This window comes from Sphaeramia orbicularis, chromosome 7, assembly GCF_902148855.1.
Source record: "Sphaeramia orbicularis chromosome 7, fSphaOr1.1, whole genome shotgun sequence".
In the NCBI taxonomy this organism is placed as follows: Eukaryota; Metazoa; Chordata; class Actinopteri; order Kurtiformes; family Apogonidae; genus Sphaeramia; species Sphaeramia orbicularis.
The window spans coordinates 19,940,081-20,154,713 of NC_043963.1; the positions used below are offsets into that span (position 1 = coordinate 19,940,081).

General features: G+C 35.9%; 3 protein-coding genes across 4 annotated transcripts; all 3 read right to left on the reverse strand.

Moving 5' to 3' along the window:
• Positions 1 to 7,113: 7,113 nt before the first annotated feature.
• Positions 7,114 to 146,708, reverse strand: acot7 (acyl-CoA thioesterase 7). Of its 2 annotated transcripts, XM_030139370.1 has the most exons (10): positions 146,490 to 146,708; positions 143,794 to 143,911; positions 140,045 to 140,201; positions 117,872 to 117,963; positions 115,745 to 115,859; positions 112,269 to 112,283; positions 111,990 to 112,076; positions 69,918 to 70,034; positions 46,515 to 46,699; positions 7,114 to 7,578 (listed from the first exon to the last, which is right to left on the reverse strand). In XM_030139370.1, exons 1-10 carry the CDS (start codon positions 146,636 to 146,638, stop codon positions 7,480 to 7,482), a joined length of 1,134 nt encoding a protein of 377 aa, XP_029995230.1. In that variant the 5' UTR covers positions 146,639 to 146,708; the 3' UTR covers positions 7,114 to 7,479. The 2 variants fall into 2 exon arrangements, with proteins under 2 accessions (XP_029995230.1, XP_029995231.1); XM_030139371.1 differs by lacking the exon at positions 112,269 to 112,283 and having other exon boundaries at positions 146,490 to 146,707.
• Positions 146,709 to 176,162: 29,454 nt separating this feature from the next.
• LOC115423234 (transcription factor HES-2-like) lies at positions 176,163 to 177,935 on the reverse strand. Its single transcript, XM_030140013.1, has 4 exons — positions 177,487 to 177,935; positions 177,283 to 177,378; positions 177,080 to 177,167; positions 176,163 to 176,975 (listed from the first exon to the last, which is right to left on the reverse strand). Exons 1-4 carry the CDS (start codon positions 177,571 to 177,573, stop codon positions 176,647 to 176,649), a joined length of 600 nt encoding a protein of 199 aa, XP_029995873.1. The 5' UTR covers positions 177,574 to 177,935; the 3' UTR covers positions 176,163 to 176,646.
• A 13,315-nt stretch (positions 177,936 to 191,250) lies between these two features.
• Positions 191,251 to 192,566, reverse strand: LOC115423233 (transcription factor HES-2-like). The gene is made up of 3 exons (XM_030140012.1): positions 192,417 to 192,566; positions 192,127 to 192,310; positions 191,251 to 192,016 (listed from the first exon to the last, which is right to left on the reverse strand). The coding sequence occupies exons 1-3, from the start codon at positions 192,504 to 192,506 to the stop codon at positions 191,688 to 191,690; spliced, it is 603 nt and encodes a 200-aa protein (XP_029995872.1). The 5' UTR covers positions 192,507 to 192,566; the 3' UTR covers positions 191,251 to 191,687.
• Positions 192,567 to 214,633: the final 22,067 nt, after the last annotated feature.

Below are 214,633 nucleotides of genomic sequence, written 5' to 3' on the forward strand. Positions count from 1 at the left end.
GTAATTGGATTACTTTTCATTCTCCTTTTTTCTCCTCTTCTAAACTGTGCAGTTCAGGCCTTGGAAGGCCTTTTCATGGTGATAAACTCTCCAGTTTTTTACCTGGATGCTAGTTCAAATCCCTGTCTGACATTGTCTGTCGTTCAGCTCCACTCTGTCTCTGTAACTCACGCGCACACACAGTGAGCAAAAAAAAAAAAAAAAAAAAAAACCCCGACCCCACTCATTACTAAAGTAAATCCCAGACAGGACTGTGCTGCTTTGTCCCAGCTTTAGTCTGTGTGTTCCAGGTAGAGTGGGGACCAGAAGACCACTGGAAACCAGTGACCAGACATGACAGACTGTGAAGTGCAGTATGCTGCTGCCAGCTAAAATTGCTGGAAATGCCCCCCCCCCCCCCCCCCCCCCAAAAAAAAAAAAAAATCAATAAAAAATTCACTTCAAGAGAAAAAAAAAAAAAACCTACTCAGTCAAAGAAAAAAATGTTCAAATACAATTTTTTCGGATCTTAAATATGTTTTGCATTTGTCTTATTTTGTTACTTTTAATGATATTTCTGATTATTTTATTGAATATTTTACCAGTTAAATCACCCCAAATTGCTTTATTTGACTTTGTTTTCTAGTAGTGGAATGAACCACAGTACATTTACTAAGCTACAAGTACAAACCAAAAACAAATATTTTCAATCAAAAAAAAAAAAAAATTCACTTCACTCAAAAAAAAAACCCCAAAACATTTTCAAAGAAAAAAAGTGTTCAAATGCAAATTTTTGGATCTTAATTTTTTTTTTTTTTTTGCATTCAAACACTTTTTTCTTTGATGGAAAAGGAATTTTTTTATTGCAATGTTTTTTTTAAATTGAAAATATTTTTTTTTATGGTTAGAGATAAAGAAAAAAATCTACCCTCATAAAAAATAGGTTCAATAAAAAAATTCAATCACATTGTTTTTTCATGCCTAAAGAGGAATAAAAACACTCAGGAAAAAAAACTCAACAAAGGTTCTCATAATTCATGCATGAAAGGGTTAAATATGTCAGACCAGTGGATGGTTTCGGTTGCCAGTTGCTGTAAGTCTGATTTTTAACAACAGGAGTATTCTTCCATACCTGTGTTAGTACTTTTACTCATGCAAAGGATGTGAATTCCTCTCCCACCACTGCCCATCTCCTGTCTCTCCTGTGTTATGCTAGGTGACCTGGAAGTAAAATCTAACAGAAGGCATTCCCGCCCACTGGCTCTGCTGCCCCCACTCCCACCGTCAGCTTCACCATCACACATCACATCACACACACATAAACCCAACACAGCAGCACACACTGTCTTCTTGTGCATGTCCTCTCGGGGTTGTCACCTTTTCTGCGACAGAGGACCATGCGGCCTAATTTAGCAGTGGCCTACTCTGAGTTAGGTCTCCTGTGGCAGAAGAAAAGGGAGGTTCCAGGCTAGACTAAAGCTCGGCCCATCACCTACTCCTCTGTGAGGAAAGCCCTGCTGGCTTCAAGCCCAGATAACAGAGGAGTCCTGAATGTGTCTCTGCTCTCTGAAGGTGTTCCAGGAAGCACAAATAAAACCACTGTTACAAAAAACAAACAATGGGACTGTGAGTTGATTCTCTGTTTTATCTGTGTGTGTGTGTGTGTGGTTGAAGCCTTTAAGCATCTACAACTTCTGCCAAGAAACTCAACAGCAGTGTAGCCTCATACAAATATTGACATACTTATTTCCACCAGTGACCTTGATGTATAATGTGTACGTAGATCAGGTTTCTGTGTCTTGTCTCTTGTGTGGAAATAAAGCCGACGCTGTCAGAAAATGACTGACGATGAAAAGCGCTCCAGTGCCACAGACACCAGGAGTTCTAAATTCAAAACGGGTCACTTGGTGATAAAGGCTGAGAGTTTTCTCTTTAGCGTTTATGCTCCCTTCACGGTCTTTAATGGTTTTCCTCCTGGATCAGGGGATCATTCATCTTCTAAGTAGCTCCGTCAGTGTCTCTGTGCGGGGACAAAGACGAGTCCTAGTCCCTTCATTTAGATGCGAAGACACGAGAGCAAATATGAAATTATCTTTTGACCTTTGTTGTTTCATTATTATTTCATTGTTTTTTGAAGAAGGAGGGGATTAGGTCTGACATGCAGCTCCATCCTCAGTGCCATTGTGTTTACTGTCATTTATATTAATCATGTTCTGTTGCTTTTATACTGTATGTGATTTACATGTAATAAATGTTTTATGTGATAGTGCTTGAGCTGGTGTCTGGAGCAGCACCAGTGGAAGGACTTTCCAAGCTAAATAAGAAATAAATACAAATGAAATATGAATAATATAATGGAATATAAAGACATTAAATGTTTTTCAGGCACAAACAGTGTTTACATGTAGAACTGATAGATTAAATGATGCCCTGTAGATCAGAATCACAGATTTCAGTTCTGCTTCTACCTGCAAGAGAAACCTCTATTTCTGATAATGTCATCTCTTCCATTTCCAGTCTGTTCTTCCACATAAGTAACCATGGTTACCATATTGTGTCTCTATGTATAAAAGCCAGCTGCTACCAGCTGAAATGGCTGAAGACAGTAATGAACATTGTTGTGAATGATTAGAAATGATTTTTTAATGTTTTTCGGAAACAAAGGCAGTCGAGCATGCCTGCGCTGATGTTGTACATTATGCAGACGTTTTTCAATAAGCTCATATTTCCCAGAAGGCTTGTCTTGCCATCTGAGATGGATCCTGTCTCCCTGTATTGTGTTCTGCCTCCCCGTGCTCTCCTTGGCTCTCGACTTCACTGGCGTTAAAAATAGATATATCCCCCCGGTGCTGCTTGAGACTAACTTTATTTTCATGGGGGAAATGAAAAGCACACATACTGTGCTAAAGGGACAGAGGCAAAAACAATAACCTTCAAGATCCAATGACAAATCAGTTTCTGTCTGTGTACAGAAAGCACTACGAGGAGGAACAAAGGTCCAAACAAAAAGGCGGTTGACTGATACTTCACAGCGCTCACTCACCGCGCATTAATAGTTTAATGTCATTTTGGGTTTGATCTCAAGTTAGTTCCTTCCATATGTTGAATGGAGCAGAGCCTCTCTATTCCACCTGAACACTCTGATGGGATTCCAAGAGTACTCCAGGGGTGCATGAGTGAAAACAAATCCTGCCAAGTGTCTGAACATTGGAGGTTCACAATCACCTACCATCATATGGATACGGTCTTTATTTGCCAACAGACCTGCAACAGATTTAGCTGTTTTATGTTTCTACAAACCACAGATTTGCATAAGTCACTGTTTTTGATTTGAAATTTTATGCAATTCAATTTCATTTAATTACCTAAAACTTAAATTCTTCTGGTTTAAAGTCTCAGTGCAGTATTCGTAGTGGAAACTAGCCTCATCTCTCACTGGACTCAAAAGATGAGAAAAGCTGGTTTGCTTTTTACTGAACCCATAAAGACCCAGTGGTACTTATGTAGCAGTTCCCAAATGAGTCAACCTTCCTTAAGTGATTTATCACCATTTCTTATAATATTATCCTCTGTATTTTGCATTTTTCACTGTACATCCTATGTTTTCCTATACTTAATTTACTAGATTTAATTTAGATGTTCATGAAAACTTGAGTAAATTTAAAGGTTATTATTATATCAAAACAGAGAAACCTGAAGAAAAAGTTACTTTTTCAGCAAAATACTGTATATCAATAACTGAATGTAAAAACAAGCATCCCTGTCCACTGTCACTGATCCAACTCCATGGGTTTTATCGGCGAATCAATGTTGTAGAAGATGACGGTGTTTCCATGGTAACTACGGAGCTTCTGAATGTCCAAATGAGTCATATCTGATGACCACGAAAAGCTGACAAACTGTATTTTACACCAATTATTTGCATGTACTGATAGGATTAGTGGATCAACAGGTATTAAACAGTTTAGGTCAGTAGATGGTTTTGGTAGATGGTGAATGTTTGGGTCTTTATGTGATTTAACAAGACACATAACCTGAAATGTTTACATTTATTATACATTTGACATTACACTCTTATTTATTGATTCTTATGTCAAAATGCTGTTTTTGTCTGCTTTATTTATTTATCCCTCTTATCTTATCTTATCTTATTTTAGTGTTTGTGCAATGACCAGTAGTTAGATCTGTAGATAGTTTTGGTCGCTGCATGGGTTAAGGTGAAATTTACCTGCCTCACTCTGTAACACTAGACACCATACAACATAAAATGGAAAAAATTCATTCTGAGCTACTGTAGAAACACGGCAGACCTCATTGAGGACGATCTGTGGCCTATGTCACTAAGCAAGTTCAACAAACCAGGCACCGGTTTAAGTTTAACAAAACCAAACCATCATAATCATGCTAATCCACACCTGTGATTATGAGTGTGTTCATATAAAAAACCTGCTGTAGATGTCTGCCTAACCCTTGTCCTTCAGACACCCTTACTATCTGCAGCATCAACCATTTTCTCCCCTTTTATCCTTTTACGATGCTGTGCAGAAGTCTTAGGCCACCCTCAATGATGTTGTTTTTACACGTTTGTTATGAGCATAATATCAATTTCTCAGGCTCTCTAATAAAACACAACAACAAAAAAAAAGAGGGAAATATTTTGCACCGCATTAAAAACTCACTAAAAACATAAATTACATGGCATTTAGGATTTAGTGTGATCTCTGTCCCCCACAAATAACAAACATTGGATGTGTTGAATGAAACTTGGTAAATACTAGAAAAATTGTTCAGTAAGTCTCATAATATCTGCACAGAAGAGTTCAAGACATTTTAAGTATGAAGGAAGGTTACACTAAACACCAGATAATACATTTTTTGTTTTTGTTTTCAAATTCTGTTCTAGAAATGTAAATGCTGTTCCATCTTATGACAGAGACTGAGAAATGCACATGTACATTCTACTATATAATTATACTCTTGCAAAAACAACAATCCTACCTATAGCCTAAAAAAATGGTCAGTACTCATGATTTTTTTATACATTTTGAAGGACGATCTTAGATATAAATTGCTGCGGAACAGGTTAGGTTTAAAGGAGGGCAGATGGAAGAAAAAACCACATCTGGGACTCTGAAAACCTCGGGTTGAACCAGAGGTTACTTCACTTAAACCCTTTAGTCTGCTTCGTCATACAGACCCATTAGCTCCTCTATTGATGTAAAAGCCTCATTTTGAGATAAAGAAAAAAAAAGCACTGCAATTCTTATCCTCTTTCAGTTAATTATAAACTGATAAAAACATAGCTATAAATATTGTATTACATCTCTTAACCCTAACAAACAGTACCATGCAAAAGCCTTGGGTTGTCTTCAGCAGGGTCGGAATGAGCAAACCTATTTATTTCTCATTTTCTTTTCTTCAGATGCAACAAGAAAATACAGAAAATATGTGCACAGCCTTAAACGACGCACAAAAAATGCAACTAAATGGGCTCGAAAGGTTAAAGTCGCTATTTAGTGCAACCCCCTGACCCTATGACAAGAAGCAGCACAAACTGTTAGAAACATCTGACATGTGTTGAATGAAACCAGGTATAAAACATCAGAAAATGAATGCAATAAATCTCATATTTGTCTGAACAAAAGGGAGCTCACAAAAAATATGACCTCTTTGGTTTATAGAAGCTGTTATTTTGGCTGAAACATTTGTTTTTGCTGCTGTACATACTTCACATATATCAGATTGGATCTTAATACAAAGACTGAAAAATGCAAATATATGGTCATGGACTTTACTGAACCAACAAACCTAATGTTGGATTTTTGCACTGTATTGTACACTGTTAAAAATGACCATAGAATTAACACCAAAAAGTTGAAAACTTGCAACATAAAAAAACTGTCACTGAAAATACAATGCAAAGTCGCTTATTTGAAAAGATTTTTGTGTTAACGAGGAAATCAAATATAGCTGTAGTTTTTACAGGAAGTATACGTTAACAAAACTGGATTTGTATGTAGGAATTATGTATTTCTATTGTTTTGGGAAAATAAAACTGTAAATTGAAAAACATTGTGGTGCCGTTTAAATTGCAAGACCATAATGTTGAAATAACAGCCCATTAATGAAAAAGTAAATTTAACATTTTAAACATGTAAATATCACTGAAATCCAATGTTAAATATTCATGTTTAAAATGTTAAATATATGTTACTCCATAAATGTTTATGGTTTGATGTTTTTTTTTTTTTGTTTTTTTTTTACAGTATTGTGCTGGTAACCACAGCTGCCATTTTATTTCCGCAAAAACAATGGGATTTTTTTTTTTTTCCGGTATATTTAATAATATTTAAACCCAGCCACATCATTTTTCTGACTCTAAACAAAGTGTCTTATTTGCCATTTTCATGTAAACTCTTGCCTAAAATGGCAAAATATTTTATTTTTATCACATATTCTGACCACTTTATGTTCATTGAGGAAAACCAAAAAGTAATCAGTTCTTCAGTGATGGAATTAATTAAGTTTATGCATATCCATTGTTTGCAGGAGAGTATAATTAAAACTTTTTTTCCCCCAATGATTAGTTTGTACTTACTGCTCCTGACTATGAACAACTACCTGTGTTTTTTTAGTGTCGCATTCAGAGATAAACCCGTCTTATTATTATTAGTTCTTTCTTCTATTAAGCTGCAAGGAGTCAAAAAAAGGGCAGAGAAAGCCCAAAGGGAACGAAAAGAGCAAGAAACATGGTACCACAGAAGTGAATGGAGACAGATGAGGAAACAATGTAAAAAACAAAACAAAACAAACAAACAAACAACGCAGCAGGAGTGGTAAAGGGGAGCAGAGTGACAGCAAACAGTGGAGTCGTAGTGTGACCGACAGACGGACAGAGCAGAGGAGGAGGAGCACGGCGAGCTGAGGGGGGGATGGGGGTGCAGGCGTGGGAGCGATGTGAGCTGAGTCAAAGCCCCCGAGCCCCCCTGAAATCTCTGTGAAAGACACAGTGCTGAAAAGACGGATAGCGTGTGCCCTCTCTGCCAAGGCATGTCCAAGACTGTGACATCATCATCATCATCATCATCATCATCATCATCAAACAAGCAAGGACATGAGGCGAGAGCCACAGACTCACGCTTGAATCTTTTATTCATTATTATTCACTCACTTATTCATTGCTTTTCCTTGCGTTCAGACTATCACTTGGCACTGACACTCATGGCGAAGTCTTCATAAGTAGTACTTCTAAATACAGTCCAACTCACCTTGCGCTGACAGCGTTCATAAATAGTCTTCATACATCAATAAAAATATCCGGAAAATAAAATATGTACTCTGTTTTACACACAGCTATAGGCAGATACTTTGGTGCGTAGCACACAAGAGAAATAATCACAGGTTTAGGTTTAACTGGAGGCTACAATTATGGAACAAGAAACAGAGGGCTTTTATTTCCATCATGTGTTGTTTGGGGTAGATGTTGTGTCGTCATGGGTGTCACTGCTGGCCCTGGTTGTTAGACAGTCTCTTTGCCTTATTCTGGAGGTAGCGCGCTTTGCCTTCATCGAAGCGTCTCTGCTCATCCTCGCTTTCAATCTGTGGAAAATAAGAAAAAAACATGCAAGATTTTTTGATGACATATTCATCATATATAGTATCTCACAAAAATAAGTACATCTTCCACATTTCAGCAACTATTTTAATATATCTCATAAAGACACAATACTACTACTACTACTACTAATAATAATAATAATAAAACTAATAATAATAATAATAAAAATAATAATAATAAATAAAAAAAATAATTATAGTAATACATGATAAGCAGTCAGACTACAGCTTATATAGTGATATCGTTTTATTTGCCAAATAGTTTATTATTTGGTAATGACACAACTACTACTACTACTACTACTACTACTACTACTACTACTACCACCACTACTACTACTAATAATAACACCAATAATAATAATAATAATAATAATAATAATAAATAAATAAATAATAAAAATACATGATAAGCAGTCAGAGTACAGCTTATATAGTGATAAAGATAGTTTTATTTGCCAAATAGTTTATTTGTTAATAATAACACTACTACTACCACTACTACTACTACTACTACTACTACTACTACTACTACTACTACTACTACTAATAATAATAATAATAATAATAATAATAATAATAAATAAAACATGATAAGCAGTCAGAGTACAGCTTATATAGTGATAAAGATAGTTTTATTTGCCATTTGTACACATTCAGGTACACAGGAATTATCATGCAGAGGTCTCTCAGGGTGCAAGTATAAAAGATTAAAATATCCAATCAAAACAGAAGTCAGATATATAAGCAGTATAAAAGTATAATCAAAGTATAAAATCAATTAAAAGATAGTAGCGCAGTGACTTGTAATAAATATTATCCACAAATTGCACTTAAGGATATTGCACATGAGAACACTAAACATTCATTCCCATTGGTGGTCTATATTTACTATCCACTGAAAAGGACTCAACACAGCCATTATTGTACCTGTACATGTTCAAACATGCAAAGCTACCTGTCCTATTCATGCTTTTGCCTACTTTACAGGTCCACATAAATTCATTTATCATGGATTAAAGCTGTTAAATTTGGTGCCTTGGGTACAGTTCACTCATACTGGCCACTGGATGTTCAACATGGCACCTCATGGCAAAGAGAGGATTTGACAAATGGATGCTTCTATGAAACTGGGCTCATTTTGGTATCTGGCACTTTTCCAGCTTTTTAGACCCAATAATAAAAGAGGAATTCAGACATATTTCTGCCCAGGATGTACCTAATGATGACCTCAGACAACTGCAAAAAAAATTATACTTTTGCTCTGAGCCATCCCAAAATTAATGAATTTTTAATAAAATAATGGGGCCAAAAATAGGACCAGAATTGGGACAGGAAAAGCTACCTAGGTGTCAGCGCATTTGATCTGATAACATGGCTTGAAATGGTCTTACAAACCACTATAAATAAAGAGACTCTGTTAAATTTGACGATCCTAGGGGTTTTTCTAATCCAGACATGTCTCATTCCAGGTTTCATAACCCATCGTGTCTACTGATGTTACATACAGAACCTGCCCATTTAAACACAAATAAATCGTGAGTGATTTTGCAACAGCAGTCATTTTTGTGAAACACTCTACCTTGCCTAATTAGTTAAATTCCCAAAACGTACCTGTGAGAGAATAAAAAGATATTTAAAAAAAACATAGTAGCGCATAATTTCTGTGTCTTTTTTACTGTGTTACACGCGGATTTTTGTAGAAAAATCATATAAAAATGCATATTATCTGAAAAACAGTTTCTCTTATATCTCAGCAAATATTAATTTTTAAAATAGATCCAAAGTGCTTTCAAACTTGCTTCATAACATTAGTCTACATCTAGTTTGAATTTTTAGCCCTTATGTCCTGTTTTCAGGGACCAGTTTCATAGAAGCACCCAAATAGAATTGTTGCTCTCCTAAAGATGGCCAAGGCCACAGGAAACACCCTGAAAAACTCATGCTCTGCTTCATATCCAGAAGTGGGCTTCAAAAAAACAGATGCACAAATGCTGGATAACAATGGTGCTGACAAAAAACCTTGACACTTTGAGCACAATTTGTACATGTCTGCTTGTGTTGCGAGCTATTTAGACAATAATGGCTGTTTGTTGAGTCATTTTCAGTGGATAGTAAATCTATGTTGTCATACAAGCGGTAAACTGACTGTTTTAAGTTATATCCAAGTTTCATTTCTGTAGTATTGTGTCTTGAGAAGTTATAATTAAATAGTTCCTGAAATATGACAGGATGTACTACATTTTTCTGAGATAATGTACCTCATGTTTGCCTATTTTATCTGTTTTTATCATAACTTTTTGGCGTTCTATTTTTGACTAAAGCTGAGTATTTGTGCATATGATGATCTGACAGATGTTGCATGATGTGTTTGTTTAAAGTGTGTGACAACAGGAAGTAAGAGCAGACCCTGAAAAAGCTATCGATTGACTCCAGACTGAACAGAACTCTCTCTTTTAACCAGAACCAAAAGTCATGATCCCATCATTCCAGTTTTAGCCTCTTCACTCTGGCTCCTACTGGTTTTGGGAAAAGATTAGAAGGTTTTATTGATTACTCTCAAGGCTCGTTGTGGCCTCTTTTCTTGCATCTTTGACTTCTCCGTACTGTATGCAGTTTTTTGTTTTTTTTCCTTTTCTCAGTTCCATAAGTCCAACTGAAAACTAAAAAGCACTGAGATTTTTCAGTCAGGGGTCAGATCTGGAAGACGTGCCTTAAAACATAATTTCATCCAAAAACTTTTCCTGAATTTATTTATTTGAGTTTTAATTCCTTCCATTGTAAATAATGTTTCCACAGTGTTTAAATGTTACTTTTTTCATCTGTTTTCTTCTAGAAATTGGCTCTGTAAATGAAATAATGAATGTATTGGGAGAAGGATGATGAAGGTGGAGCAACCAGGCAGGAGGCGAAAGAGGAAGACCGAAGAGAAGATTTATGGATGTGGTGAAGGAGGACATGCAGGAGCTGGAGTGAAAAAAGGAGATTCAGGAGAGAGACAGGGTTAGATGGAAGTGGATGATATGCTGGGGTGACCCATAAAGGCAGCAGCTGAAAATAGCAGGAGGAGTAGGAGGAGTAATAATGATGATACTAGTAGTAGTAGTAGTAATAATTAAAGTAGTAGTAGTAGTAGTAGTAGTAGTAGTAGTAGTAGTAGTAGTAGTAGTAGTAGTAGTAACAGTAGTAGTAGTAGTAATAATAATAAAAGTAGTATTAGTATTAGTATTAGTAGTAATAAAAGTAGTAGTAGTATTAGTAATAATAATAATAGTAGTGGTAGTAGTAGTAATAGTAGTAATAATATAGTAGTAGCAGTAATAATAATAGCACTAGTAATAGTAGTAGTAGTAATAGTAATAGTAGTAGTAGTAGTAGTAGTAGTAGTAGTAGTAATAATAATAATAATAGTAATGGTAGTAGTAATAGTAATAGTAGTAATAATATAGTAGTAGCAGTAATAATAATAGTACTAGTAATAGTAGTAATAGTAGTCGTAGTAGTAATAATAGTAGTATTAGCATTAGTAATAATAATAATAGTACTAGTAATAGTAGTAGTAATAATAACAGTAGTAGCAGTAATAATAATAGTACTAGTAATAGTAGTAGTAATAATAACAGTAGTAGTAGTAGTAACAGTAGTAATAATATAGTAGTAGTAGTAGTAGTAGTAATAGTACTAGAGATAGTAATAGTAGTAATAACAAGAAAAGCATATGCATGGAGGGAAGGGAGCTCCTGCCGTTTCCGCATCATGTCTGTAGCAGCTGCCACTATCAGGTGGCTGCGCGAACCTCCATTTCCCACAATGCACGTTGCGACAAAATTCCGAAGATGCCTGATTTACCTCCTGGCTGTGATTGTAAACACATGGTTTGTTTAAGGTGGATGGCACTAAGAAATTGTTCACCATGAGGGAAGAGATTCAGGTGAGTAATCACAGAAAGACTTACAGATACTGAGGATATGACTGGGGTTTTACTGATTTGATGAAAAATTGGTCGCGAAAGTCTCCCGCAGCTTGAAGATAGTCTACGAGTCAGGATTACTTTAGCCCAGTAGCTAGTTAGACGCTATCGTTGTAATTATAACATTTTCATCCATCTCCGTTTATCAGGCCACCGGACTAACATTACTTATCATTGACTGGAACTAATACATACAATACTAGTTTGATAGCCTATAAATGGAGCTGGTTGAAGACTATAACTTGCTAGTCTTTACCCATAACAAGTCTAGTGCTCACTAACTATACCAAAGCCATTGCATGAATGTAATCATTATTGACTTGTCTGCAGCCTATATTGCTTTGAGAATTGAATCTTTTGTGTTTATCTGATGAATCAATTAGTTAAGATAATCTACAGATTAATTGATTGTTAAAATTATCGTTCATTCTCTTGTGAGGGTCTTCGCCATCTTCTTCTTCCTTGTCCCCCCCCCCCCATTCCTCCATGTCAGGTCTGGTATTGAAATGTGGTTTAACAAAACTCACAATAAAGACAGTAGAATATAAAAGGGAGCCTCATATACTTTATGAAGTTTCCCTTGGCAAAGCAAATGTGCTCAGCACCAAAAGGCAGTCAGATTACCATTCTGCTTTTATGATGCTGGACAAGACAAGTTAGAAAAAAAAGAAAAAAATTATCGTTAGTTGAAGCACTAATACACATTCCACAAACATCCAGTTTCAATATCTGAGCCCTTCAAACCCAAACAAAACCCCCTTGGACAGTGAATGACCCACCCACTCAGCATGATCCTGATTTTCCAGAAGAGTCTGTCATACATTTACAGTATTTACATCCTGTTTTTACTGTGGAGGTGAGACGGGGAAGCCTGCAAGATATACAGATGCTCTGAATCACTTGTACACTTTTGTTTTCATTCGGCGCAGCACTTTCAAGCCTGTGAAGAACAAATCCTCTCTTTCAGCTTCACTTAGCTCAGTCTGGCTGTCGCTGATTTGTGGGAGGAAACACTCGCTAGTGTGCACAGTTTAATTAGACTTCCTGACAACCTCGTGACTTACACAACAATACCAGCGCCACTGACAGTGTCAACATGTACTTTTATGATACGGCTGCTTTCCCACTCCTTCATCTCACAAAAACAAAAGCATGTGTCGTATGTGAACGCGCGCACGTATGCTTGTTTGTTGCATGTAAAAACCTTGTGTGTGTGACTGAAGACTTGTTTTAATGGCATGTTCAGATACAGGCACTTGGTTCTGTACACACCAGGTGGTTGGCAGACTCAAGTGCACCTGCTTCTCAGCCGTACTCCACGAGCGCAAAAGCTGACAGATGGCACCTTAACTTTAGGGTGGTAACGGATATGACAAAACATCGTGCCAGAGATGGGCCCAGGGGTCACGAATCAAATGTGATGAGGATACTAAAATGGTGACGCTGAGCTGGAAAACGCAGCAGCGATGGGAATATGTCGACTTAGAAGCAGGTTTAGGAAAAAAACAAAACAAAACCTCCAGCTGTAGTATTGGTCTGTTTGTTGTATGCTGGTTATATAACCGTCAACATACTGCTCAGTCAATTTTGCTTTTGCCATTCAGCTGAAAGTAATGGATAATTCCAGTTCATTGACTTTAAAAAAAAAAAAAAGACTTTCTACATACAGTAGTTGCGGTATTTTAAAACATTTACAAAACAGGCATGCTAGTACATGGATGGATGGATGGATGGATGGATGGATGGATGGATGGATGGATGGATGGATGGATGGATGGATGGATGGATGGATGGATGGATGGATGGATGGATGGATAGATAGATAGATAGATAGATAGATAGATAGATAGATAGATAGATAGATAGATAGATAGATAGATAGATAGATAGATACTTTATTCATCTCATAGGGAAATTTACAGGTTCCAGCAGTATCCACAAACTTAAAAAAAAAAAACAGTAGTAAAAATACAATCGTAAAACTGAGAATCTAAAACAGACAAAGGTGTATTTCTTTGCTTTAAATCAGGGGTCTCAACTCATTTTCTTTCAGGGTTGCTATTCAGCCCGAGTTGATCTCCAGTAAAATAATAGCGTAATAACCTATAAATAATGACAACTTCAAATTTTTGTCTTTGTTTTAGTGCAAAAAACCCAGTTAAATTATGAAAATACTTACTTTTATAAACTATGCAAAAAAAAGTGAATAACCTGAGAAAAACTGAAATTTAAATTGAAAAAAATTTGAAAATTAAGTGCAATTTAACAATATTATGCCTCAATTTATCATTTCTACATGTGCATTATGGCTCGGATCGACAAAGACACTAAACACTTAATAACAGGCAGAAAATTGTTCAAATTGTGCTTCATTTTCTTTAGACATTTCAGGTTGTTCATATTTGTTCAGGTTATTCACATTTTATTGTTACAGGATAGTTTGTAAATGTAAATATTTCCATGATTTAATGTTATTTTTTGCACTAAAACAAAGAAAAAAATTGAAGTTTGTATTATTTATAGGCATAATGTCATATTTTTCTCACATCAAAGCAAGAAGAAAATACGGAGTCATTATTTTTTGGAGGTTATTATGCTATTATTTTACTGGAGATCATATTGGTCTGTATGTGGAACCTGAACTAAAATGGGTTCAACAGCCTTGACTGTGGAATTTTTGCACTTTGCAAATTCATCCCATGGGCCAGACTGGAACCTTTGGCGGGCCGCATTTGGCCCCCGGGCCGCATGTTTGAGACCCCTGCTTTAAATCATTTTCTTTTCTACATGCTTACCAACTAACACTCGGCATGTTTTTCTGAATATGGTGCGAATTGATTGTTCTTATATTAATGTGGAAACTAACTGTGGACTGCTGATTTTGTCGATGTTATCCACATTATCACTCTTGCGGCTGCAGTGCGCCAGTCATTACAGTATTAGTAAAGTAACCCTGACACTAAACAGCTGCTTATAAATTATCCTCATTTAACCGAGGTAACTACTCCCACAAAGAACATTTATCATTTAACACACAAGACTGACTTAAAGGCATTTCATTACGAACAAAGGCAACTCCAGAGGGCTGCAGCCAAAGGTACGTAAAACACATTAGTGCATTGGATGGTGAGAGTTTCTGACCAAAGAACCCATGAAAAATAATAAAAATCACCAATGAATCTCGTGTTGAATTTGTCAATGTCTTTACAATAATTAATCATTCTAAATTATTCTACGTAAGTCATTCTAAACTAGAAAAGCACTCGGAGAGCGCAGACCTCCGCCAAGGCAGAACAGTGCCCCCGCCCCCGCCCCCAGCCCCGATCACCACCAAAATTTAATCATTTGTTCCTTGTGCCAGTATCAACATTTCCTGAAATTTTCATCCAAATCCGTCCATAACTTTTTGAGTTATCTTGCACACGGACAGACAGACAAATAAACCAACGCCAGCAAAAACATAACCTCCTTGGTGGACGTAATAAAAAAGAAAAGAATAAATCTGAATGTTTTTCTAATTGATTTATTCAGGTTCTGCTTTGAGATGTTTTTTAAGGAACATTGTTGTTACACCTTTAGTACTTTTTAAATTAATGATGGCATTTTATATGTATATTCTTTCTTTAGTGTTATATGGTTTTAGAACTGACTTTTATTGTGTTTTATGTATATTTTTAGTGTGGATGTATGGCTGTGATTTCTATTTTGTTTAACTTCTGCTGCTGTTTTGGCCAGGCCACTCTTGAAAAAGAGATTTTTAATCTCAATGAGCTTTTTTTTCCTGGTTAATTACAGGTTATAATAATAACAAGTGGTTCCAGGCACAACAAACCCCGCCCCTTGCACGTACTGTAGCTTATTTTGGCATCGATCCAGCTAATGTCATTACATCTATACATGTGCTGATGTCAGCATATGAATTGCCTCTATATATGTGCCAAGTTTGAAGTAAATTGAAACAAAATTGATGTTTTTATAGACATGTAAAATTTTGCCCATTGTAAGTAAATGGGAGAAAAAAAAAGATTTAAAAAATTCATTAAAAATATGAACTTTGACCTACTTTTCCCAAAATGTAACAATATCTTTTCTGGGTCACTGGCAATCTATAAACCCAATTTGGTATGAATTCAACCACTGGTTTTGCTGCTACAGACATGTGAAATTTTGCCCCTTAATAAGTAAATGGGGAAAAAAAAAGATTTAAAAAATTCAGGAAAAAATTGAAACTTTGACCTACTTTTCTCAAAATGGAATGACTATTCTGGGTCACCGGCAATCTATAAACCCAATTTTGTATGAATTCAACCAATAGTTTTGCCAGTAGAGTGTTACCAAACAAACAAACAAACCAAACCAAAAATAATACCCCTTGCCTCCCCTTTGGGGGCAGGGTAAAAATAGACTAGACTAGACTAGACTACTCGGTCTGTTATCTCAGTGCAAAATAAAAGAACACAAATTGTTGTAAAATCAGACGCGTAATGAATCAATCCCTGAGAAAACATGATAAATATTACAATAAACAAGTGTTCAGAGAGTGCAAACCTCCACCAAGCACCCCAAACGGTGTGCAGTTGTGGATCGACTACTTCTTTTTAAATTAAACAGTTTCAACGTTGTTCCATACAGCAGAAAAACTTGAAGCTTGGTACCAGTCATGTGTATGTCAAATTATATTAAATTCCAATCAGTATTTGTTGAGTTATAATGAAAAATCTGTTGTAAATGGGATTTTCAATGCTAAATTGAAATGTCCACAGAGTCCACATTCCACAGTGGATGTGGACAATTTTGTGCCAGATACAAGATATTTTTTTTAAGTTACAGGTGTATCAAATTGGAGGCTAATCAGAGTCGTTTTGAATTTTTTATGAATTTTCAAAAATTGCTCAATGATGAGAGATAGGAAAATGTGAGATTTTGTGACCTTGCTGTGACCTTGAACTTTGGCCTACTTGGCCCAAAATTTAATGGGTTTGTCCCAGGGCCTAGGCCTATCTGTGGGTACAATTTGGAAAAGATGGTTGTAATAGTTTTCCTGTAAAGTTGCTAACAAACAAACAAACAAACAAAGCAAAGTGATCGTAATACCTCCTAGTGGAGGTAATTAATGCTAAAACACAGGTGATAAAACTGGTAAGTAAACAAAGATAAAAAATAATGACTATACATGTAAAAAGTTGAAATAATTCCACTTAAACTGCCATTAAATGAGTCTCAAGAACTATTATACAAATCTGGTATCTTATTTAACAGTGCTATGGAAGTTAGGATGAAACAGCACTTGTAGTGTTTAGTTTTGTAATGTTTCCCTGAGGACGATAACTCATATTCAGAATAAAGGAAACTGAATGCATCTTTTACATGTCTATGAGTCTGACAGACAATAGTTCTCTCATATATGACTTGAAATGTCTGTTATTCCTTGTTTTGTATTATTTTCACAGTAATTTGAAGCAGCTTCTCAGTCTTAGTCTTGGACTGGACAGTGAGAAAACCAAACCAGGCTGCCATCCCATATCTGTAAGCCTCTAAGCATAGCATTATAAAAAGTACACATGGTCTTAAGGCTCGTGTAAAAAGAATTCGATTATATAGATTTGATTTTAACATACCAAATTATGCCAAAAAAAGTATTATAAACTTACAAAATTAGAATATTTGACATGTTCTAGATCAGAGTTTGTTTATTCAGTGATACTGTGACTAAATGTAACCATGTCACATCCTCAGGGTCTTTGAAGGTAAACCAGAGGCTGATCCGTTTCAATGCAGTGCTATGGGAGAAGAGGCTCAGTCCCCTGAATAAACACCTATTATGTGCAAACTGCTGGTTCAATCAGACGGTCTCTGTGATGACCTTTAACATCCTATCCATGGACTCGGCCACACTGAGCTACAATGGCACCAGATAAGACCTGACATTAGAAAATGGATCGTTTTGTGAGACAGTTCGAGGTGCTACGACATTTACAGCAGCTCTACAGTCTGTCCCCAAGAGGAAACACGATCTAAACCACACACACGTGCATTTTTATATCTTTTTTTTTCTTATTATCATCAAAAGAAAAAACTATCCAAACTCACCAACATGTCACTAACCTGTAAGAAAATATCGGTTGTGCAATATATCACGATATTTCATTTCACGATACTGTATCGATATTAAAAAGTACTCTATCGATATTTTTAGGTATTTATTCAAATGCAGATATTGTGGAGGTTCAATTTTGTTTTGTTGTTTTTCTTTTTTGTTTATATTTTATTCATTATTATTTAACACTTTTTTTTTTATTAAATAATGTTTGTTCCTTTGTTGGGATTGCACAAAAATGTTATGATGATAGTTATGAACTAATGGAATATGAACATTTGAGCAGAATCTTAAACTATAATGTCTATATAACATAATTTAAGTTTTAACAGGGAAATTTAGTGATATAGCATTAGATCCTGTTCTGTTGAAATAAAAATGTGTTTAGTATTTGTGCATATTTCTGGTGTAATTCAATTCTTCAAGGAAATAATCATTTAAAAAAAAGAAACAAACAAAAAATTGGGATTTTAACAGTATCATGATATATTGTGATATATCATATCGTGATCCTAGTATTGTGATTTGTATCTCATTGCCAGATTCCTGCCAATACACACCCCTTCTAACCTCCCATTGGGTGAATAAATGCAGTATCAGTGGAAGTGGAGTTTTATTATGATTATAACTTCCCATTATATTTCCTTTTGCTGTTATTTTATTTATTGCATATATTTAGTATTTTTAAGTGCACCTCTCAGATTTCTCTGACAGTTTCGTTGTGCAATCATGTGAAATCATGAGTAAAATTACAATAAAAACTATTCTTTATTCTACTAGAAATCCACTCTGCTGTACCATAGCACTGTGACAGGGAAATGAATGCCATTAGATTTTCATCAACAGTGAAATAGACCAGATTGGAATCTGTCAGCTTTAGTCTAAATACAGTCTTGGCCAAAAGTTTTGGCGATGACACAAATCCTCTTTGCATAAATATGATTTATTCGCCAACGAAAGTCTTTGAAACTTATAAAATGCTTGTAACTGCACCTCAGAAAAACATGGGAATAATTTAAAAACAAAGATTTTGGCCACAGCTAAATGTCTAAAGGGGTTTTAGAATGAGTAGAATAGAATAGAATAGAATAGAATAGAATAGAATAGAATAGAATAGAATAGAATTGAAGTGAATAGATAGGTATTGTTCTTACCATTGCTGGTGTGTGCTGTTCTTTACCATTAATGGTACTGCAGGGTTTTTTTTTTTTCCCTACCATTGTTGGTATGTAATTATTATAATGTAAGTTGACGGTTAACTGTTACCCGTGGTAATACCACCAGGAATGTACTTTGTTTCTATTTTTCACACACATATTGGTTCTATAATGTTAATACTGTCGAATGAGTTCATTCTAATTTGGTATAGACCTATTTTATTCATTGCTCTGGTTTGAAGTCAAAGGACAGGAGTGAGTATTTAAAACGTTATCATGTTAAGTTATTTAATGATGAGAATGGGGGTGAGATTAAATAAGTTTTTCTTCTTCCCACTCCTTTTTGAGTGTAGATGAATGATTGTGGAATTTTGAATTTGCATGTATTCTGTAAATGCTTGAAATACAATAAATAAATAAAAAAAATAAAATAAAATGATAGAATAGAATAGATACAATGAAATACAAGGACATTAGGAGACATGATCATGAGATCAAATCAATTTGTGAGATGTGTTGATTGAGAAAAAGAACAAATGCAGTTCAGCTCTTAAACATTAGGAGTAAACATCCAAAATCCACCTACAGACACATATTTGTATACATATTATACAAAAAGCACACATTATCAGGGTTGCCACTCTTTCCCTGAAACTCTTTTCCAGGACATTTTCAGCTGCTACAGAGACACGTTATCACATCATACACTAATCCATTCCCCTCATTCTTTGGAAGTGTTCTTTTCTCCAGTTGTAACTTGCATTTACCCGAATTGTTTCTATGTTTATTACTCAGACATTTGATGTGCAGTCTATGGCTATAATTTATCTATGAAAAAAAATTATGACAAATGTATCATAGAATAATGCAAAGACACCCACAGATTACAGCGTAGCACTTCATCAGCCTGACAAACTGGAGTTACAATGTTCAATTAGACAATTCCCAACTCAACTTTCTTTTTTCTCTTACTTCCTCCAAAAATATTTGTGTTTTCAATAAATCACTGAAAAACAATTCCCTTGGTTTAATCTCAGTTTAGGCACACAAGGTCAGAAGGCACGGGGAGGATAAATTATTTTCCAGTATAACTTAACTGTTTCCAGGACATCTGACCTTTTTTCTCATTTTCCATATGTTTTCCAGGACTGGAGAATTGGTCAATCATTTTCCAGGTTTTCCAGGATGCATGGGAACCCTGATTATCTTCCTCCAGTTGGTAAAAGTGGGTTTTTATCTCTTATTTTTCCCTCCTCAACTCTACTGAGATCCTTTAATCACTTACTATTATTTAACTTCACCTTAATAAGCACGATGAGTTACAGTTTCGAGGTGTTTTAATGAACATGTCAATTAAACCGGACTAATTCTAATGAATAACGACAGCTAATAACGATATGAGACATGGTGCGTCCTTTTTTAAGACAGAAGAACCAGAGCATTTTGGCAGCAGAAAGTGTGAGTGGTTTATCTGAGCACCGACTGTGAACACTCACTGGCGTTAATTTGGCCGCTTTCATTTAAACTTTACTGAAGTGCGCTTTCTCCCGCTGTCCTGGGTTTTTGAGTCATTTCTTGTTATCGGCTCAACATACTCTCTCACTTCTAATGAGACGGTCTGTGAGGTGGAGGAGTTATTTTCAGTGTTGTGCGCTGCCATCTGGTTTCATATTATATCAGTCCTATCTCAGCGGAGAAAATTAAACACTACTAAATATCTAAATGCATCAATGCTTAATTGAGTTGAACTAAAAACACTTTTTGTTGTCTCAAATCTGACTTGTATCCACAGGCGTAAAGAACACAGATTCATTTTACTGACATTAAAATAATATTACTGTCTTAAAATTGCACCAAGCAACTAAAAACACTTATACGCAAATTTTATGGAAATTAACACATCTTCACTGTAATTATTTACATATTTTTTTCATTACCAGTGTACCAAATACGGTAACTTTATCAAGTTTTACCCTCCATTTTGCATTCTCATTTTTATGTATTGCATTTTTTCTTTTATTATTTGTTTACTTATTTCTATTTTATCCTCTGCTGTACAGTGTCCTTGGGTGTCCTGAAAGGCGCTTATAAATAGAATTTATTATTATTATTATTATTATTATTATTATTATTATTAACAACCCTGATTTTCTGCATAGCAATAAAACATTTAGGAACATTTCACACAAGTAATAACATCTTGTTATGTCCTCCAATAACACACTGAGGTTGAAATTTTGAATTTCAGAGTATTTCTATGAGTGACCTATAAAGGGTTAAGGCAGTGTTTTTCAGCCTTGGGGTTAGGACCACATGTCGGGTTGCCTGGATTTCATATGGGGTCGCCTGAAATTTCTAGTAATTGATAAAGATAATTTTAAAAAATTACTAATAAAAATATATATGTTGAGAGAGACAATCCCAGTCCATATAAGACATGACAAACTGTGAAGCTGAAACTGAAGCACTGTGGTACTGTTTATCTGTCAAATGTTCATTGTAGTCAGTTTCAGATGCTGCAGCATAATTCATAGTTTGAGTTATTGTTTGTTCAGTATTAATTGTCAGCCTTGTAAATCCAAGCTGGACTGACTGTACATATCCTGACCAAGGAAAATAAAATTCTCACTTTGTGCAGTAATCTACACCTGGCTTTTCTGCCTCCGTCCATAATAATATACATTATATAGACTAAATGTGTCTAAAATTAACGTTTACTTGTAACATAGTATAGCAAACTATTAAGACAATCCAAAAAAGGTTGGGAATCACTGGGTTAAGGCCATTGGATGGGGAGAGGAAACCTGAAAACCCACACAAATACAATGAAAACAGTGAAAACACACAAAATCCACACAGAAAGACTCCCACTGGCATTAAAGCCCAGGACCTTCTTGTTTTGATGAATTGGCTAAATTTAGTTAAACCTATCTAATCTAATCTAATCTAATCTAATCTAATCTAATCTAATCATTTCTAACTCCCTAAAAGTACTGTAAAATCCTTATTTCAGTGGTTCCCAAACTTTTTTGGTTCGTGACCACATTTTAACATCACAAATTTCTGGTGATCCCAGACGTTCAAAACGGAGACATTTTTGTTGCTCATATTAATTTATTTTTGATCATGTAATAGTTTGCTATACTATGTAGTAAATATACATTAATTTTAGACACAGTTAGTCTATATAATGTATATTATTATGGACGGAGGCAGAAAGGCCAGGTGTAGATTACTGCACAAAGTGAGAATTTGATTTCCCTTGGTCAGGATATGTACAGTCAGTCCAGCTTGGATTTACAAGGCTGACAATTAATACTGAACAAACAAGAACTCAAACTATGAATTATGAAAGAGCTGCAGCATCTGAAACCGACCAAAATGAACATTTGAAAGATAAACAGTACCACAGTGCTTCAGTTTCAGCTTCACAGTTTGTCATGTCTTGTGATTGTCTCTCTCAACTCACCATATACGTTTTATTAGTAAGTTTTTATTTTATTAATTTTTTTTTTTTATCAATTACTAGAAATTTCAGTTGACCCCATTTGAATTCCAGGCGACCCAACGTGGGGTCCCGACCCCAAGGTTGAAAAACACTGCCTTATTGTAAGATGGATTTCTCTTGCTCAGGTTGGATGGAAATGTTCTTGTAAACAGTTTTCTCCAGAGCTTCCACAGCCAGCGTAAAGATGCTTTGTTTGCTCTGACACTTGAAGTAAAGTGGGTCCATTACATGAGAGGATTTTCTTTATTTTGATAAGGATTTAGATTCAATTATGTCCTCACTTAGATTTCTGTATTGATTTTCTTTTAAATTTACTCCATCTAAATTCCGTGGCATTTCATCTCGACTGCCAGGGGATCCTGTCATTTCCTGGTGCGTATCTATCCAACACTGGCTTATGGGACTATTTTAATGTATATATGTATGTATGCAAATACTTGTTTGCAGCTTATACTTTGTGTGCATTCCTGGTGGACGTGCATGCATGCATACATATGTTAATGTGGATTACATTTACATAACTTAATGAGACAATTCAGTGCTGGGCTCAGAGTGTCCTTTTGGCGTCCCCATGTAATTTGTATTCCCACAGAGGCTACAGTCTAATAACAATGATTATGCAGGATCATCAACCTCGGCTGGTGACTCTCTGATGCAGACCCAACCTTGTGAAAACCACATGGTTATTTGTTTTTAAACTGATGGTCTCCAGTCATGCTCATTCTCATGCAGAAAATCTGTAATTCTTGAACCAAACGTGTAAAATTACATTGTTTGAAAATAAGCTGTGCTTTATTTTAGCTGATAAACCAATTTTAGGATCAATTTGGCTTGGATATGAAAGCAAGACAAGTTGTTTTCCATTTTGTAAAGGCTGAGTAATTACAGTTCTGAACTTTTTTCTCTTTACTTTTAGTCTTCTCACAGTTTGGTTTTAGTTTTACTGCATAAATAATGAGTGTCTTATTTAAGGAATTTACTAATTTAGTTGAGGTTTTCTTTAGTGTTTCAGGTATTATGATGAAAGATTCAGGTAGAAATAAGGACTAAACAAAAATACACTGCTCTTTTCAATTAGTTTCTGTGATTTTTAATTTCTTGCTACAAGTTTTAGTCATTGTTTTCTTTATATAAAAGGTCCAACGATCGTTATGCACTTTACCAGACTTGATGTCTTCTTAGCAGTTGTTTTTCTTTAAAAAACTCAGATAAGATTTTACTTTTTATATGCAATACTGTGGAAAAGTCTTAAATCACCTTTAGCTTCACAGTTTTTGCAGGTTTTGAAATTAACATACATATTTATTTCTTATCCTCTTTTTTCAGATACAGCAAGAAAATACAGGAAATATGTGCACAGCACTAAAAGACACACAAAAACTGAACTAAATGGGTTGTAAAGGTTAAAGTCACTATTTAGTGTGACCCTTGACCCCATGACAAGAAACAGCACAAAGAGTTAGAAACATTAGACAAGTGTTGAATGAAACCTGGTACAAAACAACAGAAAATTAATGCAATAAATCTCATATCGTCTGAACAAAAATGATAAGTGCAAAGGGAGGTCACACTAAATACTACCACTAAAAACTGTTTTTTTCCCCCTGAAACTGTTTGTTTACTCATTGTTTTTACAGAAACTGAGAAACCAACAAACCTAATGTTGAATCAGGACTATCATATAGTATCATGGTGCTGTATATTTTTTACCCCGTCCACCAAATGGGAGGCAAGGGGTATTGACCCAGAATATATGTTATTACATTTTGGGAAAAATAGGTCAAATTTAGAATTTTTTTAATACATTTTTTAAAATCTTCTTTTCCTCCATTCACTTATAATCAGCGAAATTTCTCATGTCTGTAGCAGCAAAACTATAGGTTGAATTCATACCAAATTGGGTTTATAGATTGCCAGTGACCCAGAATAGATGTCATTACATTTTGGGAAAAGTAGGTCAAAGTTCAAATTTTTATGAATTTTTAAAATCTTTTTCCTTCTCCCATTTGCGAATAAATATATATAAAATGTCATGTCTATAACACTCTACTGGCAAAACTATTGGTTGAATTTATACCAAATTGGGTTGATAGATTGCCAGTGACCCAGAATAGATGTCATTCCATTTTGGGAAAAGTAGGTCAAAGTGTCAAGTTTTTATGAATTTTTTAATGTAGTTTTTTTTTTTTTCCCCATTTACTTATAATGGGCAAAAGTTCACATATCTGTAGCAGCAAAACTATTGGTTGAATTCATACCAAATTGGGTTAGATCGCCAGTGACCCACAATAGATATGGTTACATTTTGGGGAAAGTAGGTCAAAATTCATATTTTTGATGAATTTTTAAGTTTTTTTTTTCCTCCCATTTACTTATAATGGGCAAAATTTCACATGTCTATAAAAACATCAATTTTGTTTCAATTTACTTCAAACTTGGCACATATATAGAGGTAATTGATATACTGACATCAGCACACACATAGACATGATGACATGAGCTGGACTGATGCCAAAATAACCTACAATATGTGTGGGGGGCGGGCTTTGTCGTTCTTCCCACCACTTGTTTTAAATATTTTATATTGTTAGATATTAAATATCTAAACGTGGCATCAAGGCTTAATATTTATTTATTCATCTATTATTATTATTATTATTATTATTATTATTATATTTTCTCTTCTGTGATATCAAGAAGTTGTTGAGATGATGCAAATCACATTTCAAAGAAAAAAGATGGAACAAAATTGAGGTCGGAACAAACTGTACTACACAGACATGAATATTTCATTTCATTGTTGTCTTCCAAGACAAAGTGAGCACTCTTGGTGTCGGGTCAAACTGCCAAAAAAACAGCTGTTTCACCTGATGAGCGGCGTGTTCGTTAGATAAACAGATGAATGAAATGTGACAAATGAGCTACACTTGGAAAAGGGACAAGGCCCTCAAAAGGGACTGGCTCAGATAATGCCAGCAAAATGCCTGAGGGGTTCCTTTGTATTGGCACAAGCTGTTATTAGAGTGGGCACGGGGCATTGGTGGCACTGCCAAATGCCACAGTCTCAATAGAAGCAGGAGGCTTTCAGCAACCTGCTCAAGAAAAAGAACGGCTTTGTGGCCCGGAAACAGTGTGAGCACTCAACTATATGTGTGACAGAGAAAGAAGGAATAGATATAATACAAAGGATGGCATTTTGGACAATACTAAAGCTATGAAAAAGTGACTAAACAAGTGCAATGTTTAAGAAAAGTATATAGTTTATGTAAGTGTTGCAGTTTCTTTTGCTGAAATGACACATAAAATCGACTTATGTGGACATGTTTTAAATCAGCATCAATTCTAAACACTTCTACCCTAATTATATGACTTTTAGACCATATTTAATGACATGTAAGTGAACTATCTCTGTGGAATTGCTACAACTTCCAGGATCATTGGAACTGAACTTTTCTCCATGAACACAATATATACACAGTGGTGTCAAAAAAGAGCAGAGACAATCATCAGAGACACACGACCTCCAGCTCATTCTCTGCTCAAACACAAACATTGCACATACAACCTCAGACACAGACCAGCGGACAGCATCATCACACACACAACACACTTCTACAACAGCTTCTTCCCTGCCACAGTGAGGCTCCTGGCCAATGCAAAATAAACTGGGCATAGTACAATATAATGTATGTGTACATGTACGAGGGCTGTTCAATAAGTTCATGGCCTCACCCAGAAATACTGGTTGTTATAATACAGGATGTTACATTCTTTTGTGATGGGATAGTGATGCTTGAACATTGATGGACCAAGTGCATTGCTGTAAATGGAGATTATGTTGAAAAATAAAATATAAATTATCAGTCTGTGTTGTTCTGTTCTGGGTGAGGCCATGAACTTATTGAACGGCCCTCGTACATGTGTATATGTATGTATATGCATGTGTGTAGGTGTGTATGTATATATATGAGCTCGTTGTAGACTGACTACCTCCTTGGGATTTATTTATTTATTTCATTTTATTGTCTCCTGGGTGGGTTTTTATGCAATATATATATATATACATACATACATACATACATATATATATATATATATATATATATATATATATATATATATATATATATATATATATATATATATATGAATTCAACCTATAGTTTTGCTGTTACAGACATGAGAAATTTCACCCATTATACTATGTAAATGGGGGGGAAAGAAGATTTTAAAAAATGTATAAAAAAATTCTAACTTTGAACTATTTTTCCCAAAATGTAATGATATATATATTCTGGGTCCCTGGCAATCTATGAATTCAAACAATAGTATTGCTGCCCAAAAAAAAAAAAATCAATACCCCTATATCTATCTATCTATCTATCTATCTATCTAGATATAGATATTTAATCCTTTATCTGACTCCCCGAACGACCGCACAAAAGTTCCTATGTGTATATGTATGCACAAATGGCAAATACATTTTTTGAATCTTTTAACTTATTATGGAGAATGAGTAAGGTAAAGTAAGGTAGCAAAATCCAACAGTGGGTATTAAAGTATCATTTATTTACCATTCAAATGAGTATTTCTAAATCTACAGGGTGGGTGAAAAGTAACTAGGCATTAGAAATTTCTTAGAATTTTTAGTATCAAAACATTTTTTTTTAGTATCATCCTTCTTGTAGCCAAAATAATTCCAGATAACTGACATTGCTGTTCTTTTCAGCACCAAGTCTTTGTTTATGCTGGTTTTCTCTTGTTCGTTGCTCATTTTTTGATGTTGTTACCAGCGACTCACTCCAAACTGATTAAGAATGATTGTGATTGGTGGATCACTGTGCACATTGTGTGTTACATTCCCTTGAAATTAGATGAGAACACGTTGAGTTCATTTGCCTCCTACATTGCAGGTCCTGCGATGTGACTATTGCACACACATACATCGCGATGACGATGCTCAAACGATATATTGTGCAGCTCTAGTACCAATCTGTTATTTTATTCAGTGTGAACTATTTAATCATAATAACATGAGGTAATATGAATATACACATTACCTGTTCTGTAAACATGACTCAGTTCATATATATTTTCATCAGCAGTTACGGTGAAAATTACACCTTCCATGATCCTACGCTCTTTTACATGATCCACTGCTCCATCTTTTATTATTGTTTTGATTGAGAGGCACCCAGCAGCTGAAATTACACACTGCGTATTCAACTACAGCTGTTTTCAGGTAAAATGGTCCCAGTGCCAAATAAAAGACACATGTTCTAAATCACCATCAGTCCTTTTGTGCTCGTTATATGACTCTAAGCCCATATTTAATGAAGTGTGCGTGAACTACCTCCCTGACGACGTTGAGAGCCATTAAGGGGAATGAAACCAAACGCCAGCTAACGATATCCAACAGTGTAGGAGTATAAAAAGATGAATTATTTACAATGCAGATTCATATTATGAAGACTATCGCAACTGGCCGCTAACATCGAGTGTGTGTTATTCAGATCAACTAAGCTCAGGCTCTTAAGAGTGAAAGATTTTTTATGCAGATTTCTAAATCCGGCTCTTTCGTTAACCTTCCTGGACAGACTCATGAACCGAAGCGCTTTAGTCTGCTTCGTGCCGTGCTTCAGAGTCAGAAATATCTGCAACTCTGGCACAAGTGTACCCGTTAACCCGTTGCTGATTGTCTTGAATGGGAGGCATCTAAAAATAAACGTGCATCACTTCATGTGGACTACAGGAGGTTGCCATGACAACCGGGCTTGTTTTCGTGTCAAGGGAGGCCAGCTGAGTCTCTGCCAGTGAGGAGGAAAGAGAGGGGGGGTGGGGGGGGTGGGGTGGAGATGGCGATGGAGAAGGAGAAGGAGAAGGAGAAGGAGAAGGAGAAGGAGAAGGAGAAGGAGAAGGAGAAGGAGGAGGAGGAGGAGGGAGGGAAGAAAAAAAAAAGAGGGAGGAGGAAGGTTTGACGGATGAAAAAGATGGAGATGGTAGCGAGTAGAAGATTAAATGAAGACGGGAAGAAAGGTGAGATGTATCATGAATCAAATTAGCAGAAATTAATTAACCTTAACTGTACACTCACTTACTTCAGCCGCTACTAATCTGCGGAGGGCTTAGTGAGCAGGCGCACAGCGTTGAGCAGCAGCCAGATTTTCATTCATGCCATTACACACATCCATACTCAGAGTGGTCACAAAGAAAAAAAAAAAAAAAAGAAAAAACAGCATCAGAAGCTTTACCCAGGCTGCAGCTCAAAAAACCCTGCTTTTCTAGCCTCGAGGTATTACAACACCTGAACTGATACAAAAGAAAAACACTCCTTTAATACGTTTCCAGGAGCTTTTTGATTATCTCCATGGCAGCCCCGGTGAGAACATATATTTTTTCAGTGCTTTTCAGAGACAGGTGAGGCATCCCCTTGTTGTCCCTTCTCTACATGCTGTCCTCTTTCCCCACTTCAGTGCTAACATTAGCGATAGCACATCTACAATACAGACACTCACACATACACACAGTCCCGAACCCCCTCTGAATCCCCCACCCCCACCCCCACTCTGCTGAACTAAAAAGGGAAAATATAAAAATAGTAATCGCAATGGGCTCACTTGAGAGAAAGGGAGGATGAGAGAATGAGGGGAAAAGCACCTGCATGTCAAAAATAGCACAACATATCCTTTCGATCGGACTATTTCTAGAACGCAACTGGAGCGAAATCAGTCACAATGTCATGAAAATTTCATTAGTGGAGGTCTGATATTTATTTTAAGATATCAGGGGTGTTTTTATAGCAGAATGTACTGCACGACTCAAATCATGTTTTTGTCCTTTTACATATTTCACAATTTACGTCTGCTTTTGTGTAAAACACAGGGGATTTTCTCATTGCGAAAGGATTATATCGCAAACACATTACTAGATAGACCAGAGGAGGAATGTCATGTCCACAAAATATAATCTGCGTATTTGATCCTTTCATAAAATTTGCAGACTGCAGGCAATGAAGGCATGAATGAACCTCTTTCTGTTTTTTTTTTTTTGTTTTTTTTTTTAAGAAGGCAGGGCCAAGTAGGTGCTGCAGATAAAAAGGATGAATAAGAAAGAAAACACTTGTATCATGTCAGCAAAGACGGAATAAGATGCATGCCGTGAAAAGGTCGAGTTGCTGATACAATATATTTTACACATGCAGATATGTAGTTCCTGTAAATCCCCAAAGTATGTCTTAATTGGGTATTTTATGACACTACATGAGAGAATTACATGTCATCAATTTAACGATTCATAGGCACTGGAGTTACGCAGGGTAGAATAATGACTAGCACAAAAACCTGCAGGAGAAATTAGAATGAGCATGTAAAGATGGTATGAGACAAAGATGGGATTTAGAGTAAAGTAAAACCACAAAAAAAAAATCTCTACATTTTTGTTCACCTTCGTTCAGACAAGCCATTGACTCGACTAATAGACTTTAAAGCATGGACTTGATAAGATAATACTAGAGCAGTGGTTCCCAACCTTTTTTGGCCTGTGCCCCATTTTAACATCACAAATTTCTGGTGACCCCAGACATTCAAACCAGAGACATTTTTTTTGCTAAAATTAATTTGTTTTTGATCATGTAATAGTTTGCTATACTACGATGCAAATAAATGTTAATTTTAGATGACATTTAGTCTATCCATCCATCCATCCATCATCCACCGCTTATCCGGGGCCGGGTCACGGGGGCAACAGTCTAAGCAGGGATGCCCAGACTTCCCTCTCCCCAGACACCTCCTCCAGCTCTTCCGGGGGGCGTTCCCACATTTAGTCTATATAATGTATATTATTAAGGATGGAGGCAGAAAAGCCAGGTGTAGATTACTGCACAAAGTGAGAATTGGATTTTCCTTGGTCAGGATATGTACAGTCAGTCCAGCTTGGATTTACAAGGCTGACAATTAATACTGAACAAACAATAACTCAAACTATGAATTATGAAAGAGCTGCAGCATCTGAAACTGACCACAATGAACATTTGACAGATAAACAGAACCACAGTGCTTCAGTTTCAGACTCACAGTTTGTCATGTCTTTTATGTGTTGTGACTGTCTCTCTCAACTCACCATATATTGTTTATTAGTAAGTTTATTTTTATTTTTATCAATTACTGGAAATTTCAGGCGACCCCATTTGAATTCCAGGTGACCCTACATGGGGTCCCGACCCCAAGGTTGAGAAACACTGTACTAGAGTGTAAGCAGGGTGCGATTTGTCAAAAAAACAGAGAGGGAGATGGTTTTTTGTCAGACCGGGGGGGAGGGCGCAGCAGCAATATCCGTAGGGGTGCGGTCCATAAGTAAGGTAACTAACGCTGATGTGAAACAAAAGTGAAACTTAACATATTTTCAATGTCAAACATGGGGACGTTCTTGAATTCTGACACTGCCAACAGTTCGGTTCAAGTGAACGTTAGTGCCGGTAATGTAGGATATATGTGTAAGAAAACTGTCACAACCTGCCTGTTATTTACATTGGCTGGTTGTCCCCCCCCCCAAGGATGAAATTCATTCCCCCCATCCCCCCTAACAAATCACACCCTGAGTGTAAGTGTATCCTGTATATAATGTAGATTTCAGCACAACACTGATACATGTGAGGGTGATGACATCGACCTATATTGATTCTGTAATGTGTCGACACAGGTCTAAGATATTTAAATAAACATATCTACACCACTGCTTTTAATTGGTTTATGTCTTATGGACAGAATGCACAAAAACAAATACTCATATGGTTTGAACCTGTCAGTTTTTTTAAATCGAACGTCGTTTTTAGCCGATTTCGACAGCATTAGCAACATAGTCTGTAATAGTGCACAGATACCAGTAGAGTCCATAGTATCACACACATTCTGATTGATGTTTATGTTTATGTTTATGCATTTGGCAGACGCTTTTTTCCAAAGGAACTTACAGGGGAAAGATTGATTGATGATGATGATGATGAAGAAATTAGGTAAAATGCGAAGGTTACGTGCCCCCATGAACAGTGTGTCCACAGAGATATAGTCTACTGATGTTGAACTATGCTGAATGGTGTAAGTGATGCATATTATGGGATTTCAAACAGACCCCATGTGCTTTTTATGTTGTTGTTGTTGTTGTTCCAGTAAATCCAAGAGGGTATTCAAAGATGTTTTTCTCAACTTTATAAAACACTTTATTGATCAGTTTATGGCAAACATTTAAAATCCACACATTTAGAGATCAGTGGTTTTCAATGGATAGAAGTGGGTTGAAAAGTCGATAGTATAAAAAATAACTAAAAGCTCTTAAGCCAATGGGTGCTAAATGTTTTTGTCTAAATACCAAGAAGAGAAATATGAAGCTTCACTGGGACCCAAACTTGCAAAAAAATATGCAATGAACTGAATTTTATGTCTCAGATAGTCTCTTTCATTAGCTTTTTCCATCGATAATAGCCTTTTAATTTAGTACAATCCATTAAAATGTCCATTAAACGCTACTTGTATGGTTTGAACATGTCAATTTTTTTTCTATCTAATGAAAAATCAAATGTCATTTTTAGCCAGTTTCAGTTCTGTGCCTTCCAGCAAATCCAAGAGGGTATTTAAAGATGTTTTTCCTCAACTTTATAAAAAAAAACTTCATTCATCAGTTTATGGCAAACACATTTAGAGATCAGTGGTTTTCAATGGATAGAAAGGGGTTGAAAAGTTGTACAATAAAAACTAACTAAAGCTCTTAGGCCAACAGGTGCTAAAATTTTTCATCTAAATACCAAAAAGAGAAATGTGTGTTTCACTGGGATCAAAACTTGCAAAAAAATATGCAATGAATTGAATTTTTACTGACTCTTCTAATGTCTCTTTTACTTTTTCTATCTATAATACCCTTTTAATTTAGTACTATCCATTAAAACATTTTAGTCTTGTTACATTTGAGCCTTCTAGTCAGTATTCTACATTTATAAATTAAAAAACAGTAACTCACATATCATGCTGTTGCTATATATATTCCCCTGACATATGGTGACCCAATAAAAACAGCCCTGGAGCCCATGTTGGGTTCTAACCCTAAGCTTGGGAAACACAGTCTAAGAGAGAAAAAGTGGAATAAAAAGTACAATATTTATCCCCCTGAGATCTAGTGGAGTACAGGTATAAGGATGCAGAAGTAAAAGGACTTAATTATTCCATCATTCTGTATCAGTTGTCATGCCAACACAGCGGAGACAAGTCTTTGTTTAACTGAAAGATTAACTTTAGTAACAGGATTTTTGTTCTGACAGACTCAAGAGCATTTAATGTAATATAAATCAGTCAAAATGACATTATTGTCCTTAAAAGATTCAGTGCAAGATTTTTTTCTTTCTTGTTGTGTTACGTAGGAGGCACAAAAATTAATGCTAAAACCCAGCCAGTCGCCTCAGGTGAAATTTAATTTGAGAGGCCTGGATGAAAACGCTCAAGTCGCTGTTATCTGGCTTACAATGCTAATTAATGTCACAGTTGTGTTTCTCACTGTTTCGGAACATTCAGGTGTTAATTGGACCGACATGTTCGTTGTGTGTGACGCATCTCCACACACCCAGCAACTGCGGTGACATGAATAGATCTACCTCTGTCTGTAATTTGAACGGGCGCTCTCTCATTTTACGTCAATATCATCCTGCGTTTTAAGCCCTCGGTTAATAGTTAAATCCACAAATAGCCCAGATTGAGCCTCGCCCTCGTTCTCGTATAAATAAACATGCGTGCGTTCGTGCTCGGTGATGTGTTGGAGCACGTGCGCATCTACACGCTGAAATTACAAGCACGAACCGACATGCATGCAGGAGCTTTATTTGTCTTTTTTCTTCCACACAAATCCAAAGAATCTACTTCTGTCAGTACTGTATTTACTCTGCAACACACACTCCACTCTTGTCTTTGTTTATCTGATATGCTACATCAGAGCCCTGACAGTAAGGGCTCCCATTTAGATTTCCATTTATAGTGTTAAGGATGAATTATTAAAATCACCAGGAGGATTTTTATGTGTGTGAGAGTGTGTGTGTGTGTGTGTGTCTCCTTTTCATAAAATTGAGGTGAGCAGAGAAATTACAATGACTCTAATCATCACAGCTATCCCCTGCCATTAAAACAAAAGCTATGAGGAGCTCATGTGAGATGGAAAACCAGGTAATGAATGCAGGGAGAGAGGAAGACAATGGGCACAACGCAGGTTTATGTGAAATGGAAATGAGGCTGACGGGTGATGCTGAAAAGGCCAACCAGTGGTGATGCACGTTTATGTTTGGCAGAAGAAGAAGAAGCAAAGTCAGCTTACATCAAATAGACATATTATGGTTTTTAAGGGTGATGCTGCATAACGATGTGTGTGGAAATATTATTGTTTAGAGGTGCCAGTATTTGGTGATATTGTAATAAACCAACAGCAACACTGTAAACTGGGATAAGTAGAATCTGCTTTAAAAAAAATCAAGGTAACTCCTGGCCTTAAAATTTTTAAGTAATGGAGCATTAGTTGAATAAGAGAAGTGGACTTTGTTCAATGTACAGGGTGTCCCATAAGTCTCCATACATAGGAGACATAATACATTCCAAACATATATGGTTCTAACATGTATTTCTTTATATTTCAGATAACCCAAAGAATGCATTTGAATAAAGAGCAACGAATTGAAATCATCCTGATGGCCGGTTCAGCAAGCAGTCGTATGGTTGCAAGCGCATTTAACAGAAAACATGGGACGAGTATCACACACGACACTGTGGCAAAACTTATTGTCAAGTTCAAAAAAACAGGAAGTGTTTTGGATCAATTTGTTCCAGACAAAATGGCAGTCATATAGAGCATATTATATAAATAAAAATGGTTTATGTCAAGAAACGTTTATTTTTCCTATGTATGGAGACTTATGGGACACCCTGTACTTGAGCCCGCAATGGAAGGGAATAGAACATTTAAGTTGAATGTACTAATAACTGAGTTACAGTAAATGAAGATAGTTTATACCAGGAGTTCCCAAAGTGAGGGTCGGGAGCTTATTTTCAGAAACCTCTTGATGTAATCCCTGACATAGCTAACTAAAACTGATTCAGGGCAGTGTTGTTACACCTGTATACCACAAGAACGATATTGACATTTTCAAGATGCATAAGTAGTACTTTTACTTTGAAAGAGCAAAGGTGTCATTAATGCAGCATAAACAACAGACTGACAGCAGCAAACAGGTAAAGGACTGCTGGACCTACAGGTCTGACTCATGGTGTCATATTAATAAAAATAAAAATAAACATAAAAAGGCCAGAGAGTGTGAGAGTGATTGTTTGTCTCTATATTTCAGCCCTGCGATGAACGGGCGACTTGTCCAGGGTGTACCCCACCTTCACCCCTATGTAGCTGAGATAGGCTCCAAGCGACCCCAGTGACCCTAGTGAGGATAAAGTGGGTTCAGAAAATGAATGAATGGATGAATAAAAAGGCCAATAAACACTGTAAAACAGATATAAATTAGAAAAACATTCGGAGAGCACAGACCCCCCCCTCATTACCAACAAAATTTATTCATTTGTTCCTTGTGCCAGTATCAACATTTCCTGAAAATTTCATGAAAATCCATCCATAACTTTTTGAGTTATCTTGCTAAGACAGACGGACAAACAGACAGACAAACCCCGATGAAAACATAACCTCCGCTGTTACACTTGGCAGAAGTAATAAAACAGTAACATAACCCCCCCCCCCCCCCCCCCCCCCCCCCCCCCCCGAACCCCTGCACATAAAACAGAACACGATGAGTTCTTGGCGGAGGTCTGCGCTCTCCAAGTGCTTTTCTAGTTTTCTGTTTTCATACAAAAACCTTTGAATTTACTCTGACCTCTTATGAACATCTACACGGTCAGTAAATTAAATACAGAACTAGAAAAGCACTTGGAGAGCGCAGACCCCGCCAAGGCAGATCAGGCCCCCTCCCCATCACCACCAAAATGTAACCATTTGTTCCTTGTGCCAGTATCAACATTTCCTAAAAATGCCATCCAAATGCGTCCATAACTTTTTGAGTTACCTTGTTAAAAGACAAACAAACAAACAGATAGACAGACAGACAAAGCCCGATGAAAACATAACCTCCGCCGTTCTTTAGCAGAGGTAAAAATACCTGATTTTCACTAAAAAAATGCAGAATGCAGAGGATAATATTATAATAAATGGTCATGAATCATTTAGAAAATGTTATATGTTGAGAAAAAAATCATTTCGAAGTCTTTATCCTAGTTCTAGGTCTTCAAAAATGAAGACTAAAAAGAATAAAATGACTTTGCTCAGTATGGAACTTTGATAGGTAAATCATAGTTCATGTCATACTGGTTATACATCTAGCCTTTTCTAATAACATATGAAAAACTAAAGTACTTAAACGAATCACTTCTTCAAAAAAGTAATATATTACAAATGTCCAACCTAAAACAGCTGGTTCTCTCGTATCTCTATATATGCCTTACTTCTCCATATGCTTCTTTCTTTTTCTGATACTTTAACCCAGAAAACCACTTATGTAACTTCAGATGCTCCAGCCTGGTCTTGACTTTTAAGGCATTTTCCCAGGACATGCACTTACTCCGTACTCTGCACATACTTAAAGTTTAATGATTAGCTCAGGTGCAAACTCTGTGAATGCACTTGAGAGAATAATGACCTGCTGTTAAACTTTACTGCCCACTCAGCTCAGGACATTGTTAGGGAGTTTGCTTGACCTAAAAGCAAAAGAAATGCTTTCAAACCAGGATTCTAGTTTCCATGATGTGCAGAATGAAAAAAAAGAAAGAAATCAAAGCTTAGATGTATTCAGTCATTCAATCAAATATTAAATCGAGAACAAGACGTTCTAGTAAACAGAATAATAAAAGTCACTGAATATTAAACATTCAGGCTATAATTAATTAATTATAAATCTGCCAGTTGTTTCTACAATAACACTAGGAACTAGAGGCATTTGGACGGAGCAGAACTCAACAAGAACACTTTGCTTCTCATTGCACGTTATTAATAAACCACAAACTAACCACAAATGATCAACTATGCTTTCCACATTTTTTATCACTTCGTGCACTAGTTGATTTAACTGACTATTACTAAGGAAAAAGACTTCTGAGCCACCAGTCACACCAACATATTCAAATAATTCAGGTAAAATGCAGTTTCTCAGCTTTTCATCGTCATCAGATATGATTCATTTAGATGTTCAGAGGCTCCACAGTGAACGTGGAAACACCGTTATATCCTGCAAAACTGATTCAGCAATAAAACCCACATAATTTGACAAATGACAGCAGTTGTAAATGTTTGTTTTGAGTTCAGTAAATGATATATGTTGTTAAAAAAAATCACTTTCCCTTTGGTTTTGTCAGTTTTGATATAACAACCTCTGAATTTACTCAGGTTTTATGAGCATCTACAAGTTCAGTAAATTAAATACAGGAAAATACCTGATTTTCCCTGAAAAAGCATAAATGCAGTCGATAATATTTAGTGCTGTCAAATGATTAAAAATTTTAATCAGATTAATCACAGGGTTGTGTTGGATTAATTTTGATTAATCATGATTAAATATCAATTTTAACTGTTTTTAAGCAAAACCTGCAACAAATTTTAGTTGACTGTTGCACCTGTTGAGTATTTGTTGCTAACATGTCTCACTGCTATTGTTGTAATATACTTATTTATTAACTGTTTGTTTCTGTATATTGTTACCTCCGCCAAGTGACACAGCGGATGTTATGTTTCATCAGGGTTTGTCTGTCTGTCTGTCTGTTAGCAAGACAACTCAAAAAGTTATGGACGAATTTTCAGGAAATTTTCAGGAAATGTCGATATCAGCACAAGGAACAAATGATGAAATTTTGGTGGTGATCGGGGGGGGGGTTTGTTTGTCTGTCTGTTAGCAAGGTAACTCAAAAAGTTATGGATGGATTTGGATGAAATTTTCAGGAAATGTTGATACTGGCACAATGAACAAATAATGAAACTTTGGTGGCAATGGGGGGGGGGGGGGGGGGGGGGGGGGGGCTGATCTTCCTTGGTGGAGGTCTGTGCTCTCTGAGTGCTTTTCTAGTTTAATCTTGTTTTTACTTCTAGCCCTCCCACCCCCTATCCCTCAACGAACCACTGCTCTTTGATCAGGCTGCATTTGTAAATAAGAATCTGCTCTTAATTGCTTACCTGGGTAAATAAAGGTAAAAAAAAAAAAAAAAAAAAAAAAAAAATCTATATATATATGTGTGTGTGTGTGTGTAATCTATATTAATTGAATTTCATTTTACAAATAGACTCAAGAAAGAAGGGAATATACATGCAGTTAAGATGCTTATTAAACACCTTCAACAGTTTCAACAAAACAACATGAAACAACTGCTCCATCTTGGGTTTTTTGTCCTCATATTTCCATCCAGAGGGCCAATGCACTGTTTAGTCTCGTCCATCTTTATGGGTTGGTTCTGCTGCCTGTCACTACCGGATCAACTGCCCATTTGTTCATGTGTGATGCTAACTCTACTTGCACAAACTGACCCAAATGCGTTAGCAGAGACATTCAGAGTCATTCTACACTGCAGATGAGTTAATTGTGTTAAAATTTTTAATCAGATTAATCATGATGATATACTGATTTGCGTTACCGCATTAATTTTGATAACTCTAATAATGTTGTAATAAATTGTGATAAATCACTGACACAAAGTTAAATGTAAGGAAGTTGTCATTTGGAAGTCACCACACAAATAGCTGAGGGGATAAAGATTCCAGCAAGTATTCAATAAAATGCACCCATGAAATAAATATAGGAAAATATCTCATTTTCAGAGAAATATAAAGTATAAAAAAAAAAATGTGGGATTAGAGAAAAATTAATTTGAAAGTCACCACAAAAACAATTCTAGGTCTTTAAGGGTTAAAGTCTTTACACACAAGTTTTTTTTCCCCCATTTTTGAAATGTACATGTCAAATTTTTCCCAGCCATTGTTAATTTCCGTTCTTTTAGATAGAATTTAAATACTGTGTTGTGTAAAAAGTTATGTTTTTTCCTCAGAAGTAGGTTGATTTTTCTACATTTTCACAGGGTGACGAAGGGCATCAACCAATCATTCATTCATCTTCTGTAACTACTTAATCCTCTGGAGGATCATGGAGGAGCTGGAGCCCAAACCAGTGGAATCAGGCAAAGGCAGGGGAACACGGTGGACAGGTCACAGATCCATCACAGGACTAACCTCATGTGACAATAGTAATGATGGAACCAGACGTATTGATTTCTGTTGTGTCTGACACATATAAATGATAAAGACAGCATCAGCAGACATCTAGATGAACAGGTGAATGTCTCATGAATCAAATATTGCACCGTGTGTGTGTGTCTTTTCACCTTGACACTGGATAGAAAACCAAAGAAAAAAGAAACTGCGCAGGCTGCAAACGAGACTCAAGGTGATTCTGAGTCCATTAAATACATTCACATGAGGCCATTGTCACAACTTTCCCACGCTTGCATCACCACTAGTGTGAGTAGTTTTGACACAGAATATTTGCTGGTGAATATTTTGTACTTTTGTGTTGTTTATTCAGTATGTCCCAGTGTACAAAGGCCTTTAGCATATTCCTTCTCACTAATTTATATACATTTTTGCCTGTTTACCACATTTCAAAGCTTATAACTAAAGAAAAAAACATAGGACCACTGGCCCTGTAGCTTACCGGCCAAATGAAAAGCTTTGGGAAATGTATCCAGATGCCATTTATTATCACCCAGTTATGTGTACTTGTTATATTACAGAAATAGCCCATGTTTTGGTCATATTCCAATCAGATCTGTAAAAAATTAAAATTCCAACTTGATATCATTGATACTGATTTATTGGATCAATCCACTTCCTATCTCTTATAATGGGAAAATTTTTCAAAGTTGCACCAAATCCAGAATCAGATCCAGATTGAAATAATCTCAATACCTTGTGTTGACATCATCATACAGAAGCTGTATACCAAGTTTGAAGTCAATCAGAACTGTAGTTTGGGAGAAGAAGACGATTGAAATGTTTTCCCCAAAACAGCCCATGTTAAATTTTCCGTAAGTTCCCGGATCCAGAAGAAGATCCTGATCAGCATGTGGACATTATGTTTTGGTCATCTCCCCATCAGGGCTGGACTGTAGAAATTTACACTGGATATCATTTATATTTACTGAGTTATTGCATCGATCCACTTCCTATCTCTTATAATGGGGAAATTTTTCAAAGTCGCACCAAATCCCGAATCAGATCCGGATCCAAATAATTTCACTAACTTTTGTTGACATCATCATAAAGAAGCTGTATACCAAGTTTGAAGTCAATCAGAATTGTAGTTTCGGAGAAGAAGACAATTGAAAGTTTTGTAACGGACGACAGACGACAACGCCGGACGCCACATGACAACAATAGGTTACGGCCTAAGCTAAAAAAACAAAATATCACTCCTTTAAATGATCAGAGGAACTCAGACTGTGAAAACCGTGCTGACACACTGACCAACAAACAACAGTCATGGCCAACAGTTCTGGCAGATGCACATATCTGTGTTACAATGCAGAACAATTATAAGCCTTTTATAAGTTTCAAAGACTTTTATTGGCAAATAAATCACATTTTTCCAGAGTTGATTTGTGTCACTGCCAAATCTTTTGGCTATGACTGCAACAGATTATCACGCCTGATCAAATTTTAGAAAATATTACTTCCCTGAGCCAAAATGTGTTTAAGTGGCATTCATTTTCATTTAATTGTGCTGCATGTAGGATTTAGGGGATATATATTAACAAAAAACAACACAGCCTATGTGCCTTTAATATCTGCAGAGGAAACAGGTCCTATTATTTTAACACAGTAGGTCAGAATGAACAAACCAAATACTGGCTAAACATTTTTTTTAGTTTAGTTTATTCGAATATGCAACAAGACAAAGTAATCTTACTTAGTCCTTAGAAATAAAACAGGTAGTAAGAAGTCATGGAAGAAAACAAAATCAAAACTTATACATATACATGACTTCATCTGCGCATTCGAAAAGGAGCGGGAGGACGTAAAACTTGTTTAATCCCACCCCTTCTCAACACAACAGTCTATCCTTTAGCTTCCTATTAGCAGAATATATGACAAGTCCCTTAGATCTGAATATTATTCATTTATTATTCATTTAGACATTTTTTTTAAAGGTGAGATGATGAATACCGAAATAGTTTTAATCTGCAACATCCCCCACCGGATGCTAGTGAATGTTACGCAATCAGTTGTCAATAATCAAAATGTTATAATGTATAAAAAAGAATGGGAAATCAGTCAAAATTAGGTTCTTTTCATAATCTAATTGCAGTGCTAGAAAACTCCTCTACTCTCATAATCCTTCATGTAGTGCTAATTTCATTGGTTTCCTGTTTACTGGTGAGCAGACAACAAGACAATATGGCCAAAAAATTGGAATGTGCAGAGTTTAACAGATGGCCTATGTATACAGCATTCAGATCTTTGTGTTCCGCAGAGTGAGATCAAACAGCAGGCGTCTCTCCTGTCTCTGCAGGTAAACAAGCACACTTTACAGCCTTAAGGTAAGTGCTGAGTCAGCCAGACATCACCACCCAGGGATGCTGCAGGAATATTAACACTCAGCCTTTAGTTCCTACAGATAACACTCAGACAAACACATGTAAAGCTGCCACATCAGGGAAAGCACTGACTGAAGGAATGAAAATAAAATATATATATATATGAAAAAAATTACTGGATAATCCTAAAAAGAAAAAAGTGCCTATGAAGAGGGTGGTGGTGTGAGCTAAACCAACAGTTTGTGGTTTCAGAAGACAGTTTCATTACCATCTTTATATCTCTTTTAAAGCTTTAAATGGCCTTGCTCCAAAGTACATAAAAGATTTATTAAATCCGTATGTGCTGCTCAGCTGGTTGTTCCTCGAATCCAGCTTGTGAGCCTGGCTGGGCCTTAACTGTTAGAGCATCAGAACACACAGTCTATTGAAATCAGACAGGCATCTTCAGCACCGTATAAACCCCCTCCAACAGATATAATATCAAATATGCATGTTTTAATTCCTGTTTTTTTCTGATTTGTGAATGGATTGTAATGTACCTTAACCCTTTATAGAACACTAATAGAAATACCCTGAAATTAAAAATTTTAACCTTAGTGTGTTATTGAGGACAAAAGAATGTCTTCATTTTAGAGCTGCACAATATATATCGTTTGAGCATCAACATCGCAATGTACGTATGCGCAGTAGTCACATCGCAGGTCCTGCAATGTAGGAGGCAAATGAACTCAACATGTTTGTGTCTAATTTCAAGGGTACCTGACCCACACTGCATGCAGCAATCCACCAATCACAATTGTTCTTAATCAGTCGCTGGTAACAATATTGAAAAATGAGCAACGAACAAGAGAAAATCACCGTAAACCAGGGGTGTCAAACTCATTTTAGTTCAGGGGCCACATCCTCCCAATATGATCTGAAGTGGGCCGAACCAGTAAATTAATAACATAATAATGTATAAATAATGCCAACTCCAAACATTTCAATGTGTTTTAAAGTGAAAAAAGTGAAATTACATTATGGAAGCATTTACATCTATAAACTGCCCTTTTAAAAATGTGAATAACATGAACAACCATGAAAAAACTGAAATTTATCAAGAAAAATGAGTGCAATTTTAATAATATTATGCCTCTGCTTATCGTCTGTAAATGTGCATTACAACTTACAAATCACAATGGATCTGCAAATACACAAAATATTTTAGTAACTGGCAGAATATTAGCAAAATTGCACTTACTTCTCTTAGGACATCTCTAGTTTTTCATATTTTTTGTGAAAGGCTAAATTTGGAATTGTCATTTGTAGGTTTTTATGGTAGTATTGTACTGATCTGACCCACTTGAGACTAAAGTAGGGCTTTATATGGCCCCTAAAGTAAAACGATTGATTGTTAATATCTTGAGTGTAATTTTTGTATTTCACAAATTCATCCAAAGGATCCTTTGGCGTGCCGGATTTGGCCCCCGGGCCGCATGTTTGACACCTGTGCCGTAAACGAAAACTTGGTGCCAAAAAGAAAAGCAACGTCAGTTATCTGGAATTATTTCAGCTACAAGGAAGATATTGAAATATATGTTCTGTGTCGACAGTCTTTCCACCTTTTGCCACAACGAGAGGAAACACAACTTATTAGTTCGACCATTTACATTGGCACCACACAGCTATTATACACTGCTGAGTATTTTTTCATATCGTAATATATATTGCAGGGTTGAAAAAAAATTGCAATGTCAGTTTTTTCCAATATCGTGCAGCCCAAATTCATTTTGTGAAAATTTTCAAAATGTTTTATTTTTACATAGAAAATCAAGGTCAGTGAAGTTACCATATTTGGTTCCTTACCCATAAGTGACGTCCAAAAAAAAAAATCCATGAAGTATATAAAAAATACAAGAAAAAAACATGTAAGGTGAAAAGAACATCACTTTTAGAACATTAGACCAACATTAGTGCTGATCCAGACCCCTGTCACATCCACATTCTCCCTTTGAACCTCATTCCTTACATTAGTACCATTACTTCATGGTACCTAACAGAGCAGGTACACTCACTGTTCATGCAGCGGTGGACCTTACAGACCCTGTAGACCACATTGGACCTGAGATTGTTGACTCACTGTCCTCACTGTTACTGTCACTGTCTTGTAATGTATGTGGAAATGACCAAAAATAGTCAGTTGCCCGATAAAGGGTCAAAAATAAGTGCTTGCTTTGTTCTCTTGCATACATGATAACAGCCACTGTAAACTAATTTCTATGATAAATGTTAACTCACTTTATTATCCATGCAGGGAAATTCAGTCTCTACAGTTTACCAATCCTAATATATAGTGCAGGAGTGGCCAACCCTGGTCCTGGAGAGCCACAGTCCTGCATGTTTTAGACGTATCCCTCTTCCAGCACACCTGATTCAAACGATAAGCCAATCATCAAACTCTGCAGAAGCCTGATAATGACCATCAGGTGTGCTGGAAGAGGGAAACATCTAAAACATGCTGGATTGTGGCTCTCCAGGACCAGGGTTGGCCACCCCGATATAGCACCTAGCATTAGCATTAGCATTAGCATTAAGTGCACATTGAAGGTGCTCAGAAACCTGTCAAGGGATGATGTGAGTCTCCAGATGATGTGAGTCATGCATGTGTAGAAGCATTTATCTCTGTTGACCATCTTTTATGACTAACTACGGCAACCTCGCCAGGACAATCCTTGGCATAGAGCCGTGATTACACTCCATCGCTTATGTTCCTAGATATAGATCCAAACATTTGTCAGCTGGATAGGCTTTAAGCTGTGAAAGAAACTCAAAGTTGGCATATAAATTGACACTCAAAATCACTTCTGATCGCTAGAAAGATACTCCTTGATGGTTAAGTCAAATCTCTGTACTTTTACGTAATTTGACTCATACAACAGTGATTCGTCCTGGCAAGGTTTCCGTAGAGAGTCCTAAAAGATGGCTGACAGAGATAAATGCTTTTGCGCACGCGCGACTCGCATCATCCGAAGACTCAAATCGTCCATTGACACCCAGGTTTTCATCAAGACCTGGGCACTGACAGAGGAACTAACCTTCATATACCTGTTTTTAACAGAAGACACCGCGGACACTCAACACACGATCAAACTGACCACAGAACCTTCTAGCTGTGAGGTGGAAAGTGTGAAAAATGTGGAGGACTTGGGTGGATTTTCTGTGAAAATCATCACATTCATGAGTCTTTCAGTGCTTCAACTCTGATCCTTTACACCTGCAATAATGTCTGACATTAGATAACCTTAGAATAGAAATGAAGTCAACTAAAGACTAAGGCTAAACTGCACATGAGCACACAAACAGCTGCAAATCTTACATATTGCACCTTTGTTTTTAGAAATGTGTCTATGAATTCTCCAATACACAGTACAACACTAAGCTACTTCTACTCCCATGGAACTTTTTTATCTACAAAAAGGTCTTTCTGTTGGTTAGTCACTCACTGCTCATTTAGAGAAAAACACAGTATTTCAGGAATGGCCTAACAGAATGTCACATATTGTACAAACGTTTTCCTGCGAACAAGAATGAACTGAAATGATTTTAGGGGCAAAATGGTCAAAGGTTGACGTGGCCTCATGTTTTCCCATTCTATTATCTCTCAGGAACACCTTGAGGGATTTATTTTCTTATTATCCGGCAGAAATGTTCATTTGGACTCAACGATGAACTGATTCGATTTTTATGGCAAAGTTTTAGGACAATGCGACCTCAGAAATCATGGTTCTGGCCATGACTGACTGCACCAATATGGACGGTTATTTTATTTTTAATTTTATTCTCCATGCTTTATGCTCCATATGGAATTTATATTTGGTTTCATCTGCTGTTTTATATTTATTTTTCTGTGAAGGATGTTGCAAAGAAAATGATGATATAAATAGACTTATTTAAATTGAGTACCTATTTATAACTCCATGATTTTTTATGTGATTCGTTACCAGAGGACAAGCTTCTAATTAAATCTTTATAAGCTCCTCAAAACATTAAAAAAAACTGTCATTAGCAGTAAAGCCTTAGCAGAACGTCTGTGCACTGGCAAGAATGTGGCCATACAATAAATGTCATGATGCATGGTTTATGAGTCAATATATTACATTCTTAAATTTAATTTTAACAAGTGGTGCCAGGCACAACAAACCCCGCCCCTCACATATATTGTAGCTTATTTTAGCATCGATCCAGCTGATGTCATCATGTATATACGTGTGCTGATGTCAGCATATCAATTGCCTCTATAAATGTGCCAAGTTTGAAGTAAATTTAAACAAAATTGATGTTTTTATAGACATTTGAAATTTTGCCCATTATAAGTAAATGGGGAAAAACAGAGATTTTAAAAATTCATAAAAAAATTGGAAGTTTGACCTACTTTTCCTAAAATGTAATCACATCTATTCTGGATCACTGGCAATCTATAAACCCAATTTGGTATAAATTCAACTAATAGTTTTGCTACAATAGACATTTGAAATTTTGCCCATTATAAGTCAATGGGGAAAAAAAAGATTTTAAAAATTCATAAAAAATTGGAAGTTTTGGAAGTTTGACCTACTTTTCCTAAAGTGTAATCACATCTATTCTGGGTCACTGGCAATCTATAAACCAATTTGGCATGAATTCAACCAATAGTTTTGCTACTACAGACATCTGAAATTTCGCCCATTATAAATAAATGGGAAAAAAAATATTTTAAAAATTCATAAAAAATTTTAACTATGACTTACTTTTCCTAAAATGTAATCACATCTATTCTAGGTCACTGGCAATCTATAAACCAATTTGGCATGAATTCAACCAATAGTTTTGCTACTACAGACATCTGAAATTTCGCCCATTATAAATAAATGGAAAAAAAAATATTTTAAAAATTCATAAAAAATTTTAACTATGACTTACTTTTCCTAAAATGTAATCACATCTATTCTGGGTCACTGGCAATCTATAAACCTAATTTGGTATGAATTCAACCAACAGTTTTGCTGCTAGAGTGCTAAAAATCAAATAAACAAACCGAACCATAAACAATACCCTTCGGGGGGCGGGGTTATAAAACTGACAGAATAAATAAGTCACCACATCAGAGCTGAAACAATAAACTACTATTTATGCATCAAAACAGAGGGATCTACATTTGGATTTAGTTTAACACCTATAACACTTTACAAATTACATATATCAGTCAAAAAGATCAATTATTTGAGATTTGATGCGGTATAATAATAGAATTGCTGCAAGAATAATACTGATAATACTATGGTATTAGAGTGTATTGATTTTTTCTTACACCTACATTTAATATAATATATCTGTATGGTGTGAAATCTATTATTTAAATTAAATCCATAAACAAAACCTGTTTTATGGCGGATGTGTCAGTCAATCATCTTGTGTAAATGTGCACAGGAGGGAGGTGTAAAGATGTACAGCACAAAATAAATCCTACCCTGAGGATGTAATAAATTTCACAGAGCAGACTGTGGAGTGCACTGACCTTAAGAGAAGGGACAGGTAGAGGCTTATTGTCCTTGTCCAGTGAGATGTAGGTGAAGAAGGCTGTGACGGCGCGATATTTCCTCATCTCCGCCTCCACCATCGACGATGCATCCACCATTACCTCAATCTCCATCGACTTGTTACTGATAAATGTGAGTCGCCCTGTCACTGTCAGCACACAGCCTGAGGGAAATGACAAGAAAAATATAGTGGATGTTATGAAATACCTGTACTGTATTGTGATATCATGAGTTGTTGCTTCTTTTAAGTGTTTTTATATTTTATTGGGGGTTTTTTTCCTGATATTTTAATCCCGTAAAGGAAAAGTTGTTTTTAAATTGTGCTATATAAATAAGTTTGACATTGAAACTTTTCTTGAAATAATTGCTTAATGTGATTCAAAGATTAATTAGGTAGAAATCACAGAAAAAAACACCAGATGATATCAAAGAAATATTGAAAATAACGCCTTTCCACTGCAGCTTTCTGTCTTAAACATACACTAAATATTAAGGTGCTACTCTTTTATGACAAACTAAACCAAAATATCACAGACTTTGCAGTGATTCACCTTTTTTTATTCCTTGTCTACACTGAAAAGATATTATGGAGTTTTACCTAAAGATGTCAAAAATAATAAATGTTTCACGTGTAATATTTACAGTGTGGAGGCCTGCCTGCTCAACAGAAACATTTGATTCTATAGTAACAAATTTATTCCTGCATTTTAATTTATAATATATGAAATCAATAAAAACAAAGATTAAAATACAACAAATTTTGATGGTGAGACCAAAAGCTTAATTATCTAACCCAAATAAGAATAAATAATACAATAATAACCAAAGACAGCAACTAAAAGACAAACAAAAGAGACTGAACTGTAGGAAGTGTATGTTCATTTTTATTTTTATTTTTTTTATGTATGTATGGATGTCAAAGCGAGGTCATAGAGATAATGATGTCATTTCCTTACACGTTAAGCAGGGGGGTCAAACTCATTTTAGTTTAGGGTCCACATTCAGCCAAATATGATCTGAACTGGGTCGGACCAATAACATAATAAGAGTGGAAAAAGTAAAATTACATTATGACAGTGTTTACAGTTATAAAGTTTCCTTTGAAATGTGGATAATATGAACAACTTGAAATTTCTTAAGAAAAAAAAGTTCAATTTTGTCAATATTATGCTTCAGTTTCTCATTTACACATGCTCATTACAATTTACAGATCACAGTGGATCTAAAAATACACAAAACATTTAACAGGCAGAATATTGTTAAAATTACAAGTACTTCTCTTAAGATATTTTAGGTTCTTCATATTTGTTCGGGTTATTCACATTTTGTGTGAAAGAATAGTTTGTAAATATAAAATTTTTTTTTTAGGTAATTTTATTTTTTACACTAAAACAAAGAGAAAATTTGGAATTGTCATTATTATGATGGTAATTTACTGGTCTTATTCCCTTCAGATCAAATCGATCTAAAAAGAGTTTAAAACCACTGATTGTTAATTTCTTCAGTGTAATTTTTGCATTTCACAGATTCATGCCACGGCCAGATTGGACCCTTTGGCGGGCCAGTTTGGCCCACGGGCCATATGTGTAACACCCATGGTGTTAAGGAAGGAGTATTTAATGTAATTTGGTGAGATATACTTAATGCTGTTTTTCTTTAACATAGTGATTTTTAGATAACACTGGTCAACAACAAATTTATTGTTTAAGTTTTTTGAGCTGATTTAGGATAATTTTGATGTGCTGAATCCAAAAATCACATTAATTTTGCTCAATCAGGTCAACTTTCTGAACTATGCTACATATTGGCTTTTTAACATTTTTGCTTACATTTATGGGCATTTTCACATCATATGATACAAAATTCTTTCATATTTCTTGCAATAAACGAGTTCTGAAGATTATACTTTCACCAATTTATGATTAATGTTTTTTTTTAATATTACAGGTGAATGAAATGGCTTCGACTAGAAGATCTTGCAAAAATAAGCCTGACGTATTCTGCTACATCTGCGGTGAATACACCATTGTACCTAACAGGAATCCTGTTAGAAAATGATTTTTTTTCTCTTAAAACCTATTTTGGGTGAGAACTATATTAAAAATCAACTGATAAAGTCACAAAAATGTAATCAATTTTGTCAGAAGATCAAATTTTTCAAAATCAAATTAGCAAAAAAACCTGACCTGATTGAGAAAAACAGATGTCATTTTTGGATTTAGCGGTGCAAAATGGTCCTACTTCAGTTAAAGAAACCTAGACAACTTGCAAAAAACATTTTTTTGTAACCCAGTGTAATTGAGGCTGTTCCGATGTACATGTATGGAAGTGTTATGATGCTGCCCACACACCTGATGAAGGTCAAACTGTTTGAAACATTATAATTTCATGCATTTTTCAGCAGTAAGTAAGACTGTGCGTGGATTTTTCATTGTGTTCTAAAAATTTATAGAGGAAAGAAAAACATTTACCAACATAAAAAGACAAGACATTATGTCAGTCTACATACTTACAGTTTACATATTTGTATTAATATTGTACATTACAGTAAAACCAGTATGAACAGCTGCAGTGGGCATCAACTGGACAAAAAAATAAGATAGTGACACATTGAGCCTTAGAAAACAGGATGTGCTCTTGCAAACCTCTTCAATTTCTTGCATCATGAGTTTTTTTTAAAAATCTGGTCCCGGTGAGAGGACTGAGCAGACACGTCATCTCACAATGTTCATTTAATTAAAATACAAGACAAATACAAGATTCTTCTGCTGCAAACTCCTCAGACTGTAGTTTGTTTCATTTATTTACTCATATGAATACATGTATGTAGAAATGTGATTTTATTCACAAAAGTTAAATTGCATTTTAGCAGTAGCTGACATCTTTTTAAAGATATTAATGATGATGTCTGTTTGTCTTTATATAATCAGATAAACAATAACTCACTTCTATTGCTGCAGAGCTTTTGTAAATCTTTGATTTCACCTTGAGATCTAGTCTGAAACTGTGTTTGACTCACCAGAAACTTTGTGCTCTCTTCTTGTCACCGTGGGGAGGTGTTAAAAAAAAAAAAAGTCAACTAATAGTACTGGGGATTGCTGATGTGCATCTTTATTCTGTTTGATGTGCCTGTACTGTATTATTACTTCTGGTTGCCATAGAGACAAGGAGAGAAGGTGTTATGCAGCCTGAGACGGCTCTCAAGTACATGACTGAGATCTTATAAAACAGTCCGTCTTAAATAATAAAACACCGACATGAAAAGGAAAAGAGCTTCTTATCAAAGTATGTGCCGCTCTGACGTTATGAGCACAATATCTGGTAGGAAGTGAAACTCTCGGCAAAATCATTAAAAAAATCCGTTCACGTTTTTCTGAAAAGACACTTGCTGTAGTTGTGCAAATAATTATTGTTCCTCTTGTGTACACATGTCAAAATGCAGACACAATAAACAAGAAAGTCTCACATTTTGACACTGGAGAACATGGTTTGCATCACTAAATTAAGAGTTTGTCCTAAAGCAACGTGATTTGGTTCAAAAATCTCATTGTGATCAGCCATAACATTATGACCACTGACAGGCAAAGTGGAATTAATGTTGATTATCACATTCCAGTAGGACCTGTCAGTGGGTGGGATATATTAGGCAGAAAGTGACCATTTATCCTTTAAAGTTGATGTGTTAGAAACAGCAAAATGGATGGGAGTAGGGATCTGAGCAACTTTGACATTACAATTGAAAAATCACTGGGTCACAGCATCTCCAGATGTTGTTCATTTCTGGTGGAAAGTGGTTAGAACCTACCAAAAGTATCTAAAGAACAACAAAATCTCAACCAATCCAGCATCTCTAGGAGCAGAACATTATTACATCTGTCTAAATATGGTGTAGGTTCTTCTTTTTCCACAAAACCAGCTCTGATCCGAAGCCTAGACCCCACCAGACCTCTGAAGGTGTGCTGTGGTATCTGGACCAAGATGTTAGCAGCAGATACCTGAGGTCCTGGAAGTAGAGAGGTGGGGTCTCCATGGATCAGATTTAATTGATGTTCAATTGTCATGAGATTAGGATGTCCTTCTTTAGTCCATTTTTGGTGCATACTAACTACTGCAGACTAGGAACACCCAACAAGACCTGCAGATGTGGAGATGCTCTGACCCAGTCATCAGTTACAATATGGACCTGGTCAAAGTCAACCAGTTCCTTATGTTGATCATTTTGCTGCTTCCAACTAGGGCTGGGCGATAAAACGATAATGATATATATTGCGATATAACTTTTCCTTGATAGACATATGAGACATGCTCAATATAATTTCGATAGAATTCATTTATCTGTTTTTACAGACGTGAGAACAGCCAATCATAATTAAGTAGCACCGCACCAATCATGCTAGAGCCATGTCAAGTAAGGTTGATGCACACAGCACGGGTGTAAGAGCCAGCCACAGCACACACGCTAATGTTTGGGCTACAGCGGGAGGCAATGAGTGTTCCCTCAGGAGAAAATATGACAGAGAACTTGGGTGACTGGGTTACTGAAAAGTAGGGTGTGAACCGTTTCGATTCCGCTGTACAAAGCATGTTTTTTCACTTCCGGTTTATGGCAGTTATGGCACGGAGGTATGCATGGCTCGGGGGTGGGGGTGAATTCTGGGAAGCGGAGGTTCGTGGAGTCGCCTGGCAGTGGCAGCTGCAACAAACACGACACGGAAATGGCTGGAGCTTCAATTCCCTCCATCCGTTTCCGCGTCGTGTTTGTTGCAGCCATATATTATCAAATGGTTGTACTGCCGCTGTCAGGTGGCTGCGCAAACATTCACTTCCCACAATGCATGACGCGACAAAATTCCAAAGATGCCCGAGTTACCTCCTGGCTCTGTTTGTAAACAAATGGTTTGTTTATGGTGGATGGCGCTTTGAAATTGTTCACCGTGCAAAAAGACATTCAGGTGAGTAATCACAGAAAGACTTACGGGTTCATGATACTGAGGATATGACTGGGGTTTTACAGATCTGATGAAAAATTGGTGACGAAAGTCTTCCACAACTAGCATAAAAAATAAGGCTTTAATTTTGCACGTTTTACACAGTACTACTCTGCTTAGTGTCACCAAATCCAAAATATTACCATTTTTCCATTTCTCACCAAAAATTGGTAAAATCAAGGAAGGTGCTCATTATTAAAGTGCATAACAGTTCATTCACACATGGGAAATAAAGAGGTGATCAACTCAAGTACTTGATACAAGCAAAGTTCTTCACAGTACACAAGGAACATTTGAGGTTTCTTGTTTTCACAAATGTTTTAAGAGCTATTTTAATGTGAACCTCGATATGCACCTTGGAAGCAAACCAGGTGGACAGAAAACTCTTGGCATTTGTACTGAATAAGCAACTTTCACTGGCATTAATTGGTGCCATCTAAGAGTCAGAAATCCAGTTCCTGTAATAAATCTACTGCTCAGCTAAACATAGATTTCTCTACTTCAGCCAATAATGGATAACACATAATCAGTCAGGACACAGTCCAGAATGTCTGGACAATAGTGGAACCACTGGTGCCCATAAAGATTATTAAGGTAAAATGACTGTGACTCCTCTGAGCACTGGTAATTGCAGCTCTACATTCACTTTTTGGAGTGTCATAAAAAACTTAGTGCATTTAGGTTTGAGAAAAAGCATCAGGGTGGTTTTGGAAATTGTGCACTGTAAAGTATTGTGAAAAGGTGACCATTTTTGCAGAAATAAGTGACTACAGGTCGACTGATAGTGGATTTTTGAAGCCAATAAGGATAGTTTAAAACAGGAAAAAGGTGATGCCTGATGAATGAATCAGTGTCCCCCATTTTTTACTTTATTAGAAACTAGTTAAGGTGAAAGAACTGAAAAGAAAAATGAAAAAATGGGTGTGATTTTTTAGTTTTTGAGCAGTTTTGTTACCATCCATTGGCCACAAAACTACTAAGCCAAACTCTACTAATGCTGATAATTTATAAAACTTCCTAATAGATAGATTGATCACTCTATCTTTGTTCATTTCTGTGTTCGTATAACACCTAAATTAGGTTTTTCCACTTAGTTGTGTTGATGTCTAACCCTTTGGTTACTGTCTCTGCTCAGTAAATTCACACCAAAATGCCCTGTAAAAAAAAAATGGGTGAAGTTTTTAAAAAGACTTGCATGATTAATAATTGATTAAAGCAGAAAGCAGATCCTGGACTTGTGAAGGTCAGACACTGTGCAAAACTGGCAGCAAGTCGGAGCCTAATCTCCGAGGAGCTGTTTGATACAGCTAATCTGCGGAGAGGGGAGTCCATGCCAGGACTCCATGCAGTAATCTGCCTTTGTTACACACTGGAGCTATTTTAACCATAGTCTATTGCACAAGTTTAGGTTTTTCTATCATCCTATCTTTCTTTAGCGCATAAGAGCTGTATTCAATAGGCTGTGAAAATAAACAAAAGACTGGAATGGCGTCGTGTTTGTTGGTGTCCTTTCCTTCTCTTTTCACAGAGCTTCCTGGAAAATGCATTTGTCAAGTGACGGGTAGAAAAGAGGGATCCAGACAGTAATGAAGTGAAAAAGAAGTTCTGACAACTCATCTAGAAACAGTCAAATCAATATTTTTACTTTGTAGAGGAATAATTTGACACGTGCAATGTCGTTAAGGTCTTTTAAAATGTGTAATGTTTGTTTTTTTGCGGTTGGTATTTTATCCTGTCACTGCTGCCACTTATTATTATTATTACTTACATATTGTTGTTATGACTACTATTACTGTTATCACTATATTATAACTTTTATCCTGTGATTATTAATATATATATATACACACACACACACACAGATATATATATACATACATACATACATACATACACACACACACACACACACACACACACACACACACACATACACACACACACACACGCATATATATGTGGAAAAAATTAAGAGACCACTGCAATTTCCTCTGGCATCAGCATGTGTGCATGTATGACAGCCATTTCATTCCTGTATCTGTTGAATTCCAACACAAACACACCTTATTCTACTGAATAAACACCTGATCCATGCGTTATTTAAGAAGGAGAAGTATAAAAACCACTACTGTGGCCATCACTAACTTCTTACCATAGGAAAAAACAGTGCTCTTAGTACTGCAAAAGTAATTGGAATCCACAAATAACTAGAAAAGCGCTCGGAGAGTGCAGACCTCCACCAAGGCAGATCAGTCCCCCCCAACACCACCAAAATGTAATCATTTGTTCCTTGTTCCAATATCAACATTTCCTGAAAATTTCATCCAAATCCATCCTTAACTTTTTGAGTTATCTTGCTAACAGACAGACGAACAAACAACCCCCCACCCCCCCGATCACCATCAAAATGTAATCATTTGTTCCTTGTGCCAGTATCAACATTTCCTGAAAATTTCATGAAAATCTATCCTTAACTTTGAGTTATCTTGCTAACAGACAAACAAACAGACAGATTGACAGACAGACAAACCCCGATGAAAACATAACCTCTGCCGTTACACTTGGTCGAGGTAACTATTGAAAACTACTGGACTGCTCTGACAATGTTCCCAAACTCTGAGGACTGGTTTTTCTATCAGGACAATGCTCCTGGCCTCAGCTAGGTCCATAAAGGTGTGGATGACAGACCACCAGATGAAGACCCTGTCATGGCCAGTCCAACATGCGGACCTGAACCCACTTTGAAAACTTCTGGAGGAAGATGGATGGTCACAAGCCATGGAACATGTCTGAGCTTCTTGAATTTCTATGCCAGGAGCTGCATAAAGTCATCCAACAGAAATGGAGGAGAGCCAAGACACGTGAAAGCTGTCATTGAAAATCAGGGTTATTCCACCAAATATTGATGTCAGAACTTTTCCCAAGATACAACATTAGTATTGTGTTGTTTAGAAATGAATACGAACTGGTTTTCTTTGCATTATTTGAGGTCTGAAAACACTGCATCTTTTTGTTATTTTGTGTTGTGTTCTGTAAATACATGCTCTAAATAACAATATCTTTATTTGGAATTTGGGAGAAATGTTGTCAGTAGTTTAGAGAATAAAACAAAAATGTTCATTTTACTCAAACACATACCTATAAATGGTAAAATCAGAGAAAGAGTTAATTATGCAGTGGTCTTATATACATACATACATTTTGTGAATATTAGAATATCATTAGAATACTATGACATAAGCAATTTATTATTATTTATTATTATTATTACTACTACTACATTATTATCACTGCTTTTCTACTTGTTTCTACTAGTACTTTCCAAAGTGCAATTTAAATTTTTCACAATGTGTTTTTATAGTTATTATATTGCTATTTCCTTGTGTGTATATTCAGTGTTGTGCTGCTATTGGAACCTCAATTTCCTGAGGGCTCTGCCTAAGGGATAAATAAAGTTTTATCCAATCCAATCTAACACAAATATCTCTATTTACTCAATTAAGTACATACTTGTACTTAGATAAAGCCCTTTTGCTCATGTGATGACAGTCCAACCATCAGTCTGAAACATCCACAACCTCCTTGAAACTGAAATAACTCTAGCTGTAAAAGAAACCTCTAAAAATTTAATTATATAGAATTATATTGTATGTCTGTGTGTTTTTGTGTTCATTTTTGTCTGTTCATTTCATGCATTAACCTATTATTACACCTGGATGTGAAAACTATCCTCCAGGCTTTTAGCTTTGCCATTAATCATGTGAGTGAAAATGGTGAGAATGTATTTTATCGACTGTGATAAATACGTGGAATATTTCTCAGCAGAAAAAATGCCATGAATGTAAAAGTCTGCTTGAAAGTTCTTGTGACAATACATTATAATGCACGTCTTGTACAGTTACTTTGTGTGGATGGCTGTTCATCTAAGTGAATGTTTTGAAAATAATAATACTTATTATTCTTGTTGACTTTTTACTACGCAAAACATTATCTGACCTATCTGGATCTCACCCCTGATGAATATATAAGCTAACAAATACAGCATGATGATGGTGCCATGTTAGAATGTAAGTGTAAGAGCCAAAACAAACAAATTATAGATGCAATGCACGCGATTCAATTATTTCACTACACTTTTTAAGGATTTAAACTATTTTTCTGGTGATATTTTTCCCTCTGCATTTAACCTTTATTTAGCCCTATTTATTGTAACATTATCCTCAGAATTTTTTTGTGAAAATCTGATATTTCTCTATATTTAATTTACTGATCATCTAGATGTTCATAAAAGCTCAGTAAATTCAACTGTTACTGTATCATAGAGAGAAAATGGACTTTTTCAGCTAAATCTATCATTAAAACCACTGTTATTCGTCAAACTACATGGGTTTTACTGGTGAATCAATGTTGTAGAAAATTCCAGTGTTTACACATTCACTGTGACGACTCTGAACATTCACATAAGACACATCTGATGCTGAGGAAAAGCTGTGAAACTGCATTTTACCTGAATTATTTAACTGTATTGATAGGATGAGTGGTTGAAAAGTTCAAATATTTTAGATCAGTAGATGCTTTTATTCACTGGTGGCTGATGTATGGATCAGTTCAAAAATAAAGTTTAGAATGTTTCTCAGCATTTTACTCCTTACCCTTCCACTGCAAATACACTGAACAAAAATATAAACGCACCACTTTTGTTTTTGCTCCCATTTTTCATGAGCTGAACTCAAAGATCTAAAACTTTTTCTATGTACACAAAAGGCCTATTTCTCTCAAATATTGTTCATAAATTTGTCTAAATCTGTGTTAGTGAGCACTTCTCCTTTGTCCTTTGCTGAGATAATCCATCCACCTCACAGGTGTGGCATATCAAGATGCTGATTAGACAGCAGGATTATTGCACAGGTGTGACTTAGGCTGGCCACAATAAAAGGCCACTCTAAAATGTGCAGTTTTACTGTATTAGGTGGTCCAGGGGGGTCAGAAAACCAGTCAGTATTTGGTGTGACCACCATTTTCCTCGCACAGTCAAAACTTTTGACATCTGTGGTATTGTGCTGTGTGATAAAACTGTACATTTTGGAGTGGCCTTTTATTGTGGCCAGCCTAAGGCACACCTGTGCAAAAATCATGCTGTCTAATCAGCATCTTGATATGCCACACCTGTGAGGTGGATGGATTATCTCAGCAAAGAAGAAGTGTTCACTAACACAAATTTAGACAGATTTGTGAACAATATTTGAGAGAAATAAACCTTGTGTGTACACAGAAAAAGTTTTAGATCTTTGAGTTCAGCTCATGAAAAATGGGAGCAAAAACAAAAGTGGTGCGTTTATATTTTTGTTCAGTGTAGTAATAACTGCACCAAGAAGAAGAAGAAAAATATTTAACCTTGCTTTCTGCATTCTATATTTTTTATTTTTAATATCTAGTGAATTAAAAAAAAATGGCAGCCTTATGAAACAAATATATTGGCGTATGTTTTCACCATTAGCTTTTATTAATTCTACTTTCTGTGAAGTAATATGTTGTCTTCCACAGTTGTGATGAATTAAATCAATGTTCACCTTGGAACACTGAGAATGTTTACATGTTTACATTCCTCTGTTATTCTGGATTATAATGATGATAATGATATCCCTCATTTGACAGATGTCATGTAAACAGCACATTATGTTTAGATATTCTGAAATACTGATAACATTTTGCTTTTATAAGGATTCTTTTGTATACAGCATATTCAGAAAACAAATCTAATTTGTGTTTTACTGCAGGTTGCAGTAAAACACAGCCTCTGTTTAGAATCAGCTGGACTAAAGATAAAGATCCTCTCTAGTAGAGAATATACGTCCACTTTTCTGGTCATAAGGAGAAACAGACCTACTGTGAAACCTTATGACTGAGGATATCATCATATCACCCGCCAATTTTTAATTGTATAGTATGTTAATATCACCTCAATCTGTTTATTAAGCCGTTACACTGAAAAAAATGATTTTTAAGAAAGTGAAAAAAGCTTTATTTCTAGAACATTTTTATATTACTTTTCATCTAAATAGGGAAAAAAGCTTGACAGGAAATTTTTACATAAGAAAAATATTCTTATTTGGAAAAAAATATCTAACTTTTTCTTGATAAGATTTTCCACCTAATATCAAGGTGATTTTATTTCTTGTACTAACCACTGTTTGGTAAAATTCTAGCATTTTTGTCCGGTTTTAAGGCACATTATGGTTATTAAGTTGACAGACTTTATTTGCTTGTTTTAAGAAATCTAGCCAAGAATTTTTTTCTTATCCCATTAGCAGACTTTTTTTTTTGCTCATTATAAGCCAATTTGACCAGGTTAAGGAATATTAGGCTTTTTTCTAGCAGGGCATTTTTTGCAGTGTATCCACCTGCATAATATGTTCATAGTATTTAAATTGCAATGTTAATATCGCCTCAATCTATATAGTATGCCAGTTGTATATCCACCTGTATAATATGTCCATAATCTGTACATTATGTCTCTACCCATTCAATACTGTATTGCAATGTTTATCAATCTGTATTTGGGTGCTTCTATGAAACTGGGTTCATTTTGGGACCTGGTGCTTTGCCAGCTTTTTAAACCCAATAATAAAAGACAAATTTAGGCATATCTCCCCCTAGGATGTACCTAATGATGACCTCAGATAAATGCAAAAAAATACATACTCTTGCTCTAAGCCATCCCAAACTTAATGAATTCTTCATAAAATATTGGGGCCAAAAATAGGATCAAAATTGGGACAGGAAAAGCTACCGAGGTGTCAGTGTATTTGATCTGGAAAACATGGCTGTAAATAGTCTTATATAGTGCTATAAATAAGACACTGGGTTAAATTTGTCGATCCTAGTGGTTTTTCTAATCCAGACATGTGGGTTTTTCATGAATTGCAGTCTCATTCCAGGTTTTGCGTGTAACCCATTGTGTCCACTCACGTTACACATAGAACCTGCCCATTTAAACACATATAAATCGTGAGTGATTTTACAACAGCAGTCATTTTTGTGAAACACTCTGCTTTACATAATTAGTTTGATTCCCAAAATGTGCCTGTGAGAGAATGAAAAGATATTAAAAAAAAATAGAAGTACGTAATTTTCACATCCTTTTTACTGTTACACACAGATTTTTGTATGAAAAATAATATAAAACAATACATAAATGTGTTTTATCTGAAAAATAGTTTCTCTTTTATCTCAGTATTTATTTTTTAAAATAGAGTCAAATTGCTTCCAAACTCACTTTATAACATTAGTCTACATCCGGTTTGAATTTTTAGCCCCTTTGTTCTGTTTTTAAGACCAGTTTCATAGACGCACCCATATAACAATCAATAAAGTATATAATCCATATAGTATATTTATATTACCCCAAACTCTATCCTGTATATTATGCACATACTGTCTACTGAATGCACTTCTGCTTAGATGTTAAATTGCATTTTGTTATCTTGTATCTGTACATGTGTAATGACAATAAAGTTGAATGTAATCGAATATTAACTGGATTATGAATAATGAGGAAGTATCGATACGGCTAATGGAACAAAAGAGTGAAGCTGAGCTCAAACAGTAGAACGTTTACCACAAGTAGAAAACAATAGGAAAGCATTATTCTTAATGGCTTGGCACAGCTGCATGTAAACAGGAACATTAGAAGAGTATTCACTTCCACTGACCATGTAAAGCTTTTTCATAATGAGGGAAAAAACAGAAGTGCATTAGTTCATGTAAACGTTGTCACTGTGCGTTTTCATTGTGCAGCACTGATCCCTTTCTTGTGTCTTTATGTCCCTTTTTTCTTTCTTTTGCCACCTGTAGCACTCTGCTTCCTTGCTCTTAAATCTCTTTTCATCTGACATTCCCCTTTTGAAGTTTTACGCCTTGCTTCTCATTCTTTGTACCTCTGGGCATTTCTGCTGTAATATATGACGGAGAAGAGCAGCGGCTGAGCGCTCTGACATCAATGACCAGCATCTGTCTGACTGACGCCTGCCGTGCCAAAGAATACATGTTATTGTCTGACACTACATCACAGATCCTGTCTGTGGTTGGGAGGGAAATAAGAAACACCGCACTGTGTAGGTGTTACAGAAGAACAGACGCTAATAAATAACTGACTCACAAGTCATGTCAGCCATTTTGTGATGTATCAAAGAACTCCACTCAGAGTCAAACTTTACTAAGACTGCAGGGTTAATGTCAGTACAAAGACGGTACAAAGATGCATGTTTACAACTAGACTGCACATCCTTGAGGATTAAAGCACCTTTGAAAATAAATTAAATAAACATGCAATAAGAAAAGGAAAAGATAATAATGGGAGAAAAGTCCAATTAAAATGCCACTGTCTGTTATTGCACTAAGGTTTTTTTTTTTTTTCCTTAATGATGAATTTAACAATTATTTACCCATATTGATGTTGTGTTGGACAGACCCTTTATTATAGAGAACTTAGGATCCACTTTTGCTCTATTTCCATGTATAATCTAAAAATGTATCCCCCTTCTCTTTTACAATGTATACAATATATGTGGTTGTATGCAGAACTAAAACCAATATGCTAAATGGTAGAGTGATTTATTTTTGTTTGTTTGTTTATTTATTTATTTTTTTTTGGGGTGGGGTGGGGCTCTCTTGGAGCATGGGTGGGAAGCGGGGGGTGGGGATTGTTCTTTTTTGTATTGACTCATGTCTGTAACATATTTTCGGTATAGTCTCTGCATAAATACCAACAAAAAGACTAAGCAAAAAACAAAACAAAACAAAATATTATTTACAAATGCTGAGGGCCATCCAAGTACAGCTACACACTATTCCCTTAAAAAGCTTTGTTACTTTGGTGTATTTGTCTGTATATAATCAATCTTTTGTAGTTTACATCATTATTAAAGTGACACTAAATGCCAAAATGTGTGTTTTTGTCGCTGGAAACAGAATCATACGACCCAACTGTGATTAAATTCATCAACTCTAGTGATAATGCACCAAAAAAATTACAAATATGTTTTAAAAAATTGCATTTTATAGGTGAAATCAGCTCAACGTGCAACTTCCTGTTTGAAAATTATTCAAACCTTGATAATAATGTGGAACTGAACATTAGTGCTTATAAAGAATATAACTCTGTCATGAAATTTCAGATATTCAGTTGTTCTGCCCTGCAGTCACATTCTGCTAAACCTCATTCATTTTCTGGATGTGTCTCCAGGATGAACTAAGGACTTGTTATTGTTTCGTTAGAAACCACCGGACTCAGACGGTAAAAAACAAAACAAAACACTGCCTTTGTGGATTCATTTGTTATTGGTTTGAATTTAAAATACCCTATTAAAACCCAGTGGCACAGCAACACAGGCTGCAGTATTGTTTTTATGTCAGCAAATCCATGAGGCTTCATGGCTGCAGTTTCCTGTGGGAAAGGACGGCAAGAAAAAGCAGCAAAAATAATCTAAATATAGCACATTTTGAAAAATATTGATTTTTAGGCAGGCTTTTCTCAAGTGGTAAAACCACCAAAAGTCAACCTTTCAGAGCCTCATATGGTTCTGCATAAGTATCGTACGATGCTCTGTTATACGGATGTACCTGAACAACTCGTCTCACATTCACTTCTGCATATTCACATACTGAACTTGTTTACGTGTAAACTAAAACTCTGATCATTATCTAATTAGTGAAGTTGTCAAATTATACAAGTGACCACATAAACAGCATCAGCTAATATGTTTTACCAGCGAAACCAGATTAACACACCTGGATTTCTCCCCAATACTCTGACGTCTTCATGCGTGTATACCTGTTAATCTGTTTTTGTTTTTTTTTGTGAGTGTGTGTGTTGCTGTGTTGTGAGGTTTCTCAGTGATAAGTGCTCTATAAATAAAATTTACTTACTTACTTAAACTGATTTATTTCATTCTTTTCCATCTGCCCATGTGCAAAAAACAAATTGTAGAAAATAGAAGTGATATAGTCAAACATGAGCAGAAGACAACAGGAAGTTTGAGTCTAACGTCACTGCATACGTACTCAGAAAGAGATCTAATAATGGACTGAAATATTTACAGTAAGGTTTTTGGATAATTGCATTTCTGAAGTGCGTGTAAATGTGTCAGATCTGATTATGACAATTATCTGTATGGTCTTTTATGGTCATGTAAACAGGCTCAAAGATCATCACATTCTCAACCTCTGTTTGACATTGTGGTAAGTTTCAGAGTCCACCATGTGTACCATTATACTCAGAACAGGGTTAAAGCTACATTTTACTTTATCTTGTAGTTTACTATTTCATGGACATAAAAAAGTATGTATGTATGATGATGAAGATGTATAAAAACCCTATTAGATGTATAAAAACCTGATTTTCCAGAGATATAGTAACACTGAACATGAGTACAACAGTCATAGTTATTGATGGTATGTAATTATTTGTTCTTTTTTTAAATTAGCTGATTAACAGTCATGCAAAATATAGGTAGGACAATATAAGCACGGTTTCTTCCTACTCATTTTCAGACATTAAGTATTGTTAAAGAACCACTATAAAATACATTTGTATGGTATTTGTTTCTTTTCTGATAGATTTATCTCCATATATCGGAGTGTCCTTTTAAATATGGAATGTCTTTTACCTACTTATGTTCGAAATAAAGTCTATTTATATCTTTAAGAAAAAAACTTAGTCACACAAACCTCACATACAAGTAAACAACAGCCAGTTTCATGTCCTGGGTTTTAACTTCTCATCCATCCTTCCATTTCTCTTAGTTGGGGTACACCTTAAATGTATCTCCAGTTCATCACAGGGCCTTTAACTCCTCATTTCAGTCTATTTTATGTTTTTTATGAGGTTGTCTGCTGCTGCGTGGACCTCTGGTTTGATGAGTTTGCCTGACTTTCTGTTCTGCAGGTGTTAGTCAAATATTTAATTCATGAGAGGCTAAAAAATCAAACACAGAAAGGCTGAGCTCAGGGCACAAAAGTTGTCTTACCATTTTGCTCTGTGGAATTGCTTTTCGTTTCATTCTTAAAAACTGGCGCAATGAAGTATATCTAAAAGTCTTTTTAATCTTAAACACAAACAGTCTAGGTTTTTCACTTTAGTGACTGAAAATCCCTCAGAACCAACAGATCACCTATTTGTAATTGAACTGCATGTGAAGCCGTAGTAAAATACTCCACAGACGCTCAGCTCCGTCAGCATTACAGCGCCCATGCAATTGCTTTAAAACATCCAATTTGGTTGTGAAATTGGATTTACTGGGTGAGATATGTGAGAATGAGGGGGACAGGATTGAGCAGGAGAATAAAAATTAATAATAAAGGAGCAAATTGAAGCCACAAAATCACAGACTCTGTATTCCATATGTAACGATGGGCTGTGTATTTCATACCTTGGCCTACAGTGGGGTTCTACCTGACTTCAGCATCTGACAAAGCATCTGCTGATATAAAATATTAAATACCTGCTGATCCACTTATCTTATCAATACATGTAAATAATTGGTGTAAAATGCAGGTTGTCGTCTTTTCATGGTCATCAGATATGACCCATTTGGACGTTCAGAGGCTCTATAGTTACCATGGAAACAGCGTCATCTTCTACAACATTGATTCATCAGTAAAACCCATGGAGTTTGACCAATGACGGTAGATGGAGACACTTGGTTTATGTTCAGTTAATGACATATTTTACTGAAAAAGTCACTTTTTCTTCATCTTTCTCTGTTTTCAATATAATACCTTTGAGTTTAATCTGAGCTTTTATGAACGTCTAAGGAAAATACCTGATTTCACTGAAAAAAATGCAAAATACAGAAGAAAATATGATAATAAATGGTGATAAATCCCTTAAGGAAGGTTAAATATAGAAGAAAAATTCATTTGGGAACTACCACAAAAGTAGCACTGGGTTTTTATGGGTTAATACATCTTCACGGAACAAACATTAACCCTTTTATGCATAGTGGTCACTGCAGTGGACAGCTATTCAAAGTTGTTCTCTAGTATATTCATGGATTTTGTTGTTTTGCTTGCATATCAACCAACACAGTGGACGTTAATGCACCATCCCATACTTACTGTACATACTTACATACATTACTGTAACTTTCCTGTTCTTGATCAACCTGATCTGCAGTAAGATATTTGAGTGTAAATCAATTGCTAATTGTTATTAGACTGTAATTAACAGGGTTTTTTTTTAAACACATTTTTTTGGGGGCATATCTGAGTAAGTAATAACTAGTGTTATCCTCCTGAGACCTAGGAAAGGAAAAGTTTTGGCTTTTTTACATTTAATAATTGTCTTGATTGGAAACAGCATGATGCGACAGTTGTTTCAGATAGATTTTTTTTGCTATTATCTAAGGAATGTCCTTTGCAGTGGACAGCATTTTTTTTTTTTTTATAATAAAGCTGTAAAACTCTTGTCCCCTACAGAGGACAAAAATTGCATTGCTGGGTCTCAGGAGGTTCTAGTATGTTAAAATGTGAGAACAGATTGGCAGCATTTAAAAAAAAAAAAAAGTATTTCATAGTTTTCACACAGTATGTCAGTAAATGATCATCAGGCTGCCTTTGTAAATAAGAATCTGTTCTTAATTGCTTCCCTGGGTAAATAAAGGTTAAATAAAAATAAAAAATGCATGGTGTCCAGCTGAGTGGACATTTTTGTAACGCCATGAAAAATAGGTTCGTAAAAAAATTCAATCACATTGTTTTTTTCATGCCTAAAGAGGAAAAAAATCTTGATTAAGGTTCTCATAATTCATGCATGAAAGGGTTAAAATGTAGGATGTAAATGTAACTCAGTAATTCTGATTCTTAAGGCCAGAAGACCCTGATGATACCACCACTGCCCACATGTTATAACATAATTAATTTTGTAGTATATAGACAGAATAGATAGATTGCCTTTATTGTCACTATACATATGAACAATGAGATTTAAGAGCAGCTCCTTCAGTGCAAACAAATACATAGAATAAAAAGCATAAAAACGATAGATTTCAATAATAAATAAATGTGTGTGTCTTAAGATAAAATAAGTTATATATACAGTATATTTGTTATACTTTCCATTTAAAAGTTCAGTTTATAATTTAACGAATATATGACCACGATGCTAATGAAGTGCATGTTGAGCCGCATTATGTAATAAATTCCCATTATGTAATAAAAGTTCAAAATGTAATAAGAATGTCACGTCATGTTGTAATAAAGCCGCATTATATAATAATCTGATGCATTTTGTAATAAACTACGTCAACGCATAATATAGTAAACTTTTCCCATTATGTAGTAAGTCATTACAATTTGAGAAATTTATTACAAAATGCACTTGACACATTTTTATTTAAAAAAAAAAATGTAATAACATGGTTCATTATGTAATAACAATCCAAATCAATATAATTTCAGAGCAACTTAGAAGAAATTAGTTACAGGAGCTATAGGTAATGTAATCCAAACTTTAACCACACAGTTTAAAGATTAATTTAGCACATTACATTTTCCTGAAAATAAAAATGTGTCAAGTGCATTTTGTAATCAATTTCTCAAATTGTAATATCTTACTACATAATGCTAAAAAAATTTACTACATAATGCATTGAGGTAGTTTATTACAAAATGCGTCAGTTTATTACATAATGCGACTTTATTACAACATGACGTGACATTTTTATTACATTTTGAACTTGTATTACATAATAGGAATTTATTACATAATGCGGCTCAACATTGCATGTGTTATTTTCTGTTTGTCAAGTATACTCGTAATATGTGGACGTTTTAATTGTGACCTGACAAGTAAAATGATGTAAAGTAGGGTCAGAAAGGGGATGATTTCTGTTTCCATCCTGCAACTAGTTTTCTAAAGCGCTCTGTTACTTTCTTTTTGTCAGACCACCTTAAGCAAAATGGGGAAATCTACTGGTGACACAACACCTAAGACTCTGTGGAAGCCAGGGGAAATCATGTCAACACCACCTAAACTCAGAGGACAGATAAAGGCAGCGACCGGAGTGACCAGAAGCAGAAGCAGAGGCAGTGGACACAGATCTGAGCCAATCTGTGCTGTTCAGTTTTCTGTCACTCCCAGACAAGTCTCAAACATCTCCTTCCCTTCATGCTGTCACTCACTGTCTCTCCAGGACCTGGGACACGTATACAGTGGATTCAGTCGACTTCTAGCTGACCTGGAATGGCGGTGCTGAGCTGTGGTGTTTAAATTTGCCTTACCATTTCATTTTTCACCAGGAGAGAGAAGTGCTGTACTTGGCCCTTTGTTAACATCATGTCCTGAGCTAATCATAACATCTGAAAGTCTGGATCACATCATGTCCACAACATGAACAGATGAAACACGGAGATGATTTATAACTGCTTTTCACTCATCTCAGTTTGAAGACACCACTCCCAGTTACTCTTTGCAACATAAATACATTAAGACGAACAAAAAGCAGTTTCAGTGTTTCTCAATAAAAACATTTCTCTAACTTCTCTAATGCGATAATTTGCTGTTTTTCTTTGTCTTAATGATGAGACTATGATGTACAGGGTGGGGAAGCAAAATTTACACTGAACATTTAGTTGTTTTTTCTCAGCAGGCACTACGTCAATTGTTTTGAAACCAAACATATATTGATGTCATAATCATACCTAACACTATTATCCATACCTTTTCACAAACTTTTGCCCATATGAGTAATCAGGAAAGCAAACGTCAAAGAGTGTGTGATTTGCTGAATGCACTCGTCACACCAAAGGAGATTTCAAAAATAGTTGGAGTGTCCATAAAGACTGTTTATAATGTAAAGAAGAGAATGACTATGAGCAAAACTATTATGAGAAAGTCTGGAAGATACTATTAAAGAAGAACGGGAGAAGTTGTCACCCCAATATTTGAGGAACACTTGCGCAAGTTTCAGGAAGCGTGTGAAGGCAGTTATTGAGAAAGAAGGAGGACACATAGAATAAAAACATTTTCTATTATGTCAATTTTCTTGTGGCAAATAAATTCTCATGACTTTCAATAAACTAATAGGTCATACACTGTCTTTCAATCCCTTTCAATCAAAATATTGTAAATTTTGCTTCTCCACCCTGTACATGGAATAGTGAAGATGTTACTTTGTCGGTACCATTATTTTTAAACAATTAAGCAGTACATTAATCAGCTCATTAATCACTAGTAACAGCACTTATTAATTGCTCCATCATAGCGGTGGGGTAGGACGATGCGGAAGAGTTACACTGAAATTGCTGTATAAATTGTATAAAAAGAAATTTTCTTTTTTGGTCGATTTATTTCCATTTATTGGAATGTCCTTTTGGATCTGGAATTTCTTTTGCCTACTTATGTTTGAAGTGAAATCTATCTATATGCGTAATATGTAATATCTATATGCATTTTATTTGTTCCATTGGTAGACTTTTTTGCTTAATTCAAGATTTTTTTGCTTAATTCGAGCAAAAAAAAAAAATCTGTTGATGGATCAAGTGAAAATTATCTTGGTAAGATTTCTTGAAATAAGATTTTCAAGATCTATTGCCTAAAAATAAGTTCTTACATCTCACTGAAAAGTTACTCTTTAGGTGATTATGTCTTATTTTAAGTTTGTTGAGATATTTTGACTAGAAATGAGAAAAATACACTTGGTAAGATTTTCATTTTTTCCAGTGTAATTTTCAAGTCAGAACTAATGCAGATTAGAAGAAATCTCATTCCCACCTGACAGAGTGTTAGCATCAGTCCAGTTCCATATAAAACAGATTTTCATTTTCATCGTATTATTTCTTTTAAGCCAGAGGAAATATTCAGAAAGATACTTTTACATCTGACTTCACCAACAACAACATAAACTCTCTTGATTCCTCACACTGATCCAATGTTTCCGTGTGATTGTGTTGACAATAAAACCTAGTGTTTTACTTCAGAATGGAAAGTAAGAAAACTGGTATCAGCTATTATTAGAGAGCAAACTCTTCCCATTAACATGTCACTAAGTGGATAATCGTGCTCGGTGGTACCCTTAATGGAGTTCAGATCAGGAATTTATTCATATGATCTAGACTGACCTCACAGACGTGCTGGAGGAGCATAGCAAATAAATGATGCCAAAGTCTAACAGTGAGGAAACAGTAATCTCAGAGACAGAGCTAGGTAATGGAAAAATGGTTAAATCATAATAACAATGATGTGTTTTTCCAGATGTAGCAGCGGTCCCTGAAAACACAACTGGCCCTGATTAGCAACAATGTGACAGCTGTTAACGTTACTCGGCCCAATTTAAAGCGGCGGCGTCTGCGGCTAAATTTATAGACTGCTGGGTTTTTCCACATTATTGTGTAATTGGGTTTTTTACAAAGAAAGCACAGTTCATTAAGGAAGCAAAAGCAAGTGAGAAGCAGCTTCACAGCCCGTGGAGGCACAGCGGTGGTATCACACACACACACACGCTAACAAACACCGCTAGTGCTGCTATTTGATCAACTTCAAACCTGAGGATATTTCTAAGGATCAATGAGTGAGAGCTCTGGCCCCGATCTGTGTGTCATCCTCACTTTTCTTTTTTTTTTATAATTCAAGTTTTTATTAGAGTTTTCACTTGGATCACGACATTCATACAATGCTGCTTAATGTTAACATTGAGGGCTTCTCTACATACATGAAAAGTATAAAAAAGAAAATGCTACAAAGCGTGGAAGGTCTCAAAAATAAATAAATAAATGATAGATAGATAGATAGATAGATAGATAGATAGATAGATAGATAGATAGATAGATAGATAGATAGATAGATAGATGGATGGATGGATGGATGGATGGATGGATGGATGGATGGATGGATGGATGGATGGATGGATGGAGGGATGGAGGGAGGGAGGGAGGGACAGACAGACAGACAGACAGACAGACAGACAGACAGATAGATAGATAGATAGATAGATAGATAGATAGATAGATAGATAGATAGATAGATAGATAGATAGATAGATAGATAGATAGATAGATAGATAGATAGATAGATAGATAGATAGATAGATAGATAGATAGATAGATAAATAAATACATGAGGGAAGTAGTTCAGCTATAATCCTGCTGACTATCAGTCATAGTTATGTAAGACCAGAATGGTTCCCAAACTGGTGCTGTGGTTCCATCCCTATTGTTAACCTTATAAAGCAGGGGTGTCAAACTCATTTTAGTTCAGGGGCCACATTCAGCCCAATTTGATCTCCAGTGGGCCAGACCAGTAAAAAAATAACAGTGAAAAAAGTAAAATTATATTATGATCAGGTTTACATCTACAAAGTTTCCTTAAAAATCTAAATAACATGAACAACTTGAATTGTCATAAGACAAACAAGTGCAATTGTAACATTTTACCGATATTCTTCCTCGTTTTTATCAGTTTATCATTTACACATGTGCATTACAACCGCACAAAACATTTAGTAACAGGCAGAATATTGGTAAAATTGCATTCACTTTTCTTAAGACATTTCCATTTGTTCATATTTGTTCAAGTTATTCACATTTTTTGTAAAAGTATAGTTTGGTAATGTAAACATTTTCATGTAATTTTACTTTTTTACACGAAAAAAACAAAGAAAATTTGGGGTTGTCATTATTTATAGGTTATTCTAATCATATTTTACTGGTCTGACCCAGTTGAAATCTAATTGGATTGTATGTGTCTGTATGTGGAGCCGGAATTAAAATGATTATGACACCATTGATTGTTAAAAGTTTCAGTGTAATTTTTGCATTTCACAAATTCTTCCCGCGGGCCGGATTGGACACTTTGGCGGGCCGGATTTGGGCCCCGGGCCACATGTTTGACACCTGTGTTATAAAGCATACATTCATATGAAGCAGTCTGTATCATCCTGTTGACCCATTCTTTAAACTGTGGGGCTTTAGGTGTTTTCCAGTGTTTAAGAATAATCCTGACTGCTACTGAAACCCCAAACATGATGACAGAAAATTTTTCATTTGATACGTTAGCTATTTGTCCTTTTTCACCCAGTAAACACAGCCTTGGACAGAGAGGGATGGTTCTGTCCAACCAGTTATTCAGAGTATGAACTACAACCATCCAGACACGTTTGATGATTGGACATTCCCACAAACAGTGGATCAGAGTACCATTATCATTCTGACATTTCCAACACAGTGAGTTATTCATCAGACCTAATCTATTCAGTCTTACAGGTGTCCAATAATATCTTTGTAATATCTTATATTGTGTAAATTTGCCTTTACCTTCCCTTAAAAATTTACCACATTGCGAAATTATTTTCATCCATTCCTCATTCCCAAAAAACCCACGTGACTCCCCATCCTCACCTTTCTTGATCTTGCGGTGGAAGTTGATGGCATCCACAGACGCGGTGACAATATTGGTGTTGCAGTGTCGGGCTGCCACGATGCCGGCCACTTCATCCATCAGCTTCATGGTCGCACCTGTTCAAACACAAAATACAGCTGTTTTTAGCACAAAACACTATAAAATACCCAAATTTTAAAGGACATTTTTCACGTTTTTTTTTGTTGTTGTTGTTGCCAAAGTCTGTTACCGCATCAGACAAAACACAGTGGACGCTCTTTTCATCCAGCTGCACATTGACAACGCATCTGTGTGCTTCAGTAATGGCCTCTACATCGGTAAACCAACTGTGCTGACCCAATATAAAGGCCAATTCCAGTGTCATTTGCCCTAGTTTTTCCCTCTCCTTATCAATAAACCACCATTAAGGACCTCAGACATGATCACCAATCAATTCCTTATTGAAAGGTTTGATCATCAGGCCGTTACTGGCGTGCTGCAGGGTTATTATCATCACTCACAGTCACAGTTATGAATATACAGAGAGAGGCTGAGTGGAGTACTTGTACGGACCGGATGATTATTAGTATTGTTTTTATTTGCTGTGTTACCACTTCCACTATTTTTATAATGTCATGTAGTCTCTTTTTCTTTTATTGCATTTTTATCAGGATTGGGTGTTCATCCTGCTGATTTGTGTTTTATTTTCTTTAATTTTTTAACCCATAAAGACCCAGTGCTAGTTTTGTGGCAGTTCTCAAATGAATTTTCTTCTCTATTCAACCTTTTTTAAAGCGATTTATCACCATTTATGATAGTATCCTCTGTATTTTGCATTTTTCACTGTAAATCGTGTATTTTCCTATATTTAATTTCCTACATTTAATTTAAATGTTCATGAAAACTCAGAGTAAATTCAAAGGTTATCATATCAAAACAGAAAAAATGAAGAAAAAGTCACTTTCAGCAAAGATATCAATAACTGAATGTAAAAACAAGTGTGTCCATCCAATGTCATTGATCCAACTCCATGGGTTTTACCATGGTTTTAACATTTACTCCATGGTGAATCAATGTTGTAGAAGATGACAGTGTTTCCATGGTAACTACGGAGCCACTGAACGTCCAAATGGGTCATATCTGATGACCATGAAAAGATGACAAACTGTATTTTTCACCAATTATTTACACGTATTGATAGGATTGGGGGATCAACAGGTATTAAATATTCAAATCAGTAGATGGTTTTTTGGGTCAGTGGTTGTTTGGGTCTTTATGGGTTAAATTAGTATTTCTATTTTTGCCTGTAAAATTTTTCATTGGAAGCTTTCTTTGCGACTGTTTGGTTATCTGGTAACTGATTTATTGTTGTGATTGTCCCATTTTCTGTCAAAACACTTTGTAAACCGGTGTTTTTAAAAGTGCATATAAAGAGTGTTCTTATTTTATTTTATTTTATTTTTTTTAATTATTATTGTAAAATGAATGATTTTTTTTAATCCAGCCTGATTGCTCTGTATCAGCTACTCTGTTTTTAATCTTTATTCTTGTCTATGTATTTATAACGTAACTTTATTTTTGCAAAGCACTTTGAATGACCATCTTTATGAATTTAATGAATTGAATAAACTTGCCTTGGCGTCAATTAATCAACACATTATCTAGTTTTATAAAAGAAAAGGAATAATTCAAGTTCAAGTTCTTAAACTGCTCCAGAACAAGCTCACAAGCTTTTGCATTTAGTTAAAGTATTATTTATCTGATTATTTAATCCTGGCTCAAACTCTTCCAGGTCAACCAGCTCTGACAGTTTCAGGTCCTTCTGTAAATTTTTCCAGGAAAAAAAAAAAAAAAAAGTAGAATATAAAAGCTTTTTTATTGAAGTGTTCTGACTTCGAGGACCACCATTTGTAAGAGAGTAGAATTCATTTTATTTATTAAATGTTTTATCAAGTGTGACATGAACCGCTGAGAACATGGTAGAAATGTTTAAAAGTGACCTCAATAAATGATGAAGTGCTGAAGTGTACTCCAGCAGATTTAGTCTGAATAAAAGGCATCAGCATCCTCCAGTTTATAACGTGTTCATACAGTGTAAACAGCGCCATCCTCTTTCTTTTTTTTTTTTTTAAAGTGTAAAAAAAAAGGAAAAAATCATTACACTGGAGGCCTCAGTGGTGTTGGAGACTTTATTTCACTAATAATAAAATGATAAAATTGTTTGAAGTAGCAGCTAATGAAGGTTAATGGGTTTCCTGAAGCAATTAAAAAACTATGCACCTAATGCTGAATTATTAATAAATCTGCTTGCCAGTTCCTCAACATTAGCCTCTCATTTAGACTCATTAGTTCAGTGCTGTCAGCACATAATACCGCTACCAACAAGAAGCATTCCAAAAGACTTTCTAAAGACAAAAGGCTGGCAAAGTTCCTCTGAGTTAAAGTGGATGATGGATGGAGCTCTAAAACACTACATTATCACAACAGCCACTTGTAGAAGGTAGACTCTTCCGTTAATCTGGTTTTCTCACAATCAGCTATAAACAACTGGTCTACTTCAAACAAAACCTTAAACAATGTACAGTAAAAACTTTGTCACTGTTAGATGTGTTCTCACCAGAAAATGTATAGATATAGTCATTTGTTAAATAGTTTCAAAGACGCTCATGTTTAAATTTTCCTAGGAACTAAACCCACTAAAATAATAACTTGCAGGTAACTAGTAGTAGTTGAGATGTACCTATCATGATAAGCAGATAGATTTTTTTTGACAGTGAATATGCCAATGTGTTCTGACATAACACTAAAAAGTTAAAACACACCTCACACTCTAAGGCTACGTTCAGACTGCAGGCAAATGTGGCCCAAATCCGATTTTTTTTGCCCATATGTGACCTGTATCCGATCTGTTTTCATTTCATTTTATTTATTTATTTACTTACACAGGGACAATGCACAATATACATTAACCTTAAAAAGGAGAGATGTATTGTACCAGGTTGTAGCACTAGTGTGAATTTCCACCTGTAGTCCCTGGGCAGGCTGATGTTATACAGCCTGATCACAATCAAGGTGTACAAGTATATTTGCAGAAGTTATTAATCAGTATTGCAAAAAGATACCCCCAAAACCATTCCCAAAATGTTTCTTTGGCCATCTTATTACTAGATCTTGTAATCCTCCAAATTTGAAGAAAATTGGACAAAAACTGATAAAATGGTGACCCAATAAACGTGAAAACGTGCACAATTTTATTGTACATAATGTTTTGTAACACAATAAATAATTACTACTCAACTCCTGTGTCTTTTTTATTACAAAATACACACATCACATTGCTTTTCATTAACTGATCATTTTTGTTGAACAGCTGTTTGATTATCGATTCTTATTTTCAGTATTACGACAATCAACCATTTTGTTCTGAAAACCCTTCTTTTACAGCCCTTTAATTGTAATAATAGAATGGGAACCTGTTATTTCAGTATTATTAGGACTAAATATGCACAACTAGACAGATTTTGGTATGCTCCCTGGCTGCAGAAAATTTGGTAACAATGTGGCAAACGGATGTTTACGTCGAACCGCATGTTTTCAGTGGTGCGTTCACCAAAATTCATGTAGTGTCCGTACACCAATATACTTCCATCAATAATATCCCATATATGCCTTATAGATATATTGTTCTAACTTGTTCACAAATGTTTATTTCCTCCTGTACCAGGAAGACTTAGTTACAGATCTACCAGAGATGCGACCATGTGGTAAACCAGATTTCCATTCCAATCTTGTAGAGTCTGTACACCAACTAGTGTCCGTACACCATATTCAAAATATGTGGGTCTAATTTTATTGTTTCTGTCAATATATGGAATTTTTCAGCACGCATGCTTTGGACACGACATCTACGCAATAAACAATGCATGATTATCCTTAGTGCTGAAACATTTGTATATCTTTGTAGGCATTAAATATGGAGGCTATTAGGCTGTAGTGTCCGTACCCCCAATAATTTCTGATTTGACAGGGGTACAAGCCTGCGAAATTTTTAGTAGACACCATAATACAAAAATATTTTGGACTTTAAAAGAGAAATATCAGACAAATGGCCTGTCTGATTTTTTGATTGAGCATTATTATTTTTTATCTATATGTGCACTCTTTCTGGTACCCTTGATTGTGATCAGGCCGTATAGTTAAAAAAACAAATTAAAAAAACCAAAACAGACATTAATAAAAACTAAAACATTAAAAAACTGTAAAAATGCATTACTATAACTCCATCTATATAAAATATTCATTCACATCCAACCATTCACTCTTATTCATCCCACTGCAGTCTGTTACACACACTCTAAGCATGTTAAAGACAGTTTGAACAGCAAAAATCTGATTTTTTTTTTTTCAAATCTGACCCAGGCCGCTTTCATATGTGGTCCTAAATCCAATACATATCTGATATTTTGCAATGTGACTTGAGTCTGAACGGCCAGGTCGCATTTATCTGACCTTTACGCCATTGAAATGTGACAAACATCACAATTCTGCGTGCCTCCATATTTACTTCTGTAAACATAGTGTGTGCCTGTGTGGTCACGTATCACGTCAGGACCTCTTTTGTGCATACGGGTCACTTCAGGGTCGCATTCAGTTCATACTCAAAACTGACAGAAGTCGCATTTAATGTGTAAAATGTATGAGCACACAAAAAAATTGGATTTCACCCAAAGAATCTGAATTGGGCATTAAGACCTGCTGTCTAAACGTAGCCTAGGTTTGGGATTCTATGTTTGGATGGTACTGGCAACACATCCAGGTCTCTCGTGTGGATTAAGCATTTTAGAAAATGAATGAATGAATGAATGAATGAATGAATGAGAGGTGAAGAACTTTTATATTGTGGTTAAAGTTTAATTTCAGAGCTGATATCTAGCTATTTTCCATGGTTTTCTTGATAATAACCAAAATCACTTCAGTTCTTACATCAGTATCTATGGCATTGTACTGATAAAAACAGTGCTTTTAGGCATTCCATGTTTTCTTTTCTGTCTGTTTTAGTCCCATGATACACACAGGAGTTAGTACTCGATTGCATAACCACTGTTTTTGATTACTTGGTGGTCTAATAATTTTTTCCGCGACTTTACTATATACTGGGACCCAGTTGAGCTCAATTCCCCCGTTCCTAGTCAGCCTGTTTAGCCAAGATTTGGAGCAAATAACTTGTTTGTAAATATCTGGACCACAGTCAGCACACAAACCAAGAGCAAAGATATGGATTAAGCACTGGAATGGGTCTGAAGAAGGGAATCTGCCGACTAGGAGCTTAGTATTAGAGCTATAGGAATGGAATGAATGTGAGCCTTTTTTTTCTGGAAAGAGGATATTTAGACTTCGATGAAGAGAACATGTGTACTGGAAAGATTTTGGTTTTGGAGAAATTTCATCAAAAAAAAATGTACTGTTTACATCACAACTATAAAAATTACATATAAAAAAACATCTGCACATATGTCCTAATTCTCCACATCTGTCTTGATTTTGATGCATCTACAGACATTATTTTGTAAATATACTGAATGGAGTCAATGGCATAAAAGAATAAATTTTCAACCCAGTTAAAATTGTACTGCTAATCTTCAATATGTTTGTCAATTAAAAATGTTAAGAAAGACACAGTTTAATAGAGTAACATCTAGTTTTGTGTGTAATGATAATAATAATAATAATAATAATAATAATAATAATAATAATAATAATAATAATAATAATAATAATACATTTTATTTGTATAGCGCTTTTCATGGAACTCAAAGACACTTTACATACAGCAGATAAAAACAGAAATCCAACACATTAAAAACAGATAAAAGCAGGTGCAGAAAGCAGGTATATAAATATAAAACAGTTAAACATTAAAAGCAATCTAAAATAAGTGAGTTTTTAAAAGGGATTTGAAGGTGCTGAGGTCGGAGCAGTGTCAGATAATAGGTGGGAAAGAGTTCCAGAGGGTTGGGGCAGCAATAGAGAAAGCTCTGTCCTCTGTAATGGCTCAGTGGACTGCATCTCTCACTGCTCATATCATGCATCACCATAACATATGGTTGTTATTGGTTGAGTTGGTCCCCAAATGCTTTCAATGGCATCTCAATGCTCCCTATGTGTACTACATGCTAATGCTAATGCTAATGCTACTGCTCTGCACTGTGTGTATATTAGCATGGGTAAAATGCAAAGACTGAATTTCCCTACGGGGGTAATAAAGCAAGTTAACCTTTAACCCACACAGAACAACTGTTAAATAATCATATATCCACTTGTTCTTTAAGGGCAAGGGTTAAAAGAGGCAAAAATAACTTTAAGTGTCGTGATGTTAGGAGACAGAGATATCTTCAATAACTCTGAGCCTGTGAAAGTTACAATAACACCACTTAGGCTACTTTTGGGTGTGTGGTCATTCTATCTACATATTTTCTGATACTTCAACGGTTTCCTGCAACTTTCTTGACTTTAAAAACTACCTATTAAACGAAAAAAAAATCATAGGTGTCAATGATGGTATCATATAAAAAGGATGAAAATAACTTGTTTTTTGCCACTGACCGTCGTTCAACTGGAAGGATTTGTGTCTTCATCTTTTCTTTGCAATAAAAGTGTCAGAAAATGTCTTTTTTGACAATTCCTTTGCACCTTTGTTTTCAGGAAGAACTTAACTTTTAATATCTGGCCATTAATCATCATTATTATAAATAATGAATGGTTTAAACGGTGCATTCTAATAAAAAAGAAAAAAAAAAGGACTTGAAGTTTGTACCATTTATTATCAGAAACAGCTTTAAATGTTCTTAATGAAACTTTTTGAGATTGCAGACAAACTTTCAACAAATTTCAACATCTGCTCAAATGTGCTTTTTGGTCTTGAACATTCAGTATCCATATTATGGCTTCATATTTTTTGTTATTTCCAGGTGTGGAAGTCTCTGAAACAGTCCCTTTCTACTTGTAATAGAATCCCACATCACTGCCGTAAAGTTTTATTTAGTGTTGTTATACAGTCGCAGAAAAAATTATTAGACCATCAAATGTTATCAAAAACAATGGTTATGCAATCAAGTACTATATCATGTGACTAAAACAGACAAAAGAAAACATGGAATGCCTAAAAGCACTGTTTTTGTCAGTACAATGCCATAGATATTGATGTAAGAACTGACGTGATTTTAGTTATTATCAAGAAAACCATGGAAAATGGATAGATATCAGCTCTGAAATTAAACTCTCATGAGCTATTTTTGTTGTTATCATTATATTTGTCCAAACAAATGTACCTTTAGTTGTACCAGGCATTCAAATGAACAAGAAATTGAAGAAAACACGGGGTGGTCTAATAATTTTTTCTGCAACTGTATAGTGTAAACAAAAATAGTTTCACAACCACCAGAAGCTTCCACTTATTACTGGTGGACTTCAACAGATGAGCTATACAATGTTTTTGCAAATGCATCCTAGATAAAAAGGCATTAACTAGACAGAAATAGAAGTGAATTCATTGTGCTGCTCAAAGGCTACCCCTGCTTCTAGGGTGGAATGTTTCGTTGCCAGTGACTTCATTCAGTAAATACTTCTCAAATGTGAATAGGACAACGCTTGGTTTGATGTGTATTTGTGTCGGCTCTATTGTTCACTTCAGGTGCGACTGGATCTTCGAGCGTTTAAAAGAGCAGCTTGTATGAATTTCAGTTGGATTATACAAACTGCAGATATTCTGTTCATTCATTCACAAAAACGGCACTTACAACACATCTCTGGAGGATTTTAGAGGTTTTCATTTCAGGTCTTTAAGACACTTTAAGTTGCTTATTTATACAGAGGACAGTTTAGCAGGTGGTCTTTTAATGTGGACTTAGAAACATTTGTGTTCAAGCTGATAAAACATTTTGCCCAGACTGCGGTTATGATTCAATATGCAACCATATATAATACACTGAGCAAGGTAATTAATGCCCTGTCCACACTGACATTAACACTGTTCTAAAAAGGTATCTTCTCCCACTGTTTGTGGACAGTTTCGAACAAAATATCTGTCCACATAATGCAAAAATGAGTACAAATTCATACACATGCTAAGACAAACCATTGTTTCTATTGAACTTTAAAGCAGCATATAACTTTCACCACTATTTTTTTTTTTCAAATTTGTAAAACCCGAGTGATAGCTTCATTAGCACTAATCCATTAGTCTTTCCATGCTAATGCAACTGAATCACTTCCCTCACAGTGAACAACTTTGAAGATGACTCCATCATACAATCAAGGTTCTAATAGTTTTGGATTTTTCATTATAGTTTAGTTTTATTTAGTTTTGACTTTTTTTTCTCCAATTCAGTTAGTTTAATTTAGTTTTTAGAGCAAGTTTGATAGTTTTCATTAGTTTTCGTTCTTAACTAAATGCTTTGTTTTAGTTTAGTTTTAGTATTTTTATGTCTTTTCTCTTCTTCTCCGTTGTATTCAAATAAATCCCAGACAGGACTCTGCTGTTTTCTCCAAACTTTAGTGTCCATGTTTCCAGGTAGAGTGGGGACAAGAAGCCGACTTTAAACAAGTGACGAGAAGTGACAGACCACGAAGTACCGTATGGTGCCGCTAACTAAAACTGCTCAAGGGAAATTTCCCTTGAGCAATTTTAGTGGTGAATGGGGGGGGGGCACTGATCTGCTGATCTGCCTTGGCGAAGGTCTGCGCTCTATGAGTGCTTTTCTAGAAAAGAGAGTGCAGACCTCCGCCAAGGCAGAGCAGTGGCCCTCTGACCCCCACCACCCCCAATCACCACCAAAATTTAATCATTGGTTCCTTGTGCCAGTATCAACATTTCCTGAAATTGTCATCCAAATCTGTCCATAACTTTTTGAGTTATCTTGCACACGGCCAGACACTGATCTGCCTTGGTGGAGGTCTGTGCTCTCCGAGTGCATCTAGTTTTTTGTTTTTTTTTTTGCCATGGTATTGATTTGGTATTGAGAATCGTGTACTTTTAGTGGTATCGGTATGGATTCCTGAATTTTTGGTATCGTGACAACCCTAGTGTGGACAAGAGTAAAAATATCTGCACTACTGTGGATGGGCATACATTTTCAAAAATACACACCCTCTGAATGAAACCGAACCTTTACACGTGTCTCAGTTTATATTGTTACGTTGGAGTGAGGAGTCAAATGGCTGAGGATAAATTACAACACTATAATTTAACAGTATGTGGGGGGGGGGGGGGGTTCAAACAATGACACAAAAAGCCTTGGCATCCTGTTTCATGTGTATGTGAAGCAGTTGTTTGCGGCTGTCTTGGAGAAAGTAGAACACCTTGCAGTGGAGTGGGTGGGTTGGAGATTAGAGAGGAAGAGGGTGGCATCTGCTGAATTATGTGTTTGTGTATGTGTGTTGGTGACTGTATGCTCATTTACAGATATTCAGACCCTTCACCAGACACTCCATTTGCCCCAGTCACTCCCTTTGAGAAGCTTTTTGTATTTCTCATGCTACAGAAAATCAATACGTCTACTTGGTGCTGGCTGGTTTGGCTCCCAGAGGCTCCTACCATCTGCACTGTGTGGCTCTATTTATGACAGCCAAATGTGTGGGAGTACAAACAGAATGTGCTGCTTGCTCCCAAATGCAGCATTCAGTGTAAAAGTGGGCTTGCTGAGTTGATTAAGAATTAAACATGCTATTACTTTGACATCCTCTCATCCCGAATGGCTCCAGCTTTACTTCCATTTTATTTTGCAGATAAAACCCATACAAAGTACAAAGGATGGTGGAACTTATGGGTTTTTTCCCCCCTGGACAAGCTGAACATTTCTCAGAGGCAAGAGCAAGCCAAAAGGGGCATATCATAAATGCCCGAAATTAAAGAAAATGAAAGACTGACGTGAATTTGTGTGTACTTTTTACATGGATGCAGCACTAACTTCAATCAAAATCCTGTGCATTCTTGTAAAGCCAGTCATTTTATCCTTTTATCCCATAAAGACCCAGTGATACTTGTGTGTGCCAGTCCCCAAATGATTTTTTTTCTCTATTTTCAACTTTTCTTAAGTGATTTATCACCATGTATTCTATATTATGGTCAGTATTTTGCATTCTTAAGTGAAAATCAGGTCTTTTCCTACATTTAATTTATTGATCATGATTGATTGATGTTGAGGGCTTTTATATCAAAAACAGAGAAAAATGGAGGAAAAAATGACTTTTATAATTAACTGAACATAAAAACAAGTGTGTCCATCCACTGTCATTGATCCAACTCCATGGGTTTTACTGGTGAATCGGTGTTGTAGAAGATGATGGTGTTTCCACGGTAACTACGGAGCCTCTGAACGTCCAAATGGGTCATATCTGATGACCATGAAAAGATGAAAAACTGCATTTTATACCAATTATTTACATGTATTGATAGAATTAATGGATCAGCAGGTATTTAACTTTTTATATCAGTAAATGGTTTTGGCCGCTGGTGTATGTTTGGGTCTTTATGGGTTAATAACACAACTTTACCTACATATTCTGGCTAACACTGAGCTAGATTTAACCCCTAAGTTAAAACAAAGTTTGTCTAATATCCCAGCAGAGGAACTAGATTTTTTTTTCATCATTTCAAGAGCAAGTAAGAGTAAACCCATCGCAGGACTTCATTTTCAGCACGTCTATATATATACTTTATCTGTGTTTTTATCATTTGTAAAAACTTGTTTAAATTGGTCTTTTCCGCAGTTGTAAAGGCATTATATACAGTATTTTAAAGTCTAAATACTACCTAAAGAATCCTAAAGTTTTGCCGAAGATGCCAATGTACTGGTTTGTAGAGATATGAACTGAATTTATTCATACCAACAGATTTTTGTGACCACTAGAGGGAGTAGTGAGTCACTCTGAAAGGTTTCCCATGGTGAGGAAAACTAACACCAAGGGGCCTTTGACCAAAACACCAGAAAGTGATCAGATGGGATGAGAACTGCTAAGAAACAACTTATATGCTGTGTTTCCACTACGTGGAACCGGCTCGACTCGACTCTGGTACCAGGTACTATAGAGAAGTTTCATGTGATGTATGCGTACATTAAGTCTTACTGAGCGTGCATCTTGGAGGCATAAAAACCGCTCGGTTCCATTGGTGGCAGCGGTGGTTCTGTTTTGCCGACCGCTGTTTACAGTTATTACCGTGGTTAGCATAGCTTCTCGGTATAGTTAGCCTGCGTGCCTGTTGTGCTTAGCGGCGTGGAAAAAAAGAATTGTCATTATGTGGTATGGTGATGAAGACCCCTTTAAACCTACCAGGAGGGCTTCCCCTGACCTATCACCCTACAGAGAATGAGTGATTGTGGATCTACCTGCTCCCTTTGCCAGCGATGGCAGTCAGTTTCATCAGCTGGAAGTGGCAGTTGGAGCTACGGTGGGCGACACTGATGAGTTCAGCAGGGAGCTGGTGACAATACCCCCCACCCGTCTGTGACAGTCTGCTTTTCTACTATGGGACAGCCTTCCCGATGCCGTCAAGTCAAATTATGCAGCCGTGAAAGAGAAGATGGGATCGGCTTTTGGACAGAGACAGTTAGTGGACCGTTTTAGAGCTAACATATTGGCTGGAGAGCCTGGAGGTGATGTGAGCCGGCTGGTAGCTGGTACTCCTGTTTTGCCTCCGAGTTGCGCACGCATCTTAATGACGTCACTGTTGTTAGTAAACATTGAAACTCATCTATTCCTGGAGACCATTTCCATTACAGGATACCACCGACTTTAGAGTACCTGGATGTCATAGCGATGCTGCACGTAACTTCTGTGATAAACTTGCTTGTTGCCCGTAGCCCCGTCAAGCTCACGCTGAATTTTTTCATCAGCCACCAAGGACAGAAATGTCTGAATCTCCTTGACCGACCACGGTATAGTTTTGCGGGCTGCCATTATGTGCATTACCTCCTGGTATATTTACTGTAAACTTCCACATCTGTTTTTTTTTTTAAAAATGGCGGGTCGCACATTGATAACGCAATAATGCAGAGACAACTCTCTGACCAATCAGCGGTCTGCAGTGTTTACACATCGCATTTTAGTATCTCTTCATCCTTTTTAGAACCTCGGTGGTGCAGATACCAAAAAACTAGTACCAGGTTCCAGGTTCTTTTATGTAATGGAAATGCAAAAAGGCAGAGTCAAGTCGAGCCGTTACCATGTAGTGGAAACACACCATTAGAGTCAAAGAACACTGATAAAAGCTAGAAACATCGTTGTTGTTTTCACCACTGGACACAGCTCGGAATGAAAAAAAAATGGAGTTTGATGCTCAAATGGCAGCATTTCTTCTATATAACTGAGTTTGATGATGAGGCTTATGACGGTAAAGTTATTATGGGATGTTATTGTCTTTGCTAAGTTGCTGTCTGTTGATCCATGGTTCAGACTAAACCGTGACAGTTTTGACTTTATTTGGACGATTCCAAACAGATCTTTATTGCAGCTATTGACAACACAAACTGTACAGAAAAGAGGTGATTAGTGGTTTTACTGTGGGTGTTTTCTGTCTAAAAACAGAGCTAAGCTAACAGAGCTATAATGTAAACTATCAGCTGATGCAGAATATGAAGATTACAAGGTAGTGTTATTTTGAGTAACTGTTAAAATGCCTGGTTATGAGTTTTTATTTAAAGAACAAAACTTGATGATACCATAATACAGGTGTGTGTGAACAATGAGCTTCACACTTTCTTCAGTGTGTGATACAGTCAGTGGAAACACAGTGTTAATTTATTGGTGGTTTTCACAGTCTTAATTGTGTTCTGATTTGCACTTCCCCCTGTTGTTCATCGTTTGGAATATCAATACATCTAACCCCTTTAACAGAAAATTGTTAAAACCATTTTTATGCTTTATACATGTAAATTTCAGTATATTTAAGAATATTTTGGCATTAAATGTATTAATGCTGGTTGATGGTTGATGTGACCACAGTTCACAGGCATCAATGGTATATGTGAGGGGAAAATATCAATTCCTACCTTAAGCCTGTTGTTGAGACATTTTCCAAAACCCATCATGTTTTCTCTCTTTTTTTTTTTTTTTTGTATCTCCACTATGTTGTGAAAATTGATGGGATCTCACCTAAGATTGAAAATTTCCCCTGGGTACGAGATGCCGCAGGCTGCTGCTATTCAGGGCCTGAAGTGATCGTGCCTGAACATGTAACACTTTAATGGAGATGGATCATGACCTGGACAAGATGATGAAACTGAACACATCCACGGCGTTATTACATTAAAGTGAATCGAAAGATACCCTATCTGATTTTGGTATATTGGCACTGGCTGGAAACCTCCCCTCAGCTCACAGTTGTTACTTTAAAAGTCATGATGCTGACTTTTAAAACACAACAGTGAGATGAGAGAAAAAAGTTATGCTGGTAATAATCTGGGCTGAAAGTTGATCCCTCGAAGACCTCAAACTATTTTTGTCATTTAACCCATACAGACCCAAACCATCTACTGATATAAACTGTTTAATACCTGTTGATCCACTAGGATTAGTTGGTGGTGTAAATTGTGTGTAATTGGTGTAAAATACAGTTATTCATCTTTTCATGGTCATCAGATATGATCCATTTGGTCATTCAGAGGCTCCATAGTTACCATGGAAACACCATCATCTTCTACAACACAGGTGTCAAACATGCGGCCCGGGGGCCAAATTCGGCCTGCCAAAGGGTCCAGTCTGGCCCTTGGGATGAATTTGTGAAATACAAAAATAGATATTAAGAAAATAACAATCATTTTAGTTCAGGTTCCACATACAGACTAACTCAATCTCCAGTGGGTCAGACCAGTCAAATACTATCACAATAATCTATAAATACTCACAACTCCACATTTTTCTCTTTGTAAATGTAAATATTTTCATGTATTTACACTAAAACAAAGTATAATTTAAAAAAAAAAATGTGAATAATCTGAACAAATGTGAAGAACCTGAAATGTCTTCAGAAAAATAAGTGCAATTTTAACAATATTCTGCCTGATACTAAATGTTTTGTGTATTTGTAGATCCACTGTGATCTGCACATTACAATGAACATGTGGAAATGATAAACTGAGGCAGAATATTGTTAAAATTGCACTTACTCTTTGAGTTTGTTCAAGTTATTCACATTGTTTGAAAGGACAGTTTGTGGATGTAAACATTTTCATTGTTTAATTTGACTTTTTTCACTGTAAAATATAGAGAAAAGTTTGGAGTTGACATTATTTATACATTATTATTTATTATTTTACTGGTTCGGCCCACTGCAGATCAAATTAAGATGAATGCGGCCCCTGAACTAAAATGAGTTTGACACCCCTGTTCTACAACATTGATTCACCAGTAAAATCCATGAAGTTGGATCAATGACAGTGGATGGAGACACTGGGTTTAAGTTCAGTTAATGAAGGATTTTATGAAAAAAGTCACTTTTTCTTCAGTTTTCTCTGTTTTTGATACAAAAACTGTCTATTTTAATCTGAGCTTTAATGAACATCTACATGATCAGTGAATTAAATATAGGAAAATGCCTGATTTCCACTGAAAAACGGCAAAATACAGAGGATAATGTTGTAATAAATGATGATAAATCACATGAGAAAAGATAATATAGAGAAAAATTCATTCAGGACCTGACACAAAAGTAGCTCTGGGTCTTTATGGGTTAAACTTTCCTATGTGATTTAGGAATAAAATAAAATTATCCTCCCTGTTTTTCAGTGAAAATTAAGTATTTTTCGACACTGAATTTGCTGACCATACATATGTTCAAAACAAATCAGAGAAAATCCAAAGGTTATTATATCAGAACAGAGAAAACTGAAGAAAAAGTGACATTTTCGGCAAAATATATCATTAGCTAAACATAAAATCAAGTGTCCATAACCACTGCCATTTGCCATGTGTTTTATTGGTGCATCAGTGTTGTGGAAAATTATGTCTTTCCCTGTTCACTATGGAGTCTCTGAATGTTCAATTGTACTGTCACAGAAAAGCAGAGAACCTGAATTTTACCTAATAAAATGTATTGATAGGATTAGTGGATCTAGTAAGTATACAATTCAAAAATATATAATTTTGTTGTATGTTTTTTATTGCACAAAATATTATGTCACCTATTTGAATCTCCTCCCTGATGATTATATGACTCATATGATGATAATCCCATATCTGAAAAAAAAAGACTAACCTGATGGACTGACTCACTGAAATCTTTTATGTACTGGCAGTCTTTGTGGTTATTTTGTTGTTTTGTTTTGGTCGATATTTGGACCGTGTCTGCTGTGTCATGTCTGTACTTGTATCTTATGTTATTAACAAAAATCCTCAAAAATAAAATACTTTTTAACCCTCCGGTATCCAGGCGCGCCTTTTTAGGGCACACTTTGCACTTCGTTTTAAAAAACTTCATATTATTTTTCACAATTTAAATAAGGTTAGAATTCAAAAGTTGTTCATTTTTGCAAGATCTTTAAAATTCTGGCCACCAACTAAAATGTGCACATTGTAAACAAAAGAAAATTACAAGACTAGCATCTGTCTCCCAAGTGTGCCTAAAACGCACTATTTCTTCCATTTGATATGTATGATTAGGGCAGACCTTGATTTACAAAAATAAAATCAAATTAGAGCAGAAAAATAAATCAATATATAATATTTAATAGTCTGATTTATAGGTGTGCATTTTACGCACACTTGGTGACAGATGCTAGTATTTTTGAACATTTGACCTAGTGCCAAAAATAATAATGCAAATTAACCCATGTTGCTGTTAATCATTGACATATGCCAGGCTGCAAAAATCAAATAGTATGTAATCCACTTTTTATGTAGTATATTGAAAAAAATTACTATTTTTTTTGTTTTTTGCATCCAAAAAAATGGTTTGTTTACATTACAAACACAGCATTTAAAGGGTTAAAAAAATGTGACAATTATTGAGTATTTGGTATTTTTAGTTACGGCTCAAGTTGATGAAATAGAAAAAAGTGTAAAAGAATTAAAAACAAGCTGTATGGATTTTTTCTTTTTTTTTTTTTTTACATTACTCCACAAGTGTGCGAAAAAGGCACACTAGGTGCTTAGTAAGGGCCTTGCTGGACTGGATACCGGAGGATTAAAAAAAAGGGGAAAAAAAAGACTAAAACTATATGTAAGAACCAAAACAAACAAATTATGCAGGCACTTAAATGATTACTTAATCAACTATAAAACTTCAAGACCTAGAACAATTTTCGAGTTAACTTTTTTCCCTTCATTTAACCTTTATTTACCACCATTCATTACAATATCATCCTCTGCTTTTTGCATTTTTTAGTGCAAAGCAGATATGCAGATATGATGTAGTGAATTCAAACATGGCTATATCAAAACAGAAAAAAAAAAAAGAATAAATAAATAAATGACATTTTCAGCACAATACATCATTAAAACCACTGTCATTTGTCAAACTACATGTTTTATTGCTGAATCAATGTCACACAAAATGGTGTTTCCACCTTCACTATGGAGCCTCTGAACGTCCAAATGGGTCAAATTTGATGTCGCTGAAAAGCTGAGAAACTGCATTTTACCTGAATAATTAAAATGTATTGACAGAATTTGTGGATCAGACGTTATTAAATATTTTAAATCAGTAGATGTTGTTGGTTGTCAGCGGCTGTTTCAGTCTTTGAGGGTTAAATCACGACAACAATATAGGAGAAAAGGTTATACTTCTAACAATCTGGGCCGAAAATTTTAAGTGAAAGCATTAAATCTGCCTTAATATTTGCATAAACACCCACACAGTATGCTCTGATAGTTCGTTTAATTGAGTCTAAACTGCACAACAGGATATTCCTAAGTATTATAACACTTAGACACAGAACAGGAACAGCAAAACAGAAAATATACAGTATTAGTCAAAGGAGACTGTTTTTGTTTCCTAGACATAAGCTTCCCTTGAGCTACTTCAACAAAAATCGGAAAAAATTTGCAAAAAAAGGAACGTTTTTAGTCAAATAGCTACCAAAAAAAAAAAAAAAAATCCATCACAACACTTAGAGAAAACACTGCACAAACGTAAAAGTCTGCACCTCATTATTTTAAGCCTCATTTTAATAACAAATCCCACCGTCTTCCTCTCATGGGACTGACAATACCTTCCTGAACTCAGAAACTCCCCCAGGTTTTTCAAGTTTCCTCTGCCCTCAAACTTTTAGTAATTGTGCTCCGGGGAACGGACCACAGACTGTATATAAAGATGGATGAGGCGACAGGTACCGGAGCTGACATGTTGCCTCTATGACACATTATGGAGCCAGAGCTTGGAAGGCGGCTGGTCATTACTGCTGTTGTGGAGGAGCAGAAATCAGACATACAACATATGACTGACTGTGCTCGGTTATTTTTACTTGAATAGGTGCAAATCAGAGCCACAGTGTTAAAATCAATACTAACTTCAAGGAGTGATATTTGGGTTTTTTTAATGGAATTATGCAAAATTCACTTTTCTGATATTCATGAACTATATTTGTACACATACCATGTTCATGCAGTGGTAAGTACGGATGTAAATGATTTAAAGGAGTGATATTTTGCTTTTTTAAATCTGGTCTGTGGTCTACATAAACTGTAAATCAGTGTTTTTCAACCTGGGGGTCGGGACCCCACGTGGGGTCGCCTGGAATTCAAAAGGGGGCACCTGAAATTTCTAGTAATTGATAAAAGTAAAAACTTACTAATAAGCAAATATATGTTGAGTTGAGAGAGACAATCACAATACATAACAGACATGACAAACTGTGAAGCTGAAACTGAAGCATTGTGGTAATGTTTATTTGTCAAATGTTCATTGTGGTCGGTTTCAGATGCTGCAGTTCTTTCATAATTTATAGTTTGAGTTCTTGTTTATTCAGTATTAATTGTCAGCCTTGTAATTCCAAGCTGGACTGACTGTACATATCCTGACCAAGGAAAATCAAATTCTCACTTTGTGCAGTAATCTACACCTGGCTTTTCTGCCTCTGTCCATAATAATATACATTATAAAGACTAAATGTCATCTAAAATTAACGTTTGTTTGCAACATAATATAGCAAACTACTACATGATCAAAAACAAATTCATTTTAGCAAAAAAAAAAAAAAAAAGTCTGTTTTAAATATCTGGGGTCGCCAGAAATTTGTGATGTTAAAATGGGGTCACGAGTAAAAAAAGGTTGGGAACCACGGCTGTAAATGCTATTCTTGGGCCTGAATTCTTCATTAATTCAACTCCACAGGTCCATATTCAACCCTATTTCTGAGTAATGACACCAGAAAGGTGGTTTTGAGCGCTGGTCCTTTAAATGCCAATGAGCCACTTCACACCCCACCCCCTCCAGGTTGATGACCATGCGCTCAGTCCCGTTCAGCCACTTGTGTTTGTTAATACAACAAACAAATCAACATTTAATCTAATCGGCTCAAAGTTTGGGCATATTTTCAGTATAGACTACAACCGCTGCTGACAAACAATTATTTTTGCAACTCATGTTTTATTGGTTTGTCTTTCTTTTTTCACCCATTACACATTTTACAGTGATACAATAGGATAGAATTATAAAAAATATATATGAATAAAAATATGAAAACCAAATGTAAAAAAAAAAAAAAAAAAACCTAACCCTCAAATAACTTCTAAATACTATTTGGAAGTAAATTATTTTGTGGCTCATATATTATCTGTGCAATTTTAAAATCAACCAAGACATGAAACTTAAATGCATGTAAATTAACAAATGTTGTATTGGTTGGTGCATAATAATATGACTGATTTATAACTCAGTTTGGTCTCGTCTGTAGTAAAAATTGGATTAATGTTGGTTTTGTTTGTTTCCCAGGAGCACACATGGAACAAATGAGGTAAAAAGATAGCTCTGATTTGACATAAATGCTATTATTTTAGACTTTGTTTTTGTGTGAGTTCAACTATCACACCCAAAAATTACTTGTAATTATTGACTTTAATGTTTGCATATGCCTATAGTTTACATTTGTTGCATCAGATGGACATTCATTTTTGACTCCTCTTTGTTATCCAAAAATTTAAATATGTTGTTTTTGGAAATTTTACCAAATAAGTAAGATATTACATTTAAGGGCATGTATTCTGTAGTCTCTTAATAAACCATTTTAAATCATCATGTCCATATTATCTGTTCATGCCCTTCTTTCAGTTTCTCACAATTATGTTCAGAAATTTGTTTCGTCATGTCACAATGGCTTTGACAAATGGCCTCCAAAATAAAATCAGGTCATCTTCTCAAGTTAGAAAGAAAAAAAAAAAATTGATTAAAAAATCTGTCTGAGGTTTTGTTTTCATAAGAATGAACAGACATGAGGTCACAGTGATCTTCCGCCACAAAAATTGTTTCTTTTCATTCTTGCATCCAAGTCAATGTTCATATAAATTTTTCTGACATCCTGTAAAATTCCTGAGACATCACATGAATTTATCTAATGAAATCTACCTAAAAATAAAGAGATCACCTTCGAATTTTATTTCATTTGGGCTCACTTTCTATTGGCTAACATAGAGGGAGGTGGGATCTATACTACAGCTGGCCACTAGGGGGCGATGGGAATGATTTGGGGTCACATGGGGAACTGACATATCTTCTGTTTACAGTCAATGAATATTCAGTAATGCAATGTAAATGTAACTGTTTAAATGTGGAATTTTGTCTGAAAATATAAACACATATATTACAAGTTAAAATTACATTTAAGAGATTTTTTGTCACTAGAGTGTAGAAACTTAGAATAGAATAGAATAGAATAGAACAGAATAGAATAGAATAGAATAGAATAGAATAGAATAGAATAGAATACTTCTTTATTGTTACCAATACTGGAACAGTGAAAATCAGCTCTGTTTCTGTTTAGAAGCAGATTCCTGAATTCTTACAATAAAAAGAGAATTAAAAAAAAAAAAAAAAAAAATTTGGTTGAAATGGAAATGAACAGTAAAAAAACAACAAACAAACAAGCAGATTCTTAAAGTGCAAAAAGCAACTGTATACAAAAGTATCTCAAAAATTATACTGAAAATATATACTGAAAAATGTTGACAATACAAAACCACAATAAAATACTAAAATACACAAAATGCCAACTCTGCACTTAGAAGAAATACAGTCACAGAAAAAATTATTAGACCATCAAAAGTAATCAGAAACAATGGTTATGCAATCAAGTACTAACTCCTGTGTGTATCATGTGACTGAAACAGACAGAAAAGAAAACATGGAATGCCTAAAAGCACTGTTTTTGTCAGTACAATGCCATAGATATTGATGTAAGAACTGAAGTGATTTTGGTTATTATCAAGAAAACCATGAAAAATGGATAGATATCAGCTCTGAAATTAAACTGTTATGAGCTATTTTTGTTGTTATCATTATATTTGTCCAAACAAATGTACCTTTAGTTGTACCAGGCATTAAAATGAACAAGAAATTGAAGAAAACAAGGGTGGTTTAATAATTTTTTACCACGACTGCATGATGGAGTCATCTTTGACGTTGTTCACCATGAGGGAAGTGATTCAGGTGCGTAAGCATGGAAAGACTAATGGATGAGTGATAATTAAGCTATCACTTGGGTTTTACAAATTTGAAAAAAATAAATAAATAAAAAATAGTGGTGAAAGTCATACACTGCTTTAAAGTTCGGTTTGTCTTAGCATGTATATGAATTTGTACTCATTTTTGCATTATGTGGACAGAGATATTTTGTTCAAAACTGTTCACAAACAGTGGGAGAAGATACCTTTTTAGAACAGTGTTAATGTCAGTGTGGACAGGGCATTAATTACCTTGCTCAGTGTATTATATATGGTTGCATATTGAATCATAACTACAGTCTGGGCAAAATGTTTTATCAGCTTGAACACAAATGTTTCTAAGTCCACATTAAAAGACCACCTGCTAAACTGTCCTCTGTATAAATAAGTAACTTAAAGTGTCTTAAAGACATGAAATGAAAACCTCTAAAATCCCCCAGAGATGTGTTGTAAGTGCCGTTTTTGTGAATGAATGAACAGAATATCTGCAGTTTGTATAATCAGTTGTGATTTTGGTTATTATCAAGAAAACCATGGAAAATGTCTAGATATCAGCTCTGAAATTAAACTCTTATGAGCTTTTTTTTGTTGTTATCGTTATATTTGTCCAAACAAATGTACCTCTAGTTGTACCAGGCATTTAAATGAACAAGAAACTGAAGAAAACACGGGGTGGTCTAATAATTTTTTCACGGCTGTATATACACATCATATAAAGGATACATACAACGTGAAACTAAAAATAAAAAGGAGGTGATTAAATTAAAAATAACTTGCAGCGTAAACTCCATATTCCATTATTAAATGACTATTTTATACTGGTTGACTATAAAACTTACGAGTTATTTGCCTTCATGACCACACTGTTTGATCTACATCTAAACTTCATATATCCACTCTGTTATAGTATTTTACCACCATGTACGACAGCTTTTAAGATTTACAATTTAGGATTAATCGATAGTTCTGGGAATGACTGTCAAATAAGTTACGATCCACCCTGTTGACCATTGTAGTTCTGCTGACAGCTGTTGTAAATACAGAATGCCACCAGTGTTATCGTGGCCGAACTATAAAAACATCAGCTTTCACAGCAGCAGCAGCAGGAATGCATCAGCTCATGAGCTCCACTGACACTAATCCTTGAGACAAAATGACCTCTGGTTTATGAGATTTCAGTTCATTTGATCTTCCATTTGCAAATATTAACCGGTAAGAATTAGATTACATTTTCATTGTGTTTGTTTGTCATGCTATGAGTGCTCTTATCTGAATGAGATGATCATTTGGAGGTCATCTGGGGTAAATAAAAGAACCACAGAGCAGAGGGGCCCACACTCAGCATGCAGCAGTATGTAGTGAATGCTAATGCACTAAATGGCCAGACCGGAACAGACAACAATATCATATTATGCCTTGACATGAACTCTTTAACTTTGTAAAATGGAAGTCTACTGTGGACTGTTGTTTTCTTGTTTGGACTGTGACTTCCTGAGGGATTTCAGAGTGAGTTTAGTATTAAGAGTGGACTCCTGTGGTTTTATTCCCCTGGCTCCCCAGTGTTATTGGCTCTCCAGATGCAAGGAGACTTCTCAAGAGCTCAGTGGTGAAAACTTGTGAGGCGATGTTTGAAAATGTTGTTATTTACTGTAGCTTAAGAAATAAAGGAAGCTCTGAAGGAAGAGTAAGAAACAAATAAGGACTTGGAGCAGTTTCATTTGCTTTTATATTTTTATTGCTTCAGTTTTTCTAAACCTTTAATTTTACATTCTATTGTATTTCCCTATTTTTATTATCGGTGTTTATCTAAATACATTGTTTTGTTCTTTCTGAAACTGCCTTCTAATTATTTTTACCACTAAACAGGGACTCCACTTTCAGACTTCACTACAATCCAAGATGAAATAAAAGTTATGGCAAATATTTTTTTAAATTTCGGTTCCTTATTTTTGCTTCAACATTAATAATGTGGGAAAAAGGCTCAGAAACTCTGTAAAATAATGAGCTACCATTTCCTGCAGTGTAGTCCAAGGTTATTATAGTTTTGGATTTTTCATTATAGTTTAGTTTCATTCAGTTTTGACCTTTTTTTTCCCCCCTAATTCAGTTAGTTTTAATTAGTTTTTAGAGCAGGTTTGCTAGTTTTTATTAGTTTTCGTTTTTTTCTAAATGCTTAGTTTTAGTTTAGTTTTAGTTTTTTCATATCTTTTATCTTCTTCGCTGTCGTATTCCAATAAATCCCAGACAGGACTCTGCTGCTTTCTCCCAACTTAAGTCTCCATGTTTCCAGGTAGAGTAGGGACGAGAAGACGACTAAACGACAAGTTATGGACCGTGAATTGTCATATTGTGCCGCTAAATCGATTTTATATCAATCCGACATTGACAAAAATGAAAACGAAGGGAATTTTATCCATAATTTTTATACGTTTAAGTTAGTTTTGTAAACACACAATACCGGTACAGTTTCAGTTAGTTATTGTTTTTTTCTTTTAATTATAGTTTTTATTTAAGTCAGTTAAAAAAAAAAAAATTCTTTTCTGGTTTTCATCACTTCGTTAGTTTTCGTTAACGATAATAACCTGGGTGTAGTCCAGGGTATACGGCGGTATGCGGTGTACACCTACTTATTTTTCAGTCAGCATTGCATATACCCGCTTCTAAATCCCCCTGATGTGCACCATTCAGTCATATCTGAGCCACATTTCTCATTTTTTCCCCTCAGATGGTGAAGTCATGACCCGCTCTACTCTGCCTCTAATTGGCTAGTACTTGGTACCTTCACTGATTAGACTGATTAACTTTAGGCATGAGGACTGATGAGCCAATCAGAGGCAGAGTAGGGCGGGTCATGCCGAGGAAAACTAACTAAGTAGCTAACTACCGCTAGCCACCTCTGGAACCTGATTGGTCCCAGTGCAACCCCAGATGATTGACAGGTCACTGCATGTCTTGTTGAAAGATGACACGATTATTGGAAATGCAAATGAGAAAGGCAGAATAAACGTCTTTCAAGTGAATTGCACATATCGAGAGAACCTACTGCTCCTGATCAAATCGTGATAATTTTATAATGGTGAGCAAATACTACGGACAGAATTTTGGGTAAACTAAATAGAGTAGTCTGGCATGTCACTATTTCAAAAACAGGCCGTTTTTCTGGACTACTTAAAAAAAAAAGGCAAAAATTGTGAGTATCCCCACCTCTCCAGGGACCACTATACCACTCATTTCCTGTAATCAGAATTGCAGCAGCTGTAGATGTAAACTTACATTTCTAGTCACGTTAAAGGCAGATACTAACATGTCATTAATCTGTTGAGAAATTAAGATCAACTAATGTTAGTATAGTGTCCTACATTTTGATAAAAATTGTTCTGACTCCTGCATCAACCCACAAATGTTTCAGCTAAATGCGCATTATTCATTCTTAATCCTTAACGTTCAATTCCCATAGGTTGTGCACATTTGTTTCCATTTCCCTGAGCTCAACCGATCAATACCTTTAAATAATCAATGAATTAAATCTACATATATTGAGAAACTTGCAAACTCACAGTGAAACTCAGCAGCCTTTAGCCTCTTTTCGTGCCTAGTGTTTGAATAGAACATTTACTTTTTGGTTTGTGTTATCACTCTCCATAACCTTTTTTTTCTTTCCTTTTTTTTTTTAAACAGGTTTTTTTTCCAGCAAAAAATAATATTCATAAACAACACAGCACCAAAAACAGATTAAATCTGCCAAATGTAAAAATATCTAGTGATTAAAGAACCAGATCATTTTCTAAGGATTTTGGATAAAAACAAGCTAAAACAAGAATTAAGTGAATAGAAAAGAACATGTCCCTTTTAACAAGACATGTAAGGTGGAAACTAGGCAATTTACATGATCAATTTACAGTCAATCAATACATGACTCAATAAATGGAGTTCACTCCCAAACCAATTAAAATGTAAATTTGTGTAAAAGTACTACCCTGATGAGCTATGGGGCTTTAGAATAGGGGCCTGGACTCTATAAATAGCATTAAAATATATATATTTACTTACTCTTCATGAAGATTACAAAGAATATCCTAATTTGAACTAAACATACAATGACTTAACGGTCATTATTCTATCAGCCTGAGCTTGATTTGTGCAAAAAATATAGTGGGATTCTGTGTCCGGTGTATTAGCGGCTGGTGACTAAAACTAGTGAAAGGCTGCACTGTCCTTGAGGACTAAAGATGCTTGTCTTTATTAATCACTACCATTAGTGAAACTGTTAATGCAACTCCTGCAAAAAACCCCTCTCCTTGTACAGTCGATGTGAAAGGTTGAAGCGAGGCTCAATGTGAGACTGCAAATGAGGACAAGCGAGGCCAAGACAGCCCTGGGCCTGGCGTTACACATTCACAGGGTGACATGGCACACTATGACTCTCCCTTTGCCGTAGGGTGGGAACACGAAAGGCAAGTGGGGAGGGGGAGGGAGGGGGGGGGGGGTTTGGGTATGGAGTTGGTGTGTGAAGAGGAAAGACAGCTCACTCCAAATGGGGAAAAAGGGCAATTAGTAACCAAGTCCCCAGTGCAGCCCAGTTTGCTACGGGGCAGAATACCTCTATGATTAGATTCCTTGTGACCATTTCCCCAAATCCTCGCGCACAATGTTGTCCATCGGCAACAGGCTCGAGAACAATGGAGGGAGTCTTCCGGGCAGCGATTCTCGACCGTCAAACCCCGTCGACTCTCACTTCAAGCTCTATTAATTAGAAGCGGCTCAGACACACCGCACTGCACAGGACACCCACTGATGGAAGGTGGAGAAAGAGTGTTGGGACGAAGACATGTCGACACCAAAGCACTCATGACCTCTGCCTCTCACATACTCGCCCTCTCTTCCATTTTCCTTCCCCGTGTTTACCCTCTGCCTACCTTTATCCGCCACTGGCAATTCCCTATTCTTTCCCTGCCCTTCTAATCCCCTCCCCAACAACTGCTTTAATCATGGACAGTATCAAATAGCTCAAACTGCCTTCTAATGAGCTGTTACTATAGAAACTGCTCATGTTAACATCACTGCCGCACAGCAACACACCCACATCCTCCTGGAAAACCACGGATTTTTTCTTTTTTTTTTTTTTTTTTTGGTATGTTTTACCATTCCAGCTGTGGTGAGCTTCACTACACACAAAGCAGCACCTTCACTGAATTATGTGCATCAAACATAAGACTCTGGATGAATACATTTCTAATTTGTCATGATAACTGTTGAACACTGAGCTTCATACAAACCAAGAAGACCAAAAAACACAGAAAATCGTTAAGGTATTGAATTTGTATTAGCAGAACTTCTATTTTCTGTTCCATTTGTACTCAACATATATTCCAATATTGATGTTTTTGGATAATACTAGTGAATAATACTCCGACGTCTGATGCAAATAGACCCCTTTGCAACAGGTAACATAAAAAAATAAAATAACATTAATATTGAATATTAATGATTAAATTTGCGTACATGGCTGTCCACAGATAACTGTAACAATAAAGATGACATCATGTCAAAGATGTCAGTATCCAGACTGACGCATACTGTTCATCCAACTGTTTCTGAGCCCAAAATGAATATTGATGACCAGCTACTGCTATCATCTGCACTCATGATTACAAACTTACATTCGCTCCACAAAGAAGGATAAATTATTAAAATGATCATTGAATATATTTTCCATTAACAATGCAGTGCATGTATTCATTGTTCTTCATAGTCTTATTTATAGGATAAATAAAGCGCAAATGAAGCAAAGTGTTTATATGGTTCTGTTGGGGTGTATTCTGACTTTCACAAAAATGAACTTTTCTGATATTCATGAACTAAATTTATAAACATGCCATGTTCATACAGTGGTAAATAGAGATGTAAATGATTTAAAGCTGCACAATTAATCACAGTCACAGTTGCAAAAGCAGCTGCAATAGAGAGTCAATAGTCGCTTTTCCATTGAGCCTCAAACTGCGCGAATGTAACTTGTGCATAAAAATTTGCCAAATGGAAAAAGGACAAATTTGCCCAAAACTCTTGTTTTTCGATTAAAAGTTTTTGTGCTGGCAAGAAGTGTTTTTATTTGAGCGTAGTGCAAATGGTATATCACGCAAAACTGCAATGGAAAGACCTTTTTCTGTAACTAGAGTCGGGTAAATTAAAAAATGTATGTTGACGTACGTTACAACAAGCGAAGAAGAAGAGTTTTAAAAGAAACATGTTGCGGTATGTGTGGACACACCAGGAAACCGAATAATTTTTTAATTTAGTACAAGATAGAGGGGTAATGTATAATAATAATGAATATATCTGTAAATCAACTCCATATTTACATTCATCTCCATGTTTATGGAATGACTTCTCGTGTCATCTCACGATAATAAACAAATCACTGCAGTTTTGATTTAATGGAAAAACCGACATTATGCACTTCTGTTTTTCGACATTTAGTAAATATTGGTATAGTCTTGCACAGATGTCCAATGGAAAAGCAACTAATGTCATGTCCCTTCCAGTTGTGATCCTCGGGACTTTATTTTGGAGAAAAATTTTATTACATTGCAAGACAAGAGTGATCTTGTGATCCTAATTGAATTGTGACATAATTTTCAGCTATGATGTTTGTCAGTTTAAAAGATTAAGTTAAAAGTTTACGTGTCAAAAAAATCTGAGTTTGTGATCAAACTTCGGTATTATCACTGCATGATTACTAACTGGGAAAATATGTAAATATAGAAACTCATAGAAGTGACATCATCGTAAATGTCTCTCTCTACAGTCACTGATGACATCTGTGCAGCTTCAACATGTTCAAACCTGTAAGGATTTTCACAACTTTTAATGATTTTTCACCTCACTCTTGAAGAACAGGGTGAAGTAAGTCAGGATAACAATTATTTAGTTTTGGTGATGTCTTGTGCATGTGCAGTCCACTGAGCCGTTTTATGCAAAACTAAATGTAACTTTACTATTTTTACAAAACCTGTGTCTTTCTTAACTCTTAAAATTATCTTTTAAATTGACAAATATCATATGTGTAAATAGTGGCACGATTCAAATGAGATTAAAAATTTGTCTCTTGCCACTGATTTTACGAGACAAATATTAAGACATATTTTTCTGAAGTTAGCTTCCATGGGGTGTGACTTCACTGTTCTATGGTGACATTTTGGATTCAGTGACACTGAGCAGGGAGAGGTACTGTCAAAAAAAAAAAAAAAGAAGAACCCCCCCCCCCCCCCCCCCCCACATCACTCAGGGTGTTTACTCTTTATCCAAATAAAAATTCCAGACCTTTTCAAAACTGCAATTTTTTCCCCAAGACCTTGACTTTATGTACTTTTATACTTGTATTCCTACTTTTTTGGTTGAGATTGTACCTGTTGTGTGTAGCAGAAAAGTTCATTTTAATAAATGTATGTATAAATGAATGCATAATTCGCAGTAAATTATATTTTACTAACAGAAACATTTTAAAAACACATGAAAATCACAAAAGTGCATGAATATCACACAAACTAGTTTCACTTGAATCATTCCAGCACCGACCGGTAAGTGAGATGATATCAAGTTTTTTTATATACTTTCCTCAAATATTTCTTATCTTACAAGATTATGTGTCTTTGAACAAACTCTAAAATTCAACTATGAGAGAAACTTCTTTCTGTACTTTATTAAGACTTTCACACAAAATTCCAGACTTTTCAAGGTCTGGAAAACAGCACTTCAAAATTCCATACCTTTTAAGACTTTCAAGACCTGCACAAGCACCCTATCACAATATAAATATATATATACACTACCAGGCAAAAGTTTGGACTCACCTTCTTATTTAAATGACATGAGATGGACCACAGATGGCCAACAAGAGCTCAGCATCATTTGGAACTCCTTCCAGACTTTTGGAAAACATTTCAGGTGACTACCTCATGAAGCTCATCAAGAGAATGCCAAGAATGCACAAAGCAGTAATAAAAGTAAAATGTGGCTATTTTGAAGAATCTAAAATATAAAACATGCTTTGAGTTTTGTCACACCTTTTTAAACTACATAATTCCATATGTGTTCATTCATAGTTTTGATGCCTTCAGTGAGAATCTACAATGAAAATAGTCATAAAAATAAAGAAAAACCAGGTGAGTCCAAACTTTTGCCTGGTAGTGTGTATATATATATGGTGTGTGCCTGGTGTGTGTGTATATATATATATATATATATATATATATATATATATATATATACATATATATATATATAAATAAATGTTTTTTTTGTTTTTCATTGTTTGGAAGTTGTTGCATATTTTGTAGATTTGTTTCAGTTTGTATTTTGGAGACAGAGTGAGACTTTACAGAGTGAACAGACATCTCTGTATTTTCCTTAATAACCACATAAATAGTCTATTATCTCAATCACAAAATGAATTTTTCACCAAGTCATGCAGCCCTTATATTAGTGTTTGATCATTATATACTGTGTTTTATCACTTTGCATGTAGATTAAATAAGTTCACATCCTCCCATCTGTGAATATGTTCAAGCAACAACAATTCACTGTTCAAAACGGTGGCGCACACATTCTCCAAAATATTTCATATATATATACACACTGTATATCTCCAGAAAACCCCAGAATTCTGTTTACTTTCTCAAGTATAGTGTTGCACCGCCTACGAGTTCATTACAATGAAATCTCAGGGACGTCTATGGTGTTATTTTTCCAAGGCTTTGAGATGTCTGCTACTTGTAATTATGAAAAACATTACATAAAACATGACTCCGTTCTTTATATATCTTGAGGACCTGGATGTACTGATCCAACTGGTCATCCTGTACTTTATTTCTGATCTACTGCTGGTGTCGGTGGAGTGAAGAATGTCAAGGCAGAGGAAGCAACGCACTCAAGGACAAATACACAAACTCTTCACAAAGGGTGATCTCTCAGCTTCAGTGGACATATCTCTGCCTCCTGAATTCCCCTATCTCTAGCGGTGACATGTTTATATACCCAGAGAGCATAGATCAGAACAGGGGGACAGATAATACAGAGCCACGGTGATGCATGTGTTCCTGTGCTCAGGCAATCCTGGCTCAACTCTGTCACCCTCGCACATCCTGCTTCAAATCCATGCCCACAAACTCCTTTAAAAGCTCACAGCTGTATCCTGTCTCCATACACAAACACACAACAGACACAGAAACTAAAAGAAATCGCACATAAAAAAAGAGGTAAAATGCACAAAAGTAACCAAACATAACTGTTATTACTATCTACTGGTTTCTTTTGCGCAGACGTCTTAAAAGTACAAATACAATACAGGATGAACACCACGCCTTTAAGTTTCAATGGAGCGCAGGTAATTTATCATCCTCACCATTTTATGACACAGTACAATATGTTAACAATGTGTGCCTTTTTTTTTCTTGTTTTATTCTATTTGTTTAATCAGACTGCAGTATTCTCTACCTGTGGTAATCAACGGCTGTTTCCATGGAAACAGGTGATACGCTTCTTTACCACGAAGGAAAGAGATGAAGAGAGAGGAAAGCAGAGAGGAAGAGAGAACATGAAGTAATGAGGACAGGTGGATTCGAGGCAAAGAACACGCAACAAAGCCGTAGCAAGTGAGAGCGAAAGAAGAAAGAGATGGAAAGTTGCGTTAATGGGCATCATGGTGGGTTCCAGTCAAAGTTTCACCTCTGATCTTTTGCAACTCTTAGAATCTATTCAGGCGTTTGTTCAGCAGGTTACAGTCTTTCATTTGTGGAGCAAATGCACAAACTCGGACCAGAAGCTCCAAGGACGTGGCGAAGTAAACACCACAGATACATATCAGACAGTTTCCATGTGCACAATATTCTCTTTCCTATTAAGGCCAAGATACATTATGCCTATTTATTATTGTGCAGATAAAAATACTTTCTGAGCGTTGCCACAGACAACACTAGCTGTGTTGCCATAAAAAGCATGACACATTGCAAAAACTAGAAAAGCACACGGAGATCAGCCAAGGCAGATCAGCCCCCCCCATCACCACCAAAATTTAATCAGTTGTCCTTTGTGCCAGTATCAACATTTCCTGAAAATTTCATCCAAATCTGTCCATAACTTTTTGAGTTACCTTGCTAACAGGCAGATGAACAAACAAAAAATCGCCCCCCCCCCCATCACCACCAAAATTGAATCATTTGTTCTATGTGCCAGTCAAGGTTATAATAGTTTTGGATTTTTCATTATATTTTACTTTTATTTAGTTTTGACTTTTTTTTCCTCTAATTCAGTTAGTTTTACAGGGTGGGGAAGCAAAATTTACAATATTTTGAGGCAGGGATTGAAAGACAGTGTATGACCAATTAGTTTATTGAAAGTCATGAGAATTTATTTGCCACAAGAAAATTGACATAATAGAAAATGTTTTTATTCTATGTGTCCTCCTTCTTTCTCAATAACTGCCTTCACACGCTTCCTGAAACTTACACAAGTGTTCCTCAAATATTCGGGTGACAACTTCTCCCATTCTTCTTTAATAGTATCTTTAAGAAAGTCGACATTGCTGTGTGATGTTCTATTGGTAGCATGTTCTAAAACACCCCAAATAGCAGAATCCAGAGGGTTTAGATCTGGGCTAGAAGGCGGCCATAAACATGATTCCCAAAAATTGCTAAAGTTGGATTTGTTGCTGTTGTCAACAAGTGTTTTGGTGTTCTTGTGTAAGATTTTAACTTCAAATCATATTTTACTGCATTTCTAACGGTCTTGTTGTCTACCTCAAGTTCAATTGCCATTTTTCTCATGGATTTGGTTGGATCCTTTAGGATTTTGGATTTGAGAGCTTTAATAAAAGCTTTGGTACGTTTTTTGTTGCTTCCTCCACTTCCAGACTTTCTCGTAATAGTTTTGCTCAAGGTCATTCTCTTCTTTACATTATAAACAGTCTTTATGGACACTCAATCACACACTCTTTGACGTTTGCTTTCCTGATTACTCATATGGGCAAAAGTTTCTGAAAAGGTATGGATAATAGTGTTAGGTATGATTATGACATCAATATATGTTTGGTTTCAAAACAATTGACGTAGTGCCTGCTGAGAACAAAAAACAAAATGTTCATTGTAAATTTTGCTTCCCCACCCTGTAATTACTTTTTAGAGCAGGTTCGATGGTTTTTATTAGTTTTCATTATTTTCTAAATGCTTAGTTTTAGTTTAGTTTTAGTTTCTTTATATCTTTTCTCTTCTTCTCCTCGTGTTCACATAAATCCCGGACAGGACTCTGCTGCTTTCTCCCAACTATAGTCTCCATGTTTCCAGGTAGAGTGGGGACGAGAAGACGACTAAACGACAAGTGACAAGAAGTGACGGACCGTTAAACATCATATGGTGCCAGCAGCTAAAATTGCTTGAGTGAAATAAATCGATTTTATATCAATCCGACATTGACGAAGACGAAAACGCAGGGAACTTCATCCACAATTTTTATAAGTTTTAGTTAGTTTTGTAAACACACTATACAGTTTCAGTTAGTTATCGTTTTTTTCTTTTAATTATAGTTTTTATTTATTTCAGTTAATAAAAATGTTTTTACAATTCTAGTTTTCGTCATTTTGTTAGTTTTCGTTAACGATAATAACCTTGGTGCCAGTATCAACATTTCATAAAAATTTCATCCAAATCCATCCATAACGTTTTGAGTTATCTTGCTAACAGACAAACAGACAGACAGACAAACCCCGATGAAAACATAACCTCCGCCGTTTCACTTGGCGGAAGTAATAAAGAAAAAAAACAACATGAATTTGCGTGCATCTTTGAACTGGTGTGGAGCAAATAAATTGGGCTGTGTTGAGTAGAAGAAGTAGAGGTGGATTGTGAAACTACTGTTTTCTATCTGAAGTGTTTCTGATGAGACTCAATAATCTCCATGTATCTGCTGCTACTACCAGTGTTCTACACGACATGGGAACATCCAAGACAATGTCGGGGAAACAACTAATCTGTCACATCAATCAGATGTTCGCCACTTGAGAATTCATCCGATAAAGTGTTTCCACACAAAGACAGAAGCAGAACTTGGAGAAGGAACTTCAGTTATGGCAATCTCTTAAAAGAATTTAACACAAAGGAAAGAAATATGGAACCCAAAAGAACACTATGGCTGGTGTTGAAAGCATATAATTGGCATTTCAAAACCTAAATCAATCATTTAAGAATCATATCAAGGACTTGCAAGGAGCAGAGGAACCTCTTAAGATTATTTTAAACAGAAATAGGAAAGGAATTAAGTCTTAAAATAACCTACAAACCATTAGAAAATATGTGACACTGATTTTTTTTTTAACTTCATTTTCTAACTTGGTGTGAAGTTTGGGAAAACATTTAGAAAATTAAACAACAAATTTTGGGGCTGCAGATTTTTTTTGGACAATTTGGACATTCTGTGTTTCTCCAGCTCCACCCCTTTGTCCAAATAAGGTCACATCTGGCTCCAAAAACCAACATAATGACAGATTAGATCTGACACTTGAAAACAACAGTCTAAAAAGCTGAGTTACTACACCGACGTCCTTTATACACAATATAATTTAGATAAAGAAAAGCCTTTTAATGGGGAAAAAAGAAGAAAATGGAGAATCCTGCCAAGCTGCCAAGTAGTGCATGCAGTTTGTATGTTTTATTCATGTGCTAGTGCTGGATATTTATATGTTCAGAACGCCAGATGTTCACTTCAAATTGGAATGAATCCTGGCCTTCTGTGTTGTGGTGCATTAAGGGTTGTTTGTAGTTTTCATGCTGTTATCCAAGTTTTTTTTTTTTTTTTCAGCTCCAAGTCCAGTAAAAGTGTCTTTTAATGTGTTAAATCTGTGTGACAACTTATGTAAAGTCTATCTATGATGCATTCTCCCGAGAAAATACATATCTGAACTGTGGAAGCAGTGTAAAGAATCTCCAGTCATCTATGCAACAATGGATCAGGGACTAAATGAGCTGCCAAATATTGCTGCTGTCACAGTATATCATAATAAGAAACTAAAAAAGACATTATGAAAAATGCTAATAGACTGAGAATATCATTGCAACTGATTCCAGCCTGACAGGAAACTATTGTAGTTTAGAAATAGAATAAAGGATTGGCTCTTCTTAAATACATAGAAATAAAAAGGATACAGATGAAGAATGTATATAATACTCAAATAGTCTTTTATTTAATTTTCATTCATTACTCTTTATGTCCATTTTTTAACTATTATGAGGGTAATTTAAGACCTATTTGGCAGTGCAGAGTGGTGATTCTCAACAAAACTGTCTGTCTTTATGTTCCTCTGACCTCCTATGCAAGTAACATCTTTATCCCCAACGTCTTTAGGTGTAGTTTTGTCTTGGAGTGGGCCTCAAATTCATTATTTTCATCCAAATTCAATAAATGTGCAGTTACCCATTATTAGATGAAAATAACAAATAAATTATGTCATTATGCAAATTTTGGATGACGTTTACAATGTTACTGTATCAGTAGATTAGCATTAGCACATTCTGTTGCTACAGTCGCAGAAAAAATTATTAGACCATCAAAAGTCACCAAAAACAATCAAGTACTAACTCCTGTGTGTATCATGTGACTAAAACAGATAGAAAAGAAAACATGGAATGCCTAAAAGCACTGTTTTAAGATATTGATGTGAGAACGGAAGTGATTTTGGTTACTATCAAGAAAACATGGAAAATGGATAGATATCAGCTCTGAAATTAAACTATTATGTGGGTGATTTAAGACCTATTTGGCAGTGCAGAGTGGTGATGCCCACCAAAACTGTCTGACTTTATGTTCCTCTGACCTCCTATGCAAGGAACATCTTTGTCCCCAAGGTCTCAAGGTGTAGTTTTGTCTTGGAGTGGGCCTCAAATTCCTTATTTTCATCCAGATTCAATAAATGTGCAGTTATCTATTATTAGATGAAAATAACAACTTTAACTTCCAACACCACAATAAATAAAACTATGTCATTATGCAAATTATGGATGAAGTTTATAACTTTAGTGTATCAGTAGATTAGCATTAGCACATTCTGTTGCTACAGTCGCAGAAAAAATTATTAGACCATCAAAAGTCACCAAAAACAATCAAGTACTAACTCCTGTGTGTATCACGTGACTGAAACAGATAGAAAAGAAAACATGGAATGCCTAAAAGCACGGTTTTAAGATATTGATGTAAGAACTGAAGTGATTTTGGTTATTATCAAGAAAACATGGAAAATGGATAGATATCAGCTCTGAAATTAAACTATTATGAGGGTGATTTAAGACCTGTTTGGCAGTGCAGAGTGGTGATGCCCACCAAAACTGTCTGTCTTTATGTTCCTCTGACCTCCTATGCAAGTAACATCTTTATCCTCAACGTCTTTAGGTGTAGTTTTGTCTTGGAGTGGGCCTCAAATTCATTATTTTCATCCAGATTCAATAAATGTGCAGTTACGCATTATTAGATGAAAGTAACAACCTTAACTTCTCCGTGTGGGTATTTTGCTGATGAGATGAGATGCCACATTAGCCCACACATCACAACACATTAGCTGGTTGTGTTCCAAGATACTTTGACCAGGCTGCACTGTTTGCATAATTATTTTGTAGCTTTGTTCAAGTATTATCACAAACAGTGCTTTTCATACTTTGTGCAAAAGCTGATTTGGGGTTTAACCTATTATTCAGGTCAAAATAACAGTCTTCTTACTGAAACTGGGCAGGAGTTGTGGTATGAGAACTTAAATTATAGACCTCAGGCAAATAAAATTATATAAAATGCAAGTTGTGTGTCCAAATATGTGCAGATTTCCGCTGGTTAGATGCAGCACCAGGCAACTGAGAAAGCATGTCTTGTTGTTATTCAGGTGAACTCAGCGATCAAAGCCAAATTGGTGAAAATTGACTTGATAAATTATAAGTGTGGTGCTCACATAACCCAAAGGATATGACCTGATATGACGGTCAAATCATCTGTAATCAAAAAGATAACATTAGGTTAACACAAATGTTTTAGCCTGCATTACTGTCAATGACACGCAGTAATTGTCAGATCACGGACTAGATGGATTTGCGATTACGTTTCAAGTCTGTCGTTACCATCTGCTTTCTGTCAGCGTGGATACTTCAGTGCAATATCTGATACCCTATGATATTTTGTAGAGAATAAGCAAGAGAGAGGTTGTGTTTAAGTGAATAACATGATATGTTTCCTGAAGGTTCATGTGTTTGGCCTATGATTAACTTCTCCTTAGGCTCAGGCCAAAAAGGTTACTCTTCCACACGTACTGTAAGTGAATATCCTGTCAGTGTCACGCAAAAATCAGTTAGCTTTTCTGCCACAACAGAGAAGAGGGATGGGGGAGTAGAGAGAGTAAGACACAGCAGGGAGAAAGAGAGAGCGAGCACCCCGGCTGCCTGACCTGACTCGGTTATGTAAACAAATAAGTGTAGTGAAAGCAGCAGTGAACAAAAGGGAACATTGCCTAATGAGCGATGGCATGTACGCAGAGAGAGAACAGCAGCATGGGTGTGTGTGTGTGTGTGTTTACTAAATGACCTGCATGCTTGTTCCACATTTGAGTTTTAATTGGACAGATTTCTCAGTGAGCTCTCCGAATTAAAAAGGCAAGCATGACACGTGCGACACTTACGAGTCCCACCCTGCTCCCTCCGCCCACCTCGCCGCCCCGTCCTCTCTCCTTCGCATTCCCTCTCTTTCTCAGTCAACATATCTCTTCTGTTTCTCTTCTCACTATCTGGTGTCTCTCTGATGGCCTCTTTACATAGCTGACCTCAATAGAAATGGCAGCATGAGGCAGGAGAATCTTGTCAGAGACAATACACCTCAACTGATAATATGCATCTGGTTTGTGCTGATAAAATGTTGGATTTGTCACAGATGCAGCCAGGATATCGTTCTACTTTCCTGCGAATACTTTCTTTTTCAATGCTGGCTGGGGCATTAAATAATCTCATTTTGATTGTAGATGAGTAAACCATAACATTTGGATATGATTCATTGTTTATCCCTTTAATGTGCTTTTAATCTGAGATTGCTATCCTCATCTTTTCTTGACTACTTCGCACTCTAGCTTTTAGGAATCTGGATCATATTCAGTGAGGAAAATGGTCCTGGAGACAAACAACAAGAGCTCCTTGCTTGAGAAAAGGCAAAAATAATCACATGTTGTTGTAAATGTGAAATTGCTTTCTCTTTATAGCACAGAGTGAAATATTTATCAAGCCTTTTTTCTGTTAAGGTGACTGAATAGGACTGGCCATACACTTATGACATCATATAATTATCCCAAAGGGAAGGTAAGGGGTATTGTTTTTGGTTTGGTTTGTTTGTTAACACTTTAGCAGCAAAACTACTGGTTGAACTCATACCAAATTAGGTTTATAGATTGCCAGTGACCCAGAATAGACGTGATTACATTTTGGGAAAAGTAGGTCAAAGTTCAAATGTTTTAATGAACCCCCCCCCACACTTATAATGAGCAACATTTCAAATCACTATAAAAACGTAACTTTTACCTCAATTTACTTAAAACATTGCAGAGATATAGACATTAATATTAGCCATCACTCTGTAAAATATCTAAGTGATAGCTTGTTTTTGAAATTTTGTGTTAAATTTTTAAATCTTTTCTTTTCCCATTTACTTATAATGGGCAAAATTTCAAATGTCTATAAAAAAAAACATCAATTTGTTTCAATTTACTTCAAATTTGGCACATATATAATTTTCATATTTAACAAATATTGAATATGGATGAAAGAGTTTGGTTTGTTTGTTTGTTAACATTTTGGCAGCAAAACTCTTGGTTGAATTCATACCAAATTAGGTTTATAGATTGCCAGTGATCCAGAATAGATGTGATTACATTTTGGGAAAAGTAGGTCAAAGTTCAAATTTTTTATGAATTTTTAAAATCTTTTTTTTTTTTTACTCATTTACTTATAATGGGCAACATTTCAAATCGCTATAAAAACATCAATTTTACCTCAATTTACTTAAAACGCTGCAGAGATATAGAAATTAATATTAGACATTACTCTGTAAGTGATAGCTTGTTTTAGAAAATTTTTTGTTAAATTTTTAAATATTTTTCTCTTCCCATTTACTCATAATATGCAAAATTTCAAATGTCTATAAAAATAGCAATTTAGTTTCAATTTACTTCAAAGTTGGCACGTATATAATTTTTATATTTAACAAATATTGAATATGGATGAAAGAGTCTGATTTGTTTGTTTGTGAACACTTTAGCAGCAAAACTGCTGGTTGAATTCATACTAAATTAGGTTCATAGATTGCAAGTGACCCAGAATAGATGTGATTACATTTTGGGAAAAGTAGGTAAAAGTTCAAAATTTTTTATGAATTTTTAAAATCTTTTTTTTTCCCCCATTTACTTATAACAGGAAAAATGTCAAAACGCTCTAAAAGCATCAATTTTACCTCAGTTTACTTAAAATGTTGCCGATATGTAGACATTAATATTAGACATCACTCTGCAAAATATCTAAGTGATAGCTTGTTTTTGAAATTTTTTAATGAAATTTTTAAAGTTTTTTCTTTTCCCATTTACTTATAATGGGCGAAATTTCAAATGTCTATAAAAAGATCAATTTTGTTTCAATTTACTTCAAACTTGGCACATATATTATTTTTATATTTAACAAATATTGAATATGAATGAAAGAGTTGATAGATGCCAAAATAAGTTACAATGCATGTGAGGGGTGGGGTTTGTTGTGCCTGACACCACTTGTTACTACTGTGCCCACAGTTGTGCAGATTGTCTTGTTATATTTTAAACAGACACCATCATTTATCGGAGGTCTTGAAGAAAACGTAATGGACAGAGTTCGTCAACATTGGCACAATGTTACAAATGACAAAAATCTACAACACTGTGGTTTTTTTTCATTGAGGTACTAGTCAGAGTTTAGTCTAGAGTTGGAGGTAGCACAAGATTTGACAAACGTTTAGGTCAGAAAAACCCTAGTATAGGATTTTTTATTAGGAGAAGATACATTAAGTACTGAAAGCCATAAAATTCTGTATGGACATTTCACTTTGGAGTAAGTTCTTCTGTGCCTCCACTCTCTACACAACGTGCTGTTGCTGAAGAGCCTTGTTAGTGGATAATTCACTGTAACACTGTCACTGTAACACTGACACTGTAAACAAGTGAATGTGTCCTGTCTATAGGTGCTAAGTAAGCTTCAGCTAATGATTTGGATTACTTCTCCCACTGTCTTTTTGTCAACCTCTACAGATCTCTTCAGTAAGTCTTCAAAGTAGCTCATTTTTAGACCTGATTTAATGAGCTATATGCTGTTGTTGTTCTTTCACTCATCCTATTCCCTTCAGCACGTCCATACTATGTTGATGCCCCCCCTCCAGATGGTCCGCCTTATCATTTCCTAGAATAATAAATAGCCACATCCTGTCCCCATGTGCATTTTTTAATGTTACACGAAGAAGAAAAGAAATTTGACTGACACCAAAGACTAAAGAGAGCAAAAATTTAGGCTCTGAACTACCTTATGAGGATCTATTCACAATGGATCAGAGGTGTTTCTATGAAACTGTCAAGAGAATTGAAAGGAACTTTCCAAATGTGGCAGAAAACAAAAAAGGAAAATGTAAATTAGGCAGGTTTTCAGTGACAGTTTTGGTGAGAATAGGCTAGATTTTGTAGTTTTGTCAAAAGGCTGTGCTACTGGCAACGCTATGCTTGGCTGTAACAAAGAAAAAGTAAAAATCCTGGTACATAGGGGTATTTAATTGCTGTTTTTAAATTCATAATAGCTGTGATGCTTTTTTTTCTTTAATTAGACAGAGTATAATTTGGTTTCCATACCTAACTGCTGCTACTGCCAGCCATATTTTACCCCTTTATTACTGGAAAAAAGTGTTTAGGAGCATTTATTCTTTTTGGCAAGAAGAGGTTTTGGGAGGTAAAAGTCACCATATTTGGGCAAAAGGGGTGGGACTATGAGAGCCAGAGGGGTCAGAGGTGGGCTACTGCTAACCACTAACTTAGTGACTCAGTATAACTGTAAACTTTATTAAACATTGGGTAACACAGTAATGTATAGTCCAAAACTACAGTGGAGCTTTCTGTCAGGAAAAATGTGTTTTGTTGAATCAACTAAAACTAGGGATGTCCGATATTGGCTTCTTTGCCAAAAACCGATATGCCGATATTGTCCAACGCTTAATTTCCAATTGCGATATCTACCAATACCGCTGCTGATATATGTGGGATATTAAACTAATTTTAGGTGACATCACATATCTCCTGTCATGGAATTAACACAACATCCCTAATTTTATTGTGATGCCCCATTGGATGCATTCTCAAATGCAACAAGGCTTTCAAAATGTAAACACTGTCTGTGCAAAGAATACGTACTTCAACTTAAGTTGTGGAAAAAATGCCAGATTTATTTATTTTCTCTCCCTCCCTCCATGAGTCTATTACAGTGTGGCAACTCTACTGTACAATTTTGAAAACTGCACATTTCTTTCAGCTACAAACAATGCTCCATTTACACGTCGGTAAATGCCGGTGAAATCAAGGCATTATTTTATCGGTTTTAATGATAGGCAAAAAAACCAATAACAATATTCATCGATATTACATTTTTATGCCAATATTGGGCCGATAATATCGGTGGGCCAATATTATCGGACATTCATTCATTTTCTGAACCCGCTTTATCCTCACTAGGGTCACGGGGGTCGCTTGGAGCCTATCCCAGCTACATAGGGGCGAAGGCGGGGTACACCCTGGACAAGTCGCCAGTTCATCACAGGGCTTATTATCGGACATCCCTAACTAACTAAAACTCAAAGTTCAATCTTAATTGCCCTGAGATCTAATTATCAGCGGAAAAATTTTAAGATGGACCACCAGATCACTTATGAGAGGTTCTAAGTAAAATAAATAAAGCCCAGTCCCAGTTCACCTCTTGGCCCTGCCCCTTACCCCTACCCCTCCATTTTGCGCTTTCACGTGAAGGGTTAGGGGTGTCCCGATTCTCGGTGAGTCAGAGGGGAAGGGCTAAGGGGAAGGGCTGTTTCAGAAATCTCACATAATTCTGTTCGAATCAGCAGGAAGATGGAGGCAAACACAGCAGGAAAGTGCAGCAGTGTGACAAAAGGAACACACAAATGTATATATTTTCTTCATAAACAACTTCATCATTTGATCAATCGTTTAATGCCGTTTCAATGTGTTATAGATCACATTTCTGCGGTTCGCGGTTGATAGCTGCAAAAAGATGCCCAAAGCTCACGTAACAGAGATGGTTACAGCTGCTGACGGTATGGTGAATTCCTTCGGAAACAAAGTTGTCGCATCTGTTTACAGCACCATTGATGACTGCTGATGATGCAACAGGTCTCAAGGGGTTGTCTCATTTTATAGGGGAATGTTTCAACCCCTAACCCTTGAAATGGAATTGCAAGGGGTAGTGCCAAGTGCAAGGGCCAAGGGGTAGGGGTAAGGGGTGAATTGGGATCGGGCCTAAGACTGTCCTGGAAAAGAATTATTCTTTGTATTTTTAGAGAGAAATCCAATGGAAATCTACTGGACCGTGGACTTTTTGGAGCGAATTCCAGCTGTCATCAGTGAGATCACAAATTTAAGACACTTCCACATTGGATTCATTTTAGAGCCAAGGTCCTCAGCCCTTGGTTCAGATCCACAGTACATAAGAGCAAATGACGTGAGCATCGAGAGCCCAGTTTAATTCTCTGCCAGCTGGACCATTTGTAGCATGACATTTCCTTTACTCTCTTTCCCATATACTTCCTGTGTCTGTCTACTGTCACTGTCAAACAACGGCAGAAAATGACCTCCCAAAACCTTTAAAAACTCAAGGGAGTCGAGTTAAATATCACTGCAAAAACCACAGCAGTCCACTTTTACTTCCATCCCCGTTACCTTTATCTCCACTTGACGTTTTAACTCATATTATGTCTCCATTTTTTGCTTTTTTGTGGAGCATGGATGAATAATAGCATCTAACACAAAAACTGCAGACACACTGGTGAGATTTACAGAGAAGACAAACTGCAACCCTCTTTGTTGGCACACTGTTCATGCACTTACCATCTGGATTTTTCATCATCACACACACTTTTATCATTTGAGCTCATTTGTTTGCAGCATAAAGTTGCATATTGAAAACCATAGGACAACAAGTGAACTTTGAAGGTGCTGCATTGAACATTACTATTAAAAATACTGCTTAGTAGGTTTTAAAGACTTGGTTTTCTGCAGCAACGTGTTGACATATTTCAAATGAAACTGTGTGCACCTGCTGTTTTAACATTCTGCATTCTGGAAATTAAAAACATGCAGTTGTACTTACCTCCGTGAACATAATCATGTAGTGTGCAGTCAGAAGGACCCACCAGGTGGATCAGACTGGACTGACTGAAGCCAACTGTGTGCTGCTCTGTAATACAAATACAAAAGCACAGACAACAAAATTTATAACCAGATTGAAATGACGCCTGCAGTGAAGAAATAGCTACAGTTAATTTTGCCCATTCAAGCCAGCGCAAACAGAACGTACAAGAAGCTTCAGTTTCCTGCCTATAGCCATTCACTGAGAAGCACAAACAGCATGCCTACTGACAGAACATACCTTTGGGTTCATCTGCTGCAAACATGTGAAAGTAATGGTACAGAATTAGTTCACAGTGTCAGGATTAAGACAGGAGAACACATATTTTCACTAGGGGTGTTAGAAAATATTGGTTCTGCAATATATCATGATATTTCATTTCACAATGCTGTATTTATATTAAAAAGTACTGTATTGATATTTTTAGGTATTTGTTCGAATGCAGATATTATGGAGGTTAATTTTTGTTTTTTGGTTTTCGTTATTGTTTATATCTTATTTATTATTATTTAACACTCTTTTATTAAATAATGGTTATGTAATGCATCCTAACAGCACTTTTTACTGTTTGAGAGGCAGATGTTAGTTCCTTTGTTGGGATTGCACAAAAATAATATTACGATGCTAGTTATGAACTAATAGAATATGAACATTTGAACAGGATCTTAAACTGTAATGTCTGTAAAATATAGTTTAAGTTTTAACAGGAAAATTTTGTGATATAGCATCTCACTGGTTTTAACAGGCGGCATCACATCACCCCTATCCTGGCATCCCTCCATTGGCTCCCTGTGTGTTTTAGAATTGATTTTAAGATTTTACAGATCACTTTTAAAGCCCAAATGGGTCTGGCCCCTAGCTATATAACTGAGATGCTAGTTGACTACGAGCCAGTACGCAGCCTTAGATCCTCAGGCAGAGGGCTCCTGGCTGTTCCAAAGTCGAAGCTTAAATCTAAAGGTGACCGGGCCTTTTCCATCAGGGCCCCTCGTCTTTGGAACGGCCTGCTCGACATCTTTTAAATCACTTCTTAAAACACATTTTTATAGACTTGCTTTTATATGATGTTTGTCACTTTTTAATTTTTAATTTTAATTTTATCCTGTTTGATTATTAATTTATATTCTCATACATGATGTTGCTTTATCTCATTTCTTCATTTTTGCATTGATTTGACAGCATCATGTTATGTTATCCCTGCCCTCTCTACTCCAATTCACTTAACTTATTCGAAGTGTCATGTTTTTGCATTTGTTGTACACATCTCTCATTGTGTTACTTTTGTTTTAGTGTTTTTACTTGCATCTTGTATCCTGCTGTTGTGCCCTCTGCTTTGTCTCTCAAAGCACTTTGTAAACTTTGTTTTTAAGAGGTGCAATATAAATAAAGCTATTATTATTATTATTATTATTATTATTATTATTATTATTATTATTATTATTATTATTATTATTATTTTATTATTATTATTAGATCCTGTTCTGATTTTTAAAAAGTGTTTTATTATTTGTGCATATTTTGTGGTGTAATTCAATTCTTCCAGAAAATAATTATTTAATAAAAAGAAAAAAACAAAAAATGGCCTTTTTAATAGTATCATGATATATCATGATATATTGTATCGTGATCCTAGTATTGTGATTTGTATCGTATTGCCAGATTCTTGCCAATACACACCCCTAATTTTCAAATAGTAAATAAGCAAAGGTATTTTTTTAGCGTCCAAAGCATGTTTTCCTTTCCAGATTCTGTTCTCCGTAGACTTCTACCAGTACTTCACATCCTCATTAGGGATGCACCGATGCCAATACCAGTATCAGATATCAGGTCCGATACTCAGCGTGTGTACTTGTACTCGTAGTCATAAAAGTACTCAAATACAACCACACCGATACCACTTACAGCAGTGTGACATTTGCAGTTAAGTGCAGCAGGTACGTGGCAGAGGAGTAATGTCAGTAGCGTGGAGATTTTTCAAAATAAATGACGATGACAAAAGAAACGTTAAAAACACAGACGGATACGGACAGAGCATTCTGTCCATCCTCTGTCTGTTTTCCAGGTGCTCACAGATGCGTACCTAAATGGAGAATACCATCAGGAACCATGGAGGGAGCAGATCTTTTCCAAGAGCGACTGTGAGTTAGAGAAAAATAGGACCAATGGCCCTGTAGCTTACCGGCCAAATTAAAAGCTGTAAAAAATTCAAATTCCAACTTGATATCATTGACATTTACTGATTTATTGTATCAATCCACTTCCTATCTGTTATAATCGGGAAATTTTTCAAAGTCGCACCAAATCCAGAATCAGATCCGGATTGAAATAATTTCACTAACTTTTGTTGACATAATCATAAAGAAGCTGTATACCAAGTTTGAAGTCAATTGGCATTGTAGTTTCAGAGAAGAAGACAATTGAAATTTTTGGAATAGATGACAATGACAGACGACGACAATGACAGACGACGACAATGACAGACGACGACAACGACAGACGACGACGACAACAGCCTGTCAGCCGCTAAGCTAAAAACTACTGATATATTTATGACAACTACCCTCATCAATATCAATATCAACATTAGTATCACATTAGTGTTACCTCTGTTGTCTCCATGTTTGCTATTACTGACTTTCTTCTTCTCAAAAAACGTACTTTTCTTCGTGGTATTTGTCTAGTATGGTTAATTCAGAGCGGCGCCCTCTGGTGGATTGATTGAGAAACGCTCATTCCAACACAATAAATGTCAGTAGCAGCACTTTGTTCCAGTCAGACTAATGACAACGACAATAAAACACATTTTCAAAAGTACCTAAGAATTGTAATGATATTATTAAGTACTCATATTGGTACTCGGTATCGGCAAGTACTCAAATGTAAGTGCTTGTACTTATTGTGCTACTTATTTGGTCTGGAAAAAAGTGGTATCAGTGCATCCCTAATCCTTATGAAGCAATAATGTGTATGCATGTTTTCAGTGTGAGTTTATGAGCTTGCACTGTTCTAAAAATATCACTGGTCTACAATTTTTTAGAAATGATTTGCTTCAGAGATTAAACGTGCTAAATGTTACGTATTTTAATAAGATTAAATGGAAAATAAATGAGAAAAGTGCCGGTTTGCTGATGTTTTCAAGGTATATGATTAAGTGTTATTACACATATATATTGGTTTATGTACATTTATATAATAGTTTTATAAATTTTCCACTAAATAGAACCTGTAAAGTGAATGTATTCTAATGTGCAGACAGTGTTTTGAAGTAGATCTTGCAGCTCTGAGACAAATATTCCTTTTGAGTCAAACCCATTCTCTCGTTAATTCTTGAATTTCACATTTTGACCCAAGACTGTATCTTGGAAAGTTTACCCAACCAGCATTTTTTACTTGATTTTTCTTTATCAGTGACTCTCATGTGGTAAAATTTCATTACTTTTATTCTGGAAGCATGTTCCTTGTAGACCAGTGTATTTAGCATTTTCACTTTATCAGATGAAATAAAATATAATCCAAAAAACTTGGTTGCTTTTGACATCAAATCACACAAATCACTCCCTGTTTCCCAATGGAAAAAAAATGTAGGACATTCATTTTGACACACAAACTAAAATTAAAGCTAAACTACAAAAAATATTATACAAAAAGTCCATTAGTTGTGATTTCAGAAGGTGAGTACACTATGTTTGAATCTCAAAGGGATCTCAGTATGTCACCTGGGTTGGCTGGGGGTGCCACTGCCTCTTCAATCCTAGCTTTGGTCTCCATTCTCTCCATCTTTTGGGCTTCATAGCGCTTCCTGCCTTCTTCCTCTTGCTCAGCACTGGCGTACTAAAGACAAGACAGATACAGAATAAGTAAACACACAGCTACACGGACACAGAAAGAGGACGCATCCATCAACAGTGTAGTTTATTTATAGAAAATTCCCCAAAGAATGACTTTTGGGCAGCGTGATGGCATAGTGGTTTGCACTTCCACCTTACAGGAAAGGCCTCTGATTTCCCTTGATATCCAAAACTGGTGTATGTAGGTGAATTCTCCTGGCAGGGTCCAGCACCAGGGTAGTGATGGGGTTGGTCCATGAACACCTTCAGTGGCAGCTCACTGCAATCTGCTAAATACTAACTGCTAACAGTGCTAAGTGTATTGCCCAAATGTCACTACAGGGATAATTAAGTTTAATCTTTAACCCTTTTCTGCATTTTCTGCATTATGAAGGCATATATTTTATGTTCACAGTATATGAGTTATGTGAATAAAACTTCAATATTTCATCTGTTTACTATGATTCCAGTTTGAGTCACATCATCTAAATGTTTTTACAGCAATGGTCATCTTTTTTGTTTTTGTTTTGACTAAAAGACCCCTCGTGGCAAAACATGGTGCGTTGCGGTTAAATTTGTTTATATGGTACACATAAACTGTATTCTTCCATCAAGCAGAGACGTGTTCAGCAGAAAAAGGTTAAAGGTCAAACTTAATTATCCCCGTAGGGAAATATGGGTTCTGCATCTTACCCATCCTAATACACATAGAACCTAGCATTAGCACTTAGCAGATCAGCAGTAATGAGCTGTCACTGAAGGTGCCCGAGAACCAAATCCAGATCTTCATCAAATTCATCCAAACCTGGGTTAAGGGCAGTGACAGGAGAATGTTCTTGGAGAGTCTGTTTTTGCAAGTTGTTTTTTTCATAACATCAGTCCAGTCGTTTTTAGATCTAGTGGCTAATGAGATGAATTTGCAAATTGCAAAATTTACACTAAAGATATTAAGAGTCAAGGATGTCGAACTCGTTCATGTTCCACATACAGACCAACTGTGATGTCAAGTAAAAAAAACATCATAATAACCTGTAAATAATGACTCAAAAGTTTATTCTTGTTTAATGTGAAAAAAATTATATTACATTATGTCTATAAACAATGACAACTCCAATTTTTTCTCTTTGTTATATTGCAAAAAAATAACATTAAATTATGAAAATAATTACATTTACAAACTATCTTTTAACAATAAAATGTGAATAACCTGAAGAAATATGAACAACCTGAACTGTCTGAAGAAAATTAAGAGTAATTTTAACTAAACTCTGCCTGTTACTCAATATTTATTACAGAAGAGGATTAGAAAAAAAAGAAAAAAGGTCCAATTTTTCTTTTAAATTATTATTCTGAGAAAAAAAGTCAGAATTCTGACAAAAAAGTCAGAATTCTGACTTTAATCTCAGAATTCTGACTTTTTTCTCAGAATAATAATAAAAAAAAAATATATATATATGTATTGGACCTTTTTTTTTCAGAGGCCCTGATCCTCTTCCATAATTTATAGATCTGATCCTTAATGCACATGTATAAATGATAAGTTGAGGCATAATATTGTTAAAATTGCACTTATTTTTTCTTAAGATATTTCATTTTTTTCAGGTTATTCACATCTATTTTCTTTGAATAGTTTGTGAATATTTTCATAATTTAATGGGAGTTTTCTGCACTGAAACGAAGAGAAAAATTTGGAGTTGTCATTATTTATAGGCTATTATGTTATTATTTTACTGGTCCAGCCCAGTTCAGATAAAATTGGGCTTAAAGTGGCTCCTGAAAGAAAATGAGTTTGAAATCTCTGTCTTACATCTTACATATTACAGCTTGAAGATAAATGAGACAACTATGAATCAGTTTTTCATTCAGACCTCATGGCCTCTCCTGAATTGATCTACTCATGCCATTTCTGATACTGCATGTATGAGATAAGAGTCAGACACAGTCCAAAGGAACATACAGCAGCATAAATGCCAAACCTCTCACTAATAAGATCAGAGCATCCGAGTTTTCATTTACCTTGATGGGCGGCACTTCCATGATCTTTTCAACGTTCTTCAGGGAGCAAGGGACGTACCACAGAGCCGCCTTACTCGCCAGCTTTTTCGCACCTGCCATCACAGAGAAAAGGTTCAGTTCTTTCCCACCAAAACCCCACTTTAACAGCTCCATCCAATACGCCATCAGATTTGAGTGCAACAACCAAATTCCTTGGGGATCATTCAGCACACAAAGCACTCTGACATGTCTTTTAATACAACAATAAAGGAACAGATTTTGTAATGTTTGTTGTCAAAACAGCTGTCACTGTTATTAACAACCCAATAAAGATCTGTCCGGTTTTTAACAAACCCATCGGTGCTGCATGAAAATTATTTCTTTTGTTCCACAAACAAAGGGGAAAAAAAACAAATGAGGACTTTGTTCACAGACAGCAATTCATGTCATCTTCAAAACGCAAGCAGACATTTACAAATTTAGGTTGCGCAATGTTTACTACAATGTCTAAATACTGAAATTTCCGCATTTTCATGTAGTGGAAGAGCAGCGTCTGCTAAATCACCTTATGAATTAAAAGTCTGTACCAATTATATGTACTGTATGTTTTAACAGTCATCTCTGTGGTTTTAATCAAGCACAATATTACTAAAAATCCCAATAAAACAGCAGGAACCTAAAAAAAAAAAAAGAATATTACAGAATTACCATATTATATCTCTCTGTTATTTCTGGTGTTTTGTTCTTTATGCCACCCCTGTTTGGTGTTAATGAACAGCATGATTAGTGAAAGGACACCTACTGAGATCACTGAGGATTGCACAAAGAGAAATTCAAGTGTGCCGTGATTGCTTTTAAATAGAACGATTATTTTAAGAAGTTTTGCTAATTACCCAGCAGTAAAATATTCTGTTAATTTCGAGAGGTTGTATGCTCACCACTAAGGAGTACATAATGTGTGGGTTTACTTCTCTGCAGAAACACTGACATTAATGTGCAGCATTATCTTAGAAGAAGAAGATCAGAAGACAAAACGTATGGAAAATGCATTTTACATCAGGCAGAAAGGTTGCCTACACCTTTTCACTTAATTCGCTAACAGACAGGAAGGCTATTTTCAGTGTTGTGATGGCAAACGAAGGAAGCGTGGAGACTAAAGACAGCACAAGGCCAGCAGGTAGAAATGAAATTACTGTCTTAAAGTGTTTTTACTTGTTGCAGATGAACTTAGGATATGGATTGATGTGTCTAAACAAAGAAGTTGTATGGAGAGATCTTTTTTTTGATTGCCACTTACTGCCTTTTGCTCTCAAATCTCTTTTTTGGTTGCAAATCTATTCTTTTTAATTGCAAATCCATTCTTTTGGATTGATGAATAAAGAAACAAATGTCTCTCCATAAAGCTGGTGCCAGTATATCCTCCAAATAAATGTGTTGATTGGAAACAGCATTTAAAATAATAATACTAATAATATGGAATGTTAATATGGAGCGTTTTATATTTTGTTTTGTTGTTTTTTTTCAAGTAAAGCTGTGAAACTCTTACCCCTACAGAGGACAAAAATGCGTTGCTGGGTCTCAAGAGGATATTTATATAAATTTATGGTGTAAATGGTATAAACTCACCTTTTCAGAATAGCCTACCTACCATAAGTTTTACTCTCCATTTTACATCTTCATTTCTATATATCGTAATTATTCTTTTATCTATTTGTTTATTTCTTTGTATTTTATGCATTGTCTGTTTTATCTTGTTGTACAGCAGGGGTCTCAAACTCATTTTCTTTCAGGGGCCACATTCAGCCCGATTTGATCTCCAGTGTGCTGGACCAGTAAAATAATAGCATAATAACCTATAAATAATGACAACTCCAAATTTTTACCTCCGCTCTCCGAGTGCTTTTCTTATTGTCTTTGTTTTAGTGCAAAAATGTAAGTAAAAAAATAAGCTATCCAAAAAAAAATGTGAATAACCTGAAAAAACTGAAATTTAAATTTAAAAAACTAAGAAAATTAAGTGCAATTTTAACAATATTAGGCCTCAACTTATCATTTCTACACGTGCATCATGGATCGGATCTACAAAGACACTAAACACTTAATAACACGCAGAAAATTGTTCAAACTGTGATTAATTTTCTTCAGACATTTCAGGCTGTTCATATTTGTTCACGTTATTCACATTTTATTGTTACAGGATAGTTTACAAATGTAAATATTTCCATAATTTAATGTTATTTTTTGCACAAAAACAAAGAAAAAAAATGTAAGTTTGTATCATTTATAGGCATAATGTACTATTATTTTTCTCACATCAAAGCAAGACGAAAATATGGCGTTATTATTTTTTGTAGGTTATTATGCTATTATTTTACTGTAGATCATATTGGTCTGTATGTGGAACCTGAACTAAAATAAAATGAGTTCGACAGCCTTGACTGTGGAATTTTTGCACTTTGTAAATTCATCCCATGGGCTGGAATGGAACCTTTGGCTGCATCTGTTGTACACACTGACACCCCTGTTGTACAATGTCCTTGGGTGTCTTGAAAGGTGCTTATAAATAAATTTATCATTATTATTATTATTATTATTATTATTATTAATTATTATTATTATAAAATGTAAGACTTTCTTTGTATAAGAGAAATATGTTTTGTAATCGTACAACTCTGGGAAAAATTAAGAGACCACTCCAAATGTCCAGACCTGAACCCTATTGAAAACCTCAACAATGTGGTCTAGAGGAAGACAGATGTTCACAACCCTTCAAACAAGGCTGAGCTGCTTACATTTTTGGAGTGACACAAGTAAAGCATCCAATATAAAAGACCAGCGGAAAGCCAAACATAAGAAAACTGTGCATTTTCCTCTACATATTGTTTAACATGTAACTGTGCTCTCCAAGTGCTCCTCTAGTCTTATTTGGAATTTAGAAGACATGTCCTCAGTAGTGTCTTGAATAAACAAGTATGTTCATTTTACGGCTATAAATAGTAAAACCAGTGGTCTTTTAATTTGTCCCAGAGCTGTAGCTTTATGCATATTTTATACTAACTTATTTCAGATACACAACATTTAGAGCTACATAGATGAGCCAGCATCAACACAGACATAAGAATATAACATCATTTAAAAAAAAAAAAAATCCTAATGAAAATAACTGTGCATTGTTGTGTTCTCTGTGTGTGCAGTAAACAGCACTGAACCACCCAGAGACTTTGTGCATTACTCAGGAAGAAACACGAAATTAAGAGAAGCGAGTGGGAGCAGCTTATGTTAAGCTACTCATGGGGAATAACATTTGCATTTTACACCCGGGTTAAAACCATGCAAACGGCCAGGCTGGGCTGCGTTGCCATGCCGACTGCACTCCTTTTCCTCCTTTCACTGACTTTGCCCTATGCCAGAAATCAGGAAGTTGCCCACAGGAGAAAGGGAGGCATATTTACATATCCTTGACTCGACCAAGGCAGAGTGACTCCAGTGTATTATTAGTTCCTGTTGGACCTTTCAGCTGAACTGTAAGGGTGGTGGGGGGGGGGGGGGGGGGGGGGGGGGTCAGGCTGAAGGGAGGAGGAGGCGGAAGAGGAGGAGGAGGAGAAAAGAGGGTGATGGTGGGTGGATAACGAAGCAGTGGAATGAAATACGCGCTGAGAAGCATTCCCAGTTCGGCTGATGACCTTTTTGACCAGGATACGGTGCAGAGATCCAGGAAAATGGCTGTGAATTTCAAATCCCTCTGAATCAAATGAAGGCAATGTCAATGCTTGACCGTGTCAGTTACATGGACTGCATCCTCATGACCGTCACAGTATATCCACCAGAACAGCATATTAACACTCATCTGATAAGGATTTAAACACTGTTAAAAAATGAGGCTTCTCACTAAAACCACAGAAACGAGTCCACAGTTATTATTCAGTCTTTATCCTCCTAAGACCCAGCTACGGGTTTTCTGTCCACATTTGTGCACAAGTTTCACAACTTTATACCAAAAAAAAAGAAAACTGTCCACCACAAAGGAGATTCCATAAAAATTTTAAAAACTGCATCTGAAAAAAACTGTTGCATCATGATGTTTCCAATATAGGCACTTATTTAATAAAAACCAAAAAAAAGGCTTGTACTTTGCTGACATTTCCTGGGTCTTAGGAGGTTAAAAATGCTTATACATGTAGTAATTCTATTTTCATATCGTAACCTTAAATATTCATTAGAATTTTTATTTGAAAAAAATTAATGTTGGCTACCAGGAACACACAGAGTCATTATTCTTACAGTTAAAATTACTCAAGTTCACAGAGATTGTGGACTATCAAACAGCTCAAATAATGTACAAACCTAAAAATAATCTTTTACCAACAAATATACAGAAATTATTCAGTATTCATGAGGGGGGTTATGATTTACGGGGGGAAAATTAACTTTAAAATTCCCTTAATACGCACGACTAGGAAGGGTTTTTGTGTTTCTGTCAGCGGGGTGAGACTGTGGAACAGATTTAATATAGAGTTAAAGCATGTCCAAGCATGAAAGAATTTAAAAAGAGGTACAAAGACACAATTTTTCAGAGGTACAGGGATAAGGGAGGTGTTGGGGATGACTGGGTGTTCTAAAGATGTACAAGTATGTGGTAAGTGTGTGTATATGTATGTATAGGTGTGTATGTGTGTGTGTATATATGTAGGTGTATATGTGTGTATAGATCTGTGTATGAATATGGATTTACATATATGTGTCATTGTATTATGTGTTTATGTAAATCATATTATATTTGTTCATAATAACATAAAGCCAGAAACCTAATTATTTACTAGTAAGTGTCAGTCATATTATGGCATAGTGTATAGATCTGCTTAGACTAGGAAAGTTATTGCTGTTATTAATTATATAAGGAGAAGGGGTGGGAGTTTATAAGTTGTACTTCTCACTCCTTTTCGAATATGTATTATATGTCTTATGTTTAAGTGTTTTGTTAATTTATTTTCTTCTGTTTGACATTCATGTTTGAAATAAATACATCAATCAATCAATCAATCAATCAAAAGAGTTTTGAAACTGTGCCAAAGGAGCTAATGTATTGGATTGTACCGATATGAGCTGAAACTATTAAAACCAACAATTTGATGGATTTGCATGACCACTAGAGGGAGTAGTGAGTCACTCTTCCATGTTGAAGACACCAATAATAAGCCTTTGACCAAAGCGTCAGAAATTGACCAAATGAGATGAGAAACACTAAGAAACAACTTTTAGAGTCAAAGAAAGCGATAAAGGGATAAGAACTAGAAGTACTGTTGTTGTTTTCACCACTGAACACAGATATAAATGAAAAGAATAGTTACTGAAATTGCAGTGTTTCTTCTACATGGGTGAGTTAGATTATGAGGCTTATGAAGGTATAAAGTTAATATGTGATGTTATTATCTGTGCCAAGTTGCCGTTTGTTGATCCATAGTTCAGACTACACTGTGACAGTACTGACATTGTTTGGATGATTCCGAACAGATCTTGACAACACAAGCCAAACAGAAAACAGAGGAGATTTGTAATATTACTGTGGCTATTTTCAGTCTAAAAACAGAGCTAAGCTAACAGAACTCTGGAAAAAAATAAGAGACCACTGCAAAATGATCACTTTCTCTGATTTTACCATTTATAGGTATGCGTTTGAGTAAAATGAACATTTTTGTTTTATTCTCTAAACTACTGACAACATTCTTCCCAAATTTCAAATAAAAATATTGTTATTTAGAGCATGTATTTACAGAACATGACACATGGTCAAAATAACAAAAAGATGAAGACCTCAAATAATGCAAGAAAACAAGTTCATATTAAATTTCTAAACAATACAATACAAATGTTGGAACTTGAGAAAAGTTCAGACATCAATATTTGGTGGAATAACCCTGATTTTCGATGACAGCTTTCACATGTCTTGTCTCTCCTCCATTTCTGTTGGATGACTTTATGCAGCTCCTGGCATAGAAATTCAAGAAGCTCAGACATGTTCCATGGCTTGTGACCATCCATCTTCCTCCAGAAGTTTTCAAAGTGGGTTCAGGTCTGGAGAATGGACTGGCCATGACAGGATCTTCATCTGGTGGTCTGTCATCCACACTTTTGTGGACCTAGCTGAGGCCAGGAGCATTGTCCTGATAGATGAACCAGTCCTCAGAGTTTGGTAACATTGTCAGAGCAGAAGTGCAGTAGTTCTCAAAAGTTATTTTTTCATTCCAATGACTTTTATGGTACTAATAGCACTGTTTTTGACACCCAGCTAGTCCGACTGCAAGAAGACAGTGATGGTTTCAACCAACTCAATATGTAAAGTGTCCTGAGATAACTTCTGTTATGATTTGGTGCTATATAAATAGAATTTGATTGATTGATTGATTGATTGATTGATTGATTGATTGATTGATTGACTGACTGACTGACTGATTGATTGATTGATGGCCACAGTAGTGGTTTTTCTACTTCTCCTTCCTAAATAAGACATGGATCAGGTGTTTATTCAGTAGAATGACATGTGTTTGTGTTGGAATTCAGCAGACACAGGAATGGAATGGCTGTCATGCATGCAGACATACTGACTTCAGAGGAAATTGCAGTGGTCTCTTAATTACCTCCAAGGAACGGTGGAGGTTATGTTTTCATCGGGGTTTGTTTGTGACCTCCGCCAAGGAGGTTATGTTTTTGCTGGCATTGGTTTGTCTGTCTGTCTGTCCGTGTCCAAGATAACTCACGGATTTGGATAAAAATTTCAGGAAATGTTGACACTGGCAGGAGGAACAAATGATTAAATTTTGGTGGTGTTCGGGGGGTGGGGGGGGGGCACTGATCTGCCTTGGTGGAGGTCTTCGCTATCCGAGTGCTTTTCTAGTTTGTTTGTTTGTCTGTTAGCAAGATAAGTCAAAAAGTTATGGACGGATTTTCATGAAACTTTCAGGAAATGTTGATAGTGGCACAAGGATCAGATGATTAAATTTTGGTGGTGATCCGGGTGGGGTGGGGGGGACTGATCTGCCTTGGCGAAGGTCTGCACTTGTGCTTTCCTTGTTTTTTCTAGAGCTGTATAATGTAAACTATAGCTGATGCAGCTCAATAAAAGTTATGACAGTGTAAACTTTACTGACTGTCAAAATGAGAGTTTGAAGAAAAAAACTTGATGATACCATAGATGTGCGCAAAAATAAGCTTTGTACTTTATTCACTGAGTGATACAGTCTGTGGATACGTAACATGGATTCACGTGGTTTTGGTCGAACTAAATGTGCTCTGGTACACGAGTATTGAATATCAATACTACATACAATATTACTTAAAAGAGTCCAATAAAGACCAAGACCATTGTTGAGGACAGATTTCTGCCATAAATCTGACGCTCTTGTATGATTTTGTGCAGAACAGTGTTTGTAAGATTGATCTTTACATCACAGTGAACAATCATCATTCAAGAGCAGATATTTGTGTTTCATTGACTGCCTAAATAATTGTATTTAATCGTTTGTTTTGCACAGCAATGGTGGTCTAGAGCCCAGAAAACCCATTATATTAGGATTCAGATACACTGGCAACTGTTATAAAAGAAACAATTTGGTTTTTCTAACAGGATTATTTAACACTAACAAAAAAACACCTTATTTAACACTACAATTCATTGAATATTCAGCATAATGTGGAATTGGTGGAATGAGCTTAGTAAAACGTCTATAGTAAAATCTGTCCATTATTAACTAATTGCTTTATTGTAAACGCTGCAGTTTATGTGTCAAGTGGTTCTTCTTAGCTCAAATTAGACAAATTAATTAACTATTACTATCAAGAAGGACAGCAGGCTCTGTTATTTTGGTTTAATTAGATTGTAAGTATCCCACAAGACCCAGAAATCTGCTCGCACAAATTTCCACAGCCTTTAGCACGATGATGAGCGAAAAGTAATCGCATGGTTTTTTCGGATTCATCTGGTGGCAGGTTGAGAACGAAAAAGCTCCGTGAGTGTGAAAGGGCAACGTGGCAGCGATGATGACAGCTGAGACAAATGACACCCGGTGGTAGAAGGCGCTTTGTTTTTTTTAACAGGCAATGTACTGTTGGAAGAAAACAGTGTGGCACATGTGCAACAGTGTGCTAGGTATAAAAAGAAAACAATCTGACACACAACAGAAAATCCAACTACCATTAAAGTGTATAATGTCAGCAAATATTACCTGGAACAACTTAATTAAATAGAAGGAACTAATGTGGCTCACTGTTAAGTTATTATAAGTCTTTTCTTTTATATATAATTTAATTGACCTCCCTGGAATGTCTATACTGAGAGAATTTGAGTGTGTCTATGTATTTTGATAATTGTTTGCAGCCCTTTTATCCATCTATTATTTATTTTATTTTATTTTATCTTAGAATACAAATGTGGTTATGTGTGTGAATGTTTTTTTCTGTTTAGTTAGGTGTTAGTGTTGGTGTTTCTTCAATGTTGTTATACTGAAAAACCTTAAATAAAATATAAAAAGAAAACATATTCAAAGTAATTTTAAATGAATGGGAAAAGGATAAATCTGGATGTAGATGTTTTTCTAATTGATTGTATCAGGTTCTGCTTTAAGATGCTTTTAAAGAACATTGTTGTTATACTTTAGTACCTTTTAACCCTATAACGCCGAATGTATCATATTTGATACATGAGTTTTAAAGCCCTCTACATGATCAATGCAATATTTTTTGGCTTAAAAAAACTGATGTATACAATTAGATACATGCAATACACTGATAATCCACCAGGGGGAGGAATTCATTCACCAGAGGTCTTACCAGTGACACGATAAGACTGACATTAATGAGGAAGGAGGCAGAACTTCGTCAATTTTGAAAAGGAATTATTAATTTGTTAGACATGTTTGTGTTATACGACGTTTTTGTTTGTTCAAAAATAATACTATTTGAGCACTGAGACCCGATGTATCAAATATGATACAAAATTGAAACTCATACATGGAAACTGATATTTTTAAAAAAAATTTTGGGTTGTTCAGAAGGACCAATAAAGGCTCCAGTTTCACAGAACTGGAATTTTCTGTCAATGATTTAATGGTTCAGGCTTTATAGGGTTAAAATAATGATGGTAGTTTATATGTATGTTCTAATTTTAGTGTTTTATGTATGGATTTTGAACTGAATTTTATTGTGTTTTATGTATATTTTTAGCGTGGATGTATGGCTCTGATTTCTATTTTGTGTGACTTCTGCTGATGTCTTGGCCAAGACAATCTTGAAAAAGAGATTTTTAATCTCAATGAGCTTTTTTCCTGGTTAAATAAAGGTTATAAAATAAAATAAAAAAAATAGACAGCACTGAAATAAGTTATAATCAAACATTCCTAAACAGTCACATAGTCTGCTGAAGGACGAGCAAAATAAGAAAAATCATACTTACCAAGAGTGTATCTACTCTAACATTTCTAACCTTCAGCTGATTACAGAGCAAGAAACCAGTAAATCACAAAAAAAGACAGCAATAACAGCTGTTGTCAAGCAGACTTAGCTCAGCAAACACTTATTTTTACTGTTTTTTTTGTTGTATGATTGGCAGCTGAATTCCTAAACACTGTGCTCTGTCATATTTAATTATAAATTACAGCATTTTAGGGGCCGATGTGACTATTCACAGAGCTGCTTAAGTGGGAGAAATGTCCCCTCAGCACCGCTTCAGCATCATCCAAACCCCTTTAATCTAAGTTTAAGGCATCAATCACTTCTTCTTACCAGACATGCAAAATTTCATCGCTGTAAATTTTATGTTCAGCGAGGCTTTAAATGGTTCAGTCTCTTTTTTCCATCTCTCATCTTGTTCTTTTGTCCTTCTCCACCATCTATTTCCTTTTCCATCCACTTACTTCACCCTCATCCATTTCTCTCTCTTCAGGCAGTTTCGCTTGATTTATGACTGTCTTACACTCATTCAACCCCTCTGCTCTCCTCTTTGTCTCTTACCAACTACCCTTCATCTTCTCGAAGAAGAAAAGCCCGCTTGTTTTCTCTTCTCCTTCCTGAACATCATGTTCCAGGCTCAGAGACAGTGCAGCAAGGATCGTTCTTAGTGCTTGATCCACATGATCAAAACCACAGATTTTCCATTGTGCTGAGCCAAGACTCCATTACTTTTAACTACAGTACAGACCCACCGTGGGATGTAACAGCCTTATAGAAATAGATATAAATCAGGCCACAAGTACAGTGTTGGGACAGAAGAGTTTGGAGAGGAAGGAATATTTCTTAATTTAAACATGACTGTATATTTTATAAGACACGTTATTATATATCGTCTGTTCTGTAGCAAAAATCAGAGCTGAGACTTAATCCTGCTCCAAGGCTGATGGACTGCAGATCTGGTCTATATAAACAGTTTTTTATTATACTCAGATGACCTTTACTCTGCAGCAGTGTTATCTGTCCTGTTACAGACTCTGGGTATGGCCTTATGGGAAATTCAGTGTTCTACTAAAGTCAAGCCATCCTCACGTTAATGTTTTAAGCTCTTCCAGTTACAGTTTTTTTTTCTCTCTTTTAACCTTTTGCCTCCAAATTCAGTTGTAGTATTTGAATATTAATAAGCAATTTGCATTGTAAAACACCTACATTAAAAACTGCAGATGAAAGTGTTTCACAATGGCACAGAATGAACATAAAACCAGGGACAAAATGGTATAATTAATGTAACATCATAAAAACAGCACACGGTAGTTTTGCATTAAGTGCCGTTATGTGACTGACCAGGATATGCTTATTTTAAGCTTCACCCACAATGCATTGCTCTCACCTCTGTCTATGCACAAGTGTATGTGCATGCATGTGTTTGTGGGATAATGCATGATCTGTGTATGTTGTGTTTATGCAAATGTGCGCCTGAGTGTGCATATAATATATGCATTATGAGATCCAAGGGAATTATGGGAATGTTGCAAGTGTTTGGTTGTGCAAGCGTGTACAAATGTGTGTAGTCATATTTTTATGTTGAGTATTTTCACTTTCACATCTGCTGATTTTTTGTGCCCATGTGTGCAAAAGCCTGGCGGTGTGTGTTTGTGTGTGTACATGTGTGTCTGTGCATATGCAGTTCTCATGGTGGATCTTTGTGTATGTTGATGCGACTGCCCACCCTCATACACACACAAGCGTGTACATGATTAAATGTAAATATGTATGTGTCTGTGTGTGTGAGAGTGAGAGAGTGAGTGAGTGAGTGGGCATGTGTGTATATTAGAGTGCATGTGCAATCCACCCAGCGGGGACAATCATCACGGCTCGTGCCCACAGTAGGCAGCCTTCCCCCAGGGGGCCGTGACTGAGGCCTGCCTGACGTGATGCTGCCTGACTGATCGTGGAACCTGGATGCTTTCCTCCTCCCCCCAACATAAACACACATGCGAAATAAACATGAATGCATAAATGCAAAGACACAAGCGCATATAGTGCAACCTACACACAGTCACACTACTCAAGGAGCAGACATGTTTTCATATGTGCAGAGCTGGAAAAAAACACGCATGGCTGCACAACATGCAGCAATAAAAATACAATCCAAAACACATATGCAAGCCAACACAGTCTAACACATCCTTGAACCATTTGTCATGGAAGGAAAACGTAAGGAATGTATGAAAAGCTGCCAGTATACCTCAGAATGAGATGACTTTGAAAAAAAAAAAAAAAAAAAAAAGAGAAGGTGTTGTTGTGTTTGTGTGTTAAATCCGTGTGGGTGTGTGACTTTTCCCCTGCTTAAAGTGTCAGCATGTGTATACCAGGTTTAGTGAGTGCACACAGGTCGTCCAAAAATGACCGCACACGTGTGTCAGTGTGTATGAGGTCCGTGTGCGCGTCGTGTCGGACCATGTGTGCAGGTACACCCACTTGGCGTCCATGTCTGAGTGGGCCACAGTGTGTGAGGTCTGATGCTAAGCCAACATGACAGAAGCAAATAATGTCTGCTCCCGTTATCTTCTTTTCCCCCTCGGCCCTGCAGGAACCTTTTAAAGGGCCAAACACTGATTAAAACACACATACGTACATATGCACTCACACATATACAGTACATATGCACACGCTCGCCCACAAAAACCTTAATTAAAACAACCCCTCATATGGTTACCACCTTTTTTAATTGTTAGTTACTCCTGCGCAAATGTACACACACCAAAAAATGTGCTATTTTTTACACAGCCCCACACACCCTAAATATAAACGTACAAGTCTGACAATAATAAATTCATAATTGCAAGTTGCAGCTGGGTCAACCAGTGGCTACAAGCACACACAGATGGTAAATATTAAGAAACATATGGCCCACATCCTATAGCTGTAACCCAATAAACCAAGTTGCATCTTCTTTTAATTTGAGAGGTGCTTGTAATTGTAAAACATGACTACTGTTGTTAGTGTTTATTTTTAATAATCAGATTTAGATGTGACAAATATGTGCAGTAAAAATGAAAATATGTGTCAGACTTAGAGGAGATGCGACTCTTCTGGAACAAGCATAAGCTGGCTGTCCAATAAAACATTATTTATTGTCAGTTTTCACACTGAATTGAAGGGATTATGTATAAATAAATCTAAATATTTAACACAGGCTAATAAGAAGGGAAAGTACTCAAGCCTTTACAACCTACTTATATTCTGTTTCATTTTCCAGACTAAAAATAAACAATGGAATACTTCTGGTAAATATAGTTTTGTTAAATATAACTCGAGGTGGAAGCAGAGTTCAGATATAATTTGGGTTACAGAGTGAGCAAATCCAATCACAGATGTTACGTTTGGCTCAGGGAGCCTCCAGAGAGCTCAGCAGTAAAGTTTGGCATCCCTGAAGGATTCACCTCCAAGCTGCTCTTGGAGCTGCTCCTGGACTCTGCGTCCACACCGACCCAATACAAACCTGACCCATTCCAAACAGTCTGTTCTTTGAGTGAACGGTACAGCTGTGGACAAAAAGCTAATGATTGTAAAGATAGTAACATTGAAAGAGGAAAGTCTAGAATATCCTTTAGACCAGAGGTGTCAAATATACGACCTGCGGGTCAAAACTAGCTCTCCAAAGGGTTCAATCTGGCCCTCAGGATGAATTTGCAAAGATTACACAGAAAACTTTAGCCCAGTGTTTTTCAACCTTGGGGTTGGGACCTGATGTGGGGTCGTTTGGAATTCAAATGAGGTCGCCTGAAATTTCTAGTAATTGATAAAAATAAAAAACTTATTAATAAAAAATATATGTTGAGTTGACAGAGACAATCCCGATACATATAAGACATGACAAACTGTGAGTCTGAAACTGCAGCGCTGTGGTTCTGTTTATCTGTCAAATGTTCATTGTGGTCGGTTTCAGATGCTGCAGCTCTTTCATAATTCATAGTTTGAGTTCTTGTTTGTTCAGTATTAATTGTCAGCCTTGTAAATCCAAGCTGGACTGACTGTACATATCCTGACCAAGGAAAATAAAACTCTCACTTTGTGCAGTAATCTCCACCTGGCTTTTCTGCCTCCGTCCATAATAATATACATTATATAGACTAAATGTTGTCTAAAACAAAATTTATTTGTAACATAGTACAGCAAACTATTACATGATCAAAAACAAATTAATTTTAGCAAAAAAAAGTCTCTGTTTTGAATGTCTGGAGTCGCCAGAAATTTGTGATGTTAAAATGGGGTCATGAGTAAAAAAACAGGTTGGAAACTGCTTTAGCCCCTTTTACACAGCACTTCTGTTCCAGGAATATTTCGCCTTTATTCCGGAACGACATCTGTGTAAACAAAATGGTGGGATCATTTAGTCCCACCTCTGTCACAGCCTCTGTAATGCCTCGGGAGGCAGTAACAGAGCCATGATAAAAGTGGAATCATGATTACGAAACGCTATGCAAAAGGAACACCTTTCCTTCCGCAACCAAGGTGTGCAATGGAAAAAATCTAAATCTTACCAAGTGTATTTTCCTCATTTCTAGTCAAACTATCTCATCACACTTAAAATAAGACAATCACCTAAAGAGTAACTTTTCAGTGAGATATAAGAACTTATTTTTAGACAAAAGATATTTAAAATCGTATTTCAAGAAAACTTCAAGAGAATTTTCACTTGTTCCATTGGCAGATTTTTTTTGCTTGAATTAAGCAAAAAAAATCTTGAGTTAGGCAAAAAAAAAAATCTTGGATTAAGGAAAAATAAACCTTGAATTAAGCAAAAAATCTTGAATTAAGAAAAAAAAAAAATCTTGAATTCAGCAAAAAAAAAATCTTGAATTAAGCAAAAAAAACCAAATCTTGAATTAAGCAAAAAAAAAAAATCTGCCGATGGAACAAATTAAACTTATCTTGGTAAGATTTCTTGAAATAAGATTTTCAAGATCTATTGTCTAAAAATAAGTTCTTTATATCTCAGTGAAAAGTTAATCTTTAGGTGATTATGTCTTATTTTAAGTGTGATGAGATATTTTGACTAGAAATGAGAAAAATACACTTGGTAAGATTTTGATTTTTGCAGTGTGACGTTTTAATGACGGATTGCATGTGCGACCCCGTGCCGGGGAGATTTGAAAATGAGCGCGGGCGTGAACAGTAAACAAACATATCAACATGACCAGAAAGATGTCGAACTGTAGAGATGCCGAGATCTGAAAGCTGCTGTCACTTCGGGAATCAGACTCTATCCATGCTAACATTTGTAGAATGGTGAAAGACTCTGGAGAGGTTAGCAACACCGCTATGCTCGGGGTATTTCCGATGCACAAGTTACCAGCCTGTCTCACCTCTGTTACTCCTTTGGCTGTAGAAATCAGTCAATAGTGGAAAAAGGTGAGATCACCATCCCACCTTTTTTCCAGGATCTCTGTGTAAAAGTGGCTATTGACAATCATGTTGTATTGATCACAAAGCTAAATTCTATATTTTTCAATTTCAGACGCGTGTAACTAAATGTTTAGTGTATTTGTAGATGCAGTGGTTTGTAAGTTGTAATGTACAGGAGTAAATGATAACCTGAGGCAAAATATGCTATTATTTCTCTGAAGAAATTCCAGGTTGTTCATGGAAGTTGAGGTTATTCCCATTTTTTGTACTAAAACAAAAAGGATAATTTGGAGTTATCAAGTAATATTATTATTTTACCAATCCGGCCCACTTGAGGTTAAATTGGGTGTATGTGGCCCCTGAACTAAAATGAGTTTGGCATCACTGCTCTGGACCAAACATTACTAAAGTAAGCAAGTATAACACACTTTTTATAAATGTTCAAATGTGCTTAGTAAGTTTCAAATATTTAATATAACTTGATAGGAAAAGGTGCATGTACCCAAATATCTCATTAAACACAGCTTTCAGATAGATGTAGCCTCCTACTACTACATCATCTGAAAGTCACTGCATTCATTTATCAGTACTAACGATGTAATAATATGACAGTAGTAAGACTGGTGTTTCTGCACAGAGACATAAATACAAACTTACACTGAAGTAACAGTTTTGGGTTTTACTTTTGGAGAGCTGTCACTAAGGCCGTCAATATATGAGCTGCAATAATCAAACACTTACTGCCACTACTAGTTTTTATTAGCTTACTGACCGACAGGCCGTAAGCTATTGTCGTCATGCGGCGTCCGGCGTCATCGTCTGTCGTCCGTTACAAAACTTTCAATCGTCTTCTTCTCCAAAACTACAATTCTGATTGACTTCAAACTTGGTATACAGCTTCTTTATGATGATGTCAACAAAAGTTAGTGAAATTATTTGGATCCGGATCTGATTCTGGATTTGGTGCCACTTTGAAAAATTCCCCCATTGTAAGAGATAGGAAGTGGATGGATGCAATAAATCAATAAGTATCAATGATATCAAGTTGGAATTTGAATTTTTTTTACAGATCTGATTGGAATATGACCAAAACATGGGCTATTTCTGTAATATAATAAATACATATGACTGGGTGATAATAAATGGCATCTGGATAAAGCTTTTAATTTGGCCGGTAAGCTACAGGGCCATTGGTCCTATTTTTTTATTTATTAATCAGCGACTCTATGAACGTCTGTGAAAAATTGCATAACTTTTAGTGGGTGAATACACACATTAACAGATGTCACTTTGTCTGACAGAAAAGTGTGACATGCTTTTTTTAACCATTTATCAACAATAAATGATTATCCGAGGTAAAAGTGCTTGTTTTTTGTTTTTTTTCCATTTTGCTTTTCAGTGTCTTCAGCGTACCTCTGCTCCCCACTCAGGGGTCCTTCCTGCCTGGTCCTGCACCTTATCAGGGTGTCCTTACCGCCGCCTGTACATATGCACGCTGCTCCCCACCTGTCATCTCATATCTCTGCCTCCGCCTCCGTCAACCTGCTTCCAGCCCAGCAACCAGCCAACCAACCAGTACAAGCCTGTTGCTAGGGCAACTGCTGTCTAGGGGATACTTCTTTTGTTTCTCACACCTCCTTTCCGTCCCCCTTCTTTCTATCTTTTCCTTATTCTCACTCTTTCTTCCTCTTTTATTCCCACTGCTATCGTTTGGCCTATCAATAAGTCTGTCTGCCTCCCTCATCTCGTCTCATCTGTCTCTGTCTCACTCCTTCTCTGCTTTTCTTCCCATTTTCTGACTTCTGTCTTAAATCTAATCAAACGGACAGATGGACAGGTCGGTACAATACAATCAAATTGTAAACCTTAAAAAATTAAACCTACACAGCCTGGAGAAATGTGTATTAAAGTGCATCTATATATTGCACAATACACTGAAATCCACTCATAACCTGCACCAATAAAACAGAATAGCACTTCGGTTTTACGTCTATACATGCTTTATAGGTGTTGACATCATTTCTCTCGCTTTGATACAGATTCGTCAGTCGCAGAATGGTCAGCACATGACATTTCGTTGCTACAATGTGCATCACTGTTGCCAGTGGCATTTAAGGGTTCAGAGATAACGCTAGGTCAGCCCAATGTGATCCTCCCGCTGTCTTTACTCAAGGGACTCTGCAGTGTTTGGATGTGTGTGTAACCAAACCTTTGTATATTTGTGTGGATGCGTATATATACAACAGTGGAAAACATTACAATGATTTACAGATTTCATCTTTTGGGAAATGTTCTAAAACAGGAAACCAACATGGCTCTTTAGTGTTCATGGCCTTGTCAGGGCATGTAATGCAGCAGCTCATGTAAAAGCAGTGTTCCATCTTCAAAAGCCTCTTTGGCCTGTGTTACTTACTGTGTGCTGCCCTCTATTGGCCAAATAGGAAGCTGCCACAGTGAGGTCATTGTTTATAATGAACAGTCTCAACGCTCCTCATTACAGATTATAAATAAAACAGAAATAGGGGGTAAAACAATAACAACAAAAATCAGAAAAATACAGTCTGTATATCTGTATATCTTAAGTAGGGTTCATTTGCTTTGGATTCTGGGTAAAAAGCATTTTTCAGGCTCAAAAATATGTACGATTGTGCCAATATTTTAACGCCCTCAGCTCAGTTTAGTTAATTTGTGCACAATACATATCAGAAATAAATCTTTGAGGATTGATTTTAGCAGTTATAAGATTACTACTGTATTTTTTTTTAAACATTATCAGGAAAAGATTCAACTTAATAAGCAAGAGTTAGCAATTACATTAATTGTAGTATTGTTAAATAATTGATAATCTCCAAAACAGATCAAAGCAATTTTTTACAACAGAATTGTGTGAGTTTGTTGTGCAAACTGGAAACTTTAGAGGTGTGTACAGTTTTCATATTCAACATATGCAGTTACAAATTAAGCATAAACACTATTTATATCTATTAGATGAATTATATGTCTATGTACTGTATATAAGCATGAAAAAAAAGTACCACATTGGATTATGACCTGTGTATTCTTCTTTTTAGTGAGTTGGCGCCACTGTTAATTTAACCGCCTGTTACCGCTCAAAAATACGGATGATTGTGCCAATACTTTAACGCCCTCAGCTCAGTTCAGTTAATTCGAGCACAGCACATATCAGGAATAAATCTGTGAGGATTCAACTTAATAAGCAAGAGTTAGCAATTGCATTAGTTGTAGGACTGTTAAATAATTGATAATCTCCAAAACAGATCAAAGCAATTTTTACAACAGAATTGTGGAATTTCTGTTGTGCAAACTGGAAACTTTAGAGGTGTGTATAGTTTTCATATTTCAACATTTGCAGTTACAAATTAAGCGTAAACACTATTTATTTCTATTAGAATCAGAATCAGTTTATTTGCCATTTGCAGAAAAACTGCGTTGGAAACGAGTTGCAAGAGCTCAGCATAAAGACATGAAAGACAGTACAAGGTAAAAAAAAACAACTATGAAAAATTGAACTATATGTCTACGTAGTGTATGTAAGCATGACAAAAAGCACAGATTATGACCTGCGTATTCTTCCTTTCAGTCAGTTGGCGCCACTGTTAATTTAACCGACTATTACCGCAGTAACAATAGTCTAGTTCACCTGAGGTTATGGCAACAAAGAGCCACTATGATCACACTGAAAACACAAATTCCTGGCTTCCAGACTGCGTCCAAAAACCACCCACACATGAGACTGATGTAAGAACACCACTGACACTGGGTCGAACACTTTAGATCCGTCTGAAACACCTGTTTGAACCCGGAGCGCATCACCTTGACTCCAGAACACAACAGAGATCAGCTATAAAAGCTCTGCACATAAACACTGATCTGAGGAAGACCGGGTTCTGGTACGATGAGACTGTAAAGCTCTGTAAGCATCTAGTTGCACAACAAGAACAGCTTATGTGTATATGTGTGTTTCTCATCCAGGGTGAATGAACTGTGCATCTAATTATATAAATAATTAATAATAATAACAATAATGAATAAACAACTAAACAGGCATTCCAAAACAAATACAAGATAATATAAGACAAGACCTTTAATTCCAATTTAAACAGGGTTCCAACAGGTTTCTACAAGTTAAATTTTGACTTTTTAAACCTTTTTAAGACTACTTAGAACAGAATTCAATGCCCATTTCACAGCCATACTGACAAAAATTTGTCACTCCTAAAATTTAGCAAAATGTATTTATTTACTCCAATGCTTTGAGTCATTTCCCACCAGGGTCTGCAAAGTCAGCAATAATTGGTTTCTAATCTTAATATAAATTGCCGTTATTAGACTAACATTACTTTCTCTGCACCTTGAACATTTCCCAGACACATTTAAACACAATACACTGAACAAGTTTAGGGCAGCATAACTTAAAGGGGTCATATTTTACTAAACCCACTTTTATTAGTCTTTGGTTCATTTATTTGTGTATTTGGACCCTAATAGTTCATACAGTTTGAATTTGAACCCTCCAGGTGCTGCATTCATTCTGGCAAAAATCAAGTGGATTTCTACAACCTGTTTCAATTTCTGCTTGATTTTTTATGTTTTATAACTAGTTGCATCACGACATTTGCACATATAAGGTCAAGACTTCTGACGAACATTTCTCTGAGTATGACATAATTGTTTATCAGCAGCAGCGGTTGTAGTATAAACTGAAAATATATCCAAACTTCAAGCCGATTACCTAAAATGTTAAGTTGTTGGTTGTATTAACGAACACAAGTGGTTGAACGGGACAGAAAGCACGGTCAACAACCTGGAGGGGGTGGGGCGTGAAGTGGCTCATTTACATTTAAAGGGCCAGCGCTCAAAACGACCTTTCTGGTGTCATTACTCAGAAATAGGGTTAAAGATGGACCTGGGGAGCTGAATTAATGAAGAATTCAGACCCAAGCAGAGCATTTACAGTTTATGTAGGCCACAGGGAAATGTTTGAAAATACAAAATTCCATTTAAAAAAGCAAAATATCACTCCTTTAAGACCTACCATATAGTAAGTAAGAAAGTAAGTAAGTAAAGATTATTTATAGTGTTTTTCACAGATAAAAAAAATCACAGTGCTTTACATAAAATAGGTGCAATAAAACAACATAAGAATAATTTCATAAAATAAATAAAAAGGATAAACCGTCAACCAAAAGCTTTCCTAAATAGCAATGTCTTGGCTGTTTATATCAAACTTAGTGCCTTTTAAAGACTTTTTTAAGATATTAAATGCAGATTTGTAAATTCAAGACTTTTAAGATTTTTTAAGACCCTGTAGGAACCCTGTTTAAAGCACTTTATGTTGCTCACTGAGGGAGAGACGACACTCTGATTAACAAACTTCATATATTTCCACGCTGTATCCATCCACATATAATGACCAACAATGAACAGATGCAGATTGTGTGGGTCTGTGTGAAATCTGGTACACACTGACTTGAATTTTGAGGGAAGATAGATTTAAGGACGGATCTGCTGAGACATAAATAACAGATATTTTAATTGGTGAATAACTGTTGAACAGATGGCTCAATAAGCATCATTACATTCTGCCTTAATGTAGTGATGTTGTGTTATGACTAAATTTTGAAGAAAAATGTAAAGTGTGATTTTAACCCATAAAAACCCAGTGTGACATGTGTGGCAGTTCCCAAATGAATTTTTCTCTATATTTAACCGTCCTTAAGTGATTTATCACCATTTATTGTAATATTATCCTCTGTATTTTGTGTTTTTTTTCAGTGAAATCAGGTATTTTCCTATATTTAATTTACTAATCATGCACATGTTCATAAAAGCTCAGAGTAAAGTGAAGGATTATTATATTAAAAACAGAGAAAACTGAAGAAAAAGTGACTTTTTCAGTAAAATCTATTAACTGAGCATAAACCAAGTGTCTCCATCCACTGTCATTGATCCAACTCCATGGGTTTTACTAGTGAATCAATGTTCTAGAACAGGGGTGTCAAACTCATTTTAGTTCAGGGGCCACATACAGACTAATGTGTTATAAAGTGGGCCAGACCAGTTAAATAATATAAATAATAGGATAAGAACTGATAAATAATGTCAACACCAAAGTTTTCTCTCTGTTTTTGAGTGAAAAAAGTTAAATTCCATAATGAAAATGTTTACATCTACAAACTCTACTTGAACGTAACATGAACAAATATGAACAACCCGAAAATTCTTAAGAAAAATAAGAGCAATTTTAGCAATATTACACTTTAGTTTATCATTTATACATGTGCATCATAACTTACAGACCACAATGGAACTAAAAATACACAAAACATGTAGCAACAGGCAATATTGGTACAATTCTACATACTTCTCTTAAGACATTTCAGGTTATTGACATTTTTTGTAAAAGGTTAGTCTGTAAATGTAAACATTTTTGTGTAATTCTACCTGTTTTACACTAAAACAAAGAGAGAAATTTGTGGTTTTCTTTATTTATAGGTTATAATGATAGTGTTTTACTGGTTCTGACCCACTTTAGGTTGAACTGACCTAAAATGATTTGAACACCATTGATTGTTGATATCTTCAGTGTACTTTTTGCATTTCACAAATTCATCCCATGGGCCAGATTGCACCCTTTGGCGGGCCAGTTTTGGTCCCTGGGCCACATGTTTGACACCTGTGTTCTAGAAGATGATGGTGTTTCTACGGTAACTACAGAGCCTCTGAACGTCTGAACGTCATATCTGATGATCATGAAAAGACGACCAACTGCATTTTACACCAATCATTTACACGTGTTGATAGGATTAGTGGATGGACAGGTGTTAAACAGTTTATATCAGTAGATGCTTTTGGTCGATGGTGTGTGTTTGAATCTTTATGGGTTAACACAAAGACCAGGTCTAATTCCATTTCTTTTGTAATATTAAAGCGTTAAACACTCATCTGGGCACTAGAAGGTACGACTACGCTCAAACCCCAAAGCTTATCATGTGCATTTTTCTGTATTTTTATGATCCAGATTATTTGTATATTCACTGAACATTAATCATTTAAATGGCTAATTATAATCTGGAGTCATTGTAGGAATTTATGGTCATGCATATGTAAATTTAGTTGGCGTCGGTATGTGTTTATTTGGCTTCCTGCCTGGAAATGCTTGTAATAACCTACATGTCTGTCATTTTTTGGCTCGTGTGCAGCATTGTAGATTAGAATGAGGCTAAAGGTGAACATGCCTGAGGAGGTTCAGATGCAATCTTTTTTTTATAAACAGCTCTGACATTTACATCATGGCGACTGTTGTCAGAAAATCAGCCGTACCTGTGAGGACGTTCTCGCCAATGACTTTGACCTGAACCTCCAGTGAGTGCTTGGAGGTGAAGGTGATCTCAGCAGTGACATGTGCGACCTCGCCGATGAACATAGGCGACAGGAACTCCGTCTTCTCCACCCGAACCAGAGCTGCTAAACAGCGGTCCTGCAGGAGGGAGAAAAATAAGGCTATAAATTAAATCCTGCTGTCAAACGTCATGAAAAACACAAAGAAGACTTTAGCATTTGGCACACAATGAACTGTGGAACTAAAGAAGCCTCTGGGTTTTCTACTTAAGCGCTTAGGATTACCATGACCTGGATGACAGAGAACCTACAGACAAGCAAATAATGGGGTTCATTCAAATCAGAGCTTTGAACATTTTATGCACAAATGCAGGATTTATCAGCATTCTCTAACTTTCATGTATTGGAAGTTTGCAAGCAAATTTAGAAGTGTTTCAGATCATACCTTTGCACAAATAAAGGTACGGATGCACAAAAAGTTATTAGGCCACCCTGGTTTTCTTCAATTTCTTGTTCATTTTAATGCCTGGTACAACTAAAGGTACATTTGTTTGGACAAATATAATGATAACAACAAAAATAGCTCATAAGAGTGTAATTTCAGAGCTGATATCTAACCATTTTCCATGGCTTTCTTGATAATAACCAACATTACCTCAGTTCTTGCATCAATAGCTATGGCATTGTACTGACAAAAATAGAGCTTTTTCACTGCAAAAATCTAAATCTTACCAAGTTTATTTTTCCTATTTCTAGTCAAAATATCTCATCACACTTAAAATAAGACATAATCACCTAAAGAGTAACTTTTCAGTGAGATATAAGAACTTATTTTTTAGAAAATAGATCTTGAAAATCTTATTTCAAGAAATCTTACCACGAAAAATTTTCACTTGTTCCATTGGCAGAAATTTTGCTTAATTCAAGACTTTTTTTTGCTTAATTCAAGGAAAAAAATCAGTCAATGGAACAAGTGAAAATTATCTTGGTAAGATTTCCTTATATAAGATTTTCAAGATCTATTGTCTAAAAATAAGTTTTTATGTCTCACTGAAGAGTTACTCTTAAGGTGATTATGTCTTATTTTAAGTGTGTTTAAGATGTGCACTCTGTTAAACATTTCCTGCATTGAAAATTGAACCTAATTCTTGCTGAAACCATATGAAAATGTGGACACAGGGGAAGGCTCAAAGACACAAGTTGGACTTCGGTTCAGACATTTTACTTGGAGGAAATTTTAATAACTGGACCTCAGTGATTTTTAATTGAATACCCCTGCACTATAATCCTGATTATATCGGCGGGCTGATTAATCAGTCAGGCTCTATGATGGCCATCATGGGCCTCGTTCACTAATATCTATGCATGAAATAAGTGTACATATAAAACTACTCAGGAGCAGGATAAACTTTATTGTCCCTACTAGGAGCAATTTAGGGTTCAGTGTCTGGGGTTCAGTGTCTTGCCCAAGGACACTTCCACATGTGGACAGTTGGAGCCAGAATTCAAACCGCCGACCCACAGCCACCTAATGATAGATGGAGAATAAATCTGACTAAATTTTAATGAGATTACCTCCTATATTTCTGCCCCTTCATGCAAACTATTACAGCTTGTGTCTAAGAAACAGACGATAAAGATGATAAAGAACATCTGATGATTACATGTTTTATGTCTTAAGCACCACACCACTTCCTCTGTGATCAGACAAGTTTTAAGGAAGCGTGATGACTGTAAAAGATAAATGAGTGTACAAAAGGTAAGGAGTGCTACATTGAAAGTATGACTAACAAACAGACGACACACCCATAACAAAAACAAACCTTAGTGGCTGATTTATCGTCATGGAGGCGACGTGCATTTTGCAGGGCAGATACTAACTCCTGTTAGGCTCTAATTTACAGAAGGACCTGAAACTGTCAGAACTCATTACTTTGGGGGAATTTATGTGATTGCTTCTAAATTTGGCACTGGAATCATTCTTGGACTTGTATTATACCTAGATATTGTATTTATTTATTTGTAGTGTATGAAAGATGTTTGCGCTCTAGGTCAGGTCACTCTTGAAAGAGTGATTTATTTTTTTTTTTTTTTACCTCCATGAGGATTTAACCTGGTTAAAACAAGGACATATATTCAAATAATATATATGATCCTAGTTCACACAGGGTTTTTGTTGCAATGTAATTCAAATAAGAAGAAAAAAGAAACAGCAAAAGCATTGACATCAATAGGTCTGATGCAAATGATTAACTTTTTTTATCTTTATGATGGTGAATGGTGTCGAGAGTCATGTAACTGACATTCAGAGTTAAATTCAGCCTGTGTATTCTTCTTTTATTGCTATTAAACTTGTTATGTTTGTATTTATTGTATCTCATGTTAAATTAATAAATAAATGGAAAAGATGCACTTGCAAAAAATCTAATAATCCTAAAAAAATGTGGGTGCTTATGTATACTTTTACAGAATAGTTTCCCATCCCTATGCAGCAGGTGTGTATTGTCATATACTGTATCTATATACAGTATGTGTTTGTGTAACTGTGTTATCTAAGTAGACAGTAACGTAAGAACATCAGCAGAATATGATCAGAATGTGCAGGATGCCTGATGAGAATCAGAGGATGCAACTCAAAAGTAGGTAAAAGTTAAGCAGGTGAAAGGTAAAACTGTAACACACAAAGAGAAAATACAAATGTGTGTAAGACAACACCTGAAACAACAATAACTTTGGAAATATGACATTCTAACATTGTTATGCACATAGTGAGGTGAAGGAAGTATGCATGGTTTTCATATTTTAAAAGCCACTGCATCAAACTGAGTTAATCTATTGTTTAAAGCTGACTTTCGTGACCAATTTTTCATCAAATCTGTAAAATCCAAGTCATAGCTAAAGTATCATGAATCCGTAAGTCTTTCCATCTTTTCACTCGGGCATTTTCGGAAATTTGTTGTGATGTGCATTGTGGGAAGTGGAGCTCCACGCAGCCACATTATGGCCGCAACAGCAACAAACACGGAAAATGGTGTCATTGCCTCTTGCTACTGCAGCTGCGTGGAGCACCGCTTCAAACCACGCACATTGTGACAGATTGCCAAAAATGCCCGAGTGACCAACCAGCTCTGTTTGTAAACAAATGATGGAGTACACTTCGAAATTGTTCACCACGAGGGAAGAGATTCAGGTGCATAATCATGGAAAGACTTACAGATTCGTGATACTTAGGATATGACTGGTTTTACAGATTTGATAAAAAAATTGGTCACGAAAATCATACGCAGCTTTAAATACTGTTTTTTTTTACTGTTTATTGAACTCATAACTATTAGTACTGAAAAGCAAAGACACCCCAGTCCCATATTACAGTATATTATAGTGTTGGGAGGGTTGCTGTATTTCACTACAGAATGCGTACATTATTACTGCGTGTAATACATAGAGGTCAAAGGTGAAAAAAATATATCACTGTAGCTTTATGTGTGTGTAAACATAAAATCAGTGGGATATTTGGTCAAGAAAATAAAATGAAGATGCATTTTTTTCCTTGACCTTCAATATTCCATAGCATTAAATCAGTTTAATGGAAAATTACTCAACATGGATGAAAGTAAAACTGTGTGAACTTAAAATTCAATAGAAGAACAAGAATTTTTACGTTCTCTGTTTTAACAAGTGGAGTGGTAAACAACAATCATGTACATTCGGTTCTAGTCAGATCCTCTCACCCCATTCTGTACGTTGCAGTGTCGAGTGCCGATGATGCATCCGGCTTCCTCAATCATTTTCAGGATGATGCCTCCATGGACGTTGCCTGCAAGGTTGCTGTCGTCCGGACGCATGAGCCTGTATTGAAAAGAAAATCAGACAGGATTACAGCATATGTAATTAATATTTGACATAAAAACCATATTTAATGTTCTGAATATTGTATATAACTACAAAACTCTTATTTTCTGAAATATTGGGAGAAAAAAAAGTCCAATATGTCGTATGTAGTAGGAATATATAGTATCTGTGCTTAAATAGTACTGTGAGCTCTTACATAGTTATCTGTTTAACAAACCTGTAGTATTTAGATAGAACTACTATTCACCCAGAGAGTGACTAGATGCCCCCCATCCCCCTGTCCCCTAGCTGGTTCTGATTACCTATTTTAATATTACCTATATTATTGCAAATCCAGCAGTGGTCTTTTTTTTTGTTCTTGATTTTTGTTTTTCTGTTTCTTCTCCCTCTGTGTTTGTGTTTTGTTCTGTCTTTTGTTTCGGAGTGGGTGGGAAGGGATGATGGCTTATTGTGGTTTATTCACAGAAGCCATTTGGGTTAGATTGAAATTGCTGCTTTCAGGATACATTGTATGGAGACAACTGTCTACTACCTCTAACTACAACACATGGAAATATGGTACATGTTAGATATTGCCATTTGTGTATGAAAATTCAATAAAACATAAAAACAAAAAATAAATAAATAAATAAACCTGTAAAGCATATACTTAAAACACACACATAATAATTTCTGTGACACTGAGACACTTATAATTAACCTGGTTTATACTAATGCAGTGGAAGGTTATCTAGTACTCCAGCCTTTTCATCTTGTCAGTGATCAGTGTGTGGGTTAAACTAGTTTAACCAGTTACAAACTACTGAAGTCATATTCTTTGAACTACTACACAAACAGCTGTAAAAGCCACTCCAAACAGTTTAAACTATTAGATGATTCATGATGGCATTAACTTGGAAAAAAAAACCAGTAACAAACATCTTGGAATAATAAAAGATTCCTTTTCATAGGAAAGACTGGTATCACCCCACAAACAACATGTGATTGAAGTAAATAAGTGATGTTTATGTAGGAAAAGAAAGAGTAAAAAAGACACAAACCATAAAACATAAGTAACACAGATGTGTTTTTACAGATGTCAACAGAAAGACGAGATCTTCTTCTAAAGAGAGTACAAGTTCAGCTTCGAGGACGTTATCACCTTCTGTTGGTGGGAATTTTTTTAATTTTTTTTTTTTAAATGATTCATGATCTTGACGCAAACAGATGAAAGAGTAAAAATGACTTCCCAAACAGTCTGAGTCACTGCTATTTCTGGACATTTAGGGGATTTTGCAATTACGACACTAACCAACTGTCCACCAAGGACAAAACCTAGAGGTGGAAGAAGTTCTCAGACTCTTTTTTTTTTAATAGAAGTAGAATAAAAACAGAGTAGAATTTTAATTTATTAAAGATTATAATATAAATTGTATACCTTATCGCATGTCTAAGGGTCCCCATTTATAAGCTGAGGACTGCTTCTGGGGCGTCCTATTACAAAATGTATCTTGTAAATGAACTGTCAATTTTGACACTTTGTAATAATTTTGTAATAAATTGATTGATTGATTGATTGATTGATTGATTGATTGATCGACTGATTGACTGAAATGCTTGATTACAAGTAAAAGCCCTGAATTAAAAATATCCCTCAAATTAAAGTGTAAAGCGTTGAGTAAATGCGTCTAAAACAATGAATGAATGAATGAATGAATGAATGAAATCTTTATTTCAAACATGTAGACAGTGAAATCAAAACAAAAATCAACCAACAAAATATAAGTACTGGTACATAAATGTTTGATAAGCAAACAAACAACAATATAAACAAATAAATAATAATAGTAAATAATAATAATAATAATAATAATAATAATAACAAAACAAATGAAATGAAATTATACATGCTCGAAAAAGAATAGGAAGAAGTAAAAACTTATGTACTTCTACTGCCAATAAATGTCACCCTTATGCAGAACAGATTTATTCACATTTATACTATAATAAATGCAAAAATATTCAATTATTCTGTTTTTAATAATAAGGAACACATGTACTTTTAACATAGCTGAATTTAGATTGTTTTGTGTACCATTTAATAAGTTAGCAGTGCAGTGCCACTTCATATTAGCATAATATACATTTTTATGCAGAAACAAGTGACTGCAAGTGTTAAATAAATGGAATGGAGTAAAAAGTACAAGATTTCCTTCTGACATGTAAATTCAAAGTATAAACGTGCATAAAACAGCCAATTACAGCCAAAAACTAAGCAGAAATATCACTTAATATCTCTAGAAAATTGATACTTCTCTATGTTGCAATGCAGTAAAATAAACAGAAATATATTAAATAACCCTCATAGAATTAGTATAAGTTAAATAAAATTATTTCTGTCCCTGATTAATGCAAGTTAATGACATTAATTCTGTTTGTGATTTTTGTAGTCATTCTAGACAAAAAGCTGTATTGCAGGATTTAAACAGATTTTGTTTTGTGTGTCAAGGAACTAGATGAAGGTTGAACCAGGCATCCTGTCTCTCCAGGTTCCTGTGTGTGTGTTTGTTTGTTTTGTGTGTCAGAGATGAACTACCTGCTGAGCTGATATTTGGAGGCCTGCTGAACCTCATTGTCATCTCTGCCGACCGGCTGACTTTGACTCAGCTGCTGTCTCTCCTCTACCACCGCTGTCTTTTCAGTTTCACGCGCTGGCTTCTTGCCCCGAGGCCTAAAGCACTGCATCTTCACTGTCTAATTGACTCTCAGTCGCACTCTCTAACCAGTTTGCTTTATGAATGATCTTAACATCCTCATTTTCTGAGGTTTTGGGCCTTCATATTATGCATCACAGCTGACTCCACCTTCAGTGTTGCAACTGGTCAAACTGGATCCCAACACACCTACTGATGCACAGATATGCAGGTGTTTTCATGTTAAATGTGTCATCATCATCTTCAGGTTTCTGTTTCCCTGGAAGTATCTCAGAAAATAAAGAATGTTCCAAGAAGTCCCTAGATTCAATGAGTTTGGATTTTCTTTAGAAAAACTTGAAACTTGAAACTATAAAAGCTAGTTAACCCTTAGGGGTCTGAGTCTATTTTGGCCGTTTTGGAGTACTTTTGATTTTGCCTTTATACGGGGGGGTGCTGAAAAGTTCATAGCCTGACTAAGAGGGAGTTATTCCACAGCAATGAAACTCGGCATACATTAAATTCCTCCTTTCCTGATAGATACTAACTGCATGGTTTCCTTCCAGATAAACCCACGCCAGATAAATAATTTAGGACTTTGAAAAGTAATACTACAGACATTACATAAAAATGCTTGCTTTTCACCCCTCCCTCATTCTCCCTACCCCTCTTGAATTCATCTTCCCAGTTTATGCACAGTTGATAAAGCTGGAGCATCATCGCCTATAGCAACCATGTCAGCATCAATGTCCTTGGGGGCTAACCCCTTTTTCTGCAGACATTTGATCAGACCACAGTGCCACGGATGGTTCAACAAATGTCTCTGGTACTACTTTTCAAAGTCCTAAATTATTTATCCAGTGTGGGTTTATCTGGAAGGAAACCATGCAGTTAGTATCAGGAGAGGTTGAATTTAATGTATGCCAAGTTTCATTGCTGTGGAAAAACTCCTTCATAGTCAGGCTATGAACTTTTAGCCCCCCCTCGTATACTATATAAAGAAATGTTTACTATACCCATGTTTGGTATCTTTTTTTTCCAGCACTTCATCTATCTCATCTGCCTATTATTTTTGCACTTTAACCTACTATATCAAAACAAAAGGACAAAAAATGCACAAAAAATATAACTGTATTTGAAAAATGCACATAATTTATTGCATAAATAACACAAAGATGCTTAACGAACCTTTTCAAAGACTTTACAAGTGAATATTGGTACCAAATATGAGGTATATAAAATCAAAATATTAGTAAATTAAAACTACACTGAAATATTTGACATAAAATCCAGTTCAGATGGGGGTCAGTCTCACCCTTACCTGTAATGCTAATGCAGTCTGTGGATTAGAATCCACAGATTCGGCCTGTTTTTTTTTTTTCGTTTTGAAAAAGGACAAAAAAATGAGGAAGATATAGTCAGAGCTAGAAAAGCACTTGGAGACCACAACCCCCCCCCCCCCAATCACCACCAAAATGTAATCATTTGTTGCTTGTGCCAGTATCAACACTTCCTGAAAATTTCATCCAAATCCATCCATAACTTTTTGAGTTATCTTGCTAACAGACAGACAGACAGACAGACAGACAGACAGACAGACAAACCCTGATGAAAACATAACCTCTGCCATTCCTTGGCGGAGGTAATAATACATATAATGCTTGCTTTATATTGCTATAATAACGCTACATCACTTGTTTGCTCATGGTTCAAAATGCCATATCTCTGGTTGTATTTGCTCTATCAACATCAAATAAACAATGGGAGAGTGTTTCAACTCTGCACTTTTGAATGCAGTTGTCCCCGGTGGTCTACGTGACTGACTTCCAATGCTACAATGTGTTGAAAATGTCATGTGATTCAGTCATGGGGCCGTGACCGTGAACCCCTAAGGGTTAACTGACATACATTTCATCACCCACACACTTTCTATGTTAAGTCGTAGGTACATGTATATGTGAATGTATAAGCTAATGCCCCCGTGATCATCCTATGTCTATTTATTTTTTGTTTGTTTGTTTGTTTTGATGATACCTATGCTATCATTATGTGTATTTTAATTTTTTTTTAATTTGTAGCGAATGAGCAATGTATTAATTTTTGCAATTTTATGTTTTGTTTCTTTTACCTGCCTAGGGACTGCAGATGAAAAGTAGTTATTTTTACCAATTCTGTCATATTTTCATGGGTGTATTTTTTTATACAGCAATGTTCATAAATGTGCATGGTCCCTTTTAAATAAACCAATAAATAGATAAAAAATAAATGGACTATCATGTAAACTGTTCACTGTAATAGCTGTAATGACAACTTATCTGATGTAAGCAGATCTTTTAAGAAAGGGGAAGGTATTATAAGTTTTCTTCATTCTGCTCCTTTCCAATCATTTAGATTGGAACAAATAAAAAAATTTAATAAAATGAAAATGAGGAATCTTTACACCCAGTACACAGCACCCTTGACTGATAACAAATGATTGAAAAAACAAATGATAGGAAGTGTGAGTAACAAGTACAGGACATTAAAATGCAATTAAACAAGTGTACCTAATAAAGTGGCCAGTGAGTGTACCTCCCCTTCTCACACAAAAAAAATCCAAAAAGTATATCCTATCAAAGCTCCAGTCACTGTTGTCTGGTTGGTTGTAATCCTTCTAAACGTTTTAATCTTATTGTAAATTAAAATTAGACCTCCTTCTATGTTTTTCATCCTGTGATACTAAAACCACCCAAGCACAATTCATCAAAAACCCACATTCAACTGATCCAGTGCCTGAACGTACACATAAACTTAGCTCTGTCTCATTTTGACTGGACTCTCACCATCTGCACTGCACTCTCCACTCCAAACCATAAAAAAAAAAAACATCCAAACACACTTTTTCCTCGAACACTTTGGCAGACCACTCATCCGTTGTAAGTGTTCCCTGCTGCAGCAAATAAACCAACCTGTTGTGCATCAACTCCACAGAGGACCCATTTCTCTTCTTCACTGAAGTACAACAAAATTTCCACAACAGTCCAGACTGGTTGGAGCTGATAGAAAGGCAAGAGTAACTCAAATAACCACTGGTTACAGCTGAGGTATGCCGAGGAGCATATACACAGCAGCATATACACTCACTGGCCACTTAATTAGGCACACTTAGTATTAGCAAGGTGTACCTAATAAAGTGGCCACTAAGTGTACAAACATGTGAGTATGGATGGATGTCAAGACACTGGATGCAAAAGCTTGTTGCTCATCTGAAAAGGAATGCAGCAGCTACCTAAACATGATCATGTTGTGTAATGAGAGAACTGCAGGATGAAGGTGTGACCTTTTTAAAATCTGGTGTTTTCGTCCATGATTTCTATTTACTAAGTGATAAAAAATTTTTTTTGTCAACTTAACATAATTTATAAAATCTGATGTGAGATTTAAGAAAAATCCCATTGGCCGACTTCATATGCTCCAGTAGAGGAAAGCCTACAGTAAAATCTCCATCATGACGTAAAAATACATAGAAAAAGATATCTATCATCTCAGAGTGTCTACAGGTATAAGACCCTTAATTGTAATGTTTTTTATGACGTTTTCCAAGATAATTTCCATTTTAAGACACTTTTTGGTCAAAGCATTGTTCTTATTCAAGCTTTGCAGTAGATCTGGGCGATGCAATCATAAATATTATTATGATGAAAATTGTTATGGTAGTTATTATTGATAATTATCACAACCTCAAATCATATCTTTACCATTTAAAGGCTGATTTTTGCGAAACAAGATGAAAACATTTCAAATGTAGACAGACATATTAATAGGTACTAAGACAAAAACACTCATATAGTCTCTAATTTTGATTTTCAATGCTTATTTTGTGAATTTTATTTATTTTGGCTGAACGTCGTGAAAGCCAGAGTATGGTCGATTAAATCAAATAATGAAAATATGAAATCTGAACTCTTATTCAACCAGATTGAAGAAAAATGAACATCCCCATGAATATGAATAATTCTGACATAAAAACGTCACCATAACAATAATTACCTTTTTTCACTCATTCCTACTTTGCAAGTAAATATTGATTCCCATTTTAGACTATTTATTGCACCTCAGGGTTCAAATCTATTATTTTCAAGAAGTAACTTGACATATTTCAATGCCTAATATTCTTTTTTTTTTAATGACCTTTGTTATAGGAAGAATGTGGTCTGTTATATATAGTTAAACATACTAAAGATGTTAATTTCAATGAGTAAAAATGCTGAAAATGGTTATTTTAAATGGTTATTTTAGTTATTAATTATATATTTTAAGTTTTGTTATCACTTAAACATTACACCTGAAAAATAAAGGTAAGCATTCTTTTTACACTGACAAAGCTACTTCACAAAACAACCACTTATACTGACATTGTGACACAAAACACTATAAAAAAAAAAAAAGATCTGTCTAAATCTCATTTCTTCCTGCTGAAATAAACACAAATCCTCTCTTTTACCTGTTCCGAATACAGTAGTGGTGAATTCTGCAAATTAGCTTCAGAAAATGACTTCTCGGTGTCATTTCTGCTCCAAACACCAGACAGAGTGTGAACTGACAGGAGTGGAGGCAGTTTCACATCAATCGGACAATCTCACATCACCAAGTAAGACAGGTATTTGTCAAACACTGTATATCTACAAATACACAAACCTAAAAGCTAAAAAAAAAAAACTACATATGCATTATGTGTGCACAGGCAGATAATGTGTATTTAATAAGCAAATCTGACTTTACAAAGGACATTAATATGAGCTACAGTGAAATATCAAGTGCAGAGTCAAAAAAGAAGAAATGTCTGTTGCATTCTGACCATAAGTAAAAATTTTAAACGACTATTATCTAAATAATTTCTTCAACTCTCGCTCAACAAGAATAATCTGCTTTGAAACTAAAAAGAAATGTTGATTTATTGTGATAATTATTTACAAAAAGTTTGCCTCGAATCAATAGAATTTTGCACAGATAGCACAGAATATAGAATATAACAGAACGGATTATTTTTATTTATTTTCATTTCTATTGTACAATATGACTAAAATGAGGCTTGTAGTTCTATTAAGATACTTAATGAGTAATTTTAAACAGGGTACTTGCCCTTTATTGAAATAAATATTTCAGACTATGTATTCACATACTTCTTCAAAACTGTTTTTTTTTTCCCCAAGACCTTGACTTTATGTACTCTCATACATGTGTGCCTACTTTTTTGGTTGAGATTGTACCTGTTATGCGCAATAAAAAAAGTTAATTTTAATAAATGTATGAATTAATCTATCTTATGAAAGCCAAGTGGCTGCAAAATCCAGAAATGTAATTTTACTTGTTTCACTGTTATTATTTTACTGGCCCAGCCCATTTGAGATCATATTGGGCTGAATGTGGACCCTGGACTAAAATGACTTCAATAACCCTGATTTAGGACATTCGTTACCGACTTGTCCTGGTAAAATCCATAAAATAGAAGCCAAGTGGCCTCTGTGTGCGTACGTGTATGTGTCTCCAGGGATTCAAACAAAATCCGGAAAGAGCTGACTGCTGTAGTTTGGCATACTTATAAATTTTTGGTCAGAGAAGAGACTAGTGAAAACAGCAAGTTGATAGGACCAATATTTTGGGAGATATTAGTAATTTTGGAACACAATTGCCTTATAATCATGTTGCAATGGCCAGTACACTTTGGCAGTGACTGCTGGACAAATGCAGTACAGCAAGCATGAACACACAAAAGCATAAAAACTACCACATTTGGAATCCATGAATCCCCACAGGTCAATGCATTAGTGAATGCATAATTTGCAGTAAAATAAGTTTAACTGACAGAAACATTTTCAAAACATGAAAATCACAAAAGTGCATGGATATCACACAAACGAGTTTCACTAGAATCATTCCAGCACCAACCGGTTAGTGAAATCATATTAATTTTTCTATGCTTTCCTCATGTACACTACCAGTCAAAAGTTTGTACTATAAAGTTTTTTCTTTATTTTCATGACTATTTCCATTGTAGATTCTCACTGAAGGCATCAAAACTATGAATGAACACATATGGAATTATTTAGTTTCAAAAAGTGTGACATAATTCAAAGCATGTTTTATATTTTAGATTCTTCAAAACAGCCACATTTTGCTTTTATTCCTGCTTTGCACATTCTTGGGATTCTCTCGATGAGCTTCATGAGGTAGTCACCTGAAATGTTTTCCCTCAGTCTTGAAGGAGTTCCCAGTGATGCTGAGCACTTGTTGGTCATCTGTGGTCCATCTTACGCCATTTAAATGAAAAGGAGAGTCCAAACTTTTGACTGGTAGTGTATTTCTTATTTTACAAAATCATGTTCCTTTGAGGCCATGGATCTCGACCGGAAAAAGGTGGTTTGGACTCTCCGGGTCGGTGGGGAGTCTTTGCCCCAAGTGGAGGAGTTTAAGTATCTCGGGGTCTTGTTCACGAGTGAGGGAAGGATGGAGCGTGAGATTGACAGACGGATCGGTGCAGCGTCTGCAGTGATGCAGTCACTGTACCGGTTGGTTGTGGTGAAGAAGGAGCTGAGCCGAGAGGCGAAGCTCTCAATTTACCGGTCAATCTACGTCCTACCCTCACCTATGGTCATGAACTTTGGGTCATGACCGAAAGGACAAGATCCCGGATACAAGCGGTCGAAATGAGTTTCCTCCGCAGGGTGGCTGGGCGCACCCTTAGGGATAGGGTGAGGAGCTCAGTCACCAGGGAGGAGCTCGGAGTAGAGCCGCTGCTCCTCTGCGTCGAGAGGGGCCAGCTGAGGTGGCTCGGGCATTTGTTTCGGATGCCTCCTGGACGCCTCCCTGGGGAGGTGTTCCGGGCATGTCCCACCGGGAGGAGACCTCGGGGAAGACCCAGGACACGTTGGAGAGACTATGTCTCTCGGCTGGCCTGGGAACGCCTCGGGGTCCCCCCGGAAGAGCTGGAGGAGGTGTCGGGGGAGAGGGAAGTCTGGGCATCCCTGGTTAGACTGTTACCCCCGCGACCCGGCCCCGGATAAGCGGTGGATAACGGATGGATGGATGTTCCTTTGAGGATACTCTAAAATTCAACTATGAGAAAAACTTTTTTTCAGACTTTATAATGACTTTCACACATAATTCCAGACTTAGGAAGCGAAGACCAGCAAATAGGAAGGCGCTCCAAAGGGTCATCACCATGGCCCAGAAGACCACCGGCTGCCTCCTTCCTTCCCTGGAGGACCTCTACAGTTCCCACTGTCTCAGGAGGGCACGGAACATCATCAGAGATGCAACCCACCCTGGCTTTCCACTTTTTGAACTTTTACCTTCTGGCAGACGCTTCCGAACACTAAAAGCCAGCACAAACTGTCTAAAAAAAAAGTTTTTTATCCCAGGGCCATAATTGCACTGAATACTGCTGGACATTAATTAATTGTGTGGAATGCTGAATGTTGTCCAGAGTATATGATGAGGTTTTATGTGTCTTTTATACTTCTAGTAACACTCTTTTTTATGCTGTTTTTTAGATATTTATGCCATCAGGGTCTTCCTTTTATATTTCAGTTTTTATACTCTTTTATATACATTATTTATACTTTTTATGGCACCTAGGACGATTGCACTTTTTCATTTCGTTATGCTTGTACAATGACAATAAAGACATTCTTCTATTCTATTCTACTTTTCAAGGTGCGGAAAACAGTGTTTCAAAATTTCATACTTTTTAAAACTTTCAAGACCTGCACAAACACCCTGTATAAACTAATGTAATGAATACACATTAAAAATAGACAACTATGGAGGTATAAGAATATAACAATCAACAATTTGTACTAAAAACCACAGTAAGAAATGGAAGAATTTGGGACAACTCAGTGGAGGCAGCTTTGATAAGTTGTCAGAGCGTAACGGGTGTCATGGGGGAAAAGACGCAGTCGTCCAGGAGACGAGCACTGTCAATCTGCGAGACAAGGCACAGATTCAACTTAACAAATGTTTCACCGAGGAGATTTGAGTCAGCTTTGCAGATGACAAGAGAGAAGGATGAATGCATGCAAATTCCCTGCTGAAGTGTGACCAAAAAGTGTTACAAAAGAGGTTTGATAGTAGCTGCTGATGGTGCAGATCATATTTTTAGCCAACTGATACTGTTTTTCAAGTATCTGATCAAGCTACAGTGGAAATCATCCCTTACCCCTATCAGCTGAGGGACTTCATTCTACAGGCACTTTTCATTTTATTTTTGATAACTATGCAGTAGAACAGTCTTTAATGTTTCAGCAACCAGTTTCCAAGAAGATTAGCGCTGAAGCCACAATGCACCAACCCATACAAACCATCTATTAAAGGATTAACTGGTTTAAACACATTTACCAACACAATAAGATACTATGTACTTAATACTCAATGCATTTTGCCATTTAACAGCCACATATTTAAAATGCTTTAATGTATCAGCAACCAGGGTGCCAAAAACTACCTGTGTAATGATAAACATCCCGACTATTAACAGATTAACTGGCTTTATTTGCATAAATACCACAAGAATTCCGATTCTTACACACCCATGTCAACTACACTTTGAGGACACTGTGAGTGATGCAATAACTCAAGTGTGATATAAACACAGATAGGACTATACAAATCACACAACTTCTTGACCGCCACGAATAAAACAAGTTGTTACTTTATGATGTGAGAAGTAGTTTGTCCAGACTGAGGGATTCATCCATTCCTGTGTTTCAGAGATGAGTTCGCCCTCTGCTGGTTTTATCTTGTCATTGCATTGCATTATCACAACCTACTGCACAAGTGAAGAGCTATTTATAGATATGTGAACGTACAAAAAACGCTTTTCACATACAGGTCGGGACCACACAGATGTTGACACCTCACCCAAACCTCACCCAGTAGAAAGTGAACTTCATACCACAGTAGTTCAGTTTTTAACCCAGACTAAACCCCTTTAAACTGTCAGAATATAGTGGAAAAAGCTGATTGTAACTGGTCTGTTCCAGGATGACACTGTCCCATAGGAACATCATTATCACTGAAAGGTTTGATGACTATGAAAGTGACGTAAATAAATAATAATAACTAGAAGCACTCGGAGAGCGCAGACCTCCGTCAAGGCAGATCAGTGGGCCCTCATGACCCCCCACCACCCCTGATCACCACCAAAATTTAATCATTTGTTCCTTGTGCTAGTATCAACATTTCCTGAAATTTTCATCCAAATCCGTCCATAACTTTTTGAGTTATATTGCACACAAACAGACAGACAGACAAACAAACCGACGCCGACAAAAACATAACCTCCTTGGCGGAGGTAATAATAATAATAATAATAATAATAATAATAATAATAATAATAATAATAATAATAATAATAATATGTATGTAGCGCTTTTTTGGACACTTAAAAACGCTTCACAAACAAACAAAACAAAAGAACAAAGGGGCTCAAGAAAATGCAAGTTTGAACAGGTGGGTTTTCAGTAGTGATTTGAAGTTTTGTATGGAGTCCGAGTTCCTGATGTTTTGTGAGAGTGAGTTCCATAGGGTGGGGGTGGGGGTGGGGGTGGGGGCAGCTGCAGCGAAGTCTCAGTCCCCCAAGGTGAATCATATATGTTAATGGTTTTCTCTCATCCCAGTTTAACATTTATTGGAGGTTACTGGAGAGCGTTCACCATCATCATGAAGACACCAAATGAGGAACGACGTTTTGGTGGTCATCCCTCCACTAGAGTTTATAGTACAATTAACACCAAGATGAAATGTAATCATATAGTGAACCAACACTTAAGCCCTCACACGAGACGAATATAACCTGTGGAAAATAACCCCCAACATCTGTGTTTTATGGAGTGCATTCACACAGGATAAGCAAAGAATATTTTTTACTTAAATTTGCTGAAATTAATCCCAAATTCTGAAGAGAAGACAGAAAAATGTTCCTTACTGCCGCTGTCGTACATGTCATCCACCTCATCATCTTTTGGAATGTCACTTTACTGAAGGATTTAACTGTTGATAAAGGAGTGATATTTTGCTTTTTTAAATGGAATTATGCATTTTAAAACATTTCCCTATGGTTTACATAAACTGAAATCTGAATTTCCCCTAGGGGATTAATAAAGTAAATCTATCTATCTATCTATCTATCTATCTATGTAAATGCTCTGCTTGGGTCTGAATTCTTCATTAATTCAACTCCACAGGTCCATCTTCAACCCTACTTCTGACTAATGACACCAGAAAGGTTGTTTTGAGCGCTGGCCCTTTAAATGTAAATGAGCCACTTCATGCCCCACCCCCTCCAGGTTGTTGACTGCACTTTCTGTCCTGTTCAACCACTTGTGTTTGTTAATACAACCAACAACTGAACATTTTAGGTAATCAGCTCCAAGTTTGGACATATTTTCAGTTTTTACTACAACCACTGCTGCTGATAAACAATTATGTCGTACTCGGAAATGTTCGTCCGAAGTCTTGGCCTTATATGTGCAAATGTTGTGACATAACTAGTTATAAAACATAAAAAAAATCAAGCAGGAATTGAAACATGTTGTAGAAATCCACTTGATTTTTGCCAGAATTAATATAAAGATAGCTTTGCAGCACTTGGAGGGTTCAAATACAAACTTTATGAACTATTAGGGTCCAAATACACAAAGAAATGAGCTAAAGACGAATAAAAGTGGGTTTAGTAAAATATGACCCCTTTAAGTTATGCTGCCATAAACTTGTTCGCTGTATTGTGTTTAAATGTGTCTGGGAAATGTTCAAGGTGCAGAGAAAGTAATGTTAGTCTAATAACAGCAATTTATATTAAGATTAGAAACCAATTATTGCTGACTTTGCAGACTCTGGTGGGAAATGACTCAAGGCGTTGGAGTAAATAAATACATTTTGCTAAATTCTAGGAGTGACAAATTTTTTCCAGTATGATTATGAAATGGGCATTAAATTCTGTTCAAAGCAGTCTTAAAAGTCTTAAGTTTAACTTGTAGAAACCTGTCAGAACCCTGTTTAAATTGGAATTAAGGATCTTGTCTTACATTATCTTGTATTTGTTTTGGAATCATTAAGTATTTAGTTGTTTATTCATTATTCATTATTATTATTAATTATTTATATAATTAGATACACAGTTCATTCACCCTGCATGAGAAACACACATATACACATAAGCTGTTCTTGTTGTGCAACTAGACGCTCATAGAGCTTTACAGTCTCATCGTACCAGAACCCGGTCTTCCTCAGATCAGTGTTTATGTGCAGAGCTTTTATAGCTGATCTCTGTTGTGTTCTGGAGTCAAGGTGATGAGCTCTGGGGTCAAACGGGTGTTTCAGACAGATCTACAGTGCAAGGGAGTAGGTTTGATTCTGACATTGGTGGGGACACAAAAGTGCTCGAAGGCAGTACTCCTGAAAGTTTATGTTTTTTTGCATTTGGAATCGTAATTTCACATCATGTAGAGCTGATCAAACAAGCAAACAATCATAGTCAGAAAAAAAATTCAGTAATTGACATGTTTATAATGTATATCTGAATATCTAAAGAGATGTGTATTTCTCATGACTAACATATCCATTATTGTTTAACCTCACCTGTGAATTTACAGCCACTCCTCCTCTACCTCCTCCCTCCTCTCTACTCTCTGTCACCTGACATAAATATGTTGATGCATGACATGTGAACAGATTAGGGATACAATGATCATAGAACTTGATGGTACAGTTATTGCCTGAGCAAAAAGGGTTTTACTCTCAATTGTTACATGTATTTTATTCCCCCAAAATATGGATTAAATCACATCTAGAATCACATTTACAATCTGAGGTTTTATTGTATTTTCCCCACAAATTTTCTTTATGCATGTTTTTTAAACAGTTGCTCTTCCATAGAAATACAAGAAAATAATAAGTAAAATAACTTTTAAAAAGTGTATCTGTTTGGCATTAAATAGTGTCTTTTATTCAATGTCTGTATTGTTGAGCCTCTGCAGTTCTATACCCTTGAACTACCTTACACTTTGACTCCTAAAGAAGTGTCTTATGACCAGTTTTCTTTTCAATGACATCCTTCAAATCCTAATTACCAAGCACACATGCACGGGCACGCGCGCATACAAACAGACACATGTACAAATGTACAAGTAAATGACACCACTGATATTCAAATCTGTCTAGCTCAGGGGTCGGCAACCCTGGTCCTACAGAGCCACTGTCCTGCATGTTTTAGATGTATCCCTCTTCCAACACACCTGATTCAAACGATAAGCCTATCATCACGCTCTGCAGAAGCCCAGTAATGACCATCAGGTGTGTTGGAAGAAGGAAACATCTAAAACATGCAGGATAGTGGCTCTGTGGGACCAGGGTTGCCGACCCCTGGTCTAGCTGATGTGACCCAGGCAGAACAAATGCCAAACATACTGAAAACTTACGTTAGCGGTCCAACTAGCAGGTTCCTTTTACAGGTAGATGGAGTGACAGCTGGGACAGCCAATCACATGTACGGTAGAAAAACCAAAGAGCCAATCTGAGAGTGATATCTACATTAGAGGTGGGACTTCTAGCAGAAACCAACTGTTAACACTTTGTGTGCCATAATCATTGACTAAACACTGCTGGGCAGCAGTTGTATTGATAGGGACTATACCGTAGTGGATGGATATTGGTAGGGACGTGTCCCTAGCGTCCCTACGCAATTCCACGCCCCTGGCTACAGTGTTCGACCCGTTTCAGTGGTGTTCTTACATCAGTCTCATGTGTGGGTGGTTTTTGGACCGCAGTCTGGAAGCCAGGAATTTGTGTTTTCAACGTCATCATAGTGGCTCTTTGTTGCCATAACCTCAGGTGAACTAGACCATTGTTACTGCGGTGATAGTCGGTTAAATTAACAGTGGCACTAACTGACTAACAGGAAGAATACGCAGGTCATAATCTGTGCTTGTTTTTTCATGTTTACATACAGTACATAGACATATAATTCATCTAATGGAAATAAATTTGTGTTTATGCTCAATTTGTAACTGCACATGTTGAAATATGAAAACTGTGCACACATCTAAAGTTTCCAGTTTGCACAATAAAAATCCCACATTTCTGTTGTAAAATTGCTTTTATCTGTTTTGGAGATTATCAATTATTTAATAATACTACAGTTAATGTAATCACTAACTCTTGCTTATTAAGTTGAATCTTTTCCTCATAATGTTTTAAAAATACAGTATTAATCTTATAACTGTTAAAATGAATCCTCACAGATTTATTCCTGATATGTATTGTGCTCAAATTAACTAAACTGAGCTGAGGGTGTTAAAGTATTGGCACAATCATCCCTATTTTTGAGCGGTAACAGTTGGTTAAATTAACAGTGGCACCAACTGACTAAAAGGAAGAATACACAGGTCATAAGCCAACTCTATTTCTGAGTAATGACACCAGAAAAGTTGTTTTGAGCGCTGGCCCTTTAAATGCAAATGAGCCACTTCACATCCCACCCCCTCCAGGTTGTTGACTGTGCTTCCTGTCCTGTTCAGCCACTTGTGTTCATTAATAGAACCAACAACTGAACATTTTCGGCTCGAAGTTTGGACATATTTTCAGTATGGACTACAACTGCTGCTGCCGACAAACAATTATATCGTACTGGGAGAAATGTTCGTTGGAAGTCTTGACCTTATATGTGCAAATGTCGTGATGTAACTAGTTATAGACGTAACAAATTAAAAAGGAATTAAAACAGGTTGTAAAGATCCACTCGATTTTTGCCGAAATGAATATAAAGATAGTTTTGCAGCACCTGCAAACTTCATGAACTATTAGGGTCCAAATACACAAATAAATCTACCAAGGACTACTAAAAGTGGGTTTAGCAAAATATGACCCCTTTAAATTTGCACTTTCAATGAATATCATGACATAAACCTAATGAATTTCCTTCTAAAACACTTTTAACACCGTAATTGGTCATCACCGGTGCATCCTAAACCAGGAAACAGGCTGAATAAACATGTGGCGACAACTAAATATGTCACAAATCCCATATAATTAATGAGCTGCTGACTGACCTGAGACTAAAGTCATCCCATCTTAGTGAAATAATGAAGGTAATTTGCAGTGGAATTTTTACATTACAAATTAGAGACATGGCAGATTCACACAGGATTAAGATCACAAACAACCGCTGTCTCTGCAAGTACAAGTACTAACACGCCATTAAAGAATAATAACCAAATATTTAATTTTTTTTTTTAAATTAATTTATTAACATTGACAAAGTAACAGAGTGAGGAATAATATACAGCAGTTATTCAAGGTTTGGAAAAAATGACAAAAAATGACAAAAAGTGCTGTTCCTCAAAGAAATTGCAAATATTTAGCACAGCACACTTTTCTTAATATATGAGAGTACATTATATCCAAAAATTAAACTGATATCATTTTTATTTTAGTTTTAAAAGACATTAATTCATGGTAATTCATGGAGTGAGGTGTTTGTTCAGTGTGATGCACCAGAATAATAATCAAAGATTTTATTCAGATACTGATCAAATTATCAGTCTTTGGTGACATATGTTTCATTACTATATTTAATAAACATCTTTCTGCTGTTTTTTTTTTTTTTTTTTTAAATAAATAATATTCAAAATTATTATTGTATTTGATTATTATGAAATATAAGGTTAGACACAGGCATATATTTTGAACATATTTATTTACACATTGATATTTACATTCTGAATTTATGCTGTATACATTCATTTACAACCTTTACTGTTCTTAATCTACACTGTATTCTCATAGATTTTCTTACGTATCCAGTTGTAATTCAGGTACAAATTAAATAAACACAGTTTTAGAAACTATATATGTCTTTCATGCTGAGTAATCAAAAATATTGCTTATGCGAAAAAAATAAATTGACCCTGATGTTCATTTTGGCTTGGCCAGGCCCTAATACTAGTCCAGTCAGTGCAGGACACATTCTGCTGGCTTTTCCTTTAATATGTCACCGTCTGTACCGATATGAAGCTGTACAAGCGCACACAGCATATCTTCACACTGCATTTACCTTCATTTTATGGCTGACTTGTCTAATAAAGATGTTAGACTTGACAACACATGCATGTTCACAGAGCATGTCGTGTCATTTCAGCAGATGACTACGTTCATGTCATTGTGTGTGTGTCACATGAATAGAACTCAGAGATTTCCTGTGAAAATACCAATGTGTCGGCTTCAACACTGAGCACCGAGAACTAGGCAATTGACTTTTCCAGAAAAAAATTGAAAAAACTGATTATATTTGATGTAATTTACTGTACAGGGGTTGGACAAAATAATGGAAACACCTTCACCTCAAGATGATAATGCCCCAATCCATATAGCTAGAATTGTTAAAGAATGGCATGAGGAACATTCTAATGAAGTTGAGCATCTCGTATGGCCGGCACAGTCCCCAGACCTCAACATTATTGAGCATTTATGGTCAGTTTTAGAGATTCAAGTAAGACGTCGATTTCCACCGCCATCGTCTCTAAAAGAGTTGGAGGGTATTCTAACTGAAGAATGGCTTAAAATTCCTTTGGAAACAATTCACAAGTTTTATGAATCAATACCTCGGAGAATTGAGGCTGTAATTGCCGCAAAAGGCGGACCTACACCATATTAAATTATATTTTGTTGATTTTTTAAGGTGTTTCCATTATTTTGTCCAACCCCTGTAGCTATTTAAATCTATGGCACCTACTGTTTTGTGATTTAAGATAGTAAATTCTAAATAAAAAGCTGTTTCTACATTCTGCAACCATTGACACTCAGAGAGAGAGAGAGCGAGGGAGGGAGGGAGGTAGGTAGGTAGGTAGGTAGGTAGGTAGGTAGGTAGGTAGGTAGGTAGATAGATAGATAGATAGATAGATAGATAGATAGATAGATAGATAGATAGATAGATAGATAGATAGATAGATAGATAGATAGATAGATAGATAGATAGATAGATAGATAGATAGATAGATAGATAGATGTACTTTATTTATCCCAAACTGTCAAACTCATTTTAGTTCAGGTTCCACATACAGACCAATATGATCTAAAGTAAAATAATAGCATAATAATCTGCAAAAAAAATGATTCCATATTTTCTTCTTGGTTTGATGTGATAATAATGACAACTTCATTTTTAGTGCAAAAAATAACATTATATTATGAAATTATTTACATTTACAAACTATCCTGTAACCAGTGTTGGGAATAACGGCGTTAAAAACAGCGGCATTACTAACACCATTATTGTTTTCCAGTAACGGGTAATCTAATGAATTAGTATTTGAAACGGCAGTGAAATGTGGCGCATTACTGTGCACTGATATCTAACAGCTGTTATCTGTCCTTGCTTGCTCAGCCAGGCACGAGAGATGTGACGTTCATGGACGAGTCGAGTCTTTAGAAAGGCTCTTTAAAGTGAACGATAAGAACCGATTTGTTAGGAGCAGTTCTTATATTAAAATTACCTGTGTGTCTACTCTACGAAACTGGCCCGTGAAACCCGCTCAAAAATCCGTTTCCTTTTACATATTTGAAGGTTTTTCAAAAAAGTAATGCAATAATTACTTTCCCTGGTAACTAATTACATTTATGAAGGAGCAGTTCTGTTACTAATTCAATTACTTTTTTGGGAAAGTTACTAGTAACTATAATCAATTACTTTTTAAAAGTAATTTGCCCAACACTGCCTGTAACAATAACATGTGAATAATCTGAACAAATACAAATAACCTGGAATGTTTAAAGAAAATTAAGCACAATTTGAACAATTTTCTGAGTTTAGTGTCTTTGTACAGTAGATCCAATCCATTATGCACATGTATAAATGATAAGTTGAGGCATAATATTGTAAAAATTGCACCTATTTTTCTTAAGAAATTTCAGTTTTTTCAGGTTATTCACAACTTTTTTGTTTGGATAGTTTATAAAAGTAAGTATTTTCATAATTTAATGGGGGTTTTTTGCACTAAAACAAAGACAAAAATTCTGAGTTGTCATCATTTATAGGTTATTATGCTCTTACTTTACTGGTCCGGCCCACTGTAGATTAAATCGGGCTGAATGTGGTCCCTGAAAGAAAATGAGTTTGAGACCCCTGCTATATGCTATAGGAACAGCTTTGTTTCGTCTTAATGTTGTATAATGTAGACACCCTCGCCTGTTACTGCAGAAAAAATCTACCTACTGGTATAAATACAGTTACCTTGACCTTACCCTGACCTGTGCAAAATTCTTAGGCCAACATTAGGTATATCGGTTTAGTAAAATTATGACCACACATTTGCATTTCTCTGTGTCTGCATTGGGATACAATCTGAATAAATGGGAAGTATGTAAAGCAGTAAAAACGGCTTCTACAAAACAAAGTAGTAGAAGCCACTTAACATGTTCTTTAACCATTCTGTTCAGCCAATATAAGATTAATTGCATACATTTTCTGATGTTTTATACCAGGTTTCATTCAACACTCGTCAGACGTTTCTGTTTGTGCTGCTTCTTGTCATGGGGTCAGGGTTCACTCTAAATAGGGACGTTAACTTTTACAGCCCATTTAGTTCCATTTTTTTTTTTGTGTGTATTTTAAGACTGTGCACATGTTCCATGTATTCTTATTGTATCTGAAGAAAAGAGAATGAGAAATAAATATGTGTGCAAACAAGGATAAAAGTTGCCTAAAGGTGAAGACACACCAACCCGACTGCTGATTGTAACCAGAAAAGGTAGCCCAACGCAGTCAAAAAACTGTGACGAACACACCAAATGGACTACCGACTCGAATGTACGTTATGCGCTTGCTCAAGATGTAAACCCAGAAATGATGGAAGACCAAACCCTGTAGACCAAAACCCAGAGTTCACTGCTGTCAGTGAGTGTTAGCAGAGAGCGTTGAGCAGTCCAGAAGGGTTGTTGTTGTTGTACTCGTTGAATGAATGGATAGTAATTAGGGATGCAAATTATCGATTAATCCATTAATCATTAGTTGGCTGACCTCATTGATCGATTAACGATTACTTGATAAGCGGCGATTTTCCTGAGAACCTGAATTTCTCTTTCAATACGGTCTGTTAGAATAAAGCTAAATATCATTTATGTACTTCATGAAAAAAGCATGTTATATTCCTTAATGACTGATTTATTGAACCACTGGATACAGTCAGTGTTTCCTGTGGAATTCATCTGTTGGTGTGACGGTGTGTAATGGGGGGGTGCATCAGCGTGCGTTTCGTCGGTGGGGGGGGGGGGGGGGGGGTATGTGTGCGTGTTGGTTGGTAACCGCGCGCGTGCGTCACTTTCTATCCTACTTATAACACTATGGGGGTACGGGGCAGTGCAGTCCGTGTCAATTAATTGTTTACATCTCTAATAGTAAGAAGAAGATACTGGCGTTGTCAGCTCTCAGGCTTCTTCCTGTGGAAGAAGAAAGATGTCGCAGGCAAAAACTAAGGAGAAATCGCACTATGCTAATAGTGTTCACTTCATGGAATGAATGAAGTCCATAGAAAACACTGACTTTCACTCATTCAGATACGATATGAGCAGTGAATGGACTATTATAGAAGACAATAATAGTGTGAAGTACCTTGGCATAGCTGGATTCACATGGAAACTTCTCCTTCACTGATTCACTAGTCAAGGGCTATCCCTCCACCAATCAGACTGGTCCAACTGAACGATAGGTAGTGGCCGATTACACATGTTGAATCAGCCGAAAAGAATGGAGACGGCATTAACGACGGCTGATCGAACAGAACACACCAAGCAGACTCATGTTACTGACCTCGCCAGACTGCCTGACGACGTCCAACCACCAAAAATCGGGTTGGTGTGTCTTCGCCTTTAGACTTTCACATAGTACTGCATTTGTGATGTCCTCACTGTAATCAATCATCCACTACTGTCTAAGTCAGTGTCTACTTTAGTGATAAGTCTGCCAACTGAGTGGCTTAAATGTACCAAGTTGTAGTTGGCAATGACTTTGGTGCTGCGATTTGGAACAAAGTATTTCTATTGCCCTTTTTATCTCTCTGATGTGATTGGAATGCCCCATATTCCTCCTGTTGGGTCTGTCAGTTGAAGGTGTGTCTTTATTATTTTATCAGAACTGAATAATCACCTGTTGTGCTGCTGGAATCGATCGGGATCTTTCTTTATTCGTCCGGACACTTGGGTTGATCGGGTTTCCACTAAAACCAACTCAGACAATTTCTATCCAGTTAAATTAAGTTATATTCGGTTAAGATGAATATTATATTAAATTTCCATGTGCAGTCCTCTCCTATTCCACTGAACGACGTTATGACAGAAGAGACGTTGGTCGTCAAAACATATTACAGTCACGGAAAAAATTATTAGACCACCCTTGTTTTCTTCAGTTTCTTGTTCATTTTAATGCCTAATACAAGTAAAGGTACACTACAAACAAAAAGTTAAGGATATTTCTTTTTTTATTTGTCATTTTTGCCATTTGTAAATAAAACTATGTCTGGTCATTAAAAAAATGTGTTTCAATTCAATTCACACACAAAAAAGTAAAAAGTGCTGTGCAAGAATCCTAACTGAAAAAAATAGCCCAAAAATTAAAAATATCCTTAACTTTTTGTTTGTAGTGTACATTTGTTTGGACAAATATAATGATAACAACAAAAACAGCTCATAAGAGTTTAATTTCAGAGCTGATATCTAACCATTTTCTATGATTTTCTTGATACTAACCAAACTCACTTCAGTTCTTACATCAATATCTGTGGCATTGTACTGACAAAAACAGTGCTTTTAGGCATTCCATGTTTTCTTTTCTGTCTGTTTTAGTCACATGATGCACACAGGAGTTAGTACTTGATTACATAACATTGTTTTTGATGATTTTTGATGGTCTAATAATTTTTTCCATGACTGTAAATGATACTAAGAATCAAAAGTAGGCTACTAAAGTAATTTGGTTGATGCCATAAAATATTGACATTTAACATTTTTTTTTTTTTCTTAAATCTGTCACCACCACATGATGCCACTGACATTTAATACTTGATGTAAAAGATAAACTACCTGATGAGTCGAAATTTGGCACAGGGATGAACTTCAATCTCATCTCCGCGAGTTGGCGGGTTTTGACTGTCTCGACATTCGCCTTCCGCTGGTGTCTCGTCGGCTTCGTGAGCTGCTCCCCAGCTGCGTGGCCTGCAGCTCTTCATCTTGATATTCTGACTGACATGTAGGGCTAGACTCCTGTATGACCTTATCATCCACATCCTCCAAGGCTCCAAACCATGTACTTACTACGACAAATGGAATCAAAGCATAAATAGTTTCGACTGCCTGGAGCGTCAAGACTAGTCAAACTGGATCTCTCTAATGTGTTTAATACACTGATGCTACAACAATGGGGCAAATGGATTTATGCGTTTCAACACGTTCACATTAAAACCCTTTTAAGACCATTATGTTGTCATATCTGTCAACATATGTGAAATGACTGAACTGGAAGTAATTTCACATCACACCAAGCATCACACCTTGGACAAACAATCTTAAATTACCATTGAAGACCAGTATCTGCCAAACTGCACATATCTGGATTTCCACAAACACCAAAGTGACACCTCGATCCTCCATGTGCACAAATAGGCCCAGCAACCGTTAACAGCCGTGCCGTCAAAACTTTACTAATCTGACATAAAGGTATTTACCCTGGACTGCCCTTGTAAGAACACGACACAATGTTCATAACTGTACTGTAAAAGTCCAGACCTTACTGTCACAGAAACAGAGGCTTTCCCATCATGCACCTCAAGAATACTACAATATAGACCCTGAAAGCACCAGGCGTCTAACAAGTTCTTACAACAGCAAGGCAACTTCTGGCAAATGTGAGGCTGAAAATACATACTGTCATGATTTTGAATAGAATAGAATAGAATAGAATAGAATAGAATAGAATAGAATAGAATAGAATAGAATAGAATAGAATAGACCACAACTGAATAGAATAGAATAGAATAGAATAGAATAGAATAGAATAGAATAGAATAGAATAGACCACAACTGAATAGAATAGAATAGAATAGAATAGAATAGAATAGAATAGAATAGAATAGAATAGAATAGAATAGAATAGAATAGAATAGACCACAACTGAATAGAATAGAATAGAATAGAATAGAATAGAATAGAATAGAATAGAATAGAATAGAATAGAATAGAATCATTCATCCCCAAAGATGAAAATTGGGGGTGTCCCACAGTTCAAATAAAATCCACAATCACAACTATACTATGAGTATATATTGGTATATATAAATGTAAAAGTTGCATAGTAACATAAAAAGTACCATAGTCCAGTAAAATAAAAAAGTAGAGCATAAATTAAGCAAAATACAATAAAACAAGTAGTGCCTGGCACAACAAAAACCCCGCCCCTCGCACATACTGTATCTTATTTTGGTGAAGTGTCTTGGAGTGTTAATGAATCTGACAAACTGAACATAAGGTTCTAATATTTGACATTAACCCTTTAATCTCTAACATGTCTGTGGTGCTCGTTCTGAATGGATGATTTCTTTGAAATATTCCTAAAAATTCTTTAACCATTTGGTCAACAGGAAAAAATTCAAAACATGCTGATAGAATAGACCTTGTTCTGTCTACAGACACCTGAGCATGCTCAGTGCACCCCATACCACTAATGGGGGGCAAAACATGGGCAAGTGAGTAAGACCAATTTGCTATAATATTTGGGCTTTTTTTTTTTTTTTTTTTTTTTTACATCATTTTCCTTGTGTTTTTTTGTTTTTACTTTTGTTTGCAGTGTTGTTGTGGTTATCTTAACTTTTTCTTTAATCTGTTTTTACTAAGTTTTGACTGTGTAACTACTTTTTGGAATTTAACCATTTGCCAAAAAGCAGCTGGACTGATTTAGAATAAAAAAGAACCTCAAAACAAAAACTGGGCCAAAATTCAAATAACTTAGTTGTTGTTCAGTGTGTTCCAGTTCACAATTCATGTTCAGCATCCTAAATCTCTTATTGATGCATATTCTGAGCACCTTATTTAGTAAAAACTAGGGGGGTGTATTGGCAAGAATCTGGCGATATGATACAAATCACAATACTAGGATCACGATACGATATATCACAAAATATCATGATACTGTTAAAAAGGCAATTTTTTGTTTGTTTCTTTTTTTAAAAACTATTATTTCCTTTAAGAATTGAATTACACCACAAATATGCACAAATACTAAATACATTTTTATTTGATCAGAACAGGATCTAATGCTATATCACAAAATTTTTCTGTGTGAAAACTTAAATTCTGTTTTACAGACATTACAGTTTAAGATCCTGTTCAAATGTTCATATTCTATTAGTCATCATAACATTATTTTTGTGCAATCCCAACCAAGGAACTAACATTATTTAATAAAAGAGTGTTAAATAATAATAAATAAAAGAAAAACAAAAACAAAAATGAACCTCCACGATATTTGCATTTGAATAAATACCTAGAAATATTGATATGGTACTTTTTAACATCAATACAGTATTGTGAAATGAAATACTGCGATATATTGCAGAAACTTGCACAAACTTCAATTCCTCTCTTGTCTTTTTCTGTTATTCCACCCTGTTTTGTGCGGTGGCCCAGAGGTGCAACAGCCCAAAACATTATCCATATAAGAAAAAAAAAAAGGAAGACAGCCCAAAAAATTATCCACTATAAGAAAAAAACAGAGAACAGCCCAAAAAATTATCCACTATAAGAAAAAAAAGAGAACAGCTCAAAAAATTATCAACTGTAAGAAAAAAGAAGAGAAGAGCCCAAAAAATCATCCACTATAAGAAAAAAAAAGAAAACAGCTCAAAAAATTATCCACTATAAGAAAAAAAAAAGAAAATAACCCAAAAAATTATCCATATATGAAAAAATAGAGAACAACCCAAAAAATTATCCACTAGCACAAAAAAATATCCACTTTTCACATTAGCATTAGCTTAGCGACAAACCTTCACACAGTGCACACAAGGGCCATTTACCAATGAAACCTAACCCCACTCATACCCTAACCCTAACCTTAACCATTTAACACCCAGTCCTAACCTTAAGCAGACACAGCAACCTTAATTAATCGTTTAACCGCTTTTATTAATGTAAATATTTTCAAAGTAACTTTGTTTTTAGCACACCACCCTCCACTTCCAATGGGTTACTTCCTTAGAATTAGCCACATTAGCTGAAGACCTTAAAAATTGTCAGCCTTTGCCTTTATTTTTTGTGGCAGTCTTAATTTTAAAGCAAAAGACCTTTCAGATAAACAGCGCCCCCTTAATTGAAAAGGTGGATGATGGTTTTTTTCTTATAGTGGATAACTTCTTGGGCTGTTCTCTATTTTTTCTTACAGTGGATAATTTTTTGGGCTGTTCTCTCTTTTTTTCTTACAGTGGATAATTTTTTGGGCTGTTCTCTTTTTCTTCTTATAGTGGATAACTTTTGGGGTTGTTCCATTTTTTTCTTATAGTGGATACTTTTTTTGTGCTGTTCTATCTTTTCCTTATAGAGGATACTTCTTTGGGCTTATAGATAATTTTTTGGGCTGTTCTCTGTTTTTTCCTTATAGTGGATAATTTTTTGGGCTGTTCTATTTTTTTCTTATAGTGGATACTTTTTTGGGTTAGTGGATAATTTTTTGGGCTGTTTTCTTTTTTTTTTGTACAGTGGATAATTTTGGGGGCTGTTCTCTATTTTTGTTATGGTGGATAATTTTTTGGGCTGTTCCCTCTTTTTCTTACAGTGGATAATTTCTTGGGCTGTTCTCTCTTTTTTTCTTACAGTGGATAATTTTTTGGGCTATTCCCTTTTTTTCTGATAGTGGATCATTTTTGAGGCTGTTCCCTTTTTTTCTTATAATGGATAATTTTTGGGGCTGTTCTCTCTTTTTTCTTATAGTGGATAATTTTTGGGGCTGTTCCCTTTTTTTCTTATAGTGGATAATTTTTTGGGCTGTTCCCTCTTTTTCTTATAGTGGATAATTTTTTGGGCTGTTCTCTCTTTTTTCTTATAGTGGATAATTTTTTGGGCTGTTCCCTTTTTTTCTTATAGTGGATAATTTTTTGGGGTGTTCTCTCTTTTTTCTTACAGTGGATACTTTTTTGGTCTAATGGATAATTTTTTGGGCTGTCTTCTTTTTCTTCTTACAGTGGATAATTTTTTGGGCTCGTGGATAATTTTTTGGGCTATTGCACCTCTGGGCCACCGTAATTTTGACCCTAAAACACAGTTAAACAAAACCACTGAAGTAAAGGAACACAAACACATACTCACAGTAGCTTTTATGACACTGAAACAGACACAAAGTCCAAGCAGGCTGTTTTATTGAAATAATATCTAAAGGGTTAAAGGGTAAAGTCTCTATGTGAGTGTGTGGACATCACTTAAATGTTTATAGGGAGCTTCAGGGTAAAATTATACTGAACATTAACTGATATCATGTAAGTAGGGATGTAACGATTACCGGTATAACGATAAACCACGGTAAAATTGCAGACGGTTAGTATTACCGTTTAAGTTCTAATTATCATGATAACCGTGTTTGATTACCGCACTTTTAGGGGAAAAATCCCTATGTAAAGATACACTTTTATGTCAAATATTTGAATATAGTTTTCATTTATTACAATTTTGATTTTCTATGCCTAATATTTGGAACCAAAAGTCACTTTTAAAGTCTTTGAAAAGGTTCGTTCAGCATCTTTGTGTTATTTATGCAATAAATTATATACATTTTTCAAACTGGATTTTAAATTTTTTTGCGTTTTTTGTCCTTTTATGTTTTTATAGTAGGTTGAAGTGAAAAAGTAATAGATAGATGAGACAGATAAAGTTGTGCTGAAAAAAAGATCCCAAACATGGGTATAGGAAACATTTGTTTATATTGTATATAAAGGCAAAATCAAAAGGACTGAAAAACACACAAAATAGGCTCAGACCCCTAAGGGTTAATATTTGAATGTTTCTGCAACAGAAAATACATTGTGCCTATTATTTTATTTGTTTGTTTGTTTGTTTGTTTTTTCAAAATAGAACTTGGTTAAATTATTTCAGTGTGTGTATTAGTACTTTTTGAACATTTTGAGCACAATTTCAACAATACCGTGATAATAATGATAACTGTGATAATGTTAGTCACAATAACTTTGATGAAATTTTCATATCGTTACATCCCTACATGTAAGTGAGGGAACGTTCAGGTCTGGTTTTTGGCACTTCAGAGTAGGGCTGCTCGATTATAGAAAAAAAAAAAAAATCACGATTATTTTAGCAATAATTGAAATCACGATTATTAAAAACGATTATTTTTTAACCTTAAAGTTGTTTATTTTTTTCTTGCAAAACAATGTAAAATATACTCTTTAAACATAAATAAAGCTTTTAACCACTAAAACAAAGTATGTTCACTTTTGTATGAAACGAAAAAAATCTTTGAATGCAAATAAGTGTACTGTAAATTCAAGTATGTTTCCTTTTGTAAATAAATAGTGCACTGTAATTAAACTGCTATAGACTTGCCATAGAACTGTAGCAATTAAAAAAAAAAAAAAAACCTCACGTAAAGTGCAAATTATAAATTCAAGTATGTTCAATGTAGTATGAAACATAATAATTTCAGTGGCGTGCTGTGAGGTTTCAGTTCAGGCCTTCTGTTAACATCAGCCATCTAGAATACGAACGTTAGGGTTATACGGGTTAGGGTTAGGTTAATACGGGAGTTGCAGCGTAAAGAGATTCGGAAACTTAAGATTGCATTGCGGACGAAGTTGTTTTTATGTGTTTTAGTTTTTCATGAGATTATGATAAAGGTGGCTAAACTTTAGATGGTTACAAAGGTTTGTTGTGTTAGCGGTCGGTGCGGACACAACTACGAAACACTTTTTGCACGTGATGTGTTTTTGCTCTTCGTCTTCTTCATCAAACCCAAAGTGATTCCATACAATTGAATTTGACTTGCCTTTTTTGTTTACCAAGCACTTCTGCTGTGATTCTCCTGTCATTTTTCCAGACCGCTAGGTACAACTGTCCTCTTGGGGTGGACCTGCCGGCTAGCAGGCAGCTGGAGCTTAGAGGGGGGCGGGGCAGAGCAGCTCATGGTAGCTTGCGTGCGCGTGAATTAAAACAACTCAAAATTAATAATCGTTTTTTCTCGATTACATAATTTTTGTAATCGTTGCGTCTAATAATCGAAATCGTATTTGAATTTCGATTAATTGCACAGCCCTACTTCAGAGTCTGTTTGTACTGTGATTGTGGGTTTTTTTAGTGTTACACCCATTGATAAACCAACAGAAATACATTCCACTGAGATGCATTCAACTGTGGGAAATGAAGCTTATTCACTGCAAAGGAATTTTAATAGCAGCAGTGGTTACATTTTAACCAAATAAAACAGATGATTTGTGTGTTTCTTTTTTATCTGTTTACTGCATTACCAGACTACAATTCATGCAAACTATCCACAGCTGTCACTTCACTCGAGGTATTAAATCAATTTAACCCTCCAGTATCCGGGTGCGCTTTTTAGGCACACTTTGCACTTTGTGTTAAAAAACTTCATATTATTTTTCACAATTTAAATAAGATTAGAATTCAAAAGTTGTTCATTTGTGCATGATCTTTAAAATTCTGGCCACCAACTAAAATTTGCACATTGTAAACAAAAGAAAATTACAAGACTAACATCTGTCTCACAAGTGTGCCAAAAACGCACTATTTCTTCCATTATAACCACTGTTTTTGATCCGAAAGCCATTAAGGCATAAATCCTTCTTTTACTGATATCTGGGCTTCATTTGAGAGATGAGGGTCTAAATTAATTTACTAATGTTTTTAATGTTGCTGTTAATCATTGACATATGCCAGGCTGCAAAAATCAAATAATATGTGATACAATTTTTATGTAGTATTCTGGAAAAAAAAACAACCAAAAAAACAAAACATATTTTGTGTTTTTTGCATCAAAAAATGTAGTGACGTCATGATGAAAAGAGATCGTTTAAAAGGTTAAAAAAAAAAAATCTAAAATGAATGATTATTTGATATATATGATTAGGGCTGACCTTGATTTACAAAAATAAAATCAAATTAGAGCAGAAAAATAAATCAATATATAATATTTAATAATTTGATCTATAGGTGTGCCATTTTGGCACACTTGGTGACAGATGCTAGTATTTTTGAACATTTGACCTAGCGCCAAAAATAATAATAATGCAAATTAACTAATGTTGGAGTTAATCATTGACACATGCCAGGCTGCAAAAATTAAATAATATGTGATCCACTTTTCATGTAGTATATTGAAAAAAAATTTTTTAAAATTTTTTGTTTTTTGCGTCCAAAAAAATGGTTTGTTTACATTACAAACACGGCATTTAAAGGGTTATAAAATGTGACAGTTATTGAGTATTTGGTATTTTTATTTATGGCTCAAGTTGATGAAATAGAAATAAGTGTAAAAGAATTAAAAAAATATCTGTATGACAAATTTTTTGACATAATTCCACAAGTGTGCCAAAAAGGCACTCTTGGTGCTTAGTAAGAGCCTTGCTGGACGGGATACAGGAGGGTTAAACTTTCTGTGCAATAAAAGCGACCTTAGTGTGTCCTTGTGCTACCGGTGTTTACCCACTTGAGGTCATCACACACGACATGCGCCACGGACTGGTCTGCACCTCCACCAGCCGAGACCCCACGGGCTCCACGACGCGTAATAACCCCCATTCACCTGAAACTAAACCTGTTTTTTTTGTTGTTGTTTTTTGTCTTGAGTGGGTATAACACAGACTTGCATTCCTGTGCAGACACTGTGTGTTATAACAGGATATCGGCGGATTATCTGGGTTATGATCCTGGGAGGAAGGATCCACGCAACGCAACGACGCCGGTAGCTGCGCACTTTTCGTCATTTGCAGCTCGACATCGCGTTAATACCGAACCGAGGACGCTTTGCACATGTGTTAAGGCATGGTGCTGAAGGTCCTACCTGCATAACTGAAGGGTGGATGCTGCCTGGCGCTCCTGTGGTCCCGACATGATGATGGTGAGGAGGATGATGATGATGGTGATAAACTCTCGGGGTTCCTGATCTCGTTGAGCAGCGAGATTTCTGTGCGATGCGAGGGGCAGTCGGACTCTTCTCTTCTGCTGTGGTCACGGTCTCTCCTAGGAAAAAAAAAAAAAAAAAAACAGTCTTATGTTGGAAAAAGTACTGGACCCGGATGCAGGAAGAGGATTAAACACCGGTGTTTAATGAGTGTCCAAAACGTCTGACCACAGTCTCCAGGACGCGCAGACTCATTCCAGACTCAGGTTAAAGCAAACACGCGGCAGCTGTTTGGCGCGTCCGCTTATTTTCGATGGAAGAGGAAAATGTGAAAGACATGCTTGCAAAACGGAAACAGAAACTTGTCAGGCATGTCCCTCAGACTGTCGTAGGGGGGCAGCAGAGACCGTATTTATGGAGGCTCATAAAATGAGGTGCATTGTCATGTTGTGCCTGTTGGGGCGCGTGTGACCACAACATCCTTCTGTCAGAGTCACCAACGGTTTTTCCAGTCTGTTAACCAGACAGATGTGTCATCCAAGTATGTGTAAAAGTGTATTTACTGCACAGGGTTTGTATTAAAGTTTGACACTAATTATTAATTTTGTTTCTTGTAGTTTTGGAACACGTCTTTCTATATCCCAGATAGCAAATATTTTGGCAGTATTATGGCAAACATTTGGCATTTTTGGCTTTCTTTTGGCATTATGAAAACCTTTAGGCTTAACTGTGGTAGGATTAAGATTATCCATAATAGATATGGCGGCACCAGCAGTATATGGCTGAGTTCTGGCATATGTGTGGTGAACCAAAAGACTGGGCACAGAGCAGGATCAAGTATAGGGATGGTATGGTATGTTTATGGCAAACCAGAAGATTGACTAAAGAGCGGCAACATCTTATTCCATATATGAATGTGTTTGGTTGTGTTTTGGCATATTTCTGTAAAGCCAAAACACTGTGCAAAGAGCGGGAATTTCTACCCAGAAGAAAACCCACTTTATTTTAAAAGCATGATCAACACAAATTTTGGCCACCTTTTGGCCTCACTTTGGGTCAGTTTCGGCTACTTTTTGGCTGGATTATGGGGATTTGGGGCTTTTCTGGGACAATTACGGTTATATTTTGGAAGTCCGCAAGTAGTTTTGGGTGAATTTTGGCTTCCTTCTGGTTTGATTTTGGCTTGCCTATTTTGGGCCATTCAGGGCTCATATATCTGCCCAGAACTTTGCCAAAATGGCATGCCAGTTTTGGGCCAGATTTAAACCATAATAATTTTGCTATCTGGGTATGTGCACATTGAGTTTTTCCATCTTTTTGTCTTTATTGTTTCCATGACCCACTTCATGACTGTAAGTCAAGGATAAGGAGCGGCAAAAAAAAAAACAACAACACACCATTTAACCACGACATCGCAGTTTTATTTTATTTTTTTATACAATATAAATACAACATTTGCAATTAATCGCAAAAATAAAACACATCCCAACAGAGATACTTTTAGTGACAAATAATCTGTCTACAATGTTCATCTGCACAGACTCAAAACACTGAAGTCAAAGGTGCAAATTCCTACAAATACTGACCCTTTGGGTCTTACAGGGCGGTTTCAGTGGCCCTTAATCATTCAGTCCACGGACAGGACTAAATATTGAACGTATACATACATGCGGATTTTAATCAAATACGACTGTCTAAACATGTCATCTTATACCGGACATTAGACGCGTGCGCAATACGTAAGTATATAATACTCAACTAAGACGATTTAACGATGAATTCTGGATTTCATCAACGAAACATGACAATGAATCACTGTGCATATTTACAAGTGACGCCATTTTACCGTGTAGCCTAAAGTTCATGCACTTTCCACAGGCTTCTACAGTGAAATGTCCATCCATTTACCAGGGTCTCCACATGGCTGCGTTCACAGCCTGAGGACCAGGCTGCGCCCTGACGGGGGCCACCGGGGTGCCGCTGCGGGACTGGACCTCCAGTTTGGGGCTGAAGCTGGATTTGAGGCTCAGGAGTCTCTTTTGGATCTGAGGAAGGGTCCTGGAGCTCTGTGCGCAGCAGTTCAGACAGGTCGGTGTGATGCTGGCGGTCATGGACTGTTGAATGAAGTCGTTGACGCGCTGGCACACGTCCTGGTCCAGGCGTGTGTTTGGAACCAGGGTGGAGACCCGCTGGAGGCAGGCTTTGTATCCGTCCCTGTAACTGTCTGCTGCATCTGAAGACAAAACAATGATATGTTAGTTTCACTGCCCTAAATGAATGAAACTGTTATATTTTTACTATTAATAAGTGAACATGTGAAGCAGAAGCAGAACTTACTTTTGGTGTTAACAGGAGGAATATCACCCAGGAATCTCACAGTCATTTCCAGGATGTCAGCTTTCTCAAGTTTGGAGTAGCGACTCTTCTGTAGGAAAAAAAAGAAGAAAATGTAATGAGCCTAAATTGTTCACAAATTTAACGATGTATGAAAAGCTGTATTTTGTTGTAACTCAGTAAAATAGTTGTATACTGTAACTTACATCTCTGCCTGTGAGAGGAAGAATCAGGTTTTTGAGATGGTTCAGGCTCTCGTTGATACGAGCGCGCCTTCTTTTTTCCATCAGAGGTTTCATAGTCTGAAAAAAAGCACAGGATAATTAGTGTTAATTCATAAAATTTAGAGAAACACATGCAAAGTAAGAGGAGAAAAGAGACAAAACAGAAAAAAGGCTGAGTTTGCTTACCTTTCTGAGCTCAAGGGCTTCTTTTCTTTTGGCCATTGGGCTTGGAGAAAAAGACTGCAGAGCTTCACAAGTCATGTTTGGAGACATTTTGAGCGTCTTCTTTGTTCGGGAGAAGTGTTCAGGAAAGGTAAAGGGGAAGATGTGTCTGTAACGGCCAAGAGCAGCGGTATTTATCCCGGACTTTGGCGTCGGTTTCCGTGCGTCACGGGTACGCCCCCAAGCCAACACCAAACGATTTGGACTGGCCACGTATTTCGATGAAAACAACACAAAGGCATCATATTTAGAAAGATAACCATCTGTCTTCTACTTTAATCCCAGCGTAACAACTGCACTGCGTGTCTACCTTATGATCGATGCAAAAAATTAAACAAAAAACTGTGTCAAGAAGCCACAGAAATGTGTGCGTAAAGACGCTTAAAGTTGGAAACAGGGAGACTTCTTCGACAAAATAGCAATTAAATAAAAGCTTTCATTTGTATTTCGCTGAATAATGAAATATTTACTCAGTTGTTTCATATGTAATCGTTAAAATTATGTTTTTGCTTTGTTTCCTTAAAAAAAACATTCTTATGTGTGCGTAAAGAGGCTTAAAGTTGGAAACAAGGAACATTCTTCGACAAAGTATCAATCAAATAAAATCTTTCATTTATATTTCGCTGAATAATGAAATATTTACTCAATTATTTCATATATAATGGTTAAAACTGTTTTTTTCTTTGTTTCCTTAAAAAAAACATTCTTATGTGTGCGTAAAAAGGCTTAAAGTTGGAAACAAGGAAAAGTCTTCGACAAAATATGAATTAAATAAAATCCTTAATTTGTATTTCGCTGAATAATGAAATATTTACTCCATTATTTCATATATAATCGTTCACATTATGTTTTTCTTCGTTTCCTTAAAAAAACATTCTTATGTGTGCGTAATTACACAGTGCCTCAGTAGTTGTAATTCATTGTATGATCCAACCTATGAAACACGATAAACAAAAAACATAAATGAACAGCAATACAATAATACATTTTCTTTTTAATTATACATTTTAAATGGAATTATTATCAGGAACTGTATGTGTGATGAAAGTCCTTGTCATCCACTCCAGTTGTTTTTATTTGGTAAAATTTGTCTAAAGTGTGGTTACGTTTTCTTTTAATACATATACATTTTAAATAAACAGAATACAGTATATATTATATACGGTCTTGGAACAAAAGAGTGCAATACACACATCACTGGCATAGGGGTCAGGCTTGCGTGTAAGGAGAAGTTTCCTTAGATACAGACTCCTACTCCAATCACACACCCAAGCCACGCTACTTCAAATAACATCTGCGTCTAGATTTTGACAACAATAGTTTTGCATGTGACGTTTTTATGCTGTTTGTCCCCAGGGGAGTGTCTACCTGTAGGGTGTATGGCGCTGTTGTGACCAACGCGGAACGCAGGGTGGAGGGGGTTGAAAAACAGAGGGTGGGTATAGAAAGGGCATGTGTTTTCTTCACAAAAGCCTCTGGTAAATATGAACTGAAACTGTGTATTTATGGAATAAAGAGAGTAAATATGTAAACTATGTGCTTTCAGAGTTGACTTAATAAACAAATACAGAAATGTGTGAAACGACATTTACATTAAAAGTATTGAGTTTTAATATTTTTGAGTAAAAACTATGAAGGTGCATGACAGCCCATCAAATGCCACTGCACTCAGGGGAACCACGCGCGCAGCACGCGCCACGGGGACCAGATGGTTGTCTGTTACCGAGCCTCCATCCTCCACCATCACCCCCCCCCCCCCCCCCCTTTTTTTTTACATGTACATCCACTCCACCCCCTCACTCCTCCGTAGTCCTGCATCCACCTCCTCTCACAAGTGCGCGCACCCACACACACACACACACACACACACACACACACACACACACACACTCTAAACTCTTTTTCTAAACACATTAACACGCACAACACTTGATCTCCACGCAGTTTTGGCGTGGCTGCCCCATCTGCATATACTTTATATCATTATTCAGCTGGAACACACCCTGAAGCTCCATGATGCAATTGTCTCCTTCAGCTTGACTCCTCAGAGTTTTTAGCGTCCAAGCTTTCATGAAATGCTTGTTTATCAATATTAGATGGAGACGAAGAAACACGAAGCTCAATCTGTTGATGCATATGAAAGATATTTGTCTGGAGTGGTTTTTATTATGAATCAAGTATGTTCTACTTTATATATTTTACCATACCATACCAACTTTATTTATAATGCACTTTAAGAACTTTACAGCTGGCCAAAGTGCCGTACACCAAACATAAAACAAGGGGATTAAATAAGTTAATAAGTAAGTAAAAATAGTGATAACACAGGGGGTAAAGTTTTTTTTAAATGGCACAAAGGCAGAGACGTGTTTGTAGATGTTTTGCCTCATTAATTTAATTCAACTACTCTTTGCATGTATACTTTCCTTGTATTTCATATATGTCGGGTTGCTCCTTTGTTGCTCAGTTGTCTATCTTAATCAAGACGTTTTTTATAAGAAATATTTCATCTCAGTGAAGTTTCCCTGGTAAAATAAAGGTTAAATAAGAAAATATCTTAAAAAAAAAAAAAAAAAAAATCAGGAATTTTGTTTTATTCAGGGCTACACTTTTATTCTACCAAGACAACATCTCCAACATAGACTATATCATATAACCTATTATTTTTTGATATATGAAACAATAAATGCAAAATATAATGTTGATAAAAGCAATGGTGAATGGAAAATGTGTCAAATATGGGTTGGTTTTCATACAGAAGTGAACTTTCCAGAACTGTTGTTTAACATAAACTTAAAATTATTTTCCATTCGACACTCACCACGTGGTTCTATTGTTTGCTATTTATTGTTCATTGTTTATTAGTGTCCATATAGTGTTTTCTTATATATTGAGACGTGACAGATTATCTCTACTTATTATAAATCTTTAGGCTCAGTGTTTGCAGTTGTAAAATGAAAAGGAATAGTCTACAGAGTAAAAAAGGTGCAGGTTGTGTACACATGTCGCTGCAGAAATTGAGAGGCACACTTGCAGCACGCGCCCCCTCCATCCCGCTGGGATGATGGGATACTGGGATGATGGGAGGATGGGGATGGAGGTGTCCCCGTCTCCGTTTTCTGCTCTTACGGTTAGAGTCGTCTTTTGTCTTTTCAAGCAAATTCGGCGTCGGTAACCCATCTGTGCAGGCCGGATAACAGGGAGCCTTTGTCTGAAAATGTTCTGATACTTCATGGGAATTAAGAGTCACATGCTTTGGCTTCGGGATGGGGGAGGACCAGGGAGGGATGGGGCTGTGGACATGACTTCTGCGTTTTTCTTGAGTTTCAGACAATAGGCAGCTCCTTTTTTACAACTATACAACGACCAATGTAAGCCTGAAGTGTCCACTGGTGACTGGTCTTCCCTTCTATTTACATTGTAAGACTGGATAAGTTGAGTTTACTTAAAAAATCTGAGGTAACTCGTTGCCTTAAAAAAATTAAGTAATGAGTAATGAAAACTTGAGTGTATTAAACTGAAATGCTTGATTTGAATGGAATTACTATTTTAAGTACAACACACTAAATGCCAAGTGAATTTAACCCTTTCATGCACGAATTATGAGAACCTTAGTCAAGATTTTTTTCTTCAGTGTTTAGCCATGAAAAAAACAATGCGATCGAGGGTTTTTTTTTCTGTGGAGTCACAAAAATATCCATGCATTTAATTTTTGAAGTAAAGAAACGTGTTTAAAACCCAGTATCAGAAAGTGATATGAAAACAATGAAATAAAAACATGTTTAATGCTTCTAATCTGATGTCTTCTCACATTTTAACATATTCTAATGCTAGTAATTACTCACTTCATGGAGACAATATGCCAAAAAAACCCCTTCTTGTCTAACAAATAACAATTGATTTACACTTGAACATGTTACTGCAGATCAGGTTTATCAAGAACAGTAAAGTTACAGTAATGATCTGAATTACAGTGTATGGGATGGTGCATAAGCGTCCACTGTGTTGGCTGATATGGAACTAAAACAACAAAACCCATTAATACACAAGAGAACAGCTGGAGAAGAACTGTCCACTGCAGTGGACAGTGCATGAAAGGGTTAACTTAAAATTTGTTGCAATGTCAATAGCTTTGAATAATCATTAGACTTAATATCATCAGTTCATAGTACTCAATTCCAAGTTAATTTAAATTAAAATCTTTTACAATATAAAGTGCTTTGTATAATTATGCAACTTAATATATTGTAGCATGAATGGAAGTTAGCTTTTAATTTGACAAGGACTTAAGATTTCCATTATACAAGATAAATTTTTGATGAACAGTAAATCAATAGTTCTTCCTATGGCTCTGACTCATGGTGCAGCTCTACCAAAATACAAAAACAAACACAAAAAGGCCAATAAACATTGCCATACACACATTACGTCCAAGTTAACACTAACAACACAACCCCGCTGAACCCCTGCACGGAAAAAGAACACATTTGCAACAACATGCCCAATACCCACAATGCAATGTGGAGATAAAAAGGTGTGGTCATGACTAAAACTTAGTGATTTAAATCCATTCAACTTAAACTTTTTCGTACTTTCCACTATGTCTACAAATTAGTAGAATATACTTAACATTTTATAGCAATGTCATAAAACTTTAATTATTTAAGTACATTGTAATTAAAGCATTTTAGTAAATACAAATTCTGGGCTTATACTGTATGACTCAAAGATATTTCATAGGAAAACTTTATTATGTGTATTACTTTTGAGTTTTATTGTTAAGTAGAAAATCAAGGTCAGTGAAGTTACCATATTTGGTTTCTTACCCATAAGTGTCAAAGAAAAATAAAAAATATAAAAAGTAAATATAAAACATTTTTAAAAAGCCACATGTAAGGTGAAAGAAACATGTATTTTATAACTGTTGTTGTCACTGTCTTATAATGTAAGCAGAAATTACCGAAAATAGTCACTTACCCAATAAAGGATTAACCCATAAAGACCCGGTGCTATTTTTATGGCAGTTCCCAAATAAATTTTTCTCCGTATTGAGACTTTCTTAAGTGATTTATTACCATTTATTGTAATATTATCGTCAGCATTTTGCTTTTTTTTCAGTGTCAGTCATGTATTTTTCTATATTTTATTCACTTATTATGTAGATGTTCATTAAAGCTCAGAGTAAATTCAATGGTTGCTACATCAGGAACAGACAAAACTGAAGAAAAAGTGACTTTTTTAGCAAAGATATCAATAACTGAACATAAAGCAAGTGTCTCCATCATGGGTTTTACTGGTGAATCAATGTTGTAGAAGGTTACGGTGTTTCCACGGCAACTATGGAGCCTCTGAATGTCCAAATGGGTCATATCTGATGACCATGAAAAGATGACAAACTGCATTTTACACCAATTATTTACATGGATTGATAGGATTAGTGGATCAGCAGGTATTGAACAGTTTAGTTCAGTAGATGGTTTGGTTGCCAGTGACTGTTTGAGTCTTCATGGGTTAAAAGTCAACATGTGGATAGCCATCACAGTTTTTATGTCTTCATGCAACTTATCAGTGTAATTTCATCATCAACCCATACAGACCCAGTGCAGCTTTTGTGGTCATTCCCAAATGAATTCTTCTCTGTATTGAATGTTTCTTAAGTGATTTATCACCATTTATTGTAATATTATCGTCAATGTTTTGCATTTTTCCGTGTCAGTCATGTATTTTTCTATATTTTATTAACTTATGATGTAGATATTCATTAAAGCTCAAAGTAAATTCATCGGTTGTTATATCAGAAACAGACAAAACTGAAGAAAAAGTGACTTTTTCAGCAAAGATATCAACAACTGAACATAAAAACAAGTGTCTCCATCCACTGTCATTGATCCAACTCCATGGGTTTTACTGGTGAATCAATGTTGTAGAAGATGACGGTGTTTCCATTTTCACTACGGAGCCTCTGAACGTCCAAATGGGTCATATCTGATGACCATGAAAAGACGTCAAACTGTATTTTACATCAACTATTTACATGTATTGATAGGATTAGTGGATCAACATGTATTAAACAGTTTAGTTCAGTAGATGGTTTGGTTGCCAGTGACTGTTTGAGTCTTCATGGGTTAAAAGTCAACATGGTCATCACAGTTTTTATGTCTTCATGCAACTTATCAGTGTAATTTCATCATCAACCCATATAGACCCAGTGCTACTTTTGTGGTCATTACCAAATGAATTATTCTCTGTGTTGAATAGAATAGAATAGAATAGAATAGAATAGAATAGAATAGAATAGAATAGAATAGAATAGAATAGAATAGAATAGTCCTTTCTTGTCATTGTAACATGCAACATATACAACGAAATAAAAAAAAAGTCAAACAATCGGTGCATAGTAAAAAACAACACAAACACCACAATAATGAATAAATACAGAAACAAATACACACAGCCGGTCATTCCGTCATTGCACGATCCCGTCACTGTATATATGTGTTGTGTTAGAGATTGTTTTTTATGGCATTGAGGGTGGTTATTGCTGATGGATAGAAACTGTTTTTGAGTCTGTTTGCTCTTGATCTGATTGTCCTGTATCGTCTGTCTGATGGCAGCAATTGGAACATGGAGTGTCCAGGGTGAGAGGTGTCCTTCACAATGTTCTGCACTCTTCTGACACAGCAGGCACTGTGAAGGTTGTGCAGTGAGAGGAGGGGGCAACCGATGATCTTCTGTGCCGTGTTAATGACCCTCTGGAGCTCTTTCCTCTGGACTGCTGTGCAGCTGGTGAACCACACACAAACAAAGTACGGTATGTTAATATGCTCTGTATGGAGCACTGGTAGAAGGACACCAGCAGTCTCCACGTGATGTTATTCTTCCTGAGCACCCTCAGGAAGTGCAGTCTCTGCTGGGCCTTCTTCAGCACCTTCGAGCTGTTCACGCTCCAGGTCAGGCCCTCCTCGATGTGGACACCCAGGAAGCAGAAGTCTGATACCCTCTCCACACAGTCCCCATTGATGATGAGTGAGCCTGTCTTAAGTGATTTATAGATTAGAAAAGTTCTAGTCTAACTATAGGTTTTATCGTTCCTTTATTGAGTCTGTTTTATTTTTTTGTCTGGTGGTGTGGTTCAGTCAGACCTCAGTTGCTGAGAGAAACTCACTGAATCAAATAGTGAGATGGTCCAGTCGCCTGATTGGTGAGTCCCAGTCTTGTCCCGCCTCCCTGTACACTAAACAGGTGCAGAGGATGGCTTCATCAGTTCTTAACAATGACTCCCATCCTTTACGAGGTGAATTTCAACTCCTTTCCTCTGGATGGAGGTTCTTAGTCCCAAGGTGCAGGACACAACGTTATAAAAACAGCTTTGTTCCTGTCGCCATCACTGAGCTCAATAAAAAATAGTGACATTGCACTTTACTAACTTATTTAGTTATTTATTCTATTTCTTTGCTCTATTTATTATTATTGTGACTTCAAATTTTAAAAATTTTTAATTTTATGTTCTTATCCTGGTTTTTGTCCTGGATTGTTTTTATCTTTTCTGGTTTTCATTGTGTTTTATTGCATCTTGTTTTTATTTATTTGATCTTATCTATTTTATTCTTTTACTTATCCATGCTGCTATACCGATGAATGGTGGAACACTGAGCACTTTTTGTCCTGTCTGTAAGCGTGATCAAGTGCCTGTCTTGCATGTTCAATGTATGTGTTGTTGTAATGCCAAGGCAATCACCTAGACTGCAAAACAAATCTACCTACGGGTATAAATAAAGTAACCTTGAGGTTTTTTGGTTTATTAAAGCTCTAATGACCACACGTGCATTTCTCAGTCTCTGTGTTCAGATTCAATCTATAGCCGCTTTTACACAGACAATCTGGCAAAAAAAGGTGAGATGGTGATCCCACCTTTTTTCCACTAATGACTTATTTCCACAGCCAAGTCAAAGGAGTAACAGAGGTGAGACAGGCTGGACTTTTACACTTCGGACCTGCATTACGGAATCAAAGGGGCAGTGACGCAGCGCAGTGTATAGTGTGACATAACTTGCGCGTCAGAAATACCCCGAGCATTGTGGTGTTACTAACCTCTCCAGAGTCTTTCACCATTCCACAAATATTAGCATGGATAGAGTCTGGTGCCTGAGGTGACAACAGCTTGTGGATCTCTGCGTCTCAACAGTTCGACATCTTTCTGGTTGCATTGATATGTTTGTTTACTGTACATGGCTGCACTCATTTTTAAATCCCCCCAGCGTGGGGGTCACACATACAATATGCCACCAAAACATCACACCTTGTTTGCGGAATGAGAGGTGTTCCTTTTACATAGTGTAGGAGCCATGAATGAATTTAGATGTATTTTGTAGGGGTATGAGGGTTTAAATATTGGGGTTTGTTATTGTTTCTGACATTATTTAGGGTTTTGTGTGATCATGTTGATAAGGGAATAAGTAGGTCATACAGATATGGGTGGGGATGTTAATATATGCACCTGCTCACCTGTGTAGATGGGGAGACAGAGAGAGGGTGAGCAGGGACGCCATATTGTTTGTTGACCGCTATTTTCTTTGATCACTCTGATCACGTTGATTATGAGTTTGTGCACGGTATCATGAGTTGGTTAGTCTTTTTTCATTAATAAAAAGTTAAACTTATTTTAGGTATCGCAGTGATTTTTCTCCATTAAGCACGTCAGACAAAGGAAAGCCCCGGCCTTAGCTTCTCAGCGATTCTTTGTTTGTTGAAGTCACTACACACAGCGTTCTGGAATCATGATTCCACCTTTATCAGGGCTCTGTTACTACCTCCAAAGGTGTTACAAAACCATGACAGAGGTGGGACCAAATGATCTCACCATTTTATTTACACAGATGTCGTCCTGGAATAAAGGCGAAATATTCCCACAACAGAAGTGCTGTGTAAAAGGGGCTTATATGTGAAGTATGTACAGTACAGCAGTAAAAACATAGGTTGCAGGGAAAAAACAGCTTCTATAAACCAAAGTGGTAGTATTTAGTGTGACCTCCTTTTGCATTGAACATGTCTTTAATTTTTTTGTTCAGACGATATTAGATTTCTTGCATTGACTTTCTGATGTTTAGTAACTTTAACTTTTAAAACCCTTTCAGTGTCATTTTTTGTGTCTCATTTAAGGTTGTGCACATTTCCTGTATTTTCTTGATGTATCTGAGCAAAAAAGAATGAGAAATAAATATATTTGCTTGTTTCAACCCTGCAAAAACAAAAAAAAATAATGGTATCCCAAGCCTTTTGTACAGCACTGTATGTCTTTATACTACACAGTACAAAGACATGTATGGAGATGACTTGGATTTTTTTTTTTTTTTTTAACTCTTTTTATTGAAATTAGAACAATGACAATATAAAAAAGTCATATATAGTATCCAATATATGTGTGTCAGAACAAGAACACTACACCTACACACACGTACACATACACAAAATAAGGGGGGAAAAAAAGGGGGGAGGAGGTCTTTCTACTTACTTGATATTAAAGTAATCTATACAGGGCTGCCGAATTGAATAAAATAACTTTACATTATCTTTTAGTGAAAATTAGATTTTCTCCAAATGTAAGTGTTGCATAATGTCTTTCAGCCTAATGAGTTGGAGGATTTTTGTTCTTCCAGTTTAACAGAATAAGGCGTCTGGCCAGTAGTGTCACAAACTTCAAAACGACATTCTGTTTAGTACTAAGGTCCACTCCTGTTGGTTCCACACTGAACATTATTGTTATTGGGTCTGGAGGGATCTGTCTCTTAAAAATCTTAGACAAAGTCTGTAAAGTTTCAGTCCAGTGGGTAGTGATGTTGATGTCATGTCCAAAACGTATGTGACAGTGAAGCTGAGCTCAGGTCACAACGATCGCAAAGGGGGTTAGAGATGACTTGGATTTTATATAGCGCTTTGCAAGGTACTTAACCCTTTCATGCATACTGGTCACTACAGTGGACAGCTATTCTAGAGCTGTTCTCTTGTATATTCATGGGTTTTGTTCTTTCGTTTTTTTTTTTTTGTTTTGTTTTTTGGGGTTTTTTTTGTTTTGTTTTGTTTTTTTTACACATATCTTTATTAAAGTTTTAAGACACTACATATCTTTTCTGACATGAATTGGTAACATTATGTAGATCTCTCCTGAGCATAAACCCCCAGAATCACAAGCCCTCCCCATAGTTTTCACACAGTTTATCAGTAAATACATGTTTCTGTGTGTCAAAAATTAAACGTATGGTGTCCAGCTGAGTGGACATTTTTGCAACTTCATGAAAAATAGGTTCATGAGAATTTTTTTTTTCTTTTTTTTTTTTTTAATGTATTTTTTAAAATTTTAAATTATTTTTATTTTATTTTATTTTTATTTTTTTTTTTTTCAGAAAAAAGTTTTCAATTGCATTGTTTTTTTCATGACTGAAGAGGAATAAAAATACTCAGGAAAAATTTTTGATTAAGGTTCTCATAATTTGTGCATGAAAGGGTTAAAGTGCTCTACATTGGGTTCATGATTCATTAACTCCACAGTCACACACTGGTGGTGATAATTTACATCTATAATCACAGCTACAGCTACACAGGAAACATGGCAGCCTATCCAATCACCCCCATTCATTCACCAGTGACACTGGAGGCAAAGTGGGTGAAGTGTCTTGCCCAAGGACACAACAGCACATGACTAGGACAGAGCGGGATTCAAATCACCAACCCTCAAGTTATTGGACAACCTGGTCTACCTCCTGAGCCACAGCCACCCCAACACTGTAATATACTGTATTATACTGTCAAACAGTAAAGCTGTGAATTGTTCCCAGATGTTATTGTACGGCGAAGATCTGTAACCATTGTGTTTGTATATGTATATGTAGTATGGGACTGGAAAATATATCCCATCTATATTGACCTGTAACACTGGTTCACTTTTGAATCACTCCACTGGTTTTTGGTCAGTTTGGGGTTTTTAAGGTTTCTCGTGCCACTAGTGAGTTCAGTAGGACAGCTGTTATAGTGCTGCAAATATATGGACTGGATGAAATATGACAGAGGAATTTCCTTTGTGGATGGATGGATGGATGGATGAACAGATGGATGGATGGATGGATGGATGGATGGATGGATGGACAGATGGATGGATGAACAGATGGATGATTGGATAAACAGATGGATGATTGGATAAACAGATGGATGGATGGATGGATGGATGGATGGATGGACGGATGGATGAACAGATGGATGATTGGATAAACAGATGGATGGATGGATAAACAGATGGATGGATGGATGGATGGATGGATGGATGGATGGATGGATGGACAGATGGATGATTGGATAAACAGATGGATGGATGGATGGATGGATGATAGGATACACAGACGGATGGATGGATGGACGGATGGATGGACGGATGGATGGATGGATGGATGGATGGACGGACGGATGGACATATGGATGGATGGATGGATGGATGGATGGATGGATGGATGGATGGATGGATGGATGGATGGATGGACAGATGGATGACTGGATAAACAGATGGATGGATGGATGGATGGATGGATGGATGGATGGATGGATGGATGGATGATAGGATAAACAGATGGATGGATGGATGGATGGATGGATGGATGGATGGATGGATGGATGCATGGATGCATGGATGGCTCATACTCACCTGTAGCCTCCCTGTTTTAGCTGATTTGCTGTTGTTTTTCAGAAAGGCTACTATACATTAAAACCTGTGATTCATTCATTAATTTCAATCTATTTTAAATTGGATTACAAAGTACAAGGAACAGATTTCTGCTGTTTTTATTGATCAAGTTAATTGCATTTTGTAAATATCAAAAGATTCTGATTTTTAGATTATGATGACCTGATGAGACCTGATATGATGACACAGTCAAAATCCAAACCAGACTTCAGCTGGTCCAGTCAGAGGTGGCTGTTGTCGGATTTTCCTCTTCATGATCTCCATACATTTTCACAGCTGTGTCCTGTACAGAGGAGAGTCCAGCACATGCACTTTGAGCCTATGAGGCCTGACGTTCTCCTGCTGAAATAACTAGAGACTTATAAAGATGTTGGTAAAAAAAAAAAAAAAAAAAAAGTTGTAGATTTTTGTTTTAATTGCAGTTTAAAAAATGTCCCAACTTTTCAGGAAATGGGAAATCAGGAATTCTTATGGGGACTATTTTAAGAGATTCTTTTCATTTCAGCTAACCAACTGGTTTTGTTGTGAATCCATGTTGTACTTTTTACGGGACATATTTCAACCGACTTCTGTGATATTGGAGACTCTGAAATAAAAATTTGTGAACATCATCCTTGGCTTTTTGTCAACAGAAAACTTGGGGTTGTTGACCCATTATCTGCACTGTATACAGGTTAGTCATGATCTGTTCATTTAACAGGTTAAATGAAAAGTGAAAGAGAATATGTATGTGCATTATTTATGAACACTCTTCACACTTCAAATACTTTTTTGTAAAGTTTGGTTATTTTTATCTAGTGAGTAGCACTTAAATTATGTCACTGTTAAAGTGAAGTTCTATAGCTTACACTGAATGTGTAACACAAAACTGTACTATACGTAAACACTATTATTATATTCTTAGCTATCTGACTGCTGCCAGTTAACTATTAAACTCAGTCATATTTGGTCCACTTGAGTCATAAAAATGTATTCAGTGAAAGTGTTCATTTTTGGTTTTTGAGTGAAAAGCACTGAATATTTAAATTACATTTATAACGTTTTAAATTGCAACAAAATGACAGATGTTCTGCCACTGCCAAGCACCCAATAATTGTATCAAACATCTCTACATTTCCTCCACGTGAACAAATAATTTTAGCAATACTTTTGCAGACCATGTTAGTAAAGAAATAAGAAGGTATAATGATGTAATTACTGAAATTATATCTTAGACTGTCATGTCCACATGAATCAGGTCTACCAGTTAAGATTCGCAAATGACAATTTTGTGCTTAGGATTAATGATGTTTTTTTGTTTTGTTTTTTTTTTAAGAATATGTTGTGTTTTATTTTTTAATTTAATTGTTTTACAACACTTATAGCAGAATGTTAGTTATTGCAGTTTGCAGCAGACATTTAAGACTGTTCATCCAGTTTAGCTGAAGTCATTTTGTTGAAGACAGCAGAGCCAAAGCATGAGGAGGTCACTGCTTTAAACAAAGGTACAATAGTGTTTTACAGCCTACGGCTGGAAAGTCCTTCATTGCAAAAGAAGCTGCAGTAAAAATAGAAACATAAATAAAATCTGCAGACGTAAATAACCATCCAGAACTGGTGAACATGCCCTTTAATATCAGTGGATCCTTAGAGCACCAAGTATCATTGTAAATATAAGACATTGTGGATCAGTCAGAGGTTTGGAACTATGTCAGGTCTGTCATTGTAATCCACTACTGCCTTCATCTCAGTGTGTGTCCCATCACACAACCAGCTCAGCTTCTTCCCACCGATTTGGCGGTAACCAGAGAGGCGCCTCACATCCGCCAACAATGGAGCAGCTGCTCATCAGCATCAATGGGCTCAGGGTGACCTGTGGCTTTATGCGTTTGCGCGCCTTTTTCATTTCTTTCACTTCCCTCAGATTTATCCCATTTACACTTATAAGTTTAAAAAGGAATTCCTCATCATTTCCCATCTCACACATTAAAGAATCAAACAACACATCGAGCTTCGGCGAATGAACATTTATTGAAAATGTTTTGTCAATAACAAACTGTAAGCGTCACAAAACAAGATTTTCTTACATATCATCGAATAATGCATCATCTATTTAACACATAGTGTTTACAGACTATTCTTTTGCACAGACCAAAATACTTTTAAGTCCATCGTGCAAACCTCAAACATTATAACCCTTGGGGTTTTACAAAAGTGTTGTCTACAACCCATATCTTTGAAACCCCAAAGAGGATTGCATTTTCTGAAAGGTCCATAGACTTTACAGTTTCTTTGAGATCTGTGCTCCTTTGCCATCTGGCATTAAATAACATGAGCAAAAACGTTTCATAAAATGTATCATACAACAGGATAGCTTCATCTCTACCGCTACAAACATGCAATAGGTATAAATAACATTAGGTCATTAAAACACACATGTGAAAAGTGTCCGTCTATTCTACCAGGGTCTCCACATGGCTGCGTTCACAGCCTGCGGGCCTGGCTGCGCCCTGACAGGGGCCACCGGGGTGCCGCTGCGGGACTGGAACTCCAGTCTGGAGCTGAAGCTGGATTTGATGCTCTGGAGTCTCTGCTGGATCTGGGGGAAGGTCCTGGAGCTCTGTGCGCAGCAGTTCAGGCAGGTGGGGGTGACAGTGGCGGACATGGACTGTTGGACGAAGTCGTTGACGCGCTGGCACGCGTCCTGGTCCAGGCTGGTTTTAGGAAGCAGAGCGGAGACGCGCTGGAGGCAGGCTTTGTAACCTTCTCTGTAACTTTCTGCTGAGTCTGGTTTAAGAAAAGAAGAACATTTGATTAGTGTCTCGAATTCCATATTTAACAGACATTCTGGACTTTAATTATTTATGAATTTCAAGAGTCTAAGAGGTGATGCTGACCTTTGACTGGGGTGGAAGGAAGATCTCTGAGGAAACGGACGGTCATTTCCAGAATATCAGCTTTCTCCAGTTTGGAGTAACGGGCGTTGTCTTTGCCGATCAGAGGCAGGATCAGGCTCTTCAAATGACTGAGACTGTCATTGATACGAGCACGTCTTCTCTTTTCCAGCAGTGGTTTCAGAGTCTAGAAAGAAAGGCACAAAAAACATCATCCAACTGCTCTTAAAAAGTCAAATGCGTTTCCAAAAACACCAGCTTCAGTGAAGTTGCGTAATTTCTCTTTTCCTTACCTTTCTCAGTTCGTTGGCCTGTTTTCTCTGGGCCACAGTGGACCGTGCAGGGAGAGGCTGTCTGGCCTCTGTCGTGATGCTGGGACTCATTTTGTTTTCTGCTTGTTGTGCTTTGTTTTGGGGGTTTTTAGAGGAGATACTTGCTCTTGGAGCGTCTGAGCTGAAGTGTGCGCTGAAGTCGGAGAGCCTTCTATTTATGTGGGTCCGGCGCGTCAGAGGGGAGGGAACACAAGCCATAATGCTGGGGGTGTGACACGGGGGGGCTATGCCTCTGGGACATGAGTGGAGGTCCTGTCTGGACCATCTGGTGACGATGGGCCCCTGCGTCTATCCGCTGGTATGCGGAGTTTGGAGATGGTGTTGCGTTTTATAGAATTTCAAATGTAGAGTTTCAACGTTCATCTAAGATCCAGTTACATACAAACAGAGGAAATGAAGCTACAACAATGTGCCCTTTCTTTAATGATAAAAGGTAGAGGCAAAAGAAGACAACACATTAGGGCACAGTAACGGCTGCTTTCCATTTTATCTGCTTTTCTTTTATTAAATAATTACATCTTAGTACCTTTTGATATCGAAAATTACGCACAAATCAACTGTTACACTTGTAAAATGTAAGTTTTTATAAGAAACACCAGAATGAAGCAGCTAACTTGCAGATATGATAACTTTTCTATCAAAATAATAGTAGAAACTATAAATAAATGCTAAATTAGACATTCGTTCCCCTTGTTGATGCTTGTGGACTCCGCTTGTCTACTCTCACAAACAAAAGAAACACAGAACCAGACGAGTTTTACTGAGGTGACAGGAGTAATGTATTCCTAAAATTAATAAAACAGAAGCCCAAGCCACGCCATGGATGGATTAACATCTGCTTATGGACCCTGAGCAGCATGTTTTCAATATCAACAACACTGAGTTTTTACCTGGAGTGGGGGGAGGAGACAGGGACGAGATCTGAAACACACTGAGCAGAGATGGACAAAGAACAATATGAGCATAAAACAGAGTGAACAGCATTATTATATGATTCTAATTTTATCTGCACAGACAACAGACACATGAGAGAGTTGAGGAATAGGAGGAACAGAAGATTGAGTCTTTTTAAGGTGAAATTCATCCATAAAACGCATTAAATCCACATAAAAATTGTAATCTGTCAAGATTACGCGTATTATTCAAAATATAACGAACTTAAAACAATAACAGAGTCATAATAAATGTTTCCATCAACAACATCTTGGTCCATTAAACCAAACACGGAGCTCAGATGCCGGCAGGATTCACGCGTTTGGCACGCGCCACAATCGCGCAACAGATGGAACCCCCCCCCCCCCCCCCCCTTCCTTTTCCTCCTCTGTCTGTACATACACACCACACACAACCTCCCCCATCCTCTGTTTCCAGCTCCCATCAGCATCACGGGTACTGCTCCTGCTCTCGTGTCCCATCACCAATACTTCTACAACAATGTTTATGGGTTTTTGGACCAAAATGTATAAAATAATGGATAAATTAAAGCCAAAACACATACAATAATGGTGAATCGTGTTAATACTAATGATGCATGCTACAATAATTAATAACATAGAATATAGAATAGAATAGCAGAGAATACATCCATTTAATATAACAAAAACAAACGTGATTTTAAAATTAATAATAGTAATGATGTATAAAGGTAATAATCATTTAAGCATTTCTTCAAAATTTACTATAAATTGCTTTGTGTTGAATACATAACAGATGAGATAAAATTACAGCTTTGGAGAACAACAAAAGGGCAGTTGATAAATAGACGATTATATATTTCTTAAGGTTTCCAATCCAATCTAACTTTATTTGTAAAGAACTTTCAAACAACCACAGTGGACCAAAGTGCTGTACAGAAGAATAAATACAAACCAAAATAATAGAATAAAATGCAAGAATAGATTATAAGACATAAAACAACTGTACAAAGTAACCAATGCTGTACAGAAGAATAAATAAAACCAAAATAAAAGAATAAAATACAAAAAGGCTTAAATGAAATTAAGTGTTTGGTTGATTTCCACATTGAATCAGCTCCTTTAACATTTAGAAACAGCCTCAACAAACTCCTCATATCTCGGTGGGATGAGGACGCTGCTCCCAGGCTTCAAGCTGCCTTCAGGGGTTTTTTCAACCTCCTTTTTTTTTTTTTTTTTTTTTTTTTTTTTTTTGCAGGATTATAGATGCACAGTGTTGCACGCGTCCTGCCCCTGGGGGCCCCAAATAACTGCCATCAAGACCAGTCTGGGAACGGGCCCTCGTGAGATAAGACAAAAAAAAAAAAAAAGTACGAGAGGCTTCAGTTGGGAGCCTTTTTTGTCCTGGTTTCAGCGTGGGTATCCATCTGTGCAAGCTGACAACACAGTGATCTTTTGTTGAACGATGCACAGGAAAGTTGAAATGCGAAGTTTTGTTTTGTCAGAAAACTGCATGGGAAAGAGATATGATGAACAGCTGTTTTCTTCAAGTTTACACCATGATCTGAAATAAAAATAGCAGTATTGATGTATTTATGCAAGACTTTATTTATGCACCAGTTGTGTGAAGGTTATTAATTATACACGGACTGCAGCATAGATCTGTTTCATACATTATAGTGGATCCGTTTATAAAGAAATAAAACAACATGTATTAGGCTCCATAACCTCACAGCTTTATTTTCTATTCACTCCAATATATCCATTAAAGTCTGACGAGAATAAAGCTCCTAAAATGTTAATATATGCATGTAATTTATTATAAGAGTAGTTAGAGTAAATATAATCAGCTACGTTGTGAACATGGTGATAAAAGTTGTATCTTAAACTAACACCTTTGGGTTTGAGAATAAACTGATGAAGTGTGGATTTAGTGTAAAGTCTTCCTTTAACCGGCATGTGACTGACACGAGCCAAAGCGCGCAGACAGATGGGGCCAGTGCGCGTTCACTGAGGCGTGAAACCAAAAGCGTCCACGGACTCCCAGTGTTGTTGAAGGTGATCGTCTCCATCGCGGCTGAAGAGAGCATGAGGACTTCCAGTTCTGTCCAGCTTTCACACTCAATTCAATTTAGTTGTAAGGATATTTGGCATCCCAAGCCAAAAACAGCACCAATATTATCCATATGATAAGACAACCTGGAAAGAATGTTTAACCCATAAAGACCCAGTGCTACTTTTGTGGTTGTTTCCAAATGAATTTTTCCTCTATATTTAACTTTTCTTAAGTGCTTTATCTCCGATTATTGTAATATTATCCTGCTTATTTTGTATTTTTTCATTGTAAATCATGCATTTTTCTATATTTAATTCACTGATCATGTAGATGTTCATAAAAGCTCAGATTAAAGTTGAGGATTATTATATCAGAGAGAGAGACAAATGAAGAAAAAGTGACTTTTTCTGTGAAATACACTACCGGTAAAAAGTTTTAGAACACCCCAATTTTTCCAGTTTTCTATTGAAATTGAAGCAGTTCAAGTCCAATGAACAGCTTGAAATGGTACAAAAGTAAGCAGTGAACTGCCAGAGGTAAAAAAAAAAAAAACAAAAAAACAAAAACAAAAAAACAAAACTGAAAAATAATGTACATTTCAGAATTATACAAAAAGTCGAACAAGAAATGAGTTAACAACTTAAAGCAGTTCTGCAGCAGTGGAGGTTGATCAAGCCTCGAAAGTTACAGGTGCCCCAACGTTTGTGAATTCCTTCCAACCCCCTCTGTCTGCATAAAAGTAGTGATGGAACACACTTTGGTACCATACCATTGTGAGCATTACTTGAACAGTATTGGACTGCAGAAAGTAGTGTGTTACTATAAAAATGGCGAGGAAAAGGCACTTAACGATAGAAGAGAGACAGATCATCATAACACTGAAAAATGTAGGTCTGTCTTACAGAGAAATTGCCAAGAAAGTCCAGGTGTCAGTAAGTCCAGTTTCCTTCATCATCCAAAGGCACTCAGAAACTGGGGGAAATGCTGACAAGAAGAGGTCTGGCAGAGCCAAAGACACAACAGAATCACAAGACAAGTTTGAGAGTCAACAGCTGGAGTGATAGGCAACTCACAGGACAACAGCTTCAAGCACAGCTCAATAGTGGTCGTAGTAAGCAAGTGTCAGTTTCAACTGTGAAGAGAAGACTTCCATTTGTAGGTTTGATCAGTTCATAACACCTTCTTCCAGTCTTCAGTAGTCCACTGGCGGTGTTTCATGGCCCAGGCAAGCCTCTTTTTGCTTATTCTGAAGTCTCAGCAATGGCTTTCTTGCTGCAACTCGACCCATCAAACCTGCAACTGGAAGTCTTCTGTTCACAGTTGAAACTGAGACTTGCTTATACAATAACTGAACATTAAAAACAAGCATCTCTATTCGCTGCCATTGATCAAACTCCAGGAGTTTTACTAGTGAATCAGTTTTGTAGAAGATGACGGTGTTTCCATGTTCAGTACGGAGCCTCTGAACATCCAAATGGGTCATATCTGATGACCATGAAAAGATGACAAACTGTATTTTACACCAATTTTTTAATGGGTTGATGGATCAGCAGATGTTAAAGAGACAAAACATGGGATTTGAAATCTCTCTGACAGGACATTTTAGAGACAATTTGACAGATTATTGTTGCTAAATGACCCACATTTTTACTTATAAATTCATTTTTGCTTTAGTTGGACTACTAGGGATTATCCAAAACAAGGAGCTACTTTATATTGAAATAAATGTTGGAATGGCAATCAATTAAAATTCACTCTCTGACAGGACATACAGTGTTTTGACCCTAAACAGCTTAGATCAGTAGATGGTTTTGGTCAGCAGTGACTGTTTGGGTCTTTATGGGTTAAGTAAAGTGGAAAAAATGCTCCCATTTTACACAAAACTACTAAAATAAAGTTATTTTTGGTGCTCTATAGTGTTAACTTTCAAATATTGAGAAAATGAAACCACTTAGAACACCTTGTGTCACTTTTAACAACTGTAAGAAGTCTGTTGGAGTTTCTGATTACATGAGCTTGTTTAGTCAAATATTGGTAATAATTCTGTAAAACTGATAAATGTGCTTTAAAAGTGACTTACAGTGTCAAAACTGCTTCACAATTAAACTGTAATGTGATTCTCATGGGCTGCCTATATTGTATTATTGTCCTAATTTGGAGCAAATGAAAAAAGTAGATGCTTAAAATTGCTTAAAGCAGTTGCATGTCTTTAACTCTTATCATTAGCATTATTTTTAGATTAGTAAAATATGACCTATTGACACTGTACCGTACAAAAGTTTAATGCCACAAGTAGGTTGGTTGTTTTAGCAACAATATAGTTATACTAGTGCGTTGACCCATGGGGATCCACGGGTTCTAGGTGTGGTAGTTTTTATGCTGCTGTGTATTCATGCATACTGTACCGGATTTGTCCAGCAGTCACTGCCAAAGCGTCCTGGGCATAGCAACATGATTGGAAGGCTATTGTATTCCAAAATTACCAGTATCTCCCAAAATACTGGTCCTATCAACTTGCTGTTTTTGCTAGTCTGTTCCTTGACCATAAATACATAAGTATGCCAAACTGCAGCTCTTTACAGATTTTGTGTGAATCCCCAGACACACATACATGCACGCAAGCAAAGGCCACTTGGGTTTTATAATATAGATACTGTATTATAATGTAGGAACACATTTCTCAATCTCTACAACAAGATCCAACTGAAATGTAGAACAGCATTAAAAGCAAGGATTTCAGGGGAAAAAAACTGACTGTGTGACTTTTCTCTGTACTTAACATGTCTTCAACTCTTCTGCACAGACATTCTGAGATTTACTGAACTGATCTTCTAATGTTTTATGCAAGTTTCGTTCAACTCATGTCCAATGTTTCTTAACATTTGTCGTAGGAACAGACTCACATTATAGTAAATACTAGCCTTTTCTTGCAGAAGCATGCATATAGTTTATATTTTTAGGAGTTTTTAATGCTGAGTGCAGTATTTTAATTGAGAGACTGAGACATAGATGTTATGCTCATTACAACTGTGTAAAAACTGTGTGGCTAATGGTGAGGCTTCTGCACAGTATCGTATATGTCTTCAAGCTCCAGTTAGGAGCTGAATTTGAGGTTGTGGACCATTGAGCTGATAAAGCCAAGACAGAATTATGAAACTTTATATTTAAACAAAAATTGACAAGAAGTTGAAAAAATATCACAAAATCAAAGACTATCTCAAGACTTTTTCATAAAATGCATCTCTGTGATTAGACACAATACAATGAAATAAAAGGCAGTACAAGTACATTCAATACAAATGTGAGTCCTGTGTTCTCTGTGAAGCATATTTCCATATTTTAGGGCCATTATAACGTCAACATTTTAAATGGATGTAATGGATGCATTGGAAAAACAGAATCACTATAGGTATTATATTGATGCAGCAGTTGAGCCATGTTTACATTATAACACCATAGAGTAAAATGCAACATTTATTCAGTATATACAGCCTGGCCGAAAAAGTCCCATATCCAATACTTCATTGGACCACCTTTGATCACAGAACAAATTAACTGAGGCAAAGTTCATGCAATACTTATGCAATGTCACATTTAATTCTGTCCAGGTTGCATTAAAGGAGTGATATTTGGCTTTTTTAAATGGAATTATGCATTTAAAACATTTCCCTGTGGTCTACATAAACTGTGAATGCTATGCTTGGGTCTGAATTCTTCATTAATTCAACTCCACAGGTCCATCTTCAACCCTATTTCTGAGTAATGACACCAGAAAGGACGTTTGGAGCGCTGGCCCTTTAAATCCAAATGAGCTGTGCTTTCTCTCCCATTCATTCACTTGTATTCATTAATACAACCAACAACTAAACATTTTAGGTAATCAGCTTAAAGTTTGGACGTATTTTCAGTTTTTACTACAACCGCTGCTGCTGATAAACAATGATGTTGTACTCAAAGAAATGTTCGTTTGGACCTTATATGTGTAAAAGTCGTGACAAAACTAGTTATAGACGTGATAAATTAAGCAGAAATTGAAACAGGTTGTAGAAATCCAATTGATTTTTGCTGGAATGAATATAAAGATAGCTTTGCAGCACCTGGAGGGTTCAAATTCAAACTTTATGAACTATTAGGGTCCAAATACACAAATAAATGAACCAAAGACTAATACAAGTGGGTTTAGCAAAATATGACCCCTTTAATACTCGTCTAAGATATTGTATTGAAAGATTCTCAATGACGTCCAGGTCTGGATTGTGTGGTGGTCCATTCATGTGTGAAAATAATGTCTCATGCTCCATTAACCACTGTTTCACAAGCCTGATGAGGGGAGGCTCCTTATTTCTGGTACTGTCCATTCTTTATGCTCCCAAACTGATGGTTGTTTAAGAAATGAGAAGCTACACTGCTGACTTATTGCAGCGGAAACATAATCACTGCAGTATTTATTCATTGGAAAGATCTGAACTATTTGGTTTGTTAAATCCAGATGGAGGTTTTTTTGACCAGGTAATGTAACTGTAAATATGTAAAGTAAGCAAACACAATCTTTTGCTGAGGCACAAACCTACTGAATCCAACAATGTGACACACAGACCAACAATACCAGGCAAAACAAGGTTAATAGTGAACAGTCATTGTCATCAGTCAGCACATGAATCATGATCAGCAGAATCACAAATGTTATGTTCATCAAGGTTTGTGGAAAAAAGGGGAAATGTAGAGATTTTTTCCTCATTTTTCCAAACAGCAAAAAACAATCAGATGAGGTAGAAGTGAATCTGTGTCTGGACTTTCTTCTAACTTGAATTTGTGGTAGATACGCAGGATTCTTTGACCTATTAAAAAAAACCCTCTCAGTGTTCAGAACCACGGACAGCACTCACCTAAACCTGGAGCAGAGGTGTCACCTACATCTGACAACCCTTGACCACGGATAAGACCTTGAGCCTCACAATAATCCATGAAAAAAAAAAAAAAAAAAAAAAAAAAAAAAAATCACAGACATATAGGCACTCAAAGCTCCTTTGTGCTGCAGCTACTGTTTATACTGGGGCTTCAAGGTTCATGTTTATGCTGCTGTAATATTTTCTGTCATGATGGTGAGGAAGAAAAGATGCAACAGCAAAACAACTTTTGTTTGTCTGTCAAGTTAGGCAAGTCATCGCATACAATGACTGTATTCAAGACCATGATGTGATTAGATTCATCCCACTGAATCAGACTATTTATAAAGTAAGTGTCAATAATAGTCATAGAAAACCTCAGACTACTTCTTATTTCAAGGTTCAGACTAATTACTCTTTGTTGTACTGATGACTATTACTGTGTAAATAAGTTTATCTGACAATCTGAATGAGCTGAGTGGTTACAAAGACTTCAGGTTTATCTTGTTAAACCTAAAATCTTAAGTTGTATTTTCACTGTCATATATGTGATCAGTTTTTTTTTTCCAGCATTGAGTAAGGTTTGGCTCCTGAAGTGTTGACTAAAGATAGAAACCAAAAAAAATTTATTATACAGACTGTTGCAAGTTTTACTGTTGAAAGTGATAAATAAAATCTATCTAATCTAATCTAAATGTTGTGTATTTTACTCCTATTTGTCTGACAGCTTTAGGCCCCATCTATACAAAAATGGTTTTGTTTATATCTGCACAAGTTTTGTATTAGATAGGCCGTTCGTCCACACGGAACCGATATTTTCAGTCACTGAAACCGCAACTTTTTGAAACCGGGTCCCAGAGTGGGTAACTCTGAAATCGCCAGTTTCGTGTCTTTGTCTGGACAGCCAAACTGCAACTTTTCTAACACAATGATGTCATAGCCCCGTCTCTCTAACCTTTCACCCCAGAAGCAGGGCGCCACTTTACAACAACAACACCAACAATGGTGGACTACAGAGTAGTGCTTGTGCTACAAGAGCTATTGAGCTTATTGGAATATTGAATCAAAATCTTCGTCTACGCTTTCATTACAATGAGTAACAAACAACCATAGCTAACAATATTCACTACATACTCTTGGATCTACCACCGAGAGGGCCAACCAGGAGGTAACATTAGATCAGACCCGGCAGAACCAAGCAAGCTTTATGCGCATGCTCCACATCTGATTCTCTGTTTTTTGCTAGAGCATTACAACGCCACATACAGGCCGCATGCTTTTTTACTACATTGTTTTCAGTGGTTTCATTTGGACACAGATATTTCCTGAAACGACTCCATGTTTATGGAGCACTTTTGTGAAAACGACAAAGAAAAAGATCAGATGGGAAAAAGATGTGGTTTCATGTGGACATGGCCTTAGTCACTTATACCATTTCAATACATCATCCCTTCCTGTTTGGTCAAAAGACTCGAACGTGTTGAATTTGACTGTTTATCCTAAATTGAACAATAAACTGTTCCTTCATGGGTTAACACAGTTCTCCTCATTATTTATCAAAATAACCCTCCCAGATGAGCTGTAAAAGTATCTGTCATGAAGCTAAAAACATGTCAATTTTTATGACTGATGGAAAGTAGATTTTTTTTTAATGCTTCTCACAGATCAGAGACTCTGCAAACTTAAGATGAACTTATATTTTACTGCTGTAAATGTTTAAAGTTAAGCTCCATTCATCTACTTTATTTTGCTGTTGTGTGACTGAATCTATGGCCATCTATCTTATTCTATAACATATGCATTAATACAGCAGTAAAAGTAATCCAGAAAAATGATATATAATAGTAAAACACTGACAGAGACTATTTTACTGCATTGTAATTACTTGTACTTTTCATACTTGAAGTACATTTTCCTGATAATACTTATGTTTTAAAAGCATGGATGTTATTTGTATGAATAATTGAGTATTTTCACTGCATGGCATCAACATTTGTAGTGAAGGATTTGGATACTTCAACACATGTACAAACAAACATATAAAAGTCATATAATAATAGATTATTTTTCTTTCACCAACTTGTTGAAAGAAAGAAGTGCTTTTATTACATATGGCTCCTGAATTGTTCAACTTACAAGGTTGGCACTTATTCTATATTTAACCCTCAAAGACCTAAACTTCTACATCTGAACAGAAGCATCTACTGATCTAAAATGTTTAATAACTGTTTATCCATTAATCCTATCGATACATGTAAATAACTGGTGTAAAATGCAGTTTGTCATCTTTTCATGGTCATCAGATATGACCCATTTGGACATTCAGAGGCTCTGTAGTGAACATGGAAACACCGTCATCTTCTACAGCATTAATCCACCAGTAAAACCCATGGAGTTGGATCAATGACAGTGAATGGAGACACTTGTTTTTATGTTCAGTTATTGATATTTTTGCTGAAAAAGTCCTTTTTACTTCCGTTTTATCTGACCCAGCAATGCAGTTGTGTCCTCTGTAGGGGACAAGAGTTTTGCAGCTTTACTTAGGAAAAATAAATAAATAAATCCTGTCCACTGCAAAGGATATTCCATAAAAAATAAAAATAAAAACTGTATCTGAAAAACAGTTGCATTATACTTTTTCCAATGAAGATAATTATTTAATATAAAAAAAGCCAAAACATTTACTTTCCTGGGTCTCAGGAGGACATTAACCCTCAACTTTAATTTGAGCTTTTATGAATATCTACATGATCAGTGAATTAAATGTAATAAAATATCTGATTTTCATTGTAAAATGCAAGATTCAGAGGATATTATTATAATAAATGTTGATATATCTCTAAAGAAATGTTAAATAGAGAGAAACTAATTTGGGGAGCTGCCACAAAAGTAGCACTGGGTCTTTATTAGGACTAATGTTAGGCATCGAAATGGGTAACAATTACTACATTAAAAAAAATAAACACATTAGAATATGACAAATGTCAAAAGTATATAAAAGTATTCGCCTTTTTCATACAATGTGGTTTCTTGTTTGCTCGAAATCCACACCACATACTGTAGACTAGACATTTCATCGCTCGTGTCCCTGGGGAAGCAAAACAACACCTTTCAGAAAATTGTTAAAAAGCTTCCCAAGCCCAAACCAACGCCATTTTCATAAAGCATCTGCGCATCAGTGCAGAAATAAAACTTTTTTTTCTGCTGCACCAGAGTCAATTTGACGTCAGTGTCTCAATCCTGACATCTGTCAGCATCCACGCAGGTCACATGATAAACAACAAACACACGCTTTAGAAAACAACGACTTATAGTTTATATTCTTGATAAATACCACTGCAAATTAGTTTATCTTTAGTTTTTCCATGTAGGAAGGAAATTATCAATAATAAAAAAAAAGAGTGCAGAGATGAGATCATTTCAGATGCCTATTGTCATCTGAATTCGATCAGAAATGTGTTGTTTTCTGAAGGGCTTTATGATATAAAAAACAGTAAAGCATATATATATATATAAAACAAGTCGATGTACGAGCCAGAAATGTCCACACCAGGTTTAGTTTCACACAAAATTGCACAATAAATCCAAATTTCATGGAGTAGAAATATACACGAAAGCACAGAATGTTTAATCTCATCTAATTTCCATGTATTTGTAAGGGAAAAGACTGAAAGTAACATTAAAATATGCTAAATTTACATTCATCCAGTTCTCTAGAAAGACAGAATCAATATTATAAAACAAAAATATTAAAGACCCAAGAAAAAAACACAGCAAAACATATTCAATTATAGAGAAATCCGAAGGTATCTGTGAAAAACATGTATAAAAACCATGCGTAAAACATGTCACAAAGTTAGGGAATCATTGCAAACAAAACAGGGTTTGTTTATTGAGTTTACAGACGCTTTGTTTTTTTTGTTTTTTTTTTTTCGTCTGTTCTCTTTGTTCTACTGTGAAGTTTATTGAGGGGCAAAGCATCAAGTCTGGCGTCGTTTGTAGATTCAGAGGCGGAGAAACACTTGTGCGTAATTTGACGGTACATTGTATGGATCAGAGGGATGACTCAGACAGGATTTGAATATTGAAAGAAGCCTAAACCAAGCTAAAAGCCAAGCTATAGGCCAGAAAACACATCTGGTGGGGAGCATTTGTTTTGCTCCTCAAAGTTGTCAAAGGTATAACTTGTCGTAGCGTCACATGGGGGACTCCACTAATAGATTTTACAGACGTCTCCAAACTCATTACGCACCAAGATGTGCGCAAAAACAGCAACAGAAGAACTAGAAATGCTCACAGCGGGCACCTCTACAATAAAATAAACCCTCATTTATTGTCCAAATATGCAGATATGGTGTCTTTTCTTAAATCAGCCCAGCAGGTCGCAGATTAAAGTGGCCCCAGCGGCTGTGAGGAGCCATTGGACGCGCAGAACAGGCGGCTTGTTGGCGCGTTTTTTGAATATTGGATTTCTCATGGAGTCCAACCTATTGTGGTGCCATATCAGGGGCACGAGAACAGCACGAGCCAAGGGGACAAAGGGAGCAGATGGCTTTCCTGCTCCGATGAATTATGGTGAAGTTACATCTACACAGGGGCCATTAAGTGATGTCCAGGGGGAAATCACAGAGTGGGCGATTTAATCAAGAAAAAGTATTTAGAGAGGGGGGGGGGGGGGGGAAGATGTCGAATGGTGTTAGTGGTAAGAAATGTTGTAAAAATATGAAGACTTACATTAGTGACTTTGACTCAAGAATAAAGGGGTCATACTGTAAAACAAGAATAGTCTTAACACTCCCATTAGTTTCTTTTTATGTCGCTTTAGATAATACTGCTGATAAAGTTGAATAATGTTGTTTTCAGACACAAGACTCTTTTTATTTCTATTTATTCACATCTGTCATCACCTTTGACCGGCTGCAACAGTTACATACCGAGTCCCAGTTACTTTATCTAGGAACAATAAATCACATTGTTACAATCATTTCATGAGAAAATGTAAAAAAAAAAAAAAAAAAAAAAAAAAATTAAAAAAATAATAATAATAATAAAAAAAATATATATATATATATATATATATATATATATATATATATATATATATATATATATATATATATAAAACTTATTCTAACTTTATGAGCAACAGTGTACAACAAAATATACATATGAATATAAACTGTGAATCAAGTGCATTAAGACTGCACATGTCTTTGTTCCCTCTGGTATGGACCTGCTAGATCTGCACGTGTACGCTAATTTTCAATCAGTCAAAGTTAATTATACAACACTTTACATAACATAAAGATGACCAAAGTGCTTTACATCTAAAAACATGATTAAATTATAAGATAGCAATAGTTTAATTAAATACAAAAAATGCATTCAACAATAAGACACAACACAGTGATTAAAAAAAAAAAAAAAAGACCATAGGGGTATTTTAATTGTAATTTAAGTGATTTTAGCATTTTAGAGATTATTTAGTTATATTATTTTTGCAGGAAACATTTCTGTATTTTTTGTAATTTTCTGTTTTACTTGTAAATGCAACTGAAGTGATTACATGTGCATCTCTTCTTTGTCTTAAAAGCATTAACATGCTACTATTCTTGTGGATTGAAAAATAATTTGACAATAAACCACAACAACCTGGAGTTAAAACAGATTTACGCTTTTACAATCTGTCTTCAGACACAAAAATAAGTAATAAGCAACTTTATCTAATTTATTTAAAGTCCAATATTGTGCATATTTTGTGTGATTTTTTGCATGTTGTTGCAGTGTTAGATGCAGCCAAAGCCACGAGTGGGAGTGGGCGTGGCTTCCACACAGTGCCCGCCCACAAAGCCAGCCCCGTCTCTGTCATTGAGCCTCAAACCTCGTGTCGTGAAACGGCGCTTAATACAACTGAGGTCCTTGACCAGCCACGTCCTGCGTGGGCTCCTGTGATGTGCAACGAGGAACCACTACCCGGTAAGGTTTAGTTTTACTACATAAAAAGGTTGCAAGATAATTTCAACTGTGACATTTAGTCTTTTTTAAACTTGTCATCATTGTAGATTAAAAGAGATTTGTTATATTTGCAAAAAGAAAAAACCAAAAAACCAAAACATAGCACATGAAACTTCAGTGTCACAATTTACTGCTTTAATGGTGCGTTTATGGCTTTATAAGATGAATGTAATGTGCTAGTGTGTGATTTAATGTCTGTGTGTAAAATTGGAAAGGCTGCATCTATTTTTGTAAATTGCATTTGCATACAAGGCTGTTTTATCTGGAACACTTGGGTTTCTTGATCTGGATTTTCTGTAAAGATAAGATAAGATAAGATGTCATTAACTAACTTATCTAACTTTGTACTTAACTTTATTGACTTGATATATACAGTATAGTCAGAGTATAACTTTCTATAGAACAAAAACTGCACAGAAATTGCATTTCAAGCTGTTGATGTGTAAATATTTCCACTTATCTGCTCCCTCATATTTGAGTTATGTGTCAGGGTGTATTGGTGGTTCACCGTACACATTGCATTGTTAAAACGCATGTCTTGTCAGATTACTCATCCTGTTTCTGTTGTCGCTAATGAGTGTGAGTGTGAGAAAGTCTGACCCTATGTTTCTCACTGCAGATCACGGATGACTGGGTCTGTGTAGGACAGACAGACAGACAGACAGAAAGAGCCCATGGATGTGTGGTGAGTTCAAGAGGACGCGAGACATCCAGTACTTCAGGAATGTGAGAAAGAAAGATGAATGTCATGATGTTAGAATGTAGTGTATTGTATATTCATGCCTTTCCCCAGAATTAAAAGTTAAAAAAACAATCTTTATAGTGATTATTCTGAAGCCAGACTTAAGGACATTCAAGTCCTGCTAACTGAAAAGGACAAAAATAGGTGTTATTTTGCACAACACTTATGCAAGTTTAAAGTTTAATGTAATTTAAACCCAAAACCAATGAGGAATGTGTTAGAGACATAGATTAAAGCTAATACTGAACAGGAAAAGTATACCACAGATGTAGTTATTAGATTTTTCAAGGGTTTTAGTGGAGCCAAATTAAGCCAAAAACAGTTATGGCTCAAAGTTTTGGAAATAAAACTGATTTATTTGCCAATAGAAGTCTTTGAAACTTACAAGATGCTTATAATTGCTCCTCAAAGCACCTCAAAAATACATGACCGAAGCAGCAAACTTGTAAAAATAAAATGTGTCACTGCAAAAACTTTTGGGCATGATTGTATGGACAAAAACAGTACGATAATAAAATAACATTGTAATAAAAAGATAAGATAAGATAAGATAAGATAAGATAAGATAAGATAAGATAAGATAAGATAAGATAAGATAAGGCTTTATTGGGAAATTTCACAGTTGACAGGAGCAACATACAACACACAAGTTCAAAGAAAAAGACAGGTAAAAAAAAAAAAAAACACAAGTGAGAAATGAAATATAAAAGAAAATGAGAAACGATAAAATACAATATAAAACAGAAATAATGTAAGAATTTCAGAGCATCAACTGCTTGACCTGCAAGTAATATCTTATAATATAACAGACTAATCTCATGTAAACCAGTGTAAAATCCCAATAATGTTAAGATGTGATGCAAATTTCATTCAGAAAACAGTTATATATATAGTTATTGATACATGTAAATTAGTGGAAGAGTCCATGTTATTCCCAGCTACATACTGGACCTTTTTATCTGTACAAAATTTCATAATCCAAAGAATGCAGATGTAGTTTTATCTATTGTATTTTTAATGGTGATTGTAGAGGGGAAAATTCACATGTTTGTGCTAAATATTTCTGACGATACAATGAGGCTTGAACTTTAACCATCTTTTTTAATTTATTATTCACTGCATTTGAATTAAGAATTACTGAAAAAACAGAACAAAAAAAATGGTTGAATGTAGCAGATATCCAACCGATTTCAATATATCACGCTGATAATTTCCTCTGACTTCCTTTTCAGCATAATATGGAGACTTTAGTGTTTTTATGACCAGTAATGATAACAAGTATTCAGGTATTTTCTATTGTTTTTAGATGTACCAGTGCTTAAAAAATGCGAGTCAATTGTTCAAGTTGTTGTGAGTGTGATTATGAGTTAAGAAAGAAGAAAGAAAGAAAGAAAGAAAGAAAGAAAGAAAGAAAGAAAGAAAGAAAGAAAGAAAGAAAGAAAGAAAGAAAGAAAGAAAGAAAGAAAATTGTGTGTTGGAAAAAAAATATAATTTTCTTTAGCCTGTTGTTACAGTTCTCTATATTGTGTCTTTTTTTATATATAAAATGCTTAGTATGTATGATTTTGTGAGTGAAAAAGAAAGAAAGAAAGAAAGAAAGAAAGAAAGAAAGAAAGAAAGAAAGAAAGAAAGAAAGAAAGAAAGAAAGAAAGAAAGAAAGAAAGAAAGAAAGAAAATTATGTGTGTTGGAAAAAAATACAATTTTCTTTAGCCTGTTATGTTACAGTTCTCTATATTGTGTCTTTTATATACAATGTTTAGTATGTATGACTTGGTGAGTGAAAAAGAAAGAAAGAAAGAAAGAAAGAAAGAAAGAAAGAAAGAAAGAAAGAAAGAAAGAAAGAAAGAAAGAAAGAAAGAAATTCTGTGTTGGAAAAAAATATAATTTTCTTTAGCCTGTTATGTTACAGTTCTCTATATTGTGTCTTTTATATAGAATGTTTAGTATGTATGACTTGGTGAGTGAAAAAGAAAGAAAGAAAGAAAATTATGTGTTGGAAAAAAATACAATTTTCTTTAGCCTGTTATGTTACAGTTCTCTATATTGTGTCTTTTTTATATAAAATGCTTAGTATGTGTGATTTTGTGAGTGAAAAAGAAAAAGAAAGAAAGAAAGAAAGAAAGAAAGAAAGAAAGAAAGAAAGAAAGAAAGAAAGAAAGAAAGAAAGAAAGAAAGAAAGAAAGAAAGAAAGATGCAGTCTGGGATTGGGAGGGCAGAAAGGATGATGTAAATAAAGACATTTTCTCCCTTTGTGTGTTTTGGTCTTCTTTATACAACTAAATAAAGCACATTTTGTCTGGTCTCATTATTTTTGTATATTATGATGATGATGATTATGCTTAGTCTTATTATTATTATTATTAGCAGATGAATGTGGGGATGACATGTATAGTACACTACAGGTCTAATAAATGTACTAAAGCCTGGATTCATATTGGTTTTAAGTTAAGTATTTCATGTAGTATTTTTAAGGTTATTGTAACATTTTCATGTTCTATATGGTCCTGTGTGGTTGCTCATATTATAAATAACTATCTGATAAACATGGACTACTATAGGAGACAATAGATTAGGTTAGGTTTTTTTTTAGTACCCTATTTTACTAATTTACTCACTGAATTGATTATAGGTTTGTTTATGCAGAAAATTAATAGTTAACCAAAACATGTCTGATAAACATAGACAATCTCAAAATACTGATGAATTTTTTCTGCATTTTTGACTTGATGATACCAGTTGCCCTTTGAGCAGTCAGTTGTGGGGTTAAATCCTGAGCAGAGTGAACTTGGGTATAAAATGTCCCAGTTGGAGTGTTCCCGCTCAGCAGCAGATGTGTCCAGACAATAGACGGGCCCCACGCTGAATAATTAAGTCCCATTTGAATAACTGTCGCACGTCCGACGCGTGCAAGAAATATCCCTCCTTTCCCAGGCTTCATGGGAAAACCGTTGACAGAACCCACTCCAATTCAAAGGGGATTTACCCACTCTTTGCTTAGATTTTTGGGGGAGAATCTGTAACGGACCCTGGGAAAAGGACTGTGATCTCCGACACATGATCCAACACTTAGACCCTTAATGCAGCAGCTGCACCAAACATGACATTTTAGGACTGTACACTACAAACAAAAAGTTAAGCATATTTTTAATTTTGGAGCTATTTTTTTCAGTTGGGATTCTTGCACAGCGCTTTTTACTTTTTTGTGTGAATTGAAACACATTTTTTTAAATGACCAGACATAGTTTTATTTGAAAAAACTAAAACAAAAATGAAAAAAAAAAAAAAAAAAAAAAAAAAAAATCCTGAACTTTTTGTTTGTAGTGTATGTGTACTTGTATAGATATTTATACAAAAAAAATAATAGGCTAGAACGAATAGTGAATATAAAGAAAATACATAAATATAGAATAACAGTGTTTGAAAAAGTGCAGAAAATAGGCAGGTGACAAATGGGTTGCAGCAAATAAATTTTCCACTTTTTGCGTTTTTTTAATATAAAAAATGTCTGTATTTTAACTACGTATTTCATTTAATCAGTAAAATAGCTTATAGTCAATTTAATAAGTGAGCAAATAAACAAAATATAATGAAAAAATAAAGTTAAAATTGGAATTTTAGAGTGATTACTTCTTTTTAAATTCAGTAATCTAACGTAAACATCAGATTATTCTCGTGATCGCCGTGTATTGTCTCCCTGACATGTCACAGGCTTGTTAATGCCTCTGTCCTTAAGGGAATTGTAGTCTATTAGTCACTCGTGGGAATTTCCTCGTTCCCCCTAAACTGGCGCGCGGTGTCTATGACAGTTGGATCAGAGCAACAGATGGTCCGGAGAGGCACGCGCCGAGCACGAGACACACTGATCCACACCCCACACCCCCATCCATCCACCCACCCACATCCTGCAGTGGTCGTTTAAGTGGAAAAATCGATCAACCTAATCTAGTGAGGAGGCAAAAAGTGTCAAATCTGATCTGTTTTTAACTTTGGATATTATTCTGATTAAAACACACATAGGACTATATTATATTTAAAAACCTCAAATAGATTCTACTTACAAACACAGATTCCTTAAAATAAAACAGCTTTTTTTATGTTGACTGTCTGGATATTCTAGCATTTTTTTCCTTTCTTTTTTTGCATTGAAGAAACTGTATGTAAACAAATGCATTTATATATATTTTTGCTGTATTATTATTATTATTATTATTTTTTTATCTGCGTCACTAAGGCACTTTAATAATTCAGACAAAATCATGAATCCACTATTACCCACTATATTATTTGAGTACCTCTGCAGGTGGAGTTTATCTTGGTCAGTGTGAAACGTTATTGCCATCATTTGGTGAGGAAAAGAACTGCAGTTGATGATAGAATCAGAATGATGGGGTGTATTTGTACAGGACATAAATATCAAGGCCTACAGGCTGATACCCATGTATATGTATTTTTTTTTTTTTTTGCTTATTTAAACTTCAGTGCAGATAAAAAAGGGTAATATATACGATAATATAAATAGTATTTTCAGCAAAACTATGGATTTACAACATATTCACTTATGTTGTCCTCTGTCTATTCTCACACAATAAAGTTCATTTCAACCACAGTTAAGTTGAAAATAACAGTAATTAAGCAGTAAAAAACAAACTGTACAAAATAATTTATACCAGGAAAAGAAATAATGTACAGGACACTTAATTTCACCTACCTGCTAAATGTTAATCCAGACATACGTACTCAAGTTTAACATGTTACTAAAACCAGTCATTTATATATGTATAACAAATTGATGCTAAATATATTAAAATGATTATGATAATATTCATTTCTAGCATAAAAGCCACTCACTTTTTTTAGAGAGAATTTGATAATCCAGGCCTCTACTGGCCAATAGTGGTATTGCGCTTTAGATACTGTTTGGTTGGAGGGTGTAGATGAAATAGAAGAATAAAGAGATATCAGGTCATGCTTTTGCATTTTTAATTGTGTCTGGAAACAGAAAATAAGTGCAAATCAGAGTGATAAGTAGCTGAATTAAAAATAGAGGGATAGGATTTATAGGCTGCAATACATGATTTTGCCACTAGGGGTCACTAAATGTTAGAAACTGAATATTTTAAAAGTTTCTACAGTAGCTCAGAACAATCTATTTTATAATGAGTGGTATTCAATATTAAGGTGTGTTACCTACTATATCTGAGCGTGGACCAGAGTTAAAATCCTCTTATGCCAAAAAGCCCAGGAACTTTGTGTAACAATGGCTTTTCACCACTAGAGTTAAGGGGGAGCACAGCGGTGCAATCTGCAACAACACCACTAGATGTCAGTAAATACCACACACTAAGCATTTATAATGTGCAGGTACACTAGCTGTGATAAGGATCTTTGGTGTTTATAGGGGTAAATAATATAACCACAGTGCAAGGTGAAGTGACGACAGGGTGGTGCAATCTGCAACTTCACATGTAGATGTCATCAATGCAAAAAATCAAAACTGTTGCACACTTACTGATAACAGCACAAACTGTAAGAGCAAATACCCAAACCACTAGTGGCCAAATAAGGGTATTGCACTTACCAGGGTGGTAACATAATGTACCCTGGGCCAAAAATAATGGGGAAAGAAACGATTATTACATTTACCTGAGCATAAAAACACCTCCCAAGTATGACAATGTGAGTGTGCAAAGGTGGGTCAGTTAAAGGAATTAAGCATTTGGAAGAATGAGTAGTCCTGTTATATCATCTAATGGTTAAATGACAATTATCTAAGCAGAGAGTTACGCATTTACCTGAGAGACATCCTGCTGCTGTTGTTAGTTGCTGAAGCGGAGGTCAGTCTCATAACCTAGATCAAACTCGAGTTTAAATGAATAGATGAATGGTTTTAAATTTATTTTCTTTTTTTTTTTTTTAGCAACTAATGACAACAAATTCTCCTACTACATATTCTTTAAGAGACTCCAGATTTAATGGAAAAAACGTGGAGTTAAGTGCTCAGACACAGAGCACATTTTCAACAGGGTGGAAATGAGGACCCACCTTGGAGAACAATTAGAATAAGACCAATTTTGCACAGTAAAGCATGGAAAGCTGTTTTAGTAGTAGTCCCACTGAAAATATGGGCAGAATAGCTCCAGTTTGAGGATGCTGCTAAGAGTTGCATTCATCATTAAATACAAAAGGACATGCAGTTTTATGACAGGAATGCAAGAAGTTGGTGTAACCACTGACATCCAGTTCAGTCAAATATTTCAACACATTTAAGTCACAGATCTAACTTCATAATGAGTAAAAAAAAAAGACATATTATGTGAACCGGATATTTGGCAAAACATGATTCATAGAGTATTTACTTATCTGATAATATTAATCGTGTCCTAGCAACGACTGCAGTGTTTCCAATTGTAAACTTATAACTCCATGTAGACCACGTGTCCTCAAACAAATGAAGTGCAATTATATCCTTAAGCATGTAAATAGTGTGGATGTGATCAAACTTGTGTTATTTTTGTGCTATTCAAAAGATAGCTAAGATGCAGTCACGGAAAAAATTATTAGACCATCAAAAGTCACCAAAAACAATGGTTATGCAATCAAGTGCTAACTCCTGTGTGTATCATATGACTAAAACAGACAAAAGAAAACATGGAATGCCAAAAAGCACTGTTTTTGTCAGTACAATGCCATAGATATTGATGTAAGAACTGAAGTGATTTTGGTTATTATCAAGAAAACATGGAAAATGGATAGATATCAGCTCTGAAATTAAACTCTTATGAACTATATTTGTTGTTATCATTATATTTGTCCAAACAAATGTACCTTTAGTTGTACCAGGCATTAAAATGAACAAGAAATTGAAGAAAACAAGGGGTGGTCTAATAATTTTTTCCGCAACTGTAGTTCAGTCAGTGAGTCAGTCTGAGGAGTTGTGGGACAGTCCAAGTCAGAGCAGAGGGTGTTGAGTGCCACCAGATGGACTACAGTCTCCAGCCTGTAGGTGTCCTGTGATACCCGTTTCACTAGCAGATGTAAAATTAATGCCGAGGAGGCTGCGTGTAAACAATGCTGGGCTTGTGTTCAAAAAGTCCATTGGTAAATTAGTGTTTTGTCATAGTTATGTAACTTTCTCTGATGGCTACTGGTGCAAAACGTTTTAGAGAGGGTAAACAAATCAAAAGCCACTGCTTGGCTCATCAAAAATGGACAGTTTAGAACTTTATTCTCATCACAATCAAAATTTTAACAGTATTATGCCTGAGTAAGCAAATTTTACAAGCACCTATAATATGGAAAATAATAGCTCCATTACATGTAAAGCAGAATCATGTGCACATTCATTCAAAAAGGTTGAGATCTGTCATTCAGATCTGATTCTACACTTTTTGCCATTTCATATATATGCACCTTTAATGTTTGATATGTTTAAAAATAATAACCATGAAAGTAAAAGTTCTGCATTCAAGACCCTAAGTATAGTTCAGTATTATCAGAAAAATGCACTTGAACCATGTAAAGTAAAAGTGTTATTGTGCTGTAAAATTGTCCTGTCAGTGTTTTA

Bases quoted from the DNA above. Each gene is read 5' to 3' on its own strand.
- LOC115423233 (XM_030140012.1), bottom strand. From the start codon at position 192,506: ATGAGTCCCAGCATCACGACAGAGGCCAGACAGCCTCTCCCTGCACGG. The intron at 192,311-192,416 runs GTAAGGAAAAGA...CTTTCTTTCTAG, and splicing joins AGGCCAACGAACTGAGAAAG to ACTCTGAAACCACTGCTGGA. The intron at 192,017-192,126 runs GTCAGCATCACC...TTCTTAAACCAG, and splicing joins TCCTTCCACCCCAGTCAAAG to ACTCAGCAGAAAGTTACAGA.
- LOC115423234 (XM_030140013.1), bottom strand. From the start codon at position 177,573: ATGTCTCCAAACATGACTTGTGAAGCTCTGCAGTCTTTTTCTCCAAGC. The intron at 177,379-177,486 runs GTAAGCAAACTC...GCTTTTTTTCAG, and splicing joins AAGCCCTTGAGCTCAGAAAG to ACTATGAAACCTCTGATGGA. The intron at 177,168-177,282 runs GTAAGTTACAGT...TTTTTCCTACAG, and splicing joins TTCCTCTCACAGGCAGAGAT to AAGAGTCGCTACTCCAAACT.
- acot7 (XM_030139370.1), bottom strand. From the start codon at position 146,638: ATGCAGTGCTTTAGGCCTCGGGGCAAGAAGCCAGCGCGTGAAACTGAA. The intron at 143,912-146,489 runs GTAGTTCATCTC...TTTTCAATACAG, and splicing joins TCCAAATATCAGCTCAGCAG to GCTCATGCGTCCGGACGACA. The intron at 115,860-117,871 runs GTAAATGAAAAC...TCTTGTCTTTAG, and splicing joins TGGAAGTGCCGCCCATCAAG to TACGCCAGTGCTGAGCAAGA.